Below are 264476 nucleotides of genomic sequence, written 5' to 3' on the forward strand. Positions count from 1 at the left end.
CCTCAGCGCTCTCAGTAGCTTCCCTGGGTGTGCAGCCTAAATCCTCATTTCAACTGGCCTAAGTGCCTTGTCAGACTAGGGTTGCTGCTCTCATCTCGTTCATTTGGTCACTGGATGACACTCCAATACATCACCGGAGTGCGCACACAGGTCATCACCCATTTTTAGCTCGAATCCACAGAGTGAGATGACCCATCGATACCCCCAGCTTGGTTTTCTTTCCCTTGCTTAGCTGTTTCTGTGGGACGCCTCGTGTGGCCTTAGGGTGTAAACTGGGGGAGGGAGGACAGTGCAACTGTAATGAGTGACGTGGGAATCTGGGCTACTTAATCAGCTCGTGAGTCCTGGTGGTGTCAGCCCCAGACGTACCAGTTTCCTCTTACGTTGGCTTTGATGCTGGGTCTGCCTGGCTTATGACTTTCTGTGTCTGCTAGGACTCGGCTCGTGACGGCCAGTTCCGAACCCAGGTTCAAGCAGGATCTGTACCGGTGCCCAGCCGCAAGGTAGGAGCTGTTTTTCCAAAGGAGTGTAATTCTTCGCCACACTTGGCATAACTTTGGGGATGGCATTGTGATTCTGCCGCTGGAACTTGCCACAACTGTCACACTACATCTTCTCCCATCGCTGACACTTCTAACACGCTAGGCTCTGCCAGATTGTATAGTCCAAGCAGAAGGGCTGTTTGAATAGCAGCCTGGACCTGCTCTGAGCCCCACACAAAGCTAGCCACCTCCCATGTCACCTGGTATGTGGGCAGCAGTAGTATTCTTAGGTGTAGAGTGTGTTTCCTCCAGAACCCAAAGATTCCTAACAAGCTCTGTGCTTCCTTCTTTCTAACAGGGGGTCCAAGACACAGCAATTTGTTTCTTTACTTAGGAGGAAATGTAGCAGGATGCTGCTCCCCATCAGGCCTCTCATATCATTCAGGGAAGGGGCAGGTCACAAAAACGATAGGATTTACCTCCCACTTTCTGGAGCGCTTGTGTCATTTCAAGCTGCTAGTGCGTGCACCACCTTCTTCTTCTGCCTGAGCAACATGATATGGTTGTTAGAGTGGATTGAAGTGATGCTATGGTTGTCTTTGGACTATATTAGGACAGAGGACTGAAGAGTGAACACAAAACTATGGCAAAATTGCAAATGCTGGTTGGTATCCATGCTGTGTGAATATGAACTATTTCGGATCCTCTTCCTTGACTGGGAACAGAAAGGAATGCATTTGCCAAATGGATGGCTGCAATTGTGAGCTAGAAATGACATACATAGAAGAAGGAGGGGTGGAAGGGGGTCCACAGTGCCTAAAGAAAAAGCCCATAAATAACTTTGGGTACCTGCCTTAACTGTGATTAACTGCCTCTGGTCACGTAACTTTTCTACAACGTATGACAAGAGGTGGTCTAGAACAAGATAAGGACCTGAGTTAATAGACCTCCACACAAACCTACGTTTAGGCAGTCACGTCTTCCCGTGGGAAAGCGTTCACAACCTCTGCCCACCAAATTAATATGTAACTCCCTTACACCATGACTATATAAGCTCTCAGGACAAAGGACCTGCTGCCTTGCCCTGCCCTGTCTTACCTCCTGCCTTTCATTCACCTCAGCAAGGCCCATTCTCTTCCCTGAGAACGTATCACGGATAAACTCTGCTTGCATACTAGAGCACTTGCTGATCTTTAATTCTTTACTGCATCGGAAAGAAGAACCAAGCTTCCCACAAACAAGCATGTACCTGAGGCTGCGTAACTCCACTCAAGCCAAGCCACTCTGTCAGACACGGCTGGTGTAAAGGGGTTCCACTTCCTTGCAACTGTTGGCCATCATTCTCCAGTATCCACCCAACTGCTGCTGGGTCAACACTGGCAAGTTAAATGGACAGAAGGTAGGGACCACTATCTTTCTGAGAGTTAAGAGTGGCACTAACAGCCGCCATCCTCCCTTACCCGGGATGTAATGATATTTTGTGGTTACTATCTGAGGGAGAATCCAAAAAAACACCAGAATTATCTTCTGGAAGGCAGGCTCCTTACAGTACAGGCTTCCTCTGCTAGGTGAGTGTTCTAGGAACCCATCTGTATCTGTGTACCAGCTGCTGTTGTTATGAGAGGCTACATTTGGCTTCAGCGAATTTTTCTGGAAGACTCAAGGCGTTTGCCCATTTCAGGACGGATGATTTACAAGCACACCTGCCCACACCGTGCTGAGTGTTCGGCAGTTTTTGACTAAAAATGGCAGGACTGCCGTGCCCTACCCTCCCTGTTCACCCAATCTTGCCCCAAGCAACTTTTTTTGCTGTTTCCCCAGGTGAAAAAAAAAAGTCCTCAAGGGGAAATATTTTGCCGATGTGGAAGAGGTGAAACAAAAAGTAGCAGAAGCACTAAAAGGAATCAAAATTGATGAGTTAAAAAACTGTGTTGAGCAGCAGAAAGACACTGTCTCGATAGGTGCATTGCATCAAATGGAGAGTACTTTGAAGATGACTGAAGTTTAAACATGTAAGAATAAATATGCAATTTTTTTCTTTATTTAGTTTTTTAAAAGATTTTATTTATTCCGTTTTAGAGAGGAGGAAAGAGAGGGAGAAAGACATCAATGTGTGGTTGCCTCTCACATGTTCCCAACGGGGCACTTGGCCCACAACCCAGGCATGTGCCCCTACCAGGTATCAAACCAGTGACCCTTGGGTTCGCTGCAGGTCAGTGGTCAATCCACTGAGCCACACCAGCCAGGGAAAATACATAATTTTTAATAAATAAATTCCTGGTTTTGGGGGTCTCCCTTCCTATTGGCCTGGAGGGAAGGAGGCAGGCGCAGTTAAAAATGCTTCCGTGTGCCTCCCCTGCTGTGATGGCTCCCCTTGGGCAGATGAGAGCTGCCACAGCAGGGGAGGGTCCCAGGGACACCATGTGAGGGTTGGCCCAGCTCCCAAGTCCCATCTGCATATCTGCAGACTAGGAGGATGACAACCAGTGAGTCCATGGACCCAAGGGACCCATTGGAGGCTGGACCTTAGGGTTCTAGTTGCTCCCACTCTAACAAGGGGGAGGGGGGAGTCCATGAAGAGGCTTCAGGTCTCAGAGTATTAGTTGACCTCTGACCTTGTGCCCCAAAGTCATCAAAATGTCCCAGTGTTCTGTCGTTCAAGTAAATTACGGGATCTCTGTGGGGAAGGAGAGGAGGAACTATAACAGCTCATTCTTGCGCAGTGCTGTAGGTCCTTCTCCCTGGGCACCTGGCCACCTCTCAGCCACTGGGTTTTGCTGCTGAACACTGATTCAGCAAGTGAAACCAGGCAAGGAACTGTGACCTTTACTTTGGGAGACCATCTTCCTTATTCTCCTGCTTAGTAAATCTCATTCTTTTTAGATCTATTTTCCTCCTAGGAAAATTCAGTTCTACTCCTGATTTCTGAAGCTCTCTTCTGGTCAGATCCCCGGCTGCCACTGTGACCTGGATGTTACAAATGCCTGGCTTCCGAGGTTAAGAGCCGTTACCTGGTATCTATTGCATCAGGGTCCTATGACCCCCATGGCTGTCAGTGAGTCAAGTTCCGAAACAGCCCCTCCTAAGGTGAGCTACACCCTACAGGGAAAGCATCACTGAACTTCCTAGTGACACTGCTGTCCTTCTCACCACTGTGTTCCCGACAGCCTCGATGAACGGGACCCTTCTGAGCCATCCCGTGGAGCCTAGTCCTCTGGTGGGTCTTCTGGCCTCACCCTCATATACTTATTGCACCATGTTCACGTTTCTGAGTCTTTTCATTCTTTCTCCTATTGTCTTCCCCAGAAATTTAAGCATTTCAGCCTCACTCTTCATGGGCCATCAATTTTGCAGGCTGCCAGGAGCAGTAATTACTGGCAGTAATTTTGTGCCATCCCCCGATCCTTGCCAGGGTGCTAAAACTTGTGTCCTGCGCGAGAGTGCTTCTATGTCAATAAATTCTTCCGTGTAAAGTCCTGTATTCCAGGTCCCTTGGCAGGGACCGAGCAGCTTGTTCGGAATGGTAAGGTTGGAAGTCAAAACGGACCACTCACTTCAGAAGATTGACAAGGAAAGTGGAAGAGAGAAGAGGAAAGGAGAGGAATTATTCAAGTAGCTAGAGGGAGATTTTTGTGTTTGTTTGTTTGCTTGTGCATTACTGTTTTCATGGAACATCTGGGCATGCGTGAAAACTTCAAAGAGCTAAGTCTGGGGGGAGTGCAAAGCTGCAGTTTCTAGGGCACATTAGTATGACATCAGGCCACATGAGGCTGTTGAACCACGAGCCACCAAAAAGGGAAGCAAGCCCTGGCTGGGTATCTCTGCTGGTTGACACCAAGGTTGTGGGTTCGATCGCCAGCCAGGGCACATATAAGAGTCAACCAGTGAGGGCATAAATGGGTGGGAAAACAAGTTGAGATTTCTCTCTTCCTCTTTTTCTCTCTCTCCCCCTTCCTTTCACTCTAAAATTAATAAGTAAAAATATTTTTGCAAAAAATGGGGCAAAACTTATACACGGCTGATGAGTCGGCTTCGCTAAGTCATAGAAATTAGAAATACGTAAATGTCAGAGGGTTGAGTCAGATGTAATGTCTGAAGTCCACGGTAAACAGATGTTCGCCAGGAGATAAGGGAGGCAGGGAGGCCGTAATTAGCCAGACAGAGGAGGGCAGAGGGAGGGCTCAGAGGGGTTTTCCCTAGATCGAAACTGCCCGGCAGCTACTCTCCCTCAGAAGCACCGAACTGGGAGGAGAAGGAGCTGTAAGTGTAGTGGAGGGGTTAAATTTAGAGAGAGAAGGGTAGTTCCCCACTTTGAGAACACATTTAGACTTTGCTTTGGTGCTGTTAAAATGAGGAACTTCAGGCTGCAAACCTTCTCGAAACACTTGTCTGAAAGCAGAGGCAATGAGCAAGTCACAACTCGTCGATGAGATGGTCTAATGCAGTAGTCAGCTAGCTCCCAGCGCGTCTCACCTCCTGCTGTTTGCACCCTCGTGCAGGCCCTTCCCACTCTGAGCAGGACTGACCTGCATGCTCCATAGGACATCACAGAAACAACAGTGTGAGTTCCAAGACTAGGTCATATAAACCATTGTGACTGTCATCTCATTCGCTCTCTCAACACGCACTCTGGGGAAGCCAGTTGTTTTGTTGTGTGGACATTCGAGCAGCCTGATGGAGAGGTCCACGTGGCAGGTAACAAAGACCTACTGCCAACAACACACTAGCCTGCCTGGTGTGTGTGGGGGATGAGTCATCTGCAGTGGTTGGAGCTAAAGGAGCTCTAGCCAAGCAATCAGGTGACTGCAGCCCCAGCTGACAACGTCAGGAGAGACTTGACTCTGAGCTGGAACCATCCAGCTGAGCTGCACAGCATATACTATGGGAGATAAGAATATCGATTGCTTTAAACTATTAAGTTTTGTGGTAAATTGTGATGCAGCAATGGGTAATTAATACAGTCTGTCCAAACTCGCAAAGTCACAAAAGTTCCCACACACAAAGTAATGTGGACTCGAAGAATACTGGGTCTGTAACCAGGCCCGGAGGAGGACAGAAAGAATGGATCAAGGGAAGGGAGGCGATGAGAGGGAGTGGGAATTACAACAGGTTACCAGGTTGTGTGTGGCTGGAGAAGGATCACAGGAGACGGGAGACATCCAAGACCAGTGCAGGGAAGGTTAAGGCAGGACTGGGCTTGGCAGGCAGAGAGAGGCTCAGCAGCAGGCAGCAGGCTGGGTGGCGGTTCACAGTTCGGGCTTCTTCCTTGACTCCTGTACCACCGGGGATGGGATAGAATTAAGACTGTGCCCTGAATGGCAAGGCACCGGGTCAGATGCTGACGAGACCACCAGGCTCTGCACATTTACTATGCTGAATGTTCTCAGAGAGAGTCTGAAGGCATTGGCATCAAACCAGTGACCTTTTGCTTTGTGGGACAAAGCCCTTTGTGTGAGCCACCTGGCCGGGGTTAAGATGGTTTTGTTTTTTCTTCTTTTTTTAAAATTATTATTATTTTAAAGCCCTGGCTGGCATAGCTGGCGTAGCTCAGTGGATTGAACGCTGGCTGTGAACCAAAGTGTGGCAGGTTCGATTCCCAGTCATGGTACATGCCTGGGTTGCAGGCCATGACCCCCAGCAACCGCACATTGTTGTTTCTCTCTTTCTCCCTCCCTTCCCTCTCTGAAAATAAATAAATAAAATCTTTTTTAAAATTATTTTATTTTAAAAATATTATTATATTAAAGATTTTATTTATTTATTTTTAGAGAGAGGGGAAGGGAGAGAGAAAGAAAGGGAGAGAAATATCAGTATATATGGTTGCCTCTCATTCACCCCCAACTGGAGACCTGATTGGCAACCCGGACACGTGCCCCTGACTGGGAATTGAAGTGGTGACCCTTTGCTTCACGAGCCAGCTCTCAATCCACTGAGCCACACTGGCCAGGGCTAAACTGGTTATTTTTAAGAATCAAAAGACGCAGGTCCTGACTGCGTAGTCTGTTGGTTACAGTATTGTCTGATAAGCTGATGTTTCTCTCTCTTTCTGAAATCAATCAATCAATACATACATACTTACACACATACATACCTAAAATGACTTAAAAAAAAAGTCTGACGGAGAAGCTCTGCCATCCCCCTAACTGCCTAAAAGAAATGAGATAGAGGGCCTGTTCCAGGAAGGGAGATAACTACAGATCACCGATAACAGCAGTTTAGTTTGAACTAAGTGACACAGACAGGGAGGAACCTTGCAAAGCCTGTTTGACCAAAGTCCTCTCTCTGGGCCCGTTGTTGAAGACAGCCCAACGAACATTTGTCTACCAAACATTCGGTTTTCCATATGCATGTGAATTGCTTCCCTTCCCTTTAAAGTCCCAAACCACAACCCCCCTTTCTCTATGGCTCAAGGCGGCAACTATGCTTGGACTGCCTGATTCATCCTCAGGTCCAGGATTCTTCTGGAACCCCCACGTATGCAAATGTAATAAGTTTGGTTATTTTCTCCTGTTAATCTGCCTCGTGCCAATTTGATTGTTACACCAGCCAGAAGAACTTGGGTAGAAGAAGAATTTTTCCTCCCCTACCCTTTCATGACCAATGAACCTGGGAGGTAGGTACAATTATTATCATTATCAGGTGAGAAAACTGAGACCCAGAGAAGTTAAGTGACTTGCCCAGGTCACACAGCTAAACAAGTGGTAGAGCCAAGAACTGAGTCCAGATTGTCTGTCTGCAGAGGCTGAACACTAAATCACTGTTTAATGCTGCCTCTTGCTCATCAGTGATCTCAGATGAGTCATAAGCGTGTCAGTTAGACGGGTTTTCTTACCTCGGAAAACAAAAACTCAGAGGGGTTAGGTAACCCGCTCAAGGTCACAGAGGTAGGAAGCACGGCAGGGTGGGGGAAGTCTGAGGGGAGGTGCGGGGGCAGGGTTCTAATCCAGGTCTTACTGACTCTAAAGCACTCAACCCTACAGTCACCTTCAGCTCTTGCTAGAGGTCAGGCGAGGGGCTGAACCAGGCCTCCCCAGGATCCTACATCTCAGCAGCTGGCTGATACAGGGAGTTCCTCCTCTCGGAGCTCATAGATTGCAATGCTTAGTATTTTTCCTGTGTACATTCTGTCATGGTTATGTTGCTTTCTGATTCTCCAATGATCTTTCCACCAAAGAAATAATTACATAAGCAACCAGAAGTTACAAATTCTTTTTCTCAGGATCTTCACATAGACAAATCCAGTTAATTTTAACTGGTATGTATGAAAGCTAGTTTTTATATTTAAATAAATATTCACTCCCATATCTTTGGCTCATTTCAGTGAAAAGTTTGACCATAAAGAAGAACTTGGGAGGTTTTCTGTTTTGGTGGGGATTTTGTTTGTTTTTTTAGAGAAATGGGAGAGGAGGGAGAAAAACATCGATTGGTTGCCTCTCTCTCATGAGAGATGGAGACGGAACCTGCAACCTAGGCACATGCCTTCACCAGGAAAGGAACGGGAGACCTTTCGCTTTGTGCGACAATGCCCAACCAACTGAGCCACACCAGCCAGGGCAAACTCAAGGGGTTTTTAAATAGATGCCTCATTTTTATCTGGGATTACAAAAAATTTTGATACAAAAGTAAAACCATCAAATACATAGGTGCTCATTGCCTAGCTTCAACAATTATAATCTACAGATCTCTTAGCTAGGTCTCTTAGTTCAGCCATGACTATATTATCTTTCAGCACAGGTTCAGTCACTTTTTAAAAAGCAAAATGTTGCCCTGGCTGGTGTAGCTCAGTGGACTGAGTACTGGCCTGCGAACCAAAGGATCACTGGCTTGATTTCCAGTCGGGGCACATGCCTGAGTTGCAGGCCAGATCCCAAGTGGGTGGCATGTGAGAGGCAACCACACATTGATGATTCTCTTTCCCCCTCCCTTCCCCTCTCTCTAAAAATAAATAAATAAATAAAATATTAAAAAATAAAAAAACAAAAAGCAAAATGTTAATAGGTGTTGTTTCCTGCTCATATACTTATAGATAATTTACATCTTATTCATTTTAATTATCAGTATCTTCCAAAATTCTCACGGTGACTATGTAGTACTTTCTTAATTTAAGAATAAGTCATTTTGAAATGATGGAAAAACATATTTCTTGAAGGACTATATTTTCAAATGTTTAATCCTGAAGTCATTCTTGCTCTTTCTTAGAACTGTCAAAAATGGGGTCCTCTCCCTATGAGGTCATACAACTCACAGGGAGGCAGTGGAATAAAATTTGGTTTTTAAAATATTCTTTTTTTTAAGATTTTATTTATTTTTTTTTGGAGGGAGAGAAACATTAATGTGTGGTTGCCTCTCACATGCTCCTCAACAGGGACCTGGCCCACACCCCAGGCATGTGCCCTGACTGGGAATCGAACCAGTGACCCTTTGTTTCGCAGGCCCGTGCTAACACAGGCCTCACTAACAGCACTCGATAGAGCTGATAAGCAAAGTTACTGTGGTTCTGTCGTGGAAATGCTGAGGCTCCTTCCTTTCATGAGACATTTTACTTAAGGAGAATCTACCCTAACAAGAAATGCCAAAACTTCTTAGTGTCCCTCAGACAAGGGTTTAATCTCCAAAATATATAAAGAACTTACACGACTCCACTCTAAGAAGACAAGTAACCCAATTAAAAAATGGGCAAAGGACTTGAACAGACACTTCTCCAAGGAGGACATACAGAAAATCCAAAGACACATGAAGCGATGCTCAATATCGCTAGCCATCAGAGAGATGCAGATTAAAACCACAATGAGATACCACTTCACACCAGTCAGAGTGGCCATCATAAACAAAGCAACAAACAACAAGTGTTGGAGAGGATGTGGAGAAAGGGGGTCCCTAGTGCACTGTTGGTGGGACTGCAGACTGGTACAACCACTATGGAAAGCAGTTTGGAACTTCCTCAGAAAACTAAAAATGGATCTGCCTTTTGACCCAGCAATTCTATTGCTGGGACTCTATCCTAAGAACACTAAAACACCAATACAAAAGAACCTTTGCACCCCGATGTTCATAGCAGCACAATTTACAAGAGCTAGGTGCTGGAAGCAACCTAGATGCCCATCAGTAAATGAATGGATCAAAAAACTATGGTACATTTACACAATGGAATTCTATGCAGCAGAAAGAAAGAAGGAGCTCATACCCTTTGCAACAGCATGGATGGGGCTGGAAATCATTATGCTAAGTGAAACAAGCCAGGCAGTGAAAGACAAATACCACATGATATCACCTTTAACAGGAATCTAAACAACAAAACAAAACAAAACAAAACAAAAAACTAGCAAAATATAACCAAAGACACTGAAATAGGGGATAGTCTGACAGTGGCCAGAGGGGAGAGAAGAGGGAATTTCAGGGGGGAATGGGTAGGGATTACAGGAACAAATTTGGAGGACACATGGACAAAAACTAGGGGTGGGGGGTAATGGGGGGAAGGGGGGAGGGTTGGGTGGAGGGGCTGGAACGGGAGTAGGGGGGAGAAAACTGTACTTGAACAATGATTGAAATAAAAAATAAATAAAAAAAAATAAACTTCTTAGTGTCTTTCACATTCCTTCAGCAACTCGTGGCCCTGATGAATAACATGAGTCCAAGGACCCATCATCACAACCTGGATTATTTTTCACAGTCACTCAGAAACTGCTCTTCTATTGCAACGGCAATAAAGTGGCTAGCTCCAACCATGCCTCTTACTTTGCTGATGTGTGTGTGTTACGGTGTGTTTCATAACACCTGGTGAGGCTCAGGGCTGTAGTCGCGAGTAACTGCTCAAATGCACTCCATGAATGCCGTATTCTGCCCTTGGTAATTACAGCCGCAGTTCAAACGGCCTCTACAGGGATCTAGAGGCTTAAATCTGTATCTCAAACTGCTGAAAAACAGATGTTATTTCAATAGATTTAGCAAGTTCAACAGGGTTGTTTACAGCATTATCAGCAATACTTCCTTGAGACCCTGGTGTGAGGGGATTCTGTTCTGGGCCCTGGACACTGACCACACCGTACACCAGAGGCGAAGAAGCTGTGGAGCCAAGGGGTTGTTAAATAAAAAACAAATAACTAACTTCCACACCTGAAAGTCTTTTAAGAGAAAGGATTTATTACGCAATTGCTAGCAAAAAATAAAAAATAAATAAAATAAAAGAGAAAGAGAGATATGGAGAGAGAGACTGGTCTTGGGGCATGGAGTCTAAACTACCAACAGTGTGGTTAGGTAAGAATGAAAATATGTCCATTGTCCTGGAGTTTTGCAAGCGTTTTTATAAATCAAGTGGGGGGGGGGCAGGGGACAGTAAGATATAAGCCAGTCTAAAAGGATTTACATTAGCTATAGGCAAAGGGGATGAGAGAAGGTGAAGCAGGGCTGCTAATTGCAAAGATGAAGTGTCTGCTTCTGTGGATTAGCTGTGGACAGCAGATTGGAAAGTTCATGTGCAAATAAGTGGAATCTCCTAGGGGTCAATGGCGCCTGGTTATTGTCTCTTTGGGATAACCAGAGAAATAGCCACCTGGAAATTAATCTTAAATTCCAAAAGACATACAGGAATGTGAGTAGTCTTGTCAGAGCTGGCCTATAGCTATTAACAGGCTGTTTTGTTTCCTTTTCTCGCATTCTGGCTGCTGTACTTTTAATTTAGAATATCTCATTTTTTTTTTATTGCCAGGGTTCTTGCAACCCTCCTCACCATGCTATGATGCTAAAGACTCTGAATTTCCTGCCTATTTCCACCCTTGAGTGGGTCTCATCCTTAAGTCTCACCTCCTTTCCAGAGGGTGACAGCTCACAGGTGACTGGGTGACAACAACTTGCATTTGTGGCCTGGGTACCCACACAACATTCACAAAGCCCCCCATAGTGCAGGATGGAGCCTGGGCTGAGAAGAGAAGGGCCTGGGCTGAGGGCTGGGTTTGGCTCTCCCTGCCTCGTCACCAGCAGCACAGAATTCTAAGAAGTCTGAGAATTCTAAATCAGAGCCTGACCTTCATGATAAAGCAGGAGGATAACACACTTAACAGTTTGGTAGACTAAAAGATTTTCAATATTTAGACATATGGGTGTGAATGTCCCTTTGTATTATTTCATTTATATGGAATGTCCAGAATAGGTAAATCCATAGAGACAGAAAATAGATTTGTGGTTGCCAGAGGCTGGGGGGGGGGGGGCGGGGGCAGTGGAGAGCAGGGAGGAGTATGGTGCTGGTGAATTTGTACATCTCTGAAGTCTTATGCCTTGCCTGTCTGTATGCATCTGCATATCAATGATTACGCATACACATAAGGGTGTTTCAGTGAATTAAGAAAAGTAGTTATAGCCCTGGCTGGCGTAGCTCAGTGGATTGAGTGCGGGCTGGGAACCAAAGTGTCCCAGGTTTGATTCCCAGCCAGGGTACATTCCTGGGTTGCAGGCCATAACCCCCAGCAACTGCACATTGATGTTTCTCTCTCTCCCTCCCTCTCTCCCTCTCTCCCTCTCTCTCTCTCTCTCTCTCTCCCTCCCTTCCCTCCCTAAAAATAAATAAATAAAATCTTTAAAAAAAAGTAAATAAATAAAATGTTAAAAAAAGAATATTAAAAAAAAAGAGTTTTGTCTCCATAAAAAATTAAAAAAAGAAAAGAAAAGTAGTTATTTACTCTCCAAGTGATTGCAGGGCGGGAGGGGGTGTGTGAGTAGGCAGGGACTGGAGTGCAAGGAGGTTGCAAAAAAAAAAATCGAAGAAATCATACCAACCTTCTAGGAGCTTAGGGTATAAGGCTAATTACTCAGAGCGGTATGTAACATAATTCAACCATGCCACAATTACCTATGCATTTGGGAGAATTGCTTCACTTCTCCAGATGTTAGTTCCTTAGTCTGTTAATCCTGAGGGTCAAACTCGATGTCCATTGAAGGTCCCTTCCGCTCTAACATCACGCACGTCGGTGATGGTAGACTACCACTGCAGCCCTGTTAACTGGGTTCAGGAGTAAGGTAAGTCGTCCAATCAACACATTTATTATAGGGCCTTATTATATTAGGGTGTGTCTATGGAAATAAGAAACCATATTTTGATGAACTTCTGCCTCAAAACGTCAGTTTTTTAGGTTCAGCAGAAATTTTTTTTCTAATCATTCGGCAGTGGCCCAAGATCCAGAAGACTTGCCGGGCAACACCTGAGGCTGGGCAGGGGATTGCTATGGAGTCCAACGCGGTCGAAATCGGAAATGGTCCTTGAAAATCACTTTCCCAGGAAACGTGTATTTGAAAAACAATACCACTCTAATTTGCTTTTTCCTAAACTCATAAATGAAGATATAGTCCAACTCTCGTTCTCAGCACAGAAAACACCGCTCCCTAATGAACAAAATGAACTAGCAAGCAAAACAGAGACAGGCTCATAGATAAAGGGCAGGCTGACAGCTGTTGGGGGCGGGTGTTGGATGACTAGAGGAGTGGGAGGTTGAGCGGAAAAAGAAAACTGAGAGAAAAAAACTCATGAGCACGGAAAACTGTGATGACCGCTGGTTCTGATCGATGGCGTGCGGGGTCGGGGGGGTGGGGTGGGCGGTGGAGAGGGGTGTAGGGGTGATAAATGATGGATGGGGACTTGACTTGGGGTGGTGAACACACAATACAGTGTACAGATGATGTGTTGTGGACTTGTGCACCTGAAACCTGTTAACCAGTGTCACCTCAATCAATTCAATGAAAAAGAAAAAAAGAAAGAAAAAGAAAACGACGCTCTCCTCCTGGAACTTCCAATCCTGCAGCGGCGAAAGCGCTGCGGAACCGAGACGCCAAAGCACTGGTTTTCCAGCGAGCGCTTATCAGGACGGACCAGCCCCCTCAGCCCCTCCCCGACTCCCTGGAGGTTGCCGTGGAAACAGAGAGAGCTGTGGTTGAGGAGAAGCTCCGAGGCCTGGCCTTTGCTGTCTGTCTGCGGAGGGGACTCACAGGACAGCAGCCAATATGGTCAGTGGTTCCGAACAGTGAGGGAGAACTATGAGTATGTCTCGGGACTGGAGGTTAGAGGCCCCCAGCATTCTGCTGGGTAAAGTCTAGGACAGTCAACGGAGGATGAGCTCCCTGCCCTCCCCGTGGGAACACGGGGGACGGGGATGCAACTGTAAATGCCTCCGTGATTTCTTCCCTCCTGCTTCTTTATTTCCCCGCACCGAAGCTGCGCGTGGGGTGGAAAGCAGACCAAGGGGAGGAGGAAGGCTAAGATGACCGAAGCTGCAGAAAGCATCTCTTACCTCACTCTCATCGGAGAAGATGAAGAAGTTGGGAATAGCTATTTGGTTCAGCTCTTTTAGTAATAATGTTTGTTACCAAGAGTTTCATAGGCTTCCCTGGGGGGAACTGTCATTCTGCTTAAAACTGACCATCATAACTGGATCGTACAGCTGTCTTTGTCGTTTCTTCCACAGATGCTATCGAGAGCCAAACCTGCTGTAGGCGGGGACCTACCGCACACTGACAAAAGAAAGAAGAAAGGCAGGAAGATGCCAAAGCTAGAGGAGCTACTTTCACAAAGAGACTTCACTGGAGCTATTACCCTGTTGGAGGTAATGTCCTTAGGAGGTGAATAGGAGAAGTATGGATGAGTGCTTGGGTGAATGCTGGTCGCAGGGCTGCGGGAGCCAGCGGGTGCATTCTGAGGCTTTCTGTCAATCTAGTCAGGCAGAGAGTCCGGTTGCCAAGGTAGCTATAAATCTGATTCAAGATAAACTAATAAGATAGACATATTTCTTTTTTTAAAGATTTTGTTTACTTATTTATTTTTTAGAGAGAGGGGAAGGGAGGAAAAAGAGCGGGAAAGAAACACCAATGTGTGGCTGCCTCTCACACGCCCCCTACTGGGACCTGGCCTGCAATCCAGGCATGCACCCTGACTGGAATCAAACCAGCGACCCCTTGGTCATTGGTCAATCCACTGAGCTACACCAGCCAAGAGACATATTTCTTCTTCTTTTTTTAAAGGTTTTATTTATTTATTTTTAGAGAGGGGGGAAGGGAAGGAGAAAGAGGGACAGAAATACCAATGTGAGAGAAACATCGATCCTTTGCCTCTTGTACAGGCTCCGACTGGGGACCAAACCCGAAACCCAGGCAAGTTCCCTGACCAGAGATCAAACCAGTGACCTTTCACTTGGCAGGACAACGCCCAGCCAACTGAGCCACATGGATCAGGACTAAATATATATATATATATAATTTATTTATTTATTTTTAGAGAGGGAAGGGAGAGAGAGAGAGAGAAACATCAATGTGTGGTTGCTGAGGGTTATGGCCTGCAACCCAGGCATGTACCCTGGCTGGGAATCGAACCTGGGACACTTTGGTTCCCAGCCCGCGCTCCATCCACTGAGCTACACCAGCCAGGGTAGGACTAAATATATATTTTTGAGGGACACTTTCAATTGTGTCTAGTCCCACTGATGGCAAATCCAGCCTAGAAAATATGCAGGGTCATTCAATAAATACAGTGTGAGTTCACACATTGTTTATCCCAACCCCTGGCTATTTTATGATTTATATCTATTATATGTTAAGATTTTTAAATTAAATTTAAATCTATACTTCATGCTTAATTGTCTGAAATACTAAATCTTCAGAAAATATTTCAATCTCTGTTGTTGTAGTTCTCAAATTTAATATGCATCAGAATCACCTAGGGTGCTTATTAAAATGTATTCCTGGGCTCCTGTCTTAGGGATTCTAATTCTTCACAGAATCAGGAACCTACATTTTAGGCAAGTATCCCATGTGCTTCTGACGTAGATGGTCCGAGGACAGAGCACTTGGAGACACTGCTGTGTGGGACGCACATTCTGTAGAAGGATGAAGGCAGCACCGAGGACTATAGAGATGATGACTGACAGCAAGCCTGGTCGTGCTGCCCCACGGTCATTCCTCCACAGCATGTCCCCACACTTATTGCTCATAGTGTATCAGCAGTCATTGTTTTAATTAGCTTTATATGTCTTTCTCAGTCTTCCAAGTACAGTCCTACATTGTTCCCTAGTGATCTGGTGTTGAGCATATTGTTTAATTTTTTTGTATCAGCCCTCTCGTCTTCAAAGTGGGGGAGCTGACATAGAAGGACCGTCTAGCTCTGTAAATTAGCGGGCTGAGTGGCAGGTATATGTCTAATTTTTGTCAGTCCCTGTTTCTCTTCTTTCTTCTCTTTAAAGCACGTGCCACATTTTCTTTGCCATGTAATAATCCACACTGTCTTTAAGTAGAAGTGCCAGGATGTATGGGAATGGGAACTTCCACGGTAGGGGTGAGGAAGTGTCATGAATTCTCCTTATTTGCTGGGACGTATGCAGGGAGACCTCAAATAAGAATTTCTTTGGACCTAAGACACGGAACTTAAATTTACAACATCTGGTGAGAGGAAGGTTTCTAATTAACTACAGGTGTAAGTTCTTAGCCCAGACAAGAAAGTCTGAAAGAATGTCTTCATCTCATTATAACTAAGGCACCCAAAGTTCTGTAGCAATGATCTGTAAATACGTGTTTCCCTATTTAACTTTTCACCCATGTTTTTTATTTATCACCCTGTAGAGGGAAAAACTCTCACCTTACCAAGTAGTTCAGATGACTGCTTCAGGGTTCAGTCTTTTCCTCCAAACAGGAGTTTTCTTCTGTTAATTGAGGCATTCATCAATATTTGTTCATAGTTGACATGTGATGCTAGTGTTCTGAACTTCTTCAACAGGTTCCAGTAAGCCTGGTCAAGGGTCAGAGAGTGACTTAGTGCTTTGTCCTCAGCAAACAGTTATACCCGATGAGTAAATAGGTGTGTATGTATGTGTGCTAGTGGGGCAGGCTCGAAGTGTGCCGTTGAGTGTGGTGGAGTGTGGAGGGCGACAGCATGGGATGTGGAGCCAAACTGTAAGTCCCTGCCACCACACTTACTGGTTGTGTGGCCTGCAATTGATTGCTTCATCTTTCTGTCTTCAGGTATTTGGGACTAGAAAATATTCCACATAATTCTTATGTTTTTATGTATCACCCAGAATGATTGTAAGGATAATGCCTAAATACATTCGGGGGTGAGCTGTCAGTAAATACAGAAAATAAATATGAAATATTTGAGACTACAAATTTCCGTGACAATCAGGAGGGAATTGTGCTGAGTTCTGTATCAGTGTAATTAAACTGGGTATTGACTTGCTCCTATTATTTGTGTGTGATTTATAAATCATTTGTCAGTAACTTAATGTAGCATTTTTTGAAACAGAGGGCTTACTTTTAAAACTTTTTCATGATTTTTTTAAATGAAATTTTAACCACAAGTTCAAACGTCATGTTGGGGAACAAGAAGAGGATACCAACCTGTGGATTGGATACTGTGCTTTTCACCTGGGTGACTACAAGAGAGCTTTGGAGGTTAGTTAAAAAAGAAAGACAATTTATAGCTGAAGGACTTTGAAAATGTTATTAAGCTTTGTATTACAATAACACATGCTTATGATAAAATTCAAACAATATAGAAGGGGACAATGTAAAATTTTAAAAAAACACCCTGTCTGCTGTCCCCACTTCTACTTTTTTTTTACTTAATAAAATATTTTATTTATATATATTTTTTATTGATAATGCTATTACAATTGTTTCATTTCTCCCCCCTTTATTCCTCTCCACCCTGCACATCCCCTCCCACCTGCATTCCCCCCCTCTAGTTCATGTCCATGGGTCATATAAATAAGTTCTTTGGCTTCTACATTTCCTACACTATTCTTAACCTCCCCTTGTCTATCTTCTACCTACCATTTATGCTACTTAGTCTCTATACCTTTCCCCTCATTCTCCCCTCTCTCTCCCCACTGATAACCCTCCATGTGATCTCCGTTTCTGTGATTCTATTCCTGTTCTAGTCTATTCCTTAGTTTTTTGGGGTTGTTTTTAGGTTCGGTTGTTGATAGTGAGTTTGTTGTCATTTTACTGTTCATATTTACTGATCTATTTCTTAGATAAGGCCCTTTAACATTTCATATAATAAGGGCTTGGTGATGATGAACTTCTTTAACTTGACCCTATCTGGGAAGCACTTTATCTGCCCTTCCATACTAAATGATAGGTTTGCTGGATAGAGTAATCTTGCCTTTCATGACTTGGAATGCTTCTTTCCAGCCCCTTCTTGCCTGTAAGTTTTGTTTTTTGAGAATCAGCTGATAATCTAATAGGAACTCCTTTGTAGATAACCATCTCCTTTTCTCTTGCTGCTTTTAAGATTCTCTCCTTATCTTTAATCTTAGGTAATGTAATTATGATGTGCCTTGGTGTGTTCTTTGGGTCCAACTTCTATGGGACTCTCTGAGCTTCCTGGACTTCCTGGAAGTCTATTTCCTTTGCCAGATTGAGGAGTTCTCCTTCATTATTTCTTCAAATAAGTTTTTAATTCTAGCTCTTCCTCTTCTCCTTCTGCACCCCTATGATTTGGATGTTGGAATGTTTAACGTTGTCCTGGAGGTTCCTAAGCCTCTCCTCATTTTTTTGAATTCTTGTTTCTTCATTCTGTTCTGGCGGAATGTTTCTTTCTTCCTTCTGGTCCACACTGTTGATTTGAGTCTGGTTTTCTTCCGTCACTGTTGGTTCCTTGTACATTTTCCTTTATTTCACTTAGCATAGCCTTCATTTTTTCATCTAATTTGCGACCATATTCAACCAGTTCTGTGGGCATCTTGATTACCAATGCTTTGAACTGTGCATCTGATAGGTTGGCTATCTCTCCATCACTTAGTTGTATTTTTTTCTGGAGCTTTGATCTGTTCCTTCATTTGGGCCATTTTTTTTTGTCTCAGCTCACCTGTTACGTATGAGGGGCGGAGCCTTAGGTGTTCACCAGGGTGGGGTCGCTGAGTTATGACGCTGTCTGTGGGGGAGGGGACAGTGCTGCTCACTCCTCTCTGTGACGGATTTTCAGTCACTTCTCCCGCTACCTACTCGCAAACTGGACCCTTCTGGTGCTGATTCCCGGTGGTTGGGCTTGCGTACGTTCTAGGACCCTGTGGGTCTCTTCAATGAACTCTCCTGTGAGGCTGGGAGCTTCTCCCTCTGCCACCTCAACCCACAGGTGTTTTCAGTCAGAGATTTCAAGGCTTTATTTCCCCGCTGGAACCCTAGGTTGTTCCGTCTGTCTGGCTCCACAGTTCTTCCTCCTGGTTTATCTGCAAGTGAATGTGGGACCGCCTGCTCCGCCACCCGAGCAGGCGGCGAGTTGGGACCCACCTGGTTGCGAGTCCTCTCTGCCAGGCTGCCGGTCTCCACCCTCCTACTGGTCTGGATGATTGTTTCTTCTTTAACTCTTGGTTGTTGGACTTCCATACAGTTCGATTTTCTGGGATTTCTTGTTGTTTTTTGTTTTTAAATTTGTTGTGGTCCTTCTTTTGGTTGTGGGAGGAGGCACTGTGTGTCTACCTATGCCTCCATCTTGCCCGGGAGTCCCCCAATTCCATTTTGTTAATGGAAGCAACCATTGGCTCTTTTTTGATGTATTGCTTCAGAAATCTTCTTTATATGTTCAAATATGTGTATATATCTTATTTACTTTTAGATGTAAATGAATGAGATTGTACAATATATTAACATTAGTATTAAGCAAGTCTTTAGGAGAGGAAAAATAAACCATTTTGATAGAAAAGTTTTCATAAGTCTTTTCTCAAGAGAAGTTCATTTTTATTTTGTTTGGTTTGGTTATTTACATGTATTTATTTAATTTATTTTTTACAGATTTCATTTATTTATTTTTAGAGAGAGGGGGAGGGAGGGAGAGAAACATCAGTGTGTAAGAGGAACAATTGGTTGTGTCTCGCATACCCCCAACTAGGAACCTGGCCTGAAACCCAGGATGTGCCCTGCCTGGAATTGAACCCTTGATCTCGGTTTGGGTGACAATGCCCAACCAACGGAGCCATACCAGCCAGGGCTTTTTTGGTTATTTTTAGACATAGGAAAGATTACATTATCTTTGTATTTTTGCAAGTATAGTTTTGAAAGTTGTTTTTCTTGGTGATTGTAAACCCTCCCTATCTAATGAACAATCTATAGGACTATGGATCTAGATAAAGATATAGAGGCCTTATGTCGAGCAATTTTCAGCTTACAATGAAACTTTTAAAGGATTTTCCACAAATTCCTACTCCCAAAATGTAATCTAAGGATATTTAAAGAACCTGCATAACTAAAATGAAAATATCCAAGAGCATGAGGTAAGATGAAAAACAAAAGCAACAAAACCAGTGAAGGGAAAAGGGAAGATGTGAAAAGGACAGCATAGAGGCTGGTAGTATTTGGGAAAGATGAGAGTAATGCAAATGTAAGAAAAGAAATAAAGGCATCTGGTATGAACTGACAAATAGTAAGAGTATATGGAAAGTGTAGTTGACAAAGCGAATCTCAGAAAGGGAGCCCTGGCTGGTGTGGCTCAGTGGGACTGAGTGCCAATCTGCAAGCCATAGGGTGGCCGGTTCGATTCCCAGTGAGGGCACATGCCTGGTTTGTGGGCCAGGTTCCCAGTGGCGGGCATGCGAGAGGCGGCCCCCACATTGAGGTTTCTTTCTCTCTTTCTCCCTCCCTTCTCCTTTCTCTAAAAGTAAATAAATAAAATCTTTTTTAAAATGGGGGCCTTGGCAGGAAAAATAATGCTTTTTAAAAATGTAAAGCCAAATAAAGGCAGAAACAATTAGAATGAAATGAAATTTGTAGTAAGGCTATCAGATTTTAAGTTAACTGAACCTATGTATTTGTATACATTATCTTTGTATGATTTTTAACTTAGTAAAAATAAAATATTTTAGTTACTTTTCATTTCTGCAGTTTTGTTAGCTCATATTAGTGTTAAGAGGGGGAAAATTTTCTATGGATCACAGCCATGTGTGATTGGGACTGAGCTTTAGGTGCAGAATTTAACCTTACAGGTGGAGAATAGTCGAGCATGTCGTTGAGGATTCCTTGTATGTGAAGTTGTCCAATCTCAGTAAGAAATCCTATTCCAGTAGAATGGCTGGTCTGTTACATTACTGCTAAAATGAGATCACTGCTTAATATGTATTTCAGGAATATGAGAATGCAACAAAAGAGGAAAATTGCAATCCTGAAGTCTGGGTGAATCTAGCCTGTACCTACTTTTTTCTTGGAATGTATAAACAAGCTGAAGCTGCTGGATTTAAAGGTAAAATGGGCCCCTTTAATGTCTGGTATTCATCACCAATAGCAAGAGTCATTTTGGAGATTTAAAAACTTATTTAATTCCTTTTCTGTTGAGAAAAAAATCAAGAGACATTAGAAAGCCAAAACATAGCTTTCCTCTTCAAAGAATATTAGATTTGAGCAAATTTATTTTATTATTTAGTTTTTTTAGCAAATTTATTTAAAGAAATATTTACTCTTGTGTGCTGTCCCCTACTGCCCAGAAGCTATAGCTACTGGGAAAAGAATTTGAAAAGAAAGAGGGCGAGCTGTGTTTTCTAGACCCTGTCAAGATAGCCTGTTCACGCTCTTGGCAGAGGTCGGCGTCGTTGTTCAGACTCTTATGGATGTGGATTTTATAGCTGCTTTTTCTGCTTCTGAGTGAAAAGCAAAGTAATTTCAATCCGAAGACTCCCTACTTCTTTCCTTTCGCTTTAGTTGTCGTGACGGTCATCTGAGGAGAACAGGGCTCCGATTTGCAAAAAAAAATAGGGCAGAAAAATATAGGAGGGAAGATTAGGAATAATTAGAGTATGAGGCAAATTAAATTGAAGAAATATAGAGAAAACGAGCAAGGGGAAGTATCTTAAGAAATTTGTTAGGGAAGAATATATTCCAGGTTAGAATTATTAGAGGATTAACTGCATACACATTTAGAAAGAATTTCAGCTCAAATTCATGGAAAATGAGGAACTTGAAGCCTTTGTTGATTTGTACCCAAATTGTATAATATGTACTAATACAGTTTTTCCTAATTTAATTTTAAGGGCCTTTAAGATACTCACTGTATCTGTCCCTAGAACAGTGTCAGACACACAATAGGTGATCAAGTAGCTATATCTCATTTTGTATATATTTTTTCTTTCCTATACATTGAAGTATGACTTTTTGCCATAAAGAAATATAGGATTGAGTTTTCAGAATTAGGAAAATTCTCCAGGAGTGCAAAGGGGATTTTGAACTTGAAAGGTGTTAACCTTTTTGCTTGGCTGCCTATTTCTTGTGGAAGATTCTCATGCTAGAAGTTCTCTGGAGTAGAGCCGAGACTAGCATTTAAGAAAATACGACAGTATAACTATGGAAGAGGAACTTTCAGAAGGAATTGACACAGAATACTGGGAAGAGCAGCTGACTGGGAGGGGGCTCCTACCCACACTGAAATGACCACCACTGGTCTCCAGTGTCTGCTTCAGTGAACAGCACAGAGGTGGGCTCTTCGTGCAGAGTGCCATGTGGGGGTCCATGTAACAGGGAAAACAAGGCGGGCAAAGAGCAAAATCTTGGGACATTTTCCTTCTGGTTCACGATGCTGTTACAGGTGGAGACCAGAATAAAGTAATACATATTATTGTGGAGCAGAGAGATATCGGGAGCAGAGAGCTAAGGGCTTGGGAAGGTTTATCTGAGTCTGATGTCACTCCTGCATGGGACTAAGTGCCACAGGCCACTGAGACCTTTAATAAGCAGCTTGGATTTATTTTTCAGCTCCAAAAAGCCGACTTCAAAATCGCCTCCTCTTTCATTTGGCTCACAAGGTATTCATATTCTGATTTCACACTTTTTGATTTAAAAATATTTTTTTTCTTGTTACCAACAACAGTAAAAAGTAATTAACTAGAAATTCTTATTATGTCCATCTAGTGGTTTGAAACACAGGTCATTATAAAATGTCTTTCTTTGTAGAAATTCTTTTTCATATAAAGTCTACTTTGTTGTATTTAAGAGAGATAAAAGAGTCTACACCAGCTTTCTTTTTTACTGTTGGTCTGTATCTCCTTACATCTTCTTACTTTCTACTTTTTCAAAAAGATTTTATTTATTTTTAGAGAGAGAAGAAGGACAGAGAAAAAGAGGGAGAGAAATATCAATGTGTGTGTATGAGAGAGATCAGTTGCCTCTTGCACACCCCCAACTGAGGACCTGGCCTGCAACCCTGGCCTGTGTCCTGACTGGGAGTTGAACTAGCGACCTTTCAGTTCACAGGCCAGCACTCAATCTACTGAGCTATACCAGCCAGGGCTACTTTTCACTTCTTTGTATCCTTACAGTCTTAATGTCTCTCTTATAAACAGCATATAAAAAAAGTAAAGAAATAAAGAAAATAAGGAAAGGGAGAAAATAAAAAGAGCAATAGTAAAGAAAGAGGGGGTCAAGTAATTAATATAGCTGTAACTTAAAGGCTTTTCATTGTCAAGACCATGTCCAGAGGTTTTTTTCCCTTCTTTTCCTGAAGGAGAGACAAAGGCAAGAACTGGGGGGAAATAGGGAGAACACAGAGACAAAAGTGGCTGAAGGAGGGGCAGGTGTTAAAATCTCAGTAACATTGGGTGTTGATATCTCTGCACTCTAACGTGAAGTGTTTCATGCCTTTTCCCTCTCACAATTTAAGTTTAATGATGAGAAGAAGTTGATGAACTTCCATCAGAATCTTCAAGATATCACAGAGGATCAGCTCAGTTTGGCCTCAATCCACTACATGCGCTCTCACTATCAAGAAGCTATTGATATTTACAAGCGAATACTGCTAGATAACAGGTCTGTGTCCTTTTACGTCTCCTCTAAGTCTCATTTCATTAGTTTCTTCTGTAAGTAGTTTGGACGAGGACCGAGTGTCCTTTGGATCTAGTATCAACGTGTGTTCAGATCTGTTGCTAATAATCTGGTGAAAGTAAGAACTCCTTACTGTCTACATCAGGGTTTCTCCACCTTTATTTCACTATCACCCTTCCTAGGAGTCTTTTTAGGCTCTTTTTTCCCCTAGTTGCCCTCCCATGAAATTTTAATGCCACACATATACTGTATGTCTGTTTATGTACTATACGTATGTCTATGCTTCACACATAAAGCTTCCTGCTCCTTTATAAGAACCAGTTTTTGCCCCATTTAGGGTGATACTGCCCCTATTGAAAATGCATCCATATCAATTTCAGTGTTGCAGAACACTTTAAGTAAATTGCTGAAGAAGTTAGAAACAAACCTTCTGAAAAATTAACATTGCAATTTTATCACTGACCACTTGGCCTCTCTCCCACATCCCCAAAACGATTCCATCCGCCTCCTCTCTCCATCCTCTTGCTCTGCCTTTATAGTCTCACCCTTCCCCATTTTCAGTCATCAGGCCTATGTGCCTGAGCTGTCCAGCCTCTGCGTGGTGTGTGCTTATTTGCATTAACAATTATGGTGTATCTTAGGTGTTTTTTTTAACATGAACAGGTAGGCATTGAACTTTTCATTTTCTTCTCTAGTTGTCATCTTTTATTCTATTTCTCAAAACACCCAAATACTACAAAAGGAAAAATAGTGCACTGATTACATCTTGCCTTCTTTCTTCAAAAGGCAAATTCATATCCTCTTTGCCTTGCTGTTTTTTTTAGCCATTAAAAGTCTTCGTAGGTTGACCACATTTCTATGATGCAGACTGAACTATTCACCTTTAATTCTTTTATCTAATAGGGAGTACCTTGCCCTCAATGTGTATGTGGCTTTATGTTACTACAAGTTGGATTACTATGATGTGTCTCAAGAAGTTCTGGCTGTTTACCTTCAACAAATTCCTGACAGTACCATCGCACTCAACCTTAAGGCCTGTAATCACTTTCGCCTTTACAATGGCAAAGCAGCTGAGGTAGTGATGGGGATTTGTTTTTCACTTAATTCCCATTTCACCTGCCCTAGACTTCCTGGGTTATTCGTGAAATTATTATCTATAAGTCTTGATGAATATCCTGTGTTACTGCCAGTGTGATTATATAAGAACCTAATTACATCAATATTTATATTTATCAGATATCCTAAAAAGAATGTGACTTCTAAATTCTCTGTGTCTGCCTAGTGTATTGTGGATGATCTTTACCTAGATGCCTTACAATAACTCAAATACGTGCCCTGGCTGGTGTGGCTCAGTGGATTGAGCACTGACTGGCCTGTGAACCAAAGGTCCTGGATTTGATTCCCAGTCAGGGCACATGCCTGGGGTGTGGGCCAGGTCCCCAGCAGGGGGCGCATGAAAGGCAACCACACATTGATGTTTCTCTCCTGCTCTTTCTCACTCCCTCTCTCTCTAAAAATAATTCAAGTATATGAAAATCAAATATTTTCACTTCTTCCTCTAAAATACATTTGAGGCTCTGTGTTTCAATGTCAGTAATATGTAAATCACATCAAATCTTAGGTTATCCATCACTTTCTTCTTCATTCCCCATTTATCTAATCATTCACCAGTTTTTACCAATCCTGCATTCTAGATATCTCTTGTATCCATCCCCTGTCTCCTTCGCCTATGTTCCAGTCCTCATCTCTTATTTCAGGTGTTTCCCTGCCTCTTGTCTTGTCCTCTCCAGGCCAGCCACTGAATTTGCTCCCTACGCCACACTCTCTGGCTGCTGTAGCTTTGTGTGCACTGTTCTGTTTCCCAGACTGTCTTCCTTTGCTTGGTACACGTCAGTGTCTCCTTCAAGATTACCACAAGAATCAATAGTGCTGGCTGTTTTATAAAGACTTGGAACACAGCTACCTTATAAATACTGTGCAGAACACTTTATACTCACTGTTTCGTTTCCCTGACGAGCCTGTGGGTAAATTCTCTTAGAGCTCTCTTTTACAGGAAGCAGAGTGCACAGGAGGCCATACATTATGACCCCCCTTTTATTTCACTTAAGATCTTATACATACATGTACACACATACTTGTGCATATAGATATTAATAGACATATAGATAGAGAGCATGTTCTATATCTGTATACAGATTCAGTTTTATATAGGGTGAGGAAACAGTAGGTTTACAGTTATGAGTATATGAAACAGAGTTCATTCTTATATTATTATTTATTAATTATTATTTTCCATACAAACAACTGTAAACCTACTTTTGCCCCACCCTGTACAGATATTTTTAAGTTAACCCTGGGAGAGGGCCATATTTGGAAATTATCTTCTTGGGCATTACTGTAGTTGACATCAGAAGCCACCAAGATTTAACTGTAAACTTTCTGCACATGCCAACAACATTTAATCCTCGTCCAAAAATTCCATCCTTGTCTAAAAACAGTTCCAGCTGGCATCGTGCCACCCAGAGGAGGAGGGAAGAAAGAAACTGAACCAGCAAATGAACTATATCCAAGTAACATTTGTGAACATGGAATAGCAAGGAGCACTGTTAACCTGCTCCATGCCAACAGGAGATTCAACTCCCAGGGGACACAGTGTGTAGGGTTGTTGGGGGTGGAGGCGAGGTGGCAAGCTTGTGTGCTTAGCATAAGCCCAGGCACACTGTTCGTGGCTCGTGTTGATAATGGGGGTCCATTGTGGTAAAAGAAATGCCCATCAATTACACTGCTTAGCATACAGCCAAACAGTCCATTTACGTGTTATATAAAAGACATTCTTGGGTACACTCATTTCAACTAAAGAGTCTCCTGAGTCTACCTAATTGGCTAGTTTCCAGCATCAGCAGTTTAATAGTAACGTGGGTTTACAATTTGATCTCTTCAGAGTTTTCATCTTTGGTAAGAAGAAATAAAAAATACATATTCTTGCCTTTCTACCTTGAGTTATTCTTGGGGACTTTGCCAATCTTGGTATAAGATCTAATCTATTAAATGTTTACGTTTTATCTGCACAAGTTCTTTCCGTAGTCTGGTGTGAGTAGTGTGGTTAACCGACATTCTGTAGGTCTAGTCCTATCCAACTCGGGTCAGCAAACTGCACTTCCCGTCCCCAGAAGGCATGCCTTTTCATGTGAAATCGTGTCAGTGCAGTTTACAGTGACTTTATAATGTGCTCCAGCAGGAGAGGACTGCCAGATGTGCCGTAGAAAACTTTTTTGTTTGGTAGCAAGGGGATCTATTTTGTGTTTACTTAAGATAATTTCACTAAAACATTTACAGTCAGGCGTTCCTCTAGTAACTTGTGTAATGGGTTCTGTATTGTGTGATTCCTTCCCTGCACAAACGCCAATAGCATGCTGCTCTTCTATAGCAATTACAGAATAATTTGTAATGATTGACTGAACTCTTAATGTACTTTGAATAACTTGCTGAATTTGCCGCTTGGTTTTACAAGCGGCAAATTCAGGTCTCAAACCCTTGGCTGTCGGGCACTAAAGCCTTCTGTTCTGTCAATCCTGCTGTCTGTTCCTGCTCACAATACCATGCTGCCTTAATTATGACGACTTTACAATAAATTTTCACAGGATTCAGTTAGCTTATATTCCATATAAGATTTTTGCATCAATACTTACCAATTTGATTAGTCTAGAATTTTATTTTCTGTCGGAACAGGTCCTGTCAGGTTTTGGTCCAGAGATCATACTCACTTCATTAAATGAGTGGAGAGGGTATCATATGCTGCTGTTTCCTGGAAAAGTTTATACAGGCATAACTTGGAGATATTGTGGGTTCGGTTCCAGACCACACAATAAAGCATATATCACAATGAAGCGAGTCATACATTTTTGGTTTCCCAGTGCATATAAAAGTTATGTTTATACTATACTGTAGTTTATTGAGTATACAATGGCATTGTGTCTAAAAGGACAATGTACATAGCTTCATTAAAAATATTATTCCTAAAAAATGCTAACCATCATCTGAGCCATCAGTAAGTCATAATCGGTGCTGGTGGAGGGTCTTGCCTTGATGCTGATGGCGAGTGACTGACTGACCGGTGTGATGGCTGCCGAAGGCTGGGGTGGCTGTGGCAGTTTCTTGGCTAACTGACGCAAGAGGCCTGGCTTTTCCTATCTTGACTTCAGTGTGTCTTCCTTACTGAGTATAATCATTTCTGGCTTCTGATTTAAAATGAGAGACATATAAACTCTTCCTTTCACTTGAGCACTTAGAGGCCTCTGTAGGGTTATTAATTGGTCTAATTCCAATGTTTTTGTGTCTCAGGAAATAGGGAGGCCTGAGGAGAGGGAGAGAGACAGGAGAATGGCTACTCAGTTAGAACAGACACATTAAGTTTGTTATCTTATATGGGCACACGGTTCACAGCACCCCAAAACAATTAAAAGAGTAACATTGAAGATCATTGATTACAGATCACCATACAAATATATTAATAATGAAAAAGTGAAATATTGCTAGAATTTATAAAATGTGACACAGAGACATGAAGTGACCAAATGCTGTTGGGAAAACAGTGCCAATAGACCTGCTCAACGCAGAGTTGCCGCAGACCTTTAATTTTTAAAGCAGCGCAATACCTTTCCTAGCTGGTGTGGCTCAGTGGATTGAGTGCCGGCCTGTGAACTGAGAGGTCACTGGTTCAATTCCCAGTCCAGGGCACATGTCTGGGTTGCAGGCCAGGTCCCCAGTAGAGGGCGCACGGGAGGCAACCACGCATTGATGTATCATTCCTTGTCTTTCTCCCTCCCTTCCCCTCTCTAAAAGTAAATAAAATCTTAAAACAAACAAACAAAAAAAACAGCTGAATACTTGCAAAGCACAATGAAACAGAGCAACAAGGTATGCCTGTATAAGATTGTCATGGTTTCTCCCTAGGCTTGGGAGGTTTTAAATCACTAACTCAATTTCTTTAATGTCTGTAGGACTACTCATATTTTCTGTTTCTTGTGTTATTTTTGATAGGTTATACTTTTTTACAAGTTTGACCATTTCATTTACATTTTCAATTTTTTTAAGTTTTTCCAAAAAACCAACTTTTCATTTTATTCATCTTCTCTGTTATGTCATTGCTTTCTACTTTATTAATTTCTGCACTTTCGTCATTTCTTTCCTATTGTTTTCTTTCCGTGGGTTTACTGTACTTTAAAACAGTAAAACATTATTGAAATGGATGTCTAGCTTGTCAATTTTCAGGCTTCTTTTCTAAAATATTCAGTTGAGGTGATAAATTTGTAAGTATTGTTTTAGCTGCATTCCATGTTTGAGTATCACTATGACTTCTGATTTTTAGTATGAGTTATTTCAGATTAATTAGAAGAATTCTTCATTTCCCAATACATGGCAAATTTCCAGTTGTAATTTTATTAAGATTACTAGTAAAATTACATTGTAGTCTGAGAATATATCCTGTATGATTTGAATCTCTTGGCATTTATTTCTTGAAACTTGTTTCATGGCTCCAATATGTGGCTAGTACTTCTAAGCTTTCCATGTGTACTTGAATAGTGTATACTCTGAAGGTATTGGGTGCAAGGTTCCATGTATGTCCATTAAGTCAAATTAGTTTTTTATGTTTTTATCAAAACTTCTATCACTTTACTAATTTTATCATTTGCTTACTGTTGATTACAGAGAGAACTGTGTTAAACTCTCACTGTCTTTGTGAATTTGTCTCTTGTGATTCTTTCCATTTTTACTTTATATATTTTGAAATCATTTTTTAAGGAATGTACAAAGTTTAAATGGTTACAGCTTTCTGGCGAACTGAAGCTTTTAGCAGTATAAAGTGACTCCCTTTCCTCTAATTATGCTTTTTGACTTAAAGGCCATTTTGTGTGTTATTATTAGTGTAGTTTTTCTTTTCGTTCATATTCCTAGGGCATATTTTTACCATCCTTTTCCTTTTACCCTTTTTTTTTTAATCCTCACCTGAGGATACATTTGTTGATTTTAGAGAGAAAGGGGTAGAGGTGGGCAGAGAGAGAGAGAGAAACATCACGTGAGAGAAAAAACAGCAATCAGTTGCCTCCTGTACGCTCCCCAACTGGGGGATCAAACCCAAGACCTAGGCATGCTTCCTGCCCCAGGATGGAGCCCACAGTCCTCCTGGTGGAGGTGATGACACTCCAAACGAGTGGGCTGCCTGGCAGGGCTCCTTTTAACTCCTTTATAACTGTATATTTTAAGTATGTCTCTTGTAAAAAACATAGTTGGATTTTGTTTATCTTGTATAAAATTTTCTTTTAATTGGAGTATTTAATCAATTAGATTTAGTTTATATTATAATACTTATTATAAATACTAATACTGATGCTAATTGGGTATAAATCTACCATCTCGTTTTGTATTTCAATTTGTCTCACCTCTTCTATTTCTTTCTCTATTCCTTTTTGGGTCATTTTTTTGGATGGTTTTAATTGGCTATTTTATTAAAAGATTTTGTTTATTTATTTTTTTAGAGAGAGAAGGGAGGGAGGGGGGTAGGGGGAGAGAGAGAGACAGAGAGAGAGAAACATCAATGTGCCGTTGCTGGGGCTGTGGCCTGCAACCCAGGCATGTGCCCTGACTGGGAATCGAACCTGCGATGCTTTGGTTCGCAGCCCGCGCTCAATCCACTGAGCTACGCCAGCCAGGGCTGATTGGCTATTTTTTATCTTTACTTTTTTACTGCGGTAGCTTCAGAAGTTATCCGCCCATTTCATACTTGAGTGGTTACCATAAAAATTACCACAGGCATCCTTCATGTAATCAATGTTTTTTTAAAGATTTTACTTACTTGTTTTTAGAGAGAGAGGAAGAGGGGGAGGAAGAGGGGGAGAGAAACGTGTATGTGAGACAGAAACATGATCGGATCGGGTGCCTCTCGTGCGTGCCCGGACCGGGACGGAACCCACTACCCAGCCCGGCGCCCTGAGCGGCGACGCCCAGCCCGCCAGGCCGCAGTCGTCAGGGCGCGGGACCCGTGTAATGTTCATCCTGACTCTCCTCCCCAGCAGTGGGAAGGCTGGACGATAGTTTCACCTCATTTGCCACCTTCCTAACTCACATGCTGTTGTTGTCTTCTCCTTTACTGTTATATCTTTTAAAAATTATTGCTGCTAAATCTAATCATTTATCTAGTGTTACAACATTTAAGAAATTGTATTCTTTCCTCTTCTTAATTGTAATTGAAACCTTCCGTCTGGGATCCTTTTCCTATTGATTGAAGCTTCAGAATCTCTTTAGTGAGATTCCGGTGGCAAACTCTGTTTCTGTTTGTCTGAAAATGTCCTTATTTTCCCTCATATATGGTATAGGGTATCTTCATTAAGTATAGGGCACCTTATCGGCACATGGAGGATATTTTCCATTATCTTCTGGGTCCATTTTTATGTTGAGCAGCCAGCCATCTATCTAACTTTATTTTAAAGTAATCTATCATTTTTAATTAAAATTTTTATTTAAAATTTTCTTCATTTTTTATTTTCTTCAGTTTCATTATGATTTAACTAGATGTAAACGTTTAAAAAAATGTTGCCGTAATGGGACTTACTGAATCGGTGTCCTAACGACTCTAATCTAACTGAAAAACCCTCGGCCATCTTCTCTCAGGGTTTTCTTCCACACATTGTCGCCCACATTTACCTCAAGTTCCATCAAGGACGAGTTAGACCCTCCGCATCGCGGTCTCATCCCACCCCTTCTTCCCCGTTTTCCTTCCTTTGCGTCCTCACGCCGTGCGTGCCGGCGCGTACCCCCCCCCCCGCCCCCGCCGCGGTTCCTGAGTTCTTTTTAGGGCGCGTCCAACCCGCTGTGAAACGGTGCAGGGGCTCCAGGGAGTTCAGGGCTGGTCCGGGAAACAGACGTGACCATGAGGTGACGGCAGCACCCACAAACTTTGTTCGGGTGACTGTTTGAAAGGTTTTTGCCCGGGGGAAGTTCCTCATAGAATGTGACCGTCCAGGGGCCCTGATGGGACCTTCCCACATGGGAGGAGGCGTGCACCGGGCTGCTAAGGAGGAGGGCACGCGGGTAGGGGCTCCGCGTCTAGATGACGTCTCTCAGTCGTGGCTGGGGGGCGGGTGCCCACGTCAGAGGCTACTGGAGGTCTGGCAGGCAGTGGGCTCTTTATAGCCCTGGGGTTTGTCTTATCTGCGGCTGGCAGGAGTTCCGGAAGTGTGGGGTGTGAGAAACAGGCAGAGTCTCGGCACGTGTATCCGGGCTGCACGGAAAACCACTGGCTGTGCCCGCCTGAGAGCTGGGTTGGTCGGAGCCGTGTCCCCCTTCCCTGTCAGGGCACGCCCCCAAAACGAGCAATGAAAGCATCAGTAAGTGGAGCAACAAATCAATGTTTCTCTCTCGCTCTCAAATCAATAAATGAAAAAATGTTTAATTAAAAATAAATGCATAGCCCTGGCTGGCTTAGCTCAGTGGATTGAGCGCGGGCTGCGAACCGGGCATTGCAGGTTCGATTCCGGGTTAGGGCGCATGCCTGGGTTGCGGGCCGGGACCCCGAGCAACTGCACATTGATGTCTGTCTGTCTGTCTGTCTGCCTGTCTCTCTCTCTCTCTCCCCCCTTCCCTTCCCTCTCTAAAAATAAATAAATAAATAAAAATTTTAAAAAAATAAATGCATAAAACAATTGGATGTGTCAACTTGGAGCTTGGTGCCAAAAAGCTTTTGAGCTAATGGGTCTCAGCCGGCTGTGAAAATGTACACACAGTGGCTGTTTCGGCTCATTTATGTGATACCTGGCCATGTGGTTATGAATTTTCCTTACAGTATTTTGTGTTTCCAGAAATTCTTTCTTTCCTAAAAATCTTCACTTCTTGCCATTTCTAATTTTACACTTCCACGTTTATCTTTCATTTTCTTAAACATTGTCAGCATACTGATTTTGTGATCTGAGTTTGATTATTTGAAATTTTTGTGGGTTTCATTCTGTTTTTTGGTTTTTTTTCTCGTTACTGCTGGTTATCCCTGGAGGAATGTAGTTTCTTTGAATGGCAGCTTATCTTTGACTGTGTTCTTGATACAATATTTGAAAAATTACCTACAGGAGTAACTTCAAGCCTACAGTAAAGGCACTTTTTTTTAAAGATTTTATTTATTTTTTAGAGAGGAAACTGGGGTGGGGGGGAGAGAGAGGGAGGGGGAGAGAGAGAGGGAGGGGGAGAGAGAGAGAGAGAGAAACATCAATGTGCGGTTGCTGGGTGCCGTGGCCTGCAGCCCAGGCATGTGCCCTGACTGGGAATCGAACCTGCGATGCTTTGGTTCACAGCCCGCGCTCAATCCACTGAGCTACGCCAGCCAAGGCTAAAGTCACTTTTCTCCCTAAGCGATGTGCATTTACTCTGCGAGATATCCAGGAGAACTGTCCGTTTGGGACCCCCTTGACCCAAATTCACGGCTTGAGATCACCTTCACTGCCCACGGAACCCTAGCTGGGCGGCCATTCCGCACTAGCGATGGTTGAGTTCCGTTCACCCTTCTTTTGCCAGTGGAGCCTTGGGGAGTCCTGGCCAATGGTGGGGATTGGTCTCCTGCTAGACTCCCTGTGCGGGTCCAGGGCTTTGTTTTTTTTCTTGTTGCCTGGCAACACTGTCACCCACAAGTGTTAAATTTATAGAATCAGTACAGCCTTCAGGGCAAAAATGGTTTCCATGCTTGCCTACTTCTCTAGGTTCCATTTTCCCCTGCTCTTTTGGTCTGGCAACTCCTTATTCTCTTCGGTATTCTTTAAAAAATGTCTTAAAAAATACGTTTTTATTTGGTTTACAATGAGAGCATTGAATCTAGCCCAGAGGCTCTCAGATTGTGACCTGGGACTCAGTTTCACGGGGTCTGTGAGGCGGGGCCTGGCCTGTGTGAGAGGGGCCAGCTGCCCAGGTGGGAGGTGGAAAGTTCTACTGCCCGCTGCACAGGTGTGAGGGGTGCTGCTTTGCACCTGTGCCCTGGGCACCTCACTTGCCTCACCCTTAGTTCTGGCTGGCCCTGCCTGAGGTTAGAACTATCTTCAGAACACAAAAAGATTGTGTCTTTTCACTTTCATTCTCTCAGGTGTTCAGTGAAGATTTCCAGAGACAGTGTGATTTCAAAACAGTTCAAATGCAGTTACAGAAATGCCGGTGTAGCAGTCCTCCATTAAGGCAGGGGTTTGCAAAACTGTAGAACAGTACCGCTCTGCTTGTAAAAGTTTTGTCCTGATAGTTTTATTAAGTAAAAAATATTATTTAGGTTAATGTACAATAGGTTTATATATCTTCATTAATTGAATCTTTAAAATCTTTTGTCTTAATTTCTAATGCAATAAATATCAATTATATAACCTACATAAACAAAAGCTCTTTGGGATCCTTAATAGTATTTAAAATTACAAAGGGGATCTTGAGATTTGAAAGCTTGAAAACTGCTGATCCAGCCTAAGATTACCCCACACTTGGCAACTACTGCTCTGATCAAGAGATTAATAAAAGGACTGCTGAGTAGACTAGCATTTCCATCAGCAATCAGGTAGAACAAGCTTGCCGTGCTTAGTGAGAACAGTCAAGAGTTTAATAATTTTGTGAAAGATTTCATTTATTTATTTTTAGAGAGGGGAAGGGAGGGAGAAAGAGAAGAAGAGAAACATCAATATATGCCTGCCTCTCATGCTCCCCCCACTGGGAACCTGGCCCACACCCCAGGCTTGTGCCCTGACTGGGAATCGAACCAAAGACCCTTTGGTTCTCAGGCCGCCACTCGATCCACTGAGCTACACCAGCCAGGACAGAATTTAATAATTTATCCAGAAAAGCTTAGCCACCCACTGATGAAAGCAGGAAAAGAAGGAAGGGAGGATTACTCAAAATTACAGATTGGCAAGGTAGGAATAGCAGCAAGCTGAGGAAGGGATGATTCTAGTATCTCAGTGAAGACACGGTTAATGGTTGACCATTTCTTCGAAGGTGTGTGAAGGGGTGTTAAGGGGGCAAGAGAATACAGAAGAGATTTGACAGGTTTCATAAATGATAAAATAGAGGGAAGAATTGCAGGAAGGAGGTAGAATTCAGGGCATAGGTGAAGAGGTCAGATTGAAGAATCAACCTCAGTTGCTAAAAGTTTAGATCCTTTATTACCTTTGACCCTGAAAGAAGAGGCTAACTCTAGGAGTCTTCGGTCTTGGTTTCACTGATTTCAAACTTGCTGCTTAGTGTAAGGTTCAAGTCACTTAACTTTTATAAGCCTCAATATCCTCAACTGTAAAATGGGAATGACGATAATTACCTTATTCCTTAGCATCCTGAGGAACAAATGAAATAGCATGTTAAATTCTTTGACACTATAAAACATTGTTGAAATATGTGGTGTTAGAACTGCACACTTGTCATTTTCATAAGTCTTTCCTTTTTCAATTTCAGACAGAACTCAAAAGCTTGATGGACAACGCTTCTTCTTCCTTTGAATTTGCTAAGGAACTCATCAGGCACAATCTGGTGAATAATGGTTTCCTTTCTTGACGGACTTGAGTCCTACCCCATTTAGCACATCTTAGCAGTTAGCAAGATGAATGCAGAGAGATATCTCAGCAAATATTCTTCTACTCCAAGTGAACTCCTCCTTGCTGTCCAGCGGAGAAAATGTGTTTAAAATATCAGGCCTTTTCATCAGGGAAATCCTTATTGGGAAAGTAGTAATATACAAGGTGGACAAAAGTAGGTTTACATTGTAATACAAATAACACAATAATTAATAAATAATAATACAAGAATAAACTATTTCATGTACTCACAACTGTAAACCTTTTTTTGCCCACTATATATAAGGAGGAAGAGTAATTTTTGTTTTACTGTTACTAAGTTCTTATGACTGGTCTAATAATCAAACTGACACAAGACAGATTAGCAAGCTAAATAACCAAATGCATTATGTGTGTAAATGTAAAGGCTTCATAAGAATATGGTCCTGAGGACAAATCAGGCAGTTGAGGCTTATAAGCTCTCTTGAGCTAAGGAGAGAGGGGATAGTGGTTTGGACTTCAAAGGGAAGGTAAACAATTCAGAAGCAGATGCTAAGAAGCAAACGTTTGGCAAACAAATTGTCATTGGGCCACCCAGAAACCAGGGGACTCAAGAAGGACTCTCACACACAGGCACTGTGGGTTCCCTGCTGCCTGACAAACTCAGGTCGCATGAAAATGCAGTGTTCTATGATAGCACCTTTCCTGGTGCAGGTTTTTCTACCTAAATTTCTTTATGGGGGTAAGGGGGAGGTACAGGGCTCCTCTTGAGTCTTTTGTTTCTTAAAGGTAAGCAGTTTAAAGCAATCAATACCCCCAAAAGGCACATTTTGGAGTGGCAGACTGCTCCCCCACAGATATGTGTGAGGCAGTGTAGATCCACGTGCTCAGACTGTTGGCAAAGACACAGGAGCCTGTCTTTGGCTGGTAGAATGCATGGGAAAGGTTTTCTGTGCAAGTCAAATTTAGCTCCTCTGAAGGATGGCTGAGACTCAGAACGAGGATGACATGGGTGAAAGGCCGTGAGCAGACTGAGCTCACTGGAGCAGAAAGTTGCGGTGGAGCATGGTGGAAAGTCAAGTTGTACCTAGCAGGAAAGTAAAGGGGCAAGTAGGGTGAGGGCTGGGCTATGAGGGCCATTGCTAAAAGTTCAGGCAGATGAAGTCTGGTTCTGCTGTGGTGTGACACTAAAGTAGACGGGTGCAGAGTGGCTGCCTTCTACTTGGGCACCTGGGGGCACTGAGCAAATTATTTGATATTGCTTAGTTTCAGATTCCTCACCTAAAAATGGCAATAATAACTATACTTTTCCTTCTGATTCCTCTCTTTAGCACCAATTTTCCCAGCATACATACTGAAAACCATAGTTGTTTTAGACTCTTCCCCCTTGATTTCTGATTTCTACTCAGTCATTATTTGTATCTGCCCTTCCTCGACAATGTCTTGTATTTATTATGTTATTTCTATAAGTCAGACCTGAGTCACAAATACAGTCTCTGTTGGATGGTTTCTACTATGAGCTTCTGCCTCTAATTGCTTCACTTCTAAACTAGTTTATAAATCAAGCCAGATTAATTTTTGTGGAGAATGATCTGTTAGAGATACTGGTCTGGATGTTAAGCTTGCAGCGAGATCGAGACTGGAGAACAGGGTTAGGAGTTTTCATGAAGGGAGTGATTGCCGAAGTCCTGACAGCTAAATGTGGGAGGCCCGGTTAAAAACAAAGAAATATGGTTCCAAGAGAGCGTCTATGTTCAAGGGACTGGAGGAAGGAGCGTAAGCAAATAGGACAAGAAAAGGCAGGCAAGAAAGAGCACCTAGGTAATGTAATGTCATGTACAACTCCACATTTTAATCATGTAGGAGGTTTTTAAAAATTATGATGCAGGGGCTGCACCCCCCAGAGATTCTTATTTAATGGTTGGGCTGGGGCCCAGCTATCAATGTTTTCCTTAGAAGCTTCCCAGGTGGATACAATAGACCGCTGGAGCAAAACACTCTGTGTATATTAGAGAATCCCACTGCATATATGGAAGGAGCACATCAGCTAGTAAGTAAATAGGGATTATTCTTGGAGAGTGAGAGTAAAGAAAGAAGTGACAATATGGAAATTTTCCTTTGTTTTCTTTTACAAAGTTGTCTTTTCCCCAATAAACACATATTATTTTTAAAGTTCAAAATAAAATTTGAACAGTACTGAACAATATAAATGGTTATTATGAACGCCAACTTTAGCAGTCAGACTTGAGGTCAAAACCGAGCCATGTACTAGCTTTGTAAGAGCTTTTACCTCCCCCTCACCTGCCTGAAGGAATTCAGATAGAAAAATCGGCTTCAGGAAGAGAACTTTAGCACATTCACCTTAGCACATGTGAATTAAGTGAGGCAGACAGGTACGGGGGAGGGGATCCAAGCAAGAATCGGATTTCCCTTTGCTTCTGGGTGGCCCTGCTAACGTCTGTTAATGGAATGTTTGCTCTTTCTCAACTACCTGTGAACGGCCTACCTCCCCTTTCTTTGTCCAAAACAACAGTCCACCTCATTTTGCTCGCTGTCTTTAGAATGCTTATGTGAATTCCCCATACACTCACATTAAATTTGATTTTCTCCTTTTAATCTACTGGATGTCGGTCAAATTATTTGACCAGCCAGAAGAACTACAGAGATGAGGGGAAAGTTGCCTGGGCTGGAAAGAGGTCCTCTAGTTTCCAGTCGTAAGCATTTGGCAAAGAGGGCTGTCAGGGTCAAAACTGTAGACGCGTCGTGGAGCAAGAGGACCAAAAAGGCCACTGAATTTGGTTAAAAGGGTTAATCTGTGATTTGTGAGAGTAAATTTACTAGTGTGCTGAGAGCAGAAACTCCTTTCTGGGAGGTTAATGAGTGAGGGGAAGAGAAGAAAGTTGACACAGGAAGCTACATACTTTTGAAGGTGGCACGGAAGGAAAGGAGAAAACTAGGGTGCCATCCAGAGCGGACAGTGGCACCCAGTGCAACATTTTATACAAAAACCCTTGTACATGTTTCAAGTTGAGAAGTAGGGCCATGGCTATTGAAGACAGAATAATCAATTACTGGAGTTAGAAGCCATGCGATCAGGAAGACAGGTGAGGGAATTAATCCTGGTAAAAGAAGTGAACAACCTGGGTGAGAAGGACCCAGAAAAAGAGGACTAAATAATACTTTGAGGTGGACGGTCTTGATTTCTGCGTGCTTACTTGTGAGACAACTCATCACATGCTGGACACAGTGCCAGCCCTGGGAACACCGCAGTGAGCGCAACTGTCCTTTTACGGGGCGGGGGTGCGGTTTGTTGTCGCTGTTCACCATGACCTTTATTATCACGTGACAGCACACTCACGTGTTTGCTTTGGGACGGTCACTCCTCACTTGAGTATGGCCTGTACTGTGTGTGACAGGGAAGTGACTGTTCCCGCTGTAACCCTTGTGCTTATCACAGTAGCAGGCATGCGGTAGGGGCCGATGGGTACTCGCTGATCAATGAAATGAAATGTCGCCTGCCCGGCGCTACCCAGGGAGCCCGCTTTAATGCGTTGAGTCTCCGTGACGACCCTGAAAGGCGCACATGGCTAATTTAGGTGCACACGTGGAGATGAAGAAACAGGCTCAGAAAAGGCCATACATATTCCTTCACAGGATTTTTGATATAGAATATCTGCCTAGAAAAAAAGTTTCATCAATTATCGGATACTTGAAGAATTTTCTGAAGTTTTTATGGAGAGAAAAGGAAATGTATGCAATTCATGCATTCTGTTTTCTAGACTGAGTCTAATTTAGATAATGGCTTTTTTTTTTTTCAGTGAGGCCGAGCTCATGTGTATGTAGAGAGTTTCAAATATGTATTCATCTTTTCCAAGGATAACTGAGCACTGACTACACTAGTTACAGTTCTAGGGGCCGGGAGTACACTGTGAATGCGAGCTCCTTGTCATGTGGGGCTTACATGCTGGTGGGTGTGACCAAAAAACAGATGAAAAAAGATATGAAATGAAGTTAGGATGGATAATAAGGGTATAAAGACTGATAGTGGAGATAGGTTTTAAATAGGGTAAAAAATGAAATAAATACAAGGATCAAAATTAGAGGGGAGGGGAAAGAACAGAGGTGGTTAGAAGCACAGGTAATAGTGAGGCAATAATACATTTCATTGAATGATAAGACTTCTGAAGATATTAACTGACGCCCAGAGCTGTTTTGGTTGGCTGTCACATGCCCAGTTATAAGTGGCAGCTCCTGAAACACTTCCGTCAATAAATACCTTTGTGCTTACTGCTTCTCTGTCTCTAGGTGGTCTTCCGAGGAGGCGAAGGGGCTTTGCAGGTTTTGCCTCCCCTGGTTGATGTCATTCCCGAAGCTAGGCTAAACTTAGTGATCTACTACCTTCGCCAAGGTGAGAAAAATTTGTCTTGTTCTTGCTGACACAGATATGGTTTCGGACATTTAATCTCTAATTGAACTGTTGCTTGGCTTTTAAACTCCGTAACACTTCCAAAACTGTGTTTGCAACAGGTTCCCAGGGCGGGGCAGGTAGTGTGGCGCCTGTTGGCTGTGCCTTCACTCCTCAGCCTCTCTTCCCTCCGCCGTTGCTTCCGACCTTCTCCCTTGTTCCTCGTTCTATTTTCCTCTCCTTTGCTCTCCACATGTTCTATTTTAGTTTTCCCATTGTTTTTTGTTCCCCTCCCTGACAGTTCTTTCTTTTTTTCACAGTTCCCCTATATTTCATGTACATTCACACCTTCTTGAGTCTTTTAAAATCATTAACTCTTTTTTTTATTTACTCTAATTGTCTGCCTTTCTCTTTCTTTGTACCCCTGGTGTCTTTTGAGAAATATGATTTAAAGAGAACGTGATTTTTTATCGCCCCTACGTGAGGTTGAAATTGTTAGACACGTGCCGAAAGCAGTCTTTGACCTAATACATCGTTACAAGCACAGGGTGGCAGTGGCCTGGCCCTGGCGGTGGCGCCCGGTCACCAACCTCGCGCTGACTAGCCGCGCGGGCCTCCTGGGGGCCTGGCAAGAACCACTCTGACCGTGTGTTCCTCCCGGAGGAGAATGTGTTCCTCAAGATAAAAACATGAGCTTGCAGACACATCTCTCCATATGATATATAAGCACAAAGAAATATACTTTTGGACAAGAACTAAAGAAACGTCTTATATGTTTTATGAATTAATTTGTATATACAAGTTTTCAAACATAAACAAACATAACTAGAATGGACACCCAAATATCCATCCCAGACTCAACAGCTTTCGAGGAACTGATGATATTTGTTCATCTGTCCCCCGCCTCCCTCTTCTGTGGCTGCCGTGTGAGAATGCAAATCCCAGGCTCCCTGCCGTTTCCCGTTTCCCTCCTGCATCCTGCAGGCTCAGAGTGGGGGGGGGGGGGGCCAACATCAGTGTGCCATTGTGAGTGCTGAAATAATAACACAAGACAGTTTGTTCTTGTGTTATTATTTATTTACCGGTCGCTGTGTTATTTATTTGTATTATTGGTGTTCTTATTACTGTTTTTATTTTATACCCTTACTTATTGTTTATCTTTTAGGTAATAATAGCAGGAAATTTTACCTACTTTTGCCCACCTCCTTATCTCTCTCTTATTTGTTGTTGTTGAAAAAAAATTTTTAATGGTTGCTTTTCTTAGATAACTACAACGCCTTTGGTATGTAATACCCACTCCATATTTTTAGCTTGAATATTTTTTAGGTGCTTCATAGCTTAATATGGTTTTCCTGAGGATATTTGGTTGTCTTTTATTTATTTATTTTTAGAGACAGGGAAAGGGAGGGAGAAAGACGGGAAAAAATCATTGATGTGAGAGAGAAACAGCAATAAGGCACCTCTTATACTCGCCCCAACCAGGGACCAAAGTGAGCCCTGAAGGGGAATCAAACTGGTGACCTTTTCCTTTGCTGGACGATGCTCAGCCAAGCAAGCCACACCGGTCAGGGTGATATTTGGTTATCTTTAGGATAACTACTCAACATCGAGCTTGATAGAGAATTAGAGGACAGATAAAATAGATCGTATTTCTCATGGATGTTTGAGTACTGAAGGATCTTACTTTTGGGGATTGTTTCAGAAGAGGTTGCTGAAATAGAGACGACTGTAGTTACTTACTTGTTTTGTATTTCAGATGATGTACAAGAAGCTTATAACTTAATTAAGGATCTGGAACCTACTACTCCTCAGGTAATTGAGAATGTGTCATAGTTTTACTAACCAAGTTCTGTGTAAAGGGACTTTGGAACAGTAGCTGGAAGGCCTATTAAAGAAGATCCCTGCTTATAAAATCCCGGGGAAGTCCATGTATATTGATCTAGGAATGTTTTGTGAGACTTTTGATACAAGAGTGAATGTTCTGGGTTTTTTGATATTTCTAATCTCCTTTATATGTGGTTATTTCCTAAAAGGGGTTGAGGTTTGAAAATACTGAAACCTAGAATTCTGATGAAAGCAACGACTTAAATCACTAGTGTAATTGTCTGGAACTTGCCCTTCTTCCCCCGCATGATTATCACGGCAGCCTCTTGCAGTCAGGGTTGTATCTGTACTGTATGCCCAACACTGTGAGACTAAGGACATGGCAGCCATTCTACTTACTGAATAAAAGACTGATTGAAAAATGTTTCCAGGCCCCATGCCATCTAAACAGGTGTATTTCTCAAATGCATTAAAAGCTTCGGCATCTTCTCTATGATTCTTTTGATGAAGCTTCTTAAATAAAAAGAGTATCTACATAAAAATTGATAAAACTGCCAAGAAGGGCAGGTGTCAAAGAGCAGAAAAGAGTCTGAAAAGGAAATAGGCAAGGCCCCAGGACCCCAAGGAGACTACCTGACAAAAACCAGAGACAGTTTTTTCTTTTTTAAGGAAAGGATCACTAGCAAAGGAATATTATTATGTCATTGGAAAGGGGAAAATATGATATGGTCACAGAGAATGGCAGGCTGACAAGGCAAGAAAAATTACTATGTAAACATTTTACTGTTAATTTGTTTCCATTGCATTGAAAGGAAACTAAACTTAACTCCCAGAAGTTTCCATTGAGTGATTTCTCCTGGAGATTGAGAATTTATAAATATGGTGAGTTCTGTTACATGGACACTTGCCTGCTGGAAACCAAATGAAATGCTTGTAATTATTTCATTAAGACTAGGGATAGGACAGAGAAAAGTGACTCTGGGTAACTTTTGATAATATACATAAAGGATTGAGTTGATACAAATAATTAAGTTGAAAGATACCTCACCTCCACATTCCTTTACAATCAATCAGTGTTATTCCATGTTTCCAGGAATATATCCTCAAGGGAGTGGTCAATGCAGCCCTCGGCCAGGAAATGGGCTCGGTGAGTATAAAATCGCTGCTTATCTGTAGTTTGCAAAGGTATGCAGTGCATGGAAAACAATCAAAACAAGTGTCGGAGTTCAACCAAGCAATAAGCTTTCACATAGGCTCTTCTGCACTTCCCCCGTTTGTCCATATCCCCCCATCTGATTTCACTGTAAAAAGATTCTTTTAAAGACAGAAGAGGGGGCTTTAATGCTAAGAATTGTTGCTTTGTTTAAAAATAGCGTAATTTTGCCCTGGCTGGTGTGGCTCAGTGGATTGAGAGCAGGCCTATGAACCAAAGGGTCATGGATTTGATTCCCAGTCAGGGCACATGCCTGGGTTGCGGGCCAGGTCCCCAGTTGGGGATGCATGAGAGGCAACCACACATTGATGTTTCTCTCCCTCTCTTTCTCCTTCGCTTCTCTCTCTAAAAATAAATAAATAAAATATTTTAAAAAGAATTAAATCTTGCCCAAAAAGAGATTTTATCTTAAAAAAATAGCCTAATTTTTATTTTTTAAAGATTTTATTTATTTATTTTTAGAGAGAGGGGAAGGGAAGGAGAAAAAGAGGGAAGAAACATCAATGTGCAAGAGATACAATGATTGGTTGCCTCTTGCATACCCCCAGACAGGGATCTGGCCCGCAACTCAGGCATGTGCCCTGACTGGGAATCAAACCTGCCACCTTTCAGTTCGCAGGCCAGCCTTCAGTCCACTGACCCATACCAGTGAGGGAAAGAGCCTAATTTTTATAAACAATGTATATATCTAATAATAAATCATTACACAGCTTCCTTCTTATTTTCAGTGACTTAAAAAAAAACATTGCACACCTCTAAACTATAATTTTGGCACCTGTAAAATGGAAACAATTGTTTCCATAAGAGAGCTTTTATAAACATGAAAACTTTATCCAAAATTAAGCTCTTATTCATCTGTTATTCATCTAGTAGTCTAAAAATAATAACAATTCTTTTATTCTTTAGCATTCTAATATTTGAATACTAAATAAGAATAGGAAGTTCTTTGTGAAACAATGTGGGATATAAATAAATCTTATCTCCAGTTCACTTCACAGTGCCTCCTTTAACAGATAGGCAGTAAGTAGTTACTGAATAAATGAATGAGTTCATTTAATAAATACTCCTTGTTATAACCACAGTCCTACTACAAGTTCTGATAGATGGTGAAAAAGCCATAAATATGTGTTGAATAAATGAGTAAATGAATGAGTTCACTTAATGAAGTCACTTTTAGGATAGAACTTGTGGATGGATTTTTTTTCTTTTCTATCTGACCCAGAGATGTTTTAAACTCACTTTCAGGTTACCACTTTCTAGTTGCTTATGCTAATAAGAATTAGTTTTATTTGGGGGAGAATTTAAAACAAGGGTATGTGTTAAATCCTGAAAAATACGTTAAAACCATAAAGTATAATACAACCAATTTTTTTTTAGTTTATTCCTCTATATTGGCTCTGCTTTGCTTTTCAGAGGGATCATATGAAAATCGCCCAGCAGTTCTTTCAGCTGGTGGGAGGATCAGCGAGTGAATGTGGTACGTCTGAAGCCCGTCTTACCGGCCTGAGTCATCACTGGAGCCTGTCGTGTGCTGACTGGCAAAGTTGGATTCTCTGTCCAGGGATATGTCGTTAGGTTCCCCATTGCAGAGTGGGAAGTCAGACATGGCAGAGAAGATTGGAACTAGCCCTTCTCAACCTCTCAGCTGAATGGGATGAGAGGATATAGAAATAGACGAGAATAAGTATATTCTTCAGTTCATGAACGTTTTAAATTTTGATTCTATTTTTCATTTGAGACATTAACCTTTATTGATTTTTCAAGAGCTCTTTATGTTTTAAACTTTTGTGACGCTGGAGGTATTTTTTCCTAGTGGGTCATTTGATGTTTAACTTTTCCTATCATATTTTTCCTTATATAAAAATATTTAAATCTTACTCAATTAAGTTTATCTTTTCCATGATGATTTCTTACATGGGTTTCAAGCTTTGACAGTGCTTTCTTACCCCTGCAGTTACATAATATTTACCTACATTTCCCACAAGTAGTTTTGTGGCTCTGTTTCTATTATGAAAATACTGATTCCACATTCAATGTAAGGTTTGAGAAAGAGCTATAAACAGGGCTGATAGCCCTGACTGGTGTGGCTCAGGGGGCTGGGGGTCGTCCCACAAATGAAAGGTCACTGGTTTGATTCCCAGTTGCAGGCTAGGTCCCTGGTTGGGGAGTGAAAGAGGTAACCAGTTAATGTTTCTCACTCACATCAATGTTTCTTTCCCTCTCTTCCTCCCTCCCTTCCCCTCTCTCTAAAAAATAAATAAATAAAATCTTTTAAAAAATAAAGTAAAATAAGTGAAAAGGGCTGACAGCCGGCATGAACCCATATGGCTGTCTGTACCAGTCGTCTGTGGCCAGCATGCATTCTGATGACATGTTCATGCTAAATTGCTTGTTAAGTATTTTTTCACCCCTGGATATTTTTTTCAGATATTTTACCAAAACCATTTATTAAATAATATTTCCTTTCCCCATTTCATTCATTCATACAACAAAAATGTATTGAGGTGTTGGGGATATAAGCTGTAAACAAAACTAAGAAGTCGCCTTCCCTTGTGGAGCGTACAGTCTAGTGGGACAGACTATAAACATAAAAAATAAATAGGTTATATAGTATACATGACTGTGATGAGTTGCTATAGGGAAAAATTTGAGCAGAAAGGGAATAACGAGGATTGAAAGTACCAGTGGGGGTGTGAGATTTATACTAACCATCTGCCACCTCAGATAGGAACATGACATCAGGCAAAAAGTGGGTCAGGGTCAGATGGCAAATTATTTTTCCATGTGAGACTGAAAGTGCTAGATTGTCTTAGGTAATGATGGAGACTGAGCCATGGGAGTTGCATGTGCTGGAATAGATCCAGCCCCAGAATAGATCTGGAAAATACAAAAGCCCGCAGGGCACGTGTCTGTTCTGGACTCACACCGAAAGAGATTGATTATTGGTCACCCTCAAGTACTGTGATCTCTGTTACACTGAGGTTTTGTCTGCTGAACAGAATCTATAATTTCAGGATCTGGAAAGCTGTCTTGGAATACATTCCTGTCTCCAAATTATAAAATAACCGAAATTTCAGCTAAAGATACCTTTTAGTTTCATGAATGCACATGGTGTCTTTCCCACTCCATTTCAGATACGATCCCGGGGAGGCAGTGCATGGCTTCCTGTTTCTTCCTGCTCAAGCAATTCGATGATGTCTTGATTTACCTCAACTCATTTAAGGTCAGTATAGAATCTCCTAGATCACTTTGTATACAGAATACTTTTTATAATGTGTCAGAGAAAGACACTCTTAGAGATGGCCCTTTTACTATGGTGGCATTAGTGGCATCAGAGAATTCCTTAAGCTTATTTTTGTGTTTACCTGGTATAACTGATGTTTTTGTATGTTAAGGCTCAATGTGACCTGTTCTTGGGATGTTTTTCAGAGTTACTTCTATAATGACGACACCTTTAACTTTAATTATGCGCAAGCCAAAGCCGCAACAGGCAACACCAGTGAGGGCGAAGAGGTGGGTACCTGCTTGGAAGGCAGTTGAATGATGCTGTCTAAAAACAGTGTTATCTTTTTCTCACTAGAGTACAATGTTCAAGGGTAAGAGAGGTTGAAAGTTTCTTTGTTCTTAGGTTACATTAAAAAGTACAATGTGAATAGACATAGGGATTTTATAACAAGTTAATGTTTTCCTTTTTCTTGATAAATTTATAAAAATTTAACATGGAGAAAAGTATACAAATCAAAGTATATAGCTTGATGGATTTTTTAAGGTGAACAGACCCAAATAATCAGAATCCAAATCATGAAACAAAATTATCATAATCCTAGAAGCCCCCTCAACCCCTTTTTGAGTCCATCTCTTTCCTCCAAGGCTAACCATGGTCTTGACTTCTAACTTCACAGACTGATTTGTCTGAATTATTCAATTGAATTTTGTTATTCAACAGATTATTGAACTAATTTCCATTAGGGTTTCTTTTTTGACTGTGAACTTTTTAAAAATGTGTTTCATGATTTTCAAACATGCACTATTCCTTTAAGTTTACTTTATTTCGATTTCTAACTTAATTGTATTGGGGTCAACAGTGTTGTCTACGTAACCCCAGTCCTTTAAAATTGCCCAGTAACATGGTCGAGAGTTCTCGAAGATAGTGTGTGTGGAGCAGATGTTAATCATCCAGTTTAAGTCTTCTGTATCCTTACCCACCTTTTGCAGCTTGTGAAATCAGTAACTTTTGAGACAAGCGTGCGGAGTCCCCACGGTTTGTCCTGCGCTTCCTCAGCAGCCCGAGTAGAGTTCGGTCATCTGTAAGGCTGTGTTGTTAATCGTTAATGTAGGATCAGCTGATTTGGATGTCTTTACTGCAAACCCATCTTCATGTTTATTCCCTTTCTTTCCTCTTCTTGTAGGTTTTCCTTTTAATCCAAAATGAGAAGCTGAAAAATGATTACATTTACCTCAGTTGGTTAGCTCGGTGCTGTGAGTCTCTCTTGCTCTTTTTTCTTTTACTACAAATAATTTTTTATTTTTCAATTGTAGTCAACATCCAATATAATATTAGTTTAATATACTAATGCACACAGGTGTACAACCCAGTGATTAGAAATTGTGTGACTTACTAAGTTATCACCGTGATAAAACCAGTACCCACCTGGCCATGCATAGTTATTACAATATTATTGACGGTATTCCCTAGGCCGTACTTGGCATCCCTGTGACTGTTTTGTGAATCTTGTTTTAAATGTTACAGAGGAATCCCTTTTTTATCTCTCCTGTATAATCTTCTGGATGGAAACTATACTGAGTGTTTTCTTTTTTTTTTAAATTGTTTTCTTAATGTTCTATTATGAGAATTTTCTTTTTTTAAAAAAGATTTTATTTACTTATTTTAGAGAGGGAAGGGAGGGAGGGAGAGAGAGAGAGAGAGAGAGAGAGAGAGAGAGGGAGAGAAACATCAATGTGCGGTTGCTGGGGGTTATGGCCTGCAACCCAGGCATGTACCCTGGCTGGGAATTGAACCTGGGACACTTTGGTTCCCAGCCCGCGCTCAATCCACTGAGCTACGCCAGCCAGGGCGAGTTTTCTAATTTTGTTTTGTATTTTGCTCTATGGAATAAGTGAACGCTGTTATTAATGTTAGTCAGTTAGGGTGGCCATGTACATACATACATGTTTGCCCTGTGATTAGTTCTACCACAGGGCACTGACCTAGCATGTTCAGTCCTGGGAAATGTGAGGTCCTTCTCGTCACAGTGCCCAGAGTCTCATTTTACTCTTTGTGTGTGTGTGTGAAATGATATTGTCATGCTAATTTTACCTTTTCACTGTGATGCATGCCTTAAAAGGGGAAAATGTAAAAAACCATAATTTTTAAAATATTATATTGCTTATAGTCTATCTTTTTCTCTGTTTTCACTAACTTTTATTGCTCCTTGGGTTTTAAAATGTTCCCTGAGTTTTAAAGTTGCAGGAACACTTTAGCAATCAGAAATCCTAAATGGGGCTGAAAGTATATGAGTAGAACTGAGTGAAGGATAGATGTCCTCTTTAAAGCAGATGACCCAGGTGCAAACCACTGGAAATCAGCCCAATCTAAAAAGACATAATTGTCTGAATCCTAACTTAAATAAAAATTGTCAGTATGGTAGGATTCAGACGGGGAACCAGGTTAATGCCAACACTGCAAGCTTTCCATGCAGTAGCTCTTTACCAGTACTTTGTATATTTGAAACCTAGAACCAAGTCCATAGAACAGCAAGATGCAGAAGTATATTTCTTGCACATTTAAAAAACATAAATATTCACCCTGGCTGGTGTGGCTCAGTGGATTGAATGCTGGCCTGTGAACTGGAAGTTTATGGGTTCAATTCTTGGTCAGGGCACATGCCTGGGTTGCAGGCCAGATCCCTAGTTGGGGGTGTGTAGGAGGCAGACAGGTGTTTCTCTCTCTCTTTCTCCCTCCCTTCCCCTCTCTCTAAAAATAAATAAATAACATCTTTTAAAAAAACACAGCATAAACCCTTGTTCCTTTTTGTAGACATAATGAATAAGAAACCAAGACTAGCCTGGGAACTTTATCTCAAGATGGAAACCTCTGCCGAGTCCTTTAGCCTATTACAGCTCATCGCTAATGACTGCTACAAGGTGAGTCTCACTGAGGGTAAAGGGAAATTGAAGGTCAGTATCACATGGCCGCATGGGCCAAATATTAGGGGCAAGGGTCCTAGAGACTAAATGGCTACCGGTGAGAAGATTCGCATGGTGATACCAGAAACCTCATCTCTATTATCAGTGAACTGAGCTCAGACAGCGTTTGGGGGGTTTTTATGTGTTTTTACACGAAATAATGGTTTAGAGGCGAGGCTTTCGATTGCTAAAGGCTGTGAATCCTCAGATAAGCACCCAGGGCAGATTTCATCTGTAGTTGGAAAGTTGGTTTTGAAGCTCAGGAAAGATGTCCTCTGACATCCAGCGACATAGGCTTGGAGAAATCACCAACACTTCAGTAGTGATTGAACCCTGAGAAATAGTGAGATTGCCCAGGGAAAAATGGTAGACAGCAGCAGATCGAACCTTGAGGAACACTAATATGAAAACAGCAGACAGGAAAGACAGAGGGACCAGAAAACGAAAATGGAAAAGCAGTCATCTAGTAAAAGTCTGACTCGGGGTGTGTGGAGGGAGTTGAAAAGGCATGAAGGAGCTTTTTAAAAAGTAAAAACTTTTTTAAAAAGTAGCCTCAAATTCTAGAAATTCCTATTTTGGGAATATTTCTTCCTATCCAAAAGACAGGAAAATGTAAAGGTAAAGAAAGTCTAGTGTTAATCAGTAAAAATCTCATTGCAAAGTGAATCATTACCAAAATAAAGTGAGTTACCATCAGTGGAAAATTTTTTTTAATGTTCTCAGAGCCACATTTTTTAAAGATTTTATTTATTTATTTTTATAGAGGGAAGGGAGGGAAAGAGAGAGAGAGAGAGAAACATCAATGTGCGGTTGCTGGGGGTCATGGCCTGCAACCCAGGCATGTACCCTGACTGGGAATTGAACCTGCGACACTTTGGTTCACAGCCCGCACTCAATCCACTGAGCTACGCCAGCCAGGGGCAGTGGAAAAGTTTTTAAAACAGGAAACTTGAAATTCTTTAACATGACTTGGTGGACGGTATTGATATTCAGTGAGTTACGGGAGGCAGAGGGAAAGAAACCATTGAAAAACAGGAATTCAGTTCGATTTTAGACATAATAAATGTGAAGTGTTTGGGGGACTCCCAGGCAGAGATACTACTACACGTGGGAGATTATCGGGGTGAGCCTGGAGTTCAGGTGAGAGGTGGAGATGAGAGATCTGGTTCTAGCAATCCACAGCAGTCGTGGAGGTGGTGACACGAGCAGCAGCAGGGTATGGCAGAGAGAGATGCACCAGGGAGCCAGGCGAGGCACCATGTGCTCACAGGACAGAAACAGAAAGAAGAGTCAGCGAGAGAGACAGCTTGCAGATAAACAGAAAGGAAAGAAAAAAACCAGGAGATAGGAAAAGTGCTTTGCATTACTTATTTTTTCCGATACTGTTTTATCAAAAGCCAAGGAAGGAGAATGCCAAATCTGCATGCAGGTGGAGGTACATGAGGCGTGAGAAAACAGTAGGAGGCAGAGAGGAGAATCGGACTAGACAGCAGATGCAGTGAGTGTACTATCGACCAGTCTTTAGAAAATTGATGCTGAGGATAAGGAGAAAAACGTGATACTGACCGAAAAGGGGAAACAGGCTTAGGGATTTGGGGGGAGAGATTAATTTTTGCTGGTGGATAGAGTGTTACTTTTTGTTTTAGTGTAAGGAGTGAGAGTATATCCTAAGTAGAGGAGCCATTGAATGGGGAGATTAAGAATTCAAGAGAGAGGGGGAACATTTTTTTTGACTTAAAAAAACTTTTAAATTTATTTTAGAGAGAGAAAGGGGGAGAGAGAAACACCAATTCCTTGTTCCACTTATTTATGCTTTCATTGGTTGATTCTTGTATGTGCCCCCAATCTTGGTACATAGGGATGATGCTCTAACCAACTGAGCTACCCAGTCAGGGCCAAGAGTGGGAGCATTTTTGATGGAATAAGAAAGATGAAAGGGGGATAGGGTTAAGATCAAAGGAAGGTAATGACTTTAAAAAACAATCTGAGCCCTGACTGGGGTGGCTCAGGGGTTCGGTGTTATCCTGCCAACCGAAAGGTTGACGGTTTGATTCCTAGTCAGGGTACATGCCTGGGTTGCAGGCCAGGTCTCCCTTTGGGTGCACGCAAGAGGCAGCTGATCAATGTTTCTCTCCTCTCCCTCCCTTCCCCTCTCTCTGAAAATAAATAATTAAAATCTGTACTTTTTTTTTTAATTTAATCTTTATTTTTTCCCATTACCATTTAGTCCCCTTCTACCCGCCTCCCCCCAGCAATCACCACACTGTTTAAAATCTTTAAAAAAACCCACAACATTTTGGCATTACCTAGGGCCTCAGTGGTCCCACGCCTACCCACTAGTCCTGAGATTCATTGGCAGAACTCACACAACTCAACATGAGGTTATACTTACAGCTGAGACGTATCACAGTTCAGGGACAGCAGGAGAAGGACACGCAGAGGCAAAGACTGGGAAGGTCGGGCACAGGCCTTCTTGTCCTCTCTCTGTGCAGGCGCAACAGTCTCTCTCCAGCTGCAAACTGCAGAGACATGTACGAGACGTCCTTGTCCATGAAAATGAAAGGACAAACAGGAGGGAAATGGCAGAACTGAGTCCTAACATGTTGATAATTGCATTAAATGTAAATGGTCTAACTACAACAATTAAAACACTGGTTCCACAGAGTAGATTTTAAAAAAGATGACCCAACTCTCTACGAGGAACTCACTGCAAATATTATAATATGGGTGGGTTGAAAATTAAAGCGTGGAAAAACTATATCATACTATAGCCAGGCAGTGTTTTTTTAGCCCCAGGAAATGAAAACTGTCATCCGGTAAATGCCTGTTTGCAAATGCCTGCTCTCCCAGGCCATTGTGGACCTGCCTGCCAGACCTGCCAGACTGTCCTCAGAGACCTCAATGGCATGAGCAGAACACCTTGCATCTGCTCTTGGCGTGATGTGCATCATCATGCTCAACATCCACACCAGACTGTGCGTGGAGGTCCCTCCTGCTTTTGCATGTTATGTGATTGGAACAAACTAGTGATACATGCTGTCCCTTGGAAAAACAAGGATATTATGCTGGATGAAAAAAGCCAATCTCAAAGGGCCCCACACTGCTGTGTTACATATATAATATTCTTGAAAATTATAGAAATACAGAAAAAATTAGTGATAGCTAGGGGAGAAGATGGTAAGCAAGAAGGGGAATAATGCATGTGACTACAGAGGATTAGCACAAAGGAGATTTTTGTGGTGTTGGAACACTTGTGTATATGAATCTACACATTTGTGAAAATGACAGAATTGTAGCAATGTGCATTTCCTGGGTTTGAGGTTGTAGGTTGTACTGTTGTTATGTAAACTGTAAGAGGGAGGGGAATGGGGTGAAAGGTACATGAGACCTCCCTGTACTATCTTTATAACTTCCTGTAAATCTATAATTCATAGTTAAAAGGTTTTTTCTTTAAAAAAAAAAAGGTTTTATGTATTCTTAGAGAGAGGGGAAGGGAGGGAGAAAGAGAGGGAAAGATCAACATGTGAGAGATACATTGGTTGGTTGCCTCTTGAACGCCCCCAGCTGGGGAACCTGGCCTGCAACCCAGGCACGTGCCCTGACTGGGAATGAACTGGCAACCTTTTGGTAATCAATCCACTGAGCTACAGCAGCCAGGGCCAAAGCTAAAAGTTTTTAAAAATTAAACCAACTAGAGCTATATTCAGCAATATAGATGAATCTTACAAATAAATATAACACAAAAGAATATTTACAGTATTATTTCATATGGATAAAATTCTGAGAGGCAGAACTCAAATTGTCTAAAGCTATATACACAGGTGATTATAAAGCGAGTCAAAGAACTGATGGCCGTGGGAGTTGGAGTAGTCGTTATTTCTGGAGGGCAGTAGTGGGTTGTGGCCTGGCAGTGCCACCGGGCTTCTGTTCTGCTGTGAGTGTTTCCTGTCCTGACCTGGGTGGGGGTTGCACGTGTATCCTCCTTAGAATCAGACATTAAACCTTGCAGTGACATTGCACGCACCATTCTCTATATGCATTATTTCACCCCCCAAAAAATGCTGCTGAGAACATAGGAAAAAGGATTAACCTCGAACAGGAGTCTGAACACTGCTTCTTGTGCGATAGGCCAAAAAGAGGGAAGGTAGGATTTGAACTGAAGGGAGGAAAGTTGTGTTTTCCCTATGAAATAGAGAAAAAAGGTGTGCTGATAATGCAATAGAGATCTTAAGGAAATTCTTAAATGCGTGTGACAACAGTTTATAGGAATGGAGAAGTAACTAAACCGCAGCGAGGGGGGATTGCTCAGCACTTTGAAGCCTTCAGTGAAATCGGTGACACTGTACGTTGATGATTGCCAGCCAGGGAAACTCATCTGAGCAACATGTAGTGGTATTCCGCATGATCTAAAGGCCAAGGGAATTGTAGTGTTAGCTGTCAAAATGAATTAAATGTTTTAAAGATGTTATGCATGGTGTGCATACATGTAGGCATATGAGAGTTTAGACAAGGTAGGGAAAGATCATTCTCTTGGACTGAATATGATCAAACTGGCATGAAATGAATGATAGTAATCCTCTACAGACTGTATTGAGAAGGCGAAAAATACTCAGTTCAAATCACAGTCACCAGAGTTTACATTCACGATTAGACTATAATTAGAAGAAATGACATTTGTATGTATTGATTATAGAATAACTTGAAGGTATGTAGAAAACATGTTACATTGTTGAAAACTGATTGAAGGTAAGCTGATTTAAATTGAACCCAAGTACCAAACTGTGATATTCCTTTTTCTTGTTCTGATAGGTAATTTGTCTAATTGGCTGACTGAAAATGCTGTCATCGTCCATGTACTCATTTCACACAGTTCTGTTGCATGGCTTCCGTATGTTCGGTGTCACCTGTGTAATCTCGTGACCACGAGCACTACCACCGTTCTTTGTTTTATCCAGATGGGCCAGTTCTACTACTCGGCCAAAGCCTTTGATGTCCTCGAGAGGCTGGATCCCAACCCTGAGTACTGGGAAGGCAAGAGAGGTGCCTGTGTGGGCATTTTCCAGATGATCTTGGCTGGGAGAGAGCCCAAGTAAGTGCCCGGGCGAGGAATGCTGCCTCTACCCATTGGCTGGTTTGGAAGGGAAAAGAAGGGTTTTCCTGGATGACTGACATCCTCTTCTGAAAGCTCAAAATTATAAGATGTTTTAGAATGATGAATCAAACGTTAGGATGATATATATTTCCATTTGACCTTTTTCCTCCAGAAATTTTTTATTTTATAGAATCAGGATCATTCTAAATCCTCTATACTGGGAGTGTAGAGTATACCACAGCTCTCAAATACTAGAGCTCCAAATGAATTGTCTTTTCATAAACAAAGCTTTTTTTTTTTCAATCTCATCTACTTTTTCCTTTGCCTTTGGCTTTTCCTTTTGTCTTTTAGTTTAGGCCTCAAGGAATGGGGAATGGAGTAGATGTGGTTGATAATTTTCATTACTGAGACATTAGATTACATAAAATTAAGTGGGTTGTAGCTCCATGGCAACAAAAGTTGAAATGCTTAAAGCTAAATTCAGTTTGCTAAAAATAACTTCATGGAATGTATTTGTTACTAATGTATGGATAGGGGGTATGATTATTTTATAAGCAAATAATCTATCAAAAATTACTTCCTGCCTTGTATCTACTTCTAGTCCTAAATAAAATTTTAAAAGAATTTGGTTAAGTAAAAGAGGTTGCTTGATGGGAAAAATGTTGGAAATATGAGAGAACTCTTGTGGAAAAGGATTAATACACAGTTACCTGTAGGTTGGATAAGGTAATAGGGAAGTTTTAGTATGCCTTATTTAAAACATAAATTTTAATTGTAATTAAATTTAGGTTACTTAAAACATAAATACTGGGCATTTGCCAAATCTTGGTTCTTAACTTTCCTCTTTTCCATATTTATTAGTATATTATTTTTCTTGAAGAACTCTCCCATTCCACTAGCTTTGTAAAGTTTCACAAATATGGCAGTGATGCCCAGTGTATTTCTCCTTCAACAAAGGAGATATGTGGGATTCAGACAAGTTACGTGACTTGTTAGTTCCGAGTTGGAATTTGAACCCAAGTCTGAACCCGGCTTATTGACATAAGCCTTATTCTGCCTTTCTACTGTGTCAGGCAGAATAAGCGCAGAATTGGAAATATTTATGTCTGTTACAACAAAGTGATTAATAACATGTGTAGGTAGTATAAGTAAAGGAGGAGAACTTGGGTCGGCAAGAAGGCCATCACAGAATTTTCATTTTACCAGGCCACCGTGGAGAGAAAGCTGGGAAGTCTGCAACCGGTTTGTGCGTGCACAGGAAGAGAGCCTGTTACCAAAAGGCCCTGCTAGAAGTGTATGGAGCACAGTTAGGGGTTTATTTTACCTGTTCATTTTCGTTCTCTGTTGAAGCACCTTGTCCTTTCAAATCTCTTTCTCAGAGAGACCCTTCGAGAAGTGCTCCACCTGCTGAGAAGCACGGGCAACACCCAGGTGGAGTACATCATCCGCATCATGAAGAAGTGGGCCAAGGAGAACAGGGTGCCTGTCTGAGTGCGCCCGGACGCCGGGGGCCAGCCACTGCTTCGACCTCAGACTGGACACAGCTTCCCCGGTTCGAAGTGAGATGCAGGCCTCTATCTGGGTGATGTTTCCCTTCCTTGCTCTTCCAGCCACAAGCCCCGTGAGTGCTGACACCTTGCCTCTTGGTGGGACTGTGCCATTGTCTCTGCCATGGCCCCTGTGGGGTCTGACCAGCCACGAGACTTGGGACTTCTCTGGTGCCTTTCTTCTAAAAAGACTCAGTACTGTGGTGTCATTTATTGACTTTAAGGAGAACAGCATAACTTTTTTTTTATATTAACATTCCATGGCATTTTCTCCATGCTGCAATAACAAATGCCATTAATGCTCAAGAGGCACCATCATTCCGGCATCTTATCGTTAGCCGTCTCTGCACACTCCCTTTCTACTGGGGGGTCGCATAAGAAATTTTGTAATGCACCTCTGAATCTTGGGAGAACAGGAGTTATAAATAGCTATATGATTCTAAGAATGGCAGTAAGAGCCTTTATCAAACTGTCGGGTCACTAATAGATAATAGGCTTAGGAGTTAATCCTTCAGTAATTCTTGATGACAATAACATGTTACAGTGGAGTAACAGGAATACTGCATTTTTTTAAAAGGTGAGAACTATGAAAAAAATTTGTATGGCACATTTAAGATTTTTTAGGAAACAAAGTATACAAATCTCATTTGTCATTTCTCCATTATATTTTAGATAACAAAAGGGGTTAGGTGTTTTTCTCCGTGTACCTTGCTGAATAAACATCAATTTTGAAAACAGGGCTACAAAGGCTCTGTGTAGGCATTACGGCCATTTATTGACATAATGATACAGAACATGGGTTTGTGGAGCCCTTTGAGGGGTTTCCTAATGGCTGCGCCCCAGCCTAAGTCATATTCCAGCCCCAGATTTCTGAGCTTTCACAAGATAAACCTATTACAGGACTGAGCATTCTTAGGCTCATGAGCAATTTTCAGAAAATAGACCTGTGTGTTATTACGTACCAGATTACCATTGTTTCTACACCATATTTCTTCACTATGAGTTTAAGGCACCCTGTATTGCAGGTGTGGAATGTGCAGAGCCGTTCCTCTGGATGCAGGAGGTGCGTAGAACAGAGATGGGGACATGGCAGGGGTCAAAGGCAGCCGAGGACAGAGGACCACACACATCAGATAGCCTTCGTCTTCTGGGCAGTTGCAAGAGGCTCTCTCAACTCTACTCAGGAAGATGTTCAGTTTTCTTGTCTTTTATGTTAGATGCAGGTCTAGTCAGTTCAAGGCACAAATCAAAATAAACTGACCGGAATGACTGAACTTTAGAAAACAATGTTACATCCTTTTTCACATGCCAAAGCTTTTCTGTTTCCTCAATATGTTGTTCCTACTTTTTCAATAATTGGTTCTCAGCATCTAAAGTGCTAGGTGGGTCAGAGCTGGGCAGAACCTGCTACAATTGTTAGAATCCTTCTTGTGATTCTTATTTACCTCACTTAAAATGTTAGGAAACACAATGAGGGGGAAAGACAGATGGAGCTCCTCAGTGGTGTTGGCAATGAAATTTGTCTTCTAGTTAATTGCTGTTATTTTCAAATTTCCTGTACTTGAAAAGCTTTTCCACTGATGGTGATTTAAGTGAGCTTTTGTTGAATTTAGCACTCCCTACATTTTCCTGTCTTTTGGAAAAAATCTGATATTCCAAAAATAGCAATTCCCAGAATTTTAGACTAATTTTTTAAAAAAGTTTTAATCTACAGAATTGAATCCCCGCAATCCCCCAAAAAAGAGCACCCTAAAGACTATTTTAGAAAAGATACCGTCTAAGCTCTGCCATTCGGAATAGCCACTTCGGAGACATCTTGGCAGGGTCTCAAGATTGCGGAGTAGTTTACACAGCTGCTTTTCCTCTTGCGATGGTCCCGGGACAGGAAGGTCCAGCTCTGGGAAGGGACATAGTGTGTATAGTTCATGTCATCAATGTACTATTTACAGTCTGTAGCAAGTACCACTTGCAAATGAGATAAAACTCTTATGGTTCTTTTTGTACTTCAGAATAACTATTCTACTGTAATGTATTCAAATTAAAGTTTATTATCTGGTTCTTATAATCTGTGGGTGTGGTGAGTGCGAGCCCTGGGAATGTCATGTGCCCCCTTCGCTTTCTTTCCTGACCCCAGAGTGAAGAGGGGAAAAGTCAACAAAGTTTGGGGCTCCACAAATTACTCTTTATAAGAGAGGGAAGTAGAAATTCCCTAAGAATCCCTGTCCATTAAGGCTCAGGGTTCCTGCTAAAGCGTATGAGGTTCGGCTCTTTGCTGAGTCACGGCCCCACCCCAGAAACTGTATGACCAGGGCACACTCCAGCACCTCACACAGAGAAATTTCCCAGACACCTGTTGACTGAACAATGAAGCACATAGTAAGTGGTAATGCAGGGGACTTGTGAGACCTGACCCCGTGTATTCTGGTTCCCATCTAATTGCCGTTTGATCACGTGCTGGGCGTACACTGGCACTAGGTCCTTGGGAAGCAGAGGTGACGCCCAGTCCTGACCCTGCAGGCGCTCAGTCTGTGGGCACACAGTGCAGGGTACAGACGATGTGTCATAGAAGTGTACACTTGAAACCTGTATCATTCTATTAACCAATCCCACCCTGTTCCATTTTTTAAAAAGCAGCTCAGTCTAACAGAAGTCTACACAAGTAAACAGTAAGATGTGGTGGTTGTCGTCAGTAGGAACAAAGTCTCGAAAGGTAAGAGAAGGCAGTGGGGGTGATTGTGTCCGTGTAAATGGGGCCCCTCCTGCCTCATTTGGGAGAAGCAGTCAGAATGGATCCTGAAATTCGACAGCCAGCAAGGTGCCCAGGCTTCTGCCGTGTGGACAACACATGTGCCATCCATCCAAGTGCATGGAAACCAAAAGACTGCTTTCCTCTCCTATGGCTTGACACATCGCAAAAGGTGCAAGCAGGTGGGTGGCATATCACAGTAGTTTTATCTACTTTCTAATGGCGAAAATGAATTAGTTACTAGTTCCTAAACTTAGGTCTCAATCTGACTTAGATGAATAGTCCTCTTTCTCTTCTTCATATTATAAAACACTTCTAAGGCTTATACATATTTTAGGATTATGTTCAAACCACATTTGGCCCATTTAGGGATGCTCTCAGAGAGCAGAGCTGGAAACCTGGTGATGGGCCTGTATCCCACCCTAACTCTGGACCACCGGAATATGAGAAGAATATAAGACAGCACATTAAAACGCTGGATGAATTAATCAGCTGCTGTGTGCACTTTTTTTGCAATAAAACTCTTTCTTTAAATAAAATCTAAATGCCTAGTACAACTAGGCACTGCCCCGTTGGGCAGGGCAAAGGGGAGGGAAGGGAGCAGATGCCACCTAGGCTGCCCTTCACCGGGCAATACAGTTTACAACCCTCAGATACAGGGGCTAAGTACCTGCTGGGTGAACCTCAGGTGAGGACAGTGGGCCCGGTTTGAGCATGTGTAGCACAAACTGCGGATGCATTTATCTAAGCTGATTGATCATATTTTTTGTGTATTTGTTCCTGTACTCATGTATTTTTTGGGTGAGCTACTTATATCCCACTGTGTTCCAGAAGACATGTGAGATAATTTTCTAAAATACTAACAGTCAAAATGCTTTTAAGAGTAAGGGATGCCAAGAGTAAAGTTCACACATAAACGTTCACACCGGAATTACTAAAGTTGAACCAGAAATTCACCTTCCACCTTCTTACCAACCAGAGTGTGAAACACAACCAGACAGAAAATTCATAGCCTGTGTGTGTGAATGAGGGCCCTAAGGGAAAGAAACACCTGGGTTATCAGGGATCTCTGATTGTTCGCGGGCACCCCAGTTGGATTGTATGCATGATAGCTAAGATGTAACTGTAGGGTTAACAAAAATTTCAGGGAGGTCTTACTGCCCTCTCAACAAGCACAGGTCTCTCCTACTGTGCACAGTTAAATAATTAGATGTGTCCATCTATTTTTAATTTCTCCCATAAACATATAGTTAAATGCTTCTTCACCAGTTTTGACTGAAGAGTAGTTATTTTTTAAAAGATTTCATTGATTTTTAGAGAGAGGGGAAGGGAAGGAAAAAGAAAGGGAGAGAAAGAAACATCAATGTGTGGTTGCCTCTCAAGAGCCCTGCTTCTGGCGACCTGGCCCACAACCCAGGCATGTGCCCTGACTGGGAATCCAACCAGCGACCCTTCAGTTCGCAGGCCAGCACTCAATCCACTGAGTCACACCAGCCAGGGCTGGAGAGTAGCTATTAACGTGGTGGAACTGAGACAAGTTATTCAAGGTTTAAAAATTACAAGTGTATGTTAGGATAAAGATACAGGGAATTGTGGCCTAAAGAATAATTGCAAAGTACTGTAGAAGCAATGAAATGATGGACTGGTATAGCTTATACATTTTTTTTTAAACCAGGCTCTGGCCAGTTTCATTACAGAACAGTTTTGCATGATTTACTTTTCACCCGGCTCTGTTCCAGCACGTTTCTAATGATACCAGTCAGGGTGGTGGACCCCAGTCTGGCCACTGTGACAGAGCACTCTACTCCAGATTCACTCAAGGCGGGACAGTGGTGGTGAGGGCGGCCAGTTTCGCTTTGCCTCGTCTGACCATCCTCAGTTCAGGGTCTGCCCCAGAACGTACTTCCCACTTCTCACAGCGAGGTGGAGCCTGGAGTTGACCGACTCCAGGAACTTTTTCCTTTTTTGTAGCCGCCATCTTCCTGACCTAAGTATGGGACGGTCCCCAACCAAGAGCAGCCACCAAGATGGCCAGGGTGAAGAAGAGGAGGCTAAAGGGGGAAGCGAATTGAAAACTGAAACTGGATGTGTAGAATTTAACGAGGTAGGGGACAAGCAGGTGTCAGATGATGAGAGAGCAGCATAAATGATGCCATAAATAGCATTTACATACATTCAACCTTAACTTTAATTGTTCTTATTCTTTGCTTTCATATAGAAATTAATTTGTTCATTGAAAACCAGTATAACTTTATTTGTAAACTTGTAGTTTCAAAGTATGACCCAGAAATTTCACTCCTCAGTATATATGCAAGAGACCCCCTGTACATGTACAGCAGGGGAGAGGTGCAAGAAGGATCCTCACAGCACTCCCCCCAGGAAAAACCTGAGTACGACCCCCAAACCCCCTGGCAGGAGAGTGGATAAGTGAACTGGGTGAAGTCAGAATGGAATGCTACTCAAAATGAATGACCTACACTTGCCACAGCTTGACTGACACTCAGCCATGGATTACTTAAAAAAATAACTTTTCATAAGTTGCAAGACAGCTCAAACATAAATATACAATCAGCAGTGAGGCAGGACAACGACGAACAAAGAGATCAGGATGGTGTTTACCGGGAGTGGGGTAGGAAGGGGCTGGGGTTGGGGAGACAACATGGATTCCACCGCAAGTTGATCCAACAACAGTGGGAGGATGTGGCAGGTGGGGGAGGGGGCGCTGGAGAGCATTCCTGTTGAGGGGCAGGATGAGGAAAAGCTAAATCTTCTTATTTCATTGCCCTATGATAAATGAAAAAAAAGCCTACATTTTAGTTCTGAGAACCAGAGGAGGCCGAGTAAACCAAAGCATCTCAGAGGTAAGCCGTATTTGCAGGGAGCCCTCTGCCCTGTGGCACAGGAGAGGTCGTGGGGGACAGCGCCACAGCTGCTAACCACAGGAGGGGGGAAGAGGAATGCAAACCCGGAGTCAAAGGCAAACACCTGCCAGGCGGGCGGGCCCATGGCCCTGGGGTCCCCTGGCATGCACAGTCACCAACGTAACTGGTCCAGGAAAACTCTTCTTCCTCTAAGATGAGCAACCAAAACCGACAACACAGATAAGGGTCGATAGAAAATTAATGCAAGAGGGAAAGAAGGAAGGAAGGAAGGCAGGCAACTGGCAGACAAAAATATCACTAGAAAATTGGTGGCATGTATATGAAAGCTGTATCCCAATATAAAACAGTAAAACTCTGACAGAAAGGTAGAAAAGAGGTACTTTATTGCTATTTTATCTTTAAGGTATTAAGGGTGATGAATCAAGTAGTAAGTATATGAGTGTATTTTACAATACAGAGTTGAAATCCAAAAAGAGAAAATACATAAACTGTTACCACTGGTCATAGTATAGACTTATAGACAATGTCCAAAGAGATTGAGGATTAAGCACATTATAAAATCATCTTATTAGAGTGAAAATATAAACCTTCCAAATTAACAGAAGTAACATACATAAAACAAAGCAAACATCAGTTCATGGAGGATTGTTTTACAGGGTTGAAAGGAGAAAATGTGGCATCAGATAATGTGGCATATCTATGCTCAGACACACATCTCACGTCAAAAATGTAAATGGGCTTAGCTCACCTATTAAGTAAAAAAGATAGGCAGATAGGGTCCTGCAGCAAAACCTAACTCTGTGCTGTTTACACATAAACGCTGCCAATAAAAGATCTGCAACAGTAGAATCAGGCAAATGCAAATAAAAAGAGAGCAGGTGTCACAATCAAACAGGGTTGACTCCGGGTCAAAATCATTAAGCAAGTCAAAGAAACACACTTTGAATGACAAAGGGCCCATTTCTCAATGAAGATATAACAGTCATGAATATAACAGCAAAGGAAATAGCATCAGTATTCAAAAAAACAAAAAAGATAAGAGTTATGAAGACAGTGGTAGATCAGAGTTCATGGCAGTCGAAATGAAAAAAAATGTAAGTAAAGCAAATAGATAAATATCATGACAACTAAGGAATATACTGTCAATATAGCTTAGACCTTGAAAACAGAGAACAAATGTCCTTTTCAAGGACCCACAGGACATTCACTCACTAAAGCTGATGGGACATTAAGCCACCAAGAAAATACTGTCAAACAATGTACCAGCCACACATCAAAGCACTTCACATACTCACTTCATCCCAACAGGTTTAAAAAGTATGTATATTGTTATTCTCATTTTTCAAACTGAGCCACAGAATGCATGAAGGTGCTTGCATTGAGCCAAGTCAAGTTAGTAAGCAGGGATCTCAAGTATAGAATCAATGTCAAGTCATAGAAGTAGTAGTTAATGAAAAAAAAAAGTAGTAGTTAATGAAACTAGAAAACTAAGAACTCTGCCACCTAAACATTTAAGCAAAAAAGAAAAGAAAAGCAATTAACCAACCATCCAAAACCCCAAGTAGTCAACCAATACCTAGATGGAAATCTTTTAGGTTTTGGGTAAAAGGGAAATCCAAGCTGTAACCGAACTGGATTAGAGATGAAGATCGAAGGACAAGTTGAAGTTTTGAATCCTATTAGTAAACAGAAAAAGTAGCCCTGGCTGGTGTGGCTCAGTTCGTTGGGCATCCTCCTGCAAAGCAGAAGGTTGCAGGTTCAATTCCTGGTCTGGGCACATAGCTGGGCTGTGGGTTCGGTCCCCAGTCAGGGCACGTGCAAGAGGCAAATCGATGTTTCTCTCTCGCATCAGTGATTCTTCCATCTTTCTCCCTCTCTTCCCCTTTCTCTAAAATCAATAAAGGAAATTAAATAAATACACAGAAAAAGTAAAAATGAGTGACTTAAGTATCTTATCAAGAATAAAAACACTGAAATAAACATAAAGACTCCACAAAGAAAAATCAATAAACTCTGAAATTAAATTTAAAACTAGAAAAATCGATACAACTAGTAAGTCAATGAAGGAGTCGGTTCTTCCAAGAAATTTTTTATCTGATGAATCAAGGTGGGGGAGAGAACACATACATACAAAATACTATAGGTCTTGGATAAATTCATAGGAGCGGAAGAACTGGGTTAAAGCATGCACATCTGTATTTTGACATATTGCCGACTTGCTGTCTTCAGCGGTTTTTCTAGCTCCCGTCTCCACCAGCAATGACTGCAACTGTGTTTCTCCATTCCTCAGCAGCAGTGTTACCAATTTCGGTTTTGTGTTTGCCAGCCTGATAGATGAGAAATCACATCCCTGTATAGGTTTTTGTGTCTATATTTCATTTTGTTTTGTGGGTTAGAAGTGGAATCAGTGTTTTGCTTGAGTCATGAAGCTTTGTTTCTATTAGAAGCTTTTCTTTCATTACATATGATAGGCCACTTTATTTTCTTTTTAATTTAAATTTTATTTTTCAATTACAACTTCCCTTTAACATTATTTTGTATTAGTTTCAGGGGTACAACATAGTACTTAGACAACTATACACTCTACTATGGTGGACTACTTTAAATAATTTTAAACCCATTGTTCAATAAATGCTTGGTAGAATTTGCCTGTGGAACTGTCTGGACCCAGTCTTTTTTCTTTTTTAAAGTTGGGGTTTGCAGTCCTGGTTGGTGTGGCTCAGTGGATTGAGAGCCGGCCTGCAAACCAAAGGGTTGCAGGTTCCATTCTCAGCCAGGGCCCATGCCTGGGTTGTGGCTGGGTCCCCAGTAGGGGGAGTGCAAGAGGCAACCACATGTTGATGTTTCTCTCTCTCTTTCTCCTTCCCTTCTCCTCTCTAAAATGAATAAATAAAATATTTAAAAAAGTAAATTCTTTAAAAAAAGAAGTGGGGGTTTGCTCTTTGTCAGAAAAGTTCTTGATTTCTTCTATACTAATTGGTCTGGATTTTTCTGTTGATTCTGAAATCAGTTTTATTATACTCATTATCTTTTTCTCTAGGCCAACATTTGATTCTCAGTGATTTTACCACAAAGTGTCATCCACGATTTTGTTCTGCCATCCTGTGAAGTGGATGTCAGGTGCGTTGCTTGACAGGCACACCCCTTACCCTTTCCTGGAACTGCGTCCTTCCCCAGCCCCAACCCCAACCTCAACCTCAACCCCAACCCCATCGACCTCATTGCAAGCCCCTGGAGCCATACCTCCCCCCCCCCCCCCCCCCCCCGCCCCGCACATTGTTTACCCTGGGGGCAAGTACCTGATCTATACTAGACCTATCAGAAAAGCTTCTGTATGATTTTGGAATTGGGTGTAAAAGTTTCTTTCCTGTCTTAGTCTAGGATAGTCTCTCCAACAAAAAATGTTTCAAAAAAAAAGGAGGAAGTACTCGTCTAAAAGGCCATACAATAGTTTTAATGATGTAACATGGGGAGCAGGGAAAGCTTGTCCACAGAGAGAAGGGAGCAAAATGAAACAGATCAGAGAGAGAAGCAGAAATGAGACAGAGACAACACTGCAGGTTTCTAGTTCCGGATTCTGGTTCCATCTTCTTGTGGCCTGATCACATTCCTGCCCTTGGGTTCTGGGAAGTACTTTGACATCTGCTTTATAAACTTTTCTATGTATTCAACTAGCTTATGATGATTTCTTTTATGGTACTTGAAACCAGAAGTCCCAATATTATTCAGTTCTAATTCCTACTGCCCTTCTTTCAAACCTGTTGGAGCAAGGCAGCCCACCCACCCTCCAAGGCCATCACAGTCCGTCTCGAACTCTATGGTCACGCCTCTCCTGGTTCTATGTATGCATATCCTCATCGCCCTTAAAACTGAAGTCCTCGTTTCCTCCATAAAATTTCCCTAACTATCCCACACCTCTTTGATTTCTTCCTTTTTTAAATGTCCATCTAACCTTTGTATACTGGGGGGAAGAGCTGAAAATCATTTGTCCACTCTGCCAAATAACCCTCAAATCTCAAGCACCTGACTTTCACACAGAATCTTTAAGTCTCCCTGCTTCTGCAGTGTGAAAATTCCACAGCCTTGCCGCATGGTTACAGTCTCACGAACTTGTTTTTAACACCAAGTCAACTGTAAGTTTAGTACTTCATTATTTGGAGTGCAATTTACAACAATTGCACTCGGGTTCTGCTCAAGGGAACTGTTCAACGTGAATTCCTTAAAATTGGAAAACATAAAATTATCACACGTAGAACCTTAAAAGTTGAAGACTTGTAGAATATTCATTAATAAGTTCACTGGATAAACAAATTTGCGGTATATTCATAAATGGAGTGCTACACAGTAAGAAAAAATAAACTACTGATAGTACACAATACTATTGCATACTAGTATTATGCAATAACATGTGTGTATTATTATGCATACTAGTATAGTATGCGCAATAATACAGTATTGCATACTGCGGATGAATTTCAAAACTATTATGTTGATGGAAAGAAGCCAGCATAATACATATATGAGTACAATCTTTATCATTTTGTATCCATGACATTCAGGCCAGTGTGGCTCATTTGGTTGGAGCATCTTCCTATAAGCCAAAAGCTCCTGGGTTTGATTCCCAGTCAGGGCACATGCCTAGGTTGCATACTAGTATTCAAGAACAGGCAAAAGTAGTCTATGGTGGTAGAAATTAGACTGGGGAATACTTCCGCAAGGGTACTGAGTGGAAGGGGACAGGAAGGACCTTTCTGAGGTGAAGAAAATCTTCTATATCTTCAAGTGAGAATTGTTAAAGGGGTATATATACAAAAAGAAAATTTCACTGTTGTATGTAGTTTCCTGTATGTTAAGAATTGCTTAATGTAAAAATTTAAAGATGCAAGTATTTAGCTATAACAGTTGGCTTCAAATCAAAACGAGCACAGCTAGATTGTCTCCAGCTGACAGTTAAACCTCTCCTGCCCCTAAAACCATCTACTCAGTGTCCGTCCCCAGTCTGTGAATATACATTGAGATAATTTGTGTATATAAACAATACATCATTTCTCCCCTTTAATAGTGTTCTTCCTCTTTTTGCTTAAATGGTAGTATAATATTGTTTTGCATATTGCTTTTTTTCACTTAAGGATAGAGCTTTGTGAGATTTTTAAAACATTGCATAGAATTCCATTGTATGAATTAGTTCATCATGAGATGTACATCAAAATCATTTAAATAAAATATATCAACTTGGCACAGATAAAAAAGCTTGACAACATGTTGCCATGGCATAGATATAAAGAACCTCACACGTTGTAGATGGAATTTAAATTGATACATTCTATGGAGGCCAATTTATCAAAGTTAGAATTGCACGTATTTTTTGATACAGCAATTAAGCCAAGTTGAGCCTATTTCATTTAAGAGCTGTTTTATTTCCTTTTCTGTGAACTATTTGTTCATGTTTTTCCATTTTCTATAAGGTTATTATTGTTGTTTCTGCTTGATCTATAGAATTCTTTGTAGATTAGGGAACTTGACCCTTTGTGAAATGTGTTGCAAAATTTTTTAAGTTTGTCATACATCTACTAGTCAAAAAGCTATTTTCCTCTCATCAGAAATTTATTTTAAATAGTTGAGGTTATCAATAATACTTGTAAATGTCTTCCCTAGTGTGAGATTATTTAAAATCTCAGCTGATTTTTCTCCCCCCTCCCCTTTCTCCCTCCCTTTCCCTCTTTCTAAAAATAAATGAAATCGAAGATAAAATGAAAAGCCATGGGTGGTGTGGCTCAGTGGATGGAGTGCTGGCCTGAGAACTGACAGGTCCCTGGTTTGGTCCCTGGTCAGGGCACATGCCTGGGTTGGAACTGTGCCCAGTTGTGGGGTGCTCAAGAGGTGACCGATTGTTTCTCTTGTGTATCGATGTTTCTCTCCTTTTCTTTCTCCCTCCCATCCCCTCTTTCTAAAAATAAATAATAAAACAAAAGTAAAATCAAATCTCGGCTGATTTTTTCTAAAGTTTCCATTTTTTACATGTAAAACTCTGACTCACTAGAAATTTATCTTTTCAGAAGGTGTGATATAATTTTATTCTTGCCCAGGTGCCTAAGTAGTTATCTTAAACCATTTATTGAATAATTCATTTTCTCCTAACTCATTTGAAATTAATTGTATGTTCAACAAGAGAAAGACAAGAAATGGAAGATGGACAATCAGAAAAATGAACAATAATTATAAACAGGAAATCTACAAAAAGGAAACTTAAAAGACTAACAGGTACATGAAAGAGATGTTCGAATACCTTAGTTGCTAGGGAAATGCAAATGAAAATAATGACTTGCAAAAACTAAACTGGATTTATGGTGGCAATGCAGTGGAGGGCAGGAAGTGATACAGGAAATCACAGGCACTGATGCAGCCCTAGAGCAGAGCAACCCCTCACTCTGCACGTGTGTCCTAGGACCCAACAGTTCTCACCTGAGCATTTTTCCCAAACACATTTTCACACAGATCTAAAGGGCACATGAGTGAGTGTGTTCAAAGCCGCACTGTGGTGGTGAAGGGGAGCAGGAGGCAATTTGAGTGTCCATCACTAAGTTAACAGGCAAAGTATGCTATTGCAGATTACTACGCAAAAGTCATAAAACCAAATGTATTATAAACAGAAACATGGATGGATCTTAAAAGTATGGTTTTGAGTAAAAAAGGAGACAATGAGAAATATAAAAATTCACAAATCAATAATATATGCATATAAAATAATACACAAGCTCACAAACAAAATGTTAGACTTTAGAATTTCTGTTGGAGATATGGGATGATAAGAGAAATTTCAGAGAGAGATTGAAGGGTCTTGCATAGACCGATGATGGTAAGGTACCACAAACCAAAGTATGATTAATTCAAACTTCTTTGCCTGAAATGAACATTTAAATTAAAAAAAAGAGAAAGCTCTTAAGAGTCACTGATCATCTCCCTGTCTTCATCTTACCAGCCTTGGTAGTACTGAACAAAGTCGACTATTCCCACATTTTTGAAATGCTTTTTAAAAAAAAATCATGTTATTTCTTTAAAGTGTTTCAATGGCTATGGTTTTTGTTAATAAAATCCAAACTCCTTTCCCCATTCTGTGACCTGGCCCCTACCACCTGCTGAGTTTGTCTCCTGTCTTTCTCCCTTGCTTGCTCCCTGTGCTCCAGCCATTCTGAATTTTCTTCCAACCCTCCAAGCTCACTTCCTGTGCAGACTTTACTCTTGCTTTCTTTCTCCATGATAACCTTTCCTTATGATCTTCTCAAAGCATGCTGGTCTTAAATGTATCTTCCTCAGAGAAGACTAATACAAGGTCATGAACTGTGATCCATTCTACCTATTTATGTTGATTCTGTTTGTCTCTGCTATTGTCAATTAAGTTTTCCCTATTATTTAATTCCAGAGGGAAATCATGTTACTTTGCAGGCAAGCTGCAGCTAGGACAGAGAATGATACAATGCAGGAGTGGGCAAAGGTAGGTTTACAGTTGTATTATTTTACAGGCAAATAATACAATAATAAGTAATACAACTCACAACTATAAGCCTACTTTTGTCCACCCCTGTACAAAAATGACAGCGTTTTAGAAGCATGAATACAGCCCCTTTACAAGTCCTGTAGGAAAAGTGCCTGAAAACAGAGTTGAATACAGTGCTACAAAGACAATCTCGAAATGAGACCCTATTGCAGATTCGGAAAAGGAACAAAAGGAAAGAGGATACTGTAGGTAAAACAGAGTGCTCTCCCCGCCCCCCCCCCCCCCCCCCCGGCCAAAAAAGACAGCATTTTAGAACTGGGAGGAACCTCTGGAAACATTTATTCCATCACCATCTTCATACAAATAAGGAAAGTAATAGAACAAAAAACCTGCTCAGAAATGGTCTGTGACGTCACACTGACTCAAAGAGTCGTCAATATGTGACCTTGTTTTTAATCCGGTCAATGGACTTAACAGGATTCCTTTCAGGATGGGGAGGACAAGCCCTGAAATTCACTTTCTACTGAATGGATTAAAAGGACAGTAATCGTCATTCATTCAATACGAATTCCAATTAGTTTATCAAGATGTACCTAAAAGGCATGCCCAATCCAGGTTTCACCTCACCCTGAAATGGATCAGTTAGCATCTACTTTCACAGAGTACGTTCTCTAAAATACTACCAAACCCTCTTAAGAAGTTTGCGATTAATATCAACAGTTCAGGCTTTAAGAACGAGCTCAGAGCTGTTTACTTGCTTGTTCAATTTCCCAACTGTAAAACGCTGTCGAGCATTTTACGACGGTGCCACACACAATGCCCTCCGCGGCCAGGAGAGAAAAACAGGAGTTGGTCTGGGAAAGGGAGGGCTGTGGGAGTCAGCGTGGCGCTTTGCGGAAGGAAGCCGAAGGGCGAGTCCGGCTGGAATTAGCCATTTCCTTTCTGCCCTCGATAACTTAGGGCTGCGGGGATGCTGGGAAGGCAGGTACACCCGCTGGTCCTCGCGTCCCTCTAACCTCTCTCTGAATCCGCCTTGAATCACCAGCTGACAACCCCAACTCTCTACAGCCGAGAGCGGAAAGCACAGGCCGAGCGGGCCCCACCGCCATTTAATAGGTCGGTCCCGGAACATCCAAACGCTCGCCTTGGGCAAATGCCTCTGATTTCCGGATGTGAACAGGAGCTTCTCTGGAACCCCCAGACCCCTCCCTTTTAGGAAGGGCGCAGACGGCGTCTTCCGTTTCCATGGAAACAGGCCCACCTTGACGTCACTTCCGCTGACCTGTCTGGACTCCCAGACTGTTAGAAGGAAAAGAGGAAAACTGAGCCACAGCCACGACGGTGGACGCGAGCGTCTCCAGTCTGCGCATGCGCCCGCTCAGTGGCCTGCTTCTATTTATGTGGGGGATCCAACATGGCGGCTACGGCGATCCTGGCGTTGGCTGTGAAGCCCATCAGAACATAGTGGCGGGGAAGGGGGCACGGTCCGCACTCACGGTGGCGTCGGCGGAGACGGCTGAGGGTGGTGGAGGGAAGAAAAGCGACGGAGAGCAAAAGGAAGGGCGGGCAGGCAAAACACTCGGCGTAGAACCGAGCGCCGGGGCGAGCGAGGGCAGAGGGCCAGAACAGTAGGGATGGCGGAGCCTCGCAGAGTAGCGTTTATTAGCCTGTCACCGGTGAGAAGGCGCGAGGCCGAATATCCAGGGGCCGAACGCGAGCCGGAGTACCCTCGCGAGCCCCCCCGGCTGGAGCCGCAGCCGCACCGCGAACCGGTCCGGGCAGAGCAGCCGGTCCCGCGGGAGGCTGCCCCCCGGTCAGACGCGCAGCCCCCGCCGCGGGAGAAGCCGCTCCCCCAGCGCGAGGTCAGCCGCGCCGAGCCGCCAATGTCGCTGCAGCGCGAGCCCCCGCGGCCCGAGCCGCCGCCGCCACCGCTCCCGCAGCTGCATTTGCAGCCGCCCCCGCCGCGCGAGTCGGCTTCCCGGGCCGAGCCCCAGCAGAGGCCGCCGAGGGAGACTGTGCGTTTGGAACTGGTGCTCAAGGATCCCACCGACGAGAGCTGCGTGGAGTTCAGTTACCCGGAGCTGCTCATGTGCGGAGAACAACGGGTACAGAAGGTTCCTCCCTCATCCCCCAGACCCCGGGAGCCTCAGGACCTGACCGTCTCCCTCAGTGGTTTGCACCTCTTGACGCCCACCCTGCGCGCCTTGGGTCTCCCGGGAGGGCGGGCTTGAGGGGGCAGAGGCTGAGCGGGTGGACGAGTGGTTGGTGCTGCTTTCGTCTGCTCCCCAGGGTTGGCCAAGGCTTCCACCCGGCTCCACCGATCCACCCCACCCCCCGCCTCGTGCGCCCAAAGCTGCTCGGAGCCGGTTTTCTTCTGCATCTTTCGAAACCTCAGATTAAATCTGAGGTCCCTGCAAGTTGCGTGGTTAGGTTTTCCGTGCGGAGCTCCAGCAGTCCTTTCCATTGGAAAGGAGGAGAAAGTCTTGGGGGACACGCCCCCCCCATCAAGCAGGGAAATTGTGTAACCCCCTCTAGTATTACCTTCATCTTCATCTCTTATTTGTTATGCTGGGCGCTGTGGCTGCTGAAATGCACTTGCGACCGTGGAGGATTTTTATTAATTGGAGGAGGTTTAAAAGTAAACATTTCCAGACTAAGAATTCCACTTTAAGGATGAAGGAGAAGTGTTAGTTATCTGGCTTTTTATTTTTTAGTTCTCGGGTTGGTTTGGTAAACCTTTTAATTTTTATTTTTCTCCGGAGTCTGTTCATATTGTAATTGAATGAAGAGGTGACTCTCCTGTATTATACGGCGCCTATTACCATTTTCTTATTTGAATGCATGTCATTAGTTTATAGGTTCGAGTTGGAGAATATTGCACTTGGCTATTGTAATTTTTGGAGAATGAGGAAAAAATTCTTAGCTTTGAATTTTTAAAAACTTCATTGAAAATATGTAGCTATGCCTTTGATGGAACTGGTGAACAATGGAGAGAGGAGAGAGGTTTGTTGGTAATTGAAATTTTTATAGTGGTGCATTTGTGATTTTAGAAGTAAACTAAGTAGGGAGATGACAATAACAGTAATTAGAGAACATTTTCCTCTGTTTAGAAATTGTGTTCTTTATTGGGTTCTGCTTCAGCACAGGTCTGTCTAGTGGACTCCAGAAGTCTCCTGTTTAGTTTTTATCCTCAACTGTCTTTATAGATGAAAATGAATGACTTCTTAGTTTAAAAATGTTTTAAGCTATGTCACTAGATTTTTTTCTGTGGCCAATTAATCTTTTGATTATTATTTACAAATATTGTTGTGTGGTCAAAGCATTGCTAAATGTTTTCAACTAAAATGAATTAAGGGGAGAGATCATTTTGGTCACTTCATCATAACATTTTGCTCTTTCAACTCATTTTAGCATCTCTTATTTATAAATGTCATGTCATTCCCCCACCCCCAAATTTTTGAAAATATTAGATTAGAGCATTTTCTAAATAATTGTATTTCATCTAGTAATCCAAGTCTGTTTGCAGTTTTACTCCCTAATCTGTTTTGTAAGTTGATATGAAAAGCATTGTATTTGGGTTAAAATACGTAAGAATGGCTAATATTTACTGAATTCTTCAGTGTGCTGGGCACAGTTCTGAGTATGGTGCCTAGTTTATCCAGTGTCCTGCGGCAGAGCTCCCTGAGGTAGGCACGGTTATCTGTGCACTTGACAAAGGAGGAGGCCGATGCGTCTTTGCAACAAAGATCTGTCAGGTTTTCCTATGATTGCTCCCAATGAACAGATTCATTACATAACTGCAGAAAACTCCTTTCTAAAACAAAGTTGCCATAGACCCATGAAAGGAAATCCCAGGGAGAGAGACGTCAAACAGCAAAAGGCAATTCAAATGAGTTGGTCTGGAAAGTGACAATCCCCAGAGATGGCTTTTCTTCCCCTTGGGGCGAGACCAGTCATTTTTAGGGATGTTGTAATATTTTCCAAGTAGCTTTGACTTTGAGTTATTGTCATTGAACAACATACTATACATATAGCTGGGTAAGAGCAGAAAAGGGAGAAAAAGAGGTCTTGTAAAATTAAGAGAAAAAGATTCTAAAATTTTGAAATAACCACCCATCATTGAATAAGATTTCAGCTTCAGATCCTTGAGTTCATAGGTACAGTAATAAAAAATGTGTTACCTGTGAATACCACCTATTTTGGGGTATGTTTAAATCATTGTCCTTCATAAATACATAATGAACTCTAACACCCAGATTAACTGAATGCAATCAGAGTCTTTTCTATACTCTATATTTTATTAATGGGGAAAAGCACAATTAAATGAGCCTATGTTGACAAAATATGAAAATCAAAACCTCCTTCCAGGTTGTCAGGACAGAGGTTAGCTAAACCCTTGACCTTTGTCACCTCTGTAGTGTACTGAGTCCTGACTGGGATGGTTCAGGTTGATGACTGAGGCATTGCAGTCATCTCTGTCCTGTAAGATTAATTTGTTCACCACTCCTGGCTCAAGGGAAATAGTACAACTTAGAAATACATTTTGGCAGTAATTGATACACAAGAAATTTTTTAAAACTTAGTAAACTAAAAAAAAGGGGGGGTTAACTAGAACATACATTTGTTTGGCCTTTTTTTTTTTTGTATGTCCAGAATGATAATTGAACATTTACTGTCGAAGGAAAAAGAAATGGTAATAGGCGTTCATGTGATTATGCTATTGCAGACTCTGGTGGTGTTCCATTGCTTTTTACACTGCATATTTTGGATAATATCTATGAAAGATTTCCTGAAAATGATGTCAAGTTATGGTCAGAGGACAAAATTATTGCCTCAGTTTTGCCTGGTGGCAGTTGGTTATTTTGATATTTATAATTTTCACATCTTTTTCACCTGAAAAGCAAATGGTTTACTTACAGCCTTGATTGTGGATAGGGAATTATTTCTCAACTGTGAAAGAAAAGTGAGCCGGTTTTTGTAAATTTATATTTGTACACAGTCACGTAAATATGAGATTTATTTTTGATGCCTACATGAAATACCTTAGAATGGCACATAAGGTAATTCCTGTTAAAAGTTATATACCTATGTATTTGTGTTTGCACATGTGAAATGGGTCAGGCTGATGGTAAGACCTGGTATTGGGACTTGACACTGACATGAAGGAACAGTTTGTAAAGGCAAGGCATGGTGGGTGCTCCCTGGCCTTGACTTTAGTCTCCGCATAAGGCTGTGCCCCAGACATGCCTTGAATTTATTTCATTACCTGTCTCTTCTGGCTAGTTTACTTCCTTTCAGATCATGTTTATATTTTCCATTGGTAACTCCTATTGGGATAAAGGATTCTGTAAATGTATTACTTAACTACAGTAATTTAACAAATTGATTCTAAAACTATTTCCTTTAAGCTTTAAGGTATATCCCTTTATTCTGTCCATTTTTTCCTGTCATATTTTTAAACTGATCATATCTCAGCCTTTGTAGGCAGAATGAAGTGCCCCCATTCCAAAGTGTGCAAATATTTGTCCTCTTCTGCATTTTTTCCTTGCCCTTCAGGGTCAGCCAAATACGTATCCAACATTTCAGCTTGTCACATATTTTCATTTTTTAGTTCCTTGAAGATGCTACTTCAGTATATACATCCAGCCTCCCTTTTTTTAAAAAAATTAACTTTCTAGTCAGTTGTCTTGTGGCTCCTTGTTTTGGCTTTTCTTTGTATCTTGAAAAATCGTATAAAATGGAATGTGTCTGCTAAAATAGTAAACTTGAGTAAAGGAGTGAAGGATGTGATTTATCTTTTCTTAAAATCTTGTTTGTTTCGGTTAAAATGGAAAATGTGGGATCTTAGCTGTGTGGTGGTTTTTTTTGTTTGTTTGCTTTTTTTTTAAACATGTATTGCAATAAACTTTCTCTCCCCTGCTGGGTAAACCATGTAGTGTTTTCTGCTTGCAGAGACTTCACTTTTCTCGCTTTGTGTGAAAGTGGGACATATTCCCTGAATGGTTATCCATTGACAGGATGTAGCTGATGTAGAGGTTGATACTGGGCCTCACCAGAAAGCCAGAGCAGCTATAGATGATCTGTGATAACTCAGGGCAGATGATTAAACGCTGACTCTTAAATTAATAACCTAGAGATCCCTTTAGAAACATTTCTGGGCCAAAGCAGTTAATTTTTGTTGGGAGGATCTCAAACTAGAGTTATAAGTGAGATTTTTTTTAACCTAATTTTCTTGGGGATCTTTTGTCATATTTTGGATGGGGTAACCATACAGTGACTTGACAGGTAGAGACAATTTGAATTGTTAAGTTCTTCTTTTTTTTTTTTAATTTAAAATCTTTTTTTAACATTTTATTTACTTATTTTTAGAGAGAGGGGAAGGTAGAGAGAAAGAGAGGGAGAGAAACATCAATGTGTGGTTGCCTCTCATGCACACCGAACTGGGGACCTGGCCTGCAACCCAGGCATATGCCCTGACTGGGAATCAAACCGGCGACCCTTTGGTTCGCAGAGCAGTGCTCAATCCACTGAGCCGTACCAGCCAGGGTCACACTGTTAAGTTCTTAATCAACAAAAAAACTATAGAGTGTGCAAGAATCCATTAAAACTGTAAAATATTTTTTACTACAAACCAGCATTTCTTTCTAGGTACTTTTAATGTTTGTAACTTACTAATATTTGGAAAAAGTGACTCATTATTAAATTTAAGGATATATTCAACTTTGAATTAATACTAATACTTCTATTTCTTTTCCCATTCATTTTGAATCAGAAGAAGCCCATTCACACAGAAGACCCATTTAATGATGAGCATCAAGAGAGGCAAGAAGTGGAAATGTTGGCTAAGAAGTTTGAAATGAAATATGTAAGTATAATAAAGCGTTCACTTAGGTAATTTTATCCCGTTGGCCTGTTTTCTTTCTGTGATTGGTGGAGAGGGCTTATAATGTCCATGGAGCACCTTAACCTTATCTGTTCCCACAAACTGGATCCAAATACGGTAAATGGTTATAGGTTTGTGAGGGTTATAATAGCAGCCATCATTATTTTATTCTTTCTAGAGTCAGGCAGTTTGCTTAGCATATATTATCTTCAGTCCTTATAACTACAAGGTAAGCACTGTTGACCAAGGTTGAGGAACTGATCTAGGGTCACACAGTGGCAGGAGCTAGGCTGCATATTTGGGTCTGTCCAGCTCTAATCCTTTGCCCTCACACTGCCATTGAGAATGCTAGTTTAGTGCCCTTGGTGTAGGGGTTCTCGCCCCTTCCTGCCCCTTAAGAGTTAAGAGAGTGAATGTGTGTACTTCTAAGGCCCCTGCGATTAGAATTAGTCAGAAGCAGCCTGAAATTTCTTTGAAAGTGTTTTGTTTACCTTAAAAATTTATGTACTTTTAATATTCTGTGCTACAGTAGATTGGTGCTTCTTTTGTTTGTTTTTTGGAACATAGCTTTTCTTTTTGTTGTATTTATTAGTGAAATGTGTACTTCAAATGGAAGCTAAGTAAATTAAAAATCAGTACTTTTCAAAAATCAAGAATTAAAAATAAATGCAATATACAAGGAGAACTTTTTTTTTAAGGCTGCATGGTATTCCATTGTATGGGCATACCACAATTTATTTAACCAGTCCCCAAATAATTTAGATTGTTCCAAAAAATTGGCTATTGTAAATAGTGTTATAGTAAGTTACCAGTAGTGTGGCATTCAGTCTTGCTGGGGAGTCTTTGCTGGACATAGAAAAACCAGTGTTTTGAAATTGGTTGATGTGTGAAATTGAGTTCCAAATAATTAACGTGTATTCAGGCACTGCCATGTGCAGGGGTAAAATGTTATTCTTGTTCTAATCCAAATTAAGGGGCCGTATTTCTTTTCTAGGTTTTTATTTTAGCTACTCACTCTCTTATTTCCGTTCTCATTTAAGATTTAAAATGCCTTTGCTTATGAAGGCTTTATGTGCATAAACCTGAAAGCATGCCATAAATATTATGAGTATAAAATATATATATTATAACAAATTATTTGGGAACTTTTAAGAAAATCGTTAGGCTAAGAAAGACTTGGCAGAGGTACTGCATCTAGCTCCGGGCTGGCCCAGACGGTCGCTCTCAAACAGCAAAGGTTCATACTGTTGCTCAGGCGTAGTAATTCAGATGTCTGTATGTGTATTTCTACATATGCTATGTATACACGTCTATGTATATTCCTACTTTTAAGTAAAGGGTCTCTTAAATATTGTGTGTAAAATCTTAACAATATGTTACCCCACCAAAATTAGATTTTGTTTTTCTAATTTTTATTTTTCTGTTGAGGAAAAAAAGGACTTAATTCTTCAAGGCTTGTGAAGCACAAAACTTGTATCCCTACATGTTACTTTTGTTTCCTTCATGTTATAATTTAGATGTCTTTGTCATCATTTCTGAAAATGGCTGGAGGTTGCTTCTAGCCCTTTGTTTCTTGGAATGAGAGATACAATTATTTGTTAAATTTTGTGTATAAATAATAAAATACTTCATTTACACAGGACAAAGGGGCATAACAGTTGCCCTCTCCTGGAAAAACTTTCAAAATAATTGGTAAGACAAGAGATGTATGTGTAATATACACATGCAGTTCGAAGCAGTTTCTGTAGAAATGAATGACTTTTCTTTGGGGATGTGAAAGTGAGTGAGGGGCCATATCTGTTCTTGAAATCAGAGTGAGTTTTGGAGACTTTGGTGCTGCAATTAAATGGATACTTACAATCCCCCCTGGAACCACATTTCCCTGTAATTCCTGAGATAGCTTCTCCACCCTTTGGAGGATAGTGGTGGATGAGAAGCAGCGTATTGTAGTGGAAGGATCAGAGGACTTAAGAGCCAACACAACTGGACCCTGATCCTGACTTTGCCATATCAACTTGGGTGACCTTTTTGAGGACTCTGAGCTTTTTTATGCATTGGTACCTGTGAGAGGCAATAAGATCTGCCTAGCTAATCTTACAGCACAAGGGTTTTATCAGCATCAGATGAAAAAAACAGAATATTAGTGTTTGAAATACTGAAAGGGCTATCTAACTGTGAAGTAGTTTCATCACTGAAACACATCACTTTTGGAGAGCTGCTCTTATTCTGTACATGTCATGAGTTTTTTTTTTTTAATTCTATTTATTTTTAGAGAGGAAGGGAAGGAGAAAGAGAGGGAGAGAAACACCAATGTGTGGTTGCCTCTCATGTGCCCCCTACTGGGGACCTGGCCCACAACTCAGGCATGTGCCCTGACTGGGACTTGAACCGGCGACTGTTTGGTTCCCTGGCCAGTGCTCGATCCACTGAGCCACACCAGCCAGGCCTCTTTTAACATCTACGGGATTTTAGCCTTTATTAAGCGAATACCCCACTGACTTGGATCTTTTAGTTCAGGTATTCTATTCCAAATGGCCTTTGTCTTTGGCTGTTCAGTCACTTTTAACTGATTCCTCTTAACTATTGTGGTTTTCTTAAAGACTACAACAAGTTATTTGGAACCTTTGAAGAATATATCATCAGGGCAGAAACGACCTGGGAGAAGATAGTGTTCAGTGTAGGCTCTCACAAAAGATCACTCTGAAACTACAAATGAAGGTCTGTACCGACCTGTAGTTCACTGTCCTGTAGTTCAGGAGCAGCACATTCGGATGTCCCCAAGAGTTCTGCTGCTCAGTCAGGGAAGCAGGCCAGGCAGACAGTGAGTGTGGGCGTCCGTCCCAGACGGTGGGGAGCACGTTCCCAGTCTGGGGAGCGCCGGCGGCTGCTCAGCGCCACCCCTGGTGACTTCGCAGGGGCTTGGGCTCAGGTTCCTTTAACGTCTCTTTTCTTGCTTTATTTTTTAGTTTTTAACCTTTTCATTGATTTTTATTGGGGTGACATTGGTTAATTGTACAGATTTTAGGTGTACAATTCTCCAATATATAAGCCGTCTATTGTACTGTATTCACCAACCCAGGTCAGGTCTCCTTAACATCTCTTCCTTTTAAATGTTTGTTTTTAATTAGAACATCTAGTGGGCCAAACGAAACGCATCTGTGGGCTACATTATCAAGGTTTCGTACGAAACCTTGGTGTACTTGCTTTTCTATTTTTTTCTGATATATTTAACTCATCATTATATCTACTTTTACATTTTGCCCTTTCCCTGTTGCAAGCAGAGTGGTTGGTGGTGTACGTGGGAGGGTATGCCATTTCCATTGTGGAGGAAAATGTGTTTGTAAGAAGTTTCAAAGAACTGAGCAAGTTAAATTTCAACTGGGGTTTTCCAGATTTGGGCAGAGATAGCGGATGATGGTAATGGTGAATTCTGTGGTTGATGGAAGGCCCGAGTGGCAAGTTTATGGGCTTTTTGTGGTCTTTTGCATGTGTAGCTGATGCTTGTGCTGGAGAGGAATCGCATGAAGTGGAGTAGGCTGCCACGTGAGGGAGAAGGGAAGGATGGCCCAGAGTATAGGATGTGCCCTTTCTCTTGAAGTGGTGGCTCTGGGTAGAAGGATTCGGACAGGTCTGGTAGCTGAAAAGCAGTGATAACAGAAATTACAGGGGGTGTAAACTTGTAGAAGGAGCACCCTGTATGGAATGGTCTCTGGTTTTCTTTCCCTCTTCTGTCCTACTTTTGTTGCTTCTGTCCTATTTCCTGTTGTCTTGCTCTTTCGGTGATATGACAGTGCATATTCAACATCAGTTGCTAAATATTTTTCCAGGGAATGGGGAATTTGACGTAACATTTACTAAATTGGTATCCTATTAAATAGCTAAGTCCAAGTTTTGACATGGCTATTCCTCTTTTAGGAGGAAAGCAGGATACAGTTTAAGTAGGCTCCCTGCCTTTCCTTATTCCTAGATTTTTTTTTTATAATTGCTTTCTTTTTTAAAAAAAGATTTTATCAGCCCTGGCTGGCGTAGCTCAGTGGATTGAGCGCGGGCTGGGAACCACAGTGTCCCAGGTTCGATTCCCAGCCAGGGTACATTCCTGGGTTGCAGGCCATAACCCCCAGCAACCGCACATTGATGTCTGTCTGTCTCTCTCTCTCTCCCCCTCCCTCCCCTCTCTAAAAATAAATAAATAAAATCTTAAAAAAAAAAGGTTTTATCTATTTATTTTATAGAGGGGAAGGGAGGGAGACCAGAGGGAGAGAAACATAAACATGTGGTTGCCTCTAGCATACCCCCTACTGGGGACCTGGCCCACAACCCAGGCATGTGCCTTGATTGGGAATCGAACCAGCAACCGTGTGGTTTGTAGGCCAGCATTCAGTTCACTGAGCCACACCAGCCTTATTTCTAGTTTTAAGGCTCCAAATATTTAGGCTAAATGTCCTAATTTCCAATTCAGTTTTTAGAGGTTTTCTAGGTTGGGAGTGTTTTTTCCTGAGGTCATATATATTCTAGAACAGGGAATGAGGTTGGGTTTGAGGGGTATAGATTTGTTCTCTAAGCCTTATAGGCCATATGGTTGGAAGATTTTAGAGGGTTTTTTTTTTCCCCTCTATTAACCCAGCCATCTTGAAAGATCACGCTATCCTAGAATTGGATAGAAATTGAGTAATAAATGAAAGCACTTAGCATGGTACTTTGTACCTAGCAGGGGCTCAGTTAAGACTGAATCGGAATGACCCGCTGAATAGGAAGACGTGCGTTGTGCCAGGCATTTATTACCATTTATGAAATCACATTTATGACTTTAAAATCTTCTTACTGTACTGTGTAGACTTTGAATGCCACCTTTGATACTTAATTCAGTGCAATTTTGGACTCAGCCTGCTAGCTTCGTATTTATTTTAAAGGAAAGGATAAGGGTATTTTATGGTATGAAACTAATTTCTGAGTAGTCTTATAAGTAAAAAACAGTTGATTGAATGGAATTAACATTGTTTTTACTCAAAAACAAAGTATATTCATAAAAAGTCTTTGATTTTCTTTCGGTGTGGCTTTTAAAACTGATTTTGTCCAGATAGGTTTTAAAGAATGGCAATATCTTAGAATGACTTTATTATTTCCCCTGAGTGACTTCATGGTAAGTACTACTCAATTGAGTGGAAAAGATTTATACTTTTATACCTAAGCCAATTATGGACTGCTTAAAAGTGTCCTCAGATATGGGACTGGCACAAGTGGATGTTAAAAAGCATTTCCTGGGAGCATTCTGTCAGTTATTCATATTCTTAGTTGATCATCTACACTTGCCGAGGGGTTACAGCTTTTTGGGGAACTCCTTGGCTTGTTTTCCTGTTTTGGCCTTAATGTTGTATCTGGTCACTAAGGACACAACATTAGGTAGGGCTTTGGGTAAACCAGTTTGGGCAAACTTGTTACCACCACCACAAAATAAATTCTACTTACAAAGCACAAGTAACCATGTATTTAGTTTCTATAGACCAACAATAGTATGATATTACATATACAGAAAAAACAAGAAATAATATTTTGAAATAAACTGATGGGGGTGTTAAAGCAAGGAGGAATTCTCAACTTGAATAATAGTTTCTTTATTGCAGTTACTGATTGTAATCACTTGCCATGACATGTCCTTTGAATTCCTTGGCCTCTTTGAGCTGAATAACTCTTCAACTTCGTTAAATCTCTTAGGAACAAATGAGAATCAGCAGTTTTTAGGGTATTTGGGGGGAGAGCCCTATCTCCATAAGTGGTGATTATAGAAATCTAGGTATACTATTTCTGTGCTGTGAAATCAACTCTTGGCTGTCTTTCCACTGACTTAAATCTGTACCCTTTCCTATTGGCAGGTTAAGAAAATCAGCAAAGGTGGAGAAAGGTTAGGTTGTGATAGGACTGGGACAAATAGGGAAGCTTTGTGACCAGGGGCTATTTTCTTCTCAATTATAAGACTGGAGTCTTAGCAATTAGTGTCCTGCCCGCTCTGTCTCCCATAGGTCATCAATGAATGTTTGTTACTAGTTAGATTTCTTCATGCCCTGGAGGCAGGAGGTGGTCCTGTAGGAAGAATATCTTGTTTGTTTTGTTTTCCAGCTTAACGTTTACAGTGTGATCAGACTGCATTGGCCTGAAACACTAAATATCAAGTTAAGCAGGTACTAATGACTCAGTAATTTTATTCTGAGTCATAGTCCTAGGGGAATAGGTGTGAAGGGGTTTCTTGATTTTAGATGTAGCAAAAATTCAAGGTTTTTTTTAAATTTGGAAAATACATTTTAAGTTTTTATAAGATGTGTTTATTGTGTAACTGTTAACATCAACCGCAGAGATCCAGAGACTTTATCAAGACTTTAATTTTGCTGCAAGGAGTATTCTTGCTAAGGATGCTGAAAAAGAGTACTTGAAAATAAGCCTACTAGGGAAACTCTGTGAAATAATCCTTTGCCAATCTAGTTTGAGTTCCTTTAGGTGAAATTTTAATACTTGTGAATTAACTGGTTTGTGCTTTTTGGCAACTGCCAGAAGTTTGGTTCCACCTCATACCATTTGCATGTCACTGACTTTTTGCATAATTGGGGAACTAGAGAACTGAGGTTGGAGAATATAAAAGGGGAGGGAGGGAAGGCAGGGTCAGGGAAGTGTCCCAGGTAAGGCCAGAGTTGAGAAAAAGTAAACTAAGGCCTGTGGTGAAGGAAGTCACTGGGTGTGTGCCTGACAGTAAGTGCTTTGGCAGAAAGCCATTACTATAGGTAACCGAAGACCGTGCAGCCCGGTCTTCGGTTACTTATATCCCGGTTGGAGAGGGATCTAAGAAGGCTGCCCTGGCCTGGGTGGATCAGATCCATGTTGTCCAGAGCCCTCTTCCAGCTGTGGGATGGGGGTGGGATGTGGGTCAGTTGGGGATTGGTTACTGAATGCTACTGAATGCTGCTGAATGCATGGTGGACAGGAACCTAAGAAAATCAAATATCTTGAATGGGTAATACATTCACTTAATAAAAATCGAAAAGATACGAAAGGCAATAGGATGAAAGGGACGTCCTCTTCCTGCCCGCCTCCCAGCTAATTGGTTTTCTGCCAGAGGCAATCATTCGAGTTTGAGTTTTTTGTCCCACAGATCTGTGCGTATGAAAACACTCACATGTGTCAAAGATTTTTGTTCACTGTGAAGAATGTGTAAATACAGATAAGCAAAGAGAAGAAAATAAAGATCCCCTAATTGTCTTTAAGCCCCCTGCCAGGCAGTCATAACCACTGTTAATAGTCAGATCGTTGTACTTTCAGAGCCTTTAATAATGTGTGTGCTTACATATATGCTCTCACACTGAAAGTTTGTAACCATTGTTTAATTGCCTGACTAATACAGGAATACAGCCCTGTTACCAGAAACAAATTCAAGTACACGTATCTAGCCCGAGTTTCCCTTCCTTTCCCACTCTCTCCAGTTATATCCTTTGTCCATTGGTGATAACCATAGTTATTATCTGCTTCTTATGATTCTTTGAGTAATTTGTGTGTGTGTGTGTGTGTGTTGGCATGTACCGATGTGTTGAGTTTTTCATAAATGAGTTCCTACTGTTGTATGATAGTTGAAAAAGCAGTATTTTGTTATTCTGATGTTGTCACCAATATTAATGTCTAGGTTGAACACTTTCAGATGCTTAGAGGACTTTAATGTCACCTTCTCTGAATAGTCTGAACTCTGGATGACATTTGGTAAACCGCTTACGTTACTTTCTATAATATGACATATTCCTTGACTGTGTTGTTTTAAAATGACTATTAACATTGAGTGGATGTGTCATAGTATATACAATTTATACCTTTCTCATTGTTATGGTGCTATAATTGATATAACGTGGTAAAGATCTTAAATTTGTATGATCTTTTTTGAGAAGCATTTTGGTCAGATTAATACAATTATAATTAAATAAAGCAATTTAACTTTGTCTACTATCATTGAAACGATTCACATTTGCTTTTTAAATGTACTGTGTATATTAGATTATGGACTCAGAACTCTTAACGACAGCTATAGTTTCCCGTGATAACTACTGGTCGCCTTGAAGACTTTCCGTATTTTGCTGTGTATAATGCATATTCACTGTTTTTGTGTGCATTATACATGGGATTATTATGTCCATGATATGTAATCATTACACCCCTGTATAATACACATCTTTATTTTTCCCTCAAAAATTTGAGCAAAAAGTGCACATTATACATGGCAAAATACGGTAAATGTTCCTAAATCTGTAATTGTCACTTGTACTTCTGCATATGTCTGATTCTGCCCGTTACAACAGAACATATTCGATTTTTTTTTTTTTTTTTTTTTTTTTTTTAGTTTTCTCTTAGCTAGGTGTGCCTAGATAAAGAAATATGTTAGGACAGCATAAAAAGACCATTTTGATTTTTAAGTAGAAAGCATCAAGGAGGAAAGATTTAAAACTTGGCTGAGTTGTGAAGGTGGAAGAATTCAGAGAGGATTAAGAGATTATTCCAAATAAGGGGGAAAAGGATGAAGAAAGATAAGCAATGTGTTTGGGGAGGCTGAGTAGATAGAGTGAATGGATCAAAGATGGAAAACTAAGAAAAAAGTTGGAAAGGTAGTTTGAGTCAGCACGGAGGAAGCATTTTACTAATGCCAGAAGGGTTTCGGATTTGTCTTATAATAGGCAGGATGCTTCCAAGGCATTCTGAGCCGAGGAATGACAGGAAATGGCATTTTAGAGATGTTAATTAGGTGATACTGCCTAGGATAAATTGAGGATAAATATGACAGAGGAGAGGCTAATTAAGACATTCATTACATTGAAGTGAAAAACAACAGCCAGCATGACAGCCATGGCAGAATGGAAAGAAAGCTGTAGGTGTAAATGACTATATGAACAAAAGTTTGTGGAGGGAGAGTTTTGAAGTAGAAATTGTCACAAAAGGTTTTTAAAATTAGCATTGTTGAAATATAATTAAAGTAAATACAGTTCATCCATTTTAAGTGTGCAGTTTGAGCCCTGGCTGGTGTGGCACAGTGGATTGAGTGGGGGCCTACGAACCAAAGAGCCACTGGTTTGATTCCTGTCAGGGCACATGCCTGCGTTGCAGGCCAGGTCCCCTGGTTGGGGGTACGTGAGAGGCAGCCACACATTGATGTTTCTCTCCTTCCCTTCTTCTCTCGCTAAAAATAAACAAAATCTTTTTTTTTAAAGTGTGCAGTTTGGTGAGTTTTGACAAATGCACACAGTCCTATAACCACTACCACATCATGATATAGGACAATTTCATCACGTTAGGAAGTTCCCCTTTGTTTTTCTGCAGATAAACTGCTCCTTCCAGCCCTGACCTCTGGCAACTTCTGATCTACTTCTGGTCACTGTAGGTTTTGTGGATTTTTTTTCCCCTTTTCTAGAGTTTTCTATAAATGGATTCTTACAGTCTTTTGTGTCTGGCTTCTTTAACTTAGCATAATGCTTTTGAAATTCATCCATGTGTTGCATGTATCAGTAGTTCCTTCCTCTTTGTTATTGCATAGTTATCCACTTGACGGTGGGCATCGGGTTGTCTTCATTTGGGGCTGCTGTGAATAAAGGGGCTTTGGGAACACACATACAATGGAATATTACTTGACCATAAAAAAGAATGGAATCTTAGCATTTGGGACAACGTGTATGGGCCTAGAGTGTATTTATGCTAAATGAAATAAGTTGGGCAGAGAAAGACAAATACCTTGTGATTTCACTTATATGTGGAATCTAATGAACAGAATAATGAACTAACAGAACAGAAACAGACTCAGAGTGACTTTATCATTTTGTACCAGCCGTGTAGGATAGTTTCAGTTCCTTCCCTTTATTGTTAACACTCGGTGTCACCAGCTTTATTTGTTTTTATCGTCAGCTTTTTAAACTTTAGCGAATGAAACAGTTTTAAGGCAGATAAATAGAATGAATACCATGAGAATGTGAAGCAGAAGTTAATCTGTAGACACGTGGCAGTGGGCACAGCTTGCAGTTTGGGTATTGAGCAGCAGGGGTCTCCTAGGGGAAAAGTGACCCGGAGGCTCCACACCTCTGATAGAACTTGAACGGCACTTGGACTCAGACAGTCCTGAGCTTGAAGATTGGCTCTGTTGTTACTTTCTGTGTGAGCCTAGACAAGTTAATTGTCTGTTCCAAGCTTTAATTTTTCTCTGTTTGTCAAATGTGAAATAATGGGTTGTTGTACGTAGTGTAGGTGCCAACACAGAGTTAGCATTCATTAAATGGTAACTGTCATCCTCATCATGACTGGTACTTAAATATAAGTTTATGCCCCCATAACTTGTGACATTCTTGTAAATGTCTGCATGTGTTTCCTTCATAACTGGTCTCTTCCCCAACTGTGTTCATTCCCCTCCACTGTCGCCAGAGTGATTTTCTTAAGCACTAATCTTGTCAGGTTGCTTTTCCGTTCTAACCCTTTGGGGTCCCTGCGGGTGGTGACTTCTACTTGCCCTTGTCTGAACATAAATATTTCAGGAAAGCCCTGATTAGGACCTCTGTTTAAAAAGGCTCAGCACCACTTAGATTTCTTTTCTACCATATATCACAACTGTAATTGTTTTAAAAAATTTTTCTCCTCCACAATACTATAAAATCCATGAAGGCTGGTACTTGATAGGTTCTCAATTTCTGAAGTAGGTTGTGTTGTTTCAAATTGCTTGAGGATAAGACTTCGCACTTAATTTAGTTTCCTTCTGACATTTAATATGTTGCTTTCTATAACGTAAGTTCTTAACATAGTTTTGCATGTAAGCATTGATTCAAAATAACCTGTATAACTAAGTAGAATTACCATATTAAATATGGCTTTAAAAATTAGTATATATCCATTATGACATTAATACCTCACAGAACATTTAGGAAACGTGGAAAAGGCAAACGAAGAAAATGTGAGAATGTAGCAGAATTTCTTGGGAGACGCTTTCAGATTGCTTTCCAAAAGTTTTTTTTTTTTAATGGCCCAATTTTTTTTAAAGATGGTATTTATTTACTTTTTTATAAAGTGGGGAAAGGAGGAAGAGAAACATCAATGTGTGAAAGATACATGTTCACCTCTCGCAAGCCCCCAACTGGGGACCTGGCCCACAAACCAGGCATGTGCCCTGACTGGGAATCAAACTGGCATCCTTCTGGTTCTCAGGCTGGCACTCAACCCACTGAGCCACACCAGCCAGGGCTCCAAAAGAGTTTTTACTGGTATACTCTGAGCAGCAGTTTGAGCAGTCCTGTTTATTCTCCATTTTGTCAGAATTTTCAAAGTTTGTGATTTGATAGGTGAAGTTGGTATCTTAATTCCATTTATTTGATTTATTAATTGTGCTCCATCGAGTTGTAATGCTATCTTTTTCATGTTAAATTCTTACATACTAGGTTCAGTTATTGAACATTACTGTCCATTTATCTGTTTATTCTTACATTCCTGCCATATCTGTTTAAACTCATATAACTTTAAATATATTTAATATGTGACAGAACTAGTCCTCTTCATTAGTTTTTGTCTGTGGGTTTTTATATTCTTCCTAGAGCTTTTTTTTTTTTTCTCTTTTGGGGGCAAAACAGTTTCTCATGTATTTAACTGCTTGTATGTGACTTTTTCAATAAAATAATTCCTATCCGAGAAATAGATCTTTCCTTCCTCTGACTTCTGATTCCCACTCAGTTTTCCCCAGTGCTAATATCTGTCATGTAAGTGCAGTTATCAAAACTAGAAAATTGACCTTGGCACAAAAGAACTAACGACTGTGGACCTTGTTTAGATACTAGTGTTTACATACACTCATTTTTCATTTTCTTGTATGTCTATGTGTATAATTCTGTAACATTTAAGAAAGTAATAATAGTTTGGATTAATGGGGAAGTAGCAAAGATAATAGAGTTCCTATATGGTCTTCACCCATTCTCCCCTAGGACATCTTATGTTTGTATAGTACATTTGTTACATCTAACAAACTTGACATTGGTACATGAATATTCATTAAACTCCATGGCTTCTTCAAATTTTACTAGTTTTTTCCTAATGTTCTTTTTTAGTTCCTGCATACCATCCATGGTGCAACATCACACTTAGTTGTCTTATCCAGACTGTGATAGTTTTTCACATTTTCCTTGTTTTTGACAGTCTTGACAGCTTTGAGGAATACTGGTCAGTTATTTATAGAATGTCCCGTAAATTGGCGTGTCTGATGTTTTCCTCACGGTTTAGTTTGTCATGATGTTTTTCTCATTGTTAACGTAACTGGGGTTATAGACTCTTGAGAGGAAGAGCACAAAGGTAAAGTGCCATTTTTATCACAAGATAGGGAGGGTGCATGCTATCAATGTGACTCATCACTGTTGGTGTTGACCTTGATCACCTACCTGGCAGAGGTAATGTTGGCCAGATTATTTACCGTAAGGTTACTTCGGCTCCTCTTTTTCCTACTGTGCTCTTTGGGAGCAAGCCCTTAAGCACAACTTACATTTAAGGTGTCAGGGACTTAAATTCAACCTCCTGGAGGGGACATTATCTACAGAAATTACTTGGGATTCTTCCAGCAGGTATATTTTAACTTGATGGAAATAGCATGGGTACTGAATCAGTCTAACGTATTTGTTCTTTGCAGGGTGGGAAACCCCGTAAACACCGGAAGGATCGGCTACAAGATTTAATTGATATAGGCTTTGGCTATGATGAGACAGATCCATTTATTGATAACTCAGAGGCTGTGAGTAATGTATCTTTAATATAGCAGTAATTATATGTTTGTTTGGGGTAGTAGAAGTTAAGGGTAGAGTAAAGTAGGTAAAATAGTTCATCGAATGTTTTTACAAACTTATCTCCTATTGATGTAATCTAAATTGTTTCCAGTTTTATGTGCTTACAGATAATCGAGCGCCTGTGTATGCTTATCTTCGTGTACTTGAGTAACTGTGTAAGATAATTGCAGAGTGCAGACATATGTATAGAATGAATTTTTGCCAGTGAATTTATTGATCAAAGATATTTTCATTTTGAATTTTTATTGATATTCCCAAACTTGGGCCAGGTGTATTTTGAAATGACTTACGTATAAGAATCATGTGATCTTGAAGATTGGAGCTGCTGGGTTCAAGTTAATCTGGCAGACATCTTTAAAATGTACTTGATTTTTTTATTGATGCCAAGACCTAACTACAGTGGTGGTAATTCAACACGAGCCTTTATCACCAGCCTGTTTTGATCAAGCCCTATGGCTTTCCCCCTGGAGTCCTCTTTCTTTTATGAAAGGAAGAGGAATTGAAGGGAAAGGAAAGTGAAATAGAGTAGAATTTAAGGACGGTGGCTGTCCATTGACCACACAGCAATTGGAGGGTGTGCTGTATTTCGGTAGGTAAGGTCCTTACGTTCTTCTCAGTGCGCTAGCATAGTCTAAATTCTAAATGCTGAGATCACATCCTTCTCTTGCGCGTGCAGTGATTACGTAGGATGCAGGGACAGCAACACTGAAGTGATTATTATGCTCCCCACACATTAGTACGTCTCTTTCCTATTACTACGGTGCTTGGTTGCATAGAAGATGGCAAAGCATATGGTGGTAGGAGAGTGATAGGGAGGACTTTGAGCGTGAAGCATACTGGATACCCTGCCACACTTCTGAGTTACTTTGGTGTCCCAACATGAACTGGTCACCAGACCAGGCAGCCTGGTCTGTAGAAGTAAAATACTGATGGCGCCTTTACAGTAGAGGCTGCTGGCTACAGTAGAGGCTTACAGTGAGCAAGTGTGGGCGCTATAGGCCAGGGGCGGGTCTTTGAGCATCACCCACTGTTCTCCGCTGTGATTGGCTTGCCCAGCACAATTGCTCTGAGACTCAAGAAGATAATGACATGCTGAAAAGCATAAAGCATGTATAAAGCATTAGTATTAAAGTTAACATTATATGTAAGGTAGGTTTTGAATTCTAAATAACTCCAGAGGGAACTTAGCCATATAGAAAGGGCCATTTCATGTACTGAGACCTACGTAAACAGCATTTTTTTAAATTAATAAACATAATTTAAGAGCAATTTTAGGTTCACAGCAAAATTGAGCAAAAGGTTTCTTTTCTGTCCTTCTGCATGCACAGCCTGCCCCATTACCAACACCCCCCCACCAGAGTGTGGTACATAAGTCCCAGTCGAGGAGCCTGCAGTGACACATCACCAGCGAAGGCCCATCGTTTACTGTAGAGGTCACACTCGGGGTCGCACATTCCATGGGTTTTCATAAACGTATAGTGACATGTACCCACCATCATAGTGCCAACAGAATAGTGTCACTGCCCTAAAAGAGTGTCTGCCCTGTTTGTCCCTCCCTGTGTCCTGGCAACCACTAACCCTTTTACTGTCTCCATAGTTTTGTTTTTCATAAATAGCATTTTCAATGTCGTCTTTTGTAGTATTCAAAATTTTCAAAAAAAGTGTTTCTCAAAGTGACTTTTGCAGGCCATAATTGGATTACATACCAATATAGAGAGAGTGGCCGGCATTTTTAAAGAAAGGGAAGTAGAATAGAACAGGGGCCGTCACAGAAAACCACTGGTAGGTTCTGTGGTTTCGGTTGTGCGCGAATGTGTGTGCGTGCACACTGGGTTTTGATGTGTAATGTGTTTTCCACCTGGGCTATGGTGAAGGAAATTCGAAAGCCACTGCTTTAATAAGTAAGGATAAATTTTGTATGTGTAAGCTGTATAGAAGTTACACAGTTACCTTATAGGACAAGGTATATCACTGTTTAATGACAGGAAATTGGTCTTAAAATTCAGGTTGTTTATTGACTTGCAAAATAATGGTGTATTACTGTCTTTAATAGATTATTTGGGTCTTCTTATGAGATAATTCAGACATAAAACAATCGTGATCCAACCAAATGATTGTCTGTTCTTTTCTTGATTATATCGCCAATAAGCTTTTATTATTCTTATATTATTTGGTAGAGAGTAAGAATAATCTGGTTATAATTAATTCTCAGAATCTTGTACTATTTACTGCTATAAATACCTGAAAATAAATGATTTTCAAGATTACTTTTAGTCTCACACTTAGATGCTGCCAAATTTTTAAAAGACTGAAATATTCTTTATTATTAATAAATAAATAATATGACAAGGATGAGTAACACTCTTATTTAGATTGTCTCTTAAATTTCATTAGAACCTTCCCCTGGTTTACAGTCCCAGAACAGTGATGCGAAGTGATGTGGTCTGGGTCACAATAGCTAGCCATTGGCAAAGGATCTAAATCCAAGCCTTCTAATTCTCAAGTTCAGTGCCCTATTGCCTCTTAACACATTCTACCTGAAAGGATAGTTCAATTTGCATAGTTTGTTCTTCTGAAGAGCGCTCTGGTAGGGAAAGCTCAGCAGAATTCGGCAAAAAACACGTGTTGAGCACGTCCACACTTCCCGACAACCTGGTGATGAGGGTGCTCCCCACGTGAGAAGCTGCTTGGTATTGTAGATGGCGGGGGAGTCAGCCAGGGAGGCTGCTGTGAGCCAGTGCAATTACTCTGGCAAGATTCTGAGCCTCTCTGAATCTGGTTTCCACTTATAAATGGGAAAACATTGGCCTTCCTTGCCTCACAAGAGTACCAGGAAGACCAAGTGAAATAATGTTGATGAGGAAACATTGAACATTTTAAAGCACTGTACAGGTATATGTAAGCAAAAAGTGCAGGTGTGTTTATCTTATCACAAGTACACATTTTCAAAATAATATAAAATAAGGGTCTTTTCACTTTTAATCCTTTACTTCTCCTATCACTCCTTTACTTGTAGGTAGAACTGGATCCTTCTGAAGATTTTCCCTTTAGATTTTCATAGCAGCCCATGAAGTGGAGCAGCAAGAAAGGAGTTCATGCCTTTTTTTCTTTTCCTTTTCTCATTTCATTTCTTACTGATTCTGTATGATTAAACAGACATCTTTTTTTATTATTTCCATTTCCATATCATTTAAAAGTTAAAATCACAACTTTTGTGCAATACTTAGCCTAAATATTCTTATGTAACGCTATTAAGTTACATATATTTCTTACCCATGGCAAAGAATTTTCTTTAAAAATCTGACTTTCTGCCCTGTCTGGGCAGCTCAGTTGGTTGGAGCATCATCCTATATGCTGGAAAGTTGTGGGTTGGAGCCACACGTGGGGCAACACGGGAGGTGGCCAGTCGGTGTTCCTCACATCGCTACTTCTCCTCCCCAACCCCCCGTGCCTTTTGCTCTCTCTCAAATCAATGAGCATGTCCTTGGGTGATGATTAAAAAAGAAAAACGTCTGACTTTCTTAAAGACTAGTTAAGTATAATATGAAGAACCCTTAAGTAGAGTTCTTCATAACAAGAAGAAACAGCAGATACATTGTTTCTATTAGACAAGTAGTTCCTTTTTGCTCTCCCACTATAAAAATCTTCATTTGGTTAGGATTGACCTTCATTTAATGGTTGCATTTTGTCCATTTTCATCAGGTGAGATAATGATGAACTTTAAAATCTAGGCCTAGAGGACATCAGCTTTAAGGATATCCCCCTCAGACACTCAGTCAGATTTGGACAGTCTGAGCCTCTCCCTCCGAGCACAGTGCCTGGCGCGTTACGCCCCGCTCTGCTTGTCGGAGCGGGCGGCTCCTTTTCTGCTTCCCTTTAAAACATGTGCATGCTGTTTTTCTTCTAAATGCTTAAAAATTTTTCTCCACTAAAGGTTAGGGCTAAAATAAAAGAAATAACTTTGTTTTTTTTTGTTAAACATATTATGTCATAGAGGGATTTCTTTTTACCTTTGTTAATTTTTTATAATCTTATGAATAAAATTACTGATAATAAATGAAATATGTCATTTGTCTGGACTTTTAGTCATCTGTTTTAACTTGTTTCAATTTCTCATCAGAATTATTGCCATTAAGAATAGTAGCAGTGATCCTTAATTTTTCTCAGCAGAGAAAAATTTGAATGAGAATTTATTCCGTTATCCTAAAAGTGCATTTCTAATAAATACTGAATGATTAGAACTCATTTTTATTCCAGAATTAACTTTTTCCAAACTTATTTTCACAAACATCCTCATTGCTGTCAGTTTTGCAGTTAGGTTTTGAGGAAGATGCTGACATGGTGATTGAGTTTCTTTGACATACCAATAGAATTAAAGATAATAAAATGTATCTGAAACTTCTTCTTTAATCTAGTATGATGAATTAGTTCCTGCTTCTCTAACAACAAAGTATGGAGGCTTTTACATCAACACGGGCACTCTCCAGTTTCGCCAGGCTTCAGACACTGAAGAAGATGATGCTGCAGACAGCCAAAAGCACAAACCACCCAAAGTAAGTTCATTCAGAATCGCAACAGCAATGAGAGCACTCAATCAGTAGGAGACACTTTTTGAATTTTGCTTGTGCTTTACACTGTGAATATAAGGAAAAGTGAGTGCTAACCATTGTTTATTTGATTTATAATTACATGCTTTAAAGTGAAATTATGTAGTTAAGGGGACGTGATGTTTACATCAAAGTAGAATTATAGTTTTAAAATTTCTTGCTTCATAAGTGGTCTAACAATCTTCTGTTTTTGGCATACAGTTCAATTTCTAGGACATGTTAAGATTTGGTACAGAAGTGACTTTCAGTAGCCATTACTTCTCCTAAAATGTAATTTGTAACACAAATTCTATAGAATATGTACTGTTTTTTGGGTAATGGAGAGAGTGTCCCTAGAGAAGTATTCTTTGAAGTGTGGTTCAAAGACATACTTGTACCAGAATCACCAAAATGTTTGTTAAAAATATAGATTATAAGGCTGTACCCCATATAACTGAATCCAGACCAGGAGTGGGAGTGTTCATGGACCTCCAAGAATTTGCATTTTTAAGAAGCAATTCTAATGCGGACTGCAGTTTGAGAAAAACACTGCCCCAGATGCCAGACTTGCTAGCATCAGAGAAGAGCATTGAGACTTAGATAAGTGATACATTCTTTTTGTCATTTTTCAGATTCCCAAAATAAAAGAAGATGATATTGAGATTAAGAAGCGGAAGCGGAAAGAGGAAGGGGAAAAGGAGAAGAAGCCAAGGAAAAAAGTACCCAAACAGCTGGGGTATGTGAACTAAACATAAGAGAACCAGTGTCATAGTGTGACTAGCTCTCTTTTTAGAAAGATATATTTAGTATTAAATAATGTAGCTTAGCTGGGTCTAATTTAATAGAGCATTTATAAATATCAATGACCTATTAATGTATATTTTGATAATATTGTGTTAATTAGTAATTAGAAGGTTTTGTCATCTTAGAGACTCTCACTGTATATTGGATCAAGTTTAGAAATTGGTTCATTAAGTATTTTGCTTATTACAACTTTTTACCAATAAGAACCAGTTTGAAAAGATGGCATAAGCACTGAACAAATTCTTTAAATGTTTTTGTACTAAAACTAAATGTAGATGCCTGGGGATTGAGGATTGGCACTAGTCTGTGTCAGATGAGTTATGGTTGTTTTAATATTTAAAAAATCATTTATTTTATTTAGCTCTCCTTATCACTTGTGACTTTAGCTACCGATATTGCCTCTAAAAACCAAGTAGAACTTCTCAAAAACCTTACGTCATCAGGATAAAATGTTTGTATCACATAGTCATACCAATTGCCTCTACGTCTGTGTGGCTTTTTAAAAGAACTAAAGTACAGAAACTGGTGAGACGTTGGGTATTCCTCCTCTCCTTAGTAGGGGAGGTGCATCTACATTTTGGGCTGTCAGTGTCCAAAAATTTCCAGGGAGGTATTTATCCCCTCCCGAGTACGAGATTATAGTGACACCTGGGTCATTAAGAAATTGGTAGGACAAAATATGTATATAACTAATGGTTGTTTTCAATATTCATTATTTATAAGTAAGCTTCTTTGGAAATAAATACACTGCCTTTTATTGCATTTATCATTTTCTCAAATTTGTAACCTGTTCATTCAGCAGATGTTTTCCTAAATACCCATTGTGCTCCAGCACGGTTCTGGTTGTGGATGTAAGGTGTAACAGTAGATGAAACGTGGGCCTGCCTCCAAGGTACTGTAGTGCACGGAGGAGCACGGCAGCCATAGGATTCAGAAAAGGTTTCTTAGCTAGCTGATGGCCTCACACAGCTGTTCCTGGGAAGCGAAAAATGATCAGCAGGTGGTAGCAGATTCAGTAGGGTCTAGATGGACAACATGGTGATGGGTGAAGCCTCACGGATTGGTAAAGAGGATTTTGTATTTTTGTATTTTTTGGCAGTTTATAGCACGAGCCACCTGGGTTATAAGTTTGAAGGTGTACAGTGTGGGCTTCTCTGGTTGTAAGGCAGCTCTGTTCTCAGTAAAAGTACATTTTTTTACTTGGTTAATTCTTCAGGCTAGTACTTTACAGATGTGCTAAAGAATGTGAACATTCCGAGAGTAGTTAAGTGAAACTTAGTACACTTTAGTACACCTGAGTGACATTCAGTTTGTTTCCCTGTTGACTTGATTCATTTTCCTCACTCAGGTGTCCTTTTACCTATCTTTCATAAGCAACAATCCAAGATATGATGAAGATGCTATTGTAAAAGTATAATTTAATAAGAAACTTCCTCTTCTGCCTATCAAGTGATAATCTCTGCCTTTTTATTTACACCAGGCTTTAATGTTTAAATCATTAACTGATTTAACATAGCCCAATTAACATTAACATAACCTAACTGGCTCCTTTTTTCTTTACAGAGTTGTGGCTCTAAATTCACACAAGTCTGAAAAAAAGAAGAAACGGTATAAAGATTCTCTTTCTCTAGCTGCCATGATACGAAAATTTCAAAAAGAGAAGGAAGCATTAGAGAAAGACTCTAACCCCAAAGTCCCAGGGAACTTACTGACCACCTCTCTGAATAAGCCCCCCTCCGCTGCCGTAGCACTGGGAAATGATGTCTCGGACTTAAATATGAACAATGCTGATCCGGACCTCCCCATTTTTGTTAGCACAAATGAACACGAACTGTTTCAGGAAGCGGAAAGTGCCCTAAAGATTCTAGATGATATCGACTTTGACAGATTACTGGATGCTACTTCTGACGGTAGCCCCCTTTCTGAATCGGGGGGAGAGAATGGAAACACCACCCAGCCAACCTATGCCTCTCAGGTTATGCCCAAGGTGGTGCCTACGCTCCCAGAGGGTTTGCCTGTCCTTCTTGAGAAACGCATTGAAGACCTCCGTGTAGTAAGTGGAGTTACTCTTGCTTTCTTTCTTTCTTTTTTTTTTTGGCTACACTAATGAATATATTAGTTTCAGGTCTACAATGTAATGAATGATTCAACATTTATATACCTTACAACATGATTACCACACTAAGTGTAGTAATCATCCATCACTGTGCAAGTAGTAGTATAAATTGATTCTGTTCCCCTTCACCTGTTCCCCCACCTCCCTCCCTGCTGGCAACCCTTAGTTTGATCTCTGTTTCTGACTCTGTTTTTGTTTTGTTTGTTCATTTGGTTTTGTTTGTTTGTTTGTTTAAGATTCTCCATATAAGTGAAATCATATAGTATTTGACTCTCTCTGACTTTCTTCACTTAGCATAATTCCCTCTGGGTCCATCCATTTTGTTGCAAATGGCAAGATTTTATTCTTTTTTATTGCTAAGTAATATTCCTGTATATATATACACACCTCATCCCTTTTATCTTTTCCATGGACACCGGAGTTGCTTTTGTATTTTAGTGATTGTAAATAATGCTACAAAGAACATAAGGATACATTTATGTTTTTAAATTAGTGTTTTCAATTTCTTTAGATAAATAACCCAGAAGTGGAATTGCTAGGTGATACAGTAGTCCTATTTTTAGTTTTTTGAGGAATCTTCATACTCTTTTACATAGGGATTGCACTGGGTTGTACTCCCACCAGCAGTGCACAAGGGTTCCCTTATCTCAACGTCCAGCATATTTTATTTGTTAACATTTTGACAGCAGCCATTCAAACTAGTGTGCAGTGGTGTCTCATTGTGGTTTTGATTTGTACTTGATGATTAGTGATGCTGCACATCTTTATATATGTCTGTTGGCTTTCTGTATACCTTCCCTGGAGGCAGAAGGCCTATTCATGTCCTCTGCCCAGTCTTTGATCAGATTGTTTCTTTTTTTGGTATTGAGTTGTATGAATGCTTTATACATATTGCATCTTGGATATATCATTTGCGAGTATATTCCGCCATCTAGTAGGTTGTCTTTTTGTTTTGTTGATGGCATCCTTCATTGTGCAGCCTAGTTTGATGCAGGCCCGTTTGTTTATTTTTCCTTTTGTTTCCCTTGCTCTAGAGGACATAGCCAAAAAGATGTTAGCCCTGGCTGGTTGGCTCAGTTGGAGAGGCGTCCTGGACACCTCAAGGTTGTGGGTTTGACTCCCAGTTAGGGCACGAACCTAGGTTGCAGGGTTGGTCCCCGGTTGGAGTGCGTATGTGAGGGAAGCGATCAGTGTTTCTCACGTAGATGTTTTTCCTCTCTCTCCCGTCCTCCTTCCTCTTCTCTAGAATCTGTAAATTTATCCTGGGTGAGTTTACTATCTTTTGTCCTAGGAATTTTATGGTTTCAGTTCTTACACTTAAATCTTTAATCCGTCTTGAGTTTATTTTTGTATATGATGTGAGGGAGTGGTCCAGTTTCTTTTCCCCTTTTTTGCACATATCTGGGAGTTTTCCCAGCACCACTTGTTGAAGGACTGTTGTTTCTCCATTGCATATTCTTTCCTCTTTTGTCGTAGATTAATTGACCATCTAAGTGAGGGTTTATCTTTGGGTTCTGTCGTCTGTTTCATTGATCTTTGTATCTGTTTTTGTGGTAATACCACACTGTTTCGTTATGATACAGCTTTGTAATATTGTTTGAAATCCAGGAATGTGTTACCTCCAGCGTTGTGCTTTTTAAGATTGCTTTGGTTATTCATGGTCTTCTGTGGTTCCATATAAATTTTAGGATTATTTTTCCTAGTTCTGAGAAAAATATCATTGATATTTTGATAGGGATTACATGGAATCTGTAGACTGCTTTGACTAGTGTGGACCTTTTTTTTTTTTTAAGACTTTATTTATTTTTAGAGAGAGGAAGGGAGGGAGAAAGAGAGGAGGAGAAACATCAGTGTGTGGTTGCCTCTCACGCAGGCCCCCCCCCCCCCCCCCCAAACACTGGGGAACTGGCTCGAAACCCAGGCATGTGCCCTGACTGGGAATCGAACCAGCAAACCTGTTGGTTCTTAGGCCAGCACTCCATCTACCGAGCCACTCTAGTCAGGGCTAGTATGGACATTTTAATGGTATTAATCCTTCCAATTCAGGAGCATGATATATCCTTTCATTTATTTGGGTCCTCTTTAATTTCTTTCTCCAGTGTGGTATAGTTTTCAAAGTATGGATCTTTTAAATCCTTCATTAAATTTACTCCTGAGTATTTTATTGTTTGTGATGCAGTTTTGAATAGGATTATTTTCTTAATTTCTCCTTCTGGTCATTCATTATTAGTGTACGGGAATACAACAGATTTTTGTGTATTAGTTTTGTATCCTGCTACTTTACTGAATTTATTCTAATAAGTTTTTGGTGGAATCTTTAGGGTTTTCTATATATAGTATTGTCATCTGCATATAGTGACAGTTTTAGTGCTGTCTTTATAGTGTGGATACTTTATATTTCTTTCTCTTTTCTGATTGCTGTGGCTAGGACTTCCAGTACTATATTGAATAATAGTGATGAGAGTGGGCATCCTTGTCTTGCTCCTGATTTCAGAGAAAAAACTTTCAGCTTTTCACCATTAAGTTGTTAGCTATGGGTTTGTCATATATAACTTATACTGTGATGTGATGAGTTCTCTCTATACTTACTTTTTGGGAATTTTTATTGTAAATGGATGTTGAATTTTGTCAGATGGTTTTTCTGCATCTTTTGAGTTGATCATGTGATTTTTAGCCTTGGTTTTGTTGATGTGGTGCATCATGATGACATATTTGTGGATGTTGAACCATCCTGGCATCTCTGGTACATTCAAACCTCGGTTCTCAAATGCATCCCTCCTCAAACAGTTCTGTTCTCAGCCAAGTTTTCACAGGAAAAATGTCTTGGTTGTTGAACAAAACCTTGGCTCTTGAACATTTCCCATCTCGAACAATTTGAAATCAAACAGCCTTCTGGAACAAATTAAGTTGGAGAACACAGATTCCACTGCATATATCTCACTTATTGTAGTATATAATATTTTTAATGTATTGTTGAATTTGGTATGCTGGTATTTCGCTGACAGTTTTTACATCTATGTTCATCAAAGATATTGGCCTGCAATTTTTGTTCTTGTAGTATCTAATTTTGGTATTAAGAGAATGCTTGCTTGCTGTGTACAAATAGTTTGAAAGTGTCCCTTCCTCTTCAGTTTTTTAGATTAGTTTGAGGAGGATAGGTATTAATTGTTCTTTAAATGTTTGCTAAAACTCGTCTGTGAAGCTTTCTGGTCTTGGACTTATGTTGGTTGGGAGGTGTTTGATTACTGATTCAATTTTATTACTAGTAATCAGTATGTCTAGATTTTCTGTTTCCTCTTGGTTCAGTCTTGAAAGTTTGTATGTTTCTAAGATAATCTATTTCTTCCAGATTGTCCAATTTGTTGGCATATCATTGTTCATAGTATTTTTTAGTGATCCTTTGTATTTTTGTGGTGTCAGTTGTCAGTGCTCATCTTTCATTTCTGATTTTACTTATTTGGGCTCTCTTTGTCCCTTGATGAACCAGTCTGGCTCTAGGTTTGTTGATATTGTTGACTTTTCTTAGTTTCATTGATCTTACCTTTTTTTTTTAAGTCTCTAAATCATTTCTTTCTGCTATAATGTTTATCATTTCTTTTTTTCTACTTAGTTTGAGTTTTGTTTTGTTTTTTTCCTAGTTACTTAAGGTGTAAAGTTAAGTCATTTATTTGGGATCTTTCTTGTTTCTTGAGGTAGGCCTGTATAGCTACTCCACCTTAGAACTGCTTTTGCTACATCCCATAAATTTGGGGGAGTTGTGTTTTCATTTTCATTTTTCTCAAACTATTTTTGAATTTTCTCTTTAATCTGTTGGTTGTTTAGTCTCCATGTGTTTATGTTTTTTCCAATTTTTTTAAATTAAACAGATTTTTAAAATCCTTACCTGAGGACGTACTTCTTGATTTATTTAGAGAGAGTGGAGGTGGGGTGGAGAAAGAGAGGGAGAGAAACATTAATATGAGAGAGAGAAGGAAAGAGAAAAAGAGAAAGAGAAAAGCATTGATTGGTTGCCTCTCATATGTGCCCTGATCAAATGCACCCCACTGACTGAACCCACAACCTAGGCATGTGCCCCGACTAGGAATCAGTCCACTACCTTTCAGTTTGCGGAACGACGCCCAACCAGTGGAGGCACACCGGCCCCAGCTTCAGTTTTCTTCTTGTAGTTGTCTCCTAGTTTCATGCCCTTGTGGTCAGAAATAATGTTTGATATGATTTAAGTCTTCTTGAATTTATTGAGATTTGTTTTGTAGCCTAGTATGTGATCAGTTTTGGAGAATATTCCATGTGCACTTGGAAAAAATGTGTACTCTGCAGTTTTTAGATGAAATGTTCTAGGAATGTCTGTTAAGTTAAGCTGGTGTAATGTAACATTTAGTATCATTGTTTTCTATTAATTTTCTGTCTCTATGGTCTGCCTAATGATGTTAGAGGAGTATAAAGTCCACTAATCCTGCACTGCTGTTTATTTCTTCCTTTGTGCCCGTTAACATTTGCTTTGTATATTTAGGTGTTATATCTTCTTGGATTGATTCATTTATCATGTCTCTTTTTACAGTCTTCATTGTAATATCTGTTTTGTCATGTGTAAATATTGCCCCACAGCTTCGTTTTTGTTTCTTTTGCATGCAGTATCTTTTTCTGTTCCTTCCCTTGCCGTCTGTGTAGGTCTTTCGATCTGAAGAAAGTGGCTTGTGAGCAGAATATAGATGGGTCTTGTTTTTTATTCATTCAGCTACTCTGTGTCTTTGGTTTGGTTTGCAGGCCGGCACTCACGCCACTGAACCACACCAGCCAGGGCTTACCCTGTGTCTTTTGATTGGAATATTTAGTCCACTTACATTTAAAGTAATTATTGATAGGCATGTACTTATTGCCATTATGAATTGTTTTTTGTGGTTGTTTTTGTAGTTCTTTTTTGTACTTTCTTGATTTCTTTCCTTTTGTCTTACCGGTTTTCTTTAGTGTTTTCTTTGGGTTCTTTTCTCGTTATTTTTGTGGGGGGTTTGGTTTTGGTTTTGGTTTTGGTTTTGGTTTGTAATTACCACGAAGGTCATACATACCCATCTATATCTGTAGCGGTCTGTTCTAACCTGGTTGGCACTCAGGTTCAGCACATTCTAAAAGCACTTACATTTTCACACCCCCTTCCTTCCATACCATTGTTTTTTATGTCATATTTTATATTTTTTGTTTTGTTCATCTCTTACTATTAAAGTTATAGTTAATTTTGCTACTTTTGTTTTTTAGCCTCCAAATTAGCTTTTTAAGTGGCTGGGTTAATTCTATATTTGCCTTTACCTGTGACATTTTTTTCCTTCTATTTTTCTTATTTCTGATTTTGACCTTTTCTTTTATATGTGAAGAAGACCCTTTCACATTTCTTTGTGGGGTTTTTTTTTTGGTGGGGGGGTTTGAATCTTTATAGGCGTTTTATTCAGATGGCCGGCGATCTGAGAAGATGGTGGGTTCATACCCTAACAGACCATCCCTTTCACATTTCTTATAAATCCATTTTAGTGGTGATAAACTCTGTTAGTCTTTGCTTCTCTCAGAAACACTTTATCCTTCCTTCAATTCCGAATGATAACCATGCAGGGTATATATAATATTCTGTTTCCTTTCTTATCTTTTTCTTTTTAAAGACTTAATTTGTTTTTAGAGCGAGGGTAAGGGAGGGAGAAAGAGTGGGAGAGAAACATCTATCTGTTGCCTCTTGCAAGCCCCCAACTAGGGGGCCTGGCCTGCAACCCAACCAGGAACCCAAGCAGTGACATTTCAGTTTGCAGATGATGCCCAGCCCACCAATCAGGGCTGTAGGCTCCTTTCTTTTTCCACTTAAATATTTCTGGCCATTGCCTTCTGGCCTGTAAATTTCCTGCTGAGAAGTCAGCTGATAGCATAGCCTTTGCTTTTAAGCAGAAATATATATGATTATACTTACAACATGGATGCAGTTGATTGTTTTATTATGTCTCTTCACCTTATATTTTTCTGCATAGGTTTTATAAATACAGTATTCACTGGCCTATATAGTCATGTAAAGAAAATAGTTTGCCCTGGCTGATGAGGCTCAGTTGGTTGGAGCATTGTCCTGTAGACTGAAAGGTCATGGGTTCAAGGGGCAGCCAATTGATGTTTCTCTCTCACGTTGATGTTTCTCTCCCTCTCTCTCTCCCTTCCTTCTCTCCAAAATCAATAAGCATGTCCTTGGGTGAGGATTAAAAAAAAAAAAAAGAGTGGGAAGGTGGGAGCACTTAGTAACATTGCAGAAGTGTACCTGCTTGTTTTTACCAGCTAATCCTTTTCAGCCAATCAGCAGCTTTAGTAAGCATGCATTATATCCCTACTAGGATGGACTTAAGAGTGGCGGTTTTGCCATGTCACAGTTGGTCCTTCTCCAGATTGAATTAGATTCATAATTTTCTTTTGTTTAGTGCAAATTCAATTTATTGTCATGTTTTTTCATTTAATCTCAGGGAGAGATTCTTTTGACTTAAAATAGTGCCAATTAGCATGTTTATCTGAATTCGTGCCATATTTTAATCCTCTTTTTTTTCCTAATTATAAAAGTATGACTCACAATACAAAATATATTTCTTGTTTTTTTTTTAGTTTATTTATTTTTAGAGAGGGGGAAGGGTCAGAGAAGAAAAGGGAAAGAAACGTAAATTTGTGGTTGCCTTCCACATACCCTCTTATTGAGGACCTGGTCTGCAACCCAGGCACGTGCCCTGACTGGGAATCAAACTGGAGACACTTTGCTTTACAGCCTGGTGCTCAGTTCACTGAGTGACACCAGCCAGGGCACAAAATGTATTTCATACTTAGGAAAAGATTCTCCCATAAGAGAATGGAGAAGACCACTATTAAACTACTATTTATTTTTCTGGATTTTAATCCATGTATGCATTTGTAAATGTTGTATTATTATTTAAAATATTGTTAATGGAATTGTAAGTATGCACTGTTCTCCAATTTCTTCTAGGATTACAGTAATCCATTTAAATCACATTTTAAAATTTATTAACCATCTTTGTCATATTTATTTCTCTTAACTATTTCTAAGTTTTAAATATCTGATTAGGGGAGTGCAAAACTTACCTAATTTTTTTGAACAATTGGCCTGTGGATTTTATTTCTCAATTCCATTAATTTTTCTATTTTTTTCTTCTTAAATGTATTTTACTGAGGTCACAACTTACTAATTAGTTCCCCTGTACCTTTCTTTATTTTAAGGTGCTTCGTTAGGACTTAAGAGAAGTGCATTAAACTATCTCATTCCCAGTGTTTCTTAGGTTATAAGTTGTGTTTACCATTGTTTTTGCTTTAGTTGTGTGCCAGGTTGTTTGGCTGGTAAGATTCTTGATGGCTAGATCCTTGTGGTGATGCTTACAGTTTGAAGGTGCATTCCACCTTGAATTAGGTTTTGTCTGATTTTGCTATTGACTTCTATCTCTTTATTTTTGCGTGATGAAGCATTTCTCATCATTTACTTTGAACCTTTTTCAGTTTCTCTATTTTTAGTTCTTTCTCTTGCAGATAGCATATAAATGGAAATGTGTTTATTGACTTCATCTAAGTCTTTTTTCTTTCAGCAAATAATTTTTCTTACAGTTGTTATAATTGATTTTTGTTTCTGTCACTTTATTTTTATTGTCTCATTGTCTCCTGTTCTTCCTTTGTTTTAATTCTTCTGCAGTTTATTTTTTAAATCAGAGTTTTCTTTAATTAACAATGAAGACACTACAATTTGAAGTGCCAGACAGAATCAGAGGAGGGAAACAAAACAAAACAAAACAAACAAAAAAATAGCTACAACACTATAAAGAAAACTTGGAAAAGTGAAATACCTCTAAATAAAAATATATACCTGCCCTGGAACCTGTTGCATGTATACATAATACACATGTTATATGCATTTGTATGATGACCATCTTGGTGGCAGTACAGACCAGGCATTGGTCCTTTTGTACACAAATGAAGCAGCACCATGAGCAGCTCCACCATCTTAAGGTGTTAAACCAGATGGCATGTGAATTAAATGAAAAAATATATAATCTGGCCCACCCCATAGCCAAGAGGTATAAGGAAAGAGCTTTGTAAGTAAAATTGTTCCAGGACTATACTTCTAATCCAATGCAAAAGTCCTAAAAAGTTAACAAAAAATAGCACTAAATTGTCTACACAAATACTGAATTTGTCCTATCATGTGGCATATTAGTTAACATTGGGGAAATTAACCATATAAGCAAAGAGAGTATAATCTACAGTTTTGCTAATTAGAAAGTTTTTTAGTTTAATTTCCTCAACTACTCCAACTATTAAGTGTAGGTATTGCTTTCTTTTTATGGCTGAGAAACTTGAGAGGCAGGTTAAATAGCTTGAAGTCTAACTGATAAGTTGATGGAAGCAGAACTTAAAGAACCAGGGCTTACCTGACTCCAAAGTATGTGTTTTTTGCTATTCCCCAGTTGCCCCATCCCTCAAATCTTTCTAAGGTTTAAAAAGTGCTAGTGATGTGATCCAGGTTGTTTAACATGTAATTGCTAATAATAGCTGTTGTGTATTTCACAAATGCCTGTAGTGTGTACTCATTTCACTGCTGCTACGTCTGGGGTCGGTGGCTCTGGGGAGAGAGCTGAAGGGTCAGCCGCCATGATCCCTCTACTGTCATTCCCCATACGGCAGAAGCCATCTCTTTCAGGCAGAGCACTCCCTTCCAAAGTGGCAGAATGGGAAGAAGCAGTAGCACCACTGACAGGAATTACTCTGCTCCAGCCTGTGGAGCTTAAGCCAGGCTGCTGAGGAGCACAGCTGGAAGCACAATTCAGTGATTAAGCCTAATGGGAAGCCTGCAGGCTAAGGCAGATCTCTGGGAGCTCTGAGACTTAGCCCACCCTCCCTCAGGCCCACTGCTGATAAAAACCAGCTTTGGTTCGAAGTTTGGTTCTTTCTGTGGGCCCACAGGCCCAACAGAGGGAGCCACGGCTGCAATGGCTGATAGCTCCACACCAGTTGGCCAGAGCCAGTCATAGGCAGTGTCTGACATAGGTCTGCACCAGAGTCGTTGCAGATCTGCTTAACACATAGAAACAAACACAAAGAAGCAGCCAAAATGGGAAGACAAAGAAACTGGCCCCCCAAATGAAAGAACAAGAGAATTCTCCAGAAGAACTAAATGAAATAGAGGCAAGCAATTTATCAGATACAGAGTTTAGAGTGATAATTATAAGAGTGCTCAACTGCATGAAAAAAGACATAGAAACCATTAAAAAGGACCAGTCAGAAATAAAGAGTGCAATATAACTGAGATAAATAATATACTAGAAGGAATAAACAGTAGATTAGATGAAGCTAAGGATAGAATCAGTGATTTGGAAGGCAACATAGAAAAGAACACCCAACTAGAGCAGCAAAAAAATAGAAAGAATTTTAAAAATAAAGAGAGTTTAAGAATGCTTTAGGACAACAGGAAGTGTAACAACATCCACATCATAGAGATACAAGAAGGGGAAGAGTGAACCAGGAATCAAGAACCTATCTGAGGAAATAACGATGGAAAACTTACCTAACCTGGTGAAGGAAAAAAACACACAAGTCTAGGAAGTGCATAGAGTCCCAAACGAGATGGATCCAAAGAGGTCTACACCAAGACATGTCACAATTAAAATGACAAGACTAAAAGACAAGGAGAGAATCTTAAAAGCCACAAGAGAGAAACAGTTAGTTACCTACAAGGGAGCTTCCATTAGACTGTCATTTGATTTCTCAGCAGAAACATTTCAGACCAGTAGGAATTGGCATGAAATCTGTCAGGTGATGAAAAGCAAGGACCTACAGCCAGGGCTACTCTACCCAGCAGGGCTATCATTTAGAATTGAAGGAGAAAAACAGAGCTTCCCAGACAAGAAAAAGCTAAAGGAGTTTATTACCACCAAATCAGTATTACAAAAAATGTTAAAGGGTTTGCTTTAAGAAGAAGAAGAAGAAAATAAAACAGAGGCAAATAGTTGAACAATAAAATGGCAATAAATACTTATCTATCGATAAGAAAACGACACCCATATATAAGCTGTCTGCCACCTCAGAACAAAAGGTACACAAAGGCAGGACCATTGAGCTCCGTAGTTTGTGTACACTCCCTCTGCTCTGTTATATGCCATTCATTCTCATGTAATAAACTAAACCGGTTAGTAATGAGTGCTTCAGTCTTGTAAAGCTCTGTCATATTTCAAATACCAAACACTGTCATCTGTCTCTGTAGTAGTCATGCCAGGATTAATAAACACATTTGCTTCCTAACCCCTCAGTAGGAAATTGTCAATAAAAAGATTCATTTCACTTACTGATGTCTATGAATTCTCCATATTTTTTCTTTGAAATATGAGGTGGTGTTTTTTCTTTAGGAGATGAGAATTCACTTCACTAAAATGCTGGTGTCTGACAAGGGGTTTGCACATATCCTTTTATTACATCGTAACATTCTCCTAGTGGTTTAGCCTCTTGGCTGTTTTGATTCCCTTTCTCGAGGTTTAGTTTTCCTTCTGGCTTTCTTCTTCGATTTCTGCTTCCTACACACACCCAGTCTTTATCCCTTCTAAGAGTCTCTGAGGCACATCTCAGAAAGTTTCCTCTTCTATTTACAGCACATAAAATTGTCAAGTAACTTGGTAGGTGGACAGAGTCAGCACGTGATGTGCTCAGATTATTGGATCAGGCTTGATGTTTCACATCTTGTGGAAGTCAAGATAAACTATCCTTTGTGATTTCCCCAGGAAAATTTGTTTCTGGTTAGGTGATTAAAGTGACAAACATAATAATGAAAATATCCTTGAGCTCATTGAATTAATTTTGCTTATACCTTGAAAATAACCTCGGCTTATGTTTTCGTCATTGGTATGTAATTAGGTAAAACCCAGACTGGCTGCAGCAAGCCTACAGTGTTTGCAGAGGGGGCCACGGTGGCACAGTTGAAGTCAGAAAGCTTCTTGGTCTGCATCTGGGGTCTGCCATTTTGGCAATGTAACTTTGGGAACATCATATAACCCTGACAAGGTTTAGGTTCCTGGTTGTACAGTGGGGGGATAATACCAGTGTCATCAGCTGTTACTAGTTTTTCACCTGGTGATGGGTATGAAGTGTAGCATACGAGACACAGTGTAAGCAGCAATGTCTCTAGCATTGAGACAGCTGCTTTCTGTTATTTTGGAGACTACAGCAAGAACTAATAAAAGACACAAGACATTCAAAACACTGAAAAATCTTGTATTTATAATCTTGTGAATTTAAGGAGATTGAGAAAAATTCAATACAGACATAATAGGAATGGTGGACATGCTAATTTTGTTTCAGCGTTCTTTAATTGCCTCCTTATGCCAGTATTAAGTCGGGTACGGAGGATGCAAAGCAAAGGAAATTATAATCCCACCCTCAAAAAGATGATTCTTTTTTAAAAAATCAATTTTTTAGAGAGTGGGGGAAGGAGGGAGAAAGAGGGAGAGAAACATCAGTGTGTGGTTGCCTCTTGTGTGCCCCCCACCGGGGACCCGGCCCACAACCCAGACATGTGCCCTGATTGGGAATCGAACCAGTGACACTTTGGTTCGTAGGTCAGCACTCAATCCACTGAGCCTTACCAGCCAGGGCAAAGCAAAGAATATTTATTCTTTAGTAAATAAATATGGAAACAAATAATGTGTTTATTAATGGTTATATTGTCAATCTTATGTTTCTCTAGGCTGCCAAACTTTTTGATGAAGAAGGAAGGAAAAAATTCTTTACACAGGATATGAATAATATTCTTCTAGAGTAAGTACTTTTCTTGTTTGATTAAACCTTAAAAATTATTTGAACCTTAAGAATTTACTTAAAAATGTAGTAGGCCTTTGAGATACAAGTACCGAGTGACTGGCCAGTCTCATGCAATAGCTCTTCCCATTCAGCCTCCCAGCATGTTTGATGAGCTTTGTTTCTCAGGAAAATAATGCTGCTGCATTTATTGGTTCTCCAGGACCCTTTATGGTAATCAGAGCTTCCAGTATTACAACTGCCAGAGCAAGTGACCACTATATAGGTTGAATAGTATTCTAGATTTATATGTATTTTTTTTTAACTTATATGAAAATATCCTTCTGGGATAGCTCTGGTTATATTAAATTTGGTGTAATTTTCTCTTTATTTTATAGACAAGAAAAATGCGTATGAACATTTAAAGCCAAGTGGACAGCAGGGTTTAAAGAAGAAATTGTGGCTGTGGGTTAGGATAGAGTCCAGTAAGGGAGTGACAGGAGTCAGGTTAAGGAGGAGAGGGTGTGAAGACTGATTTGTGATACAGGTTATAGCTAACGTAGGGATAGTTTACACTCTTTGTTAGAGTTTGATACTAATAAAGCTGTAGAATCTAAGATTGTGATCTCGTAAGATGTATATACAAACCTATTGGCTCATAAATTTTGACCATTGGTTGTAGAAATTGAGTATATAGTTGGCTGCAAGCAGAACTGGGAAAAACAAGTGATTCTAGAGAAAGCAGCAACATTTACTATTCTCATGAAAATAACATATTGGCTTAGTAGCATCTTATAGAAACAAAAAGGTCATGTTTCTGATACTGTGATTTCGGTCTTTTAAATATATAAAGGAGGTAGTTTGTCATAAGATATAAAGGATGAATGGGTTTGTTGATTGTGAAAACTATCTTAATTAATTACAGTCTCTCATGCTGTATTACTTAAAATGTGTAAAGTCCCACGGACTTTGTGAAACGTATAACATAGTGAGCTACTGGTAAGTAGTATGGCGAATGTCTTGGTTCCATTCTTCTTTATTTTAGCCAGGGATTTTCAGATTGATTCTCTCTGCCTGGAAGTTAGGCAAATGATTCCTGTCTGTACCAGTTCCTTCTCCTAGCTCCCTGCAAACCCCAGATTCAGTAAACAGTGTAAACATCACTCCGCAGAGCTGCCCCAGATTCCATAGTCAGGGACCTGACTGGCTCTTCTTTTTCTTTCCATGTGAACTGCCTAAGTTTACTAGAGCAGATCCTTTTTGTGAGACTGAGACAGTTCTTTTTTTGTTTGTTTTACTCTTCTGTCAGAGGGAACAGCTGTTTTTCCCCTGTGAAAATTAAAAAACCATCCTTGGGAAATAACATCTCAAATAAGCAGAATTATTAACATTCCATTAACAGGCTTCTCTGTTAATTCCTCTCATGTCTATCCTAAAACAAATCCTCTAGTTTTTTGCGGCCCATCTACATTTTATTTCATAGAGTATGCTTTAGTGTTTAGTTGATTTTTTTTCTCTTCTAGTCCCTTTCTTATGTCTTCTGGCCTCTTTTATCACTTTCCTAAACCAGAATCCCTTATATCTCTGGGCTGAGTTGATCTTCTGGGGGCATGTGGTAGATTATTTGGAGTAGATTATTTCTCGTGAAGTTATCCCTGTATTGCTTCCTTACCCTGGAGAAAAGAGGAGATGACTTTGTTGGAATAGAGTAAGTATCCTTTTATGTTTTGCCTAATTGAATTTGACCTGAATCAACAAATATACAGCATGCTGGTTTGATTTCAGCCCCTATTTCCTCCTTTATACCTGAAGCAGCCATTGGTAATAAATAAAATGTTGACACTTTGCCTGTTATTCCAGTTCAGCCTGACAGTTCTGCTCAATGAGTGCTCCAGGCGGGTACTACCAACCCAACACACTTGCACAAGACCTGTGTGCCATCGCATTATCCGATGCTTCTTTAAGGAGCTCGTGAGTGAGTGGCAACTTGAATCTCAGTGAATAAACTTATCAGTTGGTCTCTGTTGGTTTCTCTCTCTGGGAAATAAAGGTTAACAAAGTGAAAGGGTTGATTGTGAACCAGAGCTTTCCTAACTCTCTTGAGGGGTTACTTTGCAACTAGAGCCAGCCCATCTGGATAAAGTAGTTATTTAGGGACAAGAGGGACAAACACACCTCTTGTCTAGTGTCAGTTAACACATCAGCAGGCTCTGAATTCTTGCTATACGATAAAGAGCTATTTGGGATTTTGAGTTTGGGTTATTGCTCCCTAACTCATTTAGTAGTTTCATTTAGTAGTTTTCAGTGGTTGATTTGGACAATATTGGTAGGATATCTGGAATACTTGAGGGAGAATCTAGGAAATTCAGTAGATTCCAGAATTCATTTGGACGTAGAGCTTTTGCTTTACTAATGTTTTAAACTGATTGAATTACAAAAAATATTTAATTTTTTAAAAAGAGGGAGTTGCTGGGGTAGGAAGATATGTCATATATCACCGATGGGGAAGTGACTATACTTCTAGAATCCTGGTGAAAAGAAAATACCATAGTAGTTATGACTGACTATTCCTCAGTAGAGAGTCTTGTTTACAAAGGTGGCTCTTGCTTCTGCTGTGGCGTCCCGTGCTGCATTTCTTGGACGCTGCTCCAGAGGCAGAGGAGAGCCTTGTGCAGATAGCAAATGTAATAGGGAAGAATGTAACAGTGTGTTTCCAGCCTGTTTACTCAACAAAACCCTGTGTTTGTTCTCTCTGTGTTAACAGCTGACGGTCCCAGTGTGTTTTCATTCATTTAGAACCTGTAGTGATCTTTTGCTCATAATTTATTGTCAGAGGTTTGAGGCCCATTCACAGCAACTTTTATGTGTAGAAATGTGCTTTTGGGTAGATTTCATGTGAGAGGAAAAGGGGCCTGTTGGAAAGAAGGAGGCAGGGCTCAAGAATGTTCACCACTTCAAGATAACCTTTGTTTCTCTGAAATAAATGTGAAAATATCTGAAATTCATACTTTTGTTGCCATGTGTTTCTAGTTGTTTCCAGATACTTCCTAGACCTTAGAAGATTAGAATTCTTAGAGAGGAAATATTAAAGTATATGTGTGAAGGATGTGTGCTTAAGACAGTCATGCACTGCTTAACAGTAGGGATACGTACATTCTGAGAACTAGGTTGTTGAACGATGTCATCGTGTGCGAACAAACCTTAACTGTCTGGTCTGTAGTGCAGGCACAATGAGGGAAACAAAGATGGGCGAAACAGTCTGCATGTGCAGCCAGAGAAGTCGGACCTCCTTTGACTCCGAAATTTTCAAACACCTCTAAGGAAAAAGTACTCTTAAGAACTCACCGAAACTGTGTCACTCACTAGTATTGTAATTGCAAGGGTTGAGTGGAGTGTGCTGTCTCTTTGAGGAAGCGCACTTTTGGTTAATAATGGAGCCCCTGTGCTTTATCCAAAAATGTAGGCTCTGCTGCTGTCATGAAGAAAATTGCTTGCCAGCTTGTTTGGGATTATATGAATTTTCCTCTTAAACTGTGCTCATCGAAATTTTCTGTATCATCACTATTTATCAATTATTTCTCCTTGAAAAATACTGTCTAGGAAATCGTGGAAATGTAAAATGAGAAAAGAATCACTTCCTTTGCCTCCTTACTTGTAGGTGCTCTAGAAAGGACCTCTGCCCTATTGATTTGTTGTTGTTGTTTTTGGTCAGCATTGAGTTACAGCTGCAGGAACTCGGCCCCGTCATCCGCAGTGGTGTCTACGCCCACCTTGAAGCTTTTGTGCCATGCAATAAGGAAACACTAGTAAAACGTCTGAGGAAGTTACACCTCAACGTCCAGGTAAGGGGGAAACAGTAGCTGCATTGGTGGTTTTACAGCCTGCAAAGAGGGTGGATTCTTTTGGGACATTTTGCATATTAATTGATTTATAGTTGTATTGGACCCCATGAAAAAGTTATTTTTCTATAATTGATAAGTTTAGTTGAGAAATAATGTTTTCTAAGGCGTAGCTTCTTGGGGCAGTAAGTTAGCCTGTTTCACAGCTAACAATTTTCCCATCATCAGATAATCTGACATATTTTTTAAAAATTTTATTTATTCTTAATGATAGAGTAAGGGAGGGAGAAAGGGAGAGAAACATCAGTGTGTGGTTGCCTCCTGGGATCCCCCAGCTGGGGACCTGGCCCACACCCCAGGCATGTGCCCTGGCTGGGAATCAAACCAGCAACCCTTTGGTTTGTAGGCCGGCACTCAATCCACTGAGCCACGCCAGCCAGGGCTAATCTGACATATTTATAAATCAATTTTCTTATTCCTAAAATGTGTCTATACAGACATTATATAGACCAGTGCAAGGAATCACACGGTTGCATGTAAATTTAAAAATTATTCAGTGTAATTTGCCCTGGCTGGCATAGCTCAGTGGATTGAGCGTGGGCTGGGAACCAAAGTGTCCCAGGTTCGATTCCCAGCCAGGGTACATTCCTGGGTTGCAGGCCATAACCCCCAGCAACCACACATTGATGTTTCTCCCTCTCTCTCTCTATCTCCCTCCCTTCCCTCTCTAAAAATAAATAAAATATTAAAAAAAATTATTCAGTGTAATTCATATTTTGCTAGATATTCCTCTCCTAAAACCCCACTAAATGCTTGTCCAAGTTGAATTCTTCCAGTGGTCAGAAACTTATTTTATTGTATCAGAATGTTCTTCCATACTTGAAGCCAAATCCAGGTGTTTTTTACTCCGTTGGTCCTAATTCTGCCTTTGAGTTCATTCACAAACCTAATCATTTGTCCACTTCATCACTTTTATGACATTTCTTATGTCCCCTTTTTCACTTCATATAAGATGATTTCCCATACCTTCTTTGTCCTGATTACTTTTCCTTTAATGGTTTGTTTGCCTGTATTGTTAAAAAAATATTAGTAACCTGCAACTAATAGAAAATAACTTTAATGAGGTTTAAGACAAGAAAAAAGGGCATTTTTTTCTATGAATAAAGGTATTTAATGGAATAAAGGGCAAGAATGCAGCCAAGAAGGATGGGAACTGATCGTTTTGATTAACTTTGTTTCTGCCTCTCTCCCCACGTCTCATATCTGTCCTTTTATGTGATTTGCAAATAAGATTGCTTGATTCTCAAGGTTTTACATTACAGAAAAGCCACACATGGAGACCGACTCAGCTCTCTCATCCCAATCCAAATTCCTGGGACCAAAAAAGTCAGATTATAATATTTTGAGCCAACCTAAACCTTTCTGGCTGGGGGTGGGGGAAGGCGGGAGTCCCATAGCGCTATATGGCTGTCCTAGGTCTACCGTGGTGTGAGGGGGAGCATCCATGTTACGTCCGGAATCACTGCACTGGGTGCCATCTGACACAGAATGCTTTAGGTCCAATACTTACGTTAATAACACACTTGAGAAACTTTAGTTCTTTCTCAATTCGAAGCAGGGTACTGAACAAGTGAAACTCATCCAAGGTCTCGGATTTTGTGTCTGTGTCTGTGCCTGAGTCCCTCAGGCACTGGCAGCGGGAGCTCACCGCTGTGAGTTCAGATGACACCGACGGGTGCCAGTACAAAACGAACCAGAAGTAGGCGAACAGCTTTTAGCACAATGTAAAATGTTTTCTTAGGAACATGTCAGGTTCGATATTTGAAGTTATTTACTCTCTGTGTTGGCTGTGAAAGAAAGGCACCTATCTTACCTTGGCTTTTCTTTACATGGTTTTATCACACATTTGTGAACATAAACATTGTATTATTTGTTTTTGCATGTTTTTTAGCTTCATAAAAATTGAGTCATACTTTTTTTCTACAGCTTGTTTTTCTTCACTCAACATTATGTACCCTCGATTTGTCTGCCTTTACATGTGGTGGTACTCCATACAGTTTTTGTTCTCCATTGTATGAGTATATCCCAATTAATTTATTCATTTTCTTGTTAATGGGTATTTAGGTTGCCCCAGGAAGATAAGCTCTGCTATGTAATCCTCAGAAACTGATCACCCAAAGTGGATGTTCACACTTTGAAACATGGGATTTTATAGCAGACATTATCATATTGCAGTAATGTTTACTAATTGGTATGCCTGAAAGAGGTAGGTGTTTATTAGTAATAATATTTGTTTTTTAATAAGGTAAATGTTATTAATAAGATAGAATATTTTAATTTGTGAAATATACCTACCATAGCATGATAATTATATTCCTAAAAGTCCTCTTACCAGAAATCACTTTTTTAAAAAATAAAAAGACTTTATTTACTTATTTTTAGAGAGGGGGGGGAGGAAGGGAGAAAGAAAGGGAGAGAAACATGGACGTGAGAATGAAACATTGATCAGGTTGCCTCTCGTACCCGCCCTGACTAGTGACCGAACTTGCAACCCAAGTATGTGCCCTGACCTGGGAACAAAGCTGCGACCTTTCCCTTTGCGGGACAGTGCCAACCAACTGGGCCACACCAGCCAGGGTCAGAAATCACATATTTAACATAGTCATGACAGTGAAGAAAAGCAAAATCTTATATTTCTGCACCTGTGACATTAAGAAAAGTATGTTTTAAATAGTTACATCTATAGTTACTTGCAAGATGAAAATAATACATTAGCTAATTAAAGCTATCAGATGCAAATTTACTTGCTTTTCTTTTTGCCCTGAACTCATATGAGGAAGAGTCTCCCAGTTTCCTTCTTCATTTTGGCCTTACCTTGCACTTTTGCTTGCAACATAAGGAACAATTACCAACAGTAAACGAGAGAACGGGGTGCCAGCCAGCATCCTGCTGGTTGTCTTCCAGACCAGACCGCGTGTGGCCGTGTTCCGCAGCAGTGTTTCTCCTTGTGGTACTGGTTCCCCATCGTAACGGGGGCTGGCTAGCGTTGGCCTGCTCCCTGTAGATTTGTTTCTCTGTGTAATCACTTGTGTGAAGTATCCATACAATGCATTGACCAAACACGGGGCATTTCCAAGAATGTAAAGGAGCACTATTAATAATTATGCTGAGGCAACAGGCAAAAACTGAGACTCTCTTGGCTCCCTGGAAGAATGGTCATGCTAATTTTATACCCTGTGTGCACTCTGAAAAGTCAGTGTTGCAGAAGAGATGTCTGTGTTTAAACATACTAACATTTCATGTCTAGCTAGAATCAGTGTCTATAACATGAATTTCATCCTTTGAAGATCTGCTTGCAAAATAAGTTTTGTTAAACATGTTTGAAAACACTTGCAGTTTGTTTTTTTTCTCAGGATGATCGTTTAAGAGAACCTCTGCAAAAACTGAAACTGGCTGTCAGCAATGTCATGCCTGAACAGCTGTTTAAATACCAGGAGGACTGCCAGGCTCGTAGTCAAGCTAAGTGTGCCAAGTATGTACTTCTTGTATTTGAACTGGCTTTTGCTTTTGAGAAATATTTTTAGACCTTAGGGGTCGGTCTTAAGTGGATTTCATCACCAAGTAGAAATCCTCATATACCACTGAAATGGTATATGTGGTTCTTTATACTGTATGTAGGTGTTAAACCAGCAGGTGAGTCTTTATCAAAGTATGTAAAACTTATCTATTAAATGTTTTCTGAATGACGCTGCTTCCCACTCAATTGCTTTGATGTCAAAGGCAGAAAGGCTGCTGATTTTGTGTGTGGGTGTGACCAAAGCAAGAGCCGACACTGCCCCGACGTTTCACATGTTGGCCAGCCTGACTGTCTGTGGTTGGGCACAAATACATTCTGAACTGGAAGATGAGTATTCATGCCTTTACATTACAGTTTGAACACCTTCTTTACCAAACGGCTCCATAACCCACTTGAAATTCACAGTGTTGTGTGGAAAGGTAGACTCCCTACTTACCTTGTCTCTTGAGTTAACATCCAATTATGCAATTCAACAAACGGAGTGTATTATAGGCAATGCTGAGTTAAAACTTTGCTTTATAAAATGTTTTTTATTTTTAGGTTGCAAACAGATGAAGAACGTGAAAAAAATGGATCCGAGGAAGACGATGATGAGAAACCAGGGAAACGTGTCATAGGACCAAGGAAAAAATTCCACTGGGATGACACCATTAGGTAAGACTTCACCAGAGCCTTCACTTTTAACTAAGTAGTAATGGAGAAGTAAAGTTTCTCTTACAAAGAATCTCCAGTAAGTCGAAGACTGGATTGGGAGTAACCAAAGATTTGTATGTAGGAAAAACTTATTCAAGAGAAGATTAATATGGTCCTAATATTTTTAGAGTGCTATCACTTATTTTTATAAAGATTTTTTAAGCTAATTGTTTAATTATTGAGTAAGTCATGTACTGGTTTCCGAAGGTGAAGGGCTCAATATACTTGTATAGTCAGTCACCTTTCTTAGCAGTAACTCAGTATCCCAAGTAAGGGATTAGTTGTAGGACTACCCTTCTCAATCTTTGGTGCCTAGATTAAAGGAATCACAGGAAGTTGTTTCGTGTGGGGATTTGGCTGTAGTGCAATGAATGATATATGTTAGACATTATTTATCTTCATGTCGTCTTCTGAATTTTTCAGATGGTATTCTTTATTATTGCTGTCAGATTTATGTGCTTTTAAAAATCTGTTTCAAGCTTAATTTTCTACAGTTTTGCAGTCAGATTTATATATAAATATATATTTTTAATCTGTTTAGAACTTTGTTATGTAACCTTGTTGAGATCAAATTGGGATGCTATGAGTTAGAGCCAAATAAAAGCCAGTCTGCTGAGGATTATCTTAAATCCTTTATGGAGACAGAGGTGAAACCATTGTGGCCTAAGGGCTGGATGCAGGCAAGGTAAGAAATACGACATCCTAGATTTCCTTTATTTACTTTCTTACTGCTACTATTAAAGATACGTGTACACTCACACGACATTCATTTTGCTAAGAACCTGATGTGTTTAAAATTCTGTATAGTCATCTCAGACAATCTCTGATTTGAAAACTTCAAGCACTGAAAAGACTAAACAATTGGTCACATGGCCATAGAGATATAGAAATATACATAAGGGTGTTTTCCTCACTGACCACTTGTTTCTTTTCGTAACTGAATTTGCTGGTTGAGAAAAAGGGAGGGGAAAATGGTTATGAACTTTGGGAGGGGAACTCGATATGGGTATTCTGAAGATAAGGACTGAACAGAAGATTTAGAGTGCAGAAAAAGAGACACAACCTTAGGTTCTGTTGGAAGTAGTCATTCTAGATTGGTATCTCAAAAAAAAATCTAATTTAAAGTTTAAAAATCCAATTTAAAGCTTAAAGAGTTAAGTAGCAGGCTTAGCTATCTCAACCTGTCATCTTAAAGTGTTCCATTTAAATCAACAGAAAACATCTGTCAGGCTGTTCAAGATTCAGTAGAGTTGATACAAAATTCCCCGTAAGATAGATTATTGAAGTTACTGTATTATTCCAACTTTTACTTGGTAAATTAGCAAATAATAGCCTGTTGAAAGTCATATGATTAAAATGATAAAGCAGTTATCATATTATTTATCTACTTTGAAAAGTTAATTATATATTTTTAATTTTTTCAGAATGCTTTTTAAGGAAAGCCGGAGTGTACACAATCATCTTACTTCTGCCCCGTGAGTAAATTCAGATTCCACATTTCTTCATTTAATTTTATTCACATCATGTGCTTTAGTAAACAAAAATACCATTTATTAAATGCTAGTTGAAAGCCGATTTAAACGTACATTTAGACGATTCCATGTTAACACTGCCCTTTTTTTAAAAATCATTTTTATTGTTGACTGCATAGACCTCAGAACACACTTATCTATTAAGTAGTTCTCAGGCTAGTCTCCAGAAACCTGAATCCAGAATGTGCCATGTGTTGGCTTGAGCTCTGGTAGGCAGGCGCCACGTAAACAGCAAGGCTCTGGTGGTTCACTCTGTTCTCGGGCCTTGTGTCCTTCCATTCTTCTGTGCCTTTTCTCTTCCCCTTTAGTGACCTTCTATGTATGTAGGTAACCCGTAGCCGTGTGCTTTTTAAGACAGTTCCGGATTTGTGCCTGCGCTTCCTTGCCTTGCAGAGTGTTCTGTTCCACAAAATTAACCTATTCTTCATGGCCTTCCTTCTGTTCAAAACCAGATCTCTCCTTAGTGCTTTGTTTCTAAAGAAAGGTCTCTTATCCTGTTCTTGATAGGCAGTAGTCAGAAGGCAAGTTTTTTCTGTAGTTTTATTTTTGAGTGAATACTGGCTAAATCTACAAGAATTTTATTTTTATCTACAACTTAGGGCTAATTCTTTGTACTCTAAAAGTGTAGTATTACAGAGTTAATAAAGTACAAAAATTAGCAAATCACTGAAAAGTCACTGCGCACTCTAATTCAGTATTCTGCGAGGAGCTCTGGTTAGCATCCTCTGGGTAACATTACAAAATTACTCCTTTCCTTGTATAAGTTATTGATATAATAGGTGGAATTGTTTTTTACAGCTGTTAGGAATGACATTTTGTTAGTACACCATCAGAGATGTGTTGAAATACTTGTGGTTTTCAATTCTTATTCTTATTTTTTTAGTATAAATTTGGGTAGTTTGGTTTCATATATTATAGGTGCGTGCTTTGTGCACGTGGTTTAGTTATCCTGTGGTGGGGGGATATATGATTAATTTTGTGTTTTGTACCAGAAAGTAGAAATCTGTGGGGCAGGTGGCTCTGGAAGTCCTTTTGCCCCAGTGCTTTTTACTTTAAACAAACACATAACTTTGAAAATTGTCTAATGAAGCCATAGATTGGCATTTTTAGGATATTTGTGAATTTAAATAATGATGTTTAAGTGAAATACAAATGCTCGGACAGTGGGAGGTGTTTTAGCTCGTCAGCCCTTTGTGCCACAGTCGCTTGGGTGCGTTCTCCTGCCGCGGGGCCTGTGAGAGGCTCCTAATCTCTCAGCTTTCGCTCAGTGGTTCCCAAAGGTCCCGCTGTATTTTTTCTGCCTTTTGTTCCTGTCATTTTAAGTTTTTATTTGAATATTTAAGTTAAAAATCATTTTCTTTAAAATTTTTGAAAAAGAAACAAAAACCTGTAACTAAAACAAGATTGTATGACAACTAATTGAAAAGGAAAATTTCCTGCAAAAAAAGTTGTTTTTGTTTAAAATCTTGATGTTTTGTTTTGTTTTTTAAAATATTATCTTATTTACTACTTCTTGGCATGATTTAGTTTGAGGTAGAAGTTTCTTGAAGCTCTGTTTTCTTATAAAAATTATAAACTCTTACCACTTCTTTGAAGCGAGAATCCTCAGGCAGTTTTATTCGCCTATTTTGAGTTGTTTTTATTTTATTTTGAATATTTACATTTAATTTTTAAGAGAACTTATTTATATTTCATGTTTTGGTTTAGCCTTCTAAGTAATCAAAATTGGGGAAAATGTTGCTGTCTATTCACATATAAATTGAGCTTTTACACGTAGTTTCTTTCCTCCAAGAGTTTTCCAAATAGCAGAAGAAATTATTTACCAATACAATTACAAGATTACAAGATGATGTTACAGTTTCCTAACACGTGGCTTAACTGCTACTGAAATACCCTCCTTTTTACTCTTTGGTCTTCAGGGCAAAGAAAAAGGTGATTCCTGCGCCTAAACCCAAAGCGAAGGTAAGCATTAAACCAGCCCTCAGAGCGGGCGTGACGGTGGAGGTTGAGTTCCTGAAATGAGCAGGGCGTGTGGTGTTGAGCATAGATTGACAGGGGTCATCGTACTCTTAAGACGGGTGTTTTCAGACTTTGTTAAAAAAAATTTGAGAGCCATTGTATTTGGGAAAATAGATGACTGTGTGGTAGTGGGAAATTTGAATATATTAATAACTTGTAAGGTTTAATACTCAGAAATGCTAGATAATATAACAAATAACCTTTAAAAGCCTAGCTGAGGTTGCGAATACATACGAGAAATCCCTGAGGCCCCAAACAAGGAAGCTGCCATAGCATTAGTCTGCTTCTGAAGCTTTGCTTGCCTTTAGGGGCATTGGCTGATTTTCATCCATTACCTCATTTTTATTTTTAAATTTCTTCTCCAAGTGCAGCAGCACTGGATTCTCTTGGACTAAATAGGTTGAGAATTAGAATGAAACTGCATAAACCTGAGACCCTCAAAGGATAACATCTTTAGTAAAAGGAAAGACTAGGAAAGAAATCTACTCACCAGCAGAAAGGTTAAGAAACTTCCATGTCTTTGTCTGGGTTCTGGATTAGGGTAAGATAGTTCTGCTTGAGAATTTCCCTTGGTTTAAGAGTTTAATTTACACTCCCTGTGTGTTCTTGGAAATAACCTAAAAAATAATCTGAATTAATATTGGATTAATTTTAACCCAGAGCAACTGGCGAGTCTAGTTCTCTCTAGAAGAGTATACCTTCCTCTCAGACCTCAAAGGCCTACCACACGCACCCTGCGTCAGATCCTCAGATCCCAGCTCACTGCCTAACAATAGAGGGTGTGTGAGGAAGTCAGCCACTGTGAGTGAGTCAGCAGGTAGCAACCTACTGAATCGGATCCCTACCAAGTGATGCCCTTACTGGGCTAGGAATATAAAGTAGTTTAACTGAAAATCTTTAAATATTTAAAGAAGTAGAAGAGGAGGTAAAAAATACCCTACTAAATTAGAGCAGCCCTGGCTGGGTGGCTCTGTTGGTTGGATCGTCATACTGTACTGAGGGTTCGATTCCTGGTCCAGGCACACACACACCTTGGTTGTGGGTTCCTTCCCTGGTTGGGGCGCATACAGGAGACAACTGATTGATGTTACTCTCTCACATAGATGTTTTTCTCTCCCCTCCCCTTCCTCTCTCTCTCTAAAATCATTGTGCATATCCTCTGGTGAGGATTAAAAAAGAGAAAAGAGCCCTGGCTGGTGAGTGCCAGCCTGCGAACCAAAGGGTTGCTGGTTTGTTTCCCAGTCAGGGCACATGCCTGGGGTGTGGGCCAGGTCCCCAGTAGGGGGCGTATGACGGGCAACCTCACATTGATGTTTCTCTCCCTCTTTTTCCCTCCCTTCTTTTCTCTAAAAAATAAATAAAATCTTAAAAAAGAGAGAGAAGAGAGCAAAGTAGAAAAAGAACCCAGTATAAAGTCTAAAAGTGAAAACTGTAATCATTTGAAATTACAATTATAATGAAGGCCTACCTCTTTTATATTTTAGACTTTCCCATAGCCTTCATCTCTTTGAACAGATGAGTTTCTTTACATACGAGATTATGGCAGAAAGTCAGAATATTTGTTACTCTGTGGCCTTCTTTAATTTTAAAGGCTCTTTGAATACAGAGTGAAAGTATCCTCTTTTTCTTAGTACCCTGCTTTGTCTTCTAATCTAAATAATATTGAGCCAATATTTTATTAAATCTGTTGGGCTCATACTTTGTTTTGACACTTTATTTTTAAACTCCTAATACCCTCCTCTGAGGGTTGTTTAAATTTTGATCCATCTATTCAAACGTGATTAATTTATCATAATTCTAATAACGGAAGTGTTAGGTTACTGTAGGGAAGTCACCGTTTTGTTTGGGTTTTGTGATTAAATTACTTTTTCCTACCCCCCCCCCCAAATGTGCAGACTTTTTTTTTTTCATCCTGCCATCCCTCAAATATCTATTTTAGTTAGACTGTAAGGAAATGCCTACAGTAGACACAACAAAAAAAGTAAGAAGGAGAAAAGTAAAAGTATGTAGAAAATTCTGCTTGCTCAGAGGAAAAAGCTCTTAACTTTCTGGTAAACATTTGCCCCCCCTTCCGGATCTGTGCCCCTGTATCTCCTTCCACCCATCTGTCCAGCCGTTCATTTACCCAGATTGAGGTTAACATTTTATGTAAGTGGAGTAACCTCCTTATTTTGACTCTAATATATATCCTGAGCCCTTTTTTCTGCCAAGTAAGTCTACACAGTACAGTGCATTTAATGGTATGTTTGCAAAGAAAAATATTAATAAAAAGATTACTTAAAACAGCAATTTTGTACTGGTAACGTGCAATATTGTTCTGATATACTCCCCCGCCCTCAGTTTCTGTACTTTTTAAAAGTGGAATTTCTGCTGATCATGTAATTGCATGGCACCTCAAAGCAAATGTGTCTCATCTGCATTGACCATTCATGCTAGCAGACAATTTTGACCTTAGTGCAGTTACACTGCAGACTTCTGAGAGGCAGGGCGGTTTTCAGTCAGGGCTTTTAAAACAGAAGCTTAGAAAAAACGGCTAAGGCTAAGGGCATCAGACGGCATTCCTAACAGCTTGTTGACTGGAGTGCCTTGGAAGGTGGTGGTAAAGACCCTGCCTCCCCATTCTTTCCCTCTGTGGTTAAGGTAAGCGCTCTGGTTGCATAATCACTGTGTAATGCCAGGCCTCGGGTTTGGGGTTTATTGGGTTTGATTGAAGAAACTTATGGAAACTTTGAAATGATTTTTATGTAACAGTTTTATTCTTAATCTTCAAACTGATACAAGTAAACACTTGATACTTTTCTTTTAAGAGAAAGTTAGTTTTTAATTCTTTTGCTCTTTGAATATTTTGAACCGTGCTGTAATTCTCTTATCTCTTAATGTTAAGAAAGTGACATTTTTTTAAAAAAAACAAATGGTATTCTGTCAGGTATTCATAGTTTTAATTCCTAATTCCCTTCTTTGCTTAGCACAGTAGACCCTTAGCATGGTAGGCACTTAGTAAATATGTGTTAAAAAGTGACAAATGACTTCTTCTGGAATGAATAGAAAACATGCTTTACGTGTGTTTGCTTTGACGTGCCAGTTGCTCTCCACACTGGCCACGGGCGGCTGCAGGCCAGGGCGTGCGAGGAAGCAGGATATGAGCAGCCGTGTCCTAGCAAGACATAGTCCCCAAGGCGGGTGGAGTCTTAGGGTAAAGGCAGAACTTCTAGATGCACAAGGAGAGTCGAGTGGATTTGGACTAGCACCTGAAGACCTGACCCAGGTGGGTGTGTGTGGGGGGGTTTCATCAGCAATGTGACTAGTGTGTCCATCTTTCTTCAGCTGGGCATTAAGCCCCCTTAGAATGGCTTACTGCGGTGTGGTAGTCGTGTGCAGTATGTCAGGTTGTTAGGCTTATGAGGGCAGTTCGGTCAGGAGCTCTGTCCTCTAAAAAGTTACTTGGTTTTCCTGGCTGGCGTAGCTCAGTGGATTGAGTGCGGGCTGTGAATCAAAGTGTCGTAGGTTCGATTCCCAGTCAGGGCACATGCTTGGGTTGCAGGCCACGGCCCCCAGCAACCACACATTGATGTTTCTCTCTCCCTGTCCCTCTCTCTCTCTCTCTCTCTCTCTCTCTCTCCCCCCCCCCTCCCTTCCCTCTCTAAAAATAAATAAATAAAATCTTTATTGAAAAGTGACTTGGTTTTTACAGTCTCTGAGGAAGAGTTCCAGTACAATGGTAATCATCATGAGAACTTCTTAGTCTTTTAACAACCAGTACTTTCTAATTTTTTCATTAGTCATTTTATTTTTTCTAATACACTGCTGTTTGTGCTAGGAGTGTAGTCCAAAAAAGGACCAGAAAACTCCGGCATCCTTGGCGGCTTCGGTTGGTGGTCCTTCAGCAAGCTCCAGCACGTCTGCCGTGGCCTCCACCAGCTCGAGCTCTACTCCAGCCCAGGAGACCATCTGCCTTGATGACTCACTAGACGAAGACCTTTCTTTCCACCCCCCTGCACTGGATCTCGTTTCGGAAGCTCTAGCCGTTATCAACAGTGGAAACAAGGGCCCTCCGGCTGGCCCAAGGATAAGCATGCCAACTGCAAAACCTCGTCCGGGACTGAGGGAAGAAAAATTAGCAAGTATTATGAGCAAGCTGCCACTGGCTACGCCCAAAAAACTAGATTCTGCTCAGACTGCACATTCATCAAGTCTTATTGCTGGTCACACAGGGCCAGTACCAAAGAAACCCCAGGATTTAGCTCATACTGGCATCTCTTCAGGCCTTATTGCTGGTTCTTCAATTCAGAACCCTAAAGTTTCCCTAGAACCTTTGCCGGCCAGGCTACTTCAACAAGGACTCCAGAGGTCAAGCCAGATTCATGCTTCTTCCTCTTCCCAGACCCATGTCTCCTCTTCTTCCCAAGCCCAGGTCGCTGCCTCCTCTCATGCTCTGGGAACATCAGAGGCCCAAGATGCTTCTTCGTTAACACAAGTAACAAAGGTGCACCAGCATTCAGCTGTCCAACAGAATTATGTGTCTCCATTACAAGCAACCATTAGTAAATCACAGACCAACCCAGTGGTGAAATTAAGTAATAATCCTCAGCTTTCCTGTTCATCCCCACTCCTTAAGACTTCAGATAAGCCACTTATGTACCGCTTTCCCTTACCTACTCCCTCACCTGGTAATGGTTCTCAAGGGTCCCACTCCCTGGTTTCTAGGACAGTACCTAGCACCACTACCTCTAGTAACTATTTAGCCAAGGCTATGGTGTCACAAATCTCCACGCAGGGTTTCAAGTCTCCCTTCTCAATGGCTGCCTCCCCAAAACTTGCCGCGTCTCCTAAACCTGCCACGCCCCCTAAACCCTTGCCCTCATCTAAGCCTTCTGCCTCCTCCAAGCCCCCTCTGTCAGCTAAGCCTTCAGTATCATCTAAACTTATTTCTAAATCCACCCCAACTCCCAAGCCTGCTGTATCCTCCAGTTCTTCCAGTCCAAGTGTACTAGTTGCCCAGAGTGGCCACGCCAGCAGTAGCAACCCAGTCCACAAACAGCCCAGTGGAGTCAACATCAGCAGACAGTCTCCTACCTTGAATTTGTTGCCCTCTAATCGCACTTCAGGCCTTCCATCTACAAAAAACCTTCAGGCCTCTTCAAAGCTACCAAATTCATCGTCCACTGGAACTGTTGGGAAGAACAGCTTGAGTGGGATTGCAGTGAATGTACCTGCCAGCAGAGGTAGCAACCTTAACTCAAGCGGAGCCAATAGGACGAGTCTGTCTGGGGGAACAGGAAGTGGAACACAGGGTGCTTCTAAACCGTTGTCTACTCCACATAGACCATCCTCTGCCTCAGGGTCTTCAGTGGTGACAGCCAGTGTGCAGGTATGTATGTTACCCACGTTCATGGGGTGAACTGTGAGATCGTGTGACCTTCCTTTCCTTTGGATAAGGTGCAGGTCGTTTGCAGTAGCTGAGAGCTTACAGGCGAGGATGTTCCTGATGCTGAAGTCTCAGTGACGGGGATACTTGAGGACGGGGTTCTTCTGGGGATGTGGATTGTTTTTAGTCAAGTACCACATGCTTGCTTTTAAAACTTTTGAAAGACATAACTAAAATGCATATTGAAAACTCTTACCTTATTAAAGTTTAGAACAAATTAATAACTTACGAATTTAACGTACCTTTGCTTGTCTCCTGTCTTTCCTACCCTAGTCCCAGCTTTCTTAATCAGATTTTTACATTCATGTTATTTTTTCCTTTAACCATTTGTCATTTCAAATAAAGTTTTTATTTTGCATGAATTTCGCAATTATTCATGTATAATTCTCTTTGTCAGATTAGTATCAGTAATCCTTTTATACCAGAGTTTCTCCGCGTTTGAGATTTAAATTTAAATTTATCTCTCAGTTAATAGGAGTACCTCACACAAGGAACCTTTTCAAAAAGGCTGACGTGAAAGCTCTCTTGCCTTAGCTTCATTTTAGTGCTGCCACGGTCGAGTAGTTACGCATTGTCTCCCTCCAGATGCTGTGAATGCTGTTCTACTGACCGCTGGTGTTTAGGGTTATAGAGGAGTCTCAGGTCATTTCAATTTTTCATTGTCTTTACTTATCAGTAATGTGTTTCCTCTGCCTACATGCTAGTAAGGTTTCCTCTTTTTTGTTGAAATTCAAGTGTTTCCGGAGTTTGGCTTGGTTTATTTTGTTTTCAGTAATTCTGTACCTAGAACATGGTAACTCAGTCTCGGACCTGGCTAGGTTTCTTCAGCTCAAGAATACAGACAAGGGTGGGCAGAGAGGGATTTGCGTTGTAAGTATGCGAAACACAGAGTTCATTTGTTTATTATTATTCATTCATTATTTCCGATCCCGTTGGCCTAGGAGTTTCGGGAACTCTTTATTACTCATGTATTTCATCTCTCTGCCTTCCGTATCACCTGCTCCATTTTCACCTTTCCCCCACTTCTTTGTACTCTGAGACTTCCACATTACCGATTTGGTTTCTTTACTGTTTCCCACCTCCTGCCCCTCTCCCAGCCCCATAAAGAAATACACGTTCACTGTAGGCAAATTCATAAAAAGAAAATAAAAGTCACCCATTCTACCACTGTTTTATATTTTCCTGGTACTTTTTTAGACTTTTTACAAGAAAGTGAGTTTTACATAATAATCTGTTTCATAACAAGGTTTTAAAGAAATAAAATGTTTTTACGATGTGTTCTTAGGTTCTTAAATATCATTTGAAAATATGACTTTTATTGATTTATGGAATTCTGTTCTCTAACAAAGTGTTCTGACATTGTACTGTATCCTGTTTGTGTGGAATATGAACATTTAATGAAAGAATTTTACCCCTGGTATTCAGAGAGGTTCTGTACTCTTCAGAACAAGCTAAGCATTGGGTATTCAATATACACTTAAAACCCAAATTATCACTCTGCCATTACTATAGGCTTAGAAATGCATTTATTCCAGATTTCTAATATGGAACAGAATTCAGTAGCTGATACTTTATTAATTGGAATCTAGGATTAATTGTTGCTTTATCTACATAATTTTACTGTTACTGGAAATACAAAATATAACAACAAACTGATTAGGAATTGTATGTTAAAATGTAAGTTATAACTAAGGTCTGGAAGTTAGTCCACATTTCTGTTTGTATTACCTTTATTACAACGTTGATTTTTTTTCGTCCTGGCTAGTATGGCTCAGTGGATAGAATGCTCACCTGTAAATCATAGGGTCGCAGGTTCGATTCCCAGTCAGGGCATGTGCATGGGTTTTCTGGCCAGGTTCCCAGTAGGGGGTGCATGAGAGGCAACCACACATTGATTTTTCTTCCCCTCTTTTTTTCCCTCCCTTACTCTCTCTAAAAATAAATAAATAAAATCTTTTAAAAAAATTTTTAAGTAAAATGTTGATTTTTTGTCGAATTAACCTTAAGTTTGATCAAAAGAATATTTGAGAGGATCGTAACAGAAATGGCAGTGTTCTACCCCATATTTTCCTTCTTAATGCCTCCTACTTTTAACTCTCTTCGTTTTTTCTCTGTGCTTTTAAATAAGAATGAATGGAATACTCTCAATTTATTTATTTTAGTATTGTCTTTGACTTCTCATTATGATAAATGAGGCTTTTAGCCCCCATATATTTTTCCCATTCTCCTAAACGAGTAAAATAACAACTTTTGGTTGAATCCATGACTGTAAAGTATTGTCTCTATTGAGCTAAATATCATACACTATGGTGTCATTTGCTTATTATAAAATTTTGGCTTTTTTCTTGGAGTTTAAAATTGTTTTCACTTGCTTTGTTTTCTTTGAATTTAACATTAAATCTTTATGTATCCGTTGTTATCTCTAGAATCTAGCAGTTTTATTTTTTTTCCAGGAAATCTTCCTGGATTTGATCATTTTTGCCAAAAGAATGCAGATACTTGGTATACCAGTTGTTTATCTGCTAGTTTGTCAGCAGGAACCTACTTGCAAAATTTGTGTTTCTAAAACGTGCTCCTTCCTGGTTTTCTTTCTCTCCAAAATGGCTTTATGATTTGGAGACCTCAGTGTTCCTACCTTCATATCTGATTCTTTTGTTCTGTCATATTGGTTTGAAGAAAAGGTCAATAATAATTGCATAAGGTTGTTTCTGACGTTTGGTGAACCTAAGGTTCTTTTGTTTTTTTTAACTTAGCATCTCATTGAAGTCTTACCAGCTACCTTGTAGCCTCTAAATCCTCTCTCTCTCAGGTACTAAAAACAGATTTCCTATCTGTGCCTGCAAAGCATTAATTTCTTTCTGAAACACATTTTCAGCTGTCTACTCATTTGCAGAGTGAAAGTGACAGGTCTTTAGTTTAACAGAAATTAAAATCTTCCTGGGTTCAGATTATTACCTCTGCTTGCTTTCTGCATAGTAATTTTTCACCCAAGGCATTCCTCTTCTTTCTTGCCTTTCAACTTACTGATTTTCTGTGAATTCTGTCTTTGCCACTTTATTATTCCCCAAATAATTCATTTAATAAGCAAATATTTATTAACTGAGATGTGCCAGGCACTGTCCTAGGTGCTGGGGAAATAGGGTGAGCACCATATTCAAGCTCCCTGGTCACACGGAGAGCATGTTCCAGGTAGGAGGATACGGAGAACACAAATAGGTGCTATGAGAAAGTGAAACAGAATGATACGATGAAGTGTGGTTGTTGCTAACATGGACAAGGCAGTTGGGGAAAGCCTCTTTTGAGGAGGCAGCATCTAAGCTGCGAGTGGAATGAACAGAACCCAGCCATTTGGGAGTAAGAGGGAACAGAGTCCAGGTGAAGTGGATGGTAGGTGTGAAAGCAGGAAAGGGCCTGACATGTAGGCTTGCATGGCGAGACTCAGGAGAGATGGGTAGGTGATGAGGTGGGAGTGCCACCAGAACCCTGTGATGAAGGACCTTGTGGACCACGATGAGGACTTGGGAATTCATTCTGTGCACAGTGGGAAGCTATCGGAGGGTCTTACTATACAGGGGAGTGTTGTGGTCTGATTGATATTTCATGTGATCGCTCTGAGTGTTGTAGAGAGCGGGGTGGGGGCAGGTGCACTCACCAAAATAAAACACATGGTTAAAAAGATGTAATGCCAACCACAGGAAGAGAGAGCAAGGATTCCTTCATATTTTCCCCTAGGAATGAAGTGTGGACACCCTAGAAACTAGCTTTGGTTATTGGGTGTTATTCTGAGCTATTCGCCTACTCCCTGTTGACAGCTTCTCCTGTGTGCTCCTGAGTGACGTTTTGAAAGGTCTGTACCTTCTAGCGTAGAGAAGTCTATACCCATGTAACACATAGGTAATCTGGTACTTATTTCACTGTAGTGTTAGGAACAAAATTAGATATTGAAATTTTGACAGTACAGAAATGGTCATTGTCACATGGCACTATTTTTTTACTGCTCATGCTTAGTTACTTAATTTCAGAAGTTGCCTTAATTTATATTTTCCATCTATGAATGCTTCACTTAGCCTCCAAAGAAGCTTAAGAATTTTCCTTATTAGCAGTATTTATTATTTCTCACTAGGGGGCTCTATTTGGGGTATACTGCCTTGAAGTGTGTGTCTCATATTAACCTGAGACTCCAGTAGAATTATGACTAAAAAGAAGAAAGATATTGTTAATTCTTAAATTGATGCAGTGTCTTTTCTATCCAAATTGCTTCAGTGTATTTGTATTTGTAACTTAGTCATTCCTTCCTTAACATGCCCATTTTGTGTGCTGTGATTGGCACAATAGAGAGAGACTGGAAAATAAGAAAAATAGTCAAGTCCAAGCATAATGTGATAAAGATTTATACTTAAATGTTGGAGGAAGTTGTGGTTAAAAAAAAAAAGAATGGGTGTGTTGCCCATGAGCTCACCTTGTCCTTCCGTTTTGATGCTCGAAAACTAAGGCGTCGAGCCTGAGTGGCAGGTAGGAGTGAGACCGTTGATGGTGGCAGTTAACATCGCAGGAGAGGGTGAGTTCCGCTGTGGGCATGTGGGAAACGTACCCAAGTGAAGTTCTTCACTGAACTTCTAGATATGTAAGATTGAAATTGGGGTGAGAAGTCAGGAGTATGGTTATATATCTGAGAGGTGAAAAATAAAGGAGCCCTGGCCAGTGTGGCTCAGTCGGTTAGAGTGCCATCCTGTACTGAAAGGTGATGGGTTTGATTCCTGGTGAGGGCACATACCAGAGTTGCCAGTTCCACCCCCAGTCTGGGCGTGTACGATTCCCCAGTCTGGGCACGTGTGGGAGGCAGCCAGTCGGGGGATGTGTTTCCCTTCCCTTCCTTTCTTTCTAAAAGCAATGAAAACATATCCTCAGGTGAGGATAAAAGAAAAAGTAATTTAAAAATAAAGTAAATGAAGGAGATCATGGAAGTGGAGGCTATTGGAGAGAGAGTGGGAAAACCAGAATGGAAAGAAAGCCCCTGGAGGATGCTCCTCAGGTTCTGTCCCGCAGCAGCACGGACGACTCTGCATATAGCGTGTAAGGCGGCATGTGTGTCGGGGAAGAGTACCCTCATTCTTTCCACGTGTAACCAAGTACAATGCTCAGCCCTTTATTAATTAATAATGTTTACTGGTAGAATAATCAACATGTAAGCCTGACTGTAGCTAACACGTAAAATTTTTGGCCAGCGGAGTTCAGAGTTGGTAAAATAAGGCGACAAAAGAAAATTGCTGACTGCAGAAACTGGAATAGATCATGTCCAATACTGAGGGAAGCTTATTGTAATCTTTGTTGATCAGTGCACATGGAGAAGAAATAAGTCAAAATGGGGAAAATGTATATATAAATAATTTATCAATGAAAGTTCATCAGTGTTAGCATATTCTGATTTCTGTGTTTTTATTCATAAACATAACATTAAAACCCAGGTAGGTAAAAGATAGAAAATTGTACTGCAACAACAATTTAAATAAAATTTTTTAAAAATTAGAAACAAACAAACCAACCCAGGTAGGGGAGTATCAAAACACCCTCTAACTCACCTTTACCTTAGGGAGTCTAAGTTCAGAAAAGCAGTAAAAATGGAACCCAGCTTTCAGGGGTTAAGGAGAGACTAGGTAGTGTGGAAAATCTGTCGTTCAGTTAATTTTAGACCAAAAGAAATAAAAGTAATTCCTGTGGTTTCTAGAGGTTGAGGAAGAGCCAGGAATTAAAAAAGGTTATAAAAAAGGGAGATAAGAGTTCTCCGTACACGAGAAGGCAGCGGGAACATGGAAAAGGTGCAACACCAGATTATCTGTATCAGAAAGTTCTGAGTGCACGGGATCCGTGACGGGGCATGGGTCATCGCTCTCGGAGAAGAGGAGGGGAAGGCTGATGATGAGGAAGAAGGTGGCTAGGATGGCCTCACCTCTGGAAGGCGTCACGATGGAAGTGAAGGACATGCGTTAGGGGTGCTGAGAGAGCACTCACTAGCTGGAGCAGCAGCTGCAGGGACTGTGCGGGCAAAGAGGGCAGGGCGGTGAAGGGACCAAGCGGGTGCCAAGACCACACCGAATCGTACGGGGCTGCTTGCTAGCGGTTCGGAGCTGGAGCAGGGAGCCGGAGCGGGAGCTCGAGGTTCGAAATGGGGGGGCAAGAGGGCGAATGCGAGTTAATATAGGCCTTCAAATAAGTTCGGGAAGAGTCTAAACTGATGATGAAGAACTGAGGATAGAATTATTTCCAAAACCAATATTGGTCGCTCTTTGAAATATATTGTTCACCTCAGTCTTCATTTCTATCTCAGAGTTTCTGTTAGAACGAATATAAAACACAGTCTTGTGCCCTGAGGATATTAAATAAATCAATTCAGGTTGAAGATTTGATTTCTTATGTATTTTGACCCCTGGTTTCTGCAGTCCACAGCAGGAGCATCATTATTGGCTAATGCCTCACCTCTGACTCTCATGACATCACCTTTGTCTGTAACAAATCAAAATGTGACTCCTTTTGGGATGCTGGGTGGCCTTGTTCCAGTGACCATGCCCTTCCAGTTGCCCTTGGAGCTACTTGGCTTTGGAACGGACACAGCTGGAGTGACAACCACCTCGGGATCTACCTCAGCCGCTTTCCACCATAGCCTAACTCAGAGTAAGTGGGGCCCTTTTGTTTGCTTGGCTGCCTAGTTTGACGGACAGGGAACAAACTCTGTGCTATTGCAAGTAGTCCAGTTGGAGTCAGTGAAGATTATAGAATTTTTTAAAGAAGAAATGTGATTTGTTTTACTTATGTATAAGTCAGATTACTGGACTCTGAGATTTTATTTATAATTTTTCAATGAACCACTATACCACATTTATATCGTAATGAAATTTATAATATAGGAGGAAGTCAAATTTGCTTGGTATTTGCATACACATAACCATTTATATATAAATTTTTAAATGTGTGTGTACTCTGGTTTAAGAGGGCTCATGAAGTCAGGCTGTGCTTGCATTAGATAAGTTAAACTATTAACATTTTGACCTAAGAGGACTCCAGCCAGATTGAAGATCACTGACAAGTCTGTTTTCCTCTCAGATTTACTAAAGGGTTTACAGCCAGGAGCTCAGCATGCAGCAACACTTTCCCACTCACCTCTGCCTACACATTTACAGCAAACATTTAATGGTAAGAAAGCCACCTGTTTCTTCCTCTCTTTATTGTTTATGTAGCTGTAGAGATTGGGCTGGAAATGTTTTCTGAAAACAATGTGAATGGAATGACAAAGGTTGGACAAAAGTAGATTCTCATGTAACTCAGTCCTCATGAGCAACAAATTGCTTTTAAGAGAAAGGAAATAAGTACATGAGATCTTGTGTTGCCTGTGAGGAGAGCAGTGCTGGAGTGACTCAGAAGTGGTGACAGGGAAGTGGGTTTACAAGGCAGCGTGCGGAAGTCATGTCCAGGAATTGGAAAGACTGCATCAGCTAACACATGTCAGCAGTCATACAAGAAGCCTGTGGATGAGAGGACAATCCCCATCTCACCAGTCAGGAGACTGAACCAGAGATAAGCAGCTTGCCCAGGAGGGTGCACAACGGTGTTCAGCCTGAGATGCAGACTCAGGAAGTCTGACCCCACAGGCTGCGTTTTTGACCATCACAGTTTGCAGCCATTCAGTCAGCATGATCCAGACTCTGTGCATGACATACTTGCAGCCCAAGCGGATCTTCCTGAAATCAGACACTGGCCCCCAGGTTATGGGCGGGCTCTCCCCAGCAGTGGACCTCAGTGGACCGCTGATAGTGTTCTGAAGGCTATTTTCAGCATCTCGGAGCAGAAATAACTGCTTATCTGCCCTCTTAACTTTGGGAGTTGCTTGGAGCTGTACCATTCTTTTTGGCCACCATGGGGAAACAGGAGATGGTGGCAGTCTCAAGGCAGCAGGCCGCAGTGAGTCCTGTAACAGACCTGAGTGGTGAGAGTGGACATGAAACCACGGCTGTGCAGATTGGGGCCCGAAGTGGACACAAGTGTCGGCAGTCCCAGCCTCCTGAGCCAGGTGTCACTGCTTGAGGAAAACCCCCCTGTGACTAAGGCAGTTGCTGGTATAATGAGTCCAGCTCAGGGCTTTTCGATCGTGGGCGGGCTGGTGTGGACCCAGTATGGCATGAGACAAACGGGAGTCTGGTGGGTCAGCGTGACCCAGTGTTCCAGCTTTTATATGAATTCTCTCGCTGTCTCGGCAGCTCCAAGGGAGAAAGGAAGTGGGACTCTCAGTGCTTTCCAGTGATTGTAAGGAAAAATTTACAACTTTTTATGTTAAAGACACTTAAAAATGTAAGACACTGAATTTGAGAATTAGGCCTGGATTTTCAAATTCCAGGACTGCCACTTGGAGCGAGTGTCTTAACTTGTTTCACTGCCACTTTCCCTTGTTTGTAAACTGGGGACAACAAAATGTTTTTAATAGGCTTCTTATGAGAATTTATGAAAACGATTTTTAAAATTTAACGATATTTTAAATTTTATTTAAAATTTCTCTCGTGGTACCTTATACATAGTAAGAGAGTTCAATTAATGTTAATTGTCTGACTTTATCTAAAGACAGAAATCAGTAAACTTTTTTTTATTAAGGCCCAAATAGTAAATATTTTAGTCTCTGCAGGCCATTTAGTCTCTGTCACAGCTACTCAACTCTGTCTCTGTAGAGTAGTGGAAATAGCCATGGACGTGTAATACGGGTGTGGCTGGGTTTCAGTAAATCTTTATTTATAAAAAGAGGCAGTGGGCCATATATGGCCCTTGGGGCAAACCTTGGTCTAAAGACTCATGGTCCAGTTAATAGGAGTATTTTATTTTGCTAGTTAACCAGAGCTTCTTAGCAAAATTCTACATTGCCAATTTATAAATTTAAATATGCCTCAAGTTAAACCACTTCTCTCTACAAATGCAAGTATATGATACCTCCTTATCAGTGGAAAAGCCAATCCTTAGACGGTGTCAGTGTTCGAAAGTCATGTCCAGAAATTGTAATAGTTTACATTACAATTGCAAAGTTATTTTAATAGTATTCTGTTTATATAGCTTTTGAAATAATCATCCTATTTGTTGCTGTATGTTTTCCTGAATAGAGGCAGTTTTTTGTTTTGTTTATGTTTTACCAGGTTAATTTAAATATCACATGAGTCGACCTAGCAGCCTTACTTTTGTGCTGTCCCTCAGGCTTACGATTGTTACCATAGTACAGTATTTTGTTCTTTCCACCTGTGTATTTCTTCCCTGCCTCCCGCCTTTTTGTTAGACATGGCAGGGGTGGGGTGGGGTCTCATGTTCCTCGTTAAGGCAATGACCCGTTAGAGACTTCTCTCTCTGTATATATTTCTGGCTTTCAAAGTCACCGGGTCCTGCTCATGCCGAGTTTCAGTAGAGCAAGCAGCATATTCGTAGCAGAAGTTAGATGGCCATAGATAGAGCTAGAGACCCTCGTTCCTGTGGCAGGCTTTCCCGGCACTGAAACTTCCGCAGGTGAGGACCGAAACAAACGCTCAGCTGGAGTTCTCATTGCCAGTGTGCCCCTTCGTTAACATAAATAATTGAGAATTAATTATCAAGTGCTATGTGTTGGCCAGAAATTTAATTTTAATTAATATAGGTCGGCAAAAGAATGAAATTGACCTTGTCTTGTAAAGGAATCAAAAGATGGGGTACGTCCCTTGAAGGTGGGGATTGTGTCTTTTGTGTTCCCGCGTAGCCTTCGCACGATTCGCTGTGAGGTGTGATATAATAAATGCTTGTTGAAGTAGTATTTGTGGAACACTGAAGACCAATCGAACCACAGTCATTTGAGATAAGAGGGTCGTTCTTGTTGAGTTTTTTTTTTTCTTTATGTTCCCTCAACCTCTACAGCACTCTGTACAGCTTGTTAGCTATTAATGGTTATCTTCTTAGCAGTGTCATCCATATGAACATTAGAAATTAATTATTCTTTTTGCTTTGCTTTTTAATCTGTTTTTAATCTCATACCTACCCATATCAATTAAACATCTCTTTTCTTAGATGGAGGCCAAAGTAAAGGGGACTCTAAATTACCACGGAAATCTCAGTGACTTCCCAACACGCAAAGGAGATGAGACACTCAGCTGGCTGATGGAATCTACCTGATGGGAAAGTACTCGTGTGGTCATAGGGCTGCTGTTCTGTCGATGTTTACATTCTCTCGTCCCGAGCACTGTGGTGAGGAGGAAAAAGAAAAGAGAACATTACTTGAGTTAAAGCCAGGTGCAGGAGGAAGAAATGATTTCTTGCAAAGTTAGTGACCTTTGGTCTCTCATAACGAAAGACAAAGTTACCGTGTTACTTGTCTTGAAAGAGACTCAGTTGTCAAACCCACAGAAGTACAAATTTGGTTTTTCCCCGGGGGAGGAAGAAAGAAATTGAGGATATGGGTAAACTCCATCCATCCTGGGGGTTGAATCTGAACACTCGTAGACATAATGGATAATAAAAGGCAGTGTGTCTGGAATCGGGCCAGTTTGTCAGGAGTCAGGATCATGTCTATTTGAGTGGACTGTGGAGCAGATTTGCCACACAAACAATTAACGACTCTGTGTCTGATGCAGACCGTAGCCGAGAAAATACTATACCCTCAAAAATCCTGAACAAACTTGAATCTTCTCCAGTGTGTAGCGACTCGCCATGTAAATCAGTGGACTAAGATGCTTCAGGAAAGTTATTTTAGCACAGTGATATATATTATTAAATCATCGAGATTTTTAAAAGTCGAGAAATGGAGCCTGTTGCTCTTCATAGACAAACTTAGATACCCCCTTTTTGTAAAAGGGTCGATTTCATCTTCCATTCAGAAGCAGATACTTAACTCTCCTCTTCAGGTGATTTGTGCATCTGGTATTGACTGGTTAATTCTTATTTCCACTCTTGATGCTGAAATGTGACTGTGCTCACATTTTTCTCTGGAGAAACGGGGATCTTTGATGTGGGGCTGCGGCTTTGGTGCTCGCAGCCCTTGCAGGTCTGCCGCTGTGGACTCGGCTGCCCCCGGCTTCTGTTCTTCCAGCTAGTGGTACTCCAGGTGACTGTTACCTGCTGCTGTTGGCAGGGGTCAGTGTGTACTCCATGTGCTTCTTCACTGACCGTTCAGATAGCATATATATATATATTTTTGGAATTTTTAAGATAGTATTTTAAAGGGAGAAATTGCATTAGAATCATGGTATGTGCAAGGGATTATTTTTTATAACAATCACAGTGTATTTTTACTCCCTCTATCCAATGTAATGAAGCTGACTGGGAGCATTTACTAATATTTACTCCGAATATTGATATGTGAGTAAACCTGCGGATAAAGAGACTCCTAGTTATTATGGCTTCCTTATGCAAATAACATACTCAGCAAAGGATGTTAAGGGAGAAATTTATGGTTTTTGTTTAGATACATTTTATTGGATTTTTTTTTCACACCTCATCAGTCTAGTCTTTTCCTTCTTTCTCTGTCTTTTCTTCCCCTTCCTATTTTTAGGCTTCTAAATGTTTTCAGACTGCATCCAAGAATGGTGTAAGCTTGGTCCATCCATAATGACAGACTAACCTTAAAAAACAGCGTCAGATTAATAGTAGCAATATTTCTTCAGTATGTTTTCACTACAAATCCCACCATAACTGTTAGGTTGATTCCAGTAAGAGTATTGACCAGGCCCTTTTCTCCTTTTATAAGTAGTAGTCCGGGATCGCCTGTGGGACTGTGGCCACAGATCTGCCCAGTGCTGTGTACCTACATTTTTGCTTCAAAGTCACATTGGCTTGCTTCATAGCAAAATGGTGATAAATAACTGAAAAGTTTAGTTCCAGGAACTTGTTACAATAAGGGCAAAAGATCATCGCAAAAGAATCATTGATACAGTTACTTGCCTCTAAGAATTTAGATTACCGTCACCGGTAAAACAAATTAGAATATTATGTCAACCCTGGTAGATATTTTGGGAGGATATTAGGATGTTGCAGAGAGGTTTGACTTGAATTGAGTATGTTTGATTAAAATTTGTTTTTTAATTAGGCAAGCTTACCCAATTCTTGAATTATTCTAATGTGTGGCATGCCTCGTGTCTTTATCTACTTTGGAAAAAAAGAATAGTGTCCCCTAATGCTGTGTAGGCATTTTCCTTTGGGAAGGTGGCCTTCGTTTTACTGCCGCACCAGGAGAGAAGCCAGAGTGCATGTTAATCTCTTCCTGCTGATAACTGTGCATGTATTCATTTGCGTGTGTGTGTACATACTGTTACTCATATATAACTTCATTACTAGTTTAAGTCAAGAAGTAATCATTTCAGTTTCTTAATAAACCCATCAGTTCTGATTCATGCCATGTGAAGATCCCTAATGCTTCTGTCATCGTTAGAGAAGAACAGGATTATCAGTTCTTCCCCCAGTATCGTTTTATAACCATTAAAAATAATCTGAAGGTCTTTGGCTCTGAGAAGTCCATATATATGGAGATTATGTTCCGTTCTCTTTGGTCTTGATACCTTGGGACCTGCTGCCAGATCCCTACCTCACCTCCCCCACCACCCCCCACATCTTCACTAACTTACATCCATGTCAACCAGGACTGCCCTTGTTTAGGTTGTACAAATGAAACAGACATCCGTATATTTCTTAATAGATAAGTATGATCAGCAACCTCCTACATGTAAATACAAAGCTATTTCTTTTCTAGACCATAACATTGAAAGTGATGTCACCTCTCTTTACAGTTTTTCTTACTTAAAAACAAACATATAAATTGGTTATTTTTTAGCACAGAGACTTGTGACTCATACTGTATTTTTTTGCACTTATTTTTTGAAGTGGCGAGTAACTGAAAAGGATATAAAGCAATGTGTATTTCTGAAGAGCATTAGCAACACCCCAATGCAAATATAATCAGCACACTTAATTACGTCCCATTCAGTGGGATCCTTGATTCAGGAAAATGAAGCTGTTTGTTTTCAACTGTCTTGTATTTTAAATTGCCTTCACTGATAGATAAGCTGTTACTGTACTTCCAAGGTGATCCTCAGTATTCACAAGCAATAATGGTCGGCAGGGCTGTCTTCCGAGACAGCCATGCTGAGCCCCAGCTGGAGACTGTTTGGGAGCAAAGTGTCAAGCTCATTCAGAGCCTCCAAAATCAATGCAAGCAATAATTCCATTCTAAGTCAATGAGAATTCTTTCACCTGTGCTTCTCAGATCAGAGAGGAAAAGAAATCATGGTTTTAAAACAGCCCGAAGAAAAAGATTTCGGGAGAAGAAGTGAGGTTAATCTGAGTTCACAAAGTCTGATGCTCTGAGGAATCAGAGGATCACGCTGGTGCGTTCTTTCACGCCTGCCACCCCTGAGATGGATGCTGTCAGCCCGGGGAGCGTTTCATACCGTAGAGGCTGGATAGGGCGATTTGACCACCGCGGCAGGAGGAGCAGCCGGGCACACGCGTGTTTGATGGCTGTGGGTTTGACACCTGTTTGAAAACAACTGATTGGAAAAGAGTTTTAACCCAGAAATTTTTTTTTCCCAAAGCAGATCTAAATTGTTTACTACCCAGGGTTGGGAAGGGCAGGCACCTCTAGTCTTTCTCCTTTGGGTGCTCTCTGCCACCCACCTTTTCACCTCTACTTGGCTCAAGACATTTTCTGAAATGGAAATTCTACTGGTTTTCAAACTGCCATTGATTATGAGAACTCTATGTCCCTTGGGATCATCTCTTAGAACTCCAGTTACCTATCATATTTGCTGCTACATTTGTACAATGAACTCTGCCTGTATTGATCGACTTTAACCTAATCCACAGTTCTTTGTTTCTCAAAGGTTTTGTCATATAATTTGACCCATGTATAGAATTAGGATGCTTTATTTTAGGAGTGTACCATAAAAAAGCACACTGGTCCCCGTATTCTTTTTATCATCATTTAGGTTCTGAATTTGTGTTTGCTTGTTTGGTTTGTTGGTGTTTGTTTTGCTTTGTTTTATTTTCAATTAGAAATAGAATTGTGGGAAAACCTGTAATCGGGCCAAACTCGAGAACCCCTGCGCGTCCGCACTGGTTTCTGCTGACCTGCGGTTCTCTGAGGGGCTCTTTCACTTTCTGTTGTGCGTGTGTGACTGTGTTTGTTTTGCTTTGTTTTTGCTTTTGGGGGCTTTTGTTTTTGTAATAATGAAACTGAAGAAAAATTCAGTAGTGAGTAAATGACTGATTATGAACATGTTATGCAATTTTATTTTATAAAATCTGAGGGGAAAGTTTAACTCTCTGTAAATCATTTCTTAGCTCTGGTAAAACGCTTACATTGCTCCTCTAAAACATGCTCAATTCTGGCCTTTGTCTTTTTTAAGTGCCTTTTTTTCTTTCTTCCCCCTCGCCCCCTTTTGAAACTGTTCTCAGATACCCTAAAGTACAGGCTGACAAGTCAGGGGATTCAGGAGGAAAGAATCTCAAACTTGCCAACATCACGCCATGCTGTAATGCTCTTCTTTTTCTTTACGTGTACATGGAGATATGTGTTAAGATACATGCATATATACGTGCATATATATGTACACATACGTAATATATATGAGCAACTAGTAGCTGCTGTACCGTTGCATCGTTTCTGAACAGTCCCCTTTCAGTGTTTGCAAGACCACGGCTTTGCGTATTCCACTGCTTCCAGTCCCTGCAAATGGGCGCATTGGGAATCATGGTATTGTATCTGAATGCGTCCGCAAGGTAGTTAGCAACTTTGTCAGCATTAAAAATGCATCATGTTTTCTTCTGGGAAAGGAGTTTTGAGAAATTCATATAGCTGCATTGCATATCTGTCAAAGGTTAATAAACTTAGAAGTAGAAAAACTTCAGATACTTGGGGGAAAACACTTATATAACCTAGAGCATTATTGAGAGATCTTCAGTTTTTTTTTCCTTTGCCAGACATTTGGCTTGATCCGCTTTTATGGTTATTTAAATTCTTCCCTTGAGCAAAAATAACAATCTTCGGTATCTAAGATTCATCCTTTTTTTGTTGAAAACATGTGAGACATGATAAGGGGGACTAAGTTGAACCAATCTTCAAAACCCAGGACAAGTAGTATCTAATCTAATAAGTACCTCCTTTTAAGTACATTTGAATGGGAAGAGGAGACTGGTGGCTGAAAGGAGGCAGAGGCTCCTGGTAGTGTCGCCTGATAACCAGACTGCTAGGAGGCGGCCTCTGCTCGTTCGGGCTCCTCTTGGGTTGCTCTGCTGGGGGAATGTCAGTTAACCTTTGTGCCTCAGAGTACCCGCCAGGGTATTGGGTATAGTTAAGTATTCACCTACCTCCCGGGGATATCAGAGACTTTGCTATTTGAAAACTACTTCGAGTTTCTCTAAAATGTCCTATATAATTAAAAAAGTATTATCATCGTCCTGCAGAGGCTAAAGAATGGGTAGAAAAACACCATATGATCTTTAAGTTTAAAAACAAATCACTGGAATTCTAATTGAGATACATATTTGTTATTTAAACATATTATATTTGTGGTGGGGTAAAATGGTTACTTTGAGATTAATACGTGGGAAGGGGGAAATAGCACTATGTTTCTTAATCACATATAGATCCTTTTTTTTTTCTTTAGCCTTTCATGGTGTTATTATGTGTGATTTTTGCCAGGGTTGCTGATGCTAGGTAAGGTTTGACTTAGCCTCAGTGACTGGACATTGGAGTTGATAAATGATCCCGAAAGCTTTATCTGCCTCACTTTTCCATGCTCTCCATCTGATTTCCTTATATTAGTTGTTCATTGGTGGATCGCCAAGCTTTTCCAAGAATGAATGGGAGTCTCCTCATTCTTGTAAATTGGAGATTGTGTACTATTCCTGCAACTATAGGTTATCTATCTCTGCAGGATGCACTTCTAGCCAGTTTACCTTTGTAATTTATGCTTCTTTTACCCATGAAAGAGTGGAAGCCATCGGCTGCTCAGGTTGTAGGAAAACAGGAGAGGGGAGGCAAGACCCACTTCCTAGCCGGGGCAGGGGTGGGGAGGCTGGGGGTGGAAGGAAGCCAGGTTCACCCACTCCGAGGAGGAGAGGAAGATCATTTTATCCCACCTCCCACCCCAGTATAGTGGGTAGGAATACATAGCGTTTTCCTTCTATCGTTTAAAGCAACAGGAAAAAGTGGATGCTGTATTTCTAGCTAAGGTTCAATGCTGAGCAACAATTGTTAGGGGTTGAGTATAGATTTATATTGTAGCACATACTCCGGATCAGGAAAGAACACATGGCGGGGGGTGGGGGGACAAATTACCCGGTGCAGGGGAGCTAGGAGAAGGCAGCAGGCCCGAGCAGACAAAGCGTTGTGGCTAATTCCCAGAATTGGCCGAGGCTCATTTACTCTCTAGTGACGGGGCATTTTTTCTTAGAAATCACTTTTTGGTTTTCTTATGCTTTTTCCAGCCAAGACCTTAGTTAGTAGCCTCTAACTATCAACTATGCAGATAAATATACTCCTTATTTTCCACATTTTTCATTCTTTAAATACCAGGTGTTAAGACTTCTACCCAAAGAAATAAGGCATAAGGGTTTTGTTGGATGTGCGTTTGTTGCTCTAGGGAAATTTACAGAAGCATAACATAGAGATATTTTATGTGTTCTTCTATCTTAGAATGTGAACCTTATGTTTAAAAAGTTACGTACAGACCCTTTCACTGGCGCAGAACTGGAGCTCACATCCTACCTCCGGGTAGGTGAGAGAGGTCATACCAGTGTTCCATTCTGAGAAAGTTTTAGATTCTGTGGCACGTGTTCAGGTTTGTAGAGCTGAACAGATTGTCAGACTCGAATTAAAAATAGCTTTGAAGGTTAATGTTGAAGTTTTCTTCATTTCCTTTGCATTTCCCTCTTCTTTCCCTTTGTTTGTGCTCTTTAGTTAGCCATTTCATCAGCCAGTTGCTACACTGGAACGTGAGCCGAGTGTCGTTCCTAGCCCGGGGAGCAGCGGTTCGGCTGTCTTGCCCCGCCTGTTCTCACTCACTGTGGCCCCGCTCTGTGTCCCACTGAGCTCAGAGGGGAGGCTGCAGCCGTGTTCCCCAGGGCTGCTCGCACCCCAGCACAGGCTCAGGGAGGGGCGCTAGGATCTGAAGGACTTGATATTAAAGTACTTTTTTCTCGGATACTCCCCCAGTACCATTTGCTTGAAAGTAGCTATTTGTGACCTTTATTTACTTTCTCTGTACTGTAATACTTCTCTTTCTTAGTCTTTCTCACATATTTTAATTTTATAGCTGGCTAATTCTTAAGTTTCTGACACTTTTCTGAACTGTTAACCAAACAGGTCAGGAATACTTTCAGAAATCCCAGCAGTGTAAGTAAAGGGGTCCGTGTTTCCAGGACTTAGAGTCATCACTGAGAACCGGAATTTTTTTCTCTTCTCCTTTGTGTTAAAAAGTAGATCTCTCTACTATACAGTGTAGTAGCTGCATTTCATGGCTTCCTCTTGATACTTTTTGAGGTTATTCATAAGTGGTGCAGGCCTTTGTTAGGGGCTCTTACTTCTCTCAGTTCTCTGCCTTGCTTATTTTATATTTCTCTGGAATAAACTTCATTTGCAAAGGTTGAAGTCAAACAGGCCATGTGAATGAATTCCTAGTATCAATTTTACGTTCCTCAGAAAACTGTACATTATTTGCTCCCATTTTGCTAATAATAATATAATTCTCTATTTTATCTTAAATCTAGTTTTAAAACATTTTATAGTGGAGCACTAATGGAAAGCTAATTAAATTCAAACAAGATGAGTATTACCCAAGATAACTTGAAAATACTTCTGTTTTTGAAGTCAGCAGTGGTGTGCAGCCTCTCGGCACATTTGGGAGCGAGCAGTAACCAAGCGCAGCCGGTTGGCGTGGTTTTCTCTGCGACAGCCTGCCCTTAGTCCGTGCGGCCGCAGCTGTCTTGTGTTTTCTGTCCCCGCAGCCGTGACCTGCCCTCAGTGTTTGCTCCTCTCTGCTGCTAGCAAGGGGAGTGTGCTCCGTGCCAGCACCCTGGGTTTCCGTTCCCGTACCCGCAGAATCGCCAGGGGGGTCATTACCCCAGTGTAGGCTAGAAGCATTGATAGAGAAAGAAGTTATTCTTGGTTAACACAGGTATTACTGTTTTACATAGTCAGTCGGGAAGCTGGCCAACTTTTAAAGTCCTGGCTCTGCCTGAAGAATTAATTACACACACCTTCTGAAACCTTTAGATAAACAAGGGCCCTTCCATCAGTAGAGTTAGGTTCCCGACCTACAAAGTGTTTCCTCTGATCCGTGGCCAGCCTCCCGAGAAAGGAGTCAAGCTTTGTACTGTTCTTCGCTGGCTGTCACTGAAAAATTATAATTTATTATAATATTAAAATTATATTGTATTATAATAGAAAGTATCAAAAATACCAACTGTTCTTAAGAGTAGGCAAATCTGAGGCTTGCCATTGAGTTTTGCTTGCTACACAGTGTCAAGCTTAGAAGAGGAAAAGAAATCTCTGGCTGGCAAAAATGTTGTGTCCCAAATAACGTGTTAATCAGAGTTCACCAAGGTAGCTAAGTGATTGGTGTTTTCTCCCTTTTTTTACTGGCAAGAAAGTTTATTTGCAGCTGTAAAAATTATTGTGGGACTGCAGACCTATTTGCTATAACTGATTGGAAATAAGGATTCTGATTTTTAGTCTGGCTAATAAGCACATATTTCCAACCTTTACAGTCCAGATTTTGATGAGGGAAAGACTTTTGTTTGGTAACAGAAGGAAAAACAGGACTCATTCATGCAGTGCAAGTTCACTCTGTAGAGGAACCTCCCTCCAGGTGCACACCCTCCTCCGCCGGTGGCCACCTCCGAGCTGGAGATGGCCGCGGCGCGCGCTTTTCACCGCCAGCCCGCGAGGGAGGAGCCTCCGCGTGGCCGCTCCTCCGGGCGGAAGGCACTGGTTACTGTATTGCGTTTATTTATAGGGAGGTGCGTTTACGCTGACTTGAAGGGATATACTGTATTCTGAATAAGTGTGTGACTTAATATTTTGGGATTTTCTTTCTTCCTTTAAAACTGGACCTGAACACAGCTTTGAGTTGCTATTTGTAATAATCTCAGGACCTGAAAGATTGTAGCATTAGTGTGTCTTAAAAATTATGTACTGTACCAGCCATGGATTTTTGTAAATATACCTGTCTCCCTTTTTTGTATTATTTTAGTAAAAAATAATAATAAATTTAAATAAAAGGGGGTGGTGATGACGTGAGTGGGTGTGGGTATGTATGTGTGTGTGTTTGTATAAGGCTCTTTTGAGATGAACTCTGGTGCTTGTTGAATTTCCGGCTCTGATCGGAGCAGGAATATGGACAAACTGCTGCTACCGTGCCCTGCACTGAGCCCAGGTGTTTCCATTTCGTTTTTCCCAGCGGTCGATTACACGTGCTGCCAGGAAACGGCTAAGAACTTAAATCCTTCCCACTGCTGTCTTGCATTTGTATTCTGAGTTCTGCACACCCTTTGAAAATTCGTGGTAAAGCTTTTCAAACTTTGGGTGGTTCACTGGTCTCTGGTTTTTGGAGACTTATTGTCACTATTTTCTAAGAAAAAAGGAGGACAGGTAAAATTCTTTTTAACCAAAGTCACACATTTCATAAACCCTATAAATTTTGGATATGTGAGAGGGCTTAAACATTCCTAAATATAGACCTGTGAATTTAGTAAATGAACCCCATGGATGTACTCCTTCAGTGCAGGGATTTTTTTTCTTTTCTTTTGTTTCTATTTTTGCAACAGCCTTGCTCATATTCCAGTTGTAGCTAGCAAACCCCTGTTTTAAAGCAGGAGCCTTATATGATTTAGTGTAGATGTTTCCTGTCTGTCCGTCGTGACAGGGCCTTTTACATGAGTGTTTTTTCTTTTTGTACGTGTTACGTGTTTGTTGTATTAAATAAAGAGGAATGTACATACTCTTCTCGTGTGTGCTTATTATTGGGCCGCCTTGGATGTTAATACCTCATTCCCTCCACAGGGGTTGCGTGTCTGTCGTCTGTATCGCACTGTGCCAGGCACTGTGGCACACGGGAGTACGGGGCACAGCCCCTTCCAGCGGTGTGTTGACACACAGTTTGCAGTCACATGACGGGTTAGAAGATGGGTTCAAAATTTGTCCCAAAGGTGTGGTCCATGGCCACCTGACATTTAGTTCAGAACAAGAGAGAAGTTGGACTGGAGAGATCTGGGGAGACTTTGCCAAGTGGATGGCAGTTGAGCTGGGCCTCCGAAGCTAGGAGGGATTTGGCCAGGAAGAAGGAAAGGGCCATTCCTGGGTGGGCAGGAGGAAGCCAAAAGGAGACCAAGCTGGTGTGAGTGCGAGTTGGGGTTGTGGGGAGCCAGCGTCTGGGAGGCCAGGAAAGCGGGGTCACCACGTCCTTCCTTTGGCCTACGGGATGGGCGTGTGTGTATTCCAGGATGCTAATGGGGTCAAGGTCTGAAATGGGAATTACCTGCAAAGCCTCGCTTGTAGAGCACTGCTTCTGGAAAAGTATTATTAAGAGTAGAAAAGAGAATTAATTCAACCTTAGAAATCTAAGTAGGGAATGGGAAAAGGGTGAAGAGCTGGAAAGCAGCTTGTCAGAAATTGAACAGTGTGTCATTTGTAAGTGTAAATAGAAAGAAGGACGTGCCCCCAAGTGTAAAGAGTGGTGGTATGAGCCGTTTTTATTTTTCCTTTCACTGAGTGTATCGTCAATACATTGTCATCAATGTGAAGAGTTTTGAAAAGGCATGGACCTCATGCGTGGGGGCAAAGGGTAGGCCAAACTCCTTTATTAGAAAAACGAGTAATATTTGAGGACAGTGTTGTGAAAATGGCTACTCTTGGGAGTAGTAGCCCTTTAAGAATCATGTGCATGAATAATTTGACTACACTTAACCTTGCTGTCACCATCTTGTAAATGTATATTAACTTTTTTTTTTTTGCTTTTTTGTATATTGTTTTAAAGGTGCCATTGTTAAATGAGGTTTTTTTTTAAACCCATAATTTATCTTTCTTTGACCCTGGGATGCATTTGTGTTATCACTCATACTAGTTCTATTTTATTATAGTTAGTTCAAAAGAAGTTTAAGAGAAAAACCTTGGCCCAAGGAGTTACGGAGTTCAAATAGGAAACACAGAGAAATGCAACCAACTCCGTACAGTTGAATGAAAGTCAAGTTGTCCAAAATACAAAGTGATTCAAGAGAGTATAGAAAAATGCATGAAGCAACCCTGACTGATACAGCTCAGGGGACTTGAGCACCAGCCTGCAAACCAAAGGGTCGCTGGTTCAATTCCCAGTCAGGGCACATGCCTGGGTTGCAGGCCAGGTCCCCAGCTCGGGGAGTGTGAGAGGCAACCACACACTGATGTTTCTCTCCCTCTCTTTCTCCTTCCCTTTCTCTAAAAATAACTAAATAGAATGTTTTTGAAAAATACATGAAGTGGTAGTGTGTTTCACACTTGACTGTGTAGGCAAGGAGCCATCTCAGACCTGAGCTTTGGCACAGAGAAGTGTCTGTGGCTGGTTACGCAGAGGGTGGCTGGAGTAGCAACTAGATGGAGAGAAAGCAACATTAACAAACTGGTGACAGAGCTACTTTGCTCTTAACAGATTTATTCTAAGGGGGAAATAACTGTGTACAAAGGCTTCTGTACAAGGATATTCAGCTCAGTGTTGCTCTTAACAGTAAAAATTTGAAACAGTCTAGTGCCATGTTAGAGGGGATTGGTTAAGTAAATAAAAGTAATATTAAATAAATGTGAAGAATAAGATATGACCAAGATGTACATGTATTAAATGAAAGAGCAATTAGAAGCATAAGTGTAGCTAGGCACAGGGAAACACTTAGGGCATACACTCCAAAATATAAAGAGTTGGGTTAGAAGTGCTTTTGCTTTATTTTCTGACTTATATGTATTTTCAGTGAATGTGGATAACATGAATGAGGGTCTTTAAAAAAAAACAAGTGAGCTTGGCTGAAGAAAAGGAGAAAGAAATGGGAAGAAGACACTTGCCTCATCACTGGGAGAAGGGCAAAGAATTTATTTCAGCCTTGGCTGGTGTGGCTCAGTGGATTGAGTGCTGGCTTGTGAGCCAATGGGTCGCTGGCTCAATTCCCAGTCAGGGCGAATGCCTGGGTTGTGGGCCAGGTCCCCAGTAGGGGGCGTGCAAGAGGCAACCTCCCTCATTGATGTTTCTTTCCCTCTCTTTCTCCCTCTCTTCCCCTCTCTCTATAAATAAATAAATGAAGTCTTTTATAAAACAAAAAAGAATGTATTTCATTCACTCAGACCCTACTAGATCCCAAAAGTGGATCTGGCTGAGGGGAAGACAATGAATACCTTGGTTTAAAATAAAGGATTTTCAAAAAGATGATTCTCGCACTTGGTTTTAAAAACTAGGAAGTACATGGGCAGACAGCAAGTGCAGAGCATCGCATTCCTGCCCATGGTGTCCCCATTTTCTTCCTCCAGAGCAACCGCTATTACTGGTTTCTCCAGTTCTCAGTATAAATATGTATTTGACTTTTAACATAAGTTTAGCATACATATCTGCTGTACTATACCTAGCATTTCTTCCAGCTTTCTTTTTATACCTTTTGGTATTTTACAGTTGTGGTATCGTGACGACTTACTGTATTCATTCGTTATTGATGTGTGTCTAGATTACTATCACAGGCTGAACTGCGGCAGCCTGTATGTATCCACAGTCTGTCTGCGTATCACATGGACAGTCAGAAGTCCATTTTGATTGGATAATAATTACCTAACACTATAGTTCTGAAGGCCTGTCTAGAATCTGTTACTGCTTCATATCCCCTGTAAGCTTTGAGAAATACATGAGAAAATAAATCTCATTTCAAAGACTTGAAAATTGGACATAAAAGCACAAAAGGTGATCCCAGGTGCACTAGAAGCTGAGTTACGTTGCAAGTGAGATGGTGAGATTTTTGAAGGACAGTGACGACCCCCTCTGAGGCCAGTATGCTGTGTGGTATGTCGTGGGTGTCCTTATCTCAAGAACGATCGCTCTTCCCCATCCATATGTGCCTTGACGTGGCTTGCTTTTTCTGTGTCTGTATATTTACCTCCTCTGTGTCCCTGTGTCTGTCCCTCCACCATTTCTTCACTAGCTTTTCTAGCAGCGTGGCATAGCATGGAGGAGAACAGACTGACATAAGACAGACTTGAATTCCCAAGTCCTCGTATGGTGCTGTGGCCCGTTAGACAGGAGGTCAGCCCGTTCCCTCACTTCTACGGTGACAATACCCGATGGCGGGGGTTCGTTGTGGAATCAGACGAAGGATGGAAAGCACCTAGCATAGTGCCTAGCACACAGAGCTAATAAATGGTGGCAACTATTCTGTCTCTCTTCTGCCTTTTTTCTTCTTAAAGTCCTGCTTCCTCTTGCTCTCCTAATTTCCCAAAATATCTAAGAGAAGCCACGGTGTTTTTAAAAACTCTTTATTCGTTACAGTACAGGCATGAATAACCACCAGTGAAACTCCATTCATTGTAGGTATCAGACCCCTGGCTTAGCAAGTAAAAGGAAACAGCTGTGAAAAAAAAAATAGCGTATTAAACACAACGGTAAAGGGAATCTTTTGGTTCATGTAACTGCATAGTCTAGAGGACCATCTAGTTTAGGTGAAGCTTTATCCGGTGATTTAATGTCACCAAGATCCTGCCCTGTCTCTGCTGTGGCATTCCGAGGGTCGGGTTTCACAGGTAGCCCTCTGACCACCTCTGGCTCCTCCGTCATAGCCAAAAGGCTGCTCTAGTTATAGACTGTTTGTAGGTGTTCTAGCTAGTTTATTTTTGCTTTATTGCACCTCATGCAAAGCGGTGCACGAATGATGTGTCTCAATGCATAGGACATGGTCATCGTCACTCAGTACAAGAACACATTCCCTCTTTTTATTATATTTGAGTTTCTCCTTCCATAGTCCCCATTCCCCTCAGGCCCACAGGCACCCACTCTTACTTTTTTGATATGTGCCCCTTGTTACGCATGCATCCTTCTAAAATAAGCAGTGTTATTTTATGTGTGTGTGATTCAAACTTAATACACATGGCCCTGTGCTGTAAATTTTGCTCTTCCCTGCTTTTCTCATTTTCCTTAAATTTATCCACGATGCTGTATGTACATCCTGTGTGTTGCTTCTTATCTCTGCCTAGTGTTCCACACTGTGCATCCACCGCATTTTACGTAGCCACTCCCTAGAGGCGTATACCTGGGTTGCCTCCAGTAATTCCTTATTACTGCTAGGAAGGTTCTAGTCTGTGAATTACCTGTTCACCTCTGGTCCTTATTCAATGTCATTGTCGTCTTTTTGTTACAGATAGTAATCTTTCATCAATTTTAAATGTGCCAGATATTTTGGACTGTTACCTGTCTTTTAACTTTGTGACCTCTTTTATTGAATAGGAAACCTTATGTTTTTAATAGTCAAATCAATCTACTTTTTGTGTACATTTATGTTTTGAAGGGCTTGTTATGAAATATTTCCCTAGCCCTAGGTCACAAAGATGTACCCCTACATTTTCTTCTACCGCCTTTATAGTCTTGCCTGTCACTTCTTCACTTACCACCCAGTTCTTGTCTGCCTTTGTAATGTTGGGTAGCATAGGAATCCAGCTTTATTTTTCTGCAGTTAGTGAGGCAATTTTCCCAGCACCATCTAGTAAGTCAATACTTTTCCCATTAATTTTTGGTTCCATTGTCATCATATGTCAACATGTCCTATATGCAAGGGTCTATTTCGCGCTTTATTCTGTTCCATCATTCTGTTTGTTTATTTCCATGCCAGTAACATGATATGTTTCAACACTGTAGACTTACAGTGTGCTCTAATGCAGTATTCCCCCCATCTGTGGCTTTGCTGTCTGCATTTTTAGTTACTCATGGTCCACCACAGTCCAAACTTATTAGACGGAAAAATCCAGAAAAAGAAAATGTGTAAGTTTTAAATTGCACGCCATTCTGAGTTACACGATGGAATCTCGCACTGTCCTGCTCTGTCCCCCCCAGGGATATGATTCATCCCTTTGTCCAGTGTCCCCACACTGTGTACAGTACCTGCCTGTTAGTCACTTAGCCGTCTCAGTTATCAGACTGACTATTGAGGTATGGCAGTGCTTGTGTCCAAGTCACACTTACTTTACTTAATAATAGCCCCCAAGCTGAAGAGTTGTGATGCTGGCCATTTAGGTCTGCCAATGTGTTTAACAGGGCTTCCTTTGAATGAAATGACACATATGTGTCTAGGGAAAAAACACAGTGTATACTGGGTTGAGTACTACCCTCCAGGTCTGAGGCATCCACTGGGGGTCTTGCAACCAGTCCCCTTTGGATAGTGGGGGACTGTAGTGAGGAGAGCCTCCCTCTGCTCTTCTATGTGGACTCTGCTAATTTGGGATTTTTACCCTTTTATACATTAGAGAATAAAATCTTCAAATTTTATTTAAAAAACGAGCTGGCCCTGGCCAGTGACTTAGTTGGAACATCATCCCATACAACAAAAGGTTGTAGGTTCGATTCCTGGTCAGGGTGCATACCTAGGTTGCCGGTTTGATCCCTGGTTGTAGTGTGTTCAGGAGGCAACCAATGGATATTTCTCTCACATCAATGTTTCTCTTCACCATACCCACCCCTCCTGTATCTCTAAAATCAAGAAACAATGTCCTTGAGTGAGAATTTTTTTTAAAAAGCCAAAATGTTTATTGGGATTGAATTTTATTTGTAGAGTAGTTTAGGAAGAATATAATCTATACTCTGTTAAATTTCCTCGTTTGTGGTATATTCAAATTCTCTTTTATGTCTTCTAATGTACCTTTTTAGGAATGGTTTGTTATATTTTCTCATGGTTTTTGCTGATATCAAAGAATGCTCTTGGTTTTGGAAATTGAGTTTGTATTCAGCAACTTTGCCAAACTCTTATTCTAATAACTAGTCTGATTATTTTATTAACTTTTCAATGGAGATGATCATATCTACAAATCAATGTAATCTCCTTTTCCAGTTCTTTCACTTCTTATGTTTTATCTTAGGCTCTAGAGCATTAGACTGGCCCCTACTATGTCAGACATTTGTGGCTCCTTATTTTAATGGCAGAATATTTAAATTTTCTCCACTGAGTATGGTGTTTATACTAGATTTTTGATACATAATTTTTATGAAGTTAAGATAGTTTTCTACTCCTAATTTCCTGGGAATATTAATCATAAGTATGAGTTGAATTGTATCAGGTTCTTCTTTCCTATAACACCTGTATGTGATCAACACTTGCAGAACATTTCTTAGAAATGTGTGCATAATACATCATTTTTATTCTTAGAATCTTTGTGGTATCTGTATTTGTTTTCCTGTTTTCACGTTGTTTTGTGTACATACATCTTTTCCCTTCATCAGTCTTGCCACAGGTTTGTTCTTAATGTTTCAAGGAGCCATGAATTTTATTGGGTGAATATATGTTCATTGTGGTTATATATTTTAATCCATTTTTAACCATTATATAATGCCTCCCAATTTATGGCATTTTTGCCCTAATATTAAATTTGATATTCTAGCTATCAGTATCTCAAGTAAAATTCCATTGTATGAATATATCACATTTTTATTTACCCCATTTTTCAGCCAGTAGACACTTGGGCTGTTTCCACTTTTTGAATACAGGGGTGTGAAAAAACAGGTTTACAGTTATGAGTACATGAACAATTTTTTTCTTGTATTGTTATTTATTAATTGTATTATTTCTTTGTATTACAACTGTAAACCTACTTTTGCCCTTCCCTGTATAATGGATAATGCTGCTACGAACATTTGTGTACAAGTTTTGTTTTTTTTTTTATTGTTGTTCAAGTGCAGTTTTTTGCCTTTTGCTTACAAGTTTTTGTGTGAACGTGTGTTTCAGTTCTCTTGGGTGTGTACCTAGGAGTGAAGCTGCTGGATCTCTGTGGTAACTCTGTTTAAATTTTTTGAGGAACCATCAAACTGTTTCCCACAGTAACTGAAGCATTTTATGTTCCTACCAGGGAGTAAGAGTTTAAATGTCTGCACATCCTCATTGGCCCTTACCACTTCAGTTACAGCTGTCCTGATAAATGTTAAGTGACATCTCATTCCTTTCATTTGCATTTCTCTAATGACTAATGGTATTGAGCCATCTTTCCATGTGCATGTTAAATGCTTAGTGTATTAAGTATTAATTGACTTACATAAGTATAAAATTACTTCTTTCAGGAGAGTTTTCAAAGAGACTGCTGTAAATTTCTAAGGCCTTGAATGTCTGAACATATCATCTTTGATTCCTAAAATTTTAATAATAATTTTAATAATAATTATCTGGATATAATCTATTTTTCTTCAAACGTAGAAAATAAACTTCATTTTTTTTTGTCACCAGTGTTTCTGTTAGGAAAACTAATGTCAATCTAGTTCTCATTCTTTTGTGGACTCTCTGGCTCTTCTCTCTAGAAGCTTTTAGAGTTTTGTTTTATTTTTAATGTCCTTCAAGTTCACTATAACGTGTCAAAGTTTTGGACTTACTATATTTATTCTGTTTGGTGCTCCACGAGACCTTTGAATTGGAGTTCTTGTGTCTTTAATTTTGAAAGTTCCTTATTTCTTTATTCTCTTTTCTAAACCCATTTTCTCTTTACCTGGGACTCATATTTACAGGTATTGATATTATTATTATTACTTGTTATATGTTCATATGTCCCATCTCTTCCCAGTACCTCCTGGGAGAATTCCTTGAACAGATCTGAGCCATTTTTGATTTCTCAGCTGTGTGCCATTCTTGTGTTTACTCAGCCCATTACTGGTTTTGTTCAGCTCGTACACATTTCATTCCCAGCATTTCCATTTGGTTCTCTGTGACTGCTTGTTCCCTGTTATTATCCTCATATCTCTGTGAGGATCTTTATTATGCTTCACTTCTTGATCTGTCTTGTTCCATTCTGGTTTGTCTAGTACAGTTTGTTCCATTTATTGTCTTTTACTGTGATTGCACTGCTCAAGTATCTGATTTTTTTCACCTGTGAGCTTGTTTTTTTCTTAGGGTTATCAGCTTTCTTTAGCTGGTGATGTGTGCTGAGGGGAGAGGCCGAGGTCTCTAGCATCAGGGCGTTTCCCACAGCGAGGTCCCAGGCACCAAAGTCAGACCGTGAACCACACTGGGTGCCCAGTCGTGCACTTGATTGTTTTCTGCTGACTTTCTCACAGTGGCTTGTTTCTCTGTGTTTGGTGATTTTCATATCCCTGCACTTTGGAACTTGAGCTGTGGGCATTCTTCGACACCTGGATTTAAGGAGTTTTCCTCTAAAGAATATTTGAGTTTGCATCTTCCAGGGTCCAGGAACACTTCCAATCCAGGACCACGTCGAACTAAATGTTCAGCTTCAGGATTTCAGGGCCACAAGCATAGGAAGCATTTCAGCCACAAATGCATGTGAGTGGTCACTGCCGGTGGTTAAGAACTCTTGAAGAAGGTTCCCCAGCCGCCACCCATCCTGGGCTGAGGCTGATTCAGAAAAGTCTCTTGGTGAGGACAGTGAGATATACATATATATATATATTTTTTTTTTCATTCACAGCAATGAGGTCAATCATTGGGCGTTCCAACATTTTGCAAGAGTTTATGATCTGACCTCCCACCATGCTAATCTGAGGCTTTTTTCCCTTATGACTGCAAATTAAAATCCAGACTCTAGGCCACTGGAAATCAGAAGGTACCCTCAAAGCAAATGGTTCCAGTGCTCTCTTACCCATTCCTCCTCCTCCTCCTCTCTGACCTCCTGTTATTCTGGCTCCCTTCACTTCACTCTCAGCTCAGTCATACTTTGAAAAACTATTTTTGTGTATTTGCTAAAATTTCACCCGGCACTCTAAGGCATTTTATATATTGAGAGAGATTTCTCTGTACATTTAATCTCCCATAATGTTAAAAACAAGTCCTGCGTATAATTTGTACAAGAATAATTACATCTATAAATAGATAATACATAAGTATTAATGTGATTAATATAAAACTAGAATTGATCATTAGTATATAAGTATTTGATAGTTCTATATTAGCTGTATATTTACACTGTCCAGTTCAGAAGTCACTGTCCCATGTCACCCCCAGTGCACGAGGCGTCCTGGTGAAGAACAGGAGTTCCATAAGGAGTAGGGGTTGGCAACAGAAATTTGTTTACTAAAACCGGACTCTTTCTGTGTCAGTTTCACCAGAAACCCCAAAGGCTGAGAACAAAACAATAGGTGCCCTGCCCGACCACATTCTAAAGGGAGGAGGAGCTAGATCGCCTTTGTGCCACACGCTAAGAGGCTAAGAGATTGTGAAACTGGGAAGCACTAGCTCCCAATGGGGAGGATTAGCTCGGCCGCCACCTGCAGGCTGTACAGGAGTATGCTGGACCTTTTCCTCCTCCCCCAGCAGGAGAGGGTGGGGTGCTTCCTCTTCACCTCATGCCCAGAGAGGAGGGCACTTCCAGAGGACCATTTGGAGAGCTTGCCACATCTGTGGAGTTTCAGGGACATGGGGACTGGTGGCGTCTGACTCACTCCTCGAAGCCTAAAGATGGGACTGTAAGTGGCTAGCTCCTTGAGAAGACAGAAGAGAGAAGGCTGTGTCGGCACCACCTTGCATTCTCAGTGTTCCTGAGTTCCTGTGGGCCCGATGTGCTTTCGAGAAAGGGAGCCAGGTTCGGCCTCTCTAAGAAGGAATCCAGCCGAGGGAACACCTAGAGGAAGGAAGTGACCTCAGTGGAGGAGAAGCTGCTGGACACTAAGGGGCTGGGGCAGGAACTAGGTAACTAGAGAAGGCATGGCCTACGAGGGAACAACAGATGAGCCCTCCCCAGAGATGGAGGCACGCTGGAGAACTCACTAGAAAGCACCTGTGAGAAAAGTAGCAGAGTGGGAATCTCCTCCCAGAGGACACGAACGCAGTTTGCAATGCTACAGATCAAGTAAGACCTTCCCTGTTCCTTCTAACAGGACAGCAGCGAGCAAGCGGGGAGGAGGTAGTGCGTGAGGCATAGAACTGACACTGACCATGAACTCTATTCTCTCTTAGATTTCCAGGCTGGAGGAGGGGAGAAGTTTTCAATTAACTGACATTCAATGTTTTGATAGAATACTGGATGGGACTTGCTAACACCTAGAAAAAGAGACTTTTTAAAATGATGATGATGATGATAACCCTTCATTAACTAAGAGAGGCTGGAAAAGCTATCAGTTTCACCCAGGCATAAGAACAAATTGTGACAGCAGGTTTGTGGGGGCCCCGTGAGAAAACGAAGCTGCTCTCTGTGCGTGGCTTGTTCCACGAGCAGGCTGTACGTGATGAGCGGAAGCGCAGAGCAGGGAGGTGCAGGGGTTGGCTGTGCTCCGCAGCCCTCACTGCCTGCTTTTCATCCCCTGGCGGCCAGCCTCAGCGACAACAGGGAGAAGTTTAATGTGATACAGACTGGAATTGTTTAAAGCCAAAGAAAAAAGGCTAATTGTCCTGGTATTTCCTGGAAAAGCTGCATGAACCACCCACGCCTTCATGCTGGGGAGAAAGAACCCCGGGAGGTTTGCAAGCGGCCATGGTGACAGGAATCAAGTGCCCTCTGCTTGCATCCAGCAAGTCCAGCCTGCTGGTTAATGGTCACATTGACTTCGAGTCTTTCAATGCACTGCAGTTTGTATGCTACAGGGAGTCACCAACAAGGTTAATTTGATTAAAAGACCTTTAAGTAGCGGAAACTGTAATGGGAAGTACCTGTGAAAATGCTGTAAGCCGTACAGATTGGGGGAATTTTGCTGCAAAGTATTTACAAGAGTTGTCAAACTTAAAAATTAATTACTTGTTTGTTTGTTTGTTTTTTATACAAAGCAGGCAAGTTTCTCATTTCATGGGGAGGCTATCGGCAATATGCAGCTGTGCAATCTGAAGTCTGCTTTTTGGCAGCCAGCATTCATTCCCACATCCTTCTGTGCTCCTCTGTGTTACAGGAGCTAGAATTATGGAAACCACATTTCCCAAATGCCTTTGGCTTCAAGGTGATTTCTTCCTGCCAGTGTGTTCATGCGAGATTTCGTAGGTGGAAAGAAAAAGCGGCATTACTTTTTCTCTGGCAGCACCTAGCAAAATAGGTAGGCCAAGGTGGGCTTAAAATTCTGCTTTAGCCTCCTAGCAAGTGACCTCCCATCAGCCCCAGGTCGGTACCCCAGCGGGACAGCTCTGATCAGAAGTGGAGGTTCTGTGCATTCTTCTGATCTAGGTAACAGCAGCAGCCTGCTAATACTCTGAACTTCCAAACATTGATGGCAACATCCCCTAACTCCTGCAGTCCTTCTGCTAGTGCCCCAAGACCCTCGATGCCCTGCACGTGATTCCCTTCTGCTGGAAAGGCCTACAGGGGTTTCTCTTTCCGACCAAGCCCTGATGGATACGCCCAGCTGATATTTTGAAAGAAATGGATGTACTTAATGGGTCCCTTTAAGTTAAAAGTAATTTTTAAAATCTGTGAGGCATTAACAGCCTTTTTAAAAGAAACTCATGTGATGAAGAAAATTGAAAATGGATGTTTAGAAATATTTATTACTTTGTGGTTTTGTTGCCCAAAATAATGTGTTAAACCAAGATTTTCAAAATAAACACTGAATTACATTGTTTTCAAATAAAATGAACAGTAATCTTTCTTTACTGAGAGCAATTGGGACTTTTTTTTACTGTTAATAAATAAGAATATTTTTAAAACATTGTGTATTTCATTTTTAAAGCATTTTTATTTCTATTTTGTGTATGTTTTAAATGTACATACTGTATTAATTCAGTAGTACATGTACGTGATTTAAAAATAAACAGCCTGGCTGGTGTAACTCAGTGGACTGAGCGCGGACTGCAAACCAAAGGATTGCTGGTTCGATTCCCAGTAAGAGCACATGCCTGGGTTGCAGGCCAGGTCCCCAATAGGGGATGCGTGAGAGGCAACTACACATTGATGCATATCTCTCTCTCTCTCTTTCTCTTTCCCTTCTCCTCTCTCTAAAAATAAATAAAATCTTTGTAAGTAAATAAGTAGTTAAAATTAAAATAAAGACTGTGGCCAAGGTACAACATGTGTCCTGCTATGAATGCACACAGTCAGAAAAGGTTAGACATCACTGCTTTAGGACATGCATCCGTAGCATCCCGGCTGACGGTAAGGAGTGCCTATGGATGTATACTCTCTCTTACCCTCTTTGACTAGTTTTGGCTCTTTCCCACCAAAATTTACCCCGAAGCTCCACGTGCATGGCCAGGTGGCCAGTCACTGCTGTAGTAGCAGAGTGAAGACTGGACACCATGGGGTCTGTTCCCACATGTCACTGGGTATAGAGAGCTTGTCCCCAAACAACTCTTCTACCTTGAGAGTGCCTGAAGGACAGAATGATGGTGGCCTCACAATGGCTGGGGAGTGGGGATGGGGCCTCCCTACCTAACAGTGTGGATGGACACTGCCCCAGCCAGCACTTGAACGCGCATCTGCTGATGATGCCCTCACGTCATTTGGGTCTCTGCTCAAATGTCTTGTCATTAGTAAGGACCTCCCTGAAGACATAATAAAGCAGCAGGTCCGAATTCCCTGCCTCCAGCTTTATTTTTCTCCATAGCACTTAATCACCACTTGACAAATTTTGTTTTACTTGTTTGTCCACCTTTCTAGAATGGAAGCTTCTTGAGTGTAGTAAGTTTTACCATTTTTGTGTTCCTGGCATCTTGGAAAGTGCCTGACTCATAGCAGAGGATCAATTAAAATTCACTGAATGATAAAATATTTGCTTTGCCAGCCTCCCTTGACTATTACATGGGGACATGACCCTGGCCATGCTAATTAGAAGTACTTGCCCCAGAACATGACTCAGGAAATGACTTAATCCATTCTGGCACAACTGGAAGGAGAAGCCAGCTCTAGGTGGTGTCCTGCAGCAGCAGCCTTGGTGTTGGTATCCAGGCCTTGTCCAGTGTCACTGTGTCAGCCTTGCAAGCTGTAGTGACTGCCTGGTAATGCTTTCACTGGAGCATATCTGGGGCAGGATTTGGGGTGAGGTTCTTGGCTATATAGTTTCCAAGCCTGATCTCTAGCCTTACCAGGGAATTCTGAGCATCACCCAGCCTGTTTTAAATTCAAATTCCTTTTCTGGCCCTGGCTGGTGTGGCTCAGTGGATTGAGTGCCAGCCTGGGACCCAAGAGGTTGCCGGTTTGGTTCGAGGTCAGGGCACGTGTTTGGGTTGCAGGCCAGGTCCCCAGTTGAGGGCGTGTGAGAGGCAACTAATCAATACATGTATCTCTCACACATCTATGTTTCTCTCCCTCTTCCTCCCTACCTTCCCCTTTCTCTAAATAAATAAATGAAATTTTCTAAAAAATTCCTTTACTGCTATAAAACTTTTTTTTCTTTAAATAGGCTCTGAGCACATTCTTTCTCCCTGGAATACATACACACCTTTCCCCCTTTCTTTTTCCTAAGCTCCAATGGCCCTTCCTTTGCCTCTGTAACTCATTTCCTGAGCCCACGCAGCCCAGCTGGCTCACCTTTTCTACCTCTGGGACTTTCTATATAAACTTTCTCTTATAATTTGGAAAAAAAAAAAAAAGCTTTGAGCCAGACTGCATGGGGTCGAAGAGCACCTCTCCACTGAGCAGCTGGCAGAACCAGGAAACTACTCAGAGCGCTCCACATTTGTTTTAATTTTCAGTTTATTGGGGTAACACTGGTTGACAAAATTATAGTTTTCAGGTGCTCAATTCTACAATACATCATCTGCACACTGCCCTGTGTGTTCACCACCCCCCACTTTTGTAAGTGGGTACAATCAGAGTGCTACCTCCTAGGATTGTGGTCAAGGTCAAATGAGAGACTACCTGTAAAACACCCTGGGACATGGCTGGCACACTTGCAAACCTCAGTTATATAAGGCCAACAGAAGTGTTTTTGACAAAGTGATATTTCTACCTGGCTGCTACCATTGAAAACTTACAGCATTTCAAAAAGCATTCTGGATTTACAACTTCTCTCAAAAAATCAAAAGCTCGCCTTGGCCAGTGTGGTTCAGTGGATTGAGCACCGGCCTGCAAAACCAAAAAGGTCTCCGCTTCAGTTCCTAGTCAGGACACATGCCTGGGTTGCAGGCTGGGTCCCCAGTTGGGAGCATTTGAGAGGCAGCCAATCAGCATTTCCCTCCCCCTCTCCCTCATCTCCCTTATCTGAAAATAAATAAAATCTTTGAAAAAATCCAAAGCTCCAGGACTCCACTCCTGCTTTGCAACAATGAGATTGTGCTAAAGAGTCTAGCTCCTTTAGAGGAAGTAGGAACCCACCTGGCCCGATTCATTTGTGTGTTACCTGCCTGATCTCTACTGTAGGGTTTGACTTTGTAGCCCTGCACTAGGAATTTAAAGATTTCCTAAAGCTGAAAAATTTAAGTTTGGCTAAACTGTCTCTAAGAAACTTCAAACTGATTTGGTTTTTGATTGCTGCACAGTAATGCCAAAACATAGTTAAATTATTCCTAAACAACAGTCCTTTTATTACCTTTAATGTTTTTTTTGGATTGACTAGGTTTACCTGAGCAGTTCTCCACTCCATATGAAGATGACTAAGACTGCAGTTATTTGGGGGTGCCACAGGATTGGGACATTCAAGATGGTTCACTCAGCCCTGGCTGGTGTGGAGTGGATTGAGTGCCAGCCTGCAAACTGACAGGTCACCAGTTCGATTCCCAATCCGGGGCACATTCCATGGGTTGAGGGCCAGGTCCCCAGTTGGAGGCATGCAAGAGGCAACCTGTGGATATGTCTCTATCTAGCACAGTGATGTTTCTCTCTTCTTTCTCCCTCCCTTCCCATCTCTCTAAGACAAATAAAATATTTAAAAAAAAAAAAAAGATGATTCACTCCTGGGGACGGTAATTGGTGCTGTCAGCTGAGGGCTCAGTTGGGCTGTCTCAGTAGTCTTCCAAGTGCCTTGAGGTAGCTAGTTAGGTGCCTTTGACTGCATGGTAGCTAGATAAGAAGCAGGAAGTGAAATTTGCCAATTTAAGTCCCGGCATTCCATACAAGAGTCTTAGAATGTCACTACTGCTACATTCTTTTGGTCAAAGCTAGTCACAAGGCTGGCTGACATTCAAAATGGGGAGGGGTGGGTGGGAAGGAAAATAAGTCTCCTCTTAATATAAGGAGCAACATATATATATTATTATCTCCTATTATTATATATAATAGGAGAAGACTGTTGGGGGGGACAGGGTGTCTATGGAAATTAGTGGCTACATAGAACCAGTATTTTATTATCTATTGACCTTGATGTAAGAAAGGCTTAGGGTGGAAGAAAAGCTTCTTGACAGCTCAGTAAAAAAAGAAATTCAAAATTATTTTCTCATTGCCTCTTACCACAACACATCAACAGTTATTGAAGACCTACTGCCTATAAATTCGCCCACTTACTCAGAGCTGGTTTAAATTTATTACATCTTATTTCTAACACATTTTTATCCAGAGAAGAAAAACTAATAGCATTCTCCCTAACCCCTTCTGCATATTTGCCTTTAAAAATCAGATACTTGTAAAAAATACTAAAAAAATGAAAATCAGATACTTAGAAATTACAGGTTGACAAAATGAATAACGGAGAGATTCGTCCACATTTAGTTATACTAGTTTCCTCTTCTGCTGATTCTGGAAGTGTCAGGATTCCAGCCAAAATTTGAAAGGTTACATAAAGCTGGCCACAGCTAGAGCTAGTGGGCCCTGATAGGGGACCTAGGAAAGACCTGTTAGAGGGGGAATTCCTGAGTCTGAGCAGTTGCATCTTGGCTCATGTGGAAGATGATGCAGTTGAGACATAGGTAACATAGCTGTAAAAGGTAAAATTATACACGTAATTATCTAGAGAGGCCCAGAGGAGGTGAAGTGAATCACTTTAACTTAACCACAACGACCTAGAGAGTGTCTGACCTAGACCTCCCAAGGAAACTTGAAGCCCAAAAGGTAAATAGAGGCATTAATACAAACGGTTTTCAGGCATAAAGGGTTAACGAGTGTGGGAAGGAAGACAATGAAAAGTTCAGATAGCTGAAGGACAGGGTGAGAGGAAACAGAACACTGAGGGTTGAAGGTTGAAATAAGGGTCAACTTAAGGTCCAATAGTCTGAACTTTTTATTACGGGCAATGGGGAGCACCAATGACAATGTCATCAGGGGTTGTTAAGGTGGCTGAATCTTAAAAGAAGTGACTTATCAAAAAAAAAAAAAGTGACTTATCCAAGTTATATATTTAGGTACAGAACCAGAAAATAACTCCTAATTATTTCCAACTAACTAATTCCTAACGCACTAATTCCCCGTTGTCTCAAGTTTATTCCTGAGCCTCCGATTCACAAGACGAGGTACGCGTTTCTATTTCAACTCTGGCTTTGCGGAAGTGGACTCAGCCTTTCAACCGGAAACAGAAAATGACCGCTACGAACGCCACCTAACGGTGGGCTAGAAGCAAAGTAAGTCCAAATGGCCGCAACACCGGAAGAGGCCGACTGTTTCCGGTGAAAAACCCGACCGAGCACCGTCCTAGAGGGGCGAGTCTCGGAGATTCGGCCAGTTTGCCCAGCGTGCTCGGCTCCGCGACGTCGCAAGCCTGCTTCTGCGCAGGCGCGGGGACAATCACGCAAGCAAATACGTATGCAAAACCGTGCGCGCGCCCGTTCTCCGTTCGGCGCCTCGGTACTGTTCCAGGGAAAAGCGTTTAGAGTTGTAACGCAGTCTTTTGTTCTCTTAACTACAACTCCCAGCATGCTTCGTCTCTCACATTGGTACTAGGTGTGGTGTCCTAGGATAGGTTAAGAAGAAACCTTGGTTAAAATGACGTACGAAAGAGGAAAAAGTTGAATACGTTACCTAAGAACGTCGTTCACAGAAGCCCCAGTGGCCTAATGGATAAGGCATTGGCCTCCTAAGCCAGGGATTGTGGGTTCGAGTCCCATCTGGGGTGGTCGAAACTTTTTCCTTACTACATTATTTTTCCTTTCAAAAAACAATCGTAACGACTTACCAACTTTACTTTAAAAAAATGATGAGTGTACGTATGGCTTTCCTGGTGTTAGATTACAATTTACGAGCATCGGCACAATCCGTTGTCTCCATCTGATTTTTGGAAGCCAGTGCGTTGACTTTTGTTATCCCCTCTAAAAATAATATATTTTCGGCGTGTTGTTTCAGGTCGATTCCCGCCAGCCTTTCATTACTAGAGGCTCACGAGGGCATCGGCTAATGGCATCTTAAGTGCAATCTGGAAAGGACTTCCTTTTCCCTCGCCTGGCTTTTTTTTCTAGCTCGCCAGCAACACTCGGCTTCCCTTTGGTTTTCCCTTAACTCCTTAGGGATCTGCTCGGCGTTTGACTAATAAGGCTCCGCAGAGAGGGGAAGTGAGACTTTCCACTGTTTTGCAACCGAGGAGGGGAGCCGTTAGTGTGGGTCCGATCGTACCATTAAGCGGCTGGCTTGGGGGGTGAGGGAGTTAGAGGGGCGTAGGGCGCCGCAGGGCACCAGGCTCGCAGCGCGGGAAAATGGCGGCCCTCGGGTCCCCGGCGCGCACTTTGCGAGGCCTTCTACGGGAGTTGCGCTACATGAACGCAGCCACTGGTCGATCCTATCGTGACACCGCGGCCTATCGGTATCTCGTGAAGGCTTTCCGTGCACATCGGGTACGGAATCCTCTGTCCGGGATGGGAGGGAAAGTAGGGAATGGGCGGGCGAAGACAGCGCCGGGCCAGAGCGCCTGCACGTCCTGGGTCGACCCTCCCACCCAGTTCCATTCTGGCCAAAAACACTCCCAGGCCCTCCCTAGGTTGTAGTCCACTGCCTTAGCCCAGGGGATGACCCGGGACGCGCGGGAAAGTGCTGTCGCCCGGGGGTGGAGCCGTTTCCGAGGATTTCATTGGCTGTCTTTCGCACAAACCGGGGGGAAAAAGTCGAATAGGGAAATGAGAAAATACTGGTGGGAAAGGTGGAAATGGTGGACAAGTGTAGGGCTACCACCCACGGGATCTATCCAGTCTACCCGCTCCTTCCCTAGTAAGGCTATTCTCAGAAGCAATTTTTGAGGCAGAAAGAAAAACTAATAATGTGCGGAATATGGGGAGCTTCCTGAAGAGCAGGAGCTGTTTTACTTGCATTCTACCTCCTCCACCACTTTAAAAAATGGTGCCTTGTAGAGCGGAACTAGAAACTTGTAATGAGGTTGTACTGCCAGTTACGACATTAACTTGATATACGACATTACATTTTTCCTCATGGAGCTGATAGAAACATATGGGAAGCCATCCTTGAGAAATTCCTTTGTGAAATCCACATGCCATATCCCCCTTAGGCAAGAGCAGAAGATAGTTTCATTTTTTTGATGGGCAACTGAGACTGAGGGACAGTGACCCTTTAAGCGACATGTGTAAGAACAACTCAAAACTAGGTTGCCTGGTGCCCATAAGAGACTTCCATCAATGACTGCCTTTGAAGTTAGGTGTCCAACTTGAGAGAGGTTGCGACCTATCTCAGAAACAATACACCGGAGAGCCGGTCATCTTGAGCTCTACAGAAGGAAACTTACGGTCCTTTGAACCTGTAGGAAAAGGGAGATCAACCTAAATGCTGAATTCCTGAGCCATGGAAGTTAGAATACAAAATATTAGAACTAAAATTCAGCTAAGTGTTAGAAGGCCACAGTGTTAGGGACTTCTAGGAACTTGGCTAAAAACGAATTAAGTGCACAAGGGTCCTGCCTTATAAGAAGTTTACAGTCTGCCTGAGGGTCATCCTTCTGACCAAGCACTGAGAATGAGCAAGCCCTCAGGCAGTATACAGCAGGGATTCCTAGTATACAGAAGGAGTAGGCTTTCAGAAGGTAACTCATTAAGCAGGGACTTAGGGATAAATTGGAGTTAGCAAGCAAATGGGGACTGGAAAAATGAGGTCTAGGTACATACCGAAGCTGTACAACTGAAGCTCTGGAGGTGAGAACTGACAGCTGAGAATGGCTGAAGCTCAGGGCGTGTTGGTGAAGTGGAGACAGATGAGGTAGATGGTAGATAGGAGGTCATTCTAAGATTTTTAAGAAGGTGGCATGTTTATAGTTGTTCCCTATGGAAGCATTATTACCATCCTTCAGAGAGGCTTGGTAATGGCTGTAAAATTCCTTGGCAGTAAATCAGAATTTTGTGCTATAAATTCCAGAAACACTGCTTTGTGGGGTGCACATAAGGACATGGGGAATGGTCTCCATTTCCTGCTGGCTCAGAGAGCCTGCCCATTTTGTCTGTCCTTTCCTCAGGCTGAAGGAGTTCCACTGGGGAGAAACCTCCCGTTTCTCCTTAGGGAAAATACAGTTTTCTATTTCCTTTTATCTCTTTTGATTCCTTTACTATGTTATAGTCTTGATTGGCCCTTCTCTCCAGACTCCTCATGATTCAGGCCTAGCTAAATCAAGAACAGCCTTCTCTTGTGCTATACTAATGTAGAATTCCTGTTTCAGATCCTATAAATGTAGGTTTCTGTACCAAGTGGATATTACCCTTTGTTGATGTTTGACATTGGTGTTGACCTCATAATGTTTAATTATAGAAAGTTAAATTGATTAAAGCAGATGAATTCTATTTTTGAGCAGCATGTGAGTGGCATTTTCACATATGTGATCTGCAGATCTTAAACCACACTTCCTGATTTTCAGATTCTAACCCTCGATATTTAAATAAAGAAAGGGGATTCTCTAGGCAGTGGTGCCAGATTAATCCCCACTGGACAGCCCCCTAAGTCACTGAGGCTCTGCACACAGCTCCACCAAGGCCTTCCTGCCCCTTTCTCACAGCCACAGAGCACCAGACTGGTCAAGCGAAGGGCAGTGGGCTAACTGCCTCCGTCTGGAAATTAATTATGAGGAAGACAGAACTGACTTGAAAGTCACTGAGGACTTCAGAATGGTTCTGAAGTTTCTGTCTTCTGAGGGTCATCAAAATCCAGATTTTTCAGATGGATAAGGACACTGTGAGAGTAAGAGTGTCATGGATGTATGCATATTACCTTTAGATGTAAAAACTTCATTTTGTTATTATTGAGGACACAGCTATTGTTTTAGACAAAATACGTTTTAAATTTTCATTGACATGAAAGGCATATGCCACATGAAGCAAAGTCCACAATCATACAAGCAGCAGCCCTTTATCTATGAAGGGGAGAAAATTCTACATTTCTGAGGTGACATTAATGATACCACCTCTGTCATTAAACAACCACCCAGCCTCTCTGGGCTTTAGTTTCATTTGTAAGATGAGATAAAACTAGATGACTTCCTTCCAGTATTAAAACGTGTGCTCATTCAATGAAAACAGCTCAGTGAAACTTTGTAAAACTCTTCTTCATTTAACTGGAGGTCAGCTTTCCTAATTACCAACAATTACAGAGCTCCTCTAGATATGTATTAAGTGTACACATATACATGTTTCTATTTCCTTTTCAATTTTGTTTCTCTAGAATGTTTATTAAATCTTACTTTGTGGCCTTTCGCTGGGCTGTTGATAGAGTACCTTGACTTTGCTTCTCCTCTAGGTCACCAGTGAGAAGCTGTGCAGGGCTCAACATGAGCTTCATTTCCAAGCTGCCACCTACCTCTGCCTCCTGCGCAGCGTCCGCAAACATGTGGCCCTTCATCAGGAATTTCACGGCAAGGGGGAGCGCTCGGTGGAGGAGTCAGCTGGCTTGGTGGGTCTCAAGTTGCCCCAGCAGCCTGGAGGGAAGGGCTGGGAGCCATGAAAATAGAGAAATTCCTCCGGTGCTGCCTTCATACAAGGATTTAATTATTTCTGTCATTATGTATTTATCATTAAATTGTTTTTAAAGTTCAGGGATTTTCTCTGTAATTTTGTTGGCCAAGTGTTTCTTAAGGAGGTTTCATCTTTACTCGCAGTGAATTGACTGAACTTCTTACAGTAGGCTGATTGATGTTCTGGATTTACTTTTAAAATTCTTTATTAGTATTTTTATTTTAAAGTAATACAAGTCTATTGGTAAGGAATTCAAATGGTGTAGACATCAAAGCCCTCTTTTCTTTTTTAAAGATTTTATTTATTTTTAGAGAGAGTAGAAGGGAGGGAGAAAGAGAGGGAGAGAAACATCAGTTGGTTGCCTCTTGTACACACCTAACCCACAACCCAGGCAAGTGCCCTGACTGGGAATTAAAAGCTGGATGATGCCCAACCAACTGAGCCACCACTGGTCACAGCAAAGCCTGCTTTTCCTTCCCTTTGTCTCTCCCTCCCCACCATTCCCATTCCCAGGTGGTACCTATTGCCAATAGTTTTGGTGTGCATGTTTCCAAATACTTCCTATACATATACAGACACACAATTATACATCTATACTTTACTAAAAGTATATTAATATCCTGGTAGGAAGTAGATGGCACACTCAAATAAGGTTACTGAGGAGAGTTAATCAGATGCATAAAGATGTCGCCTGAATTCAGGTCAACGGGATGGGCTAACAACAGTGGGGTGCTATTGTGGGGTGGGCAAAAATAGGTTAATAATAAATAATACAGTAATAAATAAAACAAAAATAAACTTCCATGTGCTCACAACTATAAACCCACTTGTGCCCACCCCTGTATTACCTCCCTTGGCCTGACAGAGGTGACTGTTACGTATGAGACCATGGACACCACTCAACTTTAGGCCTCAGGGAGGAGGCCAGGCAGAGGGAGGAGGAATACACCAACTCCTGTCTCCTGCCTTTTAATGTTCATGTCAGATTGCTCCTCCTCTTGAATTGTCTATCAGAGTGAAGGGCCCTGCCATGAACTTGGCCGATCAGGTAAAAAACTGGGGTTTCATTCTGTACTCCCCTCTTCTTTCTCCACACCCAATCAGCTGGCTATTCTCCTTTTGCAGTGGCTCTAACGGCCTTCTCCCCACTCAGTCTTCACTGCCCCTTCCCAGTTCAGGCACTGATCATCTTTTGGAGTAATAAACTCGTCTCCTAAATTTTTGTTGTCTCGAAAGCACCTGTTACAGTGACTTAAACATAGCATTATTTAATCATTGTTTTGAATGCATGGCTTAGTTCTGCTCATTAGAAGTAGTACAATCTGAACGGAACTATTTATAAAGCATTGCACCATCTCTTCTAAATTAACATCAAAATAATAGCATTAAGAGGTCAAACAGCATTTATTCAATTAAACAGATCAAAGACTAGAAATGTTATTTTTCTTTTTAATCCTCACTCAAGGATATGTTTATGAATTTGAGAGAAAGAGGGAGGGAGTTGGGAGAGGGGGAGAAACATCATTGTAAGACAGAAACTGATAAGTTGCATTTCAAATATGTCCCCACTGGGGATCAAACCCACAACCTAGGTATGTGCCCTTACCGGGAATTGAACCCACAACCTTTTTTTGGTGTATAGGACAAGGTTCCAGTCAGCTGGGCCACCTGGCCAAGGCAAAACCATAAATGTTTAACATTTCTCTTCCCCATTTTGTTTCACTGACATAGTTTTGGGCTGGCCAAAAAATCTGCTATGTTTTTTTCTGTAAAATAAGGTACATTTTCCATTTTCACAAATAACTTTATTGATTTGGATATTTTGAGTATGTTGGCTATCTCCTGCTATTGGCTTCTAGCGGGTAGAGGTCAGGGGTGCTGCTCAACACCTTCCAGTGCGTAAGAGCCTACAGTAAAGAATTATTTGGCTAAATGTCAATAGTACCCAGAAACTTTGCAACCACTTCTGACATGTTTGATCAGTCACAGCACTTCCATATACTGCACAAATCTTGTTTTATGTTTCAGTTGCCTTTTTACCTTTCTTGAGTAATAAAGCATATGTCAAAAATATTGCATAGTGTCTTCCATCTTCAATACTAAAATGGCTACACAAAATTTCACCAATTTTGATGTTTTTTAAAAATGCACATTGATATGACAGCTGTCATAATAGAATCTAACAACACTGTTTTGAATGAAGTTAAGGACAACTAAGCATTACTAGAGCCATTGCAAAAAAAACACCACAATGGACTCTTTGGCCAATCCAGTATATTACCCAATCATGTTTTGCTAAAAAGAAGGAAGCAAAAGGATTAGAATAGGTTGATATTTTCCCTTTTTTGTTGTTACAATATTATATATGCAATAAGTAACATTTTATAGAAAGCAAATGGAGGCAGAACTGCCTAACAAGTTAAGAAGTATCTATTATGGCTCTGGCTGGTGTGGTTCAATGGATTGAGTGCCAGCCTGTGAACCAAGAGGTTGCCAGTCTGATCTCCAGTCAGGTGCGTGCCTGGGTTGTGGGCCAGGTCCTCGGTTGGGGGCAAGAGGCAACTGATCCATGTATCTCTCCCATGTTGGTATTTCTCTCCCTCTTTTTCTCCCTTCCCCTCTCTCTGAAAGTAAATAAATAAAACCTGAAAAAATATATTTATTATGAGTTTGAACTCATGTAGACCTAGGTTTTAATCCCACTTTATAATTTGCCAGCTGTGTAACCGTGGGCAGGTTAGTTGACTTGAGCGTGTTCCCTCTTCCCTACAACGGAAATGCCAACGAGGTGGTTGTAATAAATGAGAATAATGTTTACATAAAACATTTGCACAGTACATAATAAATGCCTGACACAAAATCTTATTTTCATCTTTTACTACACTCTCATTCTTTTATCATGAGCCCTCTTCTAAGCCCTATTGCCACCAGTCTTCTTGGAGTATAGACTAGTTATTTCTTATGGTTTAAAAAATCTGCTTAGACCATTTTTGTCCCTCTGAGGTAATCAATCTGTACCTTATATCAAGAATTAGCTGAAACTCAGTGTTAGAAAGAATTGTTTCTGGTACATGAACTGTGTTAGTAATAATCTTTCTATGCTGGGAAGGCCCCAGAATTAGGGAATCCTGCCATTTTGGCACTGTGTTAACTTACTACTCTACTTTTTTATATGGTACTTGCTTTATCACATTCTTTGACTTTACTCTCTCCTACCTATTCTCCTTCACTTTCAACTGCTTCCTCTCACTGAAGTCTATTAGAATTGAGCATATATTTAGCATAACTCAAGACTTTTCCAAGCACAAAATAAAAATAAATCCAGCCCGGACCAGCGTGGCTTTGTAGTGTCCTTCCGCAAAGTGAAAAGTTGCTGGTTGGTTTACCGGTAGGGACACAAGCTTGGGTGGCAGGCTCGGTCCCCAGTTGGGGCACATTCAAGAGGCAGCCGACTGATGTTTCTCACATGGATGTTTCCCTCTCTCCCTTCCTATAAAAATAAAGTCTGAAAAAAATAAGAATAAAAGAACCTGCATCCAGATACACCACAGTATATTTCAGAAATTGAAAGGCAAAAAGAACAAAACTGGAAAGCAGCCAAAATCTTCAAAGGAGTGACAGACTGAGAACTGACTTCTCAGGGGCAACAGAAGGTAAAAGGCAGCAGGAAAGATACAATCCATGTGCCAAAAGAAAGTAATTTCCAGTTGAGAATTCTATATCCAATAAAAATATTCATCTGGAATTAAGACAAAATAAAGATCTTTTTAGATCAACAAAAATGTGAGAGGCTTTGGTCAGGTAGCTCAGTTGGTTAGAGCATCGTCCCAATATGCCAAAGTTGCAGGTTCAGTCCCCGGTCAGGGCACATACAAGAATCAAACAATGAATGCATAAATAAGTGGAAAAACAGACTGATGTGTCTCTCTGTCTCTTCCTCTCTCTCGAAAATCAATAAATAAAAATAAAATGGGAGAGTTCCTCACTAACAGGCAAGCACAAAACCAAACAAGCAGAGTAGGCAAACGTCTATAAAGAGCCAGATATTTCAGTCTTGCAGGTCATATGGTATGGTATCTGTCACAACCACTCTGCTGCTGTAGTGCAAAATAAACCATAGACAATAGCAAATGAATGAGCCTGGCAGTATTCCAATGAAACTATTCACAAAAACAGGTAGCAGGCTAGATTTGGCCTGTGGACTGCAGATTGCTGACTCCTGTCCTAAAGCTTAAAGTTTGGACAGAAGGGAAATGATCCCAGACGGAAAGGCAGACATTCCAGAAGGAATGAAGAGCAAAGAAAGTGGTAAATAAATATTGATTATATGAAACTTGTTTTTAAAAAAAATCCTAGAACTAAAACACATAACAAGAGCATATAATAAGAAGTTAAATGGAGTTGGTTTCCTAGGTTCCCTGTGTTATTTCTTGGGAGGACATGTGAAGGTATTGATGAAATTAGACTTTGATACATTAAAGATGCCTGTTTAACTTCTAGGCTAACCATTAAAGAATGAAAATGGGATAAAACTTCCAAACTACCAGAAGGGTAAAAGTTGGAATGATCAAAAGGCAAGCAAGAAAGGACAGAAATATTAAAACATAAAACATTTGACACAAATAGACAAAATAAAAACTTTAAACCCAGACATATGACTAATGACATGACTATAAAAGATTAAATATTTCAGTTAAGACTGTGAATATTAGACTACTTACAAAACAAAAACTAAATGTGGTTTATAAAAGATGTAAGCAACCAGAAAGGTAAAAGACAAGGTTAAGACTAAAATCTCTTCATTAACATAATTTTTCAAAACTTTAGTGTTTTTTCCTTCTTATGGATATCATGTACATATATAATAGCATATCCCTTTGGGACACATGAATTTGAACATTTTTCTTTTATTGTACATAATTTTCAAGGGATGACATTTCTAGTATTTGGAGTTTGAAATTTTAAGTTAACTGAATAACTGAATGGAAAAGCTATCTTGTCAATTACCAAAGGCAATATGATTCCAAATTTGTTTTTGGCCCAATATGCACTTAAAAGGATCCAGGGCCAATGATTGCTATTTCATGTTAATTTTGTGTTGATCGTGCTAATAAAGTTTAAGTTCCAAGGCAATGTATATAAAATTTTAATGAAACAAAAATTTTACCATTATTTCCTTTCAACGTATCTAGAAGTACTTATGTCTCATCTTGAGGAATTAATAGTTTATAAGAAGCAGTTAAAGCACTGGGGCAAGGCTTTGGTACTAGGCATTTTCTGTTAGCTCATTTAGGCCTCACAACAGTGCTACATGGTTTCTATTTACATTAAACATGAGGTTAAGAAATAAATTGCTCAAGGTTCCACCATGGGTTTTGAATCCAGGGCGACGGCAAGCTACGAACACAGGCATTTTTCCCTTGCTGCTGATTCAATTAAAAAAAAAAAAAAAAGGCCTTATCCTTCAAAATTCTCTTAAGCAGGAAAAAATTCTCTGCAAGATCGCCACCTTTCCTTCATTAGAATACTGCTTAACCTCCGCAGTTCCTAATTTAGACCAACAGCTTCCTGCTGTTATTTCAAGTAATAATGATATTGATTCGAAATGGGTTATATCTCGTTTCTTAGTTTATCAATTACAAGTGTTATTTCCAGAATTTTATTTATCCTCGTTCGGGGAGCTTAAGGCCTCTATGTAGATGAAGGAAAACGAACCAGATGTCGGGCAGCAGTAAGAAAAGGATTGTGTCTGCACAATTCATGGTGGGCCCCCGAAAATCACTGGTTTAACTGGTCGGTAACTATTGGTTAGGAATACGCCCATAACTATTATGACTGCTGACAGTCGAACTAACCCGCAAGGTCTCTACTCACTTTAGACTCGGGCCAACCTCGTACCTTCACTAATTTGGGTTTGGGTCACTAGGCCAGGGTGCAGCGCAGCCCTACCCGACTTGTTAGCTCGGAGCGTGTGGTTTGCCGCCTAAGGCGGATGCGGCTCTAGCGTTCGTGGAAGCACCAAAGTATCGCGATATCTGAGGGGAAGGGGCCGGAGAGCTCGCGTGCACGCGCCCGAGAGCCGTTAGGGTGGAACCTTTCCTGGGCGGGGCGGGCCGAGCGGGCGGAGCCTGTACAGTTGGACGGCAGTTGGTGGAGCTCCCGCAGAAAACGACTAAGCGCGAGCAGCGTGCGCGCTCACGTCGCAGCGACGGCGGTGGCGAGCGGCGTCAGAGCCTGAAGGGGGGGGTTGACGGCTGCTGGCGGGTGACTAATATCGCTTCTGTCCCAGGAATCCGACAGAGCTTGAAGGAGCGAGGGTAGTTTTCGGGGGCTGCTGCCTTCCGGGTACGCGTCGTCGTCAGGAGCACAGCCCGGACTCTTCTGTAAACCCTCCGGCTCCTTTTCCGCACGCCTTCAGGCGGCGGCGGCGGCGGCAACCGAGACAGCGTCTCACCTTCCCCCAGCCCTTTCCCTTGTCCCCCACTGCCCAAAAGGGCCTGGTCTGCGCCCCACCCCCGCCTGTCCGCCCGCCCGCTACGCCGCAGCCATGTCGGCGCAGGCCCAGATGCGCGCGATGTTGGACCAGTTGATGGGCACCTCCCGGGACGGTAAGTCTCTGCCAGTGCCCTGGGGGTGGGGGAGGGGATGGAGAAGGGGCTCTGCGGGCGCACCTGGGCTTGCGTGTGTGACTGAGTAAGGGGCTCCCAGATTGGTAACACGAGGTCCCGGCTCCGGTCCCATCCAATCAGGGCTGGGCAGGCGGGCTGAGGGGGCGGTGTCCGAGCGGATTGGCGGGAACTGCTGCCAATGGTGTTAGGCGGGGCCTGGAAGCCAAAAGGAGAGTTTGAGCATTCAGTGTTGACTTGGCTGGGACGGGAGAGCCCACGTCTCTCTTGCGTAGTCCGGCGGCCCGTTTTGTGGTCTAATTAGGTACCTGCGGACCGCTAGAGCCTCCGCCCCCCTGATCTGCTCCCTAACCCGGAGCTTTGGGATCCTTCCTCGACGCCGCCCTCCAGAGCATCCAGAGAGAACTGCCCCCACCCCATCCCCTTACCTGGGTTGGGAGGAAACCTTTTACGATCAACCCAGTCCCAGAAATGCACACTCGACCCTCACAGAAACAACTGTTCTTAAGAAAAAATCTGACCCAAACCATGGTTTCTTGAGTGGGTGTGTTTGGCCCCATTTTGTGGGGGGAAAAATGTTATGTCCTGTTTTTTCCGAGACCTCCATTTTGTTAGACAATTTAATAGAGGCTTTGTTCAGTAAATATTGACAAATCTTGCATGTGCCCCAAATAGAGCCATTTTGAAAATGTGGTGCCCAGTGAAGTAGAATTGAGGGAAACGATTCTTTTAGGCACTTAGGTTAGAATTTGTATAGAAGACCACTAATTGCTGGATATCTTTTGTTATAAAGAGAATTTTTAAATAAAAGATGCAATGCTGTTGCTTTTTTGTCGATGGTAATTAGTAATGTACTCTTTGAAATTCAGCTCAAGTCCATGCTACTTTGGAGGAAAGATCTAGTTCAATACTTTCTTAAAACCAAAATAAAACACTTGTTTATTTTTGTATGTTGCTTGTATAGGCGAATAGTTGCTTAGCCATTGGAAAATTGCTTTTTTCTTAACACGTTATTTAAATTGCTTGACATAAGAGGAAGGACACAGCCTTAATTTTTTAAGTCGCTTTTATATTTTCTTGAATGCTTTGCAGCAAAATATGTGAGTAGATTTTTAAAAATTTATTGAATCAAATATTTTTTGGCAATGCATATTTAGAATGGCTTTTCAGTGTTCACAGTTCAGTTTTAATAAAAACCCATATTGGGAACTTTTCCTTGTAGAACACATAGACAAGGAGGTGTAGATGACAAGTCGACTTGTGGTTGTGTAAACAGGAGGGGGAGATTGGAAAGGAAATGAATTTTATTTGTGTAGTAAATCCTTGAAAGGTAACAGTTTAAAATGCCACTAGAGAAACTTACCCATTATTACTTTTCACTTTTAGATAAGAATGGTCATTATACATCTGTAGAGTAGCTTAACATTGCTTCTTTTTCATTATGAAGACAGAATTGTGAAGGGGTTTAGTCTAGGATTTTAGCTGATAGAATAACTAATCTTTGTAATAAAATGATAGAAATCATTTAAAATTCATGTGTTTAAGTCTTAGATAGATACCATTTTTGGTACCTTCTGTGTGGATTGAATTTCCTGATTTTACAGGGAGGGTAGTTGGATCAAAGTACACTACAATCACCTGAAAAATTTCTGAACTAGATAGCTAATCTAGTATTGCAAAGCTAAACCAGATATATAGATATATATTCCTGTATATGTAGTCAGCAGGAACATGGATTTCTTAAAATCCGTTCTGTTTTATATACAGATAAATTCATATTTTTTGTCTGTTACTGGATTTTCTACATAATTATTTATTTATTTATTTATTTTGCCTCCAGACTAAGAGGATTTACCAGTGAACTCATGTTTAAGAGTCCACAGTATTATTTAGTGGAAATGACTGGATTTTCACTGCGGTGTTGGGCTAGAAGAAACATACTACTTTCAAGGAAAAGAATTGAATGTTTTTTTTAGATATATAACTTCTTTTATGTGTACAAGATAATAATCAGAACATTCTTTTCCTTCTTACCAGATACCAGATACTTAAATGAGTTTACATACTTCATTTTATAATTGAGGACTTTACATAATTAGGATTGTTCTTTATTAGCACACAGTCAACTTCAAGTTACTCAGGGATAGGGGAACATGGATACTTCCTCAATAACACTATGTAATTTGAAACCATATAATGGGAGGCTTTGTATTGGACACAGGAACAGTTTACAGGGACTGCTGTTGGTTGTGTTTGGCACTAAGGTGGAATTGGGGATTGGAGAGGTGAGAGGGGGATGGAAAAGGTAGGTAGGAGGTACTTAAGCTTTGTCCGATTTTTAAAAAAAAAACTTTAATTCTGGGAGACTGACTATAAAGCAACCACTGTCTTCTGGTAGTGGGCTCAAGGTGGCAGTAACCCCTCAACCCTTAGTGTCCTATCTTTGAGGGGATCTAAAGTGGCACAGGAGTCCCAGGGCAGTGGGAAAACCTGGCACCTCCTGCTCCCCAAAATCACAGTTTTTAATTAGTTACCTTTTAAAGTCCTTGGAGATTTAAGTCTGTTAAATGTACTTTATTTTGAATTACTTAAATCAATTAACTATTTAGATCATCTAAACCACTGAAATTCTTAGGAATAGGAGTTCTAGTGGCAGGCAAATGAGAGGTAACTTTTTTTTTTAATTGAGACTATTGCAGTTGTCCCCATTCTCCCCCCCAACCCCTTTGACCCCTCTTGGAGAGGTAATTTTTTTTTCACTGGGCACTTCCAGAAGGGACAGTCCTGGGTAAGTGGTGACAGTGTGGGGGGCTTTGGACAGCCAGAGGGCAGCATGATGGCACTGGGAGGCTGGGCAGGGGGATGACCATGAGGTGGGAGAGGAATGTATAAGGGAGGTGGGAGGGCCAAAGACAAACTTTGCCTTCTTTGCAATTTTGCCTAGGGCCCTGGTGGTGGCAACCGCCTGTGTGCCACTGAAAATCGTGCCGATGCCTGGCATACTGCATAAATGGAAGCAGGGTACCGCGTGAGTTGAAACATTGGTCACACTATATAAAGTTTGTATATGTGAATCAGTGTAACTCATACCCATGTAACTGGGGGTCTGACTGTATTTGGATTTTTCTGATAAGGCATCATGGGCTAAGGAAAAGAACACTGGGCTGAGACTCAGGAGACCTGGTTTCTAGCCCCAGCTGTACCTCTAATTGTAACCTTGGGTAAGTCACTTAACCTTTTTTGCCTCAAGTTAAATCTGTAATTTGTTAAATGGGAGAAACCAAACAAGTTCCTATGCTTTACTCCAAAAATCTTGGAAAAATAATATTTAAAATTTTTAGAAGGGCGAAACCATAGTAGATACAAATCAGTATCATTTTATCTGAAGTGTAAGATATGTTAAGTTTTATAAATATCTTTGTTTTAGTTGTTAGAATTAAAAGAAGAGAGAGGGATAATTTGTTCTCCCTGAACTAGTCCATTTGAAAGCAGGGAGCAGGAAGGCAGCCCAGGAGAACTCAGGCCACAGTTGGGGCTTGTCCGTGTGACACTGGGAGGAACCCAGTGCCTTCACACAGATCATGGCATGGCCATTTGCGCCGAGTTGGGTTCATTGTGAGAATGTCCCTTCGCTAAAGCCCTTTGCCAGCAAATAACAATTTGTTGGTTATGATTAAGTCTTCGGTGTTGATCCCAGATAGGCCTGGCAGGATGCAGGGATAGGAATTAAATAAAATCGAGGGTATGAATTCAGGTTACATTCTTTGTTTAGAAACTAGGGAAGTTACAGAAGGTAGTTTTGAGGATTCCATACTTATTTGTTGCTATAACCTTTAAATGGATTCAGAGACCATCTCTGAAAGGTTAAAATAGCCCAGGAATGAAAATTGGCCCTCAAAAATAACCAGTAGACTAATAAAATGTAGCATATAGAATAGAATTTTATGGCATCATTAGTTGTCCATTATGGTTGGGGAGTGTTTAGGGCAAGATAAAGCTTATAGATAATTTTAGCTATTTTTGGTAGTCATCTTCCTAAACATGATGTTACACTTCCTCAGTTAATAATAGAGTACCTTAATCAGAATTTAATATTTTCTGTTGATTGGTTATATTGTTCAGTAGTTGTAGTTTATGGGATGTAAACTTAAAAGGATACTCATCCTGGGAGCTACCAAGGACAGTGCAGTTCAGAAAATCATTTACTTGTCTCTGATATAAGTCAGCTATACATAACTGTTGAACCTGTAGGACAGTATGACATCGATACCTTTCTGCAAAATGAATTATTTAATCAAAGATTGAAGTAGTATCTTCAGTGGTTTTTCTTCATAAAATTATCTTTCATGTAATCTGTGTTCCTTGACTTGTCATCAACATTGACAGCATTTCCCTTTTTTTTTTTTTCATTAACATAATGAGCCATATTTATTTCTTGGTCAATTGTAAGCCATTCTGTTATTCCACATGAATTGTCCATATTAAGTGAAGGAGGCATAGCCTTTAATATACAAGCACACTTTAAAAAAAAATAATGGGTATTTCTTACTCTAGAGCTTATAAATTCATTAATAATGTGAGAAATTTTAGCAAACAAGGTTTAACAGTAGCTAAACATAAAAAGGTTAGACAGTTTTAATAAATATTTGAATTAATTAGAGGTCCAGTCATATCAAAACATCGAAAGCTTTGTTGACCCCCACATATTTTATACATTAAAAAAACTGTTAACTCAGTTTGCCTTTTGAACTGTGAATGATATTTCTATCTACAGAACAGCCCAGAAAACAATAATAGTATCACCTCATATAACCCTCCATTGTTGTTGGATTCTTTACAGTTGTTGAGCTCCTCTCAAAAAAGCCTTATAATTTTGAGACATTCTTTTACTTCAGTTAAAAAAATAAAATAGGAAAAAATCACTTTGTTTATCAATGCATAGTCTCTAAAAGCAGCAAGTAGATGCTTTGATTAGGGTTGGGTAAAATGTCATGTAAGTATGAATGGTGGTGAGCTGCATGTGCAAAATGGCTAACTGGAATTCAGGGGCAAGTGTATGAGTCAGACAGCATTCAGTGCCAGATGTTTCGTACAAGCATTAGAGCTTGAAGTGGCTAAGGGTTCACGCAATCAGTCAGTGGGGTTGCAGAGATAGGCAGATGCTCCTCAAGAATGGAATTCCAGAAAGGTGCTTGAAGTGGACTGAATCCTAAAAGCCCAGGGCTGTTACATACTAACTGCTGTTAGTGTAGAAAAAGCATAAGTGATTCTACTACCCAAATTAGTCTACTAAGAAACTGTAGACTGAGAAAATGAAAAAAGTTGGGATGACTTGCTGGAGAAAGAATAAGGGATCGAGAGAGAGAGTAAGTTTCTGAGAGGAGTCTTATGGATTCATTCCCTGCAGAAAAGTCATTCTGTTCTTTCCTGGTTTAAAGTCTCAAGCACCAGCAGCAGTAGGGTAGAACTTGGAAGACAAGGCCGAAATAGATGAGCTCGTCAAGTTTGTAAGGATACTGAGGCTGTAGAGAAAAGCAGTTTGTAGAAACTCTGAAGTTGGTTCCAGCTTTAGTGTTTTTGTTTTAACTGAGTAACTTATGACTTTGAAAAGTCAAAGCCATCAAAACATAACATGTAGCTCAATCAACTGAATGTTGTATTTTTCTGTTTAACATGGGCTACAGAAGAGGGTCTATATATTTTTTCCCCCCAAAAAAACCTCCCACTCTCTAGACATTGATCCATACATTCTAATTCAGTTGTGAACCATCTGCAGTGATGTTTGATTTATGTCATTTGACATGAAAAGAATTTAACCAGCTGCCCTTGCTGAATCTTTTATCATGGCTCCTGAATACATGGTAAATTGTGTTTTTTTTTTGTTGTTTTTATCTTCTTGAGACCTCAGGTTTCTGCAGACGTGTTTTCTCTTTCAGAGTTAAATTTTCTAAATCTTTGCTTTTTGATAGAACAGGTTGGGTATCTATACTATATCTAGCTGTTCAGCTGCTTCTGTATTCTGTCCAACTGTTAGTTTATATGTGAGGGTATGTTTTCGATCAGGGCTGGCATTATGGCCCACCTGCTTTTTGTAAATAAAATTTTATTGGAATACAACCATGCCTATTTGTGTACGAAGTGTCTACGGCTGCTTTGCTTTGTAGCAGCAGAGTTGAGAAGTTGCAACAGACATAGTGACTGGCAACTTAAAATTTTTATTACCTGGCTCTTTAAGAAAAAACTTTGTTGATTACTGTTCTAATCGGTGGTTCTCGGTGTGATCATCAGACCAGCAACCTTAGCATCACCCAGGAACTTGTTAAAAACAAATTCTTGTACCTGCCCAGGCCTACAGAAATTCTGGGGGTGGGGCCAGCAATCTGTGTTTAAGAAGCCTTTCACATGACTGATAAACATTAAAAGTTTGAGCCCTAGCTGGCGTGGCTCAGAGTATTGAGTGCCGGCCTGTGAACCAAAAGGTTGCTGGTTCAATTCCCAGTCAGGGCTCATGCCTGGGTTGCCAGCCAGGTCCGCAGTTGGGGGCATGCAAGAAGTACTGAATCAGTGTATCTCTCCCACACTGATGTTTCTCTTCCTCTTTCTTTCTTCCCCTCTCTCTAAAAGTAAATTTAAAAAATCTTTTAAAAAGTTAGAGAAACCTTGTTCTAGAATGTTTCTCAAATGTTTTCATAATAGCTTTACTATTTTTTAACCCTGTTTTTCCACCTCACTTTCTAAAAAATTTAAGATGATTTTAAAATTTATGTCCTTAGAAAAATAAATACAATGAAAACTTCGTGGTGTTATAAGAGATAACTAGACTCTGTTGTCACTTACCCTGTGCTAAAAATTAGAACTTATTTGCTATATTAAACACATACTGAGTGCCCATGGGAGGTTTTTTTTCTTGATTTATTCATAATAAATAATTACCGCTGAGTGAGTGGTGTTTCGAACATCATGTTGGTGAAATCAAGTAATGCCTAAGATCCTCCTGTGGACAAACCTTATACTTGAAAAATACTGTCTGGTCATTCATGTGAAAGGAAAGTTGCTTGAACTGTATATACCAAAGTCCCCAAGTAGAAATGACTGGTCAGCAATACACACTGATGTGTGAGAGGGAGAAGTTGAGGAGGCCCCATGGGACCATCTAGACTTCTCCAGAGGTTTGCTCCTCAACTGATTGCTCACGTCTCCATTGGTCTTTCGGTGTGGTGGTCAGCAGTTCTGGAGGGTTTCACCAACCTCGCATAGCAAGAATGTGAAAAGGTGCCTGGTTACAGGAAAAACTGCTTATCAAAAGTAACTACTGGGCTAGAGACTGGGGTGGGGGAGTGGTTGTGATTTGACATTATGGACAGGGAATAAATACATGCTTACTAGGAGAACAGCTGGTCCACCTCAGATTCTAGGAAATGTGTATTTTGAGAGGTTCCTGTGTTAGAGTTTAATTTGCCTCTTAGTATTAGAGGGAATACTTCCCCAGACATGGTCTTCTATATATTTATTGGCTGATGTGCTGTAGGGTATTGTAATTGCTCATAGGAATAGAATCTTTCTTTTGGGAACATTCCCATCTTGCTGAGTTGCTTTAGTTATTTCTTCCTTTTCTTTTCTGAGAGATTATGGACATATTTGTTTCTGTTGTCTTTCGACTCTGCAATATAGTGACAGAGGTCTCTAATCTTAGAGGGACTGAAAGTCTAGCAGGGAGTGAAGAATTTACTCAGGAAGCGATGAATTCTGTGATACTGATTGTAGGTGTCCAGTGGGGGGGGAAAGTGTTCAAAAAATACAAAGACAATCAGATACCTATAAAAATGAACAAATGTTATTTTGTGTATTTTCTCCTACACAATTTAGGGGACTGTGTAGGGGAACATAAAGGACCATTTGTAAAACTTAATTTGAGGAACATATTTAGTGTATATTCAACACATTGCTTCTGCTGTGCTGGTTCAGTAGTTGTAAGGCTCAGTCTCCTTCATGGTAATCTGTTTTTCAGTTTACCTTCCTTTATCATTGAGTTGTCTGTCTTTTGATATTTTCATTTCTTTTCCCTTTTTATTTCTTTTCGTCATTGGTTTTAGATTAGGGGAGGTTCTGCTTAGCTTTTATAGCTATTATCAACCAATGAAAAGTTGTCTTTTCAACAGATAAATCAGCCAGTCGCTTTTTCTTTGGTTCTTTTCAGCTATTTCTTTATAGCTAGAGATAGCTTTCACTACTTCTAATTTTGTGTAGAGAAAAGTTCTGCACAATAGTATCCAAAGTAGGAGTGTTGCTAAATCAGAAGGCACCGAGTATCCAAAGTAGGAGTGTTGCTAAATCAGAATTGCAGCTCTGCAAGTAAGTATCGAAATGTAAATTTAGCAGGCTGCAGCTTTGGTTTTTTAAATCCTCACCTGAGGGCTTTTTTTTTTTTCATTGCTCTTTGAGAGAATGGAAGGGAGAGAGAGAAACAGTGATGTGAGAGAGAAACATTGATTGGTTGCCTCCTATGTGCTCTCAGACTGGGGATCTGACCACAACCCAGGTATGTGCCTTGACTGGAAATTGAACCTGCAACTTTTAGGTTACGGGGCAACGCTCCAACCATCTGAGCCACACTGGCCAGGGCAGGCTGCAGCTTTTTAATGACTCACTTTATGGCATATGTCCATTAAACACATTCTGTATAATCCACTTCTAGAACTTAACTTTTAGGAAACTATTTACTCACGCTTTTCTAATATATTTCTTAAATCTAAGAGGAGAAATGTGTAGATAGATTTCCTAAAGCATGTATCCTTCCAAAAGTGTGATGGCAGTAACCCCTGCCAGTGGCCAAGACTCTGTGCTTGTATAATGAGAGAAGATGTGGTTGTGGCGAGTGATGGGATAGAGCCCTTGGAACATAGCTACTTCAGTATTTCTGTCCTCGTATTTCCGTTGCCATTCTGCTAGCTCTGAAAGACCCTCCAAGCTCTTTTTCCTCCTACCAAGGCTGTTAACCAGTCTCATTCCTTACAGTTTTGTTGTTTGGATTTTCATAGACAAATAGGCTGGTAGATTTAAAAAATTATTTTAGCATTATTAATCTCTGGTCATTTTTCCAGAACTTGTTCTGGAAATTTTTTCTGCAGTGAGCATTGCCTTTTTAAAATGTTGGGCTTGTCATAGGGATTCTGGTGGGGGTGCTATTTGTACTGCTTGTAATTTTAAACCTGTAGGACCACATAAAAGGATTAAGAGGGATAGCCTTTCTGAACTGTATAGTTCTCTTATTTTTGCATTTTCTGGAGAAAGGAAAAGCTGGTACTACTACTCAGTATGCTTGTAAGTTCTGTTAGGAAGAAGTGACTTGCTGTTATATTTGGAAGGGAAAAGGCCATAACACATGTTATGTCATACGACTTCTGTGCCATCTTTGGCAGAGTACTCTTTTTCTTTCCTTTCCTTATGTAGTAAATATATTCCTGAAAAGTTTGACATGTATTGAGTTATACTAAATGTTTCCAAAGCATTGATAATCTTTTTAAGTTAAGACATGGTAGTGAGTCCTTTTATAAATGAATTGTATGCTTTGAATCGTATAAACGTACAGTGAATTAAACTGAGTATATTTATTAACAAGGGAAGATGGGCTGATTTTTTAAAAAGTTAATTACAAATGGGTTCTTATAGGTGAGTTTTAGGCTGAATTCTAAAGGAACAGCAAAGGTAGGTGGGCTAAGTTGGTAGAGTTAGTGGGAAAATTGGAGGAGGGTATAAAAGTGATCGAGTTGGTTCTTCAGTGTAATAGTCACCGTGCAGTGGTAGTCTGTGGCTTTTACCTTGGTTCCACATGCAGACATAAGGATTTACTAGTACCCTGCCCTTTACTAGACTAGAAATTGGTCATAGGTCTTTACATAGTTCTCACCTTATGTGACCTCAGTAGCTTATATTGTAAGAAATGGTAATAAGAAGGTAGAACATTTCTCTGCATTTGAGGACTCAGGGGCACAGGGCAATGAGAAGCTCGAAGCTTTCAGTTATATACCTCTCCTTCTAGCTCTGTCTGGCTTTCCTTTCACTGAAGGGGTATGGATTTTATTTTAGAGGGAATGTACTTGTCCCGTCTCAAGCCAGCAGTGATAGGTGGCCCCTAACTAGCATACCTGAGGAGAGAGCTTTGGTTGTCACGTGGAGGCTATGTCAGGGCTGTCCTCCACTTACAAACTAGGGGTTGCTTCTGTTTGCTTTGTGTGCTTTGGGTTTTCTCTGTTTTCCCTAAGCTAATTCTATACAAAAAAAATACTATTTAGTTGTTTTTATAAATTGCTTGCCATTAATGCCTGATAATATGCAGTAAAATAAGGGTTCTGCATACCATTATGTATGTCAAATATTACAAACTTTAAGATTCTTTTGAAATTATAATACTAAACTCAGTTCACTTTTGCTTAGCCTTCACAGTTGTTGATCACATAGCATGGTCATCCACTCACAGCTTAAAAAAATACAGGGAGCATCGGAGAGAATGGGTAAAGTAAAATTTTGATGTTTTTAAAATAGCACCTAATCTGTGAAAGTTGATGTGAATGATTGTTTGTATGGGAGGGAGAAGGGGGGTGGCACTGGAGGGGCGGGGGTGGGTATTGGGAAAATAGCATGCACCATGTGAAATGATGACAGACAGCGTCTAGGCGAGGGTTTTAAGTGTCACTACTACAGTTTAAGTCAGTTTCAGAAAAGGCAGGACCTTAACATGGCAGTGCTGGGATTTACAGTGGTGCTTATTTTCCCCTCCCAATAGATTGAAGGGGATTTGGAAAACAGCAGTATTGAAGTACTGTTTGGACAGGAGCCTTCTTTTTAGAGTGTTCATATTGCCTGAGTGGAACTGCCTCATTACCACCTTAGGCTCCGTTACATTGCTAAAAGACCTCGAGAGGAAAAATATGTATTCCAGTTTTTACTGTACACCTGTGACTCAAGTGTTCCCAAACTCAGGTTATAATTCATGAAACCTAGGAAGGGGTTGAACAAAAAGATAAGAGGCTAAGAGAGTTGTTACTCTAAAGGGAGTTGCTTTAAATGAAGAACATGCCTGCTACAGTTCTAAATCAAGTTTCTAATTCTAAAAATTTAGCATTGTAGTTATATACAAAGTCTAGTGAACTATTGCGGAGGTTATAGGGCAGAGAGACACCCACGTGTTTATGGGTAGGACATTTTGTTGTTGTTGTTATGCAAATAACTTGGCCTAATCTCTGCCCATTATTTTAAAACCTTTTTTAAAAAGTCTCATTGTAATTGATTTTTAGAGAGAGAAAGGAAGGGGAGGGAGAGAGAGAAAGAAATAAATTGGTATCGATTTGTTGTTTCACTTATTTATGCATTCATGGTTGATTCTTGTATGTGCCCTGACCAAGGATTGAACCCACAAACTTGATGTATCAGGACAGTGCTCTAACCAGCTGAGCTGCCTGGCCATGGCTATTTTTTAACTTTTTTTTCTTCCTTTTCTTGTTTTTTTTTTTTTCCACTTAGTTTACACACTACAAATCTGGATGAAAGGAAAAATCACTTAAGAAATCAGGTTTTACCCCCCAAATGTTCTTGCCCCAACTTTACTATTCCACTACCTGAAACCATTTGTCAAAGCCAAATAGGATTTACTTAACTATTCCCCAAATCTTTCTGCCTCTGTAAGCTTTGTCAAAGATATTACTCCAGTTTGGAATACTTGTTTCTTTTTGTTCCTATGGTCTGAGACCTATCTTTCCTTCAAATTTTGGTTTCTAATTGAAGCCTTTTTTAACCTCTCCAGTCCTTGGTGGTCATTATAGTCTTAGAATTCCTAAGTACTACTACTGGAAACATCCATTTGACACTTGGATCATGCTACATTGTAGTATTCCTTCCTACTTCACTTGAATGTCCTATTTCTCTAGCAAAGTCATGGGCTCCTTGAGGGTAGAGAGCTTGTCTTCTGTGCCTCTTGGTAACCCATCATCTGCCACAGAGAGTGTGCTCATGAATAGGCTTGATTCTATGATTTTGATCCCATGTTAGGGTAACAATGCAATTGTTTTTTTTCTTAACTTAGGTTATTTTTATATGAACATATGCCCAGAAAACCCAAAGATAAAAAACACACTGAATGAATAAAACAACTCCTTCTATTATAAGATTTGGTTCTTATTTGTTCCCTGTTGATTGTAGTCCCTCCCTCTCTACCACATTTTTTCTTTAATGGGCACTGTTTTACCTAGTTTTGAAAAACATGGTTTGGGCCAGATATGTTCACAGAAACCAAAGTTACCGATATTTTTATTTAAAATTTTTTGTCGGTTTAGCTAAATTATACTTTCATGGCATAAGCCCAGCTTTATTAAATACTACATAGACATGGTAATGTAACCAAATTATTTTAAAATGTTAAAGTCTCTTAAATAAAACTTAAAAAATACCTATAAACAGATACTCAGTTCTAGTTCCTCTCAGGGTATTTCTATATCTCAAATTATTAGTTTTATTATTTTGTTTTAAAAGTTTCTATAATGTATAGGCTGATTTTTGATAGCTGCGTTTATTGTGTTTACTACAGTTATCAAATGTATAGAACAATCATGTGCAGTGAGAAGGCATTTTAAATACTCTTCGACATTTATAGAAACTGATTTCTTTTAAAGCTCATCAGGGATGTTTGCTAAATTTATATTTGGAATTGTTCATATTTTAGCTGACAGCTGTGTCTTCAGGGCACATGTCTTAATATTAGAATTAATGTGATTTCTCAAGCAAAAACAGTTGCCCTACTTAATGAAATGTTTGGTAAAACTTCTGTAATTCTTGGTTTTATTCTAAGGCCTGACTTACAATTGTGAGCCATTAGTTTGACAGAGCACTGAAACAATTCTGGGCTGTGCTACTGAAAAGCTTAGATACTTCTAGTAGGGAGACTCCTAGCTATGGAAGGTATTTTTTTTCTCTACTTAAAAAATTTATTTCATCTTTAAATTTCTTGGCATAATTTGGGTACAGATTTTAAATAAAATACTTCTTTCTTAGAAGCCAGGAAGCAAACAGCCTGTAATACAGTATTGCCATTCTCGTGTCAGCTTATCATCGTATCATTCTGACATGTGTGCTTAGGGCCCTCACCAAAGTCTGAAAGAAATAATATGTTTATAAAAAGTCATCTTTAAAAATCCCAGTTGGCCCAAGGAGAACACCACTTTCCAGAGCTCCAGCCTTGAACTTTTTTTTTTTACCTATGGTTGGTCGAATTCTTCTTTAGGATTACACACTTAAACTAAGTCAATGTTTAAAAAAATGAAACACCCTGATTTTGTTCACTTTTGTTTTCATATATAAGAATCTTTACAGTCAACATGTACTTCTACATGCTGTATTGAAATTGCTGGCAGAGTCTGTTCTATACAAACTGAACAATCTGGCCCCTTGTTTTATTTGTAAAGGTTCAATGTATCTATGCCTGCCTACTTCAATCTGCAAGGGAGTGTCAGAAAGGCCCCGCATTCGCCGAGCCGTGAGTTATTGCTAACTTTTCAGATGTGTTAATGAATGTGGAACAAAAGCAGTTGTGTTTAAAGAAAAGAGGATCATCAAAATAACCTTTATTATAGTAGCAGGCGTTAATAATAAATGAATTATTCCAAATTGTGGTGTCAAAAATAACCTACTTTAAACTAGCAAATAGCCTCTAGAAAACCTATTGTTGAACTGCTCTGAAGCTACCATTTTAGCTGTAAATTACTGTTCTTAAAAATATATACTTCCTGGTTACAAATCAGAATGTTCTTTAAGCCTTTTTAACCAAGTTAAAACAATTTGAACAAAATCTTACCCCACCTAAAAATGATAGTATTTAGTTGACTTTGAGTTAAACTCTTCAAAATAAAGGGGGTAAAGTTTTAACCTTTTTTTATAATTCACATGTGAAAAACCCAAATGAATTCAAGTAATTGAATCAGTTCCTAGAGGAAAGTTTTTGGTGCTCCAGGCATCATGTGAAGGACAGCAGTATTAACAGTCTATTTTGGTACCAGTAGTTCTCGCTTCAGTGATTCACAGTAGGTTTTCATTCAATGACGGTATCAATTTAAGGCAAAAATAAAACACCTCCATTTTTTAGGGCTTTCACGCTATATAACATTGTTAAGAGTTTTTTTTCCCCCTAAAGAGATTCTAAGCAAAAAAGAAAAAAAAAACAACCCTATAATCTATATTTTATTATTATATTTTTTTTCCCTTGGAATCCGTAAATTTTTGAGTAGATAGGCTTCATTAGCAGGTTGGATGCTCCTATTGCTTAGGAATTGTGTTGTGTTATGTGAAGACAGAATGAATTTAAATGTATCCAGTTAGGCCATATATAGCACAGGCTACATAAAACTTGGAGATGTGGGACCTTTGGAGGCATTACAGTTAACTTTTCATTTAGGCAATGTGCCTTTGTTTGACTGGTGTGTGAGTCCTTCTTCCAGGTTTGTACACTCTTAAACACGTTTATTCTACCCTCTCTAACTCCTCCCAGCAGCAAAAGGGAGACACTTCAGCTGGAACAAAATAGTGGAAGAAATGTCGTCTGGGGTTCAGTGGGGATTCGCAGTGTGTATGCAATGTTTGCAAGATTACTTTTTATGTTTTTTAATTAATGTAAATAAATCAATCAATGCTTAGTGTCAAGTAGGGAACGTGTACCAGTAGAGCTCTCCTAGTGGGTCTGCTGCAAGCCGCTTAACCTCTCCAGGCCACAGTTTCCTCATCTGCAATGTGAAGGAGTTGGACTCCGTAATCCTTAAGGTCCATTCCTGCTCTTAAGTCCTATGCTTTTCTGAATTACTTTGTTTAACAGAATGAATGCATTGCTTTCCCACTTTGACTATTTGAATTACATGTGCAGTACACCTACTGCAAACTGCATGTTGTCTAAAATAGTTTTTCTATAAGATATCACATAAAGACTAATCCCTCTTGAGCTGATTTATAAATGTGTGTGTATAGCCACACATTAAAAGCTAGTGATAGTAGGGCTTTCAGAAAATAAACATTTTTCAGTTGTCTAACCTTGAATGTTACTAATTTTCCTATATTACAGGAGATACTACTCGTCAACGAATCAAATTCAGTGATGACAGAGTGTGCAAGAGTCACCTTCTCAACTGTTGCCCCCATGATGTCCTCTCTGGGACTGTACGTATTTATTAAGTCTATTATTTGATTCTTGGAATGCTTTAAAAATGAACTGCTTGGTAAAAAGTCTTAATTCCCTGTCAAATAATTACGCAATGATTTTCTTAAACACTGCTGTTAGAGGAGAGACCTGCACCCCTTATTTATTTATTTAGTTAGTTAGTTAGGTTGGTGATTTCGATCTGCAGTGATGGGATTCCTCATAAAATTAATCACTGTGCTTTGCTTTATAATTTTTTCCCTATTACACAGAGCAGTTTTTAAACAAGCATTTCTTACTTGGAATATAGACACAGTTATTAAATAGCAGTTGTACTTTTAGCTCAGAAATAATACAAATGACAAAAATAATAATTTTCTTTACTGTTGAACAGAGCAGACTTTTATACAAAACACCATATATTTTTCTTAAAATTCATGCACATTTATAGTGTGGAAATCATTGTGGGGAAAATATATTAATAAATACTCAGATTCACACAACTCGATTTGCAAATAGTGTTGTCACTTAAAATTCATTTATATTACTAACTCCTAATGTAAAACTCACTTAGTTTGGATTCTGTGTCTAATGATTTGAGTAATCTTAGAGTGTTGTCATTTTACTTTGCAAGAAAATCCACATGATGATGGACCTATTTAAATGGAACAAAGGATTCATTTCCCTTTGGTTTGGATTTGTTTGAAATGATCACATACTGCAGAGGTTCCCTTAACTGGCTGCATCTGATGGTGGAGGAGGACTAGTGGGGGCTAAACATTTACTTGATTTCTGACTTTGATTTTCAGAGGTAGTAAGTTCCCTTACTTACAGATGTCTAAATGAGTGGTTTCCTCCTCTTCTTCTTTTTTTAAAATTTAATCTTCATTGTGTTTTTTTTCCATTACCATTTAGTCCCCTTAGAGTGGTTTCTTCTTGACAGGAAGAGTTAAATCCTCAAACAGGTGTCAAGACATATAAGATAGAAAACACCTCTTTTTCCAGTAGGAAGGACTTTTGAAACTATATTATGTTAAAATGAAAAAAGAATCTATATTAAAGTACATGCATATATATAATACTAAATTTTCTTGAAAAATTTTCCTTCTTCCATCTTTTTAGAGAAGGGGGAAGAAACATCAATCGGTTGCCTTTTTTTTTTAAGATTTTATTTATTTTTAGAGAGAGGGGAAGGTAAGGGAGAAAGAGAGAAACACCAATGTGTGGTTGCCTCTCACAAACACCCCTTACTGGGGGCCTGGCCCGCAACCCAGGCATGTGCCCTGACTGGGAATCAACCGACGACCCTTTGGTTCTTAGGCCACCACTCAATCCACCGAGCCATACCAGCCAGGGCAATTGGTTTCCTTTCTCCCTTACCCCTACTGGGGATGGAACCTGCCACCTAGGCATGTGTCCTGACCAGGAATTGAACCTGTTAGCTTTCAGTTTATGGGATGACATTCTTAACCAACTGAGCCACACTAGCTAGGCCTATATGTAATTTTTTAAAAGTAGTACCAGAAGGAAAGAAATCCAGTTTCTGAGCACTTGAATTGGTACTATGAAAGATAATTAGCCCTCCTTCTCTACTCTTTAGTTTCTATAATTGAAGTATTTTCTACTATATAATTGAAACCTGTGAAATCTATAATTATCTGTAATATACTTTGGTTCTCTCTATTTTCTATTAAGTTTAAAAGTTCAAAGTCATTTTATTTACTGGCTAAATTATCACTTCAACTAAATTTTGAGAGCAGAATTAACAGTAGCATAATTTAGGCATTTGTTTTTGTTTAAAAAATACTTAAAACCAACCCTAGCAAGACTTGAACATATTACATTAATCAGGTATGGCATTAATAGAAAGGTGACATCACAGTTGTGCTTTACATTTTCATGGTGTGCATAATGTAGTAATGCTCGTGTATTTCTTAAACAGTTCTGTAAGGTATATGATCCATAATTAGCCTTAATGATGGTGACTGATGCAAAATCATTCAGTTGATTTAAAGTAAAACTGGGACCAAGCCTGAATTTTCTGAGGTATAATATTATTCAACATATTTTCTGACTTACAGGGAATATTCTTCATCCTGTTATATAAAAATGATGGTTGGTTGGTCTTGGATGTTCCTTGTAAAATTCTTGCTGTTGAATTTATAAGATTCACAGTTTTAAAATTTTAGCATCTCTGAAATACACTTCGTACACAGTTGATAGAAAAATACTATCTTAATTAACATTTTCCTCATGATAGAGAATTTCATGATGAGGCTGAAGATTGATCCTGTGGATTACAGGAAAACCAGTGATTAAGGAGAACCCTTCTAAAGGCACTTTCCAGGGAAACTTTGGATGAGAAATAAGTTCCTTTCATCAGTCTAATAGAGAAGAGATTGTATATGTAAGGATGCAGTTTAGAAGTTGTGAAGCTCTTTCAGAATTTAAACAATTTATGACTTGCTGTATAGGACTTGGTGAAATTCCAGGGTTGTCATAGAGTAGTGTCCTTGAGAACTTAAAACCATCCACAGCCTGACTTTCTTATGACCCTTATTACTGAAGGGGGCTATTTATCTTATGTGCAAATGGCTTGTAATTACAGAGCTATACCTTCTTTAACATCCAGTCTCTGTAGAGCAAACACTTTGTTTTGCACAGTTAGTAGTATCTGTTTATCTTGAAGATGTCTTAGTATATCTGTTTATCTTGAAGATGTCTATTTTTTTTCTTTTACATAGTAAAGGATGAAAAGAACTGGAATGTAACTGTTGATTTTATAATGTGTTTTCTTTATTGAATAACTAAAGGTTGCCCTTTAGTTTTCATGACTTTGTTCCTTAAATCTGTCATTTCCAGCAGCATATGATTCACCAATATTCTGTATTATTTAGCAGAATACATAGAAATGTATTCTCTGGCTTTATTCATTATAAGTGGTTGAACTTTATATCAAGCACTTGGAGATGGAGAGTGTGATTTCTAAAAATGTACTCTCTGACATTTAGTATGGAATATTTTTGGAATTAAGTTTGATGAAAATGCCCTTATAACATTTTACCTTTTATTAAACTGATACTCTGTTATAACTAATTCTTTAGCTAATAAATTATTCAGAGGAGGAAAAATGTAGAGCAAAAGATCAAAATAAGTGTGTATATAAATATGTATCTTTGGATTATGATTTTTATAAGAAGCATGAGAATTTTTTGAAACTTAGTAAGTTACTGTTTGTCAAAGGCTTGAGTTGTTTCCCTGTTCATCTAGAATATTCTCTTTAGTTACACTTTCTTCCCCTTGTCACACTTGGTTTCTTCCTGTTCTATTCATCCCCTTTCAGATTTAGGCAAAACAAAAACAAGTCTTGCAGAGTTGTCCTCCTTCTCTCCTCTAACACATTATTTCTGGCACATATCTTCCCTGAGGAAAGATAAATAGAATAATCTTAAAAATCTTAATAAAGCTTAAAACTCTTTCCATCTGGTTCCTAGTGAGCTGGGGGAAAGATATGTAATAGTAATAATTTATAGAAGGCTTTAAAACAGAGTAACAAAATCTTGAAATTAAGATCTGCAGAGATGGAAACGTATGCTCTTGTAAAGTGCCTGTCCTAAGTTCAGAAATGGCCCTGCTGGTTTTATCGTAGCCACCATCGGAGTATATAATTCGAGCGTCGACAGGTCAGCGTGTCTTCTTGCTGACCTGTAAGGTCGTCATCATTTCGTGGATGGGAAAATTTAAGGCTTAGAGAAATTGTGCTGGCCACATGTCTCATAGTTAAAGAGTCATAGTATATTATGCTACATAGGAATCTCAGAGTAACTTAAATCTAAATACTTTTAAAAATGTTTTTTGTTTTTTTTTTTAGGTAACACAGTTACCTAGTGTAGTGACTTTTAAGTGTTTCTGAAATATCTTGGAGGCATTGCATATATTAAGGACATGGATATAGGCCACTTTTTTTATTTCAACTAGAATTTTGCACATTTTAAATGTAGAAAATTTCCATGAAATTTTGTTTTAATAAAGAAATTCTGCTTAGGAATATAATTTAAATTAAAGAACTCATACTGAGAAATACTTAGGGACAGGGAGAAAGTAAAAATTTTATTTGCCTTTTTGAAGTGATTGGATGAGATGTTATTGTCAAAAATTCTGACTGAGTTGATTTTATGGTGCCCTAATAGGTTCTAGGTTTTATCCGAAGTGCAATTTTTACTAATTGAAACTCCTTTATTGCTTCTCTAACTCTTTCTTTTAAGGCCTGGTCTAAAATCAGTTACTTGGGTGCATACAAACCTGAACTTTAAAACTGCTGAAGCCTCTTTGATAGTACATATGTAAAAGAGCCATGAAAGTATGGAGAAGCAGAATAAATGATAAGAAGTAAACCTGCACAAAATTTTCTCAACCAGCCACTAGAATGTAAGTTTCATTATAAGGGCAGGGACACTGTTTTGCTCCCCAGTGCTGTATCCCCAGCATCTAGAACAGTGTCCCCTCTGTTGTGTTGAATGAATTAATGATCTACCCAAAAGTAGAATACTAAATAAATAAACCTGTTTCAAAACTAACTTTCGTTTACAAAAATTAATAATTGTTAGTGGGAAATGTGTTGCTTTTGAACAGATAAGGAGCTAGAGGATGCCTTGGTTTTATTGAGTTGCTTATCAATATATTACAGCAGTGGTTTCACATGCAGATATGAAAAAAATTAGTTTGTAGATCAAGGTGTCAAACTCATTTCCACCAAGGGCCACATCAGCCTCTCGGTTGCCTTCAAAGTGCTGAATGTAGAGCTCCTTGCCCCTAGTTAAGGAGTGGTTACATTTATACAGTTCTAAAATTACATTCGGCCCTTTGAAGGCAAACTGCAAGGCTGATGTGGCCCCTGGTGGAAATGAGTTTGACACCCCCGCCATAGACGTATTAAACTTTATCTCTTCCTCAGAAATGGTTTGTTTTGAGCTATTTTTTAAAAGATTTTATTTATCTTTTAAGAGAGGGGAAGGGAGGGAGAAAGAAAGGGAGAGAAATATTGATGTGCTAGAGGTACATCCATCAGTTGCCTCTTGCATGCCCCTAACAGGGGACTTGGTCCACAACCCAGGTAGTGCCCTGACTGGGAGTCAAACTGGTGATCTTTGGGTTTGCAGACCAGCACTCGGTCCACTGAGCCATACCAGCCAAGACTGTTGTGGGTCTTTTTTAAAAAGTGTTTTAGCGTTAGCCAAGATTGCTGGCATTTTGAAGATTTATATCACGGCCAATTTGTAAAGTTTTTCAGTTAGCAAAATGCCAGTTAACACAGGTTTTATAAGATTTGGGTTTTGAAGTATATTATGTTCTTTTAATTAAGCAGATTTACATTTTATTCTTCTCAGTCTATTACAAAAATAAGTATTTCTTTAACAAGCATTTCTAGAGACTTCCTAAACCCAAATCACATTTGGGGCCTAGGAAATCAGAGGCACATTAAAGGTTTCCTAGTGAATAATTAAAACTACTGTTAAACTTGAAAGACCAAGTCCTGGATGTAATTTGGAGCATTCTTGGCAGATAGGTACATTAATGCCCTGAACTGTTCAGTTTGGGGTACAGTGCTCTGGTGAAATAACCTTTTTCTGTTGTTCTGAATAGTCTGTTTTTTAAAAGATTTTATTTACTTACTCTTAGACAGAGGGGAAAGGAGGGAGAAAGAGAGGGAGAGAAACATCGATGTGCTTTAATTGGTTGTCTCTCATATGCCCCCATCTGGGGACCTGGCTGGCAGCCCAGGCATGGTCCCTGAACAGGAATGGAACTCATGACCTTTCGGTTTGTGGGACAACACCCAGTTCAATGGCTCAAACCATTTCTGAGTCATACCAGTTAGGGTGGTGATTATTTTTTTAAAAGTTACCCAGAGACTATATATTCTAGAATCTTGTATGTCTCTAGTTGAGGTTGGTCAGCATCTATAAGTAAAAGTAGAATTGTATGATGAACTTTACCCACACACCAACTTCAGTAAATATTTTACGCATAGCTACCTCATTTCATTTATAATCAATTTAATGTCCTTTTCATCCTTTTGTTGTATTTTAGAAACAGATCTTAAACCTGGATCTATTATTTCAGATGACGTTTGAAATAATATAAAGTAGCAAAGACCAGTTACTCTCAAGCAAATAGAATGAGCTCTGGAAGTCATTGTTGAAGCTTGATTAATAACATATTTCACTGTCACATTTGTTTTTATGACTCTCAGTAAGTGCTTATTACCTGAGAACCAGGAATCATCTTAGTAGTGCCTGAGCTCTTCAGATGTTTTTTTAGAGATATGTACAGTTTTGTAAACTGCATTTTAACAAGTCTGAGGAAACTACTGTGTTCTCTGAGGCTATTCATTGAAAAAGGGAGGGTGGAGTTACAAATGCATCATTTGGAGGATGTAGACAATAACCACAGAGAAGAGCAAACATATGGTAATAAATGAACACTTGAAAAAAATGTTTTTATTGTACAGGTGATTGCCCACAGACATCAAGGAAAATCACAGATTCTCTATAACTGGAAATAAGAGTTCTACCCTGGTGTGCAAGTGTCAAGACCAAATGACCTTGTACAGTCCTCTCTAGTTTGATGATTCTTACTTGTTAACGGAACTTTTAAAAGCATTTGGTGGTTTACTTTGACCTGTATAGAATAATACATCTTGAATATATATCATCCCATAGACTTTTTTAGGACTCTAGAATGAAAATTATACACACACACAGACACACACTTGGATAATATAATTTATACATTTTCAAATTTAGATAGGTTTTTGTTTTTCTCCTATATGGTATTTAGTTTTATAATGCTTGTAGTTAGTGATATTTAAGCATGCTGGAATTACCTGTATTTTGCCATGCATAATGCGCTTCTGTGCATAATGCATACTTACGGTTTTTGTGTGTGTTGTACATGGGATTATTATACCCATAATATGTAATCATTATATATGGCAAAATACGATAAGCAGAGGAAGAAATAGAAAAGGGAGAGAGAGATATTAGTTTAATGAAGGTTGAATAGAGAAAAAGTTAATTCACAGAAAAAATTAACAAAAAATTGCCCTTCAAGAACTGATTTAGCCCTGACAAGGTAGCTCAGTTGGTTAGAAGTGTTGTCCTGGTATGCCAAGGTTGCAAATTTGATCCCCAGTCAGAGCACATACAAAAATCAACCAATGAATGCATAAATAAGTGGAACAACAAATCGAGGTCTATCTCTGTCTCTCAAATCAGTCAATACAACTTTTTTTTTTTTAGTGAATTTTTTTTTCCATCTCTCTGGAAGTGATGCTGATTGCTGCCATCAGCATGCATCCTTTCACTCATTCACTGAAGACCTGTGTGCCGTCTGCTGTGCTGGGGATACAAAAATGGACACAGGTTTCTGCTTTTATTGGTGGGAGCATACATGCCAATGTGGGAGATATGAGACCAAGTATGAAAGGAAATAATGTGATTTTAGTTATGACAAAACACGGTTGGGTGATGTATATAGTCTAGGGCAGTGGACAAGTAGCTGCTTTGGCACGGTGGTTGGAGAACATTTTGATGAAATGATATTTAAAGAGATTTAAATGTTAAGTAAAGAAGCCAGTCATTCCTGAGTGGGAATGAACTACTGTATGTTGCTTCCACACAGAATGGTGGTTTCCTATCATATATATGATCAAAAATCTAAAACCCTTGATCTACCAATCTACTGCTCCCTTGAATGAATACATCAGTTTGGTCCTCTCTTTCAACCAGACTGATTTATTCCTTGTTGTTTCATTACTTCCCTTTCCAGCAGCATGCTTCGCATTTTTCCCTACCCTTTTACCTCTGCCCCCTTTCTCCTTTACAGATTTAAATTCTGCCTGGCTTACTGCACAAAATTGCCTGAGCCTATAGCAGTTTAGCCTCTGAATCCCAGTGTAGGCACCTGTACATACTAATGAATAGGCACTTGTTACTTTATCTTGTTAATGCATTCCCCCCACCTTTCTCTCCCCCGCCAGCTTCCCTCCCCCAACCCTTAGTTAGATGGTATGATCTTAGTGGGGCGAGGCCTTGTATTTTAACTTTATGTAGATATCTTTGCATATCTAGTGTTTGAAATGAGTAACAAAAGTATTTCCTGCTATATTCTTTTCTTTCTATTTTGTTAGTTTATTTTGTTCACTAGATTTCACATATAAGTGAAATCATATGGTACTTGTCTTTCTCTCACTGGCTTATTTCACTTAGCATAATAATCTGCAGGTACATCCATGCTGTTGCAAAAGGTAAGATTTCCTTCTTTTTATGGCTGAGTAGTATTCCATTATACAAATGTACACCACAGCGTTTCTGTCCACATGTCTACTGATGGACACTTGGGCTGCTTCCAGATCTTGGCTATTGTAAGTAACACTGCAGTGAGCATAGGGGTGTGTGTATATTCTTTCAAATTAGTGTTTTCTGATTTCTTGAGATATAGTCCAAGAAGTGGAATCACTACATCAAAAGGTACATCCATTTTTAATTTTTTGAGGAAACTCCATACTTTTTTCTACGGTAGCTGCACAAGTCCGCATTCTACCAACAGTGCATGAGGTTTCCTGCTATATTTAAAATATATGTATATATATTTTAAAGGGAGTTTCTTTTTTTAAAGATTTTATTTATTTATTTTTAGAGCGAGGGGAAGGAAGGAGAAAGAGAGGGAGAGAAACATCAATGTGTGGTTGCCTCTCGAGTGCCCCCTACTGGGGACCTGGCCCCCAACCCAGGCATGTGCCCTGACTGGGAATGGAATTGGTGATCCTTTGGTTCACAGGCCAGTGCTCAGTCCACCGAGCCACACCAGCCAGGGCAAGATCTTATATACTTTTTGAGAGAGGGGAAGAGAGAGAAGGAGGGAGAGAAACATCAGTGTATGAGAGATACATCAATTGGTTGCCTCTTACATGTCCCCAACTGGGGACCTCGCCCACAACCCAGGTTTGTGCCCTGGCTGGGAATTGAACCAGCAACCTTTCAGTTCTCAGGTTGGCACTCAATCCACTGAGCCACACCAGTCAGGGCTATATTTAAAAAGTATTGATAAAATGTGGAACAACTTTATTTTTCTTTATCCACCCAGGGGAAAATGGAGATGGGGTTGGAACATATTCATGGAAATGGAGAGTTAAAAATTTGGGAAGTGGTAGAAAAGCAGGAATTATTGTCTGCATGCATAGTCTGCCTAGTCTTCTTCACCTGTCATTTAATTTTTATTTTATTTTATTTAGACAGCAGTGGCATAACTGAAACTTATACCCAGGTTTTGTTATTTCAGGGCTTTTTTCATAATGTGGCAAGCTTTCTCTTGTCCTAGGTTTTGAAGCAGGCATTGAACCTGGATGGAACAGAGGTTTTATAAATATGAGGAAGGAAGAAAGTGAAAGTTTAAGAAGTGAAGATCAGAGTGTAGAGATGATTTGTGATTTAGAGAATAGCATTGGCATTTGGTTTGTGGATGCATTTAGGTGCTGGGCCAGGGGTTTGTATCTCCTGCTCTCTCTGTAATGCTGTCTTGGTTTTTCCACCTTTCCTCCAGCTGGTGTGTATTCCTTTTAGTACTTCACTAATATTACGTCTATTTTTATATTTCTTGCTCTTTATGCTGTACCTATACTATTAATTATCATATTTTGATGTCTTTCACCTTTTGCTTTTACTTGAGGCTCTTAAAATAATGAAAGAAAATGTTATAAAAAGACAAATGGGAAGAATTGTTATTTTAAACACCTAGGGAGTATAAATAAGTGGAAGAATTAAAGCCAGGTTAGATGAAAAGAGAACTATTGCTCTGATGAAGGTGGTTTTAAAAATGTTGAATAAAATTAGCAAGGAGCATGGGGTTTGTTTTAAAATCTTAAGAATGATGAAAGTTATTATTTACATTATTAAGAAATGTCATAGAAATTTATAGAAATTTCATTCTTCTTTACCGTCTCCTGCATTACCATATCTTGCCATGTGTAATGCGCACTTTTTTTGCAAGTTTTTGAGGGAAAAATAAGGATGCGCAGTATACATGTGTTAGTACTAATTCCCATTATATATGGGAATTGACACTAAAGCGTAGGTGAGCATTATGCACAGGAGCATATTATACATGGCGAAATGTGGTAAATTCTTCTTTGGTGGTGCCCTGTGATCTTTCAGGTGATGGTGTTTTTTAGAAATAGTCTTCAGTGTCTCCTTGATCAATTAATAAATTGACCCATGGAGGTCAGAGTTGGGGGCTACTATGTGATTTGCTAGGAGGGTCTCCTAGAAAAATACTTGAGCTATAACTCCAAGGAGAAATATGTAAAATCAAACTCAAGATGTTCAAAACAAAACATTATTACTTCACAGGCCAACTCTCCCATTTGATTTAATCAGTTCTCTTAGGGGCATCGTTAGGGGCATTGTATATTTGAAATACTTGAAGCCTTGATAAAGACTCCTGACCTTTTCTTCCACACTTAATTTCCATTTCAGTAAAACCTGTTGAGTGCAAGTAGCTGTGTTGCTGAAAGAGTTGAGCTGTGTGAACAGCTGGGTACAAGCTTTGCTGTGCTCTCACTAGTGTGGGGTCTTGTTGCTTCTCTAGACTTGATTTCCATATTTGTACGAAGGTGCTGACAGAATTCATGATTTTAGAGGTCCTTCCCATCCTTAAAATGCTTTTAGCATTCTCTTTTACCTCCATCACCTTCTTTCCCTTTCCTTTTCTATTTGACCCTATGGCTTTGTTTCTGGTTTGTTACAATAACCTCTCCTGCCCTTGCTCTCTTTCTTCTTGTCAGTTCATCCAGTACTGTGGTGTTAATGCTTCTAAAACACAGATTTTATCATGTCATAAAGTTTGTCATTTTTGTCAAAGTGGGCAAGCACTCTGCGCATGTTGACTCAAATTCCAAGCCTTCTGTAATCTAGCCGGAGTCTGTAATGTGATCCATACTGCAGTCGTGAAGTGCCTGAGAGATGTTCAGAGAGGTTAGTGTTTCTGAGTTAAACTGATAGTAAGAAGTAAAGGTTCTCTTCCCTCTGACTGACTTCATTCGGTGTAATACTCCATCCATGTTGCAAATGGCAGTATTTCATGTTTTATGACTGAGTAGTACAGTATTTCATTGTATTTATGTGCCACATTTTTTAAGATATTTATTTATTTATTTATTTATTTTTCTTGTGTGATTACAGTTGCCCCCATTTTCTCCCCACTACTCTCTCCCACCCTCCCCACCCCCACCTATATTTATTCAGTCTTTTTTATTCAGTCATCCATTGAATGGTACTTAGGTTGTTTCCATGACTTGGCCACCGTGAATGATGCTGCAGTGAACATAGGGATACATATATGTTTATAAATAAGTGTTTTGAAAATTTCCAAGTAGGTACCCAGAGGAGGTATTGCTGGGTCATATAGTAGTTCTACTCTTCATTTTTTGAGGCGCCTCCATACTATTTTTCATAGTGGCTGTGCCAGTTTACATTCCCACCAGTGGTGTATGAGGGTTCCCTTATTTTTCACATCCTCTCCCTCACTTATTTCTTGTCTTAATAATGGCCATTCTAACAGGTATTAGGTACTGTCTCAGTGTGGTTTGAGTTTGCATTTCCACTATATGTAGTTATGTTGAGCATCTTTTCATATATTTGTTGACCATCTCTCTGTCTTTGGGAGAATTATCTATTCAGGCCCTCTACCCATTTTTTAATCAGAATGTTTGTTTATTATTGTTGAGTTGTATGAGTTCTTTATATGTTTTGGATATTAGCTCTCCATCGGATGTATTGTTTCCAAGTGTCTTCTCTCATTTGGTTGGTTGCCTTTTTTTGTTGTTGATGGTTTCTTTTTCTGTGTACAAGCTTTTTAGTTTGTTGTAGTCCCATGCATATATTTTTTATTTTTTTGAAGTGAAATAAGTCAGACGAAAAAGGATAAAAGCAACAAATGAACAAACAAAAAAACCCTTGTGGATAAAAACAACAGAATGATGGTTGCCAGAGGGGAAAGGGCGGGGAGGACGAAGAGGGCAAAGGCGGTCAAATACAAGGTGATGGAAGGAGAGTTGCACTTTGGGTAGTGAACACACAATAGAGTGTCCGGATGTATATAAAGTTGTCACCTGATATTGATATCATGTTATTAACCAGTGTTACCCTAATTTAATATTTAAAAGTTAGAGGTAAAGGGAGGTCTTCTGAGTTGTTCAGCTCCCAGTCTGTTTATCAGTCAGTATAGTCTTCAAGTATAAGAGGATAAAGCATAGAACATGAGTATTTCCCATTAACTTGCCCTTTCCTAAACTTTGTCCCACTCTTGTGTGCAATTGCAGGTGTGCGTTATGTGTTGAAACAAATGGCATTACATTGTTTGAACTTTTTCATTTGTCTTAGAGAGGTTTCTGTATTGTTGGTCTATTTTTTAAATGCCTACATAATGTTTCATAATATGGCTGTTTCCTAAATTGTTTATTCAATGACTATTAATGCCATTTTTGTGTGTTTGTTTTTGTTGTGCAGTGTGGCAATGAAATCCTTGTGTGTATATTTGTAACTGTTAATTAGGTTTAATGTCTTTTTAATTGGTAGTATAAATTCCTTGATATAAGAATTATATTCTCATATTGTTTTATAATTCCCTTTAGGATTTAGCTTATAGAACTGAGCAAATGTAGTAACATAAAACAAGAATATTTGCAAATCGCTGGAGCTGTTGAGATGTCTAGTTTCTATCCCTCGTATATTCATTGACATTACTGCTATTAGTTTACACCTGGCAGGACACTCAAACGTGCAGGTCAGCCTTTTGATTCACTCTGCTGTATTATTTATTGATTTTGATGTATAATTTTCACATGCCTCTGTTCCTGTTACTTTGGTATTTTCTTCCAAAATCAAGTGGCTTTATTGCCTTTCTGATTGTAAGAATAATACATGCTCAGTGCATTGAATTTAACCCGTATCAAAAAGTTCATACAAACAGCCCTGGCTGGCGTAGCTCAGTGGATTGAGCGCGGGCTGGGAACCAAAGTGTCCCAGGTTCGATTCCCAGCCAGGGTACATTCCTGGGTTGCAGGCCATAACCCCCAGCAACCTCGCATTGATGTTTCTCTCCCTCTCTCTCTCTCTCCCTCCCTCCCTCCCTCCCTTCTCTAAAAATAAATAAAATCTTAAAAAAAAAAAGTTCATACAAACATCACAGCATTGTCTGTATCTGGATTTGTAAAAATGGCATTTTGCCCTCCCTGGTCAGGTGGCTAAGTTGGTTGGAGTATTATCCGGTACACTGAAGGCCTGTGGTTTTGATTCCCCATCAGGGCACATATCTGAGTTTCAGGTTCAATCCCCATTTGGGATGAGTACTAGAGGCAGCCGATTTATGTGTCTCTCTCATCTCTCTCATCTCTCTCTCTCTCTCTCTCATCTCTCTCCCTCTCCCTCTCTCTGTCTCTCTCTGTCTCTCTCTCTCCCACCCCACTCTCACCCTCCGTCTTCCTCCCTCCCTATGTTTCTCCCTCCATTTCCATCTCTCTAAAATCAATGAACATACTCTCTGGTGAGGAATTTTTTTAAGGCATTTTTATTATGTCTGACTGCCATTTTTTTCTCCATTTAGTATCAAGAAAATTTTTCTAATGGCTCTGTAATGTGTCATATGGCTGTTTTATAATTCAGTTAGTCAAACCCCTGTTGTTAGACTCTTAAAATGTTTAAGAGTTCTGTACAGAACTGAATTTATCCAATTAAAAGCAGTCAGACCTTGCTTCTTGAACATCTTGGTTTGCAAACAGTTCAGTCCTCGACCAAGTTGTTTATGAAAAAAAAAATGTCTTGGTTGTTGAACAAAACTTCTGTTCTCAACCCAACAACCCTTTCACGCTGATACCTGTATTTCTAAAGGGAAGAAAGTGATTCAGTTTCTCAAAACAGCCTCTGGAACAAAGTAGTTTGAGAACCAAGGTTCCGCTGTAAGCATTTTTTCCCCATTTACAGTCTAAAAATTTGAATGTCTATTAATTAAAATATCAATAACAAACTTACAGGAAAACTTAATTATAAAATAAATTTGTTAAATTTAAAAATACAAAACGCTGCATGTGGCTTTTGTCACAAAGTCAAAGTCATTTTAAGTGAAAATAAGTAAACATTTTGTTTGATTAGTTTGAAGCTCACTCATTTCAAAAGAGAAGCTGCAGCAGCAAACATCTGTGCACTTAGTGTTCAAAGCGCTACCACACATGAGGAAGTCGGGTTGACTTTTAATAAGATGACTGCAGTCTCAGAGACCATTAACATAGGCATACTCTCCCTTTACTCACTTGTATGATGAATGGTAGGTAATTGTTGGGTTTTATCTTGGCTTGCTTGTTTGTTTTTTATTTTAAATACTCCTGTGCATGCCACAATGCCACAGTAGATGCTTAGTTGCCATGGAATGGGCAGGGTAAAGTAAGTATTAGCTAGGCCCTTTATTCTATGGCTTTGGCCCCAAAACCTATGGTGAGCCAGGCCAGACTGTAAAGTTACAGGTGCTCATGGCCCAGAATAGTGAAAACCCAAGTAGTCTACTTCCTGGAAGAGAGGAACACTTAGGAAACAAAAGTGGAAACACTTAAGATGCAAAGTAGTCCACTTGTCCTGGGGCACATCCTGATTACCCTTGCTTGTTAAGCCCGGGGCCAAATGTTCATCTCTGCCCTCTTTTCCCGGATTGGTTCATTCAACAAATATTAAATATTCCTATATAATAGGCACAGGTATATGGTAGATAAAACAAAAAGATTCTTGTCCTTGTGGAACTCACATTCCAGTGAGCTAATAATCTTTCTCCCTTCTATATAAATCTTTACCCTCCCAAGGCTATATACATTCCCTTTAACTCTACTCCTCCCACCTAAACTTTACCCATACTACAGTGGTGTAATTTTGTGCCTTTTTGGTGTTCATTTTGTTCTACCACCGACATAGTTGCTTTTCTTCCTTTGGTTGGTTCTGTGATGTAACTTTAAAGAGAACATGGGTAGAAACCTAGAATTCCTGCCACAGGTTAGTATGAGTAGGCAGTAGATTTTTAGATTATACCCAGTGAAGCAAGATATATATGTTACTTTGAAGTTTTTGATAAGAACAGATTGGAAATACAGTTAATCAGAGAATAAAGATAAGGGAGATCTGTGTGCAGAGCTCTTTTAGACCTTGGAGGGGTGGTTATCTAAAAATCTTAAAAGATAAGTTAGCAGTGAAATAATTGGAGTTAGCATGATACAGTGGAAGAAGTATTTGTTAGGTTAGAAATCAGTCCACCAGATTTTCTAATAAGTACACAGTACATTAAACCCTGGGAACCTTTTATAATTCAGTCTTTGGGGATGGTAGGGCTTGAGCCTTTTTTTAAAAAGCTTTCATCAATATTACTTAAAAGGTCTCTGGATCCAGGTTGAGAATCGCACTTGATCAAAGGTATTTCCAACTGTGACATCTTAACCTTTTATCAAATAAACATCACCTTCCATGAACAACTACAGCTATGGAAATGCTGCATACAAATGCTCAGGGAATTGTTGGAGTGATTAATGTTAAGATATAAATTAAGAACCCAGTTAGTCGTTGTAGCAAAGACATTAACAACAGTCTTTTGCAATTAACTTTTTTCATTCCAGTCTTATTTTCCTACAGTTTTAAAAGAATATTAAAGTTTTTTCCTATAGCCTTTTCTCAATAAATGTTGCTTAGTAAGAAGCTTTGACTTTCCACACGTCTATAGAAAGTTTCAGTTTCTGTTCCTTGTTACTGGAAAACTCCTTGATTTGTTAACGCACAGACTAATGAATGAGAGTAAGCCATGTGGCCCGGAAAAAACACCGCGTGCTCGGCAGCACAGTGATACTTTAGAGCCGGTACTGTGATGAGGACTTCTTTAATAGTGGTGAATATTCCTTACAATTTCCCAAAGGATAATTTTGAGGACAGTTTACTTATGTTTTCCCTTTTGTGCCTTTATGTAATCAAGAACTGAGATAATACAGTTTTACAGAGACAGTTTTATTTATGTAGTCATGAAACCTCAGAGTGGGTAGAATAAAAGCTACCTGACGGTTGAATTCTTTCCTCAATATCCTACAAAAATCGTTGTCTAAGTTGCGTTTGAATCTCTCATTTACTTGGTAATTCAGTAACTCCTGGGGAAGCTTATTCCATCTTCAGAAAGCCCTGGTCGGTCATTAGAAAGTATTTTCTTACATTGAGGGAGTTAAAACCTGACTTTGTGGAGTCCCTTGGGGCCATATAATCCAACTCTATTGCATACTGAAAAGTTTTTCACATCTTGATTCTTCTCCAGCTAATTATTTGTTTTCTGGATTTTTTGTATAGCTTAAGTTTGATACAGTTTGTCTAATTTATTTATATCTCTTTTGAAATGTGTTAGCACACAGAATGCGTCTTTTGGAGGAGAAAGGGTTTCCTTTTAAAACCCGCCTTTCACTAAGATTTGTCACTTTGCTCATTTCATATCTTAAAAGTTAATTTACCTCAGTTATGCTGCACTATAAGCCGTAGTTTTTTGTTTTTTGTTTTTTTTTTGTTTTAAGATTTTATCCATCCATTTTTAGAGAGAGGGGAAAGGAAAGAGAGGGAGAGGAACATCAGTGTGTGGTTGTCTCTCTCTTGCCCCCCACTGGGGACTTGGACTGCAACCCAGGCATGTGCTTTGACTGGGAATCGAACCAGCAATTCTTTGGTTCACAGGCTGGCACTCAGTCCAGTGAGTCACACCAACCAGGACTGTGAGCCTTACTCTCAATGAGTAAATTTTTTAGTTTGTCTCATTTTTTGCTCATACTTATTTATAAATTTGTCATCTTAGTTATAACTACAGGACTTAATATTTCTTTTAAATTTTATCTGGTCTGTCAGTTGTTGTGAATCTTAAATCCAGTGACTTCACTATCCTTTTTATGTGAGATAGTGTACAGAATTGGTGATCATGTCCTTTGTTATACATGTATCCATGCTATTGCTAAGAGCTTTTTTCCCAGCTTTGTTCAGATTCTGACACGCTTTTCCTTGTCTGTTCTTAAGTACAAAAATGGTCACTGTTATCATCTGTTGGTGGGTAGAATTGACACCTTTTGATCTGACACCAAATTTTAATACTTATCTATGGAATTTTATAATTTGAAAGTCCATAAACAAAGAAGCATCTGTATGACTTAATATATATTCTGGAGAGTACTGTGGTTATCAATGAATTTTTGAAAAATGCAATTTCTGTTTAAATAATATGTACCCTTTCTTTTTTCCCTCTTAGAGAATGGATCTTGGAGAATGTCTGAAAGTCCATGACCTGGCTTTACGAGCAGATTATGAAATTGCATCCAAAGAACAAGATTTTTTCTTTGAACTTGATGTATGTGATTTTGCTTTAGTGGGTAAACAGTAAAACATTTTGAATATGGATTAATTTTTCTTGATAGGAAAAGGCTCTTAGCAAAATATTTTTGTGGTTTTATGAAGGGCAATATTAAGTTAAGAAACATCATGAACTTCCTGACTAACAATATTTTTTAAAGAATTTATTTACTTTTAAAGAGGGGGGGGGGTAAAAAAATATAAATAAAAAAAAAGAGAGGGGAAGGGATGGAAAAAGATGGAAACATCAGTGTGTGAGAGAGACATCAGTTGGTTGCCTCTCACATGCCCCAGCTGGGACCTGGTCTGCATCCCAGGCATGCACCCTGACTGGGAATCGGACTGTCAACCTTTTGATTCACAGTCTGGTGCTCAGTCCACTGAGCCACATCAGCCAGGGCCTAACAACATTTTTAGAAAGTACAAGGTAAAATTGGGTATTTTAAGAAAATATGTAAAAGTAATTCAGTTTATATATTTGTAATCTTTTGAAAATTAAGCATATCCTTCCCAATAAAGTAGTGATGATTAAGGAAGTATTGATTCAAGTAAGTATAAACAACTGATTTTTAGTGCATGTAAGGTTTTTTAATAATCTACTGAATTTTTACTTTTAGAGTTTTGTATCTGTAAATATACACATACAGAGAGAAGATATTAAGGACAGTATTTTTTATGTAAAAGTAACAGAAGAAATATTAGAGGAGATACCATTTAAGTATCTGAGCAGCTCAAAATCTGAATATATTGGGTTTTTTAAAAAATCTTTATCTTTTTTTGAAAATACAGAATGCTTCTCGAATCTGCATGCCATTCCTGTGAAGGGGCCATGCTAATCTTTTCATTGTTGTTCCAGTTTTAGTATAAGTGCTGCCAAAGGGAGCACTACTGTTGTTTTCTTTTTCTGCAAACATGAGAATTGTATAAAAAATGGTGAAAAAAATTTTTAAAGGTTTTATTTATTTATTTTTAGAGTGAGGAAGGAAGGGGAAGGAGAGGGAAAGAAACATCAGTGTGTGAGAGAAACATTGATCACATGCCCCCAAGTGGGGACTGGCCTGCAACCCAGGCATGTGCCCTGACCATGAATTGAACCAGCGACCTCTTGTTTCGCAGGCCAGCACTCCACCACTGAGCCACACCAGCCAGGGCGAAACTTTTTTTTGTATTTACATAAAATATTACCAATCAGCATTACATAAAATACGCTGGTGAGCATAAATCTTATGATACCTTTCATCAGTGAGGCAATAGGTGTTTTATTTGATTTGAGAGATGAAGCAGTAAGTTGGCCTCCCCACCTACTTCTCTCAATTTCCAAGAGTTTCTGTTAATGATAATGAAAACCATCTATGAAAACACAGTACAGACTTCTGGCCAAGGTGGAGGTGTAGGTAGATATACTTTGCCTCCTCACACAACCAAAAGAAGGACAAAAATATATATAAAAAAAATCAGAATTGCCCAAAAATCTAGCTGTATGGAAGTTCGACAACCAGGGAGTTAAAGAAGAGACATTCATTCATACTGGTAGGAGGGGTGGAGACAGGCAGCTGGGGCAGTGGCTGGCAGACCAGGTAGTCCCACACTTTGCATGCAGATAAACCAGGAGGAGCAACTGGGGAGCAAAACAGATTGCACAACTCAGGGTTCCAGCACAGGGAAATAAAGCCTCACTCCACTGGCTATAAAAATCTGTGGGGCTTGTAGTGGCGGGAATAACTCCCAGTCTTACAGCAGAGTCCGTTGAGAAACTCACAGGGTCCTAGAATGTACACAAACCCATCCACCTGGGAATCAGCACCCAAAGGGCCCAATTTGCTTGTGGGTAGTGGGGGTAGTGACTGAAAGCTGGCTGAGGCCTGAGCAAGCAGCATTGTTCCCTCTCGGACACCTCCCCCACATACAGTGCTACACTGCAGCTGTGTGGGTTGCCCTGCCCTGGCAAATACCTAAGGCTCCACTCCTTACTAAGTAACAGATACGCCAAGACAAAAAATGGCCCAAATGAAAGAACAGATCAAAGCTTCAGAAAAAATACAACTAAGTGATGAAGAGATAGCCAGCCTATCAGGTGAACAGTTCAAAACACTGGTAATCAGGATGCTCACAGATATGGTTGAGTATGGTCACAAAATAGAAGATGAAGTAAAGGCTATGAAAAGTGAAATAAAGGAAAATGTACAGGGAACCAATAGTGATGGGAAAGAAACCAGGACTCAAATCAATGGTTTGGAGCAGAAGGAAGGAATAAACATTCAACCAGAACAGAATGAAGAAACAAGAATTTGGAAAAATGAGGAGAGGTTTAGGAAACTCCAGGACAACTTGAAACATTTCAACATCTGAATCATAGGGGTGCCAGAAGGAGAAGAGGAAGGGCAAGAAATTGAAAACTTATTTGAACAAGTAATAAAGGAGAACTTCCCAAATCTGGCAAAGGAAATAGACTTCCAGGAAGCTCAGAGAGTTGCAAAGAAGTTGGACCCAAGGAAGCACACACCAAGGCACATCATAATTACATTAGCCAAAATTAAAGATAAGAGAATCTTAAAAGCAACAAGAGGAAAAGAGACAGTTACTTCCAGAGGAGTTCCCATAAGACCATCAGCTGATTTCTCAAAAGAGACCTTACAGGCAAGAAGGGGCTGGAAAGAAGTATTCAAAGTCGTGAAAGGCAAAGGACCTACAGGATTACTAGGCTTAACACAAAATTTGATGCAGATTCATTTCTCTACTTGCTCAGTCATTTTGAATGAAATGGCCACACATTACAAATGCTTAATTAATGGCATCTGTTGCCCACACTGACTAGTGCAGTGAACTTGTCAGTTTTCACTCAGACTCATTCCAGTCCACCTTTTCCACCCCTCCCTGGCTGCCAGGTTACATCAGTGTCACAAAAACCGCTCTCATACTAACAATGGCTGGCCATTTTCAGGACAGATCTCATATGAGATTGTCTATTTCCCATATGGTCACACAGTGTGTTGTCAAGGTTTCTTTGCAAACTTTTTACATAGTGAAAATTAGTCCCTTCCCTCAGGTAATATTTTGCAGTTTTTTTCTATTTTTCTCTTGGTTATGGGCCTTGCGAAATATTTTTATTGTTGTCTGATTTATTAATCTTGTAAAAATCTCTGTTGGATTAATTCAAAAGTCCTTCCCTATTCTGAGGTGATGAATTCTGTCCCATGGTTCTTTCTGGATTTTTTTTTTTTTAGATTTTGTTTATTTATTTTTAGAAAAAGGGGAAGAGAGGGAGAGAAACATCAGTATGTGGTTGCCTCTCATGTGGCCCCCAACTGGGGTCCTGGCCCACAACCCAGGCATGTGCCCTGACTGGGAATTGAACCGACAACCCTTTGGTTCACAGCCCATGCTCAATCCACTGAGCTTACAACAGTCAGGGCTTTTCCGGTATTTTTATGGCTTCCTTTTATTCACTTAAATTTTTGTTCCAACTTCAGTTTATTCTGGTCTAAGGAATTGAGTTGTAGATCTGGCTTTCTTTTCCAGATAGCTGCTTATGTGACCCAGTACTATTTATTGATTAGTCCACCTTTTTTCTCTCAGTGATTTTAGATGCCACTTTTCTCTTCCCATGAGGAAATTTTAGTAGGTTTCTGTTCTAATTTAAGAATAAAATTTTAAATTAGAAGAGTTAAGTAGCTTTTTTTTAATCAGAAAAAACCTTTAGGTGAGCTTTCATGCTTTTTACTTTCAAGAAATTCTTGGGTTAACTAACTGTTTTTAGAATTCAATATGTGCTGAGTAAATTTATATTTTTGATTATAACCCTTATGTTTTAAATTAGCTATATTTTTATACAGTAAGGTAAAAGTTCAAATTGCTTAACTTGGGATTAAATCTTAAGTTTACTTTTAAATGAGCTATTATTTAATAATAGACATATTAATATATGCCTGACAAATGTATTTTATGTAAATATTGAAGTAGATTTTTGCAATAAAACACTTATAAAATTTTTAAGTTTTCCTGTAACATTTTCATTTTGGATAATTTGAAAAACTATTAGATATCCATATATTCAGAAATAATTAACTTGTTTTTTGCTTCTGTAGTTTACAAAATTGGATCTCACTGCATACAACATTTTGTAACATCATAAGTGAATTATGAACATTTTCTTGTGTCCTAAGGTGTTCTATTCAAAACTTTTTTTTAATGGTTGAACAAAATTTTTACATACCTGCATATTATATTTACAACTTTTCACCATTAAAAATAACACTATGAAGAATATATTGAATATTAATTTTTTCATATACCTGATTACTTTCTTAAGACATTTCTAAAAGTAAATTGCTAAGATGGGGGATATTTTTAAGGCATTTGATACCAGTTACTTGTATTGCCTTTTTATAAAGGCTGCACTGGTTTGTGCTTCCTTCAGCAAGTATTGCCATGTACTCCTTCCCGACTTGATAGATGATGAATAGTATTTTTGGGTCATAATTGCACCTCCTTTTGTTATATTTTTACTTTCATAGTAGAATTTTTACAGAAAGTACAGTTTTTGAGTAAAGGTATTTCTGAAGAAACTTGATTTTTTTTTCTGACAGTAATGGTCTTTTCATTAAACTTTGTAGGCTATGGATCATCTTCAGTCATTCATTGCAGATTGCGATCGAAGAACAGAAGTGGCTAAGAAAAGATTAGCAGAAACTCAAGAAGAGATTAGTGCTGAAGTGGCAGCAAAGGTAAGAATTTCAGTCTTTCCAATAATACAAAATGTAGTTTCAACCTTTACCTTTCTTTTTAAGAATCACACTCACAGCAGCCTGCAGAGACATGCAGGGAATTCTGTGTGCCCTTCCTTTAGCTTCCCTTTACATTAACATGCCTTACACAACTGCAGTACAGTCTCAAAGCCAAGAAATTAGTACTGCTCCCATCCTTGCATTTTATTCAGATTTCACAAGTTATGCATGCACTTGGGAGGGGTTTGTGTAGCTCTATTCAAGTTTATTATGTGTATGACTTGGATAACTACTACCAAAGTTACACTAACTGTAGCATCGTTACAGGATTCCCTCATGTTAATGACTTTATAGGCACATACCCTCCTCCCCCAGTCCCTGGCTGTTCTCCATCTTTATAATTATTTCACCTAATATTACATAAATGGAATCATGAAGTATGTAGCCTTTTAAGATTGGCTAGTTTTACTCAACACAACTTGAGGTTCATACAAGATGTTATATCAGTATTTCATTCCTTTTTATTCCTGAGAAGTATTCCATGATTACGGATATGCTGCAGTTTAATCATTCCCATATTGGGGCGCGGGGGCATTTGAATTGTTTCCAGTTTCTTGGCTAATACCAGTAAAGCTGCGGTAGACATCCATGTATGGGTTTTTGTGTGGACGTAAGTTTTTGCTTCTGTGGGCTAAACACCTAAGCGTGCAGTTGACAGGTTGTATGATAAGGCCATTTTTAGTTTGGAAAGCAAGTGTCGAACTTTTCTCTGAAGTGGCTGTACCATTTTACATTCCTGCCAGCAGTGTGTTAATAATCCCCTTTCTCCACATTGGTGCGGCATGTGATGGTGTCACTTTTATTTTTTTTCTTTCTGAAAGGTGTGTTGTGGTATCTCGTTTTGGTTTCAGTTTGCATTTTCCTAATGACTAATGATTTTGAACATTTTTTTCATGTGCTTATATGCATGTGTATATCCTCTTCAGTGAAATGTCTGTATGTGTTTTGCCCATTTTCCAAATGGAATGTTCATTTTTTAACTGTTGAGTTTTGTCTGTTTTATTCACTACTTTAAAAAAATGTTTTGTTGGGAACTTATACACCAAAAGTAGAGAGGAGAATACAGTGAATTCCAGTGAATTCAAAGCTGTCAGCTTTCTGTTGTTCCATTATTTAACATAGTCTGGTACATTTTATGAAAATGCAAAATGGAACCAGAGTGTCTTAGCTAGAGTTCATATAATAGCATTAACTGTTGTGCTTAGATATGTGCGTACAAAGGAAAATGAATGCCCTTATTTGAGAAAGGGTTACTTTCAACCAGCCTTTTCTGACAAGTTCTCTGAAGATGGGGACTGGAAAGATGGGCGTCCTAAAGTGCAAGGTCTCTACTGTCTCGTGGTTGACAGAGATCCACAAGTGCTGGCTAGACCCCAAGCGATATTGGTTACCCATCACTACAAAAATGCTGTTTAACAAACTGCCTGAAAACTCAGTGACTGAAAACAGTAAGTATTTTTTTAGCTCACGAGTCTATAGTCAGTGATTGAGGCTGAACTTGACTGGGCAGTTGTTGCATGGGCATACTCCCACGTCTTCCAGTGAGCTGGAGGCTACTGAGCTATGTTCTACTGGAAAGAGCAGAGGTGCAGAAGCATGAAATAAGTGCTTTTCAGGCCATCCCTTGTATTATGCTTGCTACCATCCTGTTAACCAAAGCCTGCTGGTTATGTGTCTGAGTTCAGATTCAGAGTATGGTGGTATTAGGTAAAATAGCCAAGGGTGTGGAAACAGCTAAGGATGAAGAGTTTGGGGCATTAATGCAGTCATTACATGACAGATATTTATAGAAAAGTACCACTTTGTTAAAGAGGTAATGACAATTGCGTTGGGAATTTCCTTGAGGAGTGAATATCTTGGTTTGAAGGAAATTTGAGAAGTAAAGATTATTAGCACACTAGTTTGTTGGGATTGGATATCCATGTCAAATTAGAACCTTCTTGGCTAATATAATTGGTCACATAGGATAAATACGTATTTGTGTTCAAAATAAAGACTCGATATATGTGTCAAGGGCCATTAAAAGAAATGAACTAGATTCCCAGGACTATGGAGGTGCTGATGAGGAAGAGGAGGAGGAAGTGTACCGAATTCAAAGGCAAGAATTAATCTCAGTGGAAAGACATGGACTGAGGGAGAAGAGGTGCCCTGCTGATATCCTAAAAGTCAGTAATGTGCTGTGCAGTGTACGTACAAGGCACATTTTCTCATTTCTCACAGCTTTGTGCGACAGTTCCTAATCCTGATTTCTCAGATGAGCAGATTCAGGTGAAGTAGTAATATGGCCAAAATTGCACACCTGGTAACTAATTTGGCCATAAGCTAGATCTTTTGGGTTCTAAAACCTTACCTTGGCTTGAAAGACTTACTCACCAGTTTATTTCTTTACTCATATTCGTGCTTATGCTATTTGTTTGGCATTGGAAGTACAAAGATGGGAAAGATGAATACCTATCTGTAGAGCGGTGTGATACATATAAAAATTGTCATAAAAGACACAGGTAGCACAAAAGAGGGTATGGCTCCCTGCTTCTGTGTTTCAGTGAAGGCGAGATGTGGTGCTTGATCAAGAACGCTTCACAGAATAAACTCAAGTTGGACCTTGATGAATGAATAGATATTCACTAGGCAGACAAGGGAGGTAAAGGGAGACCTCTCAGGATGGGGAACAGTACGTGTAAAGTCATAGAGGCAGAAAGCAACATGGCAAGTTTGGGAAACTATAGATTTTGTTGTTAACTGGGGAAACAGCAAGCCATGGTTTAGAAAGGTGAGGATTATAGAAGAAAAGGTATTTCGTACTTGAAATACATTGCCAAAGCAGAGGTTGGAAAGTAAGTTATATAGAGATCAGATGTGTTTCTGACCTCACCAAAGTGAAGGCAGGCTGAAAACATCCTAATGGTTCATGGATTCATTTGTGATGTGCTCAAGAAAGCATTATTTATATTCATGTTGCCTTAGATAACTTAAGTCTTTTCTGAGCATTTCTGAAATATTTCAAACTTTGATACTTTCTCTGCTTTTTATTCATGATTTTCTTTTCTGTTTCTTTCTAGGCAGAACGTGTTCATGAGTTAAATGAAGAAATTGGTAAGTTGTTGGCCAAAGTAGAACAACTTGGAGCTGAAGGGAATGTGGAAGAATCCCAGAAAGTAATGGATGAAGTAGAGAAAGCACGGGCAAAGAAAAGAGAAGCAGAGGTAACAAAATTCTTAATGTTGGTATGCAGAGCCTTAGTATCTGTACTTATAGGACATATATTTGAGGGGGAATATTGAAAAGTTATTACTATTAAGAAATTAAACCAATTTAAAGATATTTAATTAGTTCATGTCATACTAGTGGGGTATGTATCAAAATTAGTGGTTTTTGGAATTTAGAGCCATTGATATGATGAAATTTATAACTGGTAAATAAAACTAACTAAACTTAGGTAGTCGCATACAACTGATGCACATGCACGCAGCCACTGCATGTACCTGGTTGCCATGATACCTTGTCCCCCATTCCACTCCCATGCAACTATAGCACCCACCCATCTCTTCCCACCTTAGGACAGTCTGCTAGCACCTTGACAGCCTCTTCTCATCTTCCTGCACAGCACAGGTTAAAATATGAGATCCTGCAGATAAAGCTCTATTTTGTTTGGCTCAAAATTCTATTTTGATGTTTAGAAAATTGAATACCTACATATGGGGTTGTATTCTCCACTTTTTGCAGTAGTCTTTATTGCTTCTAGCTGCCTTCTGACTGGGGTTAATTTGTTTTTACAGCCTGAAGGCGGGAGCTTAGATAATTGATTTTAGACCATTTAATGCTATAAGTTCTCTTCTAAGCACAACTATAGTTATATCTCACCGATTTTCATGTCATGTTTTCATTTTAATTCAGTTCAAAATATTGCATATTTGCTAGTACTCCTTGTAATTTCTTCTCTGACCCTAGGCGTTTTCTAGGAATGTGTTCAGTTTTTAAATTCTTGGTGATTTTCCCTTTTTGTTGTTGTTGTTGTTACTGATTTTTAATCTAATTCTGTTGTGGTTAGAGAACATCAGTGTGATTTCTTTTCTCTAAAATATGTCATCTTCAATATGTCAAAACTTGTTTTGTAGTCCTGTATATGGTCTGTCTGGTGAATTTTCTTAAAATTTATTTTAGAGAGAGAGACATTGATTTGTTGTTCCACTTATTTATGTGTTCATTGGTTGATTCTTATATGTGTGCTGACCAGGGATCGAAACCCACACCTTGGGGTATCAGGATCATGCCCAAACCCAACTGATCTACCCAGCCAGGTCTCTGGTGAATGTTTTATCTGCACTTCAAAAGAATGATGTTGTGCCTTGCTATATGTGTATGATGATAGTTGAGTCAACGTAGTTGATTTGTTCAAGTTTTGTATATCCTGTTGATTTTCTGTCTACTTGTTCTGTTTATTGAGAGGAGTGTTGAAGTCTCCCAGCTGTAATTGTGGATTTGTGTATTTATGCTTTCCATTTTGTCATTTTCTGTTTTACTTATTTTGAAGCTGATATTAGGTTAATATATATTTAGGACTGTTACGTCTTTTGGAGTCATTGAACCCTTTATATTTTTGAGATGTTCTTTCATATCCCTGGTCATATCCTTGTTCTGAAATCTTCATTGTCCTATATTAATAAAGCCTCTTTAGCTTTCTCAGTTAAAGTTGTATAGTATAAACCCTAGAGAAACTCCTAGGGGAAAAAAGAGGTGTAACTCATAGTGGGAATAAAATGCAATCCTAAAAAATACTTAATCGAAAAGAAGGCAGGAGAAAGGCACAAATAACAGATTGGAGATATAGAAAATAGATACAAAGATGGTCAATTTAAACCCAATGAACAGATCATTACATTAAATGTAAATGGTCTAAACATTCCACTTAAAAGGCAGAGATTGTGAGACTGAATTTTTTTTAAAAAGCAGGATTTAGCCCTGGCTGGCGTAGCTCAGTGGATTGAGCGCGGGCTGGGAACCAAAGTGTCCCAGGTTCGATTCCCAGCCAGGGTACATTCCTGGGTTGCAGGCCATAACCCCCAGCAACCGCACATTGATGTTTCTCTCTCTCTCTCTCTCCCTTCCTTTTCTACCTACAAATAAATAAATAAAATCTTTAAAAAAAAAAAAAAAAGCAGGATTTAGTTAGATGCTAGCTACAAGAAATACACTTTAAATATAAAGACACAGATTAAAGGTAATAGGATGGAAAAAGGTACACCAGGCAAGCCATTCTTGATCATTTTAATGTCTTAATATTAATATTTAGGGTTTTTAAAATGTAATTTATCAACCTAGACATGAAACATTATGAGTTTTAAAATGCAAAGCATTTTATAGCTAGTTTATTTCCCCAAAAGACTCCCAGGTAATGAAGCCAGAGAGCATTGTTACTTTGCTTCACATGCAGTTGCTTAACTACTGGGGTGCTTTCTGAGAAATTTTCTGTTAGGCAGTCCATTGTTGTGCGAATATCATAGGGTGCACCGAAACAGACCTAGGTGACACACCAAGCTTTGTGGTGTAGCCTGTTGTTCTGTGAAGAAGGAAAAACCGATTTTCCTCTACCCTGCTGGGTTCTGGGCTGAGACATCCCTGTAATAAAAGACAGGTCAACTAGAGAAAAACAAACAAAAGTTTAGTAACATGTCCACCTCCTGTATACGAGGGAGAGACCCAGGAAAACTGAGTAACTCAAAATGGCGGCTGCTGCTGCCTTAAGTGCCATCTCCAGCTGAAAACGAAAGGAGGTGTTGGGGTCAGGGGGGTCAGCTGTGGGAAGTTTCCTGGAAAAGCACAGTAAAACCAGGGTAAGGCTGTCATGCAGATTCAAGGCCTCTTTTGCACTGAGTTCTAGATAAAAGATCAGTAAGGTCATTCCCTTCTTCCTGGTATCTGTATACCCTAGTAAGTGGAGATTTCCCTTACAGATAGGTATTTTACAAAGGATAACTTCTAATTGGTTTTTAGACCTTCTCCTATGTCTGGACTTTCTTAAAGTTAGCCAACCTGAAATAATCCTTACACCAAATACACATATATTGGGGTGACAGATGCTATTCCCCTACATCTCCTAGGCTGCAAACCTGTATAGTATGTTACTGTACTGAGTACTGTAAACAGGGGTAAGTATTTGTGTAATGTGTTAGGGTGGCTGTAGACATCATTAGGCAATAGACATTTTTTAGTTCCATTGTAAGCTTATGGGAGCACGATTGTACATGCAGTCCATCACTGATCAGAGTGTCTTGGAGTACCTGCATGTTTTGTGCTTTTCATAAAACTTCACAAGCATTTACTTGATGATTTATAGCTGACCTCTGAACAATGCAGGGGTGCCCTCCCAGCCCCCCACAGTAAAAAAAATTAGCACGTTTTTGACTTCCCCAAAACTAATTAACTAATAGCCTACTGTTGACTGGAAGCTTTACTGGTAACATAAAACAATTGATGAACACAGATTTTATATATTATAGGTATTATATCATGTATTCTTACAATAAAGGAAGCTAGAGAAATGAAAATACATTTATAGTACTATACTGTATTTATTGATATTCTAAGTTTATGTCATCAGTTTATAAGATGAATCACCTTCAGTGCCTATGTCAACACTATCTTATACAATACAAAACACTATGTATTTAACATCTCTAACACTAGACTTCAGAAGTGAAAAGGTAACATGAAAAACTTAAGGTGTAACAGTTCATGCTAAAATAATGAAGTAGCAGTGACTGTTTTCTGATAGCCTGGTGCAGCAGTTTTCCCCCTTTCTCATCTCAATCACGCACATGAGTTACTAAAATTCTGTGGCACAGGATTTTTGGTCAATCTGACAAAAAATAGGTATAATTTTTATCTGTTCACACTGGATAGCTTGTTGTGTTGGTGGTTGGTGGTTGTTTTTTTTAAATCCTCACCTGAGGATATATGTATTGATTTTAGAGACAGGACGGTAGAGAGGGAGACACCGATCTGTTGCCTCCTGTACGCCCCCTACCGGGATCAAACCCGGAAGCCAGCTATGTGCTCTGACCAGAGATCGAACCCGGAACCTTTTGGTGCGCGGGACGATGCTCCAACCGAGCCACCTGGCCAGGGCTGTTGGCATTTTTTTTTTTTAATTTGAGAATCTAAGGGAAAAGAAGTCGGTGCCCCTGACTAGTCAGGTGTTGCATGTTTTAAACATTCTTGTGGCACACCACTTCAAAACTGCTGGCCTAGTGCAGTCAGCAAGATTGCTTCTCAGTAGCCTAGCCTGTGCAGCAGTGAGTCGTTGTCAAGTTTTTATGTCATACACTATTCCAGTCATATTCATAGCATAGGATTGGAAATGTTACATTTTTCAAAAATATGTTTTACTGGTTATGCTATTACAGTTGTCCCATTTTCCCTCCTTTATTCCCCTCTGCCCTGCACACCCCCTCCCACCCGCATTCCCCCACTTCAGTTCATGTCAGTGGGTCATACGTATAAGTTCCTTGGTTTCTGTATTTCCCATACTATTCTTAACTCCCCCTGTCTATTTTCTACCCACCATTTATGCTACTTATTCCCTGTACCTTTCCCCTTCTTTCCCCCTCCCATTCCCCCGCTGATAACCCTCCATGTGATCTCCATTTCTGTGATTCTGTTCCTGTGTTTCTTGTTTGCTTAGCTCGTTTTTGTTTTTGTTTTAAGTTTGGTTGTTCATAGTTGTGAGTTTGTTGTCATTTTACTGTTCATATTTTTTATCTTCTTTTTCTTAGTTAAGTCCCTTAAAAAAAACTACTTAACCTATGATGATAGGCTGATCTGCAGTTTCTCCAGTTATGAGAGAGGCAAACTGTATGGTAATGTAATTCTTTGCAAGCAAGCTTATAAAACAGGAAGGCAACTAACATGTTGTTATGTTTTATGTTAAATATCATTCACTTTATGCCTGTGGAAGGATAGACTCTCCATTTCCATACCAGTCTTGTGCCCAGTGTTCTACATGATGACCACTTAGGCCATGATAATGACCACGACCAATGTTATATGCTGTCACATTTGCCGTACACTTATTAGAGTTTTCACATGAAAGCACATACAGCAGAGAAGTTTAACAACTGTAAGCATGAAGATTACTATTTATTAAGTGGAAGTAGATTATCATAAAGGTCTTCATCCGCACTACCTTCACACTGAGTAGGCTGAGGAGGAGGAGGAAGGGGGGCTGGTCTGTCTTTCTCAGGGGTGCAGAGGCAGAAGAGGTGGAAGGGGAGGCAGGAGAGGCAGGCACACTCAGTGTGGCTATATGGAAATACATCCTAATTTCTGTCGGCTTTTTTGCTTTTTCATTTCTCTGAAAATGCTTCTATATGTTATCAGTCCTACTTCGACTGGTTTAATTTCAGTGGCCACATCATAGAAGGGTACATGTGGTAAAAGAAGTCAAATGTAGTCTCGAACAATCAGAACACTTTTGCCAAATTATCTAATGTCAGTTAGATTTCTGGTGCTGCTTCTACCTCTTCTTCGTCATTGTTTGGTTCGGTTTGGAAACACTCATCTTTTAATTCCTCTGGTGTAACTGTTGCTGCTGTAGCCTGTCCAGGCTGTCACTGTGGGGACCTGTTCCCTGGGAAGTACCCTCTGTCCTTTCAAGCATTCCTTCTCCATTTGGTGTTGCCAAGCCAAAAAACGAAACTGAAGCTGAGCATTCAGCAGCACAAGCTTTATGCAGTGGCCAGAGAGTGGAGAAGCGGAGTCAAGCTCATAGATCAACTCTGTTTGAGAAGTCTGGGGGAGATTGCGGGGGGCGAGGGGGGATGGAGGCATGTGCATTAGTTTTCAAGGAATGGGCTAGTCTCTTCCCAGACCTGGGGCACCATCCCTTTTCTTCTTTTACATGGCCCCAGTGGTGTGTCAGCTAGCATGCTAATGTAGTATTATAATCAGGGTGTAATGAACAAGGTTCAGGGTGTCTTGGAGGTCAGGTTCAGTGCCATCTCAGTTCAGGCCCACTCTGGTTGGTTTTTGTTATTTTAGCTCTCTTCCTTCTTTTGGATTTTTCCTGTAACTGAAATGGAAAGAAAGTACACAATTTTTGACAGCTGGGGCGGCCTACAGGGATGGTGACAAAATATTTATTAGCTCTTGAAATCCTCCAAGATCCCTATCTTGAAAAGCTTCGGTCCCACACCTTTTTTGACATACAGTCTATTTCATGGTCTCCTGATTCTTGTAAACCCTGTGAAATCACGCATGACATCTGGACAGTTCCCTCCAGCAGGAATTGATTGTTTTGGGCTTGATGCGTTCCGCAGCTTTTTCTACAACAGCCACTTTTTTTCTTCAGTGGTGTGACCCTTCCAGACTCTCGTGATGTTCTCTCTATCCGGGTCCCCTTCCACAGCGTTGGCAGTCCTTTCCCCTGAGTCCCATGTGTGATGAACCTTAAAGGTCCTTGTGTCCCCTGATCTAGAGGCTGAGTTAAAATATGAGGTTGGGGGAAAAGTAGACCATTTCAACATCTGCAGGCTGACCTAATGGGGTTCTGAGCGGCCAGGGGCCTTGTCCAATCTCAAAAGAACTTTAGAAGGCAGTCCATTACAGGCAAGGTACTTCCTCACTTTGGGGACAAAGCCTCAATGGAACCAGTCCAGAAAAAGTGTTCTCGCGCAGGCTTTCTCGCTGTACCTGTGCAACCGAATGCCTGGGGGCAGGTGTTCATCTTTTCACTTCAAGGCTTGGGGCTGGGCAGTTTTTATCCGACTGCATTTGTACTTTATCCGGCTGCATTTGTACGATACGGTAGTTAGCCTCTCACTTCCTACCTTAAATCTTGGTGCTCACTCCTCTGCCTTACTAATGTCCTTTGTGGCACTTTTTCCCAGAATAGGGAATTTTCGTGTGCACTAAAAACCTGTTTAAACAGAATCTCTTTCTCAGTGATTTTCTTAATGGCATCTGGGAACTTGTCTGCTGCTTCTTGGTTGGCAGAGGCTGCTTCTTCTTTTATCTTGGCATTTTTTAAAAAGCCAAACCTCTTTTTAAAATTATCAAACCATCCTTTGCTGGCATTAAATTTTTCAGCTTTATATCCTTCACCTTCCTTTTGCTTTAAGTTGTCTTATAATGGCTTTGCTTTTTCTCAAATCATACTAGAATCTGTAGGTATGCCTTACAGCAACCCTGTACCCACATAAAATTTGCATTTTCAATACAAGGTAAAAGGGTATTTCATTAAGAAACTCAAGGTTTTTGCACCTGGTGTAGCTGGAGTGATAGCTTCATGCATTTCCTTTTTTTGTTTTGTTTTCTTTTAAGTGCTGGTTCTTATACTGGGTTTATTTATCTCAAAATGGTGGGCAGCTGCAGCTGCTGACTTCAATTTATGACACCCATCAAGCACCTCAGCTTTTCCTTGCGAAGACATGACTTCTCTCTGCCTCCTGGGCGCACTCCCAGCATCACTAGTGGTACTTCCTGTGGGTCCCATGGTGTTAGTGGAGGTTTAGAGAATTGCACTAAGCATGATGAAAATATGTAAGAACCTTGAGATATCACTTTTTACTGTGATCTGCAGTTTAGTAGAGATGAACCATTCATACATTTGTTGTGAAACGTTCTTCAGTTTGGGTTTGTCTGGTTTTTCTTCCTGGTGAGGTTTTTGACGGGAATACCACTGAAGTCACGTCACACCCTGTCAGAAGGCGCGAGTCGGTGGTCTGGCCCATTTCTGATGATGTTGCCTGTTTCTCCACTGTGTTAATAAGTGTTTGGTATTGACACTTTTGAAACTGTAAATATTCTGTTTCCCATCACTTGCTGATTCACAGGTCATTACTGATTTTTGTTTGAATTTATTGATTCCGTTTTAAAGAACTTTCCTGTAGATCCTATCCAGCAATGTCCACCTACATGTCCTTAGCCAAAGCTACACCGAAGCTTGTAATGCTTTTAGCTGTGTATGCTGCTGCCTCAAACAAACATCAGAATTCTGTCAGTAAGGAAAAAAGGGTACAGTGGATACGCAAAGCTGCTAATATTAATTACTGTGTTTCATCAATGAACTTAATTAACATAAAATGGTTGAGTACAAGACATCTAAATCTCAGTAAGGCATCTTTCATCTCTTACTTTGTAGAACATGGAACTCCTGCTTTTAGTAGGAAGTCTATTATTTGCATGCCCCACCCACTTTTCCAAAGGGGGAAATGCCTAGGAACAAAGGCACTGGAAGGAAGCTGTAACTATATAGAGGATGTGCATCCCTTCTCTGTGAGCAGATCCTTGACTAACACATAGTTTGGGGATTGCTCCATCTCTTTTTCTTTAAAAAGAAGAAGATTTTATTTCTTTATTTTTAGAGAGTGGGGAAAGGAGGTAGAAAGCAGGGAGAGAAACATTGATCGGTTGCCTCTTGCATGCCTCTAACTGGGCAACTGACCCGTAACCCAGGCATGCACTGTGACCGGAAATCAAACTGGCAACCTTTTGCCTTACAGGTTGATAACCAACCCATTGAGCCACACCAGCCAGGGCTCATTTTTAATAAAAATGATAGAAAACGGAACATTGCAGAATAGTGAGCAAAACCATTTTGGAAAGTTGTCTTCTGTATCATGGTAGATACAGGATAGTTCTTGGCAAAAAGTATTTGAGGCTCTCATTTATCTCCAGTGGATAGCTCCTGAGACAGAATGGCAGGTAATGGGGAATCTAATATATTAGGCGACAAAATAGCCATGCTTTTGTGTATTCATTAGAAAAATATTCTGTTCATTAGAAAAGTGTATTTTTTAATTGTATGACTTTCAGTGAGGTTTACATGAATATTGTTTTTATTTTGTTTAGGAAGTTTATCGGAATTCTATGCCAGCTTCCAGCTTCCAACAGCAGAAGCTTCGAGTCTGTGAAGTGTGCTCTGCCTACCTAGGTCTTCATGATAATGACAGACGGCTGGCGGATCATTTCGGGGGTAAACTGCACCTGGGATTTATTGAAATAAGAGAGAAGCTCGAAGAATTAAAGGTATATTGGTAAATTATATCTCTCACTTTATCCAGCTTAGCCCCCCTCATTCTTTTATCTGTATTAATTGTCTTTTTGCATAGTGTTCTTGACTGGTTATATTTTTTTTAACAGTTCATACCAAATAGTGTAGATTTTAAATTGAGATACCAGCTGGTTGAATGAATGATGTTTGAGAAACAGAACTTTAAATACTGCCCCCTTATTCTTGGAGGTAGGAGTTGGATATGACCTGGAAGTGGGAGTCTTAAAACAGGTTCCAAACTCATTCTTTCTACAAAGCTCTATAAATTTATTTATTTATTTTAAACACTTTTTTTATATTATTTATTTTTAGAGAGGGAAGGGAGGGAGAAAGAGAGAGAGAAACATCAATGTGCGGTTGCTGGGGGTCATGGCCTGCAACCCAGGCATGTACCCTGACTGGGAATCGAACCTGTGACACTGGTTTGCAGCCCGTGCTCAATCCACTGAGCTACGCCAGCTAGGGCTTAAATTTATTTTTTTAATTAATATTGTAATATTTACTTCAAAAGAAGATTGAGAAAATGAGTCCAATTTTGATTTGAACTACTTGGCAGTTCTTCACTAAATAGAAAGCCTGTAGGACCTCTACTTTTATTTTACATTCCTGCCCGTTTCAGAAAGGAGTTGGAATTAAACCATTTATTTATTTACTTATTTTTTTTTTTTTTTTACTGAATTTATTGGAGTGACACTGGTTAAAATATACAGGTTTCACATGCACAGTTCTGCAACACATGAGTGAAACCTATTTTTTTTTTAAGGATAATCACTGTCAAATATATGTAAGCTGTTGTAAGAAAGGCAATAGTTCTTACTCATCTTCTGAGTTCTTTTAAGAAGATACATAAACAAAAAAGTATTTCTGATGAAGTAAACACGAGCAGAGTTCTTGGTATTCTGAGTAGCTAGGATGATCTTACTCGGCTACGTTTTTTAAAATGACAAAGTGAGTTTCACTATAGCAAATGGTTATTAGACTCTGAAGTTAAAGCTCCAAAATGGTATATACTTGGGATTCTTTGTAGATATCTACCAACAGAACTGTTTAGCATTTTACTGGTGTTTTTAAAAGCAACAGAATCAGGGTAGTAATTGGAAGGGGCAGAAGACATTTCTATATTGGGAATCATACAGCATGGTGATTTATAATGCTTGACTTCTTTTTAAAAATATAATGTTAGAAAACATTTAGAGGAGAAAAATTTTATAGAACTGATTTTAAAATACCATTAAGAAGTCATGGAGAACTACGAAATTTTATAGATGTTCCCAGAAATGAAAGCTTTTGAAAACCAAACTTGTAAGCCTAATGATGGTACCTGTCAAGATTGAATGGTTCCTAAGCAGATTTTGATGTTACCTGTGTAATATTGGAAATCAGATATAGTGAAGTATAGGATAATGCTCATTAAGAATGGACCCAATAAATAATGCTCCTCACTTATTACTATTTAAACTGTTATTTTTTTCAAGAGAGTTGTAGCTGAGAAGCAGGAGAAAAGAAACCAGGAACGCCTGAAGCGAAGAGAAGAAAGGGAGAGAGAAGAAAGGGAGAAGTTGCGGAGGTATGGAGTGATTCATGGATTGAGTAGGCCAAGTGTCTGAAGTCGAACAACTGGGCTCTGAAAAGAGATGTGATTGGTACAGGGTTTCAGGCGGTAATAAATGTGGTCCTGGGAAGTTTCTGTTTACTCTTTAAAATGTTACCATGCAAAAACAATGTTTATGCAAGGATGTTAACTTATGGCCATTCAAGGCAAGGTGTTTTCCTTCCAAGAGTGTGGAAGAGATAATAAAGAGTGCCTCACGTCTTTATATTTTGTAAGACATGCGAAAAAAATCCTTCTAGCCCTCTGATTTTCATAATGGGCTAGATTTGTACCAGGTTGTCACAGAACTATTGTTATTTTTATGATATATTTTATACTTGATAAAAGGTTTGGTTTCTTTGTTTTATTGATTGTTTTAGTTTATATTTTTATTTTATATTCAATTCTAGGAGCTATGAATGATTAAATTTTTATTAATATAAGATAAATATAAATATTTATATATTGGCATTCATTAGTTGATAGAGTCACACAACTCTTCCTATTTATAATGTTTAAATGTTCTGGGTCAACACTGGTGACAAATTGTGTCGTACCGTGGCGGCAACATTCCTTTGTGCCCGGTGCTCATGACTCCCTTCATCACTTCGGAATGGGCAGGCATGCCACAGAAGATTTACCTGTAGTTCTCATTTACAGTGCTCCCTTAACTGTGCAACATTACACATTTCTGAAGTTTAAATACCTTTTCTTCGGCAGATGTGCCTCAGTTCATTGAAACCCTCTGTAATATGTGCGGGTTCTCACCAACTTCCTCCCTGCTTTGGGCACTGACTTCATTCATCGGTTCAGACATCTCGCACTTACAGCGCTGTGAAATTTGGCTTATAGCACTGAAACAACAGAATGAGACACAGCTGCCTGGGGAGGGCTTCCTTTTTAGGGACGTGCTGTCATTCCTCTGTTGATGGAAATTTTTTCCATGCACCACAAATTTTACCTTAGAGCTTCATCTCTGTTCTCTTTCTGTACACTCCGATGGTAATATTGCCCGACACTGTAATATTTAAAACAATATAAATGACAGTAGAAATCTCAGTCTAAGTTAAAATTCAGCTGAATGTAGTGCCATTCACAGAAATGATTCAACTGAGGGAAAAGTTCTTTGCAGGACTGTGCTTTTTCATTTGTTTCCACCCGGCAGATTTCTTTTAACAGTGATTATAAAATGTAACGTATTTCAGTAATGTCTTTAAAAAGTGTTTTAAGCCTGTCTATGAATTTAAGGATATAGTGTAACTAAGTATGGAAGATGAGGAAATTGCAAGTGAGTTCAAAATTACACAAGATAGAATTCCAGCTATGGTTATTGAAAAGAGTAATGATAAAAATCACTGTGTCTTACTGAGTGGTGTTTCCCAGGCACTGTGCTAAGAATTTGCTTCTAGTAGTTCATCTAATCCTTACAACCCCTGTTTTACAAATAGCAGACTAAGCTGAGGGGGAATGTATGTCATCTGCCAGCAGTCACGCAGATGGTGGGTGGTGGAACCAGAGTTGAAAACTTCATCAGGCCGAGTCCAAAGCCCTGCTTCACCCCCTCTACAGTCTCCACAGAAACATCCCTGTAGCCCTAGTAACCATAATGTCGGTGATTACTATTTATTGACTGTTAACTGTGTGCCAGGAAATGTAAGATTGTGTTGTGTAAACGTGTTACATGTCATGTTAAGAAACATGTTGTGAGATCAGTTTGGGTGTTCTAGGGATTATAGTCTGAGGTTGCAGATCCAAAGTGTATGCACCTCAGATCATAGAAGTTTTACTCTGTTCCCAGGGGGAAAGGAGAAATGACAGAGAGATAAGTAACAGAGAATGTTTTCAGGGTGGGAAGGTGGTTTCTGGAGAATGAGTGAGTCGTGACGCACTGTGTTTCAGTCTCCGAGGAGCATGGTCTTTCTGACTAGCCAGACATCCCAGTTAAGAGCTCATATGCCAAAATGGGGACATCTGTAGAGTTTTTTTTACATTTTGAAAAATTTCATTTGCATACACACATGTCTTATAAAATATAAAAACTAAAATCAGGAAGAATGTTACTTTAAGAGCACATTGTTCTTATTATCGTTTATAGTTACTTTTCTAAAAATAGACCTTTTCTTTTTTTTTTTTCTTTTTTTAGGTCTCGATCACATAGCAAGAATCCAAAAAGGTAGGTGTGATACAAGTTAAGTGTAAGTACTGAAGCTCTATTTTTCAGAGACAGTTGCTATAGATTAAATATCTTTTACAAGTGAACAGGAGTACATTTAAATAGATTAGTACATTTAATTTTTTATAGTTCAAGCTTGAGCAATATTATTTGAGAAGAAACTGGTCAGAAGATACTCGTGTACTACAGTTTAGTTTTATCAGAGTGAAATTATATACAATGCCCTGGAGTTAGAGGAAAAGCTAAAAACATTTCAGAATTTTTTTAGATTTTATTTATTTTTAGAGAGAGGGGAAGGGAGAGAGAAAGAGAGGGAGAGAAACATCAATGTGAGAAAGAAACATTGATTGGTCGCCTCTTGCACACCCCCAACCAGGGACCTGGCCCACAGCCCAGGCATGTGCCCTGACCAGAAATTTAACCAGCGACCTTTTGGTATGCAGACCAGCGCTCAATCCACTGAGACACACCAGCCAGGGAAGAACATGTCTTTAAAATCTTCTTTAGAAGCTCAGAGTAAATATGTGACTGGATTTATTTTTAAAAAAATCAATTTGGGCCGGTTCGATTCCCAGTCAGGGCACACCCCCCAGTGTGGGGGCACATGAAAGGCAACCACACATTGATGTTTCTCTCCCTCTCTTTCTCCTTCCTTCCCCTCTGTCTAAAAATAAATAAAAATCTTTTTAAAAAATCAATTTGGGTGGCGCATCTAAGAAACACATTCTAAGGGGTTGTACCTGTTGAAAATGTAAGTCGGTTAAGTAGTTGGATACCTTTTTGAATGAGGGGTTCATGCTGGGTTGTGAGGAGAAACTAAAATGTTCAGGTTATGCCTCCCTCTTGATGTTATATGAGCTTATGACTTACCGTTTGTGACTGATCACAAAATCTTTAAAGGGTACTTGAGCCTTAAAGAGGAAGGCAACTCGGTAACACTTTTCTTTGACTTTTGGGTTTAATATTTGTAGTTGTTTTGAAACCTTTCTTTACAATTTTTACTAGTTACTGGTGTTTTCTTTCCTATCTGAGAGAGGTGGGAAAACATGGTGTGTTTCATCATTCTTAATTTTTCACTTGCCGGTCTCACTCTTACCCTTGAACCTTTCTCATGAATTTATTCCCACCTAGGATGCCCTTTCTTGTTCTTTTTCAAATACTGTTATTCCTCTTGTTTGGATCACATCTTTTTGAAATGTTCTGAAAACTCTTAACTCTAAAGAATAACTGTTTCCCAAGAGCTTTCCTCTGTATACCAGAGCATTTGTCATTATGAAAGAAGTATTTATTTATCTACTTACTTACTTTTGGAGAGAAGGGAATGGTGGGAGAAAAAGAGGGAGAGAAACTGATTGGTTGCCTCTTGCACGTGCCCCACCTGGGGACGGGGCCACAACTCAGGCAGGTGCTCTGACGGAGAGTCAAACCGTTGACTTGTTGCTTTGCAGGACACCTCCCGACTGAGCCACACTGTGCTTTTAAGACCCTTCATGCTTTTTAGAATCTTCCAGTTCTTTTTCTAAAATCTAAAAAAAGCTAAGATATTAATAACCAAAACCAGTTGGGTTAGCTAATTTATATGGCTGTGAGTTTCTCAAATCTAGAATGAGAAGTATAAACATTAAATGATGATTCTGTTCTGTTCACTGGTTGATGAATGCAAGCTGGTTATTTGGTGAAAAATATATTTAAACTGTACATAGAACATCTTTAGGTAATCAGACCAGAAATTTAATTTCAACCACTCTAGTCCAAGCCACTTCTTATCTCTGTATATTTTGACACCATCTTACCTGGTCTCTAATTTCTATACTTGACCCACTCCCTTTCTCTAACTCAGTCTGTTTTTCACACATCAACCACAATAAGCTTTTTAAAAAGTGAAATAAATCATGTCAGCTCTGTTCAGGTATTCCTCTTGAACCGTGTTCAAGTTCTCCAAATGTACTCCATTTCCTTTTTACATGTCTGATGCCCACGTGTTTGTGTAGACATCATTCTGGAATATACATGGTCAGTGAAGGTAGGTTATAGTTGTTCGTATGGGAAATACAGTAATTAATAAATAAGAGGACAAGGCTAAACTCTGTGTTTCGCATACTCACAACTGTAGACCTATTCCTGCCCACCCCTGGATGCCCCATGAGGTTTAGGACTCTAATTGCTGCTCAGTCTCCTTAGTGCCCAGAACAGCGCAGTAGGCATCCAGTAAGTATTTTTGAATGGATGGTTACCTTTAAAAATGAATGAAATTACAGATTGGAAGAAATACATGTTTTAATAGCTCAAAATGAGTGATTAAACAATATATCATTTGGTAAAACTTATATTGAATGAATTTTATGTTCTTTTCCTGCTTCTTATGAGAAATACTTGGTTGTGGAAATACTCTGTTCAGCTGTGGTTGATGTTATGTGTGCAGTGTGTGCCTTTCTTTGACTGTGGTGTTGACATACACTGAATGCTTTTAAACTTCACCTAACAACATAATCATTGGAAAATAAACTCAGGCCTTCGCTGCTGTGGCTCAGTGGATTGAGTGCTGGCCCAAGGACTGAAAGGTTGCCAATTTGATCCCCATTCAGAGCACGTGCCTGGGTTGCTTAGGTCTGCAGTTGGGGCCATGCAAGAGGCAACCAGTTGATGTGTCTCTCCCTGTTTCTCCCTCTTTTTACTTCTCTCTAAAAATAAAGTCTTTTTTTAAAAAGATGTTTCATAAAAGAATAAAAATGTTTATGGCTTTTTTAAAAAATAAAATAAATTCAGTTTGGTAACTGGAACAGCTGAATGTACATTTGAACTCACTCTATCAAGTGAAGTGACTCTTTGAACAAAGTGCGTGCCTTCCTTTCTCTCGCTCTCCCTCAGTGGTCCTGGTTCTGCAGATGCCGTCCCCACCCTCCCCATGCTTGCTGCACAAGTCAGTTCTGTGGCCCAGTGCAGACTACAGAGAACTACTTGGTTTTTCCCACCCAGCTTCTTCAAAATGTTTTTTCTCTCTATTCATATACTTGTAAATACGTTTTTTTACAGCTTTAAGTAAAATTGTCTAAAATGATTTATGCATGTTAGTTTTTTCTTCCAATTAAATAATGCACTATGTGTCTTGATTATACTATGACTGAGCATATTGTGGACAAACGTACTTCAGTGGTTATATAAAACCTCTCTAATTCAGAGAGTTACTTTATTTTTTTAATTTTAATCCTTACCCGAGGACATACCTATTGACTCTAGAGAGAGTGGAAGGGGAGGGAAAGAGAGAGAGACATGGATTGTTTGCCTCTCCTACAAGCCCTCTCCAGAGACCGAACCTGCAGCCTTGGCATGTGCCCTGCCTGGGAATCGAGCCCGTGACGTTTCAGTTGACCGGGATGACGCTCCAACCAACTGAGCCACGACGGTCAGGGCTAATCAGAGAGTTTTAACAGTACTCTTTTTCATGCCTCTCCTTCCTTCTGTCCATGTCCGTCAGGTACACACCATGTCTAAATTGTACTAAAAGTCAGAAGTTTAAAGAAAATTAATTCCATAAAGCATCTAGATAATACAATCTCTGGGGAGTAGTAGTGGTATAGATCGTTCCCTTTTTATATTCCTAATGCAAATTTATACAGTATTGATTGGTCTCTGAGAGCTAGCATTAGTTTTTGTCTTGAAATTCTAGTATGTAGTTATTTAAAACACCATCAATTTATTTTAGTGTAGATTTAGCTGACTTGAAACAGAATTGGCATTAAGCAAAGCCACTGAGGGATAGTTTCTGTTTAAAGAAGAGGCTTTAGTGAATGAACATTGTAACTGAGTGAAATATTTTTTGTAGATCCAGGTCCAGAGAGCACCGCCGACATCGGTCTCGCTCCATGTCGCGGGAACGGAAGAGGAGAACTCGATCCAAATCTCGGGAGAAACGCCATCGCCACAGATCTCGCTCTAGCAGCCGCAGCCGCAGCCGCAGCCACCAGAGAAGTGGGCACAGTTCTAGAGACAGGAGCAGAGAGCGATCCAGGAGGAGGTACTGAGGTGTCCGTAAGAGGACATGGAACTACCTTATGGTTTTGAATTGGAATACTATTGCTTTGAAACTTGCATCCGGTGATATGTACACATTTGTGTGGGTGTATAACAGTGTTTTCCCTGATTGTATGGGTAGTTCAGAAAGAATATACTTATGAGCCAGAGTAAGAAATTGGAACAAATATTTGCAGAGGTTATTGCTTTTCTCTGCGTAGTGTCTTGGTGGGGAAAAAGTACTATATGGGCAAATAATTTTAGGTACCAATAGTCTTCAAGTTTTTTCTGTATGTGTTGATGAATTACAGGCTCTGAGAAGTCCTTTCATTAAGATTGTTTAGCTTTGTTAGACATTGTTTTCCGTACTTCTTTGAGCTGGTGCACTTTTTCAGAGCAGACACGTCTAGTATATTCTTTTTTAATCTGCACAATGGGTATGCATTGTTATATACAGTTGGCTTGACAGGGCAGATTTGGAATCTTAATGAAGTTAGGTTCCTTAAGGAAGGAATTTCCATGCATGAAAATTCAAAAGATACAAGAAGGGCCAGGGGGAAGTTCAAGGACCTGGTTATCTAATTGGGACAAAGGGTTAGAATGTGGCAGAGCCTCAGCACTCACCGTCTCTATGGAAGAAACTTCCACAACTCCTCAGGTCACATGATGGCCCTTAAGCCAGTTCATTTCCGTTGAACATAAACCACACTTAAAATTTCTTTTTTCTTGACAACTCTTCTTAAATAGAGGATTTTTTGAGTGCCTAGTATCTACTAGTCATAAATTTTTTATGGATTACTCCACATAAAGCCCATGACAGAACCCACAGAAAACTTTAAACTTTCTGGGTTTTGTTTTGTTCTTTTTAACTCCCAACCAGCCATTCCCTGAATCCACTCACAAGCTGAGTTAGTTAATAGGCTGTCAATCAATATTTATTGTATTCTTGCCTTGTTCCAACTAGCTCTTTTTCCCCAGCTTTTTATAAAGTTGGCAAATAAAATTCTAAGATATTTAAAGTGTACACTGTGGTGATTTGATGTACGTGTACATTATGGAAGGTTTCCCACCGCTAGTTAATGAACACATCCAGCACCTCTTTGGTGAGAACATTTAAGTTCTCTTCTCTTAGAGAACCAAGCAGTTCTTACGGTGTCTCTAATCAGGAAGAATTGTATACTTTGTACTGTAGGTCCAGCAAATGATAACGAAATAATGTAGCTGAGCCACTGTATTCAGCTTGAGTGAGAACACAGGACTAACATCTCTGACAATAATCAGACTGATATAAAACCGAGTATATTATAAAGTGCTGAACTGTGTATCATAGAGTACATGGTAGAGGCATTTGGATGAGGGGAATACCAGAGTAATAAAAAATGGCTTCAGATAATGGATAAAACCCAAATAAAGTGGGTGTAATTTGAATAGGTAAAACCAGGCAGGAGAAGGAGACTACAGACAGAGTGAGTATCAGGCAAATGCAGAGAATGAGCAGGGAATTTATAAGGGACAATTCCTGATAGCATGACTTGTAGGCCACTTCATCTTATATTCTTTAAACTGTGGGCAGAGTGCAGTGCCCAGCAAAACACATTTTAAAAACATCCTCCGTGAGTCTTACCTGCACTATAAATTTTGGTAGTCATTCTGCCAGTTGATGGAAGGTCTAGGCCCAGTGGTATCCAGCCTTTTGGCATCTCTGGGCCACACTGGAAGAAGAAGAGTTGTCTTGGGCCACATGTTAAATACACAGACACTTAAGGAAAACAAAAAAGTCTCATAACGTTTTAAGTAAATTTTTGATTTTGTGTTCATCCACATTCATAGCCATCCTGGGCCTCAGGTTGGACACTCCTGGCTCTAGACAGTTTCCTTTGAGAGCCTGCCCACCTTCCATTGTTTCTGGCGTCTCACTTCCTAAATACCTTTCCCGGCATTGTGGATGGAAGGGATGTTCACCTGAGCTTGTGTTTGGTCTCTGACGCCTCCTGAGTTCGTGAAGTTGGGTAGGAGCGTTTCCCACCGAACACACGGCGCCTCTGCTGCATTTCGAGCGTGTTCCTACAGAGGACTATTTTTGTAAAACTGTTTCAAGTTTTGCTTTTCTCTAGAGCACCTCTAATGTTGATATTCACATTACTGTCTTTCAAAGCAACATTTTTTACCAAAAATTAGCAGGCAATTGCTATTAAAACCTACATGTTATTATACATACACAAGCATAAAGTTATTGCTACATATTTGATTTTAATTTTCAAGGTAAAAATCTCAGTTAAGAGTCTTTTATGATGTGCTGTTCTCCTGCCCCAGCTGAAGTAGTGGTCTCTGATGTAAGTACAGTCTGTCTGTGACCTTTCCCTGGCAGCAGTTACCCTTGGCAAAGGAGGGCTATTTGCATTTTTCTGCTTCCTGCTCTGTTCAAACATACAGTGCGTCCTCCAGAGCCAGGCCACTTGGTTTCAGTGGCCTTGGTCATGTCATCTAATGATCCCACCTTTCTTTTCCCATCTACTAAGTAGAGCTAGTTAAGAGTACCTGCTTTGTTAGGGTTAGTGGCAGTCCGAGCGAGATAGGGAATGGAAACTGCTTGTGTATACACATTGTAATTGCTCACGAAGCAGTAGTTGATGCTCATCTCATAGTTGATTTTCAGTTGTTATCACTGACCTCTTAGTCTTCATATTCCATTCTTACAAAGATTATGGGTAGGATGAGTGTAACCGGATATGTGCACTGTGTGATTTTTTTTTACACGTCATTTTTAAATTAAGCTTATTAAAACCTTATTAAGTAGAATGCTTCTAGTTGACATTACTTTATCTTTCAGCCTTTTTGGTTTAATCCTTAATTATATTTCTAAAACTGAGTATAGTAGTAATTCTTTCCTGCCTTAGAAGTTGAAAGTATTACTTAATCAGACCTCAGATCTAAATTCTGAACATGGGTTAAGTGAGATGATTATATAGAAGTATCATGTCACCTGTAAAGAATGAAATAAACGTAATATGTGTTTCTGATTCATTCTAGATGTTGAAAGTATAGAAGATTTCATATTAATTCTGATCCTGTGATGTCCTTTGGTTTTTCTTCTGACTGAATCTCTGATATGACCTTGTTTTGTTATTTACCTTTTTGAAGTTGAGTGTGGTAACGGAGAGGTGGTATTAAGAAACAGTTATGGTTAATCAAGATTTATTGTAGTGTGATCATCTTCCTCTGTCTTCCATTCTGATTTTTTTCTTTGGTTGAATGAGCTAACTCAGTAGGAGTAAAGCACATTTTAAAAATAATAAATGTTTACCATGTCATTAATTGAGTAGTTCTCTTACCTAAGTTGCCCACAGGTCAAATCTGGCCCTCCAGCTTGTTTCTGCATATGCAGCAAGCTCCGGCTGGTTTTTACATTGTTTAAAGGGTTGATAAAAAGCAGAAAAGGGAGACGAGGATGCCAGAGACAGTATGTGACCACAGCACCTGAAACCTGCACTCCCCGACCAGACGGCAGAAGAGGTTCACAGGCCCCTGCGTAAGGCACTGGTTTCCATCCGATTTGGGATCGACACTCTAGTACATGTTTTTTAATTGGATAATACCTTTGGCTTTTGAAAGGTATTGTCTGTGATTCTTATACTAAATACCTTTACTAAGCATCAGAGAATCGTTTTGATTGCCTCCGAGACAATGAGAATATCCTATAAAAAATCATTTTAGCATGTGGTTTTCGACTTTAGCTATTTGTGTTCGCTCGTGTCCTTGTTTTAGACCCTTACCAAATATGGTGGTGCTCTTTTGTCAGAAAACTGGCTCCTGTCTTTTTGGATGTATTCTGTATATCTTCGGCTATCGATACCTTAATATTTATCCGATTCTTTCATTTGGATTTTGGGTTTCCCAACACATTTTGCTCCTCAAATTAATATTTTTCAGATCCTCAAAAGAAAGATTCAGAGACCAAGACTTAGCATCACGTGACAGAGACAGGAATTCAAGAGACAGATCACCTCGTGACAGAGATCGAAAAGATAAGAAGCGGTCCTATGAGAGCGCTAATGGCAGATCAGAAGACAGGAGGAGCTCTGAAGAGCGCGAAGCAGGGGAGATATAATTAGCTCTGTACATGTCCTCAGTCCTTAAGCTTCCTCTGGAGTTACATACTATTGTTTAGTTTACAGCCGTTCGGGGTGACACAGTGAGCAGTTCCACACACCGGTCCAGCTAGGCTAGATGCACAGTTTCCAGCTCGATCTGAACTGAGCGTGTTTTCCTTGACGAAGCCTCAAACTGCACCCATAGTTCCCGGTGAACCTGTAATCCAGTTCTGAAAGTGTTCAACACAGTTTTATATACCAGAAAGACGCGAATGTCTTTGTTCTTTCTAGTAGAAGTGAGAACAAACGAATTGTGTTACTTGCCTTGGGGTTTTTGAACATTTGTAAAAATGCTGTCTTCCTTTCTAGTCCAAACAGCGCAGCTTTGGGGATTTTGCTTTTTAATCCTTCTTCCTCTGACTTTTGTATCCCCTACCCACCCTCTAATTTTAAGAGAAAGGGGGTCAGGGAAGCAATATAGCTTCTGTTCTAAGGTTCTTTTCCCATTAATAACTAGCTGATTACAGTTCAGAGCATTTATACTGGAATGTGTGCTGGAGAAATTTAAATACTGGGAATTTTTTTTTTAGTTTGTTTAGGGTTGGAAGTTGAACAGCTCTTGCATTACATATACTTTGCTTTTTTATTGACAATTAGAAATCAACTACTAAGTCTTGATTTTTCTGTTGTATTGAATTACTACTACGTTCAGGGTGTTTTGAAAAGGGGGTGGGGACAGGGACTTTTCATAAGCACTTCTGTTTTATTTTGTGTGTGTGGAATATAAAGACTATACCCTTATTGTAAAGAAACATTAATAATGAAATGAAACAGTCACCACCACCATTACTATTAAACTGTAACCTGTCTAGTAAATTGTCACTAGAACTACTTGCTGTGGGCATTTCTCTTATTCTTTTATATCATTACTAGTGCCTTACTGTGCAAGGCACCAAAGGAGACACACACACACTCCCGAAGATTCAAGCTGAACTGCTCTTCACCTGGGTCCCTGGCCGACATACTTCAGGGCTGTCTGTACATCCGCTTCCGCGAAGGACTGGACCTGCAGAAGAAACTGGGTTTTTCATTTGCTTTTGTTTTGTATTTCTTCTTATTCGGCAAACTGAAATAAAAACATGGTGTAACCAATGTAATGAGACTAGCAGTTTCTGCATTGAAAGCTATAGATGCCCACTTGTAATTCTAGAAAATCTGAGTAACCAAAATACATCAAGGACCGAAATGAGTGTCTGTGAGTACAGTTAACCGAGATCACCTTTTAAGAACTAGTTTTGATTTGTTCCCCTAAGTGGCAAATGCGAGGTCCCGGAACGTGGGCCTCACATTGGCTTTACAGGGTGTGAGTCCGAGGCCCACCTGCGTCACCGGTTGCTGAGGGACCGTTGGTATCCGCACTGCTCCTAGTGGTCTGCGCTCCTCCCTTAGATCCCTGCGGGCACTTTGGGTTTCGTGCCTGGGGTGTGGCGTGAGACGGAAAAGGCTGGGCTGGTGGGCTCGGGGAAGACCGTCTGGGACCTGGCCCGTGACCAGTTGGTGATACATCTGGGCTGAGATAGCGAACTCCAGAACATGATTGAAAAATACGGTTTAGCATTATGTTTGTATGATTGGAATGTAATCCTTGTTTCCCGCCTAATCATACAGATACCTGTATTGTTAGCTGTTGCTGCAGTTGTGATTTGCAGGCGGCGCGGGCCCCTGACGCGGGCAGGTCAGTGGCAGCCGGTGAAGGACAGCATCGCCCTGGGCTGGCTCCGTCGGGGAGTCACTCCGGCCGCGTGTGCCTTCTGGTGAAGGTCCCCGATTTAAAAACCCTAGGGCGATTCTGTTGCTTAGATGCTTCTAGTATTTAGACTTGGGGTAAATGATCTACATTCTCAATAATTATCCTTGAGCCAGGGCAACCACTCAGAATAACCCTGAAATCTCAATATGTCTGTTCCTCATACCTGTTTTGGGCATATTTTTTTTATCTGGTGACTGTAATAGAAAGTGTAAGTTTAGTCCCATATTTGCAAAACCTCTGTGATGGATCCTCTGTGATGTCACTCGTGGGGACCTTCAGTAAGGACTTGGTTTGCTGTTACTGGGCAGCCCCCCAAAGCCACTTCACTGAGATGGATCAGCAGCCATTGAAACCGAAGGAAAAATCCCTCCATTCTAAGTAGACTTTAAAAAGAAAGACTTTACCTCTCCAATAATTATCCTGACATTAGTGTTTTAAGTTTTCTTCATCTTTTCCCAGTTTTTTTCCTTCCACGCTTCATTTTAAGAGCCCATTTCCATAACTAGTAATAGCTGTCGATCCTGGCCCTTGGAGCCAGAGCCTCGCCTGCATTATAATCTAAACACTTGTCATACGTTGTGGTGATTTCCCATTCATTGTGGTACCTTTCAAAATGGTTTTTATAAACCAGTTTTTAAAAGCAGAAATGTTTATAGGATTTTCAACATTGAAAATCCAAGTAAATATTACATAACTTTAAAACGTGTGCATATCCGAGGTGGACACTCAGCTGGTGTGCATAGGTGTAGCAGCCATTCGAAACAGTGAGCCCTTGACCCGTGCCCCTTCCGTCAGCCGTGTGCACCTGCCCTGACCTTGAGCGCCTTCCCTGCGAGCATCCGCACAGCCGAGAGCCTTCAGAGCCCCTCAGTCCACCGTCACATGCTGTATACTGACATATTTTGAAAAATCTTGTTTGTTTTTACTATGTGAAAAAACAAAGCTGTTTACACCATGATCTTATGATACCCTAACTTAATAATTAGATTTCCCCAGGGTATAAATAAGGCAATACAAAGTTATCCATTGTTTTTCTTTCCATTGCCTGTGCTAACGGGCAAAAGTAATCCCAGTGCCAGAGGAGTTAGGAGAGGCTGGGGAGGGCTGGGAGAATGGGGCTTTGATGGCAGAGGCCGACTCTATCAGCAGACTGGTCCCGTTTGGTGTGTCTGCCTGTTTTTCACGTTCCGGCAGACACTAGCGTGTCAGAGGTTCTGGGTCTACAAGCACATCTGGGGATCAGACCAGACTAACTGGCCAGCACAGTAGGGGTGAGGCTGAACGAGGCATTCGGACTCTGGACTGGGCTCAGTCAAGGACCCAGCAAGGAGCTGAGGCCATAGAGAAGGTCCCCGCCGCAGCGCACTCCTGTGTTGGGCTGCTGGCTGCCTGTGACAGGAGACCCAGCTCATGTGGGCTTGAACATGCAGGGGCCCTTGGCTCAAGTGGTTGAGTTCCACAGGGCAGCTCCATCCTGAGCCATACATCCAGATGAAACCATTCCTTTGTGTCTCTAAACAGCAAGGCAACTTCCTGCAAAAAGCCCCGGGCAACCTTTTCTTACATTTCTGTGACCTGTACTGGGTCACGTTCCCATTGGGGAACCAACCGAAGTGGTGGCTGAGTAATGACACTCCTGACTGGCTCGGGGCCCCTGAAGCAAACATTGACCAGCAGGCTGGGGTTGCAGGTTGGCATGATGGGCTCCGGTGGGTCAGGGCTCACCCACAGCTCCAAACAGGTCACTGCCAGATCGCACGGCTGCTCCACAGTTGGGCACCGGAGGGTGGGACAGATGAGGGAGAGAACCCGTGTCCCAGCGACTCCTTTCCCTGGACACGCTTGAATGTTGGCAGCCTGACCAAGCGCTGGGGCAGTGAACGGACCTTGTTTCCCGCACCCTCCTACGATCCCGGAGTGGAGGCAAGCCGGTGTTCAGCGAGTATTCGAGATGATTGTTGAAGTGCCTCGTCGTTTCTACAAGCCTCAGCCCACGTCATCTCCGACTCATGCGTCACGGGTGGCAGGAGCGGTGTCCCGTCGTCACACCCCTTTGACGGGAGGGAACCTGAGTGGTGCCCGGTGACTGATCAAACACACCACAGAGCTGGCCAGCATCTTTTTGATTCTGAGCCTGAGGCTCCTTCTGGCATAGCAGGTGCGTCCTGGGCTGGGAGAGGCAAGAAGGGACCAACAGGAGTGTCCCACGAGGGAACAAAAAGGCCCAAATAAATGAAGGTGGGATAATCACCATATGGTTCTGTGCCATGTAGTCTCGAGTTTACACTGCCTCCGGAGCAGAGTAACAGATGAAAGCCCTCACTTACCCACGCTGGGATGTGTGGATTACATGGTTTAGTTCCCCGATTTGGGAGGGTTTTGTTTTAGAAAGTTTGGTACCACTTACTTGTAATCAATGTTAAAATCTACCAGGTGATGAAATATGAAGTACCCAGGATCATGACGTATTTCTATCAAAAATGTTTACAGTGAATCAAGCCCAACTTCCAGTTTACAGAAATGAGACAAAATGCAGCGTAGCTGTCACTTTATTCGTTTGTTTAGTTAAACATTTTATTTATTTACTTTTAGGGGAAATGAGGGAGAGAAACCTTGATGTGCTAGAGAAACATTTTCTCATGCCCCCAACTGGGGACCTGGCCTGTAACCCAGGCATGTGCCCCAACCAGAAATTGAACTGGTGACCTCTCAGTCCTCAGGCCAGCAGCACCCAGTCCCCTGAGCCGCACCTGCCAGGGCATCTTGTTGTCCCTCTGCAGTTGGCCCAGTCTCTTCAGAAAGGAAATGTTACTGAAAAAAAGTTCTATGTTAAGAGAGATTAAAGAAATACCCATAACGGTGCTTCAACCCTGGTTTTTGTTTAAAATAGTGGAACTGGGGAAATGGAAACATGGATTGAATGAATGGAGTTAATGCTAATTTTACTAAGTAATGGTGGAATCGTAAGTACATAGAAGACTATCCTGACTTTTAGGAGCTGCGTGCCGAAGGATTTTCCGGTGAAGTGTCCTGACCTAACATCTTCAAATGGCTCGATTTCATACATTCACATAAATGTTAACTGTTGTTAGATCCAGGTAGTGAGGGTGTTGATGTGACTTTAAATTCTCTATTTTGAAATGCTTTCACACAGTTGGGGGATATTTTAGATTTTCCATTTAAATCATCACTTAAAAAGTAGTGTGCCCCGTGGACATGGGTGTTTTAGTCAGGGTTTTTCTAAATACAGTCTGAGTATCAGAACCACACACCAAAAAACACATACAAATGGGCTTTGAGCTCACGAAAGCAGCTCGATGTTATCAGTCATCAGGAAAGTGCAAATGCAGACCGCACAGAGAGTCCACCACACACCTGCTGGAATGGCTGAGTGCGGGGAGACTGGCCGCACCACAAGAGGGCGAGGAAGCGGAGCAGCTGGAACTCGCCTTCCGGAGGGAGTGTAAGACGCACAGCTCCTTAGGAAAACAGGTGGGCGGTTTCTTACCAATGAAACATCTTGACCATACAACCCCTAGGTTCCTAAGAGAGATGACAACCTATGTCCACACGAGGACTTTTTTTTTTTTCTTTTTGTTTTACGAGGACTTTAAGTCGAATGTTTGTAGCAGCTGTATTCATAACAGCCCAAGTGCGGGGTCAACCATAGTATCACCCACTAGAGAGAAGGTAAATCCTGATGCATTCCCACAAAAACCTACCGATACATGCACTGACATGAATAAGTCTAAAACCTTCCATTCAGCCAAAAAAAAAAAAAAACAGACTCCGAACACTACGCACTGTGCAATCCTCTTATAGGAAATCCTAGAACAGGCTACACTTAATCTAAGACAGAATGCAGGTGAGCTTGGAGCTGGAGGTCCGGGAGGAGAGGATTGACCACAGAGGGACAGGAGGGAACTTTCTAGAGCGTTGGCATTACACATCTTGATTGGCAGTGGTTCACAAGGGCCTACACTTGTCAACAGGTGCTCCTCAACCGGATATATGTTCTTTGTTGCAAATTATACCTCCAAGTTCATTTAAAATACTGGCTTTTCCCCTGGTAGCAAGATGGGCTCTGTTAAGAGTTTCTGAAAATGGGGTTCCTGGACCCTCGGCATCAGAATCCCCAAGAAAGCCGATACAAACCTCACTTGGGGGCCCTGACCCCCTGAATCAGAAACAGCACTTGGGGGACGGCGAGTTCCAGGTCTGACACGGGACTGTTCAACAGACTGGATGTCCAGAGCTTCTCCTCAGAGGCTGCTGTGAGCCGCGGAGCCAGCCCGTGTCAGAGCTTGGTCCCCAGAGTCCCACGGAGCAAGCCAGTGTGCTGGCGACATCGCCGGATGGGAATTTGCAACAGCGGCAACTGGCAGTGCCGGTGGGAAGGCACTAGAAAGATTACCTGGAGGAGTTCCGTGCAGACGAACCTGCTGCGTGTCTCCCAGCGCCCTTTCTACCAGTGGGCCACCTGCTCAGAAGGCACGGCTGACCCGTGGAGCGAGGATGGAGCTGTGTGACGGATGACGACAGGCTGGGAGGAAAGGCAGCCGCGGGCATCGTTTCCGACGCTGGTAGTTCTCAAGCCGTGCCACACGTCAGAATCTCGTGGACCTTTTTTAAAAAGTCTAATTTCTCTTCTTACCTAAGTAGTGCATGACTGTTTTGTTTTCTTAAACTGTGAATATGGATTTAAGTGAGTATACGAACGGATGTATGTTTTTAGAAAAAGAAATCAGTCCTAGACAATGAAGTTCAGGATAAAGCTCTTCACTGGAGCTCAGCTGGGCTGGGGAAGTAACAGCCAAGGATCTCTGAAGGGAGATGAATCAGATGGCGATAGTATGTAACATCACTTCAGCATTTATTTTAAATTTCTCATATAGTCCCCATGTCCCCACTTCATTCCTAGGATTATTATGTGCCCACTATTCAATTTTCATTAAAAAAAAAAATCAGAACTGGAACCTGATTCCAGTTCTTGGAGACAGACTTCACTTTCTAATCTTCAGTAGAACAGCGTGGTGACTGTACATGGGTGGCCCGAGCCCCACCCAGACCCCTTCCGGCCCCCTGGAATGCTCCCTGGCACCCCTCCCAGCTCTGGCCACTGCTCTGTCATCATCGAGTAGTGTTAAGGCAACCATTTATCACTACTTTTGCTGTTTCTTCTAGTATTTGTCTCCAAATTTCTAAATAGGCTTACGCTTTGATTTGTGGGTTTGCCAACTTGGGACAGTAACGAGTAAGTCCTCTCTCCCACTCCACTGCTTCGCCAGGGAGGCTGAGTAACTTCCAGATTTCAGCCCCCAGCACCACACCCCACAGCCGGTCAGGGTCCCCCAGACACACGGTACTTGTCCCTGAAGCTGGGAGGCCTCCAAGGGCTCCTGATGTTAATTAAACCACCCTGACGTGCCAGACCCAGGACATCTGCTGAGAAGGGCTTTGAAGGGAGTTGAGACCAGACGTGTTTTCTTGCTCTGGAGCTAACTCGTAGTCGGAATGAGGAGGCCACCAGAGAGACTGAGTGCTTCCAAGGCTTTTATTGCTCGTCCTCTTGGACTCTCCGCGTCTTTCCCCCAGGCACCCGCAGGTTCTGCACAAGCTGCTGGTTTAGTGGACGTCACAGGCGTCTCCGAGGGGAATGTGGGTGCGTGGCCTGGACTCAGAAAGTTGGTTCATATACTACAGTTGTGTTGAATGCTCAGCACCAGACAGTCTCCTGTTGTTGGAGAGGTCTCTACAGGCTGGGGAGACCCCACAAGCCCCTGCAGTCCCCTGTGGTGCCACCCCCCAAGGATCCTTCACGAACCCCAGCACAAGGACACCTTCAGGCTGGCGTCCCCGCAGCTGTGGGAAGAGCTGCCTCGAACCCATGCACGTTTCTCCATATTTCCTTTCTCGCTGGGACCCCGTGTTTGCAGGAACTTCCACCTGCCAAGGCTGGGTTCCTCCTGCCCAGGTGGCTGTCTCCCCTGCGTCACGCCAGCCTTGGCCACCAGTGTGCAACCTCCCTCCTCCTCCGGGGGTCCACAGCTTCTCACTTGCTGTGACACCGGTCGTCAGCTGGGTTGGCTGTGTGCCAGCTGCCCGGAACCAGCATCGACAGCAACAACGTCCCTGCCGACAACCCTTCTTGATGCAAAGCATACGTCAGGGGCCCGATGAGAGCCCAGGCTGGGCGCACCTGTGATCCGTTCCTCTAGGACGGAAGGAGTGTGCATTGCAGGGAAGCAGGGAAGGGAAAGCATGGGAAATGGCCATTTTAATGAGGAAGAGACCTAGGCTCAAAATGCTAAGAAGCCAAACATCTGAAGGTCTCCGAACAGTCCCTCTTCAGCAGCTGGAGATGGAAATGGGCACTCGGCCCCAGGGCCGCAGAAAGCCTTCCGCCCGGAGGGGGTCTTCCTGCAATGGGACCTCCCTGGGCTCACTCAGGGCGGGGACCCATAAGCTCGGAGCAGGGAGCCCTGGGAGCCTGGTTCCAGGGAACCCCCAGCGGGCTCAGAATAGGTGCAACCCACATCACTTGGCCCCCTTGGCGCAGACGAAGGGTCTTGGAGAGGAGCAGTCCAAAGCCACGAGCTTGCCTTCATCCACAGCCCCGCACCTGAGATCCGGCTGGCCCTCCACTTCCTTCGGGACTCTGGGGAGGGGTGAGAGGAAGGAGGGGCACTCAGGGTGGTGGGGCTTCGGGGTGTCGCAGGCCCGCCACCCTGCAGCCCCACTGGCCCGGGGACTGTTTGAGTCGACCCTGGGGTAGGTACGTGAGGATATCCCTAGCTCATCAGCTGTGTGGCCCTGGGTGGACCCCCAGTGCTCTCTGAGTGGCACACGTGTGTGTAGAACAGGGTGACGGTCCTGCTTGGGTCAGTGTTCTGGGGTCCTAAACACGGGGTGGGGTGACAGGGACTAAACAAAACCAGGCCCTGAGCATGCATGTGGGGTCAGCCTTCTGAGGGGCAGGACCAGGGGGTGGAGCAGGACGACTGAACCTGGGGAGATGGCGGACTCAGCACAGCAGTGCGGGAGGCGGGGAAGGCTTCCAACCCCTTTTTGGCACCTGCTGCAATGCAGCACTATTGCACTGTGGGCAGAGGGGGGCCCCCCACCCAGGCCCACAGTCACTCACAGCGGGGGTGACAGGGGGGTTTTGTCGATCCAGTGCCAGCCACGGGGGCCTCTCTGGACCCCCACCCAGGAGTGCTTGATGGCTAGGCATCTGCTCAGGAGGTCCTGCGGGAGAAAAGCAGCATGGTCACCCTTACTGGACATGAGCTCGCCTCACCTGGGGCTTCTGCGCGTTCCCAGCTTTCCAGGCCCGGAAGCAACTGAGCTGCACCTGACCCGACACGCCCCAACGCCGGGAGCTGGGAGGTTGCCCCGGATGCCGACAGGTTCCCTGGCACTGAGCTCAGGATGGGAACCAGAAATGGGGGTGATCTCATCTCTGCCCTCAAGGCGAGAGGGTGTGAATGCCAGTCTCCACCGAGCAACAGAGTTTGAACAAAGAGGCTCCCAGGTGAGGGGGCGAGGTGAGCAAAGCTGAGGGGGAGGCAGCGATGGGGTGGATTAGGCTGCAGCCGCCGAGGAGCAGATGGTCAACAACACAGCCGCCGGCAGGAGCATCAGGTACGCTGTAGCAGTTCAGGGCAACACTCTTAAGGCCCTTAAGCAGGAGGAAGAAGCCCATGGCTTCTTCCCGTTCTCAGGGGGAGGGGGGTGTCGGCGCAGCGGGCGGAAGGCTGCAGTGTGTGTGCGGGTCACAGCGAGTGCCAGAGCGGACGCACAGTCGTGGCATGACTGTAATAACGAAAATGTCTGCACGTACGGGGACACACACTGTGAGGAACGAGGAGGCTGGAGAGCTGTGAGCAGTGATTATTTCTTTGAACTATTTATGCTTGCGGTCATCTTTTTAACAATAAACCAAGACACAGTATTTAAGACTTTCCAACTCGTTTCGAACCTGCACTTCGACTGCGTTTAAAAGGTGTTAACATTGTAATTCCCGGTGCGACGCGGCCAGTCCGCACCTGCCCTTCCTGGCGTCCGTTCCACTTTGGGGAAAAGTCCGAGAGCGTGAAGGGGAGAAAATGAAGTTACTCAAAGATAGCAAGCACAGCGCCATCTATGAAGAAGAGGCGGAAGCCACCCAAATAAACGCCCAGCCATCTGGAACTAACTCGGCCAATTACAGGATAGCACCTTGGGGAACTGTGGTGCTATGGAGGATGACCGGTCCGTGGAAGATGCAGTTATGCAAGAAAACGTGAATACGAAACCAGGCTCGGTGGACCAGGCAGCGCCCGCCAGCACGGGCTCACGATGCCGAGAAGCCTTGACTCGCGTTAGTAAAACGGGACAGTGAAAATGGATGTGACGTCATGTTCAGTTTTTTTGCCCCCAAAGTGGTTTGAGTTGACAAAGCTGAAAACTCAGTATTTAACCCTGGGAATTAGCAATTAAGCACTGCAGTGACAACTGTCCCTTGGTGCTACTTCTATTGGTCCCTCAGGTCCTTCAGCTTCAGGGTCCTTTCCTGTAGGGACACCATGAACTTGGGGAGGACTGGGGGCCAGTCTTACTCACCATGGATGATGACAGCCCAGCACACAGTCAGCCAGCTCAGCAAAACTACCTCCCCTGTCCCTGGCAGTCACCACCAAGGGCCCCAGGTAATACCCGTGTGGCCACGCCAGCCAGGGCCATCCATTTCTTTCTCCCCTCCCCTCCTCTCCCTCCCTCCCTCCTCTCTCTCTCTCTCTCTCTCTAACTGTGGTCAAGTATACAGTCAGTGTGTACATTTAAGGTAGCTTCCTCTTTCCTCGCCCTGCAAAACGAAGCAGTTGCTCAGCTGAGGTCCAAGGTCACTCTGGATCGAACCTCTCTGACCAGGGACTGGAGGGCAGGGGTCCTTGATGTCACTAGGTTTCTGGGGACATTTGCTGTGCTCAGTGGGTCTGTCTCAGGAGATGGAAAAATTACGCTGGGCTGCTAAGTCCCTGCCCTGCCAGTTCCCCCCACTCAGCTTCAAGCGCTCTTTAGGGACCCAGCTGTGTTCCCACTGGTCTTCAGTTTGCAGAGGTGACTGGGCTGGCTCCTTTGATGGGGGAGCCTGGGAAGGTGTCCTCTGCCCAGCCTGTTCTCACCTCACAGTGACTAAGAACTCAGGGCCCAGCCCAGGCGGAAACTGTTACATACCCGTCTCCTGCCCGCCGGCCCGGGCTACCATTCTGGGGCAGGAGACAGCACAGGGAGAACTCTGAGACTGCGCTGCTGTTGCTGGCCAGCGTCTAGCGTCCTGGTTGCCAGGCACCACCTTTGAGCACTTAGGTAGAGGTGGATAGCAAACCAAGGCAGGGAGGAGGAGGGAGGCTTGTCTCACCCACTAACTCAGCAGCCCTGAGCCTGGTCGGTCGGGTAATAGTGCCAGGTGTTGTGACATCACAAGAAACACCAGGCTGACATGGGAGGAGGGAAGTCCTTGAAATTCTATTTTGTTTCCACTATCTGGGAAAGAAAGCCTTTGAAGCTGTGCTTTCATCCCAAGGCCTGAAAGGCAGGAAAGGGCCCACAGTGCCCAAAAAAGCACATAAAACAGCTCTGGTTAATTGCCTACCTCTGGTCACTATCTGTTTTACAAGGGAGTCCCTAATGCTTATGGAAAGAGCCCATAAATAACGCTGGGTAACCGCCCCAGCTTTAATTAACTGCCTCCTGTCATGTATCTGTTTTACAACAAGACGGACAAATGTGGTCTGGAGCAAGGTAAGGATCTGGGCTAACAGACTCCCCTCATACCTACGTGTGGGTGGTCACACCCCCTTGAGAAAGCTGGCACCACCGTCACCCATCAACACCTAACTCTTTTACTCTCATCTCGCCAACTGTGTAAGTCCTCAGAACAAAGGACCTGGCTTTCTTGGCTCTCTGGCTGCCTGGCCCCAGGCCACCCAGCCTCTGGCCACCCGGGGGCTGGCCACCCCAGCCTTCAGCCATCCTTCCTTTTGCCTTTGCCCTGAACCTCTGCCTTTCACTGCCCCCCGCCCCGCGCCCCGACCTAGGACCCACTCCCTTCCATGGGAAGGGATCACTAACAAACCTGACTTCCCGCTACTAGACTCGCCAATCTGTAATTCTTTACATGCATCAGAAAGAAGAACCAGGTCTCTCCCATCAACAATTACCCTCGCATTTGCCCCTAATCCTCATAGAGAATTTTCCCCTAGCTCAGAGGAGGACTAGAGACCCACGGGGTGAACCCAGCCCACAGGCGCAAGCCCAGCCTGGCCCAGCCTGGCCGATCTGCGCCCTTGAAGTTCAGCTGTCTGTCACGCCCAGCCAGGGTCGGCCCCTCAACAGCCCTCCCACAGATCAAGAAAGAAATGCTTGTGGCCTTATGTCACTGACTTCAGCGGTGATTTGTCGCCCTGCATTTTATAGCAAGACCCGACAGCACACCCCCTACATGTGATTAATTTTCCATACCACCTCCCAAGAGCACACATGTCCCCCCAACAGATCCACCAGCACAGAGTGGTTTCTGAGCCCCCTGCTAACTGCATGGCCGCCCAGCTCCACCTCCGTGCCTTAGAATGCACAGTAAACCAAAGACCCTGGCGGCACGGAATCTAGTCCCCCTGCATGCCACGTTACTTCTCCAAGCCTTGGCAACTTTTTCTGTAATGTGGAAGTGGACTAGATCTTTGCGATTCCTTGCAAGGCTAGTATCCTGTAACCGGTGAGGGTATGCACGCTCCTCCGCTGCCCACCCTCCCCCCTTCTCACCTGGGCGTGGCTCAGCAGGGCGAGGGTGGCATTGTGGGCTGAGCAGAACACCTGGCTGGCTTCCCAGGCCTGAGCTTCGGCAGAGAGGTAGTAACAGTGCTTCCCGGACCACAGCCAGCCCTGGCACATGGCTGGCAGCTGATCCCTGCAAGTAGAGACCATAGGTGAGCCTAGGGGTAAACTGTAAGGAGCTGAAGGCAGTGTACATTAAAACATCAACTTCCGCCCGCCTGCCTGGTCTGAGGGGCAAGTCTGCAGGCATGCAACTGGAGAGCTTTTCGGTGGAAAGCAGGGTGGGTAGGGCCCTGAGGAAGGCTGTACGGTTTGAGTGGGGCACAAAGCCCCCCTGGTCGGGGCTGCTGACAGACTGCTTGTCAGAGTGTAGTCAGGAGGAGGCGCCATACCTGTTCCAGTTCCAGTTCCAGTTCCAGAGGCCAGGACTATAATGGCGACCGTGGACACCGCCAAGAGCACTGCCATGACCACCAGGGCCCACCGCAGGGACCTCATGTACATCGGCAGCCCTGGGGGGAGGGGAGGGGACAACCAGGAGAGACAGGTTAGAGCCACCGACTTAGACATCAGCTTCGCACCCACCTGCGCACCCACCACCTCGGCCCAGACACCCTGGATGACCCGCTGGATTTAGAACTTCCTATTTGGAAGAAAAATACTACATGTTTTCTTCTTAAATGACTAGAAGGCCTAAGATTCTACTCAAGAAAGAACAAATAATTGGCTAACAAGCATCTACTGTGCGCCCAACATGCCCCAGACACAGGGTGTAAATATGGTCAAGCACGGGGCAAGGCCGCTGCACTCCAGATGCTCACAGACCGGGCCTGAGGCACCAGGAGATGAAACTGCAGATTCGAGAGAGGATCGAGGGCTCGATTTGGAGTTCATCGGACCTGGGTTCACGTTCTGACTCAAGTGTTCTTGGTGTTTTCCAGTTTTGTCACTGGAATCGCGCTTGCCTCTTTGACCTCTCCAGGTCGCCGGAGGCCAAGGAGGAAGCACCGTGCAGAGCACACTTGGACAGGAGTGAGGCTGCAGAGGGGAAAAGAGCCCCAGAGACCCAGGGAATTAAGTACTGACCTAGGCCAGCTACATCATGGGGGACCTTGGAAACACTACGCTAAGTGAAAGAAGCCAGACACCAAAGGATGTGTATTATGAGTCCCTTGAGTGAAATATCCAGAATAGGCAAACCCATAGGGACAGAAACTAGACGAGCGGCTACCTGGGGCTGTGGGCTGAGCGGTGAAGGGCTAAGAGGCAGAGCATTTCTTTTTGGAGTGAATGCAAATATTCTAAACCTGGCTGGTGATGGTCACACAACTCTGTGAAGATACTAAAGACCATAGAATTGTATGCTTTAGGTGGGTGAATTGTGTGGTGCGTAAATTATAGCTTGGTGAAGATGTTCCCCAAAAAAGCAAACTGAAAGTGCTTGGAATAAAAGATATATAGCCTAGGCCGGGTAGCTCGGTTGGTTAGAGTGTCGTCCTGATACACCAAGGTTGCAGGTTCGATCCCTGATACACCAAGGTCGAGGGTCTGGGCACAGACAAGAATCAGCTAATGAATGCTTAAGTTTGTTTCTCTCTCCAAAATCAATAATTTTTTTAAAAGGTACATAAATTGACAATCTTCAAATAACAAAAGCAGAACTAAAAGCCTGGAGAAGAAAAGGAAAATAAACCAACCAATAACCTCAGTGACTATAACTAATGTGGCAGAATAGTAAATTGGGCTCTGACCTTTCAGAAAACCAAGCAATAAAGAAATACGCTAAGTTACAAAAGTCTCACACACTTTCACATTCAGGGCTACAATGCAGACCCAGGAAATGACTCCCGCACAGCCATCTGTCTCCCCAACTTCCAGGTCAAAAAGAAAAGTAGCCCCCCCCGCCACGCCCCTTTAGAAAGCAATTCTTAATCACACAAGTAACAAATTCATTGTCCTGGTTAAAAGAAGAACACATACAGATGAAGCTAAATCCCCCCAGTTGCTACTTATCTTTCAAGTCTGAGCTCCAGGAAGCTTTCCTGCCCCCAAGTTCACCGGCCACTCCCTCCCGGTTCCTCGGCCAGGATTGCTTAATTGTTTATATCTTTTTCAGACTATCTTCTTCCCTCCGGGGACGCCACTACCACCACCACCGTCACGTGATCCTGAAAAACTTTCCCTCTCCTGGAATTCCTTCCACCCCGACCTCTCAAAAGGCTGCGGACACTAAGAGGGCGTGTGAAAGTTGTCGGAACAGTGTAAGGGGAAAGAATAGTGGGTTTATTCTTTTATCCCAAACCATCTGAATTAGAATTACGTAGACCAGAATGTCATTGGTTGCAAGCCAGAGAGACGACAGGTAGGGCCGGACATTGGGGGCGGGGGGTCGTCTGGGTCTCCTAGACTCTCCAGAGCAGTGGCCCAGGGCGGGGTGGGTGTCGGGGACCTCGGGCTGCCTGGACCCCGACCCGGCGGCGTAGGCTCCCGGCGCAGGCGCGCACTTACCGACGAGCTTGATCCCCCGGTGCAGCTTCAGGTCCACCTGGGCGCGGTGCAGCAGCACGATGTCCTCCTTCTCCACCTCCGGCTCCTTGAAGCGGCAGCGGCTCTTCGAGGAGGCCGAGGACTTTGTGCCCCACTGGGCAGCGGCGGCCGGGCCCTCGGCGTCGCGGCAGTGCTCGGTCCGGGCTGCGGCCAGCGGCGAGCCCCAGCCCGACGTGCTGCCCAAGGAGGCGGTGAGCGGCAGGATCGGGAACACAGGCGAGGCGTGGCGGGAGAAGCCTGGGGACTCGGGCACCGGCACCGTGATGAAGCGCGTGGAGGGCGCGGGCGAGGGCGTGCGGCTGCCACCGGCCGCGCCCACGGGCTTCACGCGCACGTCCACCTGCAACTCCACGGGCGCCCAGGTGCCGGGCGCCGGCTCCCCCGGCGCGGCCCAGGGCACCAGCTCCGCCTCGCGGTCCCGGAGCTGCTCGGCCGCAGTGGCGCCCGGCGACGGCGGCGGCTCGGGGCTGGCGGACACCTGGCGGCGGAAGGCACCGTAGCCCAGGCTGGGTGGCAGCACCCGCAGGCGCGCGGGGTGCGGCGAGGGCGGCTTCTTCCCGCCCGAGAGGCCCTGGCCCGTGCCGGGCATCTCGTGCACGGCCGGAGCCGGGACGCTCTCGGGACTCTTGGGTCTCTCCTCCCCGGGGGCCTGCGGCCGCTCCAGCCCCGGGACCTGGTTTTCCAAGGTCTCCATTGGCAACTCGGCCCCGGCGTGGTCTCCTCCGGATGCCGCCCGGGCCCTCTCCATCCTGGACGCGGAGCAACCGAGAGCTGCGCAGTGGAGCTCACCTGGGCCCAGGTAGGAAGTCGGTTTCCCCTCTCGCTTCGGCCCGGGTCCCCGTCCGGCGGGGTTGAAGTTGCCTAACTTCGCCGCTCTCCTAGAAGCCTGGGGCTCCGCTGGCCACGCCCCTCCGGGCCACGTTCCTCCAGGCCACGCCCCGCCGGGCCCCGCCCCGCCGGGTCACGCCCCTTTGCCTGGTGCTGGCCAACCGGAAGGGCTGAGGGCCCGGAACTGTAGTTTCCACACACCCCCCCCACCCCCGAAAAGCGCTAGGAGGATGCACTTAAGGGAGAACCTGGAGTCACTAGATGCACCCGGACGCTTTCCTCTTCTTTGTCCTTGGTCCCGCCCACTTACCCTCCCCCCTCCCCTGGCCCTCTGCTATTGTGCTGATTTGGAGAGTTACCGCGTGGGCAGACAGCGGTTGGCCGAGTCTTGTCGAGACTGCTGGGACCTCAGGAAAACCAGTGGGTTCAAAAGGAATGGGGCTGCCTGCTGGAAGAGTAACAGAGCTGGCTGTTCCGACAGTGTGGTGTGGGAAGGGGCGCCACACCCGAGAGGAACCCGCCCCCTTCCCGCAGAAGTCCCTGGAACAGCTTCTCTGGAGGCCTGACTCCTACTAGCCTAACTCGTTCAAGACTGAGGAATGAACAAGCAAGAAACTGTCTGTTTCCTGGTGACAGGAGCCTGGTCCCCAGGGCAATCGGGTGTGCTGGAGTACAGGTTTCCCAACTCTGGCCACTGAGCTGAATGCAAAAAAAAAGAAAAAAAACAAAACCCAAAAAAAAAAAACCCAGCACAAAAAAAACAAAAACCCCACCAGATTCCTGGCTGGGCTCCACCCAGACCTACTGAATCTCCTAAGGGGCTGAGGTTAGTGCTATTTTTATCAAGTTCCCCAGGATTGGCAGATAAAATGCTGGTCAATCAGTTAATTCTGAACTTTGGATAAACAAGAGTTTCTGCCCTTCCTAAAACTTACTTGTTCAATTCTGTGGATTTCTGGGACCCTGCCCTCTCTACCTTTTTTTTTCCTTCCTTAAGTTGGAGTAACAGTCACCTGTTCTGACTGCTAGTGGGTGCAGTGGGGGGAACCAAGTCCCACCACGGGCTGCCTGGGGCTCTCTCAGGATGAGCACCAGGCTTTGGAGCCGGCTCCACTGTGCCTCCTTCTGATAGGGGACTCAAGACTTGGAAAATTTTAGCTTAAGGTAAAAAGTTATGAGTCTAGCAAATAATGTGTATGTTAAAGCTTTTGTTTGAGAAACTTCGGATAAGGCCCATCCTGGCTCCTGGGGGAAAAACAGCCAACCTCCTGGCGCACCTGATAAAGATTACCGCCTGCAGGACATCCGAACCCCAGGGAGAGCAGCGGACCACCCCCCCCCCCATTGGGACCAGCTAACTGCCCAGGACCGGAATGTCGCAGCTTCTGAATCTCAAAGCCCTCACCGCACCTTGTTTGTCCTCCCCCACCCCCTTATAAAAGATCTGGCCAGGAAAGAGAAGGGAAGATGGTTTGTTAGTGTATGAACCCGCCAGTCTTCTCGGATCGCCAGCCATCTGAATAAAGTGCCTATAAAAGATTAAATCACTGGCATTGCTTATTGGATTTGGTAGTGACAGGCAGCCCGAACGCCGGTGTCTTTTCCGGTTACACTTCCAAGGCAGAGTCTCAGTGGCATTGGCATGGGAAGGCCATTTACAACTTCTGCGGTGGAAAACTCTAAGGCAGGTGAATTACCCAAATGTTCCAAGGGGCTTCAGTTTCTGGCTAGCCAAAAAGAGCAAGTAGCTACTGCTGTCCCCTCTTCCATCCTTTTCTCTCACTTTAAAATCCTTTTTCTATTTTACAACAGCAACACATGCTTGTGATCTGACGTTTAAATATTATAGGAAGTGCACCCTGCAGAGAGCGGAAGTGCCCAGTATTGCCTGCCCCCCCGGGATCTCCGTTATTAACGATTAGGTGTGCCCTCTTCTGGATTTTCTCCTGGACATACCCTCAGCTATATTGCTGTGCTATGCATGCATTCTTTATCTCCAAATCTTCACTCGTGACTCAACTCATATCTACCCCTAATTTATTTAGGCTGTCTCCTTCTGGTGCGCATTCACATTGTTCCCATTTGGGTGACACAGTGACTGCAGCCCTGCAAATGCCACCTTGCACATCGTTTTTTGTATTTTCAATCACATCTCCTATGGTGTTTGCAGAGTAGATTCATTCAAATGGAACTGCTTCGCCCTGACCAGTGTGGCTCAGTGGGTTGGGCATCATCCTGCAAAGTGAAAGGTCACCAGTCCAATTCCAGGTCAGGGCACATGCCTGGGGTGTGGGTTTGGTCCCTGGTCGGGGTGCGTGCAAGAAACAACCAATTGATGTTTTTCTCTCATATCAATGTTTCTCTCTCTTTCTCCTTCCCTTCCCCTCTCTCTAAAAAACGAATAATAAAATCTTTTTAAAAGAAAGGGAAAAAAATGGAAGCGCTTAGCCAAAGGGTACTCTGATGGACAATGTCGCAGGGACCCGAGAACTCCCAAGAGGCTGAACACACGGTGGATGAGAGAGGGGTGTGCCCCCAGCCTCACCAGCACTTGAAATGACCAGTCTCTTAGTCTTAGCCAATTTGGAGGGTGAAAACATAAAATTAAAACTTGCACTTTTTTTAAGTTACAAATGAGGTTGAACATCTTTTCGTGTGTTTGAGAAGTGTCTTGCCATCCTCAGGGCCGTTGCCACTGCCTCTGAAGCCTCGGGTCACCAGCTGGTTCCAGGAAGTGGTTCAGCAGGAACCAAGTTCACCGGCGCAGGGAGCCCGATGGTATCTGGCTAAACAGACCGAAGAGTTCTGAGAGCATAAACTAATTCCTGGCTGGTTGCTCCAAAAAGGAAACAAACATCCTCACTCTGGCTCTTGGCTGATGTCACGCCCTCTGGCATCTGGGGCTCTTCCAGGGCCCTGAACAGACCGACAAGGGAGGGGATGGGTTTCTGCACGGCCAGCTCCCTGGCATGGTCGGTCCATCCTCAGCTCACATTCCAGCTGCTCAGAGAGAGGCTCAGGGGCACCCAAGCCAGGGCAGCAGTCCCCACCCCCCAGCTCCCTGCCCCTCACCTGTGGACTGTCTTCATGGAACTCAGCGCAGTTTTCGGCTGCCGTGTCCACGTATTTGTCTTGTTGTTTCATGGTGTCTCTGGCCCTCTAGAAATCACTGTTGTAGCCCCAGGACGGTCTCTGGCCTGCCCCCCCCTTCTTGGCTGATGTCGCCCCAGGGGCTTAGGGAATATTCATGAGATACATACAGCTGAACTAGGCCCTGTGTGGGTGCTGGGCATACCTTGTCTTTATTATTTTTCTCCCTCAATTTTTATTGACAGATTTTAAGCAGACTCCATATACAAAGAGAGCGGGATGGCAGCTAAGGGCAGGGAGAAGAGGGGGTGGAAGGATGGAGCAAAGAGGAAAAAGGACTCATGGACACCGACAACAGTGTGGTGATTGCAGGGAGGGGCATAAGGGGACTAAATGGTAATGGAAAAAAAAACAGTAAAAATAAAACTATACAGCCCTGGCTGGTGTAGCTCAGTACATTGAGTGCGGGCTTCGAACCAAAGCATTGCAGGTTCGATTCCCAGTCAGGGCACATGCCTGGGTTGCAGGCCACGGCCCCCAGTAACCGCACATTGATGTTTCTCTCTCTCTTTCTTTCTCTCTCCCTTCCCTCTCTAAAAAATAAATAAATAAAATCTTTTAAAAAATAAAAAATAAAAAAATAAAACTATACAAAAAATTTTCAAAAGAAAAATAAAAAGAGTAAACAGAGAACACTTGAATACCCTCCACCGAGATTCAGCAGTTAGCGTTGCACCGTATCTGCTCTGTCTCTACCTCCGCACGAGTGCACTCCTGTGGTGGTCTCCAGGGGACAGCTGGGTACGCGGCACGCCTGGAGAAGCTGCCCCTGACTGCTAGGTGTGTGTCTGCTCTGAATACGTGTGTTCTCCCCAAGTCCAGGATCACCCCCACACCCAGAAATGAACGATTACTCCATACTAGGTGATGTATAGCAGTCATGTTTAAATTTACCCAACTTTTTCAGACCAGGATCCAGTCAAGTCTCAGACATTACATTTGGGTGTTATGTTTATTTCTTCTTCCTAATAACTCTGAGAGGAAGGCACTAAAATGCCTACTCTACAGATGAGGAAGGTGAGGGTCAGGGAGGTGGGGGGTGGGGAACCTGCCAGATCACGTGACTCCAAGGTGGGAAAGTTAAGATACTGCCCTATGTCTCTGGCTCCCAAATACATCTTTTCTCCCCGCTTCTGCGTCCTGCTCCCCTGGTTTCCTGGGGGTTTCGTTCCCAGACTCTGGCTGGTCCGGTCCATGCAAGTCTTGGGCTGGGCCACAGTGGAGTGTCAGCCCAGTTACCTAGCCAACTGGTCTTCACTTTCAAGTTCCTCTAGCCACACTCCCGCCCCTCCTTACTCCTGACCTCATCTCTGCTGTGACTGGGAGTGGCCAGGCCCCTGTTTCCGCCTCCCTTACTTACAGGAGGACCCACTTGCAGCTTGGGGAGATAAATGGCTTCAGCAGATGATCAGAAGGTGGCTTTTGGCCAGGGGTGGGGGCAGGGCTGTGACAGGAGAAAGCATTCCAGCCGGGTCTGTGCACGCTCACCCAAGGAGACTCGAGGAAGAGCCCTGACATGAGAGGAAAACAACTCCCTGAGTCATGCATGGGCTGCTTGCCCTTGGCAGGTCAGAAGGCACATCCTTCCTGGCCTGGCCGGGAGCCCCACCCCTGAAATTCGCTGCGTTGTCTGCAGTGGGTGTGACTGACGCGTGGGAATAGGCAGCCTGACTGAGTCTGTATCACAAGGGCTGTCCCCAGCCCCCTGGGTGTGATTATTTGGTGAGTCCAGGCTTTTAAAAATGAAATACTCCCTGGCTGGCGTAGCTCAGTGGATTGAGCTCGGGCTGGGAACCAAAGTGTCCCAGGTTTGATTCCCAGCCAGGGTACATTCCTGGGTTGCAGGCCATAACCCCCAGCAACCGCACATTGATGTTTCTCTCTCTCTCTCTCTCTCTCTCTCTCCCTCTCTCCCTCCCTTCCCTCCCTAAAAATAAATAAACAAAATCTTTAAAAAAAATCATTAAAAAAAAATGAAATACTCAACTCCCCTCTGGGGCTAGGAGCAGTTCAATTTTCAGGGTAAAAGGTCCAACTGTCATCTAAAGAGGAAGAACCAGAAAAGGCCTCTCTTTTTCTGGTGTTGACTTCACAAGAAAGGAAGATGATTAACTTTATTTTTTTACTTGTTTCTATAATTATATGTGTTTCTTTTTTCCTTTTTCAAGTACAGTTGACATTCAATGTACTTTAGATTAGTTTCAGCTGGACAACACAGTAGACAATTCTATGATTTACACAGCGATCCCCTGGTAAGCCTAGCGCCCACCCGGCCCGGGGCGCACTTGTTCCGATATTGTTGACTCTCTTCCCTGTGCTGAACTCCGCAGCCCTGTGACTAGTCCGTAACTTCCAATTCATACTCCTTAGTTCCTTTCCCCTTTCCACTCAGCTCCCCCAACCCCCTTCCAAACTGAGAGAACAAACCTGCAGTTTGTTCTCTGTTTCTATGAGTCTGTTTCTGTTTTGTTGTTTATTACTTTTTCATAGTTACTGCAGTATTATCGACGATATTCCCCATACTGTACTTTACACCCCCATGACTATTTGTAGCTATCAATTTGTACTTCTTAATCCCTTCATCTTTCTAATCCAGACCACCAACCCCACCCCCATCTGGCAACCATCAAAATGTTCTCTGTATGAGTCTGTTTCTGTTCTGCTTGTTCGTTTATTTATTTATTATTTATTTATTTTTTAAATCTCTGATTTTTTTTTTAAGATTTTATTTGTTTATTTTTAGAGGGGAAGGGAGGGGAGATAGACAGCGAGAGAGAAACATCAATGTGTGGTTGCTGGGGGTTATGGCCTGCAACCCAGGAATGTACCCTGGCTGGGAATCGAACCTGGGACACTTTGGTTCCCAGTCCGCGTTCAATCCACTGAGCTACGCCAGCCAGGGCTTTATTTTTTTTTTTTTAAGATTCAATTATTAGCCCTGGCTGGCATAGCTCAGTGGATTGAGCACGGGCTGCGAACCAAAGTGTCGCAGGTTCGATTCCCAGCCAGGGTACATGCCTGGGTTGCAGGCTATGACCCCCAGCAGCCGCCCATTGACGTTTCTCTCTCTCTCTCTCTCTCTCCCTTCCTGCTCTAAAAATAAATAAATAAAACCTTTTTAAAAAGATTCAATTGTTGATAGATATGTATTTATTGCCATTTTATTGTTCATATTCTTTTCCTTCTTCTTCTCCTTCTCCTCCTTTTTCAAGAAGACCCTTTAACATTTTATGTAATACTGGACTGATGATGATGAACTCCTTTAGCTTTTTCTTCTCTGGGAAGTTCTTTATCTCTCCTTCGATTCAAAATGATAGCTTTGCTGGGTACAGTCATCTTGGTTGTAGGTCCTTGCTTTTCATCACTTTGAATATTTCTTATCAGTCCCTTCTAGCCTGCAAAGTTTCTGTTGAGAAATCAGGCGACAGTTTTATGGGAGCTCCTTTGTAGGTAACTGACTGCTTTTCTCTTGCTGTTTTTTTTTTTATTTTTTATTTCAATCATTGTTCAAGTACAGTTTTCTCCCCCCTACTCCCGTTCCAGCCCCTCCACCCAACCCTCCTTCTCTTGCTGTTTTTAAGATCTCTCTTCGTCTTTAACCTTTTGCATTTTAATTATAATGTGCGTTGGTGGCGGCCTCTTGCTCGGGCCTCTCTGTGCTTCCTAGACCTGCATGTCTATTTCCTTCACTGGGTCATCCTTTTGTCAAATAGGTTTTCGATTTCTCGCTCTCTCTTTTCTCCTTCTGGCACCCCCATAATGCAAATGTTGGTGCACTTGAAGTTATTTCTGAGACTCCTTACACTGTCTTCACGTTGGGGGATTTTTTTTTTCTTTTTGCTGTTTTGATTGGGTGTTATTTGCTTCCTTATATTCCAAATAGCTGATTTGATTCTTGGCTTCATCTCCTCTACTGGTGACTGATTCCCTGTAAATTATTCCTTATTTCAGTTCCTGTAGCCTTCACTTGTGATTCATTCTTTTTAATAGTTTCTGTGTCCGGTTTCATGCTGTTGAAATTCTCACTAAATTCCTTGAAGTTCTCACTAAGTTTCTTGAGCATCCTTAAAACCATTGTATTGAACTCTGTATCTGGTAGTTTGCTTGCCTCAATTTCACTTAGTTTTTTTCTGGAGATTTCTCCTGTTCTTTTGTTTGGCTGCTTCCCTGTGTTTGTTTCTGTGTATTAGGTGGAGCTGCCACATCTCCCGGACTTGGTAGAGTGGCCTTGAGCAGTAGGTATCTTATGGAGCCCAGAGGCACAGCCTCCCCAGTCACCCAGGTGGGCTGCTCCAGGTGTGCTTCTGTGTGGGCGGTGTGCACTGTCCTGTTGTAGCTGAACCTTGATTGCTGTTAGCATCACTGGGGCGGATTGACCCCCAGGCTGATGGGCTGTGAGGACTGATTCGACTACAGCGGAGGAGCAGCTGTGCAGGAGTTGACCCTGCGCAGCAGGACTTACTTCAGAGGGGCTGTGGTGCTCACCAGGTCCGCCCCTTGAGTGTCTTGCCTGTGGAGGGGGTAGGGTTGTCATCCAGTGTGGGCTGAAGCTGTCCACTGGAGGCACTGGCTTTGGGGCCTCCCAGGAAGTGCAAAGTCAGCCACCACCTGTGCCCTGCCCGGGGCCACCTGGGAGCTACGGAGCAGTCTCCAGATGGCTGCTACTTGTGTTGCTGGGCTTGGAGGTGCCCAGGAGAGGCCAAAACATGAACCAAAGCTGGCTACTGCTAGTGCCAGGCGTGGGACCACTTAGCAAGAGGTACGGGGTATGCAGAAGCCAGATGCTGCTTGTTTGAGAGATTTTAAGAAAGTCCAAAACATGAAGCGAGAGAGGCCATTTGTACGGAAAAGCCACTGGAGGCAGCGTGGGTGGGCCTGCAAGTTGGGTGGGGCGGGGTCTCAGGGCATCACCAGGACGGGGAGAACAGTGTCAGCCAGGTTGATGGTGGCTCAAATATGGCACCTGCCTGCCAACTCTGTGTGTGCAGGTGGGGCTGGGGGTCTCAGAAGGCACAATGGCCTCTGCCAGCACTTTCGTCCGGCAGAAAGCTGCCCCCCAGAGCTCTCGTACTGATGTCAGATAATTCAGTTCCTCCCCACACATCCCAGGTTCCTTTCAAGCTGCCGCCTCAGTGCTGGAGCTCAGGGAGAGTGAGCCTGATTAAATCTGTGCACAGGCCCTTTAAGGGGAACCGCCTGGGACTCCAGAAGCCCTGTGTCTCCCTCAGCCTCAATCTCTGCTGGTTTTTACAGCCAGAAGAGGGTGTAACGGGACTTCTCTTCCTGGCTCTGGGACCCTGGGATGGAGGGCCTGGTCTGGGACCCCTCTCACCTTAGGAGGGTCTGGGACCCCTCTCACCTTAGGAGGGACCTCCATGGCCGAGGTATCCCTCTTGATTTTGAGCCACCACATGTGGGTGTGGGACCAGCCAGTTCCGCGTTTCCACCCCTCCTACCAGTCTTGTGGGTTCTTCTTTATACCCCTAGTTGTAGGGCTTCCATTCAGCTAGATTTCAGGTGGTTCTGAATCACGATTGGTCTGTAGTTTAGCTGTAATTTTGATGTGGTGGTAGGAGGATTTAAGTATCGTACTCCTATCTTGACTGGAAATCTGCTATTTTGTTATTTAGATTCCACGTATAAGTGAAATTGCATGGCATTTGTGTTTCTCTGTGTGACTTATTTCATTTAGCATAATACTCTCTAGGCCCATTCATGTTGCCACATATGGTAAGATTTCATTCTTTTTTATGGCTGAGTAATATTCCATTGATTAGATGTACCATATCTTCTTTATCCAGTTGTGTATTGACAGGCATTTTGATTGGTTCCCTATCTTGACCATTGTAAATAATGCTGCAGTGAACATAGGGGTGCATATACAAGGGAGGACCACCCAAAATGGAATTATCTTCTGGAGGGCAGGCCCCTGTAGCACAGGCTTCCCCTGCTAGGTGAGGGTTCTAGGAACCCACCTGTATCGGTGCACCAGCTGGCGTTGTTCTTGTTCTTGGTATTTTACTTTATTTTTTTGATGCAATTGTAAATGATATTGTTTTCATTTCTCTTTCTGATACTTCATTATTGGTGCACAAAAATGCAATCAATTTCTGAATATTAATTTTGTATCCCGCTACTGACTGACAGTGGACTTTGGTGGAATTTTTATGGCTCTCTGGAGATAGTATCATGTCAGAAAGATGGCTCACTTTAACTCAGACGACTCATCCTGCCCGTCAGGTTTGTCACTGTACTGCGCTCAGGAGCAGGGGTGGTGAGGTACTCAGCTCCAGGGATGCTCAACCCTCAGAGACCAGGTGAGCGGCACTCCCTGGGCATGGCAGTGCACGGCCTGCATCATTGAATGCATACCCTGGTCAAGGATCCCCCGGCTGCACCTGGTGGAGGAGGGTCATCCCAGTGGGAGAATGAGAGAGAGAGAGAGAGAATGAATGAATGTGTTGAACCAGTTTCTGTCCTAATTATACACACTGGGTCTCCTTTAGCCAAGTAGAAGTTGCCTACCACTGAGCTCTGGGTAACATAAACAAAACCTTCCATAAAGACACACTTCTGGAGGAAGAGTCTTACATTTCTAACAATCCTGGACCAAGTTCATGGACTCCATCAAGGTCTACCTTTCTCCGTTAAGGAATAGACACTTCTATCCCTGGGGGTCCACCAGAGACCACATCATGTACCCCGTTGTGACCACAAGAACCTGGCCTTCACATTCTAGCTCCAGATGGGGAGATTAGCCATTGTCAAGGGAAAAGGTCTTGGTCCCGTTGCTCACAATTCTGAATTTCATGGTGAACTTCTACACTTTGGAAGAAAACGAGCGTCCTGTTTTACTGTAAAGATGTATGAGCGGATGGGAGATTTCAGGGCAAACTGGTTTGTGTGTAGATCCCTGTATGACTCTGAGAAGCTGGGAACCCTCTCCCTGGTAAGGTCATACATTTCACAGTTTTCAGTTTTCTTTTTTTTTGAGGGGAGGCACTGAAACCCACCCATGAGCAGCCATGTAAGAACTTCTGGTCTACAGGGTGAAGCTCTAACTGGCTGGCTTAGTGGTTCCACTGCAATTTTGCCCACAAAGCTTTCGCAGGCCATTCAAGGGAGGTTTGCCGCCTGTCTCGTCTGGTCCCCCAGCTGGGATTATGGATGTGCTTTGTATCCAACAGACTTAAATGCCGTGGCTCAGATAGCGTGGGAGCCCGTCTGGCCACATTGCTTGAGAATTAAACCCCGGTTTTCAGCCAGAACTGCGACATTCCTGCAAGCAAAATATATGGACTAAAACAGGCATTTAAACTATTTTAAGGAGACCTTCGCTGTGATGATTAAGAAAGCTGAGTCCTGGCCAGTGTGGCTCAGTGCGTTGGGAGTCGTCCTGCAAACTGAAAGGTTGTGAGTTTGATTCCCGGTTGGGCACAGGCCTGGGTTGCAGGGTCCGTCCCCGGTCAAGATGTGTGCAAGAAGCAACCGATTGATGTTTCTCTCTCACATCGATGTTTCTCTCCCCCTTTTCCTCCCTCCATTCCTCACTCTCTAGAATCAATAAAAGAATTTTTTTTTTTAAAAAGAAAGCTTTTCTAGCCCTGGCTGGTGTAGCTCAGTGGATTCAGCTCGGGCTGCGAACCAAAGTGTTGCAGGTTCGATTCCCAGTCAGGGTACATGCCTGGGTTGCTGGCCATGACCCCCAGCAACCGCACATTGATGTTTCTCTCTCTCCCTATCTCCCTCTCTTCCCTCTCTAAAAATAAATAAAATCTTTTTTTAAAAAGTAGCAAAACAAAACCCCAGAAAACTTAAAAAAAAGATTAAAAAAAAGAAGAAGAATGCTTCTCATTTCAAAACCGAAGGGGCAAGCTCCTGCAAGGCCTATGGACGGCTCACGCTGACCGGGTGGGCCAGATCTTCTACCCACCTGCAGGGTCTGTTTGGACCATTGAAACCTCCCTGTCCTTTATGGTCTGGGGGCATGGAAGTTAGAAATTGTCTGGCTTGGTTGTCTCTTGTGCGTCTGGGATCAGACACAAGCCTGAGACCAGCCTGACACAGCAGGGAAAGCTTTCTAACAGTGTGTGGTTGTGAGGTGACCTCCCCCTGTCCCTGCATATCTCCCGCTGTGGCCATAGCAGTGGGCAGAAGGTGAGGGTTTTGGTGCCGTCTCATTTGGGGGTCTTCTTGTAGAGGCCGACTTGTGTATACCCCTCATTCACGTGTTGAAGTCCTTGCTCCCAAGCCCCCAGAATGTGGCCTCATTTGGAGATGGGGTCAGTGCAGATGCCATTGGTTAAGGTGAGGTCATCAGGGCGGGCCCTAATCCAGCATAAAAAGGGGGAATTGGGACACGCGCGCACACTGGCAGAACACCACGCTAATGAAGGCCGGTTGGGGTGATGTGGCTATAAGCCGAGGAACCCCGAAGAGGTCCCCAAACCGCCAGAAGCCGGGGAGAGGCACAGAGCAGATGCTCCCTCCCGGCCCGCAGAAGGAATCAGTTGTGCCAAGGCCTTGATCTTGGACTTCAGACTCCAGAACTGCGAGGCAGTACACATCTGATGTTCAAGTCACCTGGTTTGTGGTACTTTGTTACAGCGCCCCTAGCAAAGGAATACAGAAATGATTAAGGGCCTGCAGAAGCCAAGGGGTCCCGGGCAGGCAGGACTCATGGCCCTGCTCATAGAGAGCAGGTGACTTTGAAACATACCCCCTTCCCCCTGGCAGACACAGCCCTTTGCTGGGTGGTGCGGCTTTGGGAGCAGGTAAGGGTGGAATTCCATATCCCAATGGCTCCCCGGGCCAGGCACCCTTGGGCAGTGAGCGACATGCACAGACGTACCCAGGAGCTGGATTTCTCTGTTCTCAGACTGCATCTACTTCTGCCTGTATTGACACTCTCATCCCACATGAGCGGGGCATTTGTCCTGCCCCCACAGATGGCAGCGAGAGCCCCAAGCGGTGGACGAGAGGTGCTAAGTGCCCCACATTCTCCATGCAAGCAGGCTGAGCATGCAGCCCAAGCCTATGCACAGGGATGATGGGGTGGTGCCCCTCACGGACTTTCTTTCCCTTCCTGCGCCCTCAGTATCAGATCCCAAGGAGGAAAAGAGGTCATCTGCCTTTGGAGCATAGTGTTTGTGGGGAGACATCACCCCTTAGAAGGGATGGGTGCTTTCTGTCCATGAAGCCAAGCTGGGGGTTGCAGGAAAACCCCTAGTAAAGATTAGGGGTGTCTAAAAAAAGGCAAGTGTAGTCTCACCCCATCTGAATGTTTGCTGAGCTGCAGGCTATACCTGCTGCTTGGTCTGTGCCTGGAGCAAGCGGGAGTGTGTGTGTGTGTGTGGGGGGGTGCAGCTCTTGGGGAGGCTGTTCCGGGAACCTGGGGGTTCTGCCCTCCCCCTCCCCTGTCTGCAGGGTCTGTATAACAGGGCACCCAGGACGGCTCTCATGGCGGAGCTCTGTCTTGCATCCTTGTCTCCCAGAACACCTTTCGACTCCCAACAAACAGTGCGGCTTCCTAAGCCAGAACCCCTTCCAGGCAGGTCTGATGCCCAGAACCAGCCTCAGTGGGGCCACAGGCCTCCCCCTTTCAAGGAGCAAGGCAACTGTCAACTGGAGGCCTGAATCAATGTTTGGACCAGAACGCCCTTCTGTGGCAATGGCGCCAGGAAAGTGGAGTGCCACCAATTCCCCTCCCCGACGGTCTGGAGTTGGGTCCACTCCCACCCTAGAGCTCCCCACCCTCAACACCCCGAACCAGAACCGTCCAAAGTTGCAACGTGAGATGTCCTCAAGTCAGAAACCAGTAGTCTGTTCTTGTTGTCGCTAGGTGGCGACAAAGGTAAAGCAACATCCCCTGGAAGCCCTTCAAAGCCAGGTCGCCGGTGGCCGAAAGAAAAACCGCAGACCTTCTTCCCCCCGGCGAGGTCCCTCCAGGAATCGAGCGGGGCTGAGTAAAGGAGGCGCTGCGTTCGGGTCTGAGCGGGCCCAGGGCTGGGCAGGGGCCCCAGCAGCTCGCCCCTGGGCAGTTCCTTTCCAGGGGGCCCCAGGCCGTGCGCAGACGGCCAGTGGTACTTCGCCACAGGTTTGGGAATCTCTTTTGTCTCCAAAATGCTGTTTTTAGGTGAAGCACTATTCCCGGGCAAGGACATGAGCCTTAAGGGAGGAGGAGAGAACACGCCCGCTGCAGGGTCTGGAGCGTCAGAGGTACAGACTCCGGGCTCAAGGCCACGGCCTTTGGGACACCGAGGTGGCGCCGGTGCGCCGAGAGCTGTGCGCTGGAGCCGCAGTTTAGTGTCTCGGAAAAACCAGAGCGTCTCCGTGTGGTCACAGCTTGTACAAAACAACAGCAGCCCCTCTGCAATATGTTGGGAAGCTCGTGGGATTACTTCACCGTCCTGCAAGTCACAACTTCAAAACCCAAGGTTTTGAATACGGACAAACCTGTTCAGGCACAAGCGTGGCGCTGCGGGCGAATTTTCTGCGACCCGTTTAGACCTCACGCTGATGTCAATCCATTCTGTCCTGCGAATATACCGAATATACCGGTCTCAGGTGCCTTAGCCCCGGCCCGGGATTTCAGGGTGGGGGCGCTGCAGGTCCTCAAAGAAGAAAGAACGAGGGATGGGGCGGGGCTTCAGGGAAACGCACCAACGGGACAGAAGGATGTTTAAAAGGCTGTGTTGTTACTCCTTTCAAAATGGAAATAGTCCTAGCCCTACAGGAAACAGTGCTTATTCTTACAACATTGGACACCTGTGTCAGTCAGTATTACTAACTCCACTTTTGTTTAATGAGAATTTCAATATACTTAAAATGTACTTAGAAGCACATATAGTATACCGAATTCTAAAGAAAAGTTGTTCTGCCCTGACCGGTCTGGCTCAGTTGGTTGGGTGTCATCCCAAAAAGCTCCAGGTCGCAGGTTCAATTCCCCATCCCGTCCACGGCTGCGGCAGGAGAGGCTACAGGCTGATGTTTCTCTTTCTTTTTTTTTTTTTTAAATGTGAATTCAACCTTTTCTTTTCTTTTTTTTAAATATTTTATTTATTTATTGTTAGAGAGGGAAGGGAGGGAGAGAGAGAGAGAGAGAGAGATCAATGTGCGGTTGCTGGAGGTTATGGCCTGCAACCCAGGAATGTACCCTGGCTGGGAATCGAACCTGGGACACTTTGGTTCCCAGCCCGCGCTCCATCCACTGAGCTACTCCAGCCAGGGCTAATGTTTCTCTTTCACATGGAAGTTGCTCTCCCTCTCTTTCTCCCTCTCTCCAAAAAAACAAATACTATCTTTAAACACATTTTTAAAAAGAAAAGTTATTTTAAAAATCTATATATTGTTTGCATGAAAACAGTCCATTAGTTTTGTATTAAGAAAATATGTATATTTTTGTCGATTTAGCAAAAAATAAAAATAAAAGTTACATTTGGGGTGTTTTCCTTAGTTGGTGTGAGTTGACTTTTCCGTCACCTGCCGGTTCCGGTTACCCATCAGGCAGTGGGCTCCTGCAGGCGACAGTGGTTTTGGCAGGGTTGTTTCTGAGACATCACGCTCGCCCAGAAGTCTGTCGTGTGGCCAGGACCGGCTTTTGTTGGCTGCAGACTTGGGTTCCATCAGGAAGTGCTACCCTGGTTGCCCCTTCAGTGTCAGAGCTGGTGCCCAGGTGAGCGGGGCCTGGTGGTCTCTCACTCAGGACATTCTGAAGAGAAAGAGAGACCACCAAGCAGTTTGGCCACCACCCACAGCTTTCAGTGGACACAGATGGACACCCACTCTGCACGCTCCTCTGCGCCTTGCTTGCTTCTCACCTCATTTACCCTGGAGATCGCTCCAAATCAGCAGATGCAGTTTCACCCCATTCTCTTTAAGCGGCTGCGTACTACCCACTGTGTCCACGGCAGCACCTGCTGTATCTTCCTGACCAGCAGCCCTTTCTCCCTGAAATGGTAGCCTCCATTTCCTTTGTCTTCTCCCCACTCCCAGTCCCGAGATTTGGGAGGGGGTGACCTTGACCCAGCTCTAGGTGTGGGCGTATGACCCAGACCTGTACCACGGTCTGTGGTTTGAGGCTGGACACGTGAGCAGGGTGGGGACAATGCCGGTCAGGGCCAGGATTTACCTGAACTACTGAGGGAACAGATGCCCTCTCTTCCCTGTTGGTCTAGCACCTGGGGCACGAGCCCTCTGTGG

General features: G+C 41.5%; 5 protein-coding genes, 2 long non-coding RNA genes and 2 other non-coding genes across 19 annotated transcripts; 7 read left to right on the top strand and 2 right to left on the bottom strand.

Moving 5' to 3' along the window:
* The first annotated feature begins 13331 nt into the window (after positions 1–13331).
* Positions 13332–57130, top strand: TTC26 (tetratricopeptide repeat domain 26). The gene is made up of 18 exons (XM_028525481.2): positions 13332–13472; positions 13931–14068; positions 16809–16901; positions 20571–20685; positions 22188–22237; positions 23092–23237; positions 24156–24327; positions 34710–34784; positions 39113–39215; positions 40969–41024; positions 42130–42183; positions 43663–43726; positions 45384–45472; positions 45679–45762; positions 46659–46728; positions 48287–48393; positions 53391–53524; positions 54907–57130. The coding sequence occupies exons 1-18, from the start codon at positions 13470–13472 to the stop codon at positions 55016–55018; spliced, it is 1665 nt and encodes a 554-aa protein (XP_028381282.1). The 5' UTR covers positions 13332–13469; the 3' UTR covers positions 55019–57130.
* Positions 46749–48072, top strand: LOC118497200. The gene is made up of 3 exons (XR_004899732.1): positions 46749–47053; positions 47243–47246; positions 47329–48072. It is a non-coding gene; the product is annotated as an uncharacterized LOC118497200 (long non-coding RNA).
* Positions 57131–68509: 11379 nt separating the features above from the next.
* Positions 68510–155843, top strand: UBN2 (ubinuclein 2). 4 transcript variants are annotated; one of them, XM_036010947.1, is made up of 17 exons: positions 68512–70302; positions 74973–75062; positions 87745–87846; positions 92314–92451; positions 93117–93220; positions 94852–95341; positions 107145–107215; positions 110907–111036; positions 114447–114565; positions 115151–115264; positions 115845–115988; positions 116728–116778; positions 118755–118797; positions 122672–124222; positions 130717–130948; positions 131378–131467; positions 134339–144266. In XM_036010947.1, the coding sequence occupies exons 1-17, from the start codon at positions 69832–69834 to the stop codon at positions 134386–134388; spliced, it is 3990 nt and encodes a 1329-aa protein (XP_035866840.1). In that variant the 5' UTR covers positions 68512–69831; the 3' UTR covers positions 134389–144266. The 4 variants fall into 4 exon arrangements, with proteins under 4 accessions (XP_035866842.1, XP_035866840.1, XP_035866841.1 ...); XM_036010946.1 differs by having other exon boundaries at positions 68513–70302; positions 74970–75062; XM_036010948.1 differs by lacking the exon at positions 87745–87846 and having other exon boundaries at positions 74970–75062.
* Positions 126217–130038, top strand: LOC118497201. The gene is made up of 2 exons (XR_004899733.1): positions 126217–129744; positions 129827–130038. It is a non-coding gene; the product is annotated as an uncharacterized LOC118497201 (long non-coding RNA).
* A 5439-nt stretch (positions 155844–161282) lies between the features above and the next one.
* Positions 161283–161355, top strand: TRNAR-CCU. The gene has a single exon. It is a non-coding gene; the product is annotated as a tRNA-Arg (tRNA).
* A 447-nt stretch (positions 161356–161802) lies between these two features.
* FMC1 (formation of mitochondrial complex V assembly factor 1 homolog) lies at positions 161803–165252 on the top strand. The gene is made up of 2 exons (XM_028526065.2): positions 161803–162067; positions 164958–165252. Exons 1-2 carry the CDS (start codon positions 161930–161932, stop codon positions 165159–165161), a joined length of 342 nt encoding a protein of 113 aa, XP_028381866.1. The 5' UTR covers positions 161803–161929; the 3' UTR covers positions 165162–165252.
* A 6057-nt stretch (positions 165253–171309) lies between these two features.
* Positions 171310–234282, top strand: LOC114508064 (putative RNA-binding protein Luc7-like 2). 7 transcript variants are annotated; one of them, XM_028526061.2, is made up of 12 exons: positions 171340–171780; positions 174743–174826; positions 185253–185323; positions 186896–186990; positions 204326–204424; positions 209040–209150; positions 212270–212413; positions 221058–221234; positions 222735–222826; positions 224994–225023; positions 228847–229038; positions 232965–234282. In XM_028526061.2, the coding sequence occupies exons 2-12, from the start codon at positions 174789–174791 to the stop codon at positions 233140–233142; spliced, it is 1227 nt and encodes a 408-aa protein (XP_028381862.1). In that variant the 5' UTR covers positions 171340–171780; positions 174743–174788; the 3' UTR covers positions 233143–234282. The 7 variants fall into 7 exon arrangements, with proteins under 7 accessions (XP_028381863.1, XP_028381862.1, XP_028381865.1 ...); XM_028526064.2 differs by lacking the exon at positions 185253–185323 and having other exon boundaries at positions 171345–171780; XM_028526063.2 differs by lacking the exons at positions 171340–171780; positions 174743–174826; positions 185253–185323 and adding exons at positions 174836–175019; positions 182233–182309.
* On the bottom strand, positions 205206–205312 carry LOC114508318. The gene has a single exon (XR_003685547.1). It is a non-coding gene; the product is annotated as a U6 spliceosomal RNA (small nuclear RNA).
* A 3186-nt stretch (positions 234283–237468) lies between the features above and the next one.
* On the bottom strand, positions 237469–249183 carry KLRG2 (killer cell lectin like receptor G2). Of its 2 annotated transcripts, none has more exons than XR_004899734.1 (5): positions 248259–249183; positions 246164–246262; positions 245739–245886; positions 242080–242183; positions 237469–241593 (listed from the first exon to the last, which is right to left on the bottom strand). XR_004899734.1 is itself a non-coding variant. In XM_028526235.2 (5 exons), exons 1-5 carry the CDS (start codon positions 249043–249045, stop codon positions 241473–241475), a joined length of 1263 nt encoding a protein of 420 aa, XP_028382036.1. In that variant the 5' UTR covers positions 249046–249183; the 3' UTR covers positions 237469–241472. The 2 variants fall into 2 exon arrangements, 1 of the variants encoding a protein (XP_028382036.1); XM_028526235.2 differs by having other exon boundaries at positions 245739–245869; positions 246143–246262.
* Positions 249184–264476: the final 15293 nt, after the last annotated feature.

The sequence above is a fragment of the Phyllostomus discolor genome, chromosome 10 (genome assembly GCF_004126475.2).
Source record: "Phyllostomus discolor isolate MPI-MPIP mPhyDis1 chromosome 10, mPhyDis1.pri.v3, whole genome shotgun sequence".
Lineage (NCBI taxonomy): Eukaryota > Metazoa > Chordata > Mammalia > Chiroptera > Phyllostomidae > Phyllostomus > Phyllostomus discolor.

What these genes read in the sequence shown, in the direction of transcription:
- TTC26 (XM_028525481.2), top strand. An exon ending in ACTACAAGAGAGCTTTGGAG is followed by an intron (nt 16,902 to 20,570) that starts GTTAGTTAAAAA and finishes TATGTATTTCAG; the next exon opens with GAATATGAGAATGCAACAAA. An exon ending in TCGCTAATGACTGCTACAAG is followed by an intron (nt 48,394 to 53,390) that starts GTGAGTCTCACT and finishes TGTTTTATCCAG; the next exon opens with ATGGGCCAGTTCTACTACTC.
- UBN2 (XM_036010946.1), top strand. Translation starts at nt 69,832, where the DNA reads ATGGCGGAGCCTCGCAGAGTAGCGTTTATTAGCCTGTCACCGGTGAGA. An exon ending in CACTGGGATGACACCATTAG is followed by an intron (nt 115,265 to 115,844) that starts GTAAGACTTCAC and finishes TAATCTGTTTAG; the next exon opens with AACTTTGTTATGTAACCTTG. An exon ending in AAGGGCTGGATGCAGGCAAG is followed by an intron (nt 115,989 to 116,727) that starts GTAAGAAATACG and finishes TAATTTTTTCAG; the next exon opens with AATGCTTTTTAAGGAAAGCC.
- FMC1 (XM_028526065.2), top strand. Translation starts at nt 161,930, where the DNA reads ATGGCGGCCCTCGGGTCCCCGGCGCGCACTTTGCGAGGCCTTCTACGG. An exon ending in AGGCTTTCCGTGCACATCGG is followed by an intron (nt 162,068 to 164,957) that starts GTACGGAATCCT and finishes CTTCTCCTCTAG; the next exon opens with GTCACCAGTGAGAAGCTGTG.
- LOC114508064 (XM_028526061.2), top strand. Translation starts at nt 174,789, where the DNA reads ATGCCTGGCATACTGCATAAATGGAAGCAGGGTACCGC. An exon ending in GGCCCCGCATTCGCCGAGCC is followed by an intron (nt 185,324 to 186,895) that starts GTGAGTTATTGC and finishes CCTATATTACAG; the next exon opens with GAGATACTACTCGTCAACGA. An exon ending in AGAGAGCGATCCAGGAGGAG is followed by an intron (nt 229,039 to 232,964) that starts GTACTGAGGTGT and finishes AATATTTTTCAG; the next exon opens with ATCCTCAAAAGAAAGATTCA.
- KLRG2 (XM_028526235.2), bottom strand. Translation starts at nt 249,045, where the DNA reads ATGGAGAGGGCCCGGGCGGCATCCGGAGGAGACCACGCCGGGGCCGAG. An exon ending in TGGAACTGGAACTGGAACAG is followed by an intron (nt 245,870 to 246,142) that starts GTATGGCGCCTC and finishes ATCAGCTGCCAG; the next exon opens with CCATGTGCCAGGGCTGGCTG. An exon ending in ACCCCCCTGTCACCCCCGCT is followed by an intron (nt 241,594 to 242,079) that starts GTGAGTGACTGT and finishes ACCCCTCCCCAG; the next exon opens with AGTCCCGAAGGAAGTGGAGG.